At 42.7% G+C, this 288,358-nt stretch overlaps 7 protein-coding genes, 1 long non-coding RNA gene and 7 pseudogenes across 9 annotated transcripts; 5 read left to right on the top strand and 10 right to left on the bottom strand.

Moving 5' to 3' along the window:
• The window catches only part of LOC126066907 (olfactory receptor 2H2-like), a 939-nt pseudogene extending 324 nt beyond the window's left edge, over positions 1-615 (bottom strand).
• Positions 616-20,962: 20,347 nt separating this feature from the next.
• LOC126066834 (olfactory receptor 2H1-like) lies at positions 20,963-21,878 on the bottom strand (annotated as a pseudogene).
• A 17,824-nt stretch (positions 21,879-39,702) lies between these two features.
• Positions 39,703-40,485, bottom strand: LOC126077414 (olfactory receptor 2H2-like). The gene has a single exon (XM_049886861.1). It carries the CDS (start codon positions 40,483-40,485, stop codon positions 39,703-39,705), a length of 783 nt encoding a protein of 260 aa, XP_049742818.1.
• A 3,633-nt stretch (positions 40,486-44,118) lies between these two features.
• On the top strand, positions 44,119-45,927 carry LOC126066772 (upstream-binding protein 1-like; annotated as a pseudogene).
• Positions 45,928-66,235: 20,308 nt separating this feature from the next.
• Positions 66,236-69,734, bottom strand: LOC126074557 (HLA class I histocompatibility antigen, A alpha chain-like). Its single transcript, XM_049881473.1, has 8 exons — positions 69,629-69,734; positions 69,095-69,364; positions 68,565-68,840; positions 67,683-67,958; positions 67,462-67,584; positions 66,991-67,023; positions 66,809-66,856; positions 66,236-66,645 (listed from the first exon to the last, which is right to left on the bottom strand). Exons 1-8 carry the CDS (start codon positions 69,690-69,692, stop codon positions 66,641-66,643), a joined length of 1,095 nt encoding a protein of 364 aa, XP_049737430.1. The 5' UTR covers positions 69,693-69,734; the 3' UTR covers positions 66,236-66,640.
• A 20,689-nt stretch (positions 69,735-90,423) lies between these two features.
• Positions 90,424-91,367, bottom strand: LOC126066718 (olfactory receptor 2H2-like). The gene is given in 2 exon segments (XM_049868045.1): positions 90,424-90,923; positions 90,926-91,367. Coding segments are annotated over 2 exon segments (942 nt in total).
• A 20,107-nt stretch (positions 91,368-111,474) lies between these two features.
• On the bottom strand, positions 111,475-112,419 carry LOC126066647 (olfactory receptor 2H1-like; annotated as a pseudogene).
• A 17,799-nt stretch (positions 112,420-130,218) lies between these two features.
• Positions 130,219-131,082, bottom strand: LOC126077299 (olfactory receptor 2H2-like). Its single transcript, XM_049886542.1, has one exon. It carries the CDS (start codon positions 131,080-131,082, stop codon positions 130,219-130,221), a length of 864 nt encoding a protein of 287 aa, XP_049742499.1.
• A 3,555-nt stretch (positions 131,083-134,637) lies between these two features.
• LOC126066587 (upstream-binding protein 1-like) lies at positions 134,638-136,547 on the top strand (annotated as a pseudogene).
• A 13,887-nt stretch (positions 136,548-150,434) lies between these two features.
• LOC126074400 (HLA class I histocompatibility antigen, A alpha chain-like) lies at positions 150,435-260,490 on the top strand. Its single transcript, XM_049881460.1, has 9 exons — positions 150,435-150,543; positions 150,805-151,074; positions 151,319-151,594; positions 152,204-152,479; positions 152,578-152,700; positions 153,139-153,171; positions 153,306-153,353; positions 153,526-153,744; positions 260,285-260,490. Exons 1-8 carry the CDS (start codon positions 150,480-150,482, stop codon positions 153,528-153,530), a joined length of 1,095 nt encoding a protein of 364 aa, XP_049737417.1. The 5' UTR covers positions 150,435-150,479; the 3' UTR covers positions 153,531-153,744; positions 260,285-260,490.
• LOC126066540 (olfactory receptor 2H2-like) lies at positions 188,454-189,395 on the bottom strand (annotated as a pseudogene).
• LOC126076146 (olfactory receptor 2H1-like) lies at positions 210,004-210,941 on the bottom strand. The gene is given in 2 exon segments (XM_049884673.1): positions 210,004-210,035; positions 210,038-210,941. Coding segments are annotated over 2 exon segments (936 nt in total).
• LOC126077243 (olfactory receptor 2H2-like) lies at positions 228,894-229,760 on the bottom strand. Its single transcript, XM_049886420.1, has one exon. The coding sequence runs from the start codon at positions 229,758-229,760 to the stop codon at positions 228,894-228,896; it is 867 nt and encodes a 288-aa protein (XP_049742377.1).
• LOC126077677 (popy Class I histocompatibility antigen, A-1 alpha chain-like) lies at positions 256,994-260,490 on the top strand (annotated as a pseudogene).
• Positions 260,491-277,885: 17,395 nt separating this feature from the next.
• On the top strand, positions 277,886-281,621 carry LOC126078342 (uncharacterized). Of its 2 annotated transcripts, XR_007518028.1 has the most exons (4): positions 277,886-278,180; positions 278,593-279,243; positions 279,633-279,714; positions 279,916-281,621. It is a non-coding gene; the product is annotated as an uncharacterized LOC126078342 (long non-coding RNA). The 2 variants fall into 2 exon arrangements; XR_007518027.1 differs by having other exon boundaries at positions 279,633-281,621.
• The last annotated feature ends 6,737 nt before the right edge of the window (positions 281,622-288,358 follow it).

Genomic DNA, 288,358 nt, shown 5'->3' with positions numbered 1-288,358 from the left:
CACCACCAAGATGAGGACACTGCCAACAGTCATCTGGATCTCATTGTAGGTGATGTCCCCACAAGAGAGTCAAATTAGAGCTGGGACCTCACGCACAAAATCATCCATCTGTCGGTGGGGGCAGAAGGGCAGGTGTAGGGTGAATGGTTTCTGGACAACTGATTCCACCAGTGACCCAGGCCACAGCTGTCAGTTGCCGGCAGAGGCAGGGGTGGATGGTGGTGGCATAGTGGAGGGGCTGGCAGACAGCCACGTAGCGATCAAAGGCCATCAGTGTAAAGAGGATGCACTCAGTGGTCCCCAGGAACAGGAAGAAGAGGAGCTGCAAGGAACACCCAAGGAAGCTGATGGTCTTCTTTGGGCCCCAGAGGTTGAACAGCATCTGGGGACACAACTTGTGGTGAAGCAGAGATCCAAGAAGGAGAGTTTGGAGAGGAAAAAGTACATTGGAGCATGGAGCCTGGGGTCCTGCATGGAGAGCAGGATGATGAGTGCGTTGCCCACCAGGATCAGGAGATATGAAGTCAAGACAACCACAAAGAGAATCTTTTCAAGTCCTGGGTGTTCAGAAAAGCCCAGAAGGAGAAAGCCCCCCAGGGAGGTTTGGTTGACCATAGCCTGTTCCTTCTGACCCTAGAGAAGGAGGAGAGCTGTCAACTGAGTGTGTTCCATCCTGCTTTATAAAAACTCAAAAGAATGTAACGGGAAACATGGATACCTCTGAATCCTCTCACTAACTGGTTGATGGTAAAGCAGGCCAATGCAACACTTGGATCAATTCACTGTTCCGTTTGTTCATTCAGCACACATGTATTGTCATTATGGAGGGTCCCTATGAATTGGAATTGACTTGACGGCTGTGGGTTTTGGTTTGGTTTTATGTTCTGAGAGTTGTTGTAAGTGTTCTATTATCCCTTATTTATTTGTGGGAGAAATTTTGACCCTAAATTATGCAGCTGATATTTCTCTCTTTGTTGGGATGGATTTTGTCGAACTTATATCCCGTGTGTATTTATATCCCACCTCTTTTATAATTCTTTATTTGAAAAGGAATTTATCAGAGAGACAGCATTTTATCTATGAGAGATTTTTCTCTGGGCCAAGCATTCCCCTTCAGAGAGACTTCAGCTTGGTTGTGTTGGCCTCATTAGCAACCCCTTTGCTGAACCAGATGTCCTGGTTGGGAGAATTGGCCCACATTCTCAGTCCCTGCCATGAGAAGCTTACAGGCAGGAGGGGAGAGTGGCCCCAGGCACATTTTAAGTCACCGAGGAGTTCATGAGAACATTCTCAAAAGACTCCAAAATCTGGAGGCTCAATGATACCAAGATACTGGGTGAATGAGAGAAAAGCCTGTGTAAGGTGAAGGATGAACTGGGGTGCATATACCGGGGAAAGCATTCTAGAGGAGGCAATTAGATTTTTTTTTTTCTCTGAAAGAGAAGTATTGGGGCACAGAAGGCAGCTCAGTGATCAGAAGAGGCTGCAAGGTACTCTGGCAGTTGAGGGTCAAGGACTCAGGGTTCTCTGGTCTCAGAAGACCTTAGGAAGGCCGTATGGGGGACAGTGGTGTCCACAAGTGAGAAGGTGGTGCAGCTGGCAGAAAATACCCTGGGAACTTACAGAATGGTATGAGAACCTCCCCATCACTCGGTCTCTCTCCCATCTTGTGTTTAATCTCTATCGCATCTCTCTTTTTGTCAGAAATTTCTGATTTTGTTCCTTTGTTTCTTCCTTCTCTGTCTCTCATTGTTCTTTTCCCCATTACAAGATATTAAAGATTAAAAAAAAATATTGTTACATATTCAAACAAATGTGTGAGTAAAGCAATCTTTGTAGTTTAAAGAATAATGAAATCAATACCTCATACGCCTGTCAAACAGGTTAAGGAAATGAGCAAATGTTACAAGTGGCTTAGAGAGTTCTATGTGTCTCTCCTTGATCTCATCAAATACCTTCGCCAAAAGACATAACCACCATTCTGAATGTTTCGGATGTTAATCATTCCTTTTTTGTGATATAATTTATGTACCATAAAATTAACCTTTTAAAAGTATATAATTTGGTGTTTTTTTTTATGTTCACAAAGTTGTGCAATCAATGGTAATTCCAGACCTTTTTTTTAATCACTTCCAAAAGACACTCCACACCCATTAGCAGTTGTTGTCTCCACTGTTTTCTCTATAATATAAAATTCTTTGAATAGCACCCTACACTAGAGCCAACAGTTTCTTATTTATCCATCAGCTGTCATCCTAAACAATTTTCTGCATTTCTAACTTTCTCATTCTCTTGGCATTTCATGCTCTCTCTTTTTCTGCCTTTTTTCTTAAGCTCTTTATATACACCTTCCTTAGTGACTCTTTCCCCTTTTCTCTCTTTTGATATCTGTTTTTTACCACTTTCTCCTGCTCTTACTCCCTCTAACATATTCATTCATTCATTTATTCATTTTTTGAGGCCTAAAGTGCTGACATTGTGCTAGGTGCTGGGGGAGGAGGGAGGGGGTTTGCTTAAAGGAGTTTCTGACAATCTAGTGAGAGTTACCTGCTATTGCTGTTAGTAGCTACCATCTGTTGAGTGCATCTTTAGGTGCCAAGTATGGTGTTAAGCAGCTCCCTGAACATCTGTCTCTCACAGCAACTCTGCAAAGTATTTATTACTATCCCAAGTTTACCAAGAAATGAACAGTCTCAGAGAGGTTAAATAACTAGTGTAAGGTTACCCAGCCAATAATCGCCAGGGCCAGGATTCTAGACCCTGTTTAACTCTAACTCTGGTGCTCCACTATTGAGGACATGTGGAAACTGATATCTCATAGGCAAAGAACGAACTTTCTACTTACCCCCAATCAAATAAATATCTCCTTGGTGCTCTGCTGCCAGAGATCCCCCATGATAAAATTTGTAACTGAGGCCTAGAGTACACGATGGAGTCTTTGGTGGTTTAGTGGTAGAATTCTTGTCTTTCATGCTTGAGACCTGTGTTTGATTCCTAGTCAGCGCACCTCGTGTGCAGCCACCATCTGTCTGTCAGCGAGGGTCTGTGTGTTCCTGTGATGCTGAATAGATTTCAGTGGATCTTTGAGACTAAGACAGACTCAGAAAGGGCTGGCTACCTACATCTGAAAATCAGGCAAGGAAAACTGTACGGATCTCAACAGTCTGATCCGCAAGTGTTCATGGGAATGATGCAGAGGTGGGCAACAGGTTTTCTCCATTGTGCATGGGGTCACCATGAGTCAGAGGCCAAAACAATGGCAGCTAACTACAACAGCCTACACTTGGGCATTAGAGGAAACCTAAAACTAAAGAGCAATGGACAGCCTTGAGTGGGTGCTAAGACCTCTGTTTATAATAAAGACTGCAAATACTATCAGGCATTTTTCCCAGCACTGCATATACAAGTGATATGCTGAAGCCTGCTGACACCTGCTGTTATGAAATTGACAGGAACTTTGTGAGCCAGTTATTAAACCAATTGGTAGCTGTTTCCCAGTGAAAACAGCCGTATCAGGAATATTTACACTATGGAATTTGAGAAACACTATAAATCAGGGTTCTGCCTCTCTTCCCAAACTTGTTAAACATTCCCAGTATACCTCTGATTGTCCCTTATAACAACTCTATATATTATTATCTCCTTTTTAATCTAAAGAAATTGAAGCAGAGAGAGGTTAAATAACTTGCCCAAGGCAATTTAGCTAGTAAACGCCAGAGCTGATATTTAAACCCAAGTGGGCTGTTTGCAGAGCCCAGCACTCTCAGCGTGCCATAATTCTACCAGGCAGATGAGGCCAAGGGCAATCAAAAGTCCTTCTTTGCTATGAAGCTCTTTGCCAAAATCTTCCCCTCAGTCTGGGGAGAAGTTAGCCTCTGTTTTGGTGCTGGAGGTAAAAATACAGACCTTGTGTGGAGGTAGAGGGAGGGATCCCAGGACTCCCATACCATGGAGAGCAACAGCTCATTAATTCTGCTAAGACCCAGGGGTTCTACAGCCAACAGACAACTAATTATCCACTGTTGATGACAGACAGTGGAGGGGAATATCTGGAGGAAATATGCCAGCAATAGCCACCCCTGTGGTAAGGAAGAAGGTCACCCACTCTTTCTCTCTACCAGTAGGGAAAACAAGGGCAATGTCTCCTGTCTTCACCACCTCCAAGCAGCCAGACAGTTCTCTCAAACTTCTAATTCATCCTTTTAAGACCTTACTTTATAAAATTCTCAACTTCCCACTTTTCTGTTTCATTCTTTTCTCTGAGTTGGACTAATTCTGTGTTATAATGCAGAATTATTAAAATCTAGGGTTAGAAGCGCACTGAGGACATTTAGCCTAATCCTCCTAAAACATAACGGAATCATTTTCATGCTCTCCCCTGTTAGAGTGGGGGCATGTGTGGTCAGCTAATGAACGACATCTTGGCCTGGGTCTGGATCACAGTGGATCAACTAGGCCCACGGACCTACCCAGTAGTCATGTCTGCTGTTCCAAATGTACAGTTGGAATGGGCACACTTGGTAGTTGGCAGAATCCCCATGTAAGTTCTTTGGCCTGTGGAGTAAAGAGTTTCAGTAGTGGGAAGGCCAAGTGGAAGTCTTGGAACTATACCACCCCCTGCAAAAATAATTATTGAAGAACAATATCATAAGCCAAGGGGAATGGCAGAGATTGATACCACTACTGAGGCATGTAGGTGTGGTTGTCCCTATTATATCCCCCATTTAAGTCTCCAGTCTGGTTACTGCAAGAACCAGATGGGTCTTGGAGCATGAGAGTGCACTACCACAAACTCAACCAAGTAGAGCCTAAATTTCAGCAGATATGCCTGATTAACATGGCTTCAAGGTCCATAATATGTGGCTATTGATCTGGCCAATGTGTTCTTTTCAAACACTATGAGGAAATAGGTCGAGAAGCAATTTTCGTTCACATGGTTTGGATACAACCATTACTTATGATCAACCTTTCCTGTCATAATATGGTCAAAAGGGACATAGGCAGTGGCGTGCTGGTACTCCAGGCAAATGCAAAAATGACAAAACAGTTGCTGTTGAGTCAATTTTGACTCATGGCAACCCCATGAGTTTCAAAATAGAACTTTGATCCATAGGGCTTTCAGTGGCTGCGATCTTTTGGAAATATATCACCAGGCCTTTTGGAAATATATCACCAGGTGCCACAGGATTTTCTTCCAAGGTGGCTCTGCATGGATTTGAACTGCCAAACTTTCAGGTAGTAGCTGAGTGCTTAACTCTTTGTGCCATCTACAGACTCCCCTACAGGCAAAAAGCCCTAATTTGTTGAATTTGTTGATTTCTGTAGTATAGGTTTTCCCAGCACAGCCAATTTCAAGCTGCCAGTGTGGCATCACTGAACAAAGAGTTGGGAAACAATGCACTTCAGCACACCATTATATGGTAAAAAGAAAAAAAATGGTACATTGCATTTCTATCATACAGGCATGGTAGTGGTAATAACCACAGGAGCTTAGACCAAAAAACACCAAACCTGTTGCCATCAAGTCAATTTCACCTCATAGTAATAATAAAATATATTACAAATCATTAAGAAATAGAGTTCTGAGTATTTATCACCTTTTAGTATAATTTATTTGCTTATAGGTTTATATAATTTAATTTTTAATAATGGCTGTGTTTAAAAACTGACTTGCAAACTTTCTGAAAATTTAGCAATCAACTCTCATGAGATGGTACAAGTCAGCACCAAAACACCACTGCACAAGGATGTTCTGCACATTCCAGAAAACATTACTTTGTTCCACTATGGCAATGACATCTTATAGATCAAACAGGATTACAAGAAGCTGTAAGTACTTTGGTGGCATTGGTAAGACAAATGCACCCCAGAGGGTGGGAGATAAACCCTGTGAAGATTCAGGAGCCCTCCAAATCATTGAAGTTTTTAGAAGCCCAGTGGTCTAGAGCATGTCAGAACATCCTTTCTAAAGTAAAGGACAAATTGTTGCATCTCACATTTAACACTACTGGGTGGGAAAAATGATTAAGTGTTTGACTACTAGCTGAAAGTTTGCAGGTTTGAACTGGCCCCGAGGTGTCTAGGAAGACAGGTTTGGCGATCTGCTTCTGAAAGGTCACAGTCCTGAAAACCCTATGGAGCAGTTCTACTCTACACACATGGGGTCACAACGAGTCAGAACTGCCTTGACGGCAACTAAGAAGAGCTATGCCTTAGTCTGGGGTCTCTTGAGAAGCAAAGTCACTGAAGTGTGGGTATACATATACAGAAAGAGAGAGAGAGAGGTTTGTATCAAGGAAATGGCTCATGCATTTGCACAAAGTCCCAAGTCCATGGGTCAGGCTGGAGACTTGTCCTGACTCACATAGCTGCAGGGGTGGGCAAACCAAAGATCGGCAGGTCAGAGAGTAGGCCACTGGCTCACAGGCTGTGAAGGCTGATGAATCCCAAGATTGACAGGTAAGCTGCTAGCTCAAACTCAAGAACCAGAGGTCAGATGAGGATCTAGAGTGAGCAAAAGCCAGCAAGCTTTGCTAGAAATTCCACATTTATTGGATGCAGGCCATACCCCTAAGGAAACTCCCTTGCTGCTCATAGTGGATCTCATAATGGAAATGATTACATTATATCAGATCTCCTTATGGAGGTGATTACATCATTACATAGCTGCCAAACTGCATCATAACTGCCAAACCACTGAGATTCATGGCCCAGCCAAGTTGGCACATAACCTTAACCAACACAAACAACAACAACAATAGTAATACTACAAGTGTTTGATTCTAGGGGCAGCATATTTCACAGGCTTGGGAATACTGCATGGAACCATTTACTAGTGATGTTGACTTTGACTAGAACCCAGAGCAAATAAGTGCTCTGCAGCAGCTACAGGCTGTTGTACACACAGTGCAGTTACTAGGGGCATATAATCTTGCAGACCCTTAGACATTAGAGGTATCAGTGATGGAAATTTCTGGTAATCCTCAAATGGAGAATTGCAACATAGACCCTTGGGTTTGGATCAAGGCCATTCTATGTGTTTCAGAGAAGTATACACCATTCAGAAAATCATAGCCTGTTACTGGACCTGGTTAGAGGCATGGAGCTCCTGACCATGGGACATCAAATAACCATGAGAATAGAGTCCATGATAGCTGGGTTCTGTCAAACCTAACACATGATATGGTCTACTGAGCATAGCAATAATCAGAGAGGTAGCACTTCCTGGATTGAGCATGAGCAGAACTAGAGGGCAGAAGCAACAAGCATGAGCAGGTGGCCTAGGTCCCTGTGCCAGCCATACTCTTACCCAAGTGCCTCTCTACCTGCTCACAGTAATGGCTACATGAGGTAGGAGGGGTGTTGCAGGTCTCTATTCCTGCGTAAACTCCCCAAAAGTTGGTGGTTTAAACTAACAACAATTTCGTTATATCTCACAATGTTGAGGATCAGGAATTCTGGAAGAACTTGGCTGGGTGATTCTTCTGTTCCATGTGGCATCAACTGGGATCACTTGGAAGTATTCAGCTGGGAGATGGAGTGCTCCAGAGGCTCAAGACATCTTCATTCATGTGTCTGGCACCACCTTGGTGGGAATGATCTGAGCCTGGATTCAGCTGGGCCCTTCTCCCTCTTCATGCTGTCTCAGGGCCTCTTCACATGATCCCTTCAGCATGGTGCTCAAACTTCTGACATGGTGATTCAGGGCTCAAGAGTGGAACTGCAAGTTCAGTTAAAGGTCAGGCCCAGAAGTGGCATGGTGTCACTCTGCCACCCTGCATTGGTCAAAGCAGTCACAGATGAATCCCCATCTTATTGGGAGAATAGGCAAAGAACTTGTAGCCTTCTTAATCTGCCTTGGGGGCATGGGTACTTTATGACCAGCTGATGGAGGTGAAAAGGCTGAGCTTGTTTCATGAGTGGATCAGGTCAGTACATGGGTGTGAGCTGAAGATGGACCGCTGTTGCACTACACCCACACTCAAGTGTGCCCTGGGAAGACAGTAGTGAGGGTACATCCTCCCAGTAGGCAGAGGCTTGTCCTTCATGTTGAAAGAAAGGTAGCCCAATGAAAGAATATATATGGACTTACAGGAAGTGGCCAATGGCTTGGTAGGCTGATCAAAGGCCTGTAGTTTAGTTACTTAGTGCTATCATAAGAGAAATTTAAAGAAGAGAAATTCATTTTCTCACGGTTCTGGGGGCTAAGAGCCCAAGGCGGAGTCTTGGCCATGTGAATCCCTTCTGTAGGCCTCTCTCCTAGTTTCTGGTGACTATCGGTAATTCCTGGCATTCCTTTACTTGCAGTGAATCCTCCCCTGGCATCTGCCTTCCCTCTGTGTGTGTCCACGTGTCTATTCTGTTCTTTTTTAACTCAGAAGTGATTAAGTTTAGGACCCAGCCTGCTCTGATATGACCTCATTATCATCACAAAAGAAAAGCCCTGTTTCCGTACATGATCACATCCACAGGTACAGAGTCCAGGACTTCAAAAAATATTTTCTGGGGACACAATTCAATCAGTGCAGCCTGGAAAATGGGAGACAATCAAATGTGAGGAAGAGGCATGTGCATGGGTCTATGAAATGGGCAAGATATGTGAAAATCCTTGTATTGCATGTCAGTACCCAGCAGAGAGCATTTACAGAAATGGTACAAAAACAACCAAGTAAACAGAATGACTACAGGGCAGTTGATATCAACTAATTTCTATCATGGGCCACACGAGTGCTGGCAGAATGGGCCTTTGAAAGCAGTACCCAAGATGGAGGCTGTGTGTGGGTGGGACAGCCTGAGCTTCCACTCACCAAGCCCAGTCTAGGTGCTGCCACTGCTGGATGTCTAACCTGCCAGAAATATGCTAATGCTGTGGCCCTGACACAGCATCGCATTCTGGGTGTGAGTTTACAGATCCAGGATTCAAAACCAGGATATTTTTGAATACTGCAAAGTGGAAAATGGCCCTTGGCCACCTCGTTATCCTGCAGTCCAAGACTGCGTTAGCAGTTTTGATGATGCTCAAATACCTTTCACATGTGGTCATAGACCCAAGTACAAAGCTCAGTGATGGTCTCAGAACTACGTTTTGGTTTGCTATGATTCTCTCCTGAGTTCACCTTTTTAAAATTCTTTTTGGTTTCAGACTATATTATGGATAGATTAACATTCTTAGCTAGTTTTGAGGCATATAAAATATGAATGGATGAAGGAGCTTTGACAGTGGGGCAGGAACGGGGTGTTGATAATTACCCTAGGCTAAAAAAAATTTTTTTTTTCATTTTTTTATTTAACTTTTATTCTAGCTTCCACTTTATTATGGCCATTTTGCCTGCCAACTAGTGATGAGCACTGAAAGTGTTTCCTATGGGCATAAGCTTGTATCCATCTCTGTCCTGAGCCTATAAAAAAGAGCCTATAGCAACTTAAAATTCACTCACACACACACACACACACACGCACTATTTATTTGTGTAGGCTAAATGCACAGGGTGTAATGTTTAAAACACAAGCTAAGGTATATAGTAAAAAGCAGTTTTCCCTTCCATGTCTGTTTTTCATCAAGCTACCCAGCTCCTCTTTCCAGAGACAACAATCAAGACTAATTTCTTATGTATCTTTTAGCAATGTTGTATGCATGTCATTGCGAGTCCAATAAGGAGACAGAAACCACACAGTGATTCAGAGAGGGGAAATCTAACACAAAGCATTATTGAAACCATCTGGCAACAGTTCACTCTGACTCATAGTGACCCCCGTGTGTCAGAGTGGAACAGGGTTGCATAGTTTAAATGGCTGATTTTTCAGACGTAGATCACCAGGTCTTTCTTTTGAGGTGCCTCTGCACCATCCAGGGACTGCAGAGCATTATTAAGCTATGATAAAAGTGTAGATAAAAGACTAGCTATAAGATGTAAAGAGAACACTACAGGGTACCCTAGGGCTGAGGGAGAGCACCTAAGACAGAACAAAATTGGGTCCCCTCCCAAGGCTGGGATTCAGATCTCACTGGAAGAGTTGTGATTTCAGCCACTGGATGGCAGAAAAGTTCCTGGGATTTCCCAGGCCAGAGCTGGTCCACAGTTGCTAGACAAGGAGAAAGCAATTCTTTGGGACACAGGCAAGTCACAGCTGGTGGGTGGGTGTGCAGATGTTCTGAGGAAGTCAGGGCACAGTTATAGGCAGGAGGACTGGTGTTCTCAGTGTCTGAGTTGGGAGAGCTGCAGGAGAGAAACTTTCATGGGGACAGATGATCAGAGGCAGTTAGAGTCAGTGTGGGTGGGAGGCATGGAGTGTGAGGTGTTCATGTTAGGAGAGCCAGGGATTGGTGATCACCTGGCTGGTTTAGGGCTGCGAGATTAACGAGGTTCCATGGGCACATGGCTGGGGCACAGCAACACCGGATGTCGTCACGCCTGCATCTGACTGTGTAACTGCTGGACCCAGCAGGAGAAGCTTCTTTCTCTGCAAAGTTCTTCCAGAGCCCTTTACTGGGAAAGCTTAATGTCTTGCTTACTGTGAAGGAGAAATGCTTAAAGGAATTCCATCCATTATTGCAGAGCAGTTATTCAACTTGAATTCAAGCTGAGAGGCAATATATAGACAATGGGCACACTTATACAAATATAAACATAAACACAAACACATATATGTGCTTAGATATGTGTAATTTCCTTACGTTTAAACACAATGCCAGCATATTGTTTGCTTATTATGCACCTCACTATTTATTTGCTAAGAGACAATTCCATGTTGGTACACACACAGTTGCCTCTTTTTAAAGACAACTTATTATTCCACTATATATACCTTCATGTAGTTAACCAGTCCCTTATTGATGAATTTTAAGTTATTTCTAATCTTTTGCTACTAAGAACAAGAGAATAATGAGTATCATTTTACATATATTATTCTATACCCGTATTTGCACATTAATGAGATACATTTCTACAAGCAGAATTACTAGGTCAAAGGTATGTGTGTGAACATTTTAAAAATTATATTTTAAACATAAAATTTGATACACGAAAAGCATGAATGTTATACATACCCAGATTATAACACTAATCACCCAATGAACACTCATTAAGCCACCACCCTACCAAGGTACCGGAACATTACCACTAACTCACATCTTCTCTACCTCAGGCAGCTGTCTCCCCTGTAGATCTATCCACTACCATGAATCTTCCATTGGTGGTTTTCTTGCTTTTTATTTGAATAGTTTTATAATGTGCTATCTCTTTCAAGTAACTGTCTTAATGTTTAGATTGGGCTTCAGCTCTGATCTATAGGCTTCTTCTCTGTTAAAAAGCAGGCATATCCTGAGTTTGAAAGTACATTGTCTTTTTCTGTCTCTCTATGAAGTTTTGATTGTTTTTGCAATTTTTAAAAAGAGCAACATACTTTAAGTACTCTCCAGGGACTTTTGTTTTGTTTTGTTTTCACTCAATAGTGTGTCTCTGAGATTTATCCATATTGTTGCTTGCAGATGTGATTAATTCATTTTTCACTGCTGTATGATAGTCCACAATTAAAAACTCTATTTTTCTGCTATTGAAAGGCATTTGTGTTGATTCAGTTAGGTGTATTTATTTTAAATCTTGATAGGTGGCATGAAATTGTCCTCTTTTAAATTTTCTTTAAATGTTTTTTCTGCCTTTTCTCTCCTCTCTTGTTGGAATTCCCATTATGTGTATGTTGCTGTGCTTGTTGGTGCCCTCGGATCTCTGAGACTCTGTTCAATTTTTTTTCATTCTTTTTCCTTACTGTCTTCAAATGTAAAACCTTTATTGATCTGCCTTAAATTCGATAATCCTTTCATTTCATTGAGGCCCACTTTGGGTGTCTTGTTACTTTGAGCTCCCTCTACAACTTATCTCTTGTCTTCTAGTCTGTTGCTTCCCCCTCCCAATATTGCAACTTTACAGTAGCTGTGACGTGACCTTTTCTAATTGTTTTCCATGGAGATTGCTGTTGGTTTTGATGTGCCCAAGATAGGGAATTTTCTGCTTTATGCTCCAAACAAAGTCAACCCCGTTTACAGCAGAGCTACTTATCCTTACAGCCTCCCCTGCCCTGGCTCTACTTTCATGCCATGGAGCTAGAGGGTGGGTAGGATTAGCCCATGCTAAAATGCCAGCAATTTTCACTATTCTTACTGAGGCTCAGTACATTTTCTTGAATAAACTCTTCTCAGTGTCTTGTATGCCATTGGTTAAAGTTCTTTTTGACAATTTTATGAAGACATATTGATGGCTTTTGGGAAGAGAACTTTCCAAACTTCAACTCAGCCATTCTGAATTTTTATTCCAACCAGGTAAGTAAGAATTCAAAAGGTTTTGGGTTCAGTTTGGTTTGCAGTTTTATAACATTGTTAATTGTGAAAGCACTTTCACATATTTTATCCTGAGTCTTTAGTCGTAGAAGGGATGGAGACCTCTTCCCCAGGGAGGATTCAATGGGTGGGATGACTTAAATAGGGCCACTCCATCAGCTTGGGGACAAGATGGTATGTTCATGGACCCTTGTGTCACTTGCTCCATCTCCTTTACCGATCAAGATCACCACAGCCTTCTTTTGTGCTTTGTCTCATTTTCTAATTTTGTTACAAGGCAATAAAGGTAAGAATCTTTTGTCTCTGAGGGAATTTATTATGGCACAAGCAAGAAAATCCACTCTGATACTGCATTAAGAGAGAACGATGCCAGACTCCAAGAAGAAATCTTTTCCGAGGTCAGGAATGGGGGGCACCCGGGGAGTCTGGAACAGCTCTTTCTCTGACAATTTCACATAGGAAGGGAGGAGGAGAGAGGGAGTGAACAGCAGAATCCAGATTTGTTTTTCACATTCCTTGAAAGGGAACTGATTCACAGAATCCAGGAGCTCTCTGATTAGGGAATTCCCAGCATTAGCTTTTTCTGGGAGGATCCCAGACTTGCCCTCACGGCCACTCCATGCTGGAAACCCCCAGCTCCTGTGGGTAGCTTCTCTGTTGCCAGCCAATGTCTGGTCAATCAGGAAGAGCATGATGCTGGTGTGTTTCAGGTGGAGATATCTATTCCTATTTGTGGAGCTTGTAAGGGGAAGGTAGGCTCACTTTAACTGACCAGAATGGATACCTGACCAACCCCTAAGACTCTGCCTGGGAGTGGAGACTTCAGGGATTTAGTCTTTGCTTGGCCCCAACTGTTAAGCCCTGGACGTCCAGGGGAGCCTGTAGAACCTGATGGGGGTTGGATGATGGGTGTCAGTGTCATCTGTAGGTGGACCAAGATGGCAACCTTGAATGTTCACAGTCCTGGAAGAATAGTTCTTAGCAACTTTTCTATCAGATTCAATCCTCCATCAGGCTTTGACTCCTGCACTTATGGATTCTCTGTTCACCTCTGCTGAGTGGGGAAGAATAGATGGGATAGTCCAGACAGGGTCTGCCATTCAGGAATGCCCCTGATGGCATTTAGACCCTGAACCTCTTCTTGCTGTCACTTATCCCAAGGCTACTTGCTGTTTCCTCTCCTCTGCTTTTCTTTGTCTCTTTGCCTCCCTTCTCTATATACACCTCTCCTAACACACACACACACAAACACACACATAGAAACACACATATTGATCCCTACCTCATAAAACCCCCACGTGTCTGTCAGTTTGTCATACTGTGGGGGCTTGCATGTTGCTGTGATGCTGGAAGCTATGCCACTGGTATTCAGACACCACTAGGGTCACCCATGGTGGACAGGTTTCAGCTGAGCTTCCAGACTAAGAGAGACTAGGATGAAGGACACGGCAGTCTACTTCAGAAAAGAACTAACCAGTGATACCTTATGAATAGCAGCAGAACTTTGCCTGATAGAGTGCCAGAAGATGAGCCTCCCAGGTTGGAAGGCAGTCAAAAGACGATTGGGGAAGAGCTGCCTCCTCAAAGTATAGTTGACCTTAATGATGTGGATGGAGTCAAGCTTTTGGGATCTTCATTTGCTGATGTGGCACAACTCAAAATGAGAAGAAACAGTGCGAAAATCCATTAATAATTGGAACATAGAATGTATGAAGTATGAATCTAGGAAAATTGGAAATCATCAAAAATGAAATGGGATACATAAACATCCATATCCTAGGCATTAGTGAACTGAAATAGGCTGGTATTGGCTATTTTCAATCGCACAATCATGTGGTCTACTATGCTGGGAATGGCAACGTGCAGAGGAATGGCATTGCACTCATCGTCAAAAAGAACGTTTCAAGATCTATTCTGAAGTACAAGGCTGTCAGTGAAAGGATAATATCTATACACTACAAGGAAGACCAATTAATACAACTATTATTCAAATTTATGCACCATCCACTAAGGCTACCGATGAAGAAATTAAAGATTTTTACCAGCTTCTGCAGTCTGAAATTGCTCAAACACGCAATCAGGATGCATTGATACTTACTGGTGATTGGAATGTGAAAACTGGACACAAAGAAAAAGGATTGGTAGTTGGGAAATATGGCCTTGGTGATATAAACGATACCAGAGATCCCATGAGATAATTTTGCAAGACCAATGACTTCTTCATTGCAAATGCCTTTTTCAGCCACATAGATGGCGATTATACATGGCAACCTTGCCAGACACAGCACACAAGAGTCAAATAGAATACATCTGTGGAAAGAGACTACAAAATGCTCAATATCATGAGTCAGAACAAGGGCAGCAGTCGACTGCGGAACACATCATCAATTGCTGATCTGCAAGTTCAAGCTGGAACTGAAGAAAATTAGAACAAGTTGACAAGACCCAAAGTATGACCTTGAGTATATTCCACCTGAATTTAGAGACCATCTCAAGAATAGATTTGACACGTTGAATACTAATGAAGGAAGACCAGACGAGTTGTGAAGTGACATCAAGGACATCATACATGAAGAAAGCAAGAGGTCACTAAAAAGACAGGAGAGAAAGAAAAGACCTAAATGCATGTCAGAAGAGACTTTGAAGCTTGCTCTTGAACGCCAAGTAGCTAAACCAAAAGAAATGTTTAAGTAAAAGAACTGAACAGAAAATTTCAAAGGGCAGCTCGAGAAGACAAAGTATAACAATGAGATGTGCAAAGAGCTGGAGATAGAAAACCAAAAGGGAAGAAGAGGCTTGGCATTTCTCAAGCTGATAGAAGTGAAGAAGAAATTAAAGCCTCGTGTTGCAAGAGTGAAGGATTCTATGGGGGAAAATATTAAATGATGCAGTAAGCATCAAAAGAAGATGGAAGGAATACACAGAGTCATTACAACAAAAAGAATTGGTTGATGTTCAACCATTTCAAGAGGCAGCATATGATCAGGAACCGATGGTACTGAAGGAAGAAGTCCAAGCTGCACTGAAGGCATTGGTGAAAAACAAGGCTCCAGGAATTGACGGAATATCAATTGAGATGTTTCAACAAATGGAAACAGATGTGGTGCTGGAGGTGCTCACTTGTCTATGCCGAGACATATGGAAGACAGCTACCTGGCTAACTGACTGGAGGAGATCCATATTTATGCCTATTCCCAAGAAAGGTGATCCAACCGAATGTGGAAATAATTGAACAATATCATTAATACCATGCCCAAGTGAAACGTTGCTGAAGCTCATTCAAAAGTGGCTGGAGGAGTATATTGACAGGGAACTGCCAGAAATTCAGGCCAGATTCAGAAGAGGTCATGGAATGGGGGATATCATTGCTAATGTCAGATGGATCCTGGCTGAAAGCAAAGAATACAAAAAGGATGTTCACCTGTGTTTTATTGACTATGCAAAGATATTTGACTGTGTGGATCATAAGAAATTATGGATAATATTGTGAAGAATGGGAATTCCAGAACACCTAATTGTGCTCATGAGGAACCTGTACATAGACCAGGAGACAGTTGTTTGAGCAGAACAATGGGAAAGGTGTGCATCAGGGTTGTATCCTTTCACCATACCTATTCAATCTGTATGCTGAGCAAATAATCCAAGAAGCTGGACTGTATGAAGAAGAACAGGGCATCACGATTGGAGGAAGACTCATTATCAACCTGTGTTATGGCAGGTGAGACAGCCTTGCTTGCTGAAAGTGAAGAGCACTTGAAACACTTAATGATGAGGATGGAAGACCACAGCCTTCAGTGTGGATTGCACCTCAATATAAAGAAAACAAAAATCCTCACAACTGGACCCACAAGCAACATCATGGTAAACTGAGAAAAGACTGAAGCTGTTGAGAATTTCATTTTCCTTGGATCCACAATCAACACTATGGAAGCAGCAGTTAAGAAATCAAAGATGCATTGCATTGGGCAAATCTGCTGTGAAAGACCTCTTTAACGTGTTGAAAAGCAAAGATGCCACCTTGAAGACTAAGGTGTACCTGACAAAATTCATGATATTTTCAATTGCATCCTATGCTTGTGAAAGCTGGACAATGAATAAGGAAGACCGAAAAGAATTGACATCTTTGAATTGTGGTGTTGGTGAAGAATATTGAATATACCATGGACGGCCAAAGAATGAAGAAATCTGTCTTGGAAGAAGTACAGCCAGAGTGCTCCTTAGAAGCAAGGATTGCAAGACTACGTCTTATATACTTTGGACATGTTATCAGGAGCGATCAGTCCCTGGAGAAGGACATCATGCTTGATAAAGCACAGGGTGAGTGAAAAAGAGGAAGACCCTCAACAAGATGGATTGACACAGTGGTTTCAACAATGGGCTGAAGTATAACAACGATTGCCAGCAGTGTGCAGGACCAGGCACTTTTTTGTTCTGTGGTACATAGGGTCACTATGAGTCAGAACCGACTCAACGGTGCCTAACAAAAACAACCACATAAAAGTACTGGAAGTATTAAATAAGGCAACATATTGGAAATTGTCTTACACAATCCCTAGGATATACCATATACTCAGTAATCATTACTTTCCTCCCCTTGTCTCCATTTAATTGTTCATGCATTCAAAAATTTATTTATTCATATAATCAATATTCATTAAGAACCAACTATGCAGACCCTTTGCTAGGCACTGAGGATATAAAGATAAGTGAGACAATATCCTGACCCTCAAGATTCTTACTCTCTACTGGGGAAAAGGACAATTCAGAGAAGATTCTATTGTTCATAAGAAGTGCTCAGTTAGAGGCTTGCACAGAGAGCTCTTAGGAATACAGACTGGGGACACTTAACCTAGAGATGGGGCTGCTAAATTCAGGAAGTAGGAGCCTGGTCTTCAAAGGCCTTGATTGTCCGCATAGGAGCTTGGGCTTTATGTTTAAGAACGAGGAGAACATTTATTATTTTTGGCTAAGGAAATGATATGGTCAAGTTTGCATTTTAGAGCAATTACTCAGGTGGCAGCATAGAGAATCGATTAGGTCGGGCAAGACAAGGGGCAGGGAGGCAGTTGGTGGTCATTAATGCCATCCCTCACACATTTTGGTTCTTCTTCCTGACACATGGTAGATTTCTTTTCCTTGTACCTTGAAGTTAGATGTGGCCTTGAGACTTGCTTTGGCAAATGAATAAGTGAAAGTGACATGCCACTTCTCAGTGAAAGCTTTAAGAGTCAGTTTCCCATTTGTTACATTTATTATTCCCTTCTGCCCCAGCAACTAGCAACATTGAGGAAGGTGGCTGTTCTGTTAGTCTTCGTAGTGGGGTGAGAATGGCATGACAGAATCCCTAAGACTGGCAAATGGCATGTAGCATCAGCAGGAAATAAACCTGTTTCAAATCACTGAGATTTTGTTATTGCTATTACATCACAAACTGATACACCCATAATGAGGCTATTAAAATAAAAATGATCAATATTCAGAGCCCATATGTCCTAGTTATCTACCCAAAAAACCCTATCTAGAGATGCTATAACAGAAACACCACAAGTGGATGGCTTTAACAAATAGAAATCGATTTTCTCATATTTTAAAAGGCTACAAGTCCAAATTCAGGTTGCCAGCTTGAGGAGAAGGCTTTCTTTCTGTCAGTTTTGGGGAAGGTCCTTGTTATCAATCTTCCCCCAGTCTAGGGGTTTCTCAATGCAAGGGCCTGGGGTCCTTCACATCACTCCGGGCGCTTCTTTCTTGGTAATATGAGGTCCCTCTCTTCTCTGCTCCATTCTTTCTTTTATATCTCAAAAGAGATTGACTCAAGATACAACGTAATCCTGTAGATTGAGTCCTGCCTCATTAACATAATGGCATCTAATCCTGCCTCTTTAACATCAAAGAGGTTAGGATTTACAACACATAGCATTGTCACATCAGATCACAAAATGGTGAACAACCACACAATTCTGGGAATCATGGCCTAGCAAGATGACTTATATTTTGGGGAGACACAATTCAATCCATAACACCAAGAAAAGCAGAATCAGTAGGGATGGAGAGAAGTGGATAGATATGAGAACTGTTAAGTTCAAGTTGAACAGACCTGGTGACTGAAATGCAGAAGAAGAACCAGGTTCAGGTGGATAGAAAGAAGATGACCCTGATATGAAACTTCCTGGATTTGAAGTCCAGATAGAGCTGTTCAGTGACAGTTGGACATCAGGTGTGCAACTGAAGAGAGATACCTGGGCTGTACGTAAAGATTAGAGTAGCATCAGCAGAAAAACCTTGTTCCTGAGTTCCTTTTTGGGGGCCTCAAAGCCAAGATTCTCTGCTCTTCCCCTACTAGCATCAAGATGGTAGAGGCTGCTGAGGTGAGAGGAACAGTGGGAAGAAGAAAGAGGAGAGAATTGTTCAATTCTAAGAAGATTTTTTGTTTTTCACTATTCCATCTGCCTAGAATTCAGGTGAGGATCTATGAAGGTAATGATGAGGATAAACCTTGAGAAGTGAATAAGGGTTCCTAGAAGTTAGAGCTTGTACTGTTGTTTCTTTTCCTTGTTTTCAGGCACTTCTACCATTCAGAGTCCACTGCAGCATTTTATCTCCTACAATTTGATTTGAAGTTTTGTGCCTAGCCATTGAAGGGTGGTCAGAATCCCAGAATCCCACTGGAAGAAAGATTCAGGACAACTGTTATCTACTGCCTAGCAGTCAAAGAGCAGAGGTGTGGCTCCAATGGCCATTGTCTATAATGAAGGTGGGAATGGGGAAAGGAAATCCATCTGGAAATGGGAAAAGATCTTCATAAATTGAGAGAGGGTTAGTTCTAGGATCTCTGGATTGCTGGATGGCCAGGGAACTACTAGGACTGAAGCAGTAAATCGTTCTGCCTGAAGACCTATTTGAATATAAATCCTAATGATGCTGGTATACTTGATTACAGTGTGAAAACACCAGTGTGTGCTTAGAAAGTTGCCAGTTTAAGTTTTTTAGAGGCTGGCTTTTAGTCTAATGAATTGCACTGTGTTCTTGGGTAAAGATCCTTAAATTCTCCCAACTTCAGCTCCATCTCAATCCTCCTTAAAGAAGTGGAGAGAAAGCACCTGTCATGGATTGAATTTTGTTCCCCCAAAATATGAGTATCAGTTTCGCTAGGCCATGTTTCCCAATACTGTGTGATTGTCCACCATTTTGTCATCTGATGTGATTTTCCTATGTGTTGTAAATCCTACCCCTTAGATATTAACGAGGTGGGATAGGAGGCAGTTACGTTAATGAGGCAAGGCTCAAGCTACAAGGTTGGATTGTATCTTGAGCCACTGTCTTTTGAGATTTAAAAGGCAGAAGTGAATAGAGAGACAGAAGGGTCTTGTACCATCATGAAAGCAGTGCTGTGAGTAGGGTGCACCCTTTGGACCTGGAGTTCCTGTGCAGAGACACTTTTAGTCTAGGGGAAGATTGATGACAAGGAGCTTCTTCCAGAGTTGACAAAGAAAGCCTTCCCTGAGATCCGACGCCCTGAATTTGGACTTCTAGCCTACTAGACTGAGTGAAAATAAACTTCTGTTTGTTAAAGCCAGCCACTTGTAGCATTCCTGTTATAGCAGCACTAGATGACTGAGAAAGCACCCTAATGATGAAGGAAAAAAAAAAAAGAACATGGTAGGAACTAGAAATGGTGATGAAATGATGGTGGTGACATGACAGTTGGAGACAGATTATGTAACTAGACATGGGCATGATGGACTTAAAGAATTTATAATGGAGGTGAAGAAGGTTAAACATAAACTACAAAGGAAAACCAACAGAGAAGAGATTAAATATTAAAAATCGACATAAGATATGTTAATGTATAAAAAATATGATAGTGTTTTTGAGTTTGAGCTGTGAATTAAAGATACTTTTTTTTTTTACTGTCTTAGTTATTTAGTGCTGCAACAACAGAAATACCACAAGTGGATAGCTTTAATATACAGACATTTATTCTGTCACTGTCTAGTAGGCTAGAAGTCTGAATTCAGGGCACCAGCTCCAGGGGAAGGCTTCATCTCTTTGCCAGCTCTGGAGGAAGGTCGTTGTCATCAATCTTGCTCTGGTATAGGAGCTTTTTAGCGCACGGACCCAGGGATCAAAGGACAGACTACCTCCTGGTTCTTCATTCTTGGTGTCATAAGGCCCCGCATCTCTCTGTTCGTTTCTCTTTTTTATATCTCAAAAGAGATTGACTCAAGATACAATCTAATCTTGTAGATTGACTTCTGCCTCATTAACATTACTGCCTCTACTCCTGCCTCATTAACATCATACAGGTAAGATTCACAACACATGGGAAAATCACATCAATGACAAAATTGTGGATAATCACACAATACTGGGAATCATGGCCTAGCCAGGTTGACACACATTTTCGGGGACACAATTCAATCCATAACACTTACCTTCTCTCACTCGAGTGTCAGTCTATTTCTCTCTCCCTTTCTATCATACACACAGACACACTGTAATCCACTGAAGAAGCTTGAATGGGTGTAGAGAAGGCAATGGAGTAGAAAAGTCAACGTTCTTGAAAAACTGTGAAGAAGCCCTTAGTTTAGAGAGCACATTAAGCTGCTATCCCTCAGCTTTCCCTAGAGTCTACTTCGTTCCCAGAAACCTCATGAATGCCCTCTTGACCTCCTTGTTCCTTAAGGTGTATATGAGAGGGTTAAGTACAGGAGTGCCTACTGCATAGAAGAGACCAAAGAACTTGCCCCTCTTTTGGGCATAGGGATTTTTGGGCTACAGGTAGACAGAAATGACTAAGCTGTAAAAGATAGTGACTACAGTGAGGTGGAAAGAGCAGGTTCCAAAAGCCTTTCTCCATGCTATTGCAGAGTTAATTCTCAGCACTGCCCAGGCAATGGCACCATATGAGATAAGAATGAGAATGAGTGGCATAACCAGGAAAATGACACCGGACACAGCCAATCGAATCTCATTATAGGTGGTGTCCCCACAGGAGAGTTGAATTAGAGATGGAACCTCACATACAAAGTCATCTATGTGCCGGTGGGGGCAGAAAGGTAGGCGGAGGGTGGGTGGTGTCTGTACTATTGATTGGGCCAAACCCATAACCCAGGCCACAGCTGCCAGCTGTCCACACAGGTGGGGGTGGATGATGGTGGCATAGTGGAGGGGCTGACAGCCACATAGCGGTCAAAGTCCATCACTGTCAGGAGGATGCACTCAGTGGTCCCAAGGAACAGAAAGATGAAGAGCTGGACAGAGCAGCCAAAGAAGCTCATGGTCTTCTTTGGGCCCCAGAGGTTGAATAGCATCTGGGGAACAAAACTTGTGGGATGCAGAGATCCAAGAAGGAGAGGTTGGAGAGGAAAAAGTACATTGGTGAGTGAAGCCTAGGATCCATCACGGACAGAAGGATGATAAGTGTGTTGCCCACAAGGGTCAGGAGGTAAGAAATCAAGACAATCACAGAGAGGATTCTTTCCAGCCCTGGGTGTTCCAAGAAGCCCAGGAAGAGGAAGCCCAGTGGGGAGCTCTGGTTGACCATGGCCTGTTCCTTCAGACTCTAGAGAGGGAGGAGACCTGTCAGTTGAGTGAGGGTGTTCCATCGTGTTTTATAAGAACTCACCATGCAGACTTGTCAGATCATACAGATAGAGGGTTCTTTTCTCCTTCCTCTCACCCAGCCTCCCTTTCACAGCCACAACACCATCCTATAGTTCTTCTCTCTTCCTACTCCTCCTGCTGAAATGTTTTTTCATGGTAGGAAACCAGAGGTGTACTGAGAAATAGATGGAGCACCACACTGGTACCTCTGACTTCTCAGTTGAAGGTAGAAGAGGCTGTTGTGAAGCATGGAGAACTAATTAAAGAATTTATGCTGCTGTTGTTTCCTGCCCTTGAGGCGATCCCCAAAACATGATAACGCCATGCAGGATAATCTGGGAAGGATGCGATCCATAGGGTTTTCACTGGCTGATTTTGAAAGTGGGTCACCAGGCCTTTCTTCCTAGCTGTCTTAGTCTGGAAGCTCCACTGAAACCTCCTCAACATCATAGCAACATGCAAGCCTCCTTTGACAAAAGGGTGGTGGCTGCTCTTTAGGTGCATTGGTCAGGAAACAAACACTGGTCTCCTGCATGGAAGGTGAGATGTCTACCACTGAACCACCAATATCTCTAATCAATTAAACTAAAGAAAATCCATTGCTGTGGAGTTAATTTCGATTTATGGTCACTCATAAGACAAAGCACAACTGCCGCATAAGATTTAAGCTGCAAATCTTTATGGAAGCAGACTGCCACATCTTTCTCCTTTGGAGGGGCTGATGGATTTGAACAGCTGTCTTTTTGGTTATCAGCTGAGTAATTAACCACTATGCCATCAGGACTCCTCAAATTAATTAGTGTTCATTAATCAGCAAACAGTTATTGAGCACACATTATGTTCTGAGCACTGTGGCACTACTGAATTGTCCTTTTATTATGGGTGAGGGGGATTAGAAAGAAATGTGTGCTGAACAAATTTTCTGATTATAAATATTGGTGTACAATCGATCTTATGTTCTACCAGGAGCATGAATTAGCTAGAACCATTCATATTCTTTTTTACATCTCTGCAGGGGATAAAAAATGTCAATTGTAGAGTAGATTTCTGCTCTGGGTGAAGTGATTCCAATTCCTGAGAGATCAATTGGGTGACCTCAGTCTTTCAAAAATGTCATTATGATTTACTAAACAAAAGATAAGAATTCTCTCTGCACAGGGAAAGCCCTAACCTCAACTTTCCACTATGTGTAATAAGGGAAAATAACAACAGCAACAAGAAAAAAATAGTGTTGATCATAAAATTTTTATTGTCTGCATCCATAATAGCAAAAATTCCACAAGAATTTGGGCTTGGAAATGGTAAGCTTAAATAAATCTTCTTCCTTTCAGATAAGATGAAATCTGTAGTAAAAGTACACCATGCTGAGTTCCAGGCATTCAAATAAAATTTGATTTTTCATAATATTTGGTTAATTTATTAAGGTGTAATTAAAAAAAAAAAAACACTTTTATTTTGAAATCAGCTCAAAACTGAGGCAGGGCCAAGATGGCTGAATAGCCAGATGCTTCCAGCGATCCCTCTTACAACAAGGATGTGAAAAATCAGGTGAAATGATTATATTTACAACAAGGTAGGAGCTCTGAACATCAAAGGCAAAGTTAGAAAATGGACCGAGTGGCAGGGGAAGAAAGAGATGGTTCAGGAGCAAAGAAGAGTTGCCAGACCTGAATCACTGAGATCCCTCAGGCACCACTCCCAGGAGTGGCTGTGGTGGGCTGGTGGTAGCATTTGGCCACAGTTTCCCCAGGGAGAAGCAGCCAGCTACACAGCCTACTCACATTTCCGGAACCAGAGAAGGAGGGCACTCTCAGCAAAAGCTACGTCTGTAGGTATATTTTACTGTGCCCCCCCTTCCAAGCCAACTGCAGTGGCTGTTGATTCCCCTGGGCCTCAGATAGGCCCATTTGAGTGCCCAGAGCCATGCTCCTGGACTTGGAGAAGGAATAAATTCACAACAGGGGGAAAAGATAATTTGCTAGCTTCACTAACCTGGGGAGCTCAGGACAAAAGAGGCTCCTGTATAGGCATAAACTGTCCCTAGAATTTGAAAACCTTTTCCCCCCTGCATGGATCTGTGTGAGCCTATTTCAGGAGAATAGGCCCTTGCTGGCAGACTACAACTGTTTAAGCTGTGTGGTGGAGAGGTAGGTGTTTGATATTTGACACTGCTTTGCCTATTAAACAGGGTCCTCACACACCCACATCAGGGGCCTAAGAACTGGTGGCTCCACTCAGGTGGGGCCACGACAGGGGTCCAAGGATAACTCATACCTCCCAGTCCTTACAAACAAAAGCACTGGGTATCCATGGTCCATCTGCAGAACCTGCCCACCTGTACATTCTAGGAAACAAAGATGCACTTTAATCAGAGACACTCAGGGGACAGTTCTCAGCCCCCTGCCTTGTTTAGAGTGTGACCCCCTGCTGCAACCAGATACCAGTACCTACACCAACACCCCTGCACCTCTAATACTGTAGGAGAGAGCCTCTACCACACACTTGATGACCAACTACCTAGACACCTGAGGTGAACCCACATAAGAAATGTGAATGGAATCATAAACTCATATACCTGATAAGAGTTCTAGCCATTTGGTGACAGGACGTCAGAGCTCCAAAGGTGAAAATAATCAAGCTAGGTCACTCAAGCAACCCATTTGGGCAGATGAAAACAAAACAAAGCAAGAAACTAGGATGCAGTAAGCAAACACAAAATAAAGTAATACAATAAGTTATAGATGGCATGGAGACAAGAGTCAATATCAAACCACATAAAGAAACAGACCATGATTGCTTCAACAAGCTCTCAAAACAGAGCATCAAAGGATCTTCTGGATGAAGGTGCCTTCCTGGAATTACCGGATGCAGAATTCAAAAGATTAATATACAGAGCTCTTCAAGACACCAGGATGGAGATCAGGCAATATGGAGAACAAGCCAAGAAACACATAAAACCGTTGAAGAGATAAAAAGATTATTCAAGAACATAATGAAAAATCTAATAAGCTGCGAGAATCCATAGAGAGACAGCAATCAGAAATTCAGAAGATTAACAATAAAATTACAGAATTAGACAACTCAATAGAAAGTCAGAGGAGCAGAATTGAGCAAGTAGAAGGCAGAATTAGAGATTGAAGATAAAACACTTGGCACCAATATATTAGAAGAAAAATCAGATGAAAGAATTTTAAAAAATGAAGAAACCCTAAGAATATTGTGTGACTCTATCAAAAGAAATAACCTACAAGAGATTGGAGTACCAGAACAGGGAGGGATAACAGAAAATATAGAGAGAATTGTTGAAGATTTGTTGGCAGAAAACTTCCCTAATATTGTGAAAGGTGAGAAGGTATCAATCCAAGATGCTCATCGAACTTCACATAAGATAGATTTTAAAAGAAAGTCACCAAGACACATTATAATCAAACTTGCCAAAACCAAAGATAAAGAGAGAATTTTAAGAGCAGCTAGGGATAAATGAAAAGTCACCTACAAAGGAGAACCAGTAAGAATAAGCTCGGACTACTTGGGAGAAAGCATGCAGGCAAGTAGACAATGGGATGACTTATAGAAAGCACTGAAGGAAAAAAGTTGCCAGCCAGTTTTTTCAGCAAAAGTGTCTCTCAGATATGAAGGTGAAATTAGGACATTTCCAGATAAACAAAAGTTTAGGGAATTTGTAAAAACCAAACCAAAACTACAAGAAAGACTAAAGGGAGTTCCTTGGTTAGCAAATCAATAATTTCAGGTATCAATCCCAGGCTACAACACTGGACAGAGCAATCAGATGTTAACCCAGACAGGGAAATCACAAAAATAAATCAAGATAAAAAACGATCAAAACAGGGAAACCGCAATGTGATTATGTAAAAGAAACCAACACTAAAATAATAAAGAGGGACTAAGAAATGTAGTCATAGATCTTTCATATGGAGAGGAAGACAAGTTGATATAAAGAAATAAAAGGTAGGTTAAACTTAGAAAAATAGGGGTGAATCTTAAGGTAACCAGAAAGGAGACTAACTATCCTACTCATTAAAATATAATACAAGCAAAAAAAAGAGACTCAGCAGAAACAAAATCAGTGACAATGAAGAAGAGGAAAAGACGGTGTATGAAGACAAACTACTCACCACAAACAATTAAGTGCAACATAGAATCTGTCAGCAACACACACACAAAAATCAAAATGGCTGCACTAAACTCATACCTATCCATAATTACGCTGGATGTTAATGGACTAAATGCACTGATAAAGGGACAGAGAATGGCAAAACGGATAAAAAACCATGATCCCTCTATATGCTGCCTACAAGAGATACATCTTAGACTTAGAGACAAAAACAAACTAAAACTCAAAGTATAGAAAAAAATATATCAAGCAAACAACAATTAAAAAAGAGCAAGAGTGACAATATTAATTTCTGACAAAACAGACTTTAAAGTTAAGCCCACCACATAGGATAAGGAAGAACACTATATAACGAGAAAAAGGGACAATATACCAAGAGAATATAACCAGATTAAATGTTTATGCACCCAATGACAGGGCTGCAAGATACATAAAACAAACTCTAACAGCATTGAAAAGTGAGATAGAGAGCTCCACAATTATAGTAGGAGACTTCAACACACCACTTTCGGTGAAGGACAGGACATCCAGAAAGAAGCTCAATAAAGACACAGAAGATCTACATGCCGCAATCAACCAACTCGACCTTATAGACAAATACAGAACACTCCACCCAACAGCAGCCAAGTATACTTTCTTTTCTAGTGCACATGGAACATTCTCTAGACTAGACCACATATTAGGTCATAAAGCAAGCCTTAGCAGAATCCAAAACATCAACATATTACAAACCAGCTTCTCTGACCATAAGGCCATAAAAGTAGAAATCAATGTCAGAAAAAGCTGAGAAAAGAGATCAAAGACTTGGAAGCTGAACAATAGTCTGCTCAAAAAAGACTGGGTTATAGAAGACATTAAGGATAGAGTAAAGAACTTCATAGAATCCAATGAGAATGAAAATACTTCCTATCAGAGCCTTTGGGACACAGCAAAAGCAGTGCTCAGAGATCAATTTGTATCAATAAATGCACACATGCAAAAAGAAGAAAGGGCCCAAATCAAAGAATTATCTCTACAACTTGAACAAATAGAAAGAGAGCAACAAAAGAAACCTTCAGGCACTGGAAGAAAGGAGATAATAAGAATTAGAGCAGAACTCAATGAAATAGAAAACAGAAAAACAATTGAAAGAGTTAACAAGACCAAAGGTGGTTCTTTGAAAAAATTAACAAAATCAATACACCATTGGCCAGACTGACAAAAGAAAAACAGGAGATGAAGCAAATAACCCAATAGGAAATAAGATGGGTGATTTTACAACAGCCCCAACTGAAATTAAAAGAATCATATCAGATCACTCTGAAAAATTGTACTCTAACAAATTAAAAAACCTAGAAGAAATGGATGAATTTCTAGAAACACACTATCTACCTAAACTAACACAAACAGAGGTAGAACAACTAAATAGACCCATAACAAAAGAAGAGATTGAGAAGGTAATCAAAAAACTCCCCACGAAAAAAGCCCTGGCCTGGACAGCTTCACAGCAGACTTCTATCAAACTTTCAGAGAAGAATTAATACCACTACTACTAAAGGTATTTCAGAACATAGAAAAGTATGGAATACTCCCAAACTCATTCTATGAAGCTACCCTATCCCTGATACCAAAACCAGGTAAAAACACCACAAAAAAAAGAAAATCCAGACCTATATCCCTCATGAACTTAGATGCAAAAATCCTCAACAAAATTCTAGCCAATAGAATTCAACAACATATCAAAAAGATAATTCACTATGACCAAGTGGAATTCATACAAGGTATGCAGGGATGGTTCAACATGAGAAAAATAATTAATGTAATTCATCATATAAATAAAACAAAAGACGAGAACCACATGATTTTATCAATCGATGCATAAAAAGCATTTGACAAAGTTCGACACGCATTCACGATAAAAACTCTCAGCAAAAAAGGAATAGAAAGAAAATTCCTCCACATAATAAAGGGCATTTATACAAAGCCAACAGAGAGCATCACCCTAAATGGAGAGAGCCTGAAAACATTCTCGTCGAGATTGAGAACCAGGCAAGGATGCCGTTTATCACCACTCTTATTCAACATTGTGCTGGAGGTCCTAGCCAGAGCAGTTAGGCTAGATAAAGAAATAAAGGGCATCCAGAGTGGTAAGGAAGAAGTAAAAGTATCTCTATTTGCAGATGACAACATCTTATACACAGAAAACCCTAAGGAATTCTCCAGAAAACTACTGAAACTATTAGAAGAGTTCAGCAGAGAATCAGGATACAAGATAAACATACAAAAACCAGTTGGATTCCTCTACACCAACAAAAAGAACATCGAGGAGGAAATCACAAAATCAATACCATTTACAGCAGTCCCCCAAAAGATAAAATACATAGGAATAAATCTCACCTGAGATATAAAAGACCTATGCAAAGATAACTACAAGACACTACTGCAAGAAACCAAAAGACACTTAAATAAGTGGAAAAACATATCTTGCTCATGGATAGGAAGACTTAACATTGTAAAAATATCTGTTCCACCCAAAGGGATCTATAGATAGAATGTAGTTCCGATCTAAATTCCAACGGTATTTTTTAAGGAAATGGAGAAACAAATCACCAACTTCATGTGGAAGGCAAAGAGGCCCCGAATAAGTAAAACATTGCTGAGAAAGAAGAAAGTGGGAGGCCTCACTCTACCTAATTGTAGAACCTATTATACCTCCGCAGTAGTCAATAGAGCATGGCACTTGCAGAACGACAGATACATAGACCAATGGAATAGGATTAAGAATCCAGACATAAATCTATCCACATATGAGCAGCTGATATTTGACAAAGTCCCAAAGTCAGCTAAATGGGGAAAAGACAGTCTGTTTAACAAATGGTGCTGGCATAACTGGATATCCATCTGCAAACAAAATGAAACAAGACCCATACCTCACACCATGCACAAAAATGAACTCAAAATGGATCATAGGCCTAAATATAAAATCGAAAACAATAAAGACCATGGAAGAAAAAATAGGGGCAATGCTCGGAGCTCTAATACATGGCATAAACAGAATACAAAACATTATTAACAGTACAGAAGAGAAACTATATACCTTGGAGGTCCTAAAAATCAAACACCTATGCTTCACCAAAAGAGTATAAAGATTACCTAAAACCCAGTGCCCTCGAAAGATTACCTACGGACTGGGAAAAAGTTTTTAGCTATGGCATTTCCAGTCAGTGCCTGATTTCTAAAATCTACATGATACTGCAAAAACTGAACTACAAAAAGACATATAACCCAATTAAAAAATGGGCAAAGGATACAAACAAGCAGTTCACTAAAGAAGACATTGAAGCAGAGAACAGATACATGAGAAAATGCTCATTATCATTAGCCATTAGAGAAATGCAAATCCAAACTACAATGAGATTCCATCTCACTCCAACAAGGCTGGCATTAATCCAAAAAACACAAAATAATAAATGTTGGAGAGGTTGTGGAGAGACTGGAACATTTCTATGCTGCTGGTGGGAAAGTAAAATGGTACCACCATTTTGGAAATCGATTAGGCTCTTCCTTAAAAGGCTAGAAATAGAACTACCATACGGTCCAGCAATCCCACTTGTTGGACCATATCCTAGAGAAATAAGAGCCTTTACACAAACAGATATATGCACACCCATGTTCATTGCAGCACTGTTTACAGTAGCAAAAAATGGAAGCAACAAAGGTGCCTATCAATGGATGAATGGATAAATAAATTATGGTATATTCACACAATGGAATACTATGCATTGATGAAGAACAATGATGAATTCATGAAACATTTCATAACATGGAGGAATCTGGAAGGCATTATGCTCAGTGAAATTAGTTGCAAAAGAACAAATATTGTATAAGACCACTATTATAAGAACTCCAGAAATAGTTTAAACAGAGAAGAAAATATTTTTTTGTGGTTATGAGAGGGGGCAGGGAGGGAGAGAAAGGCATTTTCACTAATAGATAGTAGATAAGAACTATTTCAGACGAAGGGACAGACAACACACAATACAGGAGAGGTCAGGACAACTGGACTAAACCAAAAGCAAAGAAGTCTCCTGAATAAACTGAACACTTTGAAGGCTAGTGTAGCAGAGGCAGACTTTTGGAGACCATGGTTTCAGGGGACATCTAAGCCAATTGGTGTAATAAAATGTATTAAGATAACATTCTGCATTCCACTTTGGAGAGTGGCATCTGGGGTCTTAAACGCTAGCGAGCGGCCACTTAGTTGCATCAATTGGTCTCAACCCATCTGGAACTAAGGAGAATGAAGAACACCAAAGACAGAAGGTAATTATGAGCCCAAGAGACAGAAAGCCCAGAGACTACATCATCCTGAGACCAGCAGAACTCCATGGTGCCCGGCTACAACTGATGACTGCCCTGACAGGGAACACAAGAGAGAATCCCTGAGGGAGCAGGAGAGCAGTGGGATGCAGACTCCAAATTCTCATCAAAAGACCAGGTTTAATCATCTGACTGAGACTAGAAGGACCCCAGTGGTCATGGCCACCAGGCCTTCTGTTGGTCCAGGACAGGAACCATTCCCAAAGCCAACTCTTCAGACAGGGATTGGACTGGACAATGGGATAGAACATGATACTGGTGAAGACTGAGCTTCTTTGATCAAGTAGACACAAGAGATTATGTTGGCATCTCCTGTCTGGAGGGGAGATGGGAGGGCGGGGTGGGGGGGTCAGAAACTATCTAAAGGGCTAGGAAAGAGAGAGTGGGGAAGGATTACGTCAGCAAATAGCATGTGCAACATTGTATGGAGTACATATTAGTATTGATAAGATGTGCCAAAAAAAATTAAAAAATGGATGGTCGTAAGTGCAATTCATGGTAAATATGTCAAAAGCCGAGGATTACCTGTGCAACCTTTACCAAGGTTTACCAATTTTTAATATTTTGACTCATTTGTGTTCCCATTCTACCTCAATATATTTACATATTATATTTGTTCTGAGCCATTTTTATTTCTGAGCCATATTCTACTTAATATTTCAGTATGTATTTCCAAAGACATTTGGTCTCTTAAACACTGTACAGTGATCAATTCAGGAAACTTAACATTGACATAGCACTATTTTCTAATGTACAGTCCATATTCTGATTTTGTCAATTGGCCCAATAATGTCCTCTATACGAACAATTCTTTCTCATCCTGGATCACCTATTGTACTTAGGTGTCATTTCTGACCCTGGCCTCTTTAGCAGCCTATTATAAACCACTGCATCAATGGGTTTGCTTCAAAATATTGGGCAACATGGTCTGTCCCTGCCAGGATGAGCTGATACACTGGAATCAAGAGTGATCTCATGCTCCTGAGTGTTAAGGAAGTGTCACAATTAGCCATTCAGTAGGCTGTACCTGCTGGGAAGCAGCCAGGTCATGAACCTGTTTCTCCGTGAAGGCTTCAGTACTCACGTAGCCAGAGAAGTCTGTCACCTGGGGCAAACAGTGCATCAAAGGCAACAGCTGTACCACAGAACGCATCTGTCCGACCTACGTGTTCATTAACAGCTATGCTAGCAGCACAATTCAAGGAAAATCTCGTAACACGTGTTGAAGGGTGGCCTGCAGATCACGCAGAGAAGCGGGCATCCAGATTGCATGAGGAAGCCTGTAACATGGGAAGTGTTCACATGTCAGAAATAGGTCCTGAATTAAAAAAATTGAGATCTTTAGTTTGAATACGCGAGATTCAAGCAACTTGTCCAGAGCAAAGGATGCTATTTTTGAGACAACAAATTAAGGAACTTGGAAAGGTAAAAAATGAGAATTCTTTCACAGTGTGAAGATGTGAATAATTGCACATGGTTTTGAGTACAAGAACTGTAAATCTGTTGCCCAATCTTAACATTTTTGAGCTGCATTTAGGTAGGCTTTGGATCATTAAGCTGGGCAAAGGAACAACCAGGGCGTGGGTCTATGAGAGTCATTTCAGGGGAAAGACACAGACTGATTTGTCAAGCCCTTGAAATATAGATTTCTTGAGATGTATTCCTCACATTGTAAACATGTTGTGTAGAGTGAAGCCATGGGAAGCCATGTGTAAGAGAGCTTAACAGCCAAACCCAGTGCCGTCGAGTCGATTCCGACTCATAGCGACCCTATAGGAAAGAGTAGAGCTGCCCCACAGAATTTCAAAGGAGCGCCTGGCGGGTTTGAACTGCCAACCCTTTGGTTAGCAGCCGTAGCACTTAACCACTACACCACCAGGGTTTCCGGTGTAATAGAGCTTAAAACAAAACAAAAAAAGACATCCAAAATTAATCACTACTGAGGTAACTAAAAAACTAGCCTTTTACATGTAAACCTGTCTGGAAGATTAGTTTTCAAGAAAAAAAAAAATCGGAGGGGGTTAATTTAGCATTCAGAAATTTGCATTTTCAAAAATTCAGTGCAGGTGCCAGGGAATCTGTGTCTAAGGATACGATTTTGAACCATATGGGCAGTGAAACAACTGCTTCCATGCTCGCACCTGATCAAGAGCAGGGTTTCTGCATTTGTTTTACAGAGAAAAGTTTTTCATTGCCCTTGTGTTCCATTTTCCTTTGAAATTCTTGACGTGATTTTATCCGTTTTTTTCTAAGACTCCTCTTTTTCTCCTTTCTTAAGGCACTGCTGCTATGGCACTTTTCTGTAACTTTTTCATTCCTGTGTACGGTAGCTTCAAATTGCAGTGATAGAGCATAACCCACTTGTTTGTGTCAACTATTTAAATCCATTTGCACCCTGGAAGAATGGAGTTAAAAGTACCAATGGGCATGTGTGCTGAAAAGTACACTGATTGCTCAAATATAAGGAAATAATCCAATGAACTTGGTTGTGGAAGGGGGAAGAGGAAACAAAGCTAATCAGATGTGAATTGTATCTGTTGTAATAAACACGTTAAAACAAAACAAAACTAAAGCACGCTGGGAGTCAACAACAAACAAACCAACCCAGTGCTGTGAAGTTGATTTGGACTCGTAGTGACCCTATAGGACAGAGTAGAACTGCCCCATAGAGTTTCCAAGGAGCACCTGGGGGATTCGAAGTGCTGACCCTTTTGTTAGCAGCCATAGCACTTGACCAGTACCCAGCAGGGCTTCCACACTGGGAGTACACTGAACATCATCAGAATAGAATAATAGAAGGCAAATAATGCAAAGATATTGGGTGGTTGAGAGACAGAGATCTATATAGAAAAGGAGCAGTGTGTGTGAATCAGGGAATGCTTCCTGGAGGAGATGACTAAAGTTTTACTCTGAAAGAGAACAGTAGGGACCCAGAGACCACCTCAAAGGTAGCTGGGAGGTGGCAGCCACTCCGACAGTTGAGAGGCAGGAACTAGGCAAGTTGGTGGGGGGGGGTGGTTGTTGGAGGGGCTGTAGGATGGCAGCAAGTATCTCCCATCACAGGGTCTCTTTTCTGTGCTTAAAAGCCTCATCTCATCTCAATATTTGTCCAGATGACCTCTCTTTGTCTCTTTTTTTATTTCTTACTTTCCTTTCTCCCATTGTTCCTTTCACCCTATTTTTCTTCTAACTTTTTTTTTTATCATGCTGTTAAATATTTGAACAAAACTTTTGTTAAATCTTAGAAACCTCCTATGTTCCTCTCCCTGATCACACCCTCTTCCTTCTCTTGAATACCAAAAAACCGAAACCAAACCCGTTGCCATTGAGTGCCATAGAGTTTCCAAGGAGCAGCTGGTAGATTCAAATTGCCGGCCTTTTGGTTAGCTGCCATAGCTCTTAACCACGACCCCACCAGGGTTTCCTTCTCCTGAATAGGCAACTGCTATTCAGATTCTTCTTCTTCTTTTTTTTAATAAATTAATCTTACGTTGTCTTATAGCATCACATTTTTTGTATTGCTAAAAAAAAAAAGCCAACTGCTTCTTATTCATCTGTCAACTATTACTCTAATACTGTTTTGAATTTCTTGTGTTCTTACTCATTTGGCAACTTCCTCTCTTGCTCTGTATGTTATTTCTGAATCTTCTCCATTTACATCATCCTTTGAATCTCTTCTATTCTCTCGTCTTTCAGACCATGTCTTTTCTGAACCCCCACTCTCTTCTAGTCCTTCTTTTCTGACACCACTTTCCCCATTTCCACTTAATTTTATCATTCCATGCATGCGTCTATTCCGTTATTGATCACCAAGGAGTCACTGTTGTACTAGATGCCACAAGGGATTGAACAATGAATCAGAGAGAATTTCTGCCCTACTGCTCAGTAAAGATAATCAGGTTATTTCTTTAGCAGTTACCATATGTACCCGGGACTGTGCTAAACAATTTCCCAAATACCTGATTCTCAAAAGAACCCTGCAAGGTAGTTGATATCATTCCCATTTTACAGAAGAAGAAATTGTCTTGGAGAAGTGAAGTCATTTTCCCAAAGTTACTCATTCATCAAGTTCCAGAACCAGGATTTTAGATCCTGTTTGATTTCAAATCTGGTGCTCCTGCTGGCTCCACTATAGAGGACATGTGGAAATTTGATGGGCCATAGGAGAAGAATAAACTTGTAACTTACCTGCAATCAAGTCAGAATCTCCTCATCACCTTGCTGCCAGACCTCTCCGAAGACAAGGAGCTCCTGGACTGGTTGGAGCCCCCACTTGATCCTCACAATGAGAACTGAGAGCAAACTAAGGAGAAATGGGCACCCTTGAAGGGATTGGACATCAAGTCTCAGGTAATACTGTCAATTGTACATGCTACCGCCACACACTTTTCCAAGTAATCACTACTACTTTATGACCGGGAAGTTATTACTATCTTCTGTCATTGTTTTCAGATGAAAAACTGAAACACAGAGAGGAAATATAACTTGCTCAGAATCCTACAGACAGAGCTGAGACTTGAACTCATGTGGACTGACTCCTTGCCTAACTGCAGCCCAGCACCACCTCTCTTCTCCCCATGTGAGGCCTTGGCCAGAGATAGCTCTTAGCGTGGAACTCTTTGTCAGCGACCTCCCCTCCTTAGTCCAGGAAGTTAACCCCTATTTTAGTGGCACTGGAGGTAGAAAGGGAGGCACGGTGAGGTGATGGAGTGAGGGATGCCAGGACTCCCATCCCAGAGAGAGAAACAACTCATTAATTCTGGCAAGACTCTGGGGCCTCACAGCCCTCAGACAATTAATTAGCTATTGGCACTAATGATGGTTAAGAAAAGGGGGAAGGAACCACAGGAAATTCACCAGCCAATGGTGCTCCCTGTGGTAAATGACAAGGTCATCTGCTGTTCCCCTCTGTCATTGGGAAATAGAAGGCCATTGTTCTTCCTAGTGTCCGATGCTATCTTCTCAAGTCTATTTTGAACCCATTCGATATCCCATTATTTTGGTGAAATTGTTGCAATTTGCATTTTATATAATGCACACATTTTAAGTGTATAGTTTGAATTTTGACAACCTCAATAATGATACAGAATATTTTCATCAGTCTACAACCTTCTCCTGTGCCTCTTTCCTCCAAACTGCCCCCCCATAATGCCCATCCCCCCTTGTCCAGAGGCAACCACTATTCTGATTTCTATCACCATAGTTTAGTTTTGCCTCTTGTAAGACTTCATACAAATGGAATCATGCAATATATACACCCTTGAGTCAGGCTTCTTTCACTCAGCATAATTGTTTTGAAATTTGTCCATGTTGTTTCATGTGTCAGCAGCTGATTTCTTTTTAAATCAACTTAACTGAAGTACAATTTACATACAATAAAATGCACACATTTCAATTCTGTCATTCAATTAGCTTTGACAAGCATATACACCTGGATAACTATCACCTTATTCAAAATTTGGAGCATTTCCCTCACCTTAGAAAGTTCTTGAATGCCCTGCCTCAGGCAAACAATTATCTAATCTATAGTTTTTTTCCTGGTGTAGGACCTTTGTGTAAATAAAATTAGATAGTATTTACGGCTTGTTTCTGGTTTGTTTTGCTGATCATGGTATTGAGATTCAGCGATAGTGTTTCATATATTAGTAGCTTGTTCCTTTCTATTGCTAATAGTATTAAACTGTATGAACACACTACAAGTCATTTATCCATTCACCTGTTGAGGGCCATTTGGGTTGTTTCAAGCTTTTGACTGCTATGAAAAACGACTATAAACATTTACATACGGTTCTTTGTGCGGACACATTTTCATTTATCTTGGGTAAATAACCTAGTAGTGGAATTTCTGGACCATATGATAAGTGTCTGTTTACAAGAAACTGACAAATTGTTTCCAAAGTGGTTGTGCCGTTTTACACTCCCAACACCTGCACATTGTCGGTAACACTTGCTACTGTCTGTCTGTTGGTTTTAGGCATTCTACCAGGTATGAAGTGCTCTTTCATAGTAGTTTTAATTTGCGATTTCCTGATAGTTAATCTTGTTGAACTTTTTGTCATGTGCTTATTCATTCTCACATATCTTTTATTCAAGCCTTTTGTCCATTTTTTATTGGCTTGGTTGTCTTGTTATAAGTTATAGGCATTAATTATATAATACATGTATATAAAATATATAGTAAAAATTTCTCTCATAGTATCTCTTACCTTTTCATTTTCTTTCTTTCTTTTTTGCTTCTATTTTCCAAAATTTTATTTATTTTGTTGTTGTTGTTGAGAATATACACAGAAAACATACGCCGATTCAACAGTTTTTAGGTGTACGACTTAGTGGCATTGATTACATTCTTCGAGGTGAGCAACCATTCTCATCCTCTTTTCTGAGTTGTTCCTCCCTCACTAACATAAATTCACTGCCCGCTAAGGTTCCTAGCTAACCCTTCGAGTTGTTGTTCTCAATTTGTACCCATATAGATAGTTCTTAAAAGAGCGTAATGCTCAAGGCTGACTTTTTAATTTTTTTTAATAGTTTCTTTTTTAAAAAAATGTGTTAAGTACAAATAGTCCCTGACTTATGAGGTATATGAGTTATGACGAACTGCATTTCCAATCATTTTTTTTGTTACATCTTATTGTTAGTAATACGTACTCCATACAATGTTGCAGTGTGTAATTTGATGAAGGTATGATTCTCAGATGTTCACTAGCAGATGTTCAATGTGAGGATTTATAAAGATAATGATAGTAAGAGGCAATAATAATGAAAACTAAAAAATAAAAGAGGTCTTCGATGTATGTCAGAACCGAATTATGACAGAGTCATCGGAAAGCAGCCCCACCTTATGTTGGAGACTACCTGTAGTTGTCTTGTTATTTTTATGGAGTCACTGGGTGCTACAAATAGTTTTAAAGTTCTCAGCTGCTAACCAAAAATTTAGAGGTTGAAGCCTACCCAGTAGTGGCTTGGAAGAATGGTCCAGTGATCTGCTTCTGAAAATTAAGCCATTAAAAACCCTGTGGAGCACAGTTCTGCTCGGACACATATGGAATTGTCATTATTTGGAATCAACTTGATAGCACCTGGTTTTGGTTATTTTGTTCCATTCTTGCAATTTCTTTTAACTGATGTGTTTAGATCTTCATGGAGAAGAATCCACATAAATCCAATCCCAAAAGGGTGAAGATTAACCAATTTAATCCCCACTTTCCCACTTCTCAATCATCTCTGACACTAGCAGTCCATGGGACACACTCTCTCTCTCTACCTTAGCCACCTGGATCTAGGTCAGAGCTCACATGTGAAAGGACACTGTCCTTGAGTACAAAACAGGCAGACACCAGCAGGGAACTCATGAGTCCATATGACACCCTTATTTCTCACCTGTGGGTCACAAATTTGGGGTTTTCCCACTACCACTTCAGGAGATCAGCCACAAACTCTGGGGCCTCTCTTGGGTCCTTCAGTTTCACCTGCAGGCTCTCATTATTCCTTTGGGTTTGTTAATTCACTGGAATGACTCACAGAACTCACAGAATATACTATACTTTCAATTATAGATTTATTATTGCAAAGGATAAAAATCAGTATCATCATAAAGAAAAGATGCATAGTTGAGGTCTGGGAAGCTTTCGAAAGTGGAGTTCCATAGACTAAAGCGGGCGAGTCACCCTCCCTCTGCCAACCAGGAAGCTCTCAGAGCCTCTGTATTCAGAGCCTTCAGTAGTTTCATTATGTAGTCATGATTGAGGCCTCATTGAATATGCATGAAATGTTAAATCATGCTTCGGGCATTCTTATTGCTTTTATGGAAGAGATAATTTTTAGAGGTCCTTGTGCTGCCATTCTGCAGATGTCACTATAGTTTTTTTCTTTTTTTTCTGGTGGATGCTTTAGGTATCACAATATAAATTAACTTTTTACAGTCTATTTAAAATTAATAGTTTATCATACCATGTGGAATATAGGAGGCTCACTACCAATGTGTGTGTTCAGATGAGATTATATACATACCGAGTTTCAGTTCCTTCTTCCTTCTGGTTGTTCCTTGAAGAAGAAAAGGAGAAAGACATGTAAAATAGAATCAATGTAAGAGGAGAAAGTGGAGAGAAAGGACCTTGAGAAAGAAGAAAAGAACACATGGGAGGACCTGGAAATGAGGCTAGAGAGATGGTGATGATGGTCAAGCACATACATGACAGGGAAGGCAAGGCCATCTCCTGGCTGATTTGCTGGTAAAGGTACAATAAGTGACTTTTAGTTCAGACAACTTAAAACTTTCATGCAAGAAAGGCCTGGGTATCTACTTCCAAAAAACCAGCCAGTGAAATCCCTACAGTTTACAATGGTCAGATCCTGTTGTGCATGGGGTCATCACAATTTGGGGGCTCGGCAACAGTTAACAACATCAATATTACATAAAAAGCAAAAGGAAGAGGAGCCAAAGGTGCTAGCTTCTTGAATCCTTGCTCCCCACACTAAAAAGGATGGCATTAATACAAAAGGGTCCCTATGACTGCCACTCGTGTTGTGGGATATCTCACTGCTCACGAGTCAATCTAGACTGTAGCTAAGTCTCATTATGTTCTGCAGCTATTTCACGAGGGGCATGGGGCAGAAAGCCTCATTCCTCATCAGAACCTGGGAGGAAATGAGAAAGTGTCTCATGATAGCTTCTCTGGGGGTGTAAAGAGAAGATAGAGCTGTCCATGTGGAAACTCCTCATTCCTGGAGGTTCACGGGCATCCTGCCAAGTCTCAGATTGGCTGGGGTTCAAGCTTTGCTTGTGTGGGCTATGTGGATTCATGCAAGGTCTCCAGGGTGCCGTGGTGGAGCTTTTTCATTACACTGATACAACTGAAGAGAAACTGTATAGCCAGAAATTGGCAGGCTAGGGTTAGGGAAACTATAATAAAGACAGTAAAAACAGGATGGAGAAGAGAAGAAATATTAAAAATCAACAGGCATGATAATGTTTGAGATAAAGGCATCTTATTGAGGTCCTTCCTCCTCTTAAAGCTCTTTCTCTCTCTGTCTCTGTCTCTACCCCTTTGACTCCCTTATATACCATATTGTCATACTGTGATCCACCAAGATAGCTTAGGTGTATGTGGAGAAGGCAGAGTGCTGATGAGTTCAAAGTTGTTCACAAAAGCATGAAGAAACTTTTTAATTTAGATAGTACATTAAGCTGCTATCTCTGACTTTTCCCTGGATTCTCATCCTTCCCCAGCAACCTCATGAATGCCCTCTTGAACTGCTTGTTCCACAGAGTTTATATGAAAGGGTTAAGTATAGGGGTTCCCACTGCATAAAAGAGACCAAAGAACTTGCCCCACTTTTGGGCATAGGAATTTTGGGGCTGGAAGTAGACAGCAATGACTGAGCTGTAGAAGATAATGATAACCATGAGATGGGAGCAGCATGGCCCAAAAGCCTTCCTCCTCCCCTTTGCCAAGGTAACTCTCACCACTGCCTGGGTGATTGCACTGTAAAAGACAAGGATGAAAGTGAGAGGCACAATAAAGATGAAGACACTGGCAACGACCATCTGGATCTCATTGTAGGTGATGTCCCCACAGGAGTGCTGAAGTAGAGATGGGACCTCACATAAAAAGTCATCTATCTGCCCCTGGGGGCAGAAGGTTAAGTGGAGGGTGGCTGGTGCCTGAACTATTGATTGGACCATACCTGTGACCCAGATGACAGCCACCAGCTGCCCACAGAGGTGGGGGTGGATGATGGTGGTATAGTGGAAGGGCTGGCGGACAGCTGCATAGCAGTCAAAGGCCGTCGCTGTCTGCAGGATGCTTTCAGTGGTCCCCAGGGGCATGAAGATGAAGAGCTGGACAGAGCAGCCAAGGAAACTAATGGTCTTCTTTGGGCCCCAGAGGTTGAGCAGCATCTGGAGGACAAAACTTGTGGTGAAGCAGATATCCAAGAAGGGGAATTTGGAGAAGAAAAAGTACATTGGAGAGTGGAGCCTGGGGTTCAGCATGGATGGCAGGAAGATGAGTGTGTTGCACACCATGGTCAGGAGGTATGAAATCAAGGCCATCGTGAAGAGACCCTTTTCTAGTCCTGGGTGTTCAGAAAAGCCCAGAAGGAGGAAGCCCCCCGGGAGCTTGGTTGACCATGGCCTATTCCTTCAGAGCCTAGAGAGAGGAGAGAGCTGTCATCGAGTGTGTTCCAAAGTATTTAATAAGAATCTACCCTGAGTATTTTCAGGTCATACAGATTTCCCTTCTCCCTCTTCTAACCCAGCCTACATTTTTCAGGCTCATCACTGTCCAGCAGCGCCTTCTCTTCCCGTGTTCCTCCTGATGAAATGCTGTCTAGTGAGCTCAAAGAAACCACAAGTGTGCTGGGAAACAGATGGAATTTCCTACTGGTACCTCTTACTTACTCTTCAAGGACAAAGAAGGCTGATGCAAAATATGAGATTAATTAATTGGTTTTCATTAATTCAACAGATAGTCAACGATCAGCTATTTTGTTTTGAGTGCTACGGAGTTATGAATATTCTCCTAGGTATATCCAGAAAGAATGAGTAAAGAAATGCTTTTAATCAAATTTCCTGATCATAAATAAGAAATATTTCTGTAGCCTACTTTTCTATTGGGAGGGAGCATAAATTTTCTAGAATCTTTCATGCGTTATTTACTTTTGCCTTATTTTCAGGGTGGTGGACATAGACCAAATGTGTGGATTAAGTAGGAGCTTCTCCCTCTGTGTAAAGTAACCTTATCCATAGGGAGTTCATTAAGGTGATTTTGTCTTTTTTAAACAAGGTCATTATGATTTACTGAGCCAAATACAAGAGCTTTCTCTACAAATGCAAAACGCTAATCTCAACATTATGTGCAATGCCGCAAAGTAAGACCCCAGAACACAGCAATTTATGGAATCTTTATTGTCCTCTGTAAGTGCAAAATTTTTTAGGTGATGGGCCATAAAAATGCAAAAGATGATTTTTAAAAAAATCTTTTCTGGTTCAGGTAAGATTACATCAATAGCAAAGTAATGAATTGAAATTTAGGCATTCAGATAGAATTTGTACGCCTCCTTAATTCAACTCACTGTTTATGAGATTTTGAAAAGATTTTATATAAAAATTTCAAGCTTACAGGAAATTTCCAAGAACAATCTACAGGCTCCTTTGTACAGATTAATCAGCTATTGTCATTCTGGCAGATTTTTTTTTAATCACTCCATCTTTTTGTTTACATCGACAATTATATATTCTGGTCTATTTGAGAGTAGATTGCAGATATTATGCCTCTTTACTCTTTCATATTTCAGCATGAGTTTCTAAGAAAACAGAAATTCTGTTATATACACATAAAAACCCATTACTGTTCAGTCAATTCTGATTCATAGTGACCCTATAAGACAGAGGAGAACTTCCTCACAGAGTTTCCGAGAAGCGGCTGGTGGATTCGAGCTGCCAACCTTTTTGGTTAGTAGCCAAAGCTCTTAGCCACTGCACCTCCAGGGCGCCTATATAAACATAAAAACATAGTAGGTATTGAATAAAGAAAATTTAACACTGATAAAATATTCCTGTCTACTCTGTAGGGTCGCTATGAGTCAGAATTAAGTAGACAGCAATGGGTTTGTTTGGTTCTATAGTCCATACTCTGATGTGGCCATTTGTCCCAATAATGCCCTTTTTGGCAGTTTTTCCCATACAAAATCCCATCCAGATCATGTGCATCTGACCCTGGCCTCATTAGCAGCCTTTCTTTAGTCACTAAAACCAGCCTTAAGCAAAGCATAGGGTGAGAGGTTCAGGCCTCGCCAGGGGCAACTGAAAGGCCGGAGTGAGTGTGAGCTTATGTAGATGAAAAACACAGGGGAATACATGGAAAAATTGTCAAGACCCCAGAAATTAAAAGCAAATAATGCAAAGATAATGGGTAGGTGAGAGGAGTTGTCACAACAGAGAAGCAATCTGGGTGGGTGAATCAAGGACAGCCTTCTGGAGGAGGTGATCTGGATTTTTGTTGTGAAAGACAGCATTAAGGTAGAGATCAAACCGGAGATGGGGTGGGAAATGGCAAGCACCCTGGTACTTTAGAGGCAGGACCTCAATTTCTTCTGGGCACCGACAACCTTAGGAAGGACATTTAAGGAATGAGTGGCAGGCAAGTTGGCAGTCGTGTTGGCAGAAATTGTCCTGGAAGTTTATATGATGGCATGACCACCTCTCCATCACAGGATCTCCATTCTGTGTTAAAAGCTATATCTCATCTCCCTTTTTGCCAGGACTCCCTCTTGTGTGTGTGTACATTCTACATTCCTTCCTCCATCTTACTTTTCCCCTTGAGGATATGGCTTTTTTCTTGAGAAAAAAAATGTTAATTATTCAGACAAAAGAGTGGTATAAAACATATCTAAGAATTTTATAGAAGAAACACAGGACTCGAATCCCATATAAACATGCCCCTGTCCCTTCAGCTTGCCAAAAATCGGAGCCCTAAAGCCCAGAGACAATTAATTCACCACTGGCCCTAAGGATGGTTAAGAAGGGAGGGGAGGATCCAAATGTTCCCAGGATCTTAGAAGCCTTCTGTGTGCTCCTCCCTGGTCACATCTCCTTCTTTCCGCCTGAAGAGGTAAGTGGTATTCTGATTATTTTTAATTCATCACTCCTTTTTAAACTTATGGATCTCAACAATTGCCCGCCATGTCTCATTCATCACCAGCTGATGCATTTCTCACATCCTTACTCTCTTGACAACTTAGTGTCTCACACTGCATGTCGTTGCTGGACCTCTTCAGTTTACGCTTTCCTTTTGACTCTCTGTTTTCTCCTGCTGTCTGTCTTTCAGAACATGCCTTTTCCTTATGCTCTTTCTCCTGGTGGTTCTTTTCTATGATACTAACAAAAGGCAAGCACTATTCCCGTTAATTCCATATTTATGCATGCAGTCATTTCTTTGTTGCTTAGTCACTGAAGAGCCTGTCATGAAATCAGTGCTATAAGGGAATGAGATCCAAATCCTGCTCTACAGCCCAGTGAGGACAACCAGGTTTTTGCTTTAGCAGTTACCAGCTGTTGAGTGCTCTCTGTGTACCAGGCACTGTGCTCAACAATTCCCTGAATACCTGGTTCTGACAACAACCCTGAAAGGCAGCTGATATTATCCCCACTTTATAGGAGAAGGAACAGTCTCAAGAGGTGCAGTAACTCGTCCTAGGTTACTCAGTCAATAAGGTCCAGAGCCAGGGTTTTAGATCCTGTTTGAGTCTAAGTCTGGCTCTCCTGGTGGCTCCACTACTGAGGACTTTAAATTGATGGGCTGTAGGAGAATAAAGGTGTAACTTACAACAATTAAGTCAGAATCTTCTCATGGCCTTGCTGCCAGAGCTCCCCCAAGACAGGGAGCTTCTGGAGTGGTTGGAGCCCCCAGGTGACCCTCACAGTGGCAACTGCAAGCAAAGGATGGAGGAGCAGTACCCCTTGAAGATGATTAGAGCTTAGATGTCAGGCAATGGCAGTGATTGGTAGTATTTACTACTCAGACACTTTTCAAAGTACTTTATGTGTATTGCCCCTCACAACTTCAAGAGGTGGAAAATTATTTTATTTTATATTTTACTGTGTCAGCTAAAAATGAAAGCACATGAGCCGGAGCCAGAGCCATAGTGCGGGCTGGCCGAGCAGCGCCTGCGGGGTTGGCCGGGGATGGAGGGCCGCAGAGTCCGGGCGGGCGGGTCGCGGTCCGTGGGTGCAGGCAGGGGCGCGGGGTGCAGGGTGCGGGCACGGGACGGGCGCCCGCGGGAGTGAGGCGCTGCCGGCTACCCTACCGCTTCCGCTGCAGCAGGTCGCCAGGCTCTCCGGGCTTGGCCTGCCGGGCTCCTGCCGTTCCCTCCTAGGCCGCCTCCCGGGCCGCCGCTGGTGACCGCTCGCCGCGCCTCCGGAGGCTTCACCTGCACCCTCCCCCAGGACGCGCCCGTGGAACTTCGGCCCGCGGTCCTGGACACGGAGGCCGTGTCGCTGGCCTGGCGGCTGTGAGGCGAGAAGGTGGCCTGGGTGCTCAAGATGGACAAGGGGATCGAGTCTGGGTTGGTGCACGACCTCGACGCCAGAGTCTCGGGCATCGGGCAGGAGCTGGCGCCGGGCCTACTGCAGGAGCCAGATTGTGGCATTACCCATTTTCAGGAAAGAAGATTCCAGCCTTCCACTGGATGGTGAGCCTGAACACCCACCCTCTCAGTATGTGATGCTCATTGTGATGTCCGGGCAGTAAGACGGCATGCTGAACCGCTCGCTTACTTGAATCAAGGTCAGCCTTATGCAATTTGGATGCTGGATAATCGGAAAATGGGCGATATGCCTGAGATGAGTGGAAAATTGGCAAAGAGCATCATACCAGCCGTATTCCACGACACACGGCTACAATGTACAGGGCATCAGCAACTCGGAGGTTGGAAGTGGAACTGCCCAGAAGACAGACTTCACGAGGTGGATATCCCAGGGTCTGTGGGAATAACTGACACAAAGACAAACCCAAGCCCGTAAAATGTGGGTGAATTTCTTTGGGACCCTACAAAACGCACATCCGCTTTCACTCAGACGCCCTGCATCTGCACAGGACTTACTCCACGGAAGCACGGGGTGAAAACGGAGCTCCTTTTAGGCTCCAGGTTGACACCTTTAAGCAGAATCAAAATGGGGAACTCTCGGATCACCTACACTCAGCTAGCTGCCGAATCAAAGTGTTGAAGCCTGAGGGAGCAGACAGAAAGCAAAAAACAGACCGAGGGAAAACGGAGAGAACTGCCCCTGAAAACGAAAAGTATCAGCCGTCCTAGGACACCACAGCCCTCACGGAGTGTTCTCTGTGGCCTGATACCCTCACAGCCTAGGCGAGTAACAGTCCTTCCGCAGAGCCCACTTTCATCTCCCCTGCACCAGGGCACCTGCAGTGTCCCAGTCAGCAATCCTTCTTCCCCAGATCATCAAGGAGATGGCGTTTCACAGGCCTCAGGTGAGCAACCTCAGCCTTCAGCCACAATCCAGGAAAAAGCCACAGCTGCTCGAAAACCAGTAGTCTTCCTACACAAGACTGTTTTCCAATTTTTCAGATGCCGACTTACTCAAACTGACGGCACAGGACTTAGAACAGACTTGTGGTGCCGCCGAGGGAATTCGGCTCTACACTTCACTGAAGTCAAGGTCGGTTCAGCCCGGCTTAACCCTCTGTCCGGGCAGCAGCAGGCGGCAGGCGGTGGAGGCCAGAATGGCAGCGGTGCAGCCCACGTTTATCACACAATCGACTTGGAAGAAAAGCTTGCCTCAGAAGTTGCTCGAAAACTTGCATTGGCTTCTCATATTCCTTGGCACCAAATTAACCACTTTTACAGGCAGGGTCCCGCTGGTATTCACATTGCTGTTAGCGATCAGAAGGTTCAGAACTTCCAAGATGAAAGTTTTTTATTCTCCACAGTAAAGGATGAAAATGGTGGTGGTATCCACCCAATTTTGAAGTGATGCCCTATGTAGATTGAACTATATTCAGTCCCTTAAAAGTGTGTGAAGACTGAATCTAAGAAGTCATGGGATTGAATTTGACCTACAAAATTTCATATTGAAAACACAAGATGACCTTCAGGTGAGCTGTATGAGAGGCGACTGTCCTGTCACCGCCACAGCCAAGTGTGCTTGTGAGCGCAAGCCTGTGGGGACAGAGCGCAGACTGCTCGGAGGCCGCGGTCCGGACAGATCTGCCTACTTCTCTGGCAGAGGCCAGTAGATACAGTTCCTAGAAGCTGCCTTTGCTGCTTTTTACACTGAAGACGGTTTGGAAATGAATGAAAAACTCAGTGTGGGCATTCACCTTTCTACGCCAGTTTAGCTTTTATTGCTTGGACCTTATGCTGACCTGGAGGGGCGGGGTGGGCAGGGGACACTGCAGTGTGGAGCCAGGATGGGACCTGTCTGTGGAGATGTGTCCTGCTGATAACAAACCTCTGATAAGAGACCAGTGGAGAGGTGAGAGAGGCTCTGCAGCTTCTAGGAGGAAACCGGGTCTAAGGCATGTGTCGATGGGATCATGTCAGACCAGGGAAGGTCAAGCCGGAAGGATGGGCTTGAGGGAAATGCTTTATCAGGAGTAGCTTGGTGAGAAAAAAAAAAAAATTTTTTTTTTTTTTTGAGAGGATCGGGGTAAATCCTAATAGATACATAGACTTTTGTGTTTTTGCTTCGTCACAATTTTACTGAAAACCTTTTTGTTTCTGCTTCCTTTTTAGCATTTTAGTTCCTGATTTTCCACTTTTGAACCCCCACCTGCCTTTTAAACTCATGTGGCTTCCCCCTCTCCCCCCACTGCTGTTCCCTACTTTTCATTTTAAACATTTTTAAAGCCCTGCCCCAGATGTTGAAAACAAGTGACCTCAGCAGAGGAAGAAGTATTACTCCTGATGGCTTCTGACTTGGTGTTAAGGAGGCTCATTGTCAACAAGACAAAATTGTTCCTGGAACACTGTAAACACTAGATGAAGTAAATCAAACACTAAAATGCACCATAAAGATTCCTTGCTCCTCCAATATTGAGCTTTAGTACAATCATGGCTAAAGATTCTGATTATTCATTAGAGGCTTTTTCTACAAAAAAGAATGCCTCTTTCACGGAATCAAACACTTGTCTCCCAGTATACATTCCAAAGGGGATCCACTGTTTTCGCATCATCTCCTTCCTTAAGCCAAAGCCTTCCCGAAATTCATCGGCAAGCATTTTTCAGCCCTGTGGTGTAGCAGACCCAAGTTTTAAGAAAACCTTATATTCCATTTTAATTATGGTGTGTCGCTGTCCATTTGCCCAGGTGTTTTGGCCTTGAATATGCTATTTGATCTCCTTCTTTGTCGAGAGGGAAATAGGAATGAGTAACTTTGTGTCCGATCTCTCCTAGGAGACTAAATACAGCAGGTAGAAGTGTTGACATTTTATGATTAATTCATAAAGAGAGTTATTATTTAATACAAAGAAGCACTGTCTCATCATATTTCCATCTTCAGTTCCAAAATGTTTGTAACTCCTGGAGACCCTACTGGAGGACAGTTTTCCTTTCCATCATTTCCCCTTTGCTTTGTATGGCCCCATGTTTTCTGTACCAATCACTTGGGAAAGAAGGGAACTTCTCTCTTACTTGTGTTAGAGTTTTGCTTGTCTATTTAGCATTCCTTATGGAACAGTAAAAGTCACTTAAAGCTGTGAGCTATTTTGAATTCCTCATCAGATCTTAGAAGTAAACATAAATAAAAGCTCATCAATCTCAAAACTACACTGACTTGTACTGAACATTAGTCTGTCCAGTAAAACAGGTCAAATTACGGCACCAGCAAATTTGCTACTTTTAAAAATTAGCAGTAGGATGTACACATTTCAGTATAATAAATGGTTTCTGATTGTTCTGAAAAAAATAAAATGAAAGCACACAGGGGATGAATAACTGGTTTTGGAAAGGTAACTAATAAGCGGCAGAGCTGAGATTTGAACCAGGTGGGCTGACTGCAGAGGCCATGCACTGACCACATCCCACCACCATCACTCTGCTGGGTGTATGTGAGGCCAAGAGGGGTCAGAGGGAGCTCTGCTATGGAGCTCTTTGCTAACAACCTCTCTTCTAGAGGCATTAGAGGTAGAAAGGGAAGTATGGTGAGGTGACGGAGGGAGAGATCTCAGGGTTCCAATCACATGGAGAGAAACAGCTTGTTAATTGTAGCAAGATTTGGGGCCCCACAGCCCACAATTAGCCACTGGCACTAATGATGGTTGAGAAGGGAGGGGAGGATCCAGAGGAAATGTGGCAGCAGCAGTGCTCCCTGTGGTGAAAAATGAAGTTCACCCACTGGTCCTGTCTGTCACTGGGGGGTATCAGGTCATGGTTCTCTTCTTACCACCAATTCCGGAGTGTGTTCTGTATTTCTCGTATTTTCTCTCAAGCCTGTAATGTGCTCACCCAACACCACTTCACTTTGATTTTTTCTCTCCTCTCTTTTAAGTTGAAGTATAATTTGCACAATGAAACACACAGATTTTAATGCACAGTTCGCTGAGGCTTGACAAGTGTACACACCTAGGTGACCACCATCCTAGTGGAGACACAGAACATTTCCTTTATACCACGCCCATTTACAATAACCACCACTTCTCACTCTTGGTCCTGGCAACCGCTGATGTGACTTCTATCATTTTGCACTGCTTTGCCTGTTCTAGAACTTCATATAAATGGATTCATCAAGCACATACTCTGTTGTGTTTGGCTTATTATACTCTTTACAGCAGTTTTGAAATCCAGGCATGTTGCCTCGAGTATCAGTAGTTTATTTTTTTCTTTCTTAATTGCTGAGTAGTAGTCCATTGTATGAAGATATCACAATTTGTTCCTCCATTCACCTTTTGGTGGATATTTGTGTTTGTGGTGGTTTTAAAGTAGGTCCCCAAATTCTCTGATGCTCCACTCTTCACAAGATAGAATGGATTAGAGTGATTTCAGGGACGTAGTATTGCTCTGAGCTAGAGCTAGGCAGGGTGGAAGGCTTCATGCCTGGGGATGAGTTGTGAATAGGTCCTGATTTGGGCTAGAGGTCCTATCAGATCTGGATGCAGTACAGCCAAAAAGCTGCCCGAGGAGGGCATCTATCCTCACATAGCCAGACAGGGCTGCTAAAAATTAAAATCATAAATTTGCACTATCTTAATTCACTAATTTCTATGCAATATGATTTTTTTTATTGTCCAGCTTTCCTTAAGCTGCATAGTAAAATTTTCTTTTGAAAACGGGTAATTCTGTCTTTGCTGAACCCTGAGGGAGTTTTCTTTAATACAAATTCAGTCATGGATGCGAAGGAGAGTGGTGCCCCCTAGTGGTCCAGTGTGTGAATGGCCGTGACCTGGAGGAAGCAAGCAGCATCATGCTGAGTAGGCTACCCTCTTCCCCTCTGGGTGGTTTTCTTTCTTTAATTTTTATTGTGCCTTAAGCAAAAGTTTACAAATCAAGTCAGTCTCTCATACAAAAATTTATATACACTTTGGCATATACTCCTAGTTGCTCTCCCCCTAATGTGACCACACACTTCTTCCCTCCACTCTCTCTTTTCCTGTCCATTCAACCAGCTTCTGACCCCCCCCGCCTTCTCATCTGCCCTCCAGACAGGAGATGCCGACATAGTCTCAAGTGTCTACTTGATCCAAGAAGCACCAGCATCTTTTCTATCCCACTGTCCAGTCCAATCCCTGGCTGAGGAGTTGGCTTTGGGAATGGTTCTTGTCTTGGGCTAACAGAAGGTCTGGGGACCGTGACCACTGGGGCCATTCTAGTCTCAGTCAGACCATTAAGCATGGTCTTTTTACAAGAATGTAGGGTATTCTTATGGGCTGTTTACTTTGAACTGAAGATTGGACTGACCTGGTGGCCAAAGGATCATTTGGAACATGTCAGCCAAGCTTCTGCCTGCAAAGCAGGTACTCTCTGAGAGAGGCGATTCAGCATACAGAGGCAGTGTGGAGTAGCTGGGCAAGGGCATAGACTTTGGTGCCAGGCTGCCTAGGTTTGAATTTCAGCTCTGCCACTCACTAGCAGTATAACTTTAATTAAGTTATTGAACTTTTCTGTTCCTCAGTTCCCTAATCTCTAAAATGGGGATATTAATAGCAACTAACTCATTGGGTTGTCTGAGGATTAAATACGTTGTTGTTGTTGTTAGGTGCCGTTGAGTCGGTTCCGATTCACAGCGACTCTATGCACAACAAAACGAAACACTGCCCAGTCCTGTGCCACCCTTACAGTCGTTGTTATGCCTCAGTTCGTTGTTGCAGCCACTGTGTCAATCCACCTCGTCGAGGGTCTTCCTCTTTTCCGCTGACCCTGTACTCTGCCAAGCATGATGTCCTTCTCCAGGGACTGATCCCTCCTGACAACACGTCCAAAGTATGTAAGACGCAGTCTCGCCTTCCTTGCCTCTAAGGAGCATTCTGACCACGCTTCGTCCAAGACAGATTTGTTCGTTCTTTTGGCAGTCTGTGGTATGTTGAATATTATTTGCCAACACCACAACTCAAAGGCGTCAACTTTTCTTCGGTCTTCCTTATTCACTGTCTAGCTTTCACATGCATATGACGTGATTGAAAATACCATGGCTTGGGTCAGGTGCACCTTAGTCTTCAGGGTGACATCTTTACTCTTCAACACTTTGAAGAGGTCCTTTGCAGCAGATTTGCTCGATGCAATGCGTCTTTTGATTTCTTGACTGCTGCTTCCATGGCTATTGATTGTGGATCCAAGTAAAATGAAATCCTTGACTACTTCAATCTTTTCTCCATTATCATGATGTTGCTCATTGGTCCAGTTGTAAGAATTTTTGTTTTCTTTATGTTGATGTGTAATCCATACTGAAGGCTGTGGTCTTTGATCTTCGTTAGTGAGTGCTTCAAGTCCTCTTCACTTTCAGCAAGCAAGGTTGTGTCATCTGCATAACGAAGGTTGTTAATGAGTCTTCCTTCAATCCTGATGCCCCGTTCTTCTTCATATAGTCCAGCTTCTTGTATTATTTGTTCAGCATACAGACGAATAGGTACGGTAAAAGGATTAAACCGTGAGGCACACCTTCCCTGATTTTAAACCACTCAATATCCCCTTGTTTTGCCAGAACAACTGCCGTTGATCTATGTTAAGATTCCTCAAGAGCACAATTAAGTGTTCTGGAATTCCCATTCATTGCAGTGTTATCCATAGTTTGTTATGATCCAGACAGTCGAATGCCTTTGCATAGTCAATAAAACACAGGTAAACATCCTTCTGGTGTTCTCTGCTTTCAGCCGGGATCCATCTGACATCAGCAATGATATCCCTGGTTTCATGTCCTCTTCTGAAACCGGCCTGAATTTCTGGCAGTTCTCTGTCGATATACTGCTGCAGCCATTTTTGAATGATCTTCAGTAAAATTTTGCTTGCGTGTGGTATTAGTGGTACTGTTATATAATTTTCACATTGGGTTGAATCGCCTTTCTTGGGAATAGGCATAGGTATGGATCTCTTCCAGTCATTTGGCCAGGAAGCTGTCTTCCATATTTCTTGGCATAGACAAGTGAGCACCTCCAGCTCTGCATCTGTTTGTTGAAACACCTCAACTGATATTCCATCAATTCCTGGAGCCTTGTTTTTTTGCCAATGCCTTCAGAGCAGCTTGGACTTCTTCCTTCAATACCATCCGTTCCTGATCATATGCTACCTCTTGAAATGGTTGAACATCGACTAATTCTTTTTGGTAAATATGATGATATATATAACTTAGAAAAGTGCCTGGCACATAGTAAGGACAATATAAATGTTGACTGTTATTATTAATATTATTCTGTGTAGGGAGAGATGATATTAGTAAAGCATTTCAATGAAAGAATTAAGAGAACTTGCTGATTCCAAGGTTTCGGCCTCAATTACTGGTGAGTGTTGGAGTTGAGGACAAAGCATGTTTTGTTTTGGATATTTTAAATTTGAGGTGGTTGATCATATGGTATAAAGGCCTTCGAATCAGTTAGAGACACAGGACTTGAGATATTGGACTGGGAGTATAGATCTGATTATCACTAACAAAGGTGAGGGTGAAGCATAGGGCAGTTCACTAAAAGAAAATGTAAATTTATATCCAGCATTTTAAATGTGTTATTTCATTCTTATAATAACTCATTAAGGTAGTATTATCCACATTATAATACCAATAAGAACCAGTGAGGTTTAGTAACTTCTTTGACATTACACAGCAGATAGTGAGTTAGTTAGAATTTGAATCCATCTATTCATTTATCCATCCAATGGACATTTATTCTTTGTCCGCATAGGCTGAGCATAGTGCTGGATGGTAAGGATTAAGAGAAGAATGGAACCTGGTCCCGTCCTCAAGGGTATTAGGTAGAGCCCAGGTCTGTTTGTCTTCAAAGCCTAGGTTGATCCACTAGGCCACACTGCAGATGTCTTTTGCATACCCCACTCCCCCATGTCTCCAGAAAGTCGAACAGAAACAAAATGAGCAGAACATGAGAATCAAAGGTTTTTATTTATTTTTCATTCATCTATTCATTCCTTCATTAGAGTATGTGTGTTAAAACATTCCAAACCCAATAGTAGTATTTGTGTAATGCCCCTGTGTCTTACTTGTGCCTTGCTAAGAGGTATCCACTGAGCCTTTTCTTATGGAGTTCTGGGAGGCTAGGCGGGGCAGATGTGATTTTCCCCATTACATGGAAGTTGTTTCTAAGAGGTTAAGCAATGTACCTATGGTTATTTGGCCAAATGGTAATTTATTTTGCCAAGTGTAGAAATTCAGGTCTCTTTGCCCATTTCTTGACAAAATTAAAAGGAGCTACCATTCTTTTTAGTTTCCTGGAGAAAATAAGGTAGAGGTCAAGGGATATGGAGGTAGGGATTGAATGACAGACTTACAGTATGTGAAGGGTATTTTTGCAGTCCCCAGTCTCCACTGAAAATCCTCTAAGATGCAGTGGACTGAAAACACACCAGGATGACACACTAAAAAGAAAACTTCTTTGTCGACAGGGAGGTGTGAGAGTAGGGGGAGAGTGTGAGAAGCCTGGGGCTTTATTTTTTCTGGGATCTTTCAGAATTAGAAGAACTGTTAGGTCCTGAGTTACCTCTGTGGAGAAAATCTGAAGACTGAGAGAACATCAATGCAGAAGGGTTCTCACATCAGGAGAAACAATATCCCCTTTGTCTGCCAGACTAGGAAGAGGTGGTAAATACCTTGCAAAATGTGGCTGTTCATTGCCCCTCAGGGACACATTCCCTGATTTATGGTTCCCTGCCATTTCTTGGGAAACCCTGGTGGCATACTGGTTAAGTGCTACGGCAAAGGTCAGCGGTTCAAATCCACCAGGCGCTCCTTGGAAACCCAATGGGGAAGTTCTACTCAGTCCTATAGGGTAGCTATGAGTCAGAATTGACTCGATGGCAAGGGGTTCAGTTTTTGGGCTTTTTGCCCTTTCTTCTCCACTTTTCCCAACTCTTGTCCCCATTCCTTCCTTCCAGCATCACCTCTCTGGGCTCTGTCTGGCTTTGCACCTTCTTTCTGTGCCTCCAATCCCTGTTCTGTAGCTCAAGTGTCAGTTCCAAGGTTGCCATGGCATCCTTTCCAGAGAAGAGGAGGGCGGTATTGAAGACGAAGGAAGGAGTGTGCTCAAAGGATCCCTGAACGATGGTGGCCTGTCAGTGGTGTGGGGGCACAGAACCAGGACTGCCAGTAGAGTAAGGTGATGGAGGACCCAAGAAGCCCCATGTGGTGGGCCTGGTTTTCTGAAGCAGAACCCGAAGTATGGATTTAGGTGCTCATGACTTACTGAGGAGGGAGGGGGAACGGTTCAGGGTCTCTGAAACAAACCTGCAAGGAGGTTAGTGGAACAGGATAGGGAAGGGGAAGTGTTCAGTGAGGATTGGGTCTCAGGTGAAATCTAGCGTTCGGCTTATCTGGTGCTGGGGTGGGGGCTCTGGAGCATGACTGCACTGCTGACTCAACCCCTTGAGGAAGGAGGTGGCCTTCAAGCAGGGTTGTGAGTCTTTAGCATAGCAGCGAACACTCAGAGCAGCGGATGATGAGTGCACCACCCTGCCAAGTGAATCTGGGTGGACGCCCACATGTCCAATGTACCCAGACTCTAGTTAAGATTCAGTTGGCTTTGCAAAGACATGCATGATTTATTGGAAGCTTTGTGCACCTACCTTTCTCCCTTCCCTCATTTTCTTTTTTCCCCCTTTCCCTCTTATTTTTCCATTCACATTTCTTCTACTGGTTCCCGCAATCTGTTCTTTTGGCTTTCCTTCTTCTTTGCCTAATTCCCCTTTTAATTTCTACTGTCCTACCCCTGCATCTCACCCACTCCTTTCCTCACGCCGTTCCTCCCTCTCCTTCAAAATGGCTTTCGTCCCATTCTCTAAATTGTTTTTCTTCCTTCAGAAAGAGAAGTCTCTGAACTGCGCCATCAGTTCCAGTCTCCCCAGCAGCTCCGCTGCAGGCGCCACCTCCTGACACCCCCAGACCCCTCTGGGGGCTTTTCCAGGGGTCCCTCTGAGCACTCTAACCGGCTTAGCTGTGATGGGAGTCGGGTTCATTTGCTGTAAAAGTGAGGGGGGTGTAAGGGGGAACAGTCTAACTGAGTCTGGAAGCTCAACTGACACCTGTCCTCCATGTGTGACCCTGCTGGTATCTTTATACCGGTGGCATAGATTCCAGCATCACAGCAACACGCAAGCCCCCACAGTACGACAAACTGACAGACACATGGGGGAAATTACTTACTTTTTTTTTTTATCTTGCTAAATTACTTCCTAGCAAGATAAATATATATATATATAAGTCAAATATTCTAAGCAGATTTTTGTGTCAACAGCATGTTATTGAAATGTTAAAATGTCCTAGGTTTGTACTCTTCTCACTTTATTTTGTATATATCTACTGTGCCAACTTTTCCTTATGTTCAGAAATATGAAAAAGTATTGAAGGATTCTCTTTAGTATTTTTTTTTTTACATGAATATTTACCTTTGTGTGTGTGTGAGGCTCCATTAGAAAACATGGTGCAGGAGAAACCACCAAAGCTGTACATGTCTTTCCCTAGTCACTGACTGTGGACTACTTCCCTCTTTAATAAAATGGAGGCATTATTTTTCTCTCCAAGGGTTGTGCCTAGAGACCATGATCTTGGATGTTTATTGGTCCCAATCCCCCAGTACCTGTTGAGAAAAGCCTGACTTTGAATGAGGCAGTGGGGAAATAATCCTGTGTGCTTTCCACATTTGACAACCCTCTGATGAAAGTTCTGAGGCAGAGCTTTCCCTGAGTTTTATGACTTTTATGAGGAGACTCCCCTGATGGTCTCCTCCGGCCATCAGGACACTTAACTCTTAGCTCTTAAAGGCTCTTCGCTCCCCTGAGATGATATTTCAGAGTCTCTGAAATGGGGAGAACATCCTCCTCTCTCAGGACCCTCTGAAGCTGCTCCAAGGACAATATCTGCCTGAGGGGGAAAGGCCCAGGATCAGTTAAAACTACAGGGTGTTTTCTTTTGATGACCCTCATTCCAGAATCCCAGCCAGTGGCTCCAGCACTAGGCAGCAGGTCCAGAGCTCTCCTGTGCAACCTGGTCTCCCTGACGGAAGGCTGGGGAGACTTAAGGTTTGACTGGAGTTCCCATGAGTCAGGAATCTGGTGTTATTCACTTTGCTGGCTCTTACCAGTGTATTTGCTGCTTACTAGCTGTCTGATCACAGACAAGGCAATGAACCATTCTAAGCTTCAGTTTCTTCCTCTGGAAATAGGATTAATACCTTTACTTGCCTCATGATTTAGGTAAAATAATGCATATGAACTCATCCGCAAAGTTCCTGACAAGTGGTAAGTGCTCAACACATGTTGGCTTCTATTTTATCCCCAAAATAAAATCACAATACCCTTTCGTATTCTCCAATTATGTCCTACAAAAATCAGGTATTATTACAGAATAAACAATTTTTTCACTTTGGATAAATGCAATGTATGCTTACAAATCAATTAGAAAAGATAAACAGCTCAACTGAAATTGGTCGAAAGACAGGGATGTAAACTTTTTTTTTTAAGGTCTGAACATGGTCTCAAATAAATAAAACTAACAGCCACAACAAAGCAGGAGAAACTCCAGAGTCTAAAGAATGACACGACATTGGCAAAGCTACCTTTATTCCTGCCTTCTTACTGGCTTTCTTGCTTGTAAGATAAGGAGGCTTTCCAGGTTTCTATGTTGAGTGAGGTAGGTACCATTGTAAATACAAATCCAAAAAGTTACCTAGAAACCCGGTTGGCAAGTATATCAGTAAACCAGAAGGTAAACAAAAGCTTACACCCTTTTACTCGGTAATTTCACTGCTGCATACATGGTCAACACATTTGCAAAAAGGAATTTAAGCATAATTGGTTATCTCAGGATTATTAATACAAAAAAATGAATTAAATATATACATATATACATATTTAACACTTAAAAGTCAATAAATATTCTACACCAAATTCCATTCAATGAAATAGAATGAGGTCACTAAAATCAAGTTTAGAAGGATAAAACCTGTTATGGGAAATGCTTGTGAAATAACATAAGGGGAAAAGTGGTATAGAAAGCTGCAATTGTGGTTTAATTCTGATAGTTTTATGGTGTAATGTAGGTTTTTTAATGTTAAAAAAAACCTTTATATATACATTGAGTCATAGTAGGTGATTGTAGATGGTTTTTTTTGTATATTTTTTGGTATTTTCTACAAAGTGGTTTCTTTTTAACAAAAACAAAATAAAAGGAAACAACAACAGAACAAAGAGATCGACAAATGAAAACCAAAACCTGGACCCAAACAAAAGACTCCATAGTTCTCTCGTACTCTCTAAGTTATAGTATATGTCTAATGAGGCCAACTGTAGAAGTGACCCACTCTATTAAAAATCATAGAACAGATGGCTTTATAAATTTAATAAATTAAAATATCTCCACCTCAATTTTATAAAGAGGCCATGGTTTCAGGAAATCAGTGTCATGTCTACATTCTCCACCTATAACAGAGGAGGCTGGATCCTTGTCTTTTGGCGCTTGCCCCATCCCTGGTCCCCCTGCCCCTGCTGTTCAGAATCCTAAGGAGCATGAGGAGAAATATGGGCCCAGACCCAGCACCTGCCACTCAGAAATGGCCATAGGACTGGTCTGCCTGCTGCAATGGGGCCTGACCCTCACCTGGCCTCTAGCCTCTGCCTCCACCTTGAAGCGTCTCCTCAGCCTCCACTTCCCAGCATCCTCCTTGCCCCACACCCCTGTCTCACCTAACCCATCTGACAGGCTCCATGCGGACAGCCCTTATCCAGGCTGAGGTCCTGCCCACCTGCCAACAAGGCCTCCTCCCAGATTTTGCTGCACATCTGGGGGTCTTTATCTCTGACACAGCAGAAACAGGCCCAGGAGATGGGCAATTCAGCCACTTGGGGTGGGGACTCACACATGAAGCAATAGTGACACAAGCTCCCACCCCTCGACAACCTGATCCCTTCTTCCTCCAGATCACAGCTCTAGGCACCAGAGCTTCAGCTACCACAGCTCCAAGGAGAACCAGGCTACAAAGATTCCCGTGATATGGACAGTGAGCTGAGGAGGCGTCTTTGGGAAGAGAAGGGGAGGTGAGGAGTCCTGACGCCAAGGCTTCAGCCATGACCATACTGGAGGTGCCTAGAAAGCCCTCTACTTTCCCTGAGAAGAGGCTCTGCCCTCATTTCCCTCTTTACACCATCTCAGTGTGAGGGGCTCAGGCAGCCCCTCATGCTGCACATGGCCTGTGTATCTCTGTTCCTCTCCAGAGGGTACAACCACAGCCGCACAGTTCTGGAAGGTTCTGTCCCCCGAAGGCCTGGTGACCACAAGCTGCATGTCCTGGGTCTGATCCTCCTGGTCCTGCTCCAGGTCAGCGTGATCTCTGCCAGGTAGAAGCTCCGGACCCAGCACCTCAGCGTGGCCTCATGGTCAGAGACCGGATGGTAGGTCATGTGTGTAAATGATGAATCTGTGAAAAAGGGTCAAAAAGAATTCAGTCTTTGATTTTCTTCCCATTATCCCTTAAAGGGAGACACATTAAACACCATGGGAATGGACAGGACAGTTGGGGAGGGAAAATGAGAAATTTAGGCACTAGCTTTACCCACAGGAGTCTATAAGGAAATGCTGTTTTAAAGCACATTGTAGTCCACACACTTTGGAGGCTTCAGCTGTCAGTGACAGGAAGAGGGGCTTTTGGTCCTTCACAGGTAAAGGAAGGGTCAGGAGGGCAGCAGGCCTGGGACAGAGGTTTCGGGCAAAGTCTGAGAGAAACCCCAACAGACCTTGATCTCCATGCCGGGTCCCTAAGAAACTGCTGTTCAGTTATTTCCCTTGACCTTTTTTTTTTTTTCCTATTTTCCCACTCAAAGCTTCATGGTCCCTAAATGTCCCAGAAAGCCCTGGGCAGGGTAAAGGATCCAGAGACCTAGACTCTTAGCCTCCCCATCAGAACACCATAAACTGGGGGAAGGGGTTGTCAGATGGGTGCTATCCTCTCTCTTGTCCTTAGGGACACCACTGGGGGACACAAACTGCACCTGAGGGAGGTCCAGGGAGGCTGCCCCATGCTCTTGCTCCCTGAGTGAAGCAGCATTTCCAGGCCCTTGCTTCCCTGGGGCCTGGAAGCTCCACTGACCCAGCTCGCTGCCCCTTCTGTATCCTGTCACCCTTCTGGAACTTGGGTCCCCAACAAGAAGCTGAAATCTGCCACTGGCCCGCAAAGTAATGATATTGCATAGGAGGCTGGGGGTTCCTATGCCTGAAGTTGAGGGGGCACTGGGGGAGAAGAGGGTGAGATCCCGGCCCCACCCACTCTCTGCCCATCCCCTTCATCTTTAAGATGGTCATTGGTCCCAACAGGTGTCAGCACCGCTCAAATCTAAACTGAAACAAAGTACAAACAACACTGGGGGCTCTCCCCTAGGTATGGGGGTCCGACAGGTACCGGGGACCACAGGAGAAGAAAGGTAAGGAAGAGAGAGGAAGGGAGAAATCCAAAGGGGTTCAGGTCTCATGCCCCTAACAAGGACGACCCTCTCCTCCCTCCCCAAAGATAGGTACCCTCCCAACCCCGTGTCACCTCAACAACAGCAGGACCAGGACCTCCAACAGGAGCAGGAGGAGGGTTCCGGGACCCACAGAGTCGGTGGAGAGCGCTGGTTCCCTTTAGGCTCCTTTGTGGAAGTAAACTAACTCTGGTCAGCTTCTCTAGAACTGGATACCCAATGAACCAACCTTGGAGAGTGTCATCTGTCTGCAGGCAGAACAACCTGAAAGAGATTGCAAAGGAAAAGTGAAACTTATGTAACAGTCCCAAGTTGATGGACTACCGGGTGCACATTCCCACTATGTGGCCTCCACACCTTCTTTGTCCTCTTCAGAATCCCAGGCACCGTCCTCAAGGCTGATATCCTGAGATCCAAACCTGGAGACACTGAGAACTTTCCCTGAGACCCCTCCTCTGCCACAGGACACTCTTGCCCGCTGTGTCCCAAAGTGGTGGTGCTCTCTCTCTCTCTCTCACATACACACCCACACACACTGCTTTAGGAATGGACACTCCTCTTTCTTTCTGTAGCCCCCATTCTCTCTCCCCCAGCACAAGAACTTTCTTCCTGCCTTAGGAGAATTGCACTTAAAAAGTCTTAGCAGGAAAGAAACAAACTCCCTCCATAAAAGAGGAAAACTCACTTTCCCAAACGTCCTTGCACTTGAACATGGGCACGGGGCTGAGGCTCCACCAGCCAGGCACCCACATGCTGGACTCTGACTCAGGACATAGTGACACAGAGAAGCTGGGACTGTGCAGAATACACTTTGGCAAGGGTGGTGTGAGTGGCAGTAGTGACATCCAGTTGCAAGGAGTACCAGGGAGAATTGTCTTGGCTACAAGCCCAGTGTCCACTATCGGGGGTGTCGGTGGTGTGGGCAGTGGCATCTGAGGAAGCAGCAGAAGCTGTGGTTTCTATAAGGGACATGACCAAAGGTCGGACTGTGGAATCTCTTCCTGGCTGTGTGGCTTCTAGCCTGGTTCTGTGGCTTTCCTCAAAACGAAATCAGCCCCAAGATCACACACATAAATTGCTTTGTGCTTCAATTATAAAAATTTGGATTCTGTTTGCACCAAGAAGTGAATGAAAAATCAGTGTGAGGAGTTTTCAGAGAGCAAGCATTCAGAGAGTTACTTTCTGCTGAGCTGTGAGCCACTTGCTAAGTCTTCTACCTGGCTACACCTCCCAATACACAAATGACATGTATCTCCCAACATCATCTCATAACTGATGATATTTGTTCTCCTTTTTCTCTCCCAGGAACAAACCCACTTAACCGTGGTTTTAAGATCCCTCATCATCCTGGGTACTAACCTGATCACTGACCTCGGTGGTTCCAAATCTGGCTGAGCACCAGGAGTGCTTGTGGGACTTCTTACAACATACACAGACCTCTCATCAGATCAATCATCTCAGAATATTGGGTCCAGAGCCCAAGAATTACTTAACAACAAGTGCTCCGGGGAGGATGATGCACAGCCATGTGGAAATCCACGGTCTACATTCTTGCTACTAAAAGTATGATCTGAAGACCAGCAGCATCAATCAGCACCAACCTTGTTATAAACACAGAAACTCATGCTCTACTCCCACCTACTGAATCTTAATGAGATTTTCAGGTGATTCTTTGCATAGAAAGTTTGGGGCTCCCTGATCTTGCTCTGCCTTCTGTCAGAGCTCTGTAGTCTGCTTGTGTGTAGTCTGATCAGATGGCTTAGCACTGTTGGGCCCAGGGTTCAGTCTTTCTTCCTGTTTCTTCCATAGCTAATCACTCTCTTTGAGGTCTTACCCATTCTAAAGGCTTTAAGTATCATTTATACGATGTCACTTCCCAAATCTATTTCTCTAATCAACATCTCTACTGATATCCAGACTGGTATGTCCAACTGCCAACCCAACAACCTCACTTGCATTTCTTGTTTTGTTTTGCTGTTTGCTTTTTTTGTACTTTAGATGAAGGTTTGCAGAGCAAATTACTTAACAAATTAATACATAGATTGTTTTGTGGTATTGCATACCAACTCCATGACATGTTAACACTCTGCCCCTCTTGATTTTGGGTTCCACATTACCAGCTTTCCTGTCCCCTCCTGCCTTCATGTCCTTTCCCCTGGGATGCCGTGCCCATTTAGTCTTGTTTTGCTTTATGGGCCTGTCTAATCTTTGGCTGAAGGGTGAACCTCAGGGGCGATTTCAGTACTGAGTTGAAAGGCTTCCAGGCGCCATGCATTTCTAAGAGGCATCTCAGACTCAACATTTCTTAAAGTGCATGCCTGTGATGCTGCTCCTCAACATGCTCATTCTAGAGTCTCCCCCATCTCCACTGATTGTATTTGCACAGTCCATAGTATTTGGTGTCCTCACTGACTCTTTATTTCTTGTTCTTCAAATTCAGTCCATTAGGAAATCTTGTAAACCCCATCTTCAAAATATATTCATAATCCAATCGCTTCCCACTATTTTCATTGCTCACACCCAGGCAAGGCAAACACCATCTCAAATAATGGCCTAAATTTCTACTGTTTTCCCACTCTTTTCCTCACTCCTCACCTCTCAATTCTATTCTCAGGAAAGCCTCCCACAGTGATCCTTTTTAAAAGAAGTCCTACACTGTCTCTCTTCTACTACTATTTTATAACTCCCCATCTCACCCAGAATAAAAGTCAAAATGCTTCCAATATCCTTAGTCCCTACATGGTCTGGCCACACCTCTGACCTTACCTCAATGTCTCTGCTGCAGCCACACTTGCCTCCTCGCTGACCCCAGAAAACAGTCACATGCCCCTTCCCTAGTGCATCTGCAATGGATGATCCCCTGCCAGGAAAGAACTTCCCCAGACATTCTGATGATTAATTCCTTCATGTCCTTCAACTCTTCCCTCAAAGGTCACCTACTTAATGAAGCCCACACTGCCCATCCAAGTTCAAACGGCTGTCTTTCCTGGCCCCACACACCCACACTCTGTGTCACCTTCCTCATAGCACTTACCATCTTCTCACATAAACACCTTCCTTATTTACTTCTGTGGTAGGCTGAAAAATAATCACCAAAGATGTCCACATTCTAATCCGTAGAACCTGTGAACATGTTTCATTATATATACAAAAGGGACATTTGAACTGTAGAATATGAGATCAGATAATTATCTGGGATTATCCTGGTGGACCCAGTGATGTAATTACAAGATATATATAAGAGGGAGGCAGGAAGGCCAAAGTTAGAGAAGAACATGTAAGGGCAGAATGAGATGTCAGAAAGGAGATTCTAAGCTGCTGCTTTTGAAGATGGAAAAGGGGCCGAGGGCCAAGGAAAGTAGGCAGGCTCTGGAAGATGGAAAGGGCAAGAATGGGATTCTCCCCTACAGCTTCCAGATGGAATGCAGCCCTGCAGGCCCAGTTTAAACTACCGAACTCCAGAACTATGACTGAATAAATTTGTGTTATTTCTAAGTAACTAAGTTTATGGTAAGTGTATGCCAAAGCATGACCTAGAGTGAATGCCACCTGAATTTAGAGAGAATGTCAAGAATAGATCTGATGCATTGAACACTAATGACCAAAGACAAGATGAGCTGTGGAATGACATCAAGAACATCATACATGAAGAAAGCAAAAGGTCATTAGAAAAAAAAAAAGAAAACAGCAAAATCGGTATGAAAGGAGACTCTGAAACCTGCTCTTGAATGTCGAGTAACTGAAGCATAGGAAGACATGACAACCGAAAGAGCTGAACAGAAGATTTCAAAAGGCAGCCCTAGAAGACTAAGTAAAACATGAGAGTTGAATGTGCAAATACCTGAAGTTAGAGAATCAAAAGGGAAGAATACACCCAGCATTTCTCAAGCTCAGAGAACTGAATAAAAATTTCAAGTCTCAAGTTGCAGTACTGAGGGATTCTAAGGACAAAATATTGAAAGACACAGGAAGCATCAAAAGAAGATGGAAGGAATACACAATCACTATACCAAAAACAATTGGTTGAAGTTGAACCATTTCAGGAGGTAGTACACCATCAAGAACCAACAGTACTGAAGAAGTCCGAGCTGCACGGAAGGCTCCAGGAACTGACAGAATACCAAGTTAGATGTTTCCGCAAATGAATGCAACGCTAGAAGCACGCACTTGTTTATGTCACTTGCAAGAAATCTGGAAGACGACTACCTGGCCAATCGACTAGAAAAAATCCATATTTGTGCTCATTGCAAAGAAAGGAGATCCAAAAGAATGTGGAAATTAGCGAATGATATCAGGAATAACACACGCAACTAAAATTTTGCTGAAGATAATTCAAAAGCAGTTGAAGCAGTACATCCACATGAAAGTGACAGAATTCAAGGCAGATTCAGAAGAGGACTTGAAACCAGGGATGTCATTGCTTATGTCAAATGGATTTTGGCTGAAAGCAGAGAATACCAGAAAGATGTTTACCTATATAGTACTCAGTATGCAAAGGCATTCAACTGTGTGGATCATAACAAATGATAAATAACACTGACAGGACAGGAATTCCAGAACACTTAATTATGCTCATGAGAAACCTGTACAAAGACCAAGAGGGAGTCATTCAAACAGAACATGGGGATACTGAGTGGTTTAAAATCAGAAAAGATGTGCATCACTGTGGTATCCTTTCACCACACTTACTCAATCTTTACGCTGAGCAAATGATCTGAGAAGTTGGAGTATATGAAGTAGGATGTGGCATCAGGATTACACCTCCACAAAAATCCTCTTTTTTTTTCTAGACAGAAAACAGCTGTCTAATAAGCAACATCATGATAAATGGAGAAAATAATGAAGTTGGCAAGAATTTCATTTTACTTGGACCCACAATCAACATCCATGGAGCAGTAGCCAAGAAACCAAGCAACATATTGCATTGGACAAACGTGCTGCAGAAGACCTCTTACAAGTGATAAAAAGCAAAGGTGTCACTTTGAGGTCTAAGGTGTGCCTGACCCTAGCCATAATATTTTCAATCCCCGCATATGCATGCAAAAGCTGGACAATAATAAGGAAGACTGAAGAATTGATGCCTTTCACTTATGCTATTGGCAAGAAATATTGAATATGTCATGGACTGTCAGAAGAACAAACAAATCTGTCTTGGAAGAAGTACAGCCAGAATGCTCCTTGGAAGCAAGGATGGTGAGATTTCGTCCTGTGTACTTTGGACACGTTATCAAGAGGGACCAGTTCCTCGAGAAGGACATCATACTTTCTAAGTAGAGGATCAGCAAAAAAGAGGAAGACCCTCAATGAGATGGATTAACACAGTGGTTGCAACAATGGGCTCAAGCATTAAAAGGATTGTGAGGATGGTGCAGGACCAACTGGGCAGAGTTTTTGGTCTATTGTAAAAAGGGTCGCTAGGAGTTGGAACCAACTGCATGGCAACTAACAACAAGCTTGTGGTAATTTGTTACAGCAAAAAGGAAAATAATACACTATGCTTACAGACTATACTTTATCTCTCTGTGCTCAAACATATGCTCCACAATCCACACTTTCTGTTCTTAATTCACTGATGTTGCCCAGATGCAAAAATAATGTGTTGTATAGTAATCACTCACCAAATGCCAGTAGAATGAATGTTCAATAGAGTGTAGACCACCTCCTTATTCTAGAGGCAGTGTCTTTCTTAATGTAGCCTTAGACCAAAAACTGTTTCGTGGTAGCTGCAACACAACATCCACTCACATTGACATTAACGCCACCTAGACTTTTCTCACAAGGGCTGTTATCTCCTCCCTCCCTCTACCCCTTCCCATCCCCTAAATCCACTGTCATGGATTCAACTTTGTCCCCTAAAAATATCGAACAACTCGGCTAGGTCCCGATTCCCAGTATTGTATGATCGTCCACTCTTTTATGTGATTTTCCTAGATGTGGTAAATCCTAGCCCTCTGATGCAATGAGATGGATTAGTGGCAGTTATATCGATGAGATACACAAGGTCAGGTTCTGTCTTAAGCCAATCTCTTCTGAGATATAAAACACAGAAGCAAACAGAGAGACATGGCGACCTCATATCTCCAAGAAGGCAGCACCAGGAGCAGAGCAAGTCCTTTGGACCTCAGGTTTCTGCACTGAGATGCTCCCAGACCAAGGGAAGACTGCTGCATCACAAGGACCTTCCTCCAGAGCCAAAAGAGAGAGAAAGCCTTCCCCTGGAGCCAGCGTACTGAATTTAGACTTCTAACTTATTGGACTGTGACAGAATAAACTTCTCTTTGTTAAAGCCAGTCACTTGTGGTATTTCTGTTAGAGCAGCAGTAGATGACCAACACACCTACCCTTCGGCACACTACAGCACACAATTTTATTTTCATCTTCATGGAAGAATGATCCTTAGCTGTTGGGTAAATATATTACAACCAACAGTGAATTTAAATTAGCCTCTGCTTGATGAATTCCTAAGTTTGGAATGGAGTGGAGCCAGCACTACGGTTATAAAGCTAAGGGCAGTGAGAGTGGGGTGGGGAGCTGAAAAGGATGGAAAGAAAACAAAAATTTATCTAAGATGAGTAACTGTTTGACTCCTCTCTAAGAAATGTTAGGGAAAAAATGACAAGACTCACCCTCGGAACAGCCCTAGAAAGAGGGCAGGATCTGGACGAGTCTGAGAATTCATCTCTCATTACCACAGAGACTCCTGTGTGCAACGGCTGCCCTCGGTCTTGTAGGACATTGACAGATTCTTGCAGCTGTCAGAGACGGGGAACACCCAGAGCAAATGAGACCAGAACTTACACACAAGAACAAGAACAGGCATAATCTTCTAAAAAACCAAACACACAAAAGATAATCACACAAATGATGGGGGTGAAGGACCAGGCTTGGACCTGAGCCCAGGCTAGCCCAGCCACACAGAGCCCTCACTGCCCACAGCTTTGGAGACAAGACAAGGCCCAGGTGATACCTGAGTCCTTGTGACCACCGGTCCTAGTGGGACAAGGTTCTACTGAAGGGAAAAGGAAAATGAAGATGCAAAGATGACCCAGCCATGGAGTGACCACATCAAAGCCCACACTCTCCCGAGCACTGACTGTGTACAGGCCCCGACCGTGCTCAGCTCCTCCACCACCCTCTCCCGACCCTGCCTATGACAGACTTAGGACACTGAACACATGGATTCTGGAACATTCTCAGGTTTGCATTTATTTTCTCTCTTCAATTTTCATTTCCTTTAAGTAACCCATCAACCCTAACTCATAGCAAAAATATGATAATCAAATTCATTCTCAGATTCTCATTTTCAGTAGAAAAGTGAAACATTGCAGATCACAGTGACAGGATGTTATTTGAGGGATAGAGACTTTCCAGCCCACCTCTGCAGGAACAGGGAATATCAATCATAATCAGCGTGGAGAAGGGGATCTGGTGGGCAGGAGTGGACAGTCTCCCCACATCTTCACATTATGCTCATGGGAATGCAGACACATTCAGAGGCCAGTTGCAAAAAGAGAAGTCAGGGGTTCTTGAATCACAAAGCTTGTTATGAACAAATCTTGTATCACTCAGTCGCGCACACATTGCTGCTGTCACGCTATAGAAGAAAGTAATCGTGAACAAATTCGGATCAGTCATTGTAACTGTTGAAACCCTGAGTAGCCCAACACATGTCCAAATTCAAAGGATTCCCATGACCCAGTCATGCTCTCTCTGTCCCAACCCCTGCTCCATTCATGTCAGGCCTCCTAGGGTCTCACCTTTAGAAGCTATGAGAGAGACATCAGAGCCCTGGGCACTGTCGCTGCCTGGAAAAGAACAGGATCTGGTCAGAGCCCATAGGAGATGAGACTAGGGGAATGTGAATCATGGGCTCCCCCATAGGCTCCCAACTACATTAGCTCAAAGGTCTCAGCATCAGCCTCCCTCTCTCCATACTTACTTGAACCTTGAGTGTAGCTCCCTCCTTTCCCACCTGTGGGAAGAAAGCATTCACTGAGATTGGGGGAGACAACACCACGAGGTCCTAGAAGAACCGGGTAATCCTGGACCCCAGGGACATGTCCAAAACTGTGACTGCAGACCCAGGGCAGGATAAGGAAATACAAGCAAAGATGCGCAGGGGCTGAACTAACCACCCTCATGGAAGTCTCTGCTCAGCAGGAAATTTCCCCTGTGACCTGTGACTATTGGGAATCAGGTCTCCATAACCAGAACCATTAAGGTGAAAGGTTTGCCATTCATTCTCAAATGTGCTTTAAAAAAGGGTCATTGTTAGGACACAGGGTCCCAGACTGTGTCACCATGTGTGGATGGTACCACCTGTAAAGAGGCAGGATAGGGCAAATCTCCTACCTGGGACTTGAAATCCCCCAGTGGGACAAGAAAACTCAGACCTCATCCCCATCTCTACCTGAGTTCTTCTTCCTCCACATCCAAACAGCTCCAGCCACCACAACTCCAAGGACCACAGCTCCAAGGAGAAGGAGGCCAGCAACGACCCCTATGATGGGGGTGCTGGCCTGGGAAGACACTTCTGGAAAGAGAAGGGAGATGAGGAGCACTGACTCCTTGGAGGTCTTCAGGATTCCTGCTTTCCCTAAGAAGAGGCTCCACCCTTGCCTGCCTCCTTACCCCATCGCAGGGTGACAGGCTCAGACAGCCCCTCATGCTGCACACGGCATGTGTATTTCTGTTCCTCTCCAGAGGGCACCACCAGGGCTGCCCACTTCTGGAACGTCCCGTCTCCTGCAGGCCGGGTCTCCACAAGCTCCATGTCCTGGGTCTGGTCCTCCCCATCCCACTGCCAGGTCAGGGTGATCTCCGCCGGGTAGAAGCCCAGGGCCCAACACCTCAGTGTGGTCTCATGGTCAGAGATGCGGTGGTAGGTCATGAGTGTCTTTGGGGGATCTAAGTTGAAGAGTCAGAAAATTTAGGAACTTTCTGATACCTCTCACAGGGTACATGTGAACATCAGAGAATACACAGGGCATTGAGAGGGGGATCAAGGGCAAAATCCAGACAGCAGCCTGGACTACGTGTTCGGGATAATTTCCTATTCCTTGGAAAGTTCTAGGATCAGAGTGAGACAGCCCAAGACAGGAGGTTCCAGGTCTCTGATGGGGAAAACAGGGGCTTCTGGCCCTGATCCGGGTGGAGGCAGAGAGGCAGGACACCTGGACATTGGATGTGGGGCAGAGTGTAACAGCTGAGAGAGTCCCCCCTAGTTCCCAAGGACGCCCTAGGGTCAAAGGGGACAGCTGATCTGTTATTTCAGGGATCACCTCCCCGTTTATCCTCAGCGAAACTGAATCCGCTAATTGTCCCTGAGAGAATGGAGAACACTTTGGACAAATCACTCTCTGGTACAGGATCTGGGGCGTCTCCCTTTCCTGATCCATGGTAGGAGGGTATTCTGGTGTAGATTGCATTTTCCTACCCTCTTTGTGGGACACCAGTTGAGGGAAGAGTCCCAGCACTAGAGGAGACCAGGAGGCGCCCCGTGGCCCTTCTTACCTACCCGCTGCAGCGTCTCCTTCCCCTTCTCCAGGTATTTGCTCAGCCACTGCACGCATGAGCCCTCCAGGTAGGCCCTCCGATACTCCGCCTCCCCGCCCTTCTCGAATTTGCCCTTTGAGATCTGAGCTGCCCTGTCCGCCGCAGTCCAGGAGCTCAAGTCCTCGTTCAGGGCCAGATAATCGGCGCCGTCGTAGGCAAACTGAAGGTACCCGCGGAGGAGGCGCCCGTCGGGACCCGCTTCACAGCCATACATCCTCTGGAGGGTGTGAGACCCTGACCCCGCCGACAAAGTCAGTCCCGGCCCAGCGATCACCACCCCCCCCCCTCCCAGGGAGTCAGCCCTGCCCACGGGGTCAGTTTAGGGATTAGTCGGAGCCCATTCGGTTCTAAACTGAAAATGAAACTGCAGCAAATCCCCGCGGCTGTTCACAAATGAAAGGGTGAGGTTCGGGCCCGGGGACTCGGGGTGACGCGGCCGTGGGGACGAGGGGACCCGTGACCTGCGACCTGGGCCCGGCGTCACTCACCGGCGTCGCTCTGGTTGTAGTAGCCGCGCAGGGTCCGCAGGTTCACTCGGTAGTTCTGTGCGGTGACCTTGGCGTTCTGTGTCTCCTGGTCCCAATACTCCGGCCCCTCCTGCTCGATCCACGGCGCCCGCGGCTCCATCCTCGGGTTCGCTGCGTCGCTGTCGAACCACACGAACTCCGTGTCGTCCACGTAGCCGACGGAGATGAAGCGGGGCTCTCCGCGGCCGGGCCGGGACACGGCGGTGTGAAAATACCTCAGGGAGTGGGAGCCTGGGGACGGGGAGCGGCTGAGACCACTGACACCCTCCCCGCAAGGGCCCGTGTCCGGGGTCGATGGGGGCGGGAACGAGAGAGGGGTGAGGGGTAAAGGGCTCGTGGGCAGAGAAGGGGTGGCGGGAGGAGCAGGGCCGGGGTGTAGGGGCGGGGTGGGGGCTTTGGGCGGTGGCGGCTTCCCCGAGGGTCCTGCGACCCCGCCGAGCGGTCCCCTCGCTCCTCCCTCCACAGAGGCCGTTTCCCCCCCGACCCCGCACTCACCCGCCCGGGTCTGGGTCAGGGCCAGGGCCCCCAAGAGCAGCAGGAGGAGGGTCCGGGGCGCCATGACTCCGGTACTGGGGTTCTAGAGAGAGTCTGCGTCCGGGCCGCCCCGAACCGACCTTATAACCTGGAACCGCGGTGACCGTGATTGGCTGCTCCAGCAATCTGCAACCCAATTGTAGCGACAAGTGGGTGACACCAGGTGTGTCCAGGTTGAAGGAGCTGACAACAGGCAGTGAGAAGGAAAAGTGAAACTCCAGGGAGACGGGGAGTCTCCAACACTAGGCCACCCCACGCCTGACACCGCCATCGGACCTGAGTGCCTGCCCGGGGACTGGGACTTTGCCCTGACCCCTCTCCTCCTGCACCGACCCTTCTTTGCTGCACTGTCTCCTTGAGTCCTGGACCCAGGACCTGCTTTAAGTCAAAACTGTTGTTAGTTTCAGGATCTCTATGTTGTTGTTGTTGTGTACCCTCGAGTGGATTCATAGCTGCCCTATATGACAGAGTAGAACTGCGTCATAGGGATTCCTAGGCTGTAATCTTTCAAGGAGCAGATCACCAGGTCTTTTCTCCTGCAGAGCAACTGGTGGGTTCCAGCTCTGGGTTAGCAGCCAAGAGCTTAATCGTTGCACCACCAGGGCTCCTAGAATTTCTATTCACTCTTACAGATTATTGAGGAATTAATGAGATTTTATTTATGTGGTTTATATCTACCGATATTCACCATCTGAGAAATTGATAATGAATTAAAATTTTAAAGTAATTTTAAGTATTATGAATAACCGATTAAACTTAACAGATAATATATTCTCATGAAAAATAAATATTATCCAAACTAAATCAGTGACGTGAGAAGAGTGGATCATTTTACATTTTTTGCATGTCTTCCTTACCTGTGTCAGTAGAAGCCTTCTGGATTTTCATATCTGCTTCTACATCCAATCTGTTATTTTGGTGGAGTTGTATTAAAAAAAAAAATTCAGTGTCACGCAAATAGGAATCGGAAAAGGATGGAGTATTTTTAACAGCCTTTCCAACTCAATGTGAGTGTCCATCTTTGATAGTTCGCTAAAGCTACAGAAGTGGTAGTTTCTTAAAGGTTAGTTGCAACTAGAATCCGTGTTACTGAATATTTCTTATTCTGTTCTTTAAAACCCATAGGACCATCTTGACACACTGAATCTTGCACTAAAGCATGAGTTGTTGTTGTTTTTATAAGTGGTGCATTGGTTCACTTAGTATGTGGAGCTCCCAGTGTTGATACATTTCATTACAAAACACCAAAAAGTCACTCTTGTTAGTGTTACCTCTGATCCCAGCAGAAAAGTTTGTATGTTTTGAAAAGCTGTCACACTTGTGGTGGATTCAAGTTTTCCAATATTCTAATCTCTTGAGAGGTTACTTTTTATTATTCGCAGCAATACTGTCAGTTGGGTTCCTTGAAGTTTGTGTCATTAGCTAAGTGTGTTTCATTTTAGAGAAAGTGCCAAATATTCAAAGTACTTTCTCTTGTCATTCCCTCGTTCAAGTAAAAATGATATTTCATAAAAAACAGGCTAGTTCAGCTCACGCAGATTATTCTCCTTGAGACAAACATCATACTCTGGGATACAGAAGTGCTTTATATGTGCTTCCCACTTCATCACATAGAGTATTAAAAGATGTGGACTCGAGGATGGTGATTTAATAAAGTTACTGACTTGTGTTGCTTCAATCAGTACATCTTTAAGTGAATCTGTTACCTGGTAGGAAATCCCAGGTTTTTTCTCCGCATGACTCATACTGGCCAATAAGCGAGAAACCGAGGTGGGAGAACAGGCAAGGCACCTTTATTTCCTTGTAGAAGGAAAAGGGCTCAGTAGGAGCTGCTGCTGCCAAGACTGCTGGCAGGGTTGGGCAGGCAAGTTACTTTTAAACGGGTTTACAAGTAGGGGTTCTTACAAGTTACATTAGCAACATTCTTAATCATACTATGCAGGCACAATGGGGTTTACATATAACCTCCAAGCAAAACCAGGATTCAGATGCAAAGCTGGGGGTGGGGGAGGATGAGGGGGGAGGAAGCCAGGTAAAGAAAACTTGATTTTTTGTACAGCACATGGTGCGGGGGGGGGGGGGGGACGACTCTGTCTCAAAGCTGTTGTGTTTTTCCTTGTGGTTTGCTAACACAGCCTTGATCTTTGCTAACTTCCCTGCTGATTTCCCTCAGTGCAAATATCAACACAATGAGAAATACTAATAATTTCTGAGTAATGTTATGAAAATAATTTTGACTTCATGGATCTTGTGAAAGGATCTCAGTGACTCCAAGAGTTCCACAGATGACACTTTGAAAACTGCGGTTCTGAGTAAACCAGGGAGCTGCCTAAATATCCACAGCCTCTTTGCCTCCTCTTCACCTCCCAGAGTTCCTCTCCCTGAGCGGGACTGTCTGCCTCCCAAAGCTTAGCTTAGGCCTCTTCCCATGGGCTCTTCTAGAAGAGAACTTACCCCCCCCCAAAATTTAATGCCAGAGAGTGTGCTCAGTGAGAAAACTGAGGAGGAAGGAATGATGTTTCCCTTTGGAACTGGGAACATTTTTGCCTGAAGCCACCAGATAGAGATTTACTCATGACCTGTTTGGTTTTGTTACACACCAACCTAATGTATATCCATATCCCAGACAGCTGGAAAATCTGATGCAATCTGTATGAGAAATAATAAGGCCCCCTCATTATAAGTGAGTTTAAGGCACCTGACTTGAGGTCCATAAACCACCAAGAGCAGTGCGGGCAATAGAACTTTCTGTGATGAAGGAACTCTATATCCATGTTACAGTATGATTTACAGATGGAAGTCTATTAAAATTAAACCAAAACCCACTGCCCTCGAGTCAATTCCAATTCATAGCGACCCTATAGGACAGAGTAGAACTGCCCCATAGAGTTTCCAAGGAGTGCCTGGTGGATTTGAACCACCGAACTTTTGGTTAGCAGCCGTAGCACTTAACTACTATCCCATCAGGGTTTCCCTATTAAAATTATCTTTATTAAAAGCCATGGATTTGTCTATGTGGGTCTTAGACATATCCTTAAAATGCAGAGTGCCCCAAAGAAGGTTGATTAAAAGACATTTAACAACTGGTCTGTATAGACATGAACCAAAACCTGATTTATCACCTCAAGATCACAAATGTTCAAAAAGGCCCAGCACCAGTGCCAATCCTTCTTTGCATTTCACTGAGACTCTTTATTGTTCTTGTCTCCTTTAGCAGGAAATAACTTCATTTATTCATGGGAAATACTTATAGGTACCACACATACTAAATGCCCTGTAGGTCTTGCAGTTATGTTTTTAAAATTATGAAACAAGAGAATCAAAGTTTAAAATTATACCACCTTAGAATTCTTTACCTATTTACCAATTATTGATCCGTTTTCTTCAAAATAAAAATAATTTTATTTTCCTCGACTCTCAGATCCCTCTCTCCTCATCGCCTGTACCTAGATGAAAATATACATGAAATTTTTACAATTATGAAGAGAAAGATTCTCAAAGGAGGACCCAAGATGAAAAATCACAAAGAAAATTGATGACAGTTTTGACTATATATAAAAACTTAAAACTTCTTATGGCAACTACAAACTCACAGATACATAACTGATTTCCAATAATTGTATCAATGATGCATTAAAATGATGAAATAAGAACAAAATGGTATACAGCTATATTCAATCAGAGAACAAGAAATAGCTGTTGCAAATTAAAAACATGATCATAGAAATGAAAAATCAATAGATGAACTGGGTGATAAAAGTCATACTTCCAGAAGATAGTATAAAATGTAAAAGGGATTGTGAACAGGAAAGGACTATTCAAATATTAGACTATCCTTAAACACAATGTTCTATATTCTGCTGTGGTGAGCAGCATGTAGAGTCTTAAAAGTTTCTTAGTGGCCATCTAAGACACAGCTATTGATCTCCTCCCATCTGGTGCAAAGGACAGTGAAGAAAACCAAAGACTCAAGGAAGCAATTAATCCAAACCCATAACCGTTGTCCAGTGGATTCCAACTCATAGAGACCGTATAGGACAGGAGTAGTGAAACAGGCTGCTCAGCCATATTGAAAACCGCAATCAGCACCTCTTCCCCCTCTCTGTCTTGCTAACCACAAGCTTGTTTTGAGCAGGAAGTCGCGGTAGGTAGTGGCTCCATCCACTGACTGGCCCTAGTTACACCTTGAAGCATGCACAGATTGAAATCACATCCTTCGACTGACCCCCCTCCCCCCAAATATAGGCATAGGAGGGCTAAAGGCAGAAAATTCCGGGTACCAAACACAACCCCCTGAAACCATTGGAAACAAAAAGCTCCCCAGCCCCCTTAGTCAGCAAGCACGTGGCTTTAAGGTCACTAGACCCCACTTGCTCCTTGTATGTGCGGACAATAAACTTGCCACTTTCTGTTTCCGTTGCAATCAGTGTCGGTCTTACTTCAACGGGCTAATAAGACAGGGTAAGAATCCGACTGGAGTTTGGTTACAAATTCTGGCCACTTCCGCTTGGACGGCTGACTGTGAAACCCGGGCGGTGAGAATCTGGACCTCTGATACCTCTTAAGGCGCGTCCCGATCTCGTTTGATCCGTCAGGAGTCTTGGGCGGTTACCGTGATTCCCGCTCGGGACAAAGTCCACTGCGTCCCCACCTCGGCTCAGGAGCAGAAACTGTACGGGACAGGCCTCTCACTTCAGGTAAGCGCGCTCGACCAGGTTGTTCCACTGGTCTCGGGAATTAGGCAAGAAGAGGGTGGCCAAGCGCAGTCCTATGACCAGACCGCATAAAAACGAGGGAAATATGGCTTGTGGCCCACTGGGACCCACTCTCGCCTAATTAAGGGACCCTCACCCCATTGGCGGTTTGGAGGGTTCAGGTCCCTCTGCGGTTTTTCGGAACATTCTTCTCTTTCTCATCTTAGTATCCACTCTGTTCTTTTTGCTCTCCGTATTTCATTTCCTCTTTCTTTTTTTTCCATGTAGAAAAGGGTAGGGTTTTTTTTTTTTTTTTCCGCCCCTGAGAAGACTGTAATCCCAAGAATTACCAACCCTAGCTGTGGGATGTAGATTTAAGTCTCGGTTTGAGAATAGCCCAAGAAAATAAGCTTGAGAGTCCCTTCGTGGCCTTAAAGTTTTGTTTTGTTTTTATTTTTTCTCTTTCTTAAAAAAAAGGAGAGAGATATGTGGCGAAAACAGATTTTCAGTCTAGACTGGGATCTGAATCACAATACAGAGAACACCCTGGGCACAGTGTTAAGATTTTAAAAGGAAGTTATCTTCCAGAGCTGAGAAAAATCTTGGCTGCAGTGCATGAGAGAAATAAATTCCTTTTACGCTAGAAGAAAAGCTTCAAAAACTGAAAGAAATATATGGTTAAAAATCTCTTGGCTGGTAGAACTGACCGGCCAAGTTTACTCTGAGATAAAGAGAAAGAAATTGTTTTGCTTTTCAAAATGCCTAGGTGCACTTAAACATATGTAAATGAATCAGGATGACCTAATCTTGTCTTCTACCTGGATTTAAAAGGTAGGTAGGGCGGAACAAAATCAGGCCTTCTCAGCCCCCAGCCCTCAGCCGCCAAGGTCAAATAAAAATCATAATGACACACCCAAAATGGCCTAGAAAAATGTTTCCAACCCTAGCCAGAGACTTAAAGGTTACATCAGTGAATTGGTCAATTAAACAGAGACTTTGTGATTTCCAAAGCCAGTTGAAGAAATCTTTAAGGGCTAAAATCAGATTGGAAATATATATATATATATGGGAAATAGTAAAATTTAAATGAAAACTTGGAATATTTAAAGCAACTGTATTTCAATTTGTTATGTTTTATGGTATACAGGCTTAAAATAATTGCTAAGACCTTTTGGGTAACTTATTGATGTTGAATTGATTTAATAGATATTTGTCATAATTTAAGCTTATATACTTTTGCTTTTTATACCACAAGAGAAAGGATATGTGTGTGTGTGTGTATTTGGGTCAGCTCATACGTGAGTTCATTTTTGCCATTTAAAGGGGTGTACTAGGAGATGTTCAACAAAGACAACTTTTAAGAAGTTTATTAAAAAGAAATTTTTTTGATATGGTCAAAAGTTTTATCTGACTTAAGTTTAATGGTTTAATTTATGAGATTTTTAAGAGCTTTTATAGCACATAAAGCAAAGAATTGGGTTTCTCGCTGTTAAAATAACAAAATTTTCTTTCATTTCTGAGTTAAAGAGTTCATTTGTTAATGTAACCTGCCACTAAAACAAAGGTTTGGTCTCATTGGAATAAGATTCCTGAGTCAGAAACCAAGCCGCATGGCTTTAAGAAGAAAAAAAGCTAAGGTTTTTATTTTGAGATCTTTGGTGAAATAACTTAAGTATTGTTTCACAGTAACTTATGATAAACTCTTGACAAGTTTGAAACTTCATGGAAAGCCACAAAATTTTTATAAAAGTGCTGAAAAGCTTTATTAACATGTTATAAAATATATGGAACCTGTTGTTAAATATCAAGAGAAGTGCTGATTCTTTCTCTTTGGGTTAAAATTTATATGTTAGTATTTCCTCTTATGTTTTTGCCTAATATTAGACAACAAATGCATAATATTATGTCATAATTTTATTATTTCTTTATTCCTAACTTGGTTCCAACTTTGTTTTTTGAATCTAACATCATCAAAGCCAATAGTTTTACTGGAGAATTCAAATCATTTATCTATGAAGTTATTTTTTTATTCCTATTCAGGTATTTAGAGACTTGATAATCTTGGTGTATTCTTAGTATATACTAACAATATGGTTTTATGTCTCAAGATTGTTACGTGTTATGTCTGAAGTTCTTTAAAAATATATTTTAAAATATTTTTATCTAAAATTTTTTTTTTTAACTAATTTTACTTGGCCTTTACATTATGCTTGTAATTCATTTCTATTAGGTCTTTGACTATTAAGAGTTATGTTTATAAATTAATCATGGCCATAATAAGTTTTGTCATCTACAGATAAATTTTTACTTTGCCAATTTTCTGAAAATATTTCACCAGAATAGCTCAACAAAAAACATGGACTGTATTGAACTTGCGAAAAAAAGACTGTGACTAGACTCAATCAAGATTTCCAGAACTCTACACAGAAGCCAATGGTTTTCCAAACTGCAGTCGATCCAGAATCACCTGCAACAGAACTTAAAGTAACTTAAAGAAATCAGGATCTCAGAGATCAACCTCATGACTCAGACTCCATTTTGTCTTAAATTCCACTTCTCTTTTGAGAAAGTGACCCATGACTTAATAAGTAAACCGATGAGACACAGCTTGCCCTCAGGGAAAACACTTAATATGTTTTAGACAGATGAACTAGAGAGCTCCAACAGAAGTCCATCCTGTATTTTCTTGCTAATCACGTATTCTCTAATAGAAGATTGTTTGTCATATGTAAAATTTTCTATGCCTTCTGTTTTCTCTAGACAAACTTTGTGTGCTTTATAAATGATATATTTTTGTGTGGTCGATCCAACTAAACCAATTTAGATGATCCCTTTCCAACTAATAGTGAATTTACATAGACAATCTCTTGTTTAAATGCCTAGTTAATCTGGGCAATGAAGACACTTTGAGAACTTTAAAATTATCTTTAAATATTCGTAGTAAATACTAGAAAGGTAATGTTAATTTGTTATCCTTTGTAAAATGCGAGTCAGAAGAAAGCCCATTGATCCAAACCTCAAGGTATGGTTGGAAAATCTAATTCCTACTTACGGTATATTTGAATTGGAGAAACCTTTTTAAGAACTTTATCAATCACTATGTGACAAATAACAGACATAGTGATGTTAGTGACATAAAAACACAACAGTGATCTCTACCTCATTAAGCCAAGGTGACATGAGATAACATATATGCAGGCTACTCCCCAGAGAAGGGCATGACTTGAGTTTGGGTGGGACTTGACTCAGGCCTTCTTGCAAGACTGACTAAGGATACAACCCACACTAATCTCACCTCATTAAGGGCTTAGGATATACAACACACAAAATGGAGGATAATTAGGATAATTACATCAGATCACAGAAAGGGAGACAGCCACACAATACTGGGAATCATGGCCTAGCCAAGCTGACACATAACCCCAACCATCACAGGTGTCTTACACCTTATTCACACACTCCCACTCAATCATTGTGTGTAAGTCACAAAGTCTATGACTAGAAGGGCCATATTAAGGAATTCCTTGTACTGCACTAGGAATTGCTGTAGCCAGGCTATTATAGACTGCATACCATGAGCCTCTGGCATCTAGAAAACAATACAGCTTTTTCCAATCCAAAGGTTTGTCTCTGTCCCGGTTCAAACAATGATCTTCCAAAGTCCTTTTTGAGTCTTGCTGTGGAAAGTTGTGAAAACCATGAGCCTCCACTTTTTACAGTCCCTAACACATCATATATAAAAAATAGATTTCATCCTAGCTATGAAAAAATACTTGCTGAATTTAAAAGAATCTCATACACTCATCACTAGTTTACACCAGCCGGTGGCCCCTTCTCAGCCAACCCACCTGCACTTGCTAGTATTAACTCATGTACCGGATTGTGTGTTGTCAGCCCAGCATCCTTCTTCCAACATCTTTTCTGCAGAGGAAGAGCTAGGAAATACATCTCCCGAATCCCCTTCCCTGTACATGGAGGGACCGAGTGAGATCTGGGACATAGAAGAGAGGGAGAGGTCATCATCCTTGAGAGGTGGTTGCAGGCAGATGCTGGGCAATGGGATTCTCAGCAGCTTCTCTCCAAGGTCTGAGAGCCTACTGTTCGCCTATGCAGACTGAGACAAATGGTTGGAGATTTCTTAGAATTTTTATGAGAGTTATAGTAATTTCTAAGCAATATTTTGAGAAGCACCCACTTCAGTGCTTAAGGCTGAGTTCTTGGTGTATGCTTCTCCAACCTTCCAACTGCAGCGTCTCAGGCCTTCACTGACCTTTGACTTTCCAGGTTTTCTAATATTAGTGTAAAAGCCCCTATTCCTCGCTTAAGCCTTTGGTTCTGGAATACCAGAGTTGCTCTTTTTTCCTGACAAAATCTAGACTAAGACTCCCCACCCAAGAAGAGAGCCCCCTGCTATGATGAATCAGGCACTTCATTCTGGCATTTTCCCACCTCTTCCTCTACTTTCTAAGCCCAGGGCACTTATAGGCCTTTTATCATTTTATCTAGTGATAAAGGAGCTTTCGCATTTCTTTCTTAAGCCTCCTTCCCTCACTTCCAAACTTTAACCTTTTTAAATACATTTATTCAACAAGCTTTGATGGCGTACTAGTTGGAGGACCTACATTAGGTGCCATGGATTTAATCTCTCAATACATTACCTCACATGCCCTAATTAAAAAAAAAAAAAAAGTTTGGAGTGACAGAATATACTAAAGTATTTAAACTCTGACATCGAGGTCATCTGCAACATTGTCCCGGTCTAGCTTTCAGTGCATCCAGTTCCTTACTAGGATATGAAGATATAACCAGTCTGATATCTTTTCCACTTTTGAAAAGTAGAAGGAAAGAGAATTATTGGAAGGTCAAAGGATCTGTATTCCAGGAGCTCCCTACTCTTAACTTGGAAGTTTTATTTAACATTTTTGAGCCTTGTTTGAGTTATTGGCAAAATGAGAATAATAAGTTCTCTGACAATGTCACAGGTTTATTGGAAGGCTTAAGTGAGTTAATGTATGTGAAAGCACCATGAAAATTATACACATGGATTTTAACCTATTATAGTAGAGCGTAAGGAGAACTAAAAACAATATTTTGAGATAAGAGAGACAGTGACATGTATTGGATAATATTAGTGCTGGATGTCAGGAGGTTTGAGTTAGTTGTCCCTTCACTTTATCTGGAAATCGGCCTATCTGACTATGCTGTGTTCCAACATCTTTCCAGCTCTATGATTAAGCCTATCCAGATGCAATTGCCCGATTTTTCCACTAAGTGGCAATAGTCAGTAAGCCTCTCCCCTCCACCTGCAAACTGTATGCCCTTTGCTTCTAAATTCTGAACTAGCCTTCGAGGAATGACTCTATAACTAGTCTTACAGGCAATTTCAGAGTACTAACTATAAGACATCTATGAGACACTTTTGTGAAAGCATTTAGCAGATCGAATTTGTGCTCACCACACCTCTTCAAATCACAGTATATAACATTCCCTGGAACGTATTAAGTATCGAGCTAAAGTATCAGACTCTACATGTCAAAAGCAAACACACATGCCTGTAACTGCCTTGTTCTTAGTCCACTCTAGTATTTGGCCAAGATTCGCCTGAAGCTGCCTCTTCTTCCTGAACAGGTCCTTCTGTTATAATGATGTAAATATGGCTGTTAGCCTAAGGGGGAATGCATTGCTTGAGATTGTGATTAATAACTGTTTAAAATGGTTTCATATCCACTGGGGTTTATTTTAAACTTACTCCCCCAGTGTCCGTTTGAATCCAACTGAGAGCTTTAAACGTTATAGTCTAGGATACGTGGATCTCACCATGGTTCTGAAAAAACATGAACTGTCAGGTCCCTCAGGCTTCATGAGCCCTGGTTGTTCAGTGGTTAAGTGTTATGGCTGCCAACCAAAAGGCTGGCAGTTCGAATCCACCAACCGCTCCTTGGAAACCCTATGGGGCGCTTCTACTCTGTCCTATAGGGTTGCTATGAGTTGAAATTGACTTGACAGCAATTTTTTTTCTTTAATTCCATGAATACATACTAAAAATATACGTGTTTTGTTTATTTTTGTTATTGTTGAACATATACACTGCAGAACATACACCAATTCAACCATTTCCACATGTACAATTGAATGCTATCGATTACAGCCTTCAAGTCGTGCAACCGTTTTCACCTTCCTTAACTGTTCCTTTTCTGTTAACATCAACTCACTGCTCTCTGAACTTCCTGTTTAACCTTTCAAGCTGCTGTTACAAGTTTGATCATATGTAGATAGTTCTTTAAAAGAGCACAATGCTCAAGGAAGACATTCTTTACTAATTAATCTAAAGTTTTTTTTTTTTTTTATTGTTTGGTTTAAAGACGACTTCAGGAAATATTTTAAGTTTTAAGGGTTAAAGATTATCTCAGGGCAATAACTTTGGGGGTTCATCTAGTCTCAATGGTTCCAGAAAGTCTGGATTCCATAAGAATTTGCAAGTCTGTTCTGCTTTCTCTTTTTTGATCAGGGTTCTTTTCTAGAATGTTTGATTAAAATATTCAGTAACAGAGCCCAAGTAGCCTTGAACCCACCAACTTCTCTATGGGAAAAGATGTGGCAGTCTGTTTATGTAAGATTGCAGCCCTGGAAACCCTATGGGTAAGTTCTACTTCATCCTATAGGGTTGCTATGTGTCAGAATTTATTCGATGACAACAGGTTCATGGTAGCCTGGCACCATCTAGTTCTTCTGGTCTCATGGTGAAGAGGTTAGTTGTTCATGGAGGCAATTAGCCACGCATTGTTAATACCATGTTATTGTGGACTACTCCCCGGTAGTGAGAACTCTGGAGTTCCTGGGTGGTGCTGCAGCTACTATTCGAAAAGTTGGCGGTTCAAACCCTCTCACAGAAGCCTTGAAAGTAAGGGCCGGTGATCTGTTTCTGAAATGTCACAGCCTTGAAAACCCTATGGAACAGTTCTACTCTGCACACATGGGGTCACCATGAATCGGAATTGACAAGACAGTAACAGCAAGAAGTGAAAACTCCACAGTTGGGTTTGTATCTTCATTATTTATGACATTAGAGCACCTGAATTAGTGAGGAGTCCCGCAATAAGTTGGAAATTTAGCATATGGAGAACCACAAAATATTCTCTTTATATGCCCTATCCTGAAATGTACAGAACAAACAACAGATCACATATTGAGCAAGAAATTCAGTTTGAAAACTTTTGTCAGATTATAAATATTTCTGTATCTCCAGCATTATTTTTTGGGGGGAAATGGAAAGTTTAGACTTAAATTAACTGTATTTACCCCTTCCCAACATATATACTAGCTTTTTTAACCTCGTCAGATATTTTAATTTTTTCATAGTTAATGTTCATTTAAATTTACTGATGTACTTACCCCTTTTTTGTATTCTTTCTTTCATTACTTTCATGTGGGATTTTTCTACCTAAAATAGATTCTTTAGAACTTCCATTAGTGACAGTCTACTTGTGTCACATTGTCTGTTTTTGTCTGGAAAAATCCATTGAGGTTTTCACTTTTATCATTATATTTTCATTTCTAAATTTTATTTAAATGTTATATACAGTATTGTTCTATCCCAATTTTCTTGTACATTTTTATACATTCTAATTTCCTTATTTTAAAGCTTGTTTTGTTAATCTTAGTAAGCACAGCTATTTTATATCGTTTTCTTATTATTCTATTATCTGAGTTACTTGATTCTGCTGTCATGCCTGCTTGTTTTTTCAGGGGGCCTTTCTTCTTGTGGACGTAGTTTGCTTTTGTTTTCTTACTCTTAAGTGCTCATTTTGCTTATGAAATGCTTAGTATTTTTTGTTGTACTTTAGATGAAGATTTACAGAACAAATTCATTTCTTGATGAACAATTAATGCACATATTGCTTTATGACATTGGTTGCCACTCTCCCTTTCTCAACCTTTGTTGCCCATTATCAGCTTTCCTGTCCCCTCTTGCCTTCTTGTCCTTGCCCCTGGGCTGCTGGGCCCATTTAGTCTTGTTGTATTTTGTAGGCCTGTCTATTCTTTGGTTAAAGGGTGAATTGAACTTCAGGAGTGACTTCAGTACTGAGTTAAAAGGGTGTCTGGGGGCCATACTTTTGGGGTTTCTCCATTCTCTGTCCGACCAGTAAGCCTGGTCCTTTTTTTGTGAGTTAGAAGCATATAAAACTATGAGTTGGAATTTTCCAAGCCTAGATGAGAATAAGGATTCCCCTGGGTGGCACGAATGGTTAAATGCTTGACTAGTAGCTAACAGGTTGGCAGTTCCAACTCATTTCAAGGGGTCTCAGAAGATAGTATTGGTGATCTTCTTCAGAAAGTTAACTTTCTTATGAAACTCTTATGGAGCAGTTCTGCTGTGCACACATGGGGTCGCTATGAACCAGAATTGACTCTATGGTAAGTACCTTACAGTCTGGCCTGCTTTAAACTGAATTCATGGCTTGAGGATTTTCAGACCACACAGATAGTGTGAACTTGGGCTACAAATCTATCTGCGAGGCCACCTGTGGTTAAAACTCAGAAACAAGGTTTTTCTCCCATTTCACTCAGCACAAGGGTGCCTGCCCCTGTAGTCCTCAGAGTAGGACATTTCCCTTACGCTGAGGAAGCTGGCCCTTTGAGGTCCCAGCTTAATGGGGCCGATCATCCTATTAGGTTTCTCACTTAATTGTTCCCTGGGCATTTCTTTCTTTTCCAAATGCGCGGTGGGGGCACAAAGCTAAGCTTATGTTTTCCACATTCAGTAAATGACTTCAAGACAAAAGCAAATTGAGAGCTTTCTGGATTATGGCTAGACAATTCCCGCTAAAGTGCAGCTCTTCAATTTTTTGTGGAAGATTTTTTTAATATTTTGTTCATCCATTTTTTTTTTAGCATGAAGTAGGTATAGATACACAATGTGTTGTATTAGTGGTTCACAATTATTTCCCAAAACCCCTTTCCACAGTCTTTCTAACCCACTGGACACTTGAACAAACTATTAGACATTGCCCATGCATTGATGAAGATCCAACCCGAACACATTTCTCCTTTTGGCAAAGTGGACTTCTAGACGGTCAGCTTGAAATCTGCCCACTGTGAGGAATTCCCTTTCTGTGTTCTCTATGAACGTTCCAGAATGGAACTGTAATGCTGTAGCAGTCCACTTTTGACTATTCAAAGCATGTTTAAAACCATATGTAAATGAGGTTCAAATTTCTTCCTCTATAGTCAACTGACCATGGAGAACTCCTCATGAACTGCAAGCATGAGACAATGGAGAGTGGACTCTGCATAATGATAAGAGCTTTAGGAGTGTTGTCTACCTTGTTATGAAACTTACCTGTGCTTGCAGGACCTGCTCAAGTCTGATACTGCACACACCACTTCTCCATGAGGCCTGAGTGCTGGGGAGCATGGTGGATCATATAAAATCCTGGTTATGTTGGGCATATCAGTTTACTGTGTCATTTGCTGCACTGTGATGCTGCCTTTCGGAATCTACCAGGGCCCACTAGAAAGCCAGAAGCTATTTCTGAAAGAGTGAATACAGGGTAGAGATTTGTCTCAAAACCCTCAAGCCTGGGCACTGAGACACACACACATGTTATTATATCCCAATAAGGATTAGGGCCTCATTGCAGAAATGGTTAACTACTGACTAGATCAGCTGGAGATGATTCTAGTCATCTGGCCTCATTTAAAGCTGTTACCTGTTCAGGTCAGTTGGATAAACCCACCCAAATATAGTATAAGTTGCTGTCAAGGAAAGGACTATCACATTCAATTTAGACAATGGGCCTGTCTCATTTATCTAAGGCCTCTGTTTTTTTTTTTTTTTCTGTAATAGAAATACTGCAAGTGGGTAGCTTTAATGAACAGAAATTAATTTTCTCCCAGTTTAGGTTAGCACATAAAAACCCAGTGCCGTTGAGTCGATAGTTTAGGTTAGAAGTCTGAAATCAGGGCATAGGCCCTAGGGGAAGGCTTTCTCTCTCTGTCAACTCTGAGTGAAGGTCCTTACTCTTCTCAGCTCATGGTTCTTGGTTCCTTGGTGATTTTCACGTGGCACCTCTGCTCTTTTTATATCTCAAATGTGATTGGCTTAAAACACACCCTACACTGATATGGCCTCTTCACATAATAAAGAAAATGGAATTAAAAGCACAGGTATAGGAGTTAGGATTTACAACACGAATTTTGGGGGGGGACAAAATTCAATCTGCAACAAGGCCATTTCAGGGACTGAAGTGATAGAATCCACATAGTATTGCTGGGCTTGGCTGCACCTCCTCACTGTAACCTCAGGGAGGGGGTCTGAGGTAAAGGATATATCAAGGGGGAAAATGACAAAACAGAACCACCAAAAGCTGGAAAAGAAAGCATTAAAAAAAAAAAAACCCAAGCCATTTGCTGTCGAGTCGATTCTGACGCACATCCTTTGGTTAGCAGCCGAGCACTTAACCACTACACCACCATGTAGATGGAAGTTAGGACCCCTTGACCTCAACAGGCCCAGAAAGACAGATAAGACAGGTAATAAATGGAAATTGGCTTCTGGAAACTCTACAGTGTCAGATGTCTGAGTCCCACGTGCCACTTTCACAGTCTCATCAAAAATGAGAATGGTCATAAAAATACTATTTTTTTTTCAATGTGGTAGGTAAAATTGTGTGAAAGTGTTTAGTAAGGTCTTCCCCCAATTACAAGCTTTAATAACACCCCCTACTTTTCCTTATCACGGTCGTAATTTTATATTTATTTGTGGTCATTTATAAATGTGTGTCACTCACATGAAGCCCCAAGCTCTATAAAAGCACTCTTTACATAATTTCACAATATCTCCAGTGCCTTAGCGGACTTGGCACACAGTTCAATAAACTGTCTATGATCAGTAAAGGCACAGGTAGTGGAGGTGGTTTAGGCTTTGCAGGCATTAGTGTGTTTATTTGTTGGATGAATTCCTCACTGAGGACCCTGTTCCTTCATGGTAGTTTCAGTTGGGCCATGGATCCAGTAGGCTACTGTAGGAATTATGACTTCCCACACTTATTAAGCTTTTATTCTAGATGTTTTCCTGTAGATATAACCCTGAAGATGGTGAAAAGCAGTGGCAGAGAAGCAGCGGCAGAAGAGTGGAGGCAGGAGAGGCTGGCAGGAGAGACTGTGCAGTGGACTTCCCAGCCCTTGGAGTAAGAAAGATGAGTGTCTTTATGCAGAGACAGAGGGCTAGGGAGAGGCATGTCTGTGAGCGTGCCTGGGAGAAGGCTGTCCTGATGGAAGTACTGTATACTGAGCATTCCTGAACCTGAATGTAACCTGTTACTTCCCTAAGAAACCTCATAATCGTTATTATTGTCTGTGAGTTCTGTGTGGTCATTGCAATAAACTATTGAACACAGCAGAGAAGTAGACAGTGCAGTGGGAGGGATGGCTGATGTGAGAATTAGTAAAGGTGGCGGAGAGAGGAGGCATGTCTGACCTCTGCTTCTAAGGAATCAGCCTTGGTCTGTTGATCTTGATTCTCCTCCCTCATGAAGTGAGAGGAGGTCAGAAACCGCCCTTCTGCAGTTTTTACATCTCTCTGCTTACCATCTCTTCATGCTGTTTGTTAAGACCTCTTAATTACCTAGTGCTGATATAAGAGAAATACCACAAGTGGGTGGCTTTAACAAACAGAAATTTATTTTCTCACATTTCAGAAGGCTGCAAGTCCTAATTTAGAGCGCCAGCTCTAGGGGAAGGCTTTCTCTTTGTCAGCTCTGGAGGAAGGTCCTTGCTTCTTCAGCTTCCTGGTTCCTTGGAGACAACCATGTGACTCTTGGCAACTCTCTTCCCCATCTCTCCTTTGCTGGGTTGTTTAATCTGTTTTATATCTGAAGAGACATTGACTCAAGATATACCCTGCACTAACCCTGTCTCATTAACATAACAAAGACAAGCCATTCCCAAATGAGATTATAACCACAGGCATAAAGGTCAGGATTTACAACATGTGTTTTTGGGAGATGTGGTTCAATCCATAATATTCCACTCTTTGGCCCCCAAAATTCATGTCCTTTCGACATGTAATACACATTCACCGCAGCACATCATCCCAAAAGTCTTAAGTCAATTCCAAGTCCAAAGTCTCATCTGAATCATGTAAATTAAATATGGGCGAGATTTTAGGTGTATTCTGTCCTAGGGCAAAGTTTCTCTTCATCTGTGTTCCTGTGAAATCTAGAATACAAGTTATCTGTTTCCAAAGTATGATAGTGAAATAAACACAAGGTAGATGTTTCCAATACAAATAATAGAAATTGGAGGGAAAGGAGGGATAATGGGCACCAAGCAAGTCCAAAATCCAGCAGAACAAATTGCATTGACTCTCAAGTCTTGAAGATGAACCTCTTTTCTCTGAGATCAGCTGGGCAATGGCCTTGCCCTCCAGACTCTCAGTGTTGGTCACACCCTCTGGATTCTGTGTGGAGGCCCCTCAGTCCTGGGTTTCCAGGTCCTCTGGGATGGCAACTTAGCTCCCTTGGCTTTGGGTGGCCCCATCCTAATCCATCCAAGTGGCGACCCCACTTCTTTGGCCCCAGCAGGCCTGGTTCTTCGGCCCCTTGGGCATCGCAGCCCACCCCCTCAGCTTTAGGCAGCGTCCTCATCCCGCTGGCACATCTTAATTGCAGCCCCCCACGCTCTGGAACTGAGTTAGTGCAGACCTGACCGAAATGTAGAAGGCTGTGGCTCCACACCTTGGAGGAAGGGAGACAGACACATGTATAGGTAACACTCATGCAACATGCTGAGTGGACTCTCAGGGTGTGTGTATGGGGGTGGAATTAATCTGATCGGGGTATCCTGGAAGGCTGGTTTCGCTGGGAGCTGGAGGGATGCAAGAAGAACTGGGCACTGTGCATTAGTGTCTATTCGTGATTCAGTGACCCTTTCAGACATGAACTGGGAACCATCCTTGAGTAGGCAACTAAAACCCTGAGATTCCTGAATACTACTACTACTACAACTACACATTGCCATTGAGTCAATTCCGACTCATAGCAACTCTACAGGTCAGAGGAGAACTGCCCGTTAGAGTTTCCAAGGAGCAACTGGTGGACTCGAACTGCCGACTTTTCGGTTAGCAGCCATAGCTTTTAACCACTATGCCATGAGGATTTCCTGAATCATGCCATTTAAATGCTTCCAACTAAGTTATGCTAGAATGTGTAAGTGCCCACCATCAAGGGGCCTACATCCAGTAGGCTCGAAGCACTCAGTTGTATGTAGTTCAGTAGCTTCTACGTATTTAAAAAATAATTTATGCCTTCATATTAATGATTTGGCTCCCACCTTAGCTCCTTCCCTCACATCTCCCCATGCTAATCCACAACATGCTTGTTCCTGCCTTTAGCAAATATTTCATATTTGCATGTTCCATCTGCCATGGTTCATACCTCTAGGAAGACTTCTCTGACCCCCCCTTGCCCTCAGCACTAATACACTTTATTTCTTTGTTCTGTATTCACTTGGCCCCTTATTTGTCCCCAACTCCCTTGTATAATTATTATTTATGCTGGGAATATGTCTCTGACCATCCAGATCTTTGTTGGACACTTTGAGGGTTATGATCAAATACATTTATGTTCGATTTTCCCCTCCATTACCCAATAGGTAACTGTCCACATGGACCTACTGAATAAATTTAGAGTAAGAGATGTTAGTCCTAAGGTAAAGCATTTATTCAACAAAGTAGGTACTATTAAAACATCCTTTCTGGCTGCTTCATTAACTTCTCCTCTGTTGTATTCTCCTGTAGTCTGTCTAGAAGAGATTTTGTTTTACCCAAACTCTAGAGCTATGGGGCAAAGGGAACTAGAGAAAGCGGTAGAGATTTCTAGATTTTAATGAGAGAAAGAAGACAGAAAGTGGTCATTTATTCCATAAATGACTTGAAAATGGAATTAAGGCTAACACTTCTTGTAAGACTGAGATTAGGATTATTAAGTATAAAGGGGGGTCTACATTAAGATTAGGATACAGTTAGTAATGAGGCTGAGGAGACAATAAGATTAGCACAGGGATGGCGAGGATGAAGATTAGGACTTAGAGTTAATGCTGCAGCTCTGTGCTGGGGCTGGGGTCAACGATGAGTCAAAGCCATTTTGTGTTGGGACTTGAGTAAAAACTAGGATTTTCTTTTTCTTTCTCACTTTATTAACGTGTACCCAAACAGAATTTGGTATAACTGTAATTGTCATGGAAAAGCTGAGAAATACCACCTGGGATTAGGACCCCCTGTAAACCTTTACCCATGCCTTGGAGAGTGAGATTCATTCATTCATTCAATCATTCACTTATTCATCTATACAACTGCTCACCACTTTCCTGTGAACTTCTGGTCTTTGCCTTCTGGGAGCCTGATATGTACCGGGGGAACTAAACCAGGAACACACACAATGAGCTCGACAAAACTTCTTCCAACAGGCTAGTGTTTCTCAACGGAACTTCAAAGGATCTGAAAAACACTTACTCCAGGGAAGTAAAGACTCCTTTGGCTGGGGGAATTAAGTTAGATGTCTTTGCAAGTTGGAAGGATTTCCTCAAAATTTCTTTAGAAATTGAGACTCCTCACTTGAGCTGGGGAGGCACTATTTGTACCAAAAGGCAGGGCTCAAAAATGGACTCTGCAGTCCTCCTGAGTCCAAATTCTGGCTCTGACATTTTCAAGCTGCTACTCAAACTCTCTCTTTTTTTTTTTTACTCAAACTCTATGTCTTAGTTTCTGCATCTGGGAAAAAAAAAAAAGAAAACAACTATCCTCTTCATAGTGTTGTAATGAGGATTAAATGAATGAATACATGTAAATCACTTTCCATGGTACCTGACATATCACTGGTGCTATATAATAACAATAATAATAATCTCTATGGGCAGAATACAGTGTTAAGACAGTGGAGAGTGGTTGGGTCAGGTGACTAGGATGTCAGATGTGATATCATATATGACCAGTGGATGGCACTAATGTCCCCATTGTCGAAGTTGTCCTGCCAGCCTAAGTATTAAGCTGTTTCCCTCTCTTTCTGGGCTTCTCCTTTGCTTGCAATTCACAGGCATCCTAAAGAGAAAAACACCAGGACTGAAGAAGTTAAGCATTCTCCTTATGGCCCTGTTTTGGGGTCAAACCTAAGGATACCGGGATAAATGATTAAGGTACGAAAACAACAAGGTGTATTTGAGAGGTTGTCTGACTGGAAGCCACGGTGCTTGGGTTTTAGTTCTAACACTTGTGTGTTCTTGGGTGGATTTCTGAACTTACCTGGACTTCAGCTTTCTCTCTCTATAGCTGCTACTTAATGGGGTAAAATACAACTAGAGCACAAAACAGGAGACATATAAGGTGGTGGAAACGGACCTGAGGGAGAAACAAAGAAGATATGGTAGGGGTTAGAAATGGAGGTGAAGAAATAGTGATGATAGGATAAGGGAGTTAGAAATGGGAATGATAAAATTAGGGACACAATCATGGATGTGAGAAATGTTAAAAACAGAAGAGAGAACAGAGAAAATATTGAATTGGATTCAGATGCTGTTCCCAGAGGCGGTTCAGAGGTAGAATTCTTGCTTTTCATGGGGGAGACCTGGTTTGACTGCTGGTTGTTGGTCCTCAAGAGCAGCCGCCACTGGTCTGTCAGCAGAGGCTTCTGTGTTGCTATGATGCTGAACAGGTTTCTGTAGAACTTCCAGACTAAGACTAGGAAGAAAGTCCTGGAGATCTAGTACTGACAAGACAGCCAATGAAAACCCTGTGGATCACAAGAGTCTTATCCTGTTGTGTGTGGGGCTGCCGTGAATTGAGTGCTGACTTGATGGCATCTAACAACTCCAATAACTTCCCTTTACCCCCATGCTCAATCTCTGTCTCTTATACATGCACACACATATACATGTACTCACGCATACACACATGCACTATTACTCTTTACTGAGGCAAGATGGGTGTGCAGAAGGCAGTGTGGTGGAGAATGCAAGCTTACTGACAAAAGCATGAGGAATCTCTGAACTTTAAAGCACATTAAGTAGCTAACTGTCAGCTTCGTCTGGGGTCCGCATCCTTCCCAGCAACCTCATAAATGCCCTATTTATCTCCTTGTTCTTCAGGGTGTATAGGAGAGGGTTAAGTGAATGAGTGCCTACTGCGTAGAAGAGACCAAAGAACTTGCCCCTCTCTTGGGCATAGGGATTTTGGGGCTGGAGGTGGACAGCAATGGCTGAGCTATAGAAGAGGATGAGCACAATGAAATGGGAGGAGCAGGTCCCAAAAGGCTTCCTCCTACCCTTTGCAGGGTTAATCCTCAGCACTGCCTGGGCAATGGCACCGTAAGAGATAAGGATGAGAGTGAGGGGCATCACCAAGATGAGGACACTGCCAACAGTCATCTGGATCTCATTGTTGGTGGTGTCCCCACAAGAGAGTCGAATTAGAGCTGGGACCTCACACACAAAATGATCTACATGTCGGTGGGGGCAGAAGGGCAGGTGTAGGGTGAACGGTATCTGGACCATTGACTCCACCAGCTGGTGACCCAGGCCACAGCTGTCACTTGCCAGCAGAGGCGGGGGTGGATGGTGGTGGCATAGTGGAGGGGCTGCCAGACAGCCACGTAGCGATCAAAGGCCATCAGTGTAAGGAGGATGCACTCAGTGGTCCCCAGGAACAGGAAGACAAAGAGCTGCAAGGAACACCCAAGGAAGCTAATGGTCTTCTTTGGGCCCCAGAGGTTGAACAGCATCTGGGGGACACAACTTGTGGTGAAGCAGAGATCCAAGAAGGACAAGCTGGAGAGGAAAAAGTACATTGGAGAGTGGAGCCTGGGGTCCTGCATGCAGAGCAGGATGATGGATGTGTTGCCTACCAGGATCAGGAGGTATGAAGTCAAGACAACCACAAAGAGAATCTTTTCAAGTCCTGGGTGTTCAGAAAAGCCCAGAAGGATAAAGCCCACTGGGGAGCTCTGGTTGACCATGGCCTGTTCCTTCTGACCCTGGAGAAGGAGGAGAGCTGTCAACTGAGTGTGTTCCATCCTGCTTTATAAAAACTCAAAAGAATGTGCTGGGAAACAGATGGATACCTCTGAATCCTCTAACTTACTGGTTGATGGTAAAGCAGGCCAATGCAACACTTGGATCAATTCACTGATTCATTCATTCATTCAGCACACATTTTTTGTCATTATGGAGGGTCCCTAGGAATTGGAATTGACTCGATGGCTGTGGGTTCTGGTTTGGCTTTATGTCCTATTGTCCCTTATTTATTTGTGGGAGAAATTTTGATCCTAAATTATAGAGCTGATGACTCTTTGTTGGGATGGATTTTGTCAAACTTATATCTCATGTGTATTTATATCCCACGTCTTTTATAATTCTTTATTTGAAAAAGAATTTATCAGAGAGACAGCATTTTATCTATGAGAGATTTTTCTCTGGGCCAAGCATTCCCCTTCAGAGAGACTTCAGCTTGGTTGTGTTGGCCTCATTAGCAACCCCTTTGCTGAACCAGATGTCCTGGTTGGGAGAATTGGCCCACATTCTCAGTCCCTGCCATGAGAAGCTTACAGGCAGGAGGGGAGAGTGGCCCCAGGCACATTTTAAGTCACTGAGGAGTTCATGAGAACATTATCAAAAGACTCCAAAATCTGGAGGCTCAATGATACCAAGATACTGGGTGAATGAGAAAAGTCTGTGTAAGGTGAAGGATGAACTGGGGTGCATATACCGGGGAAAGCATTCTAGAGAAGGCAATTAGATTTTTTCTTCTATGAAAGAGCAGTATTGGGCACACAAGGCAGCTCAGTGATCAGACTGGAGGCTGCAAGGCACTCTGGCAGATGAGAGGCAAGGGCTCAGGGTTCTCTGGTCCCAGAAGACCTTAGGAAGGCTGTATGGGGGACAGGGGTGTCCACAAGTGAGAATGTGGTACAGCTGGCAGAAAATACCCTGGGAACTTACAGAATGGCATGAGAACCTCCCCATCACTCAGTCTCTCTCCATCTTGTGTTTAATTTCTATCGCATCTTTCTTTGTCAGGAATTTCTGATTTTGTTCCTTTGTTGCTTCCTTCTCTGTCTCTCATTGTTCTTTTCCCCATTACAAGATATTAAAGATTAAAAAAATATATTGTTACATATTCAAACAAATGTGTGAGTAAAGCAATCTTTGTAGTTTAAAGAAGAATAAAATCAATACCTGATACGCCTGTCAACCAGGTTAAGGAAATGAGCAAATATTACAAGTGGCTTAGAGAGTTCTATGCGTCTCTCCTTGATCTCATCAATTACCTCCCCGCCAAGACATAACCACCATTCTGTTTCCAAGGTTAAATTAATCATTCCTTTTTTGTGATATAATTTACGTACCATAAAATTAACCCTTTAAAAGTATGTAATTTGGTGCTTTTTTTGTATGTTCACAAAGTTGTGCAATGAACGGTATTTCCAGAACTTTTTTTTTATCACTTCCAAAAGACAGTCCACACCCATTAGCAGTTGTTGTCTCCACTGTTTTCTCTATAATATAAAATTCTTTGAATAGCACCCTACACTAGAGCCAACAGTTTCTTATTTATCCATCAGCTGTCATCCTAAACAATTTTCTGCATTTCTCTATCTTTCTCATTCTCTTGGCATTTCATGCTCTCTCTTTTTCTACCTTATTTCTGAAGCTCTTTATATACACCTTCCTTAGTGACTCTCTCCCCTCTTCTCTCTTTTGATATCTGTTTTTTACCCCTTTCTCCTGCTCTTACTCCCTCTAACGTATTCATTCACTCGTTTATCCATTTTTTGAGGCCTAATGTGCTGACATTGTGCTAAGTGCTGGGGGAGGTGGGATGGGGTTTGCTTAAAGGAGGTTCTGACAATCTAGTGATAGTTATCTGCTATTGCTCTTAGTAGCTACCATCTGTTGAGTGCATCTTTAGGTGCCAAGTATGGTGTTAAGCAGCTCCCTGAACACCTGTCTCTCACAGCAACTCTGCAAAGTATTTATTACTATCCCAAGTTTACCAAGAAATGAACAGTCTCAGAGAGGTTAAATAACTAGTGTAAGGTTACCCAGCCAATAATCGCCAGGGCCAGGATTCTAGACCCTGTTTAACTCTAACTCTGGTGCTCCACTATTGAGGACATGTGGAAACTGATATCTCATAGGCAAAGAACGAACTTTCTACTTACCTTCGATCAAATAAATATCTCCTTGGTGCTCTGCTGCCAGAGATCCCCCATGATAAAATTCTTACCTGAGGCCTAGAGTACACGATGGAGTCTTTGGTGGTTCAGTGGTAGAATTCTTGTCTTCCATGCTTGAGACCTGTGTTTGATTCCTAGTCAGCGCACCTCGTGTGCAGCCACCATCTGTCTGTCAGCTAGGGTCTGTGTGTTCCTGTGATGCTGAATAGGTTTCAGTGGATCTTTGAGACGAAGACAGACTCAGAAAGGGCTGGCTACCAACATCCGAAAATCAGGCAAGAAAAACTATATGGATGACAACAGTCTGATCCGCAAGTGTTCATGGGAATGATGCAGAGGTGGGCAACAGGTTTTCTCCATTGTGCATGGGGTCACCATGAGTCAGAGACCAAAACAATGGCAGCTAACTACAACAGCCTACACTTAGGCTTTAGAGGAAAACTAAAGCTAAACTAAAGAGCAATGGACAGCCTTGAGTGGGTGCTAAGACCTCTGTTTATAATAAAGACTGCAAATACTGTCAGGCATTTTTCCCAGCACTGCATATACAAGTGATATGCTGAAGCCTGCTCATACCTGCTGTTGATTATGAAATTGACAGGAACTTTGTGAGCCAGTTACTAAACCAGTTGGTAGCTGTTTCCCAATGAAAATAGCCCTATCAGGGATATTTACACTATGGACATTGAGAAACACTATAAATCAGGGTTCTGCCTCTCTCCTCCCAAACTTGTTAAACATTACCAGTATACCTCTGATTGTCCCTTATAACAACTCTATATATTATTACCTCCTTTTTAATATAAAGAAATTGAAGCAGAGAGAGGTTAAATAACTTGCCCAAGGCAATTTAGCTAGTAAACGCCAGAGCTGATATTCGAACCCAAGTGGGGTGTTTACAGAGCCCAGCACTCGCAGCATGGTATAATTCTACCGGGAAGATGAGGCCAAGGGGAATCAGAAGTCCTTCTTTGCTATGAAGCTCTTTGCCAAAATCTTCCCCTCAGTCTGGGTGGAAGTTAGCCTCTGTTTTGGTGCTGGAGGTAAACAGACAGACCTTGTGTGGAGGTAGAGGGAGGGATCCCAGGACTCCCATACCATGGAGAGCAACAGCTCATTAATTCTGCTAAGACCCAGGGGTTCTACAGCCAACAGGCAGCTAATTATCCACTGTTGATGGTAGAGAGTGGAGGGGAATATCTGGAGGAAACGTGCCAGCAATAGCCACCCCTATGGTAAGGAAGGAGGTTACCCACTCCTTCTCTCTACCAGTAGGGAAAACAAGGGCAATGTCTCTTGTCTTCACCACCTCCAAGCATCCAGATAGTCCTCTCAAAACTCTAATTCATCCTTTTAAGACCCTACTTTTTAAAGTTCCAACTTCTTGCTCTTCTATTTCATTCTTTTCTCTGAGTTGGACTAATTCAGTGTTGTAGTAATGCAGAATTATAAAAATCTAGGGTTAGAAGTGCACTGAGGACTTTTAGTCTAATCCTCCTAAAACATAACAGAATCATTTTCATGCTCTCCCCCGTTAGAGTGGGGACATGTGGGGTCAGCTAATAAATGACATCTTGGCCTAGGTCTGGATCACAGTGGATCAACTAGGCCCATGGACCTACCCAGTAGTCATGTCTGCTGTCCCAAATGTACAGTTGGAATGGGCACACTTGGTAGCTGGAAGAATCCCCATGTTAGTTCTTTGACCTGTGGAGTAAAGAGTTATAGTAGTGGGGAAGGCCAAGTGAAAGCCTTGGAACTATACCACCCCCTACAAAAAGAATTATTGAAGAACACTATCACAAGCCAAGGGGAATGGCAGAGATTGATACCACTGTTGAGGGATGTAGGATGGTTGTCCCTATTATATCCCCCATTTAAGTTTCCAGTCTGGTTACTGCAAAAACCAGATGGGTCTTGGAGCATGAGAGTGGACTACCACAAACTCAACCAAGTAGCAGCCTAAATTTCAGCAGATATGCCTGATTAACATGGCTTCAAGGTCCACAATATGTGGCTATTGATCTGGCGAATGTGTTCTTTTCAAACACTGTGAGGAAATAGGACCAGAAGCAATTTGCGTTCACATGCTTTGGATACAAGTATTCACTTATGATCAACCTTTCCTGTCATAGTAAGGTCAAAAGGGACACAGGCAATGGTGTGCTGGTACTCTAGGCAAAAAGCAAAAATGACAAAACAGTTGCTGTTGAGTCAATTTTGACTCATGGCAACCCCGTGAGTTTCAAAATAGAACTTCGATCCATAGGGCTTTCAGTGGCTGTGATCTTTTGGAAATATATCACGAGGACTTTTGGAAATATATCACCAGGTGCCACAGGATTTTCTTCCAAGGTGGCTTTGCATGGATTTGAACTGCCAAGCTTTCAGGTAGTGGCTGAGTGCTTAACTCTTTGTGTCATCTACAGACTCCCCTAGAGGCAAAAAGCCCTGATTTGTTGAATTTGTTGATTTCTGTAGTATAAGTTTTCCCAGCACAGCCAATTTCAAGCTGCCAATGTGGCACCACTGAACACAGAGTTGGGAAACAATGCACTTCAGCACAGCATTATATGGTACATTGTATAGTATTTCTATCATACAGGCATAATAGTTGTAATAACCACAGGAGCTTAGACCAAAAAACACCAAACCTGTTGCCATCGAGTGAATTTCACCTCATAGTAATAATAAAAATAATTAAGAAATAGAGTTCTGACTATTTATTATCTTTCAGTATAGTTTATTTGCTTATAGGTTGATATAACTTAATTTTTAATAATGGCTGTGTTTAAAAACTGACTTGCAAACTTTCTGAAAATTTAGCAATCAACTCTCATGAGATGGTACAAGTCAGCGCCAACACACCACTCCACAAGGATGTTCTGGACCTTTCAGAGAGCATTACATTGTTCCACTATGGCAATGACATCTTATTGATCAAACAGGATTATAAGAAGCTGTAAGTACTTTGGTGGCATTGGTAAGACAAATGCACCCCAGAGGGTGGGAGATAAACCCTGTGAAGACTCAGGAGCCCTCCAAATCATTGAAGTTTTTAGAGGCTCAGTGGTCTACAGCATGTCAGAACATCCTTTCTAAAGTAAAGGACAAATTATTGTGTCGCACATTTAACACTACTGGGTGGGAAAAATGATTGACTACTAGCTGAAAGTTTGCAGGTTTGAACTGGCCCTGAGGTGTCTAGGAAGACAGGTTTGGCAATCTGCTTCTGAAAAGTCACAGTCCTGAAAACCCTATGGAGCAGTTCTACTCTACACACACGGGGTCACCATGAGTCAGGATTGCCTCAATGGCAACTAAGAAGAGCTATGCCTTAGTCTGGGATCTCTAGAGAAGCAAAGTCACTGAAGCATGGGTATACATATACAGAAAGAGAAAGAGAGAGGGAGAGATTTGTATCAAGGAAATGGCTCATGCATTTGTACAAAGTCCCAGGTCCATTGGTTAGGCTAGAGACTTGTCTTGACTCACATAGTTGCAGGGGTGGGCAAATCAAAGATCGGCAGGTCAGAGAGTAGGCCACTGGCTCACAGGCTGTGAAGGCTGATGAATCCCAAGACTGACAGGTAAGCTGCCAGCTCAAACCCAAGAACCAGAGATCAGATGAGGATCTAGAGTGAGCAAAAGGCAGCGAGCTTTGCCAGAAATTCCACATTTATTGGATGCAGGCCATCCCCCCAAGGAAAATCCCTTGCTGCTCATAGTGGATCTCATAATGGAGATGATTACATTATATCAGATCTCATTATGGAGGTGATTACATCATTACATAGCTGCCAAACTGCATCATAACTGCCAAGCCACTGAGAATCAAGGCCCAGCCAAGTGGATACATGACCTTAACCATCACGAGCAACAACAACAATGGTAATACTACAAGTGTTTGATTCTGGGGCAGCATATTTCACAGGCTTAGGAATACTGGATGGAACCATTTACTAGTGACATTGGCTTTGGAACCCAGAGCAAATAAGTGCTCTGCAGCAGCTACAGGCTATTGTACACGCAGTGCAGTTGCTAGGGGCACATAATCTTGCAGAACCTCAGACATTAGAGGTATCAGTGATGGAGATTTCTGGTAATCCTCAAATGGAGAATTGCATCATAGACCCTTGGGTTTGGATCAAGGTCATTCTATCTGTTTCAGAGAAGCATACACCATTCAAAAAATCATAACCTGTTACTGGACCTTCTTAGGGGCATGGAGCTCCTGACCATGGGACATCAAATAACCATAAGAATAGAGTCCATTATAGCTGGGTTCTGTCAAACCTAACACATGATATGGTCTGCTGAGCATAGCAATAATCAGAGAGGTAGCACTTCCTGGATTGAGCATGAGCAGAACTAGAGGGCAGAAGCAATGAGCATGAGTAGGTGGCCTAAGCCCCTATGCCAGCCATACTGTTACCCAGGTGCTTCTCTATCTGCGCACAGTAATGGCTACATGAAGGAGGAGGGGTGTTGGAGGTCTCTATTCCTGCATAAACTCCCCAAAAGTTGGTGGTTTAAACCAATAACAAGTTTATTATATCTCACAATGTTGAGGATCAGGAATTCTGGAAGAACTTGGCTGGGTGATTCTTCTGTTCCATGTGGCATCAACTGGGATCACTTGGAAGTATTCAGATGGCAGATGGAGTGCTCCAGAGGCTCAAGACAGCTTCATTTATGTGTCTGGTGCCACCTTGGTGGGAATGATCTGAGCCTGGATTCAGCTGGGCCCTTCTCCCTCTTCATGCTGTCTGAGGGCCTCTTCACATGCTCTCTTCAGCATGGTACTCAAACTTCTGACATTGTGTCAGGGCTCAAGAGTGGAACTGCAAGTTCAGTTAAAGGTCAGGCCCAGAAGTGGCATGGTGTCACTCTGCCACACTGCATTGGTCAAAGCAGTCACAGATGAACCCCCGTCTTGTTGGGAGAATAGGCAAAGAACTTGTAGCCTTATTAATCTGCCCTGGGGGCATGGGTACTTTATGACCAGCTGATGGAGGTGAAAAGGCTGAGCTTGTTTCATGAGTGGATCAGGTCAGTACATGGGTGTGAGCTGAAGATGGACTGCTGTTGCACTACACCCACACTCAAGTGTGTCCTGGGAAGCCAGTAGTGAGGGTACATCCTCCCAGTAGGCAGAGGCTTGCACTTCATGTTGAAAGAAAGGTAGCCCAATAAAAGAATATATATGAACTCACAGGAAGTGGCCAATGGCTTGGTAGGCTGATCAAGGGCCTGTATTTTAGTTACCTAGTGCAATCACAACAGAAATTTAAAGAAGAGAAATTCATTTTCTCACGGTTCTGGGGCCTAAGAGCCCAAGGCGGAGTCTTGACCATGTGAATCCCTTCTGTAGGCCTCTCTCCTAGCTTCTGGTGACTGTCGGCAATTCCTGGCATTCCTTTACTTGCAGTGAATCCTCCCCTGGCATCTGCCTTCCCTCTGCGTGTGTCTCTGTGTCTCTTCTGCTCTTTTTTAACTCAGAAGTGATTAAGTTTAGGACCCACGCTGCTCTGATATGACCTCATTATCATCACAAAAGAAAAGCCCTGTTTCCATACAGGATCACATCCACAGGTACAGAGTCCAGGACTTCAATAAATATTTTCTGGGGACACAATTCAATGAAAAACAGCCTGGAAAATGGGGGACAATCAAATGTGAGGAAGAGGCATGTGCATGGGTCTATGAAATGGACAAGATATGTGAAAATCCTTGTATTGCATGTCAGTACCCACCAGAGAGCATTTACAGAAATGGTACAAAAACAACCAAGTAAACAGAATGACTACAGGGAAGTTGATATCAACTAATTTCTATCATGGGCCACACGAGTGCTGGCAGAATGGGCCTTTGAAAGCAGTGCCCAAGATGGAGGCTGTGTGTGGGTGGGACAGCCTGAGCTTCGACTCACCAAGCCCAGTCTAGGTGCTGCCACTACTGGATGTCTAACCTGCCAGAAATATGCTAATGCTATGGCCCTGAGACACCATCACATTCTGGGTGTGAGTTTACAGATCCAGGATTCAAAACCAGGACATTTTGAATACTGCAAAGTGGAAAATGGCCCTTGGCCACCTCATTATCCTGCAGTCCAAGACTGCATTAGCAGTTTTGATGATGCTCAAATACCTTTCACATGTGGTCATAGATCCAAGTACAAAGCTCAGTGATGGTCTCAGAATTACGTTTTGGTTTGCTATGATTCTCTCCTGAGTTCACCTTTTTAAAATTCTTTTTGGTTTCAGACTATATTCTGGATAGATTAACATTCTTTGCTAGTTTTGTGGCATATAAAATATGAATGGATGAAGGAGCTTTGACAGTGGGGAAGGAGCGGGGTGTTGATAATTAACCTGTTATTTAATGTTTATTCTAGCTTCCACTTTGTTATGGCCATTTTGCCTGGCAACTAGTGATGAGCCCTAAAAATGGTTCCTATGGGCATAAGCTTGTATCCCTCTCTGTCCTGAGCCTACAGTAACTTAAAATTCACACACCCACACGCACGCACTATTTACTTATTTGTGTAGGTTAAATGCACAAGGTGTAATGTTTAAAACACAAGCTAAGGTATATAGTAAAAAGCAGTTTTCCCTTCCATGTCTGTTTTTCATCAAGTTACCCAGCTCCTCTTTCCAGAGACAACAATCAAGACTAATTCCTTATGTATCTTTTAGCAATGTTGTATGCATATAATGTCATTGTGGGTCCAATAAGGAGACAGAAACCACACAGTGATTCAGAGAGGGGAAATTTAACACAAAGCGTTATTGAAACCAGCTGGCAACAGTTCACTCTGACTCAGAGTGACCCCACGTGTGTCAGAGAAGAACAGGGCTGCATAGTTTAGATGGCTGATCTTTCAGAAGTAGATCACCGGGCCTTTCTTTTGAGGTGCCTCTGCACCATCCAGGGACTTCAAAGCATTATTAAGCTACGATAAAAGTGTAGATAAAAGACTAGCTATAAGATGTAAAGAGAACACTACAGGGTACCCTAGGGCTGAGGGAGAGCACCTAAGAAAGAACAAAATTGGGCCCCATCCCAAGGCTGAGATTCAGACCTCACTGGAAGAGTAGTGATTGCAGCCACTGGATGGCAGAAAAGTTCCTGGGATTTCCCAGGCCAGAGCTGGTCCACAGTTGCTAGACAAGGAGAAATCAATTCTTTGGGACACAGGCAAGTCACAGCTGGTGGGTGGGTGTGCAGATGTTCTGAGGAAGTCAGGGCACAGTTATAGGCAGGAGGACTGGTGTTCTCAGTGTCTGAGTTGGGAGAGCTGCAGGAGAGAAACTTTCATGGGGACAGATGATCAGAGGCAGTTAGAGTCAGTGTGGGTGGGAGGCATGGAGTGTGAGGTGTTCATGTTAGGAGAGCCAGGGATCGGTGATCACCTGGCTGGTTTAGGGCTGTGAGATTAGCGAGGTTCCATGGGCACATGGCTGGGGCACAGCAACACCAGATGTCGTCACGCCTGCATCTGACTGTGTAACTGCTGGACCCAGCAAGAGAAGCTTCTTTCTCTGCAAAGTTCTTCCAGAGCCCTTTCCTGGGAAAGCTTAATGTCTTGCTTACTGTGAAGGAGTAATGCTTAAAGGAATTCCATCCATTATTCTAGAGCAGTTATTCAACTTGAATTCAAGCTGAGAGGCAATATACAGACAATGGGCACACATACACAAATATAAACATAAACACAAACACATTAATTTCCTTACTTTTAAACACAATGCCAGCATGTTGTTTGTTTATTACGTACCTCACTATTTATTTCCTAAGAGAGAATTCCATGTTGGTACACACACAGTTGCCTCTTCTTAAGGACAACATATTATTCCACTATATATACCTTCATATAGTTAACCAGTCCCTTATTGATGAATTTTAAGTTATTTTTAATCTTTTGCTACTAAGAACAAGAGAATAATGAGTATCATTTTACATATATTATTCTATACCCGTATTTGCACATTAAGGAGATACATTTCCACAGGTGGAATTACTCGGTCAAAGGTATGTGCGTGAACATTTAAAAAATTATATTTTAAACACAAAATTTGATACACGAAAAGAATGAATGTTACACATGCACAGATTATAACACTAATCCTTAAGCCACCACCCAACCAAGGTACCGGAACATTACCACTAACTCACATCTTCTCTACCTCAGGCAGCTGTCTCTCCTGTAGATGTATCCACTGCCATGAATCTTCCATTGATCGTTTTCTTGCTTTTTATTTGAACAGTTTTATAATGAGCTATCTCTTTCAAGTAACTGTCTTAATGTTTAGATTGGGCTTCAGCTCTGACCTTTCGGCTTCTTCTCTGTTAAAAAGCAGGCATACCCTGAGTGTGAAAGTACATTGTCTTTTTCTCTGTCTCTATGAAGTTTTGATTGTTTTTGCAATTTTTAACAAGAACAACGTACTTTAGGTACTCTCCAGGGACTTTTGTTTTGTTTTGTTTTCGCTCAATAGTATGTCTCTGAGATTTATCCATATTGTTGCTTGCAGATGTGATTCATTCATGTTTCACTGCTGTATGATAGTCCACAATAAAAAACTCTATTTTTCTGCTATTGAAAGGTATTTGTGTTGATTCAGTTAGGTGTATTTATTTTAAATCTTGATAGGTGGCAGGAAATTGTCCTCTTTTAACGTTTCTTTAAATGTTTTTTCTGCCTCTCCTCTCTTGCTGGAAGTCCCATTATGCGTATGTTGCTATGCTTGTTGGTGCCCACAGATCTATGAGACTCTGTTCAATGTTTTTTCATTCTTTTTCCTAACTGTCTTCAAATGTAAAACCCTTATTGATCTGCCTTAAATTCGATAATCCTTTCATTTCATTGAGGCCCACTTTGGGTGTCTTGTTACTCCTAGGTCCCTCTACAACTTATCTCTTGTCTTCCAGTCTGTTGCTTCCCCCTCCCAATATTGCAACCTTACAGTAGCTGTGACGTGACCTTTTCTAATTGTTTTCCATGGAGATTGCTGTTGGTTTTGATGTGCCCAAGATAGGGAATTTTCTGCTTTATGCTCCAAACAAAGTCAACCCCGTTTACAGCAGAGCTACTTATCCTTACAGCCTCCCCTGCCCTGGTTTTACTGTCATGCCATGGAGCTAGAAGGTGGGTAGGATTAGCCCATGCTAAAATGCCAGCAACTTTCACTATTCTTTCTGAGGTTCAGTACATTTTCTTGAATAAACTCTTCTCAATGTCTTGTATGCCATTGGTTAAAGGTCTTTTGGACAATTTTATGAAGGTATATTGACGGCTTTTGGGAAGAGAACTTTCCAAACTTCAACTCAGCCATTCTGAATTTTTATTCCAACCAGGTAAGTAAGAATTCAGAAGCTTTTGGATTCATTTTGGTTTGCAGTTTTATAACATTGTTAATTGTGAAAGCACTTTCACATATTTTATCCTGAGCCTTTACTCGTAGAAGCGATGGAGGCATCTTCTCCAGGGAGGATTCAATGGGTGGGATGACATAATTACTGCCACTCCATCAGCTTGGGGGCAAGATGGGATGTTCACGGGCCCTTGTGTCACTTGCTCCATCTCCTTAACCGATCAAGATCACCACAGCCTTCTTTTGTACTTTTCCTAATTTTGTTAGAAGGCAATAAAGATAAGAATCTTTTGTCTCTGAGGGAATTTATTATGGCACAGCACGAAAATCCACTCTGATACTGCATTAAGAGACAGAGATGCCAGACTCCAAGGAGAAATCTTTTCTGAGGTCAGGAATGGGGGGCACTCAGAGAGTCTGGGACAGCTCTTTCCCTGACCTTGAGCAGGGAGGAATTTCACATAGGAAGGGAGGAGGAAAGAGGGAGTGAACAGCAGAATCCAGATTTGTTTTTCACATTCCTTGAAAGGGAACTGATTCTCAGAATCCAGGTGCTCTCTGATTAGGGAATTCCCAGCATTAGCTTTTCCTGGGAGGATCTCAGACTTGCCCTCACGGCCACTCCATTCTGGAAACCCCCAGCTCCTGTGGGTAGCTTCTCTGTTGCCAGCCCAATGTCTGGTCAATCAGGAAGAGCATGATGCTGGTGTGTTTCGGGTGGAGATATCTATTCGTATTTGTGGAGCTTGTAAGGGGAAGGTAGACTCACTTTAACTGACCAGAAGGGATGCCTGACCAACCCCTAAGACTCTGCCTGGGAGTGGAGACCTCAGGGATTTAGTCTTTGCTTGGCCCCAACTGTTAAGCCCTGGAGGTCCAGGGGAGCCTGTAGGACCTGACGGGGGTTGGATGATGGGTGTCAGTGTCATCTGTAGGTAGACCAAGATGGCAACCTTGAATGTTCACAGTCCTGGAAGAATAGTTCTTAGCAACTTTTCTACCAGATTGAATTCTCCTTCAGGCTCTGACTCCTGCGCTTATGGATTCTCTGTTCACCTCTGCTGAGTGGGGAAGAATAGATGGGATAGTCCAGACAGGGTCTGCCATCCAGGAATGCCCCTGACGGCATTTAGACCCTGAACCTCTTTTTGCTGTCACTTATCCCAAGGCTACTTGCTGTTTCCTCTCCTCTGCTTTTCTTTGTCTCTTTGACTCCCTTTTCTATATACACCTCTCCTAACACACACACACGTGCATACACACACAAACACACACATGCACACACACACACGTACACACATATTAATCCCTACCTCATAAAACCCCCATGTCTCTGTCAGTTTGTCATGCTGTGGGGGCTTGCATGTTGCTGTGGTGGTGGAAGCTATGCTACTGGTATTCAGATACCATCAGCGTCACCCATGGTGGACAGGTTTCAGCTGAGCTTCCAGACTAAGACAGACTAGGATGAAGCATACGGCAGTCTAATTCTGAAAAGAATTAACCAGTGGTACCTTATGAATAGCAGCAGAACATTGTCTGATAGAGTGCCAGAAGACGAGCCTCCCAGGTTGGAAGGCAGTCAAAAGACGATTGGGGAAGAGCTGCCTCCTCAAAGTATAGTTGACCTTAATGATGTGGATGGAGTCAAGCATTTGGGATCTTCATTTGCTGATGTGGCACAATTCAAAATGAGAAGAAACAGTGCAAAAATCCATTAATAATTGGAACGTAGAATATACAAAGTCTGAATCTAGAAAAATTAGAAATCATAAAAAATGAAATGGGATTCATAAACATCCATATCCTGGGCATTAGTGAACTGAAATAGGCTAGTATTGGCTATTTTGAATCACACAATCATGTGGTCTACTATGCTGGGAATGACAACGTGCAGAGGAATGGCATTGCACTCTTCATCAAAAAGAACATTTGAAGATCTCCCCTGAAGTACAAGGCTGTCAGTGAAAGGATAATATCTATACAAGTACAAGGAAGACCAGTTAATACAACTATTATTCAAATTTATGCACCATGTACTAAGTCTACAGATGAAGAAATTAAAGATTTTTACCAGCTTCTGCAGTCTGCAACTGCTCAAACATGTGATCAGGATGCATTGATAATTACTGGTGATTGGAATGTGAAAACTGGACACAAAGAAAAAGGATTGGTAGTTGGGAAATATGGCCTTGGTGACATAAACGATACCAGAGATCCCATGACAGAATTTTGCAAGTCCAATGACTTCTTCATTGCAAATGCCTTTTTCAGCCACATAGATGGCGATTATACACGGGGACCTTGCCAGACAGAACACACAAGAATCAAATCGACTACATCTGTGGAGAGAGACTATAAAAAGGTCAATATCATCAGTGAGAACAATCGTAGGGGCCGACTGCGGAACAGATCATCAATTGCTCATCTGCAAGTTCAGGTTGGAACTGAAGAAAATTAGAAGAAGTTGACAAGACCCAAAGTAAGATCTTGAGTATATTCCACCTGAATTTAGAGACCATCTCAAGAATAGATTTGACACGTTGAATACTAATGAAGGAAGACCAGACGAGTTGTGAGGTGACATCAAGGACATCATACATGAAGAAAGCAAGAGGTCACTAAAAAGACAGGAGAGAAAGAAAAGACCTAAATGCATGTTAGAAGAGACTTTGAAACTTGCTCTTGAACGTCAAGTAGCTAAACCAAAGGAAATGATTAAGCAAAAGAACTGAACAGAAAATTTCAAAGGGCGGCTCGAGAAGACAAAGTATTACAATGACATGTGCAAAAAACTGGAGATAGAAAACAAACAGGGAAGAAGAGGCTTGGCATTTCTCAAGCTGAAAGAAGTGAAGAAAAAATTCAAGCCTTGTGTTGCAATAGTGAAGGATTCTATGGGGGAAAATATTAAATATGCAGGAAGCATCAAAAGGAGATGGAAGGAATACACCGAGCCATTATACCAAAAAGAATTGGTCGATGTTCAACCATTTCAAGAGGCAGCATGTGATCAGGAACCGATGGTACTGAAGGAAGAAGTCCAAGCTGCACTGAAGGCATTGGTGAAAAACAAGGCTCCAGGAACTGACGGAATATCAACTGAGATGTTTCAACAGACAGACGCAGTGCTGGAGGTGCCCACTAGTCCATGCCAAGACATATGGAAGACAGCTTCCTGGCCAACAGACTGGAAGAGATCCATATTTATGCCTATTCCCAAGAAAGGTGATCCAACCGAATGTGGAAATAATTGAACAATTTCATTAATATCATGCCCAAGTAAAATGTTGCTGAAGCTCATTCAAAAGTGGCTGGAGGAGTATATTGACAGGGAACTGCCAGAAATTCAGGCCAGATTCAGAAGAGGTCATGGAATGAGGGATATCATTGCTGATGTCAGATGGATCCTGGCTGAAAGCAAAGAATACAAAAAGGATGTTTGCCTGTGTTTTATTGACTATGCAAAGGTATTTGACTGTGTGGATCATAAGAAATTATGGATAACATTGTGAAGAATGGGAATTCAAGAACACCTAATTGTGCTCATGAGGAACCTGTACATAGACCAGGAGGCAGTTGTTTGAGTAGAACAACGGGAAAGGTGTGCATCAGGGTTGTATCGTTTCCCCATACCTATTCAATCTGTATGCTGAGCAAATAATCCAAGAAGCTGGACTGTATGAAGAAGAATGGGGCATCAGGATTGGAGGAAGACTCATTAACAACCTGTGTTATGCAGGTGAGACAACCTTGCTTGCTGAAAGTGAAGAGCACATGAAACACCTAATGAGGAGGATGGAAGACCACAGCCTTCAGTATGAATTGCACCTCAATATAAAGAAAACAAAAATCCTCACAACTGGACCCACAAGCAACATCATGATAAACTGAGAAAAGATTGAAGCTGTCAAGGATTTCATTTTACTTGGATCCACAATCAACACTATGGAAGCAGCAGTTAAAAAATCAAAAGACGCATTGCGTTGGGCAAATCTGCTGTGAAAGACCTCTTTAATGTATTGAAAAGCAAAGATGTCACCTTGAAGACTAAGGTGTGCCTGATCCAAGTCATGATATTTTCGATTGCATCATATGCATGTGAAAGCTGGACAATGAATAAGGGAGACCGAAAAGAATTGACACCTTTGAATTGTGTTGGCGAAGAATATTGAATATGCCACGGACTGCCAAAAGAATGAAGAAATCTGTCTTGGAAGAAGTACAACCAGAATGCTCCTTAGAAGCAAGGATTGCAAGACTACGTCTTATATACTTTGGACATGTTATCAGGAAGGATCAGTCCCTGGAGAAGGACATCATGCTTGATAAAGCACAGGGTGAGTGAAAAAGAGGAAGACCCTCAACAAGATGGATTGGCACTGTAGCTGCAACAATGGGCTGAAGTATAACAACGATTGCCAGGAGAGGGCAGGACCAGGCAATTTTTTGTTCTGCGGTACATAGGGTCACTATGAGTCAGAACTGACTCGACGGTCCCTAACAGGAACAACCCCATAAAAATATTGGAAGTATTAAATAAGGCAACATATTGGAAATTGTCTTACACAATCCCTAGGATATACCATATACTCAGTAATCATTACTGTCCTTCTCTTGTCTCCATTTAATTGTTCATGCATTCGAAAATGTATTCATATAACCAATATTCATTAAGAATCAACTATGAAGACCCTGTGCTAGGCACTGAGGATATAAAGATAAGTGAGACAATATCCTGACCCTCAAGATTCTTACTCTCTACTGGAGAAAAGGACAATTCAGAGAAGATTCTATTGTTCATAAGAAGTGCTCAGTTAGAGGCTTGCACACAGAGCTCTTAGGAATACAGACTGGGGACACTTAACCTAGAGATGGGGCTGATAAATTCAGGAAGCAGGAGCCTGGTCTTCAAAGGCCTTGATTGTCTGCATAGGAGCTTGGGCTTTATGTTTAATAACGAGGAGAACGTTTATTATTTTTGGCTCAGGAAATGATATGGTCAAGTTTGCATTTTAGAGCAATTACTCTGGTGGCAGCATAGAGAATCGATTAGATCGGGCAAGACAAGGGGCAGGGAGGCAGTTGGTGGTCATTAATGCCATCCCTCACACATTTTGGTTCTTCTTCCTGACACATGGTAGATTTCTTGTCCTTGTACCTTGAAGTTAGATGTGGCCTTGACACTTGCTTTGGCAAATGAATAAGTGAAAGTGACATGCCACTTCTCAGTGAAAGCTTTAAGAGTCAGTTTCCCATTTGTTACATTTATTATTCCCTTCTGCCCCAGCAACTAGCAACACTGAGGAAGGTGGCTGTTCTGTTAGTCTGCGTAGTGGAGTGAGAATGGCATGACAGTATCCCTGAGACTGGCAAATGGCATGTAGCATCAGCAGGGAATAAACCTGTTTCAAATCACTGAGATTTTGTTATTACATCACAAACTGATACACCCATAATGAGGCTATTACAATAAAAATGATCAATATTCAGAGCCCAGATGTCCTAGTTATCTAGTGCTGCTATAACAGAAACACCACAAGTGGATGGCTTTAACAAATAGAAATCGATTTTCTCATATTTTAAAAGGCTACAAGTCCAAATTCAGGCTAATTCAGGTTTCCAGCTTGAGGAGAAGGCTTTCTTTCTGTCAGTTTTGGGGAAGGTCCTTGTCATCAATCTTCCCCCAGTCTAGGGGTTTCTCAATGCAAGGGCCTGGGGTCATTCACATCATTCCGGGTGCTCCTTTCTTGGTGATATGAGGTCCCTCTCTTCTCTGCTCCATTCTTTCTTTTATATCTCAAAAGAAATTGACTCAAGATACAACCTAATCCTGTAGATTGAGTCCTGCCTCATTAACATAACTGCATCTAATCCTCCCTCTTTAACATCAAAGAGGTTAGGATTTACAACACATAGGATTATCACATCAGATCACAAAATGGTGGACAACCACACAATTCTGGGAATCATAGCCTAGCAAGATGATACATATTTTGGGGAGACACAATTCAATCCATAACACCAAGAAAAGCAGAATCAATAGGGATGGAGAGAAGTGGATAGATATGAGAACTGTTAAGTTGAAGTTGAACAGACCTGGTGACTGAAATGCAGAGGAAGAACCAGGTTCAGGTGGATAGAAAGAAGATGACCCTGATATGAAACTTCCTGGATTTGAAGTCCAGATAGAGCTGTTCAGTGACAGTTGGACATCAGGTGCGCAACTGAAGAGAGATACCTGGGCTGTATGTAAAGATTAGAGTAGCATCAGCAGATAAACCTTGTTCCTGAGTTCCTTTTTTTGGGCCTCAAAGCCAAGATTCTCTGCTCTTCCCCTACTAGCATCAAGATGGCATAGGCTGCAGAGGTGAGAGGAACAGTGGGAAGAAGAGGAGAGATTCGTTCAATTCTAAGCAGATTTTTTGTCCTTCACTATTCCATCTCCCTAGAATTCAGGTGAGGATCTATGAAGGTAATGGTGAGGATAAACGTTGAGAAGTGAATAAGGGTTCATAGAAGTTAGAGCTTGTACTGTTGTTTCTTTTCCTCGTTTTCAGGCACTTCTACCATTCAGAGTCCACTGCAGCATTTTATCGCCTACAATTTGATTTGACGTTTTGTGCCTAGCCATTGAAGGATGGTCAGAATCCCAGAATCCCACTGGAAGAAAGATTCAGGACAACTGTTATCTACTGCCTAGCAGTCAAAGAGCAGAGGTGTGGCTCCAATGGCCATTGTCTATAATGAAGGTGGGAGTGTGGAAAGGAAAATCCATCCGGAAATGGGAAGAGATCTTTATAAATTGAGAGAGGGTTAGTTCTAGGATCTCTGGATTGCTGGATGGCCAGGGAACTACTAGGACTGAAGCAGTAAAGCTTTCTGCCTGAAGACCTATTTGAATATAAATCCTAATGATGCTGGTATACCTGATTACAGTGTGAAAACAACAGTGTGTGCTTAGAAAGTTGCCAGTTTAAGTTTTTTAGAGGCTGGCTTTTAGTTCTAATGAATTGCACTGTGTTCTTGGGTAAAGATCATTAAATTCTCCCAACTTCAGCTCCATCTCAATCCTCCTTAAAGAAGTGGAGAGAAAGCACCTGTCATGGATTGAATTTTGTTCCCCAAAAATATGCGTATCAATTTCGCTAGGCCATGTTTCCCAATACTGTGTGATTGTGCACCATTTTGTCATCTGGTGTGATTTTCCTATGTGTTGTAAATCCTACCCCTTAGATGTTAATGAGGTGGGATAGGCGGCAGTTATGTGAACGAGGCAAGGCTCAAGATACAAGATTGGACTGTGTCTTGAGCCACTGTCTCTTGAGATCTAAAAGGCAGAAGCGAGCAGAGAGACAGAAGGACCTTGTACCATCACGAAAGCAGTGCTGGGAGCAGGGTGTGTCCTTTGGACCTGGAATTCCTGTGCAGAGAAACTTTTAGTCTAGGGGAAGATTGATGACAAGGAGCTTCTTCCAGAGCTGACAAAGAAACCCTTTCCTTAGATCTGACGCCCTGAATTTGGACATCTAGCCTACTAGACTGAGGGAAAATAAACTTCTGTTTGTTAAAGCCAGCCACTTGTAGCATTTCTGTTACAGCAGCACTAGAAATGGTGATGAAATGATGGTGGTGTCATGACAGTTGGAGACAGATTATGTAACTAGACATGGGCATGATGGACTTAGAGAAAGAATAATGGAGATGAAGACAGTTAAACATAGACTACAAAGAAAAGAAATAGAGAAGAGGTTAAATATTAAAAATTGACATAAGATATGTTAATGTATAAAAAATATGATAGTGTTTTTGAGTTTGAGCTGTGAACTTAGAGATACTTACTCTTTTTTTTTTTTTTTTTACTGTCTTAGTTATTTAGTGCTGCAGCAACAGAAATACCACAAGTGGATAGCTTTAACACACAGACATTTATTCTGTCACTGTCTAGTAAGCTAGAAGTCTAAATTCAGGGCACCAGCTGCAGGGAAAGGCTTCATCTCTTTATCGGCTCTGGAGGAAGGTCGTTGTCATCAATGTTGCTCTGATATAGGAGCTTCTTAGCTCAGGGGCCCAGGGATCGAAGGATAGACTCCCTCCTGGTTCTTCATTCTTGGTGGCATAAGGCCCCGCATCTCTCTGTTCGCTTCCCTTTTTTATATCTTAAAAGAGGTTGACTCAAGATACAATCTAATCTTGTGGATTGACTTCTGCCTTATTAACATTACTGCCTCTACTCCTGCCTCATTAACATCATACAGGTAAGATTCTCAACACATGGGAAAATTACATCAATGACAAAATTCACATTTTGTGGGACACAATTCAATCCATAACACTTACCTTCTCTCACTCGAGTGTCAGTCTATTTCTCTCTCCCTTTCTATCATACACACAGACACACTAACCCACTGAAGAAGCTTCAACGGGTGTAGGGAAGGCAATGGAGTAGAAAATTCAACGTTCTTGAAAAACTGTGAAGAAACTCTTAGTTTAGAGAGCATATTAAGCTGCTATCCCTCAGCTTTCCCTAGAGTCTGCTTCCTTCCCAGAAACCTCATGAATGCCCTCTTGACCTCCTTGTTCCTTAAGGTGTATATGAGAGGGTTAAGTGCAGGAGTGCCTACTGCATAGAAGAGACCAAAGAACTTGCCCCTCTTTTGGGCATAGGGATTTTTGGGCTAGAGGTAGACAGAAATGACTAAGCTCTAAAAGATAGTGACCACAGTGAGGTGGAAAGAGTAGGTTCCAAGAGCCTTTCTCCATGCTATTGCAGAGTTAATTCCTAGCACTGCCCAGGCAATGGCACCATATGAGATAAGAATGAGTATGAGTGTCATAAGCAGGAAAATGACACTGGACACTGCCAACTGAACCTCCTTGTAGGTGGTGTCCCCACAGGAGAGTCAAATTACAGATGGAACCTCACATACAAAGTCATCTATCTGCCGGTGGGGGCAGAAAGGTAGGTGGAGGGTGGGTGGTGTCTGTACTAGTGATTGGGCCAAACCCATAGCCCAGGCCACAGCTGCCAGCTGTCCACACAGGTGGGGGTGGATGATGGTGGCATAGTGGAGAGGCTGGCAGACAGCCACATAGCGATCAAAGGTCATCACTGTCAGGAAGATGCACTCAGTGGTCCCAAGGAACAGAAAGATGAAGAGCTGGACAGAGCAGCCAAAGAAGCTGATGGTCTTCTTTGGGCCCCAGAGGTTGAACAGCATCTGGGGAACAAGACTTGTGGTGATGCAGAGATCCAAGAAGGAGAGGTTGGAGAGGAAAAAGTACATTGGTGAGTGAAGCCTAGGATCCATCACGGACAGATGGATGATGAGTGTGTTGCCCACAAGGGTCAGGAGGTAAGAAATCAAGACAATCACAGAGAGGATTCTTTCCAGCCCTGTGTGTTCCAAGAAGCCCAGGAAGAGGAAGCCCAGTGGGGAGCTCTGGTTGACCATGGCCTGTTCCTTCAGACTCTAGAGAGGGAGGAGACCAGTCAGCTGAGTGAGGGTGTTCCATTTTGTTTTATAAGAACTCACCATGCAGACTTGTCAGGTGATACAGATAGAGGGTTCTTTTCTCCTTCCTCTCACCCAGCCTCCCTTTCACAGCCACAACACCATCCTATAGTTCCTCTCTCTTCCTTCTCCTCTTGCTGAAATGTTTTTTCATGGTAGGAAACCAGAGGTGTACTGAGAAATAGATGGAGCACCACACTGGTACCTCTGACTTCTCAGTTGAAGGTAGAAGAGGCTGCTGTGAAGCATGGAGAACTAATTAAAGAATTTATGCTGCTGTTGTTTCCTGCCATTGAGGCGATCCCCAAAACATGATAACGCCATGCAGGATAATCTGGGAAGGATGTGATCCATAGGGTTTTCACTGGCTGATTTTGAAAGTGGGTCACCAGGCCTTTCTTCCTAGCTGTCTTAGTCTGGAAGCTCCACTGAAACCTCCCCAACATCATAGCAACACGCAAGCCTCCTTTGACAAAAGGGTGCTGGCTGCTCTTTAGGTGCATTGGTCAGGAATCAAACACTGGTCTCCTGCATGAAAGGTGAGAAGTCTACCACCACAGCACCAATATCTCTAATTCATTAAACTAAAGAAAATCCAGTGCTGTGGAGTCAATTTCGATTCATGGTAACCCTATAATACAAAGTACAACTGCCCCTTAGGATTTAAGCTGCAAATCCTTATGGAAGCAGACTGCCACATCTTTCTCCTTTGGAGAGGCTGATGGATTTGAACGGCTGTCTTTTTGGTTACCTGCTGAGTAATTAACCACTGTGCCATCAGGACTCGTCAAATTAACTAGTGTTCATTAATCAGCAGACATTTATTGAGCACCCATTATGTTCTGAGCAGTGTGGTACTACTGAATTATCCTTTTATTATGGGTGTGGCGAATTACAAAGAAATGTGTGCTGAGCAAATTTCCTGATTATAAATATTGGTGTACTATCGATCTTATGTTCTACCAGGAGCATGAATTAGCTAGAACCATTCATATTCTACTTTACATCTCTGCAGGGGATAAAAAATGTCAATTGTAGAGTAGATTTCTGCTCTGGGTGAAGTGATTCCAATGCCTGAGAGATCAACTGGGTGACCTCAGTCTTTCAAAAATATCATTATGATTTACTAAACAAAAGAAGTGAATTCTCTCTGCAAAGGGAAAGCCCTAACCTCAACTTTTCACGATGTGTAATATGGAAAAATAACAACAGCAACGACAAAGAAATAGTACTGATCATAAAATTTTTACAGTCTGCATCCATAATAGCAAAAATTCCACAAGAATTGGGGCTTGGAAATGGTAAGCTCAAATAAATCTTTTTCTTTCCAGATAAGATGAAATCTGTAGTAAAAGTACACCATGCTGAGTTCCAGACATTCAAATAAAATTTGATTTTTCATAAAACTTGGTTAATTTATTAATGTGCAATTGAAAAAAAAAAATTTTGTTTTGAAATCAGTTCAAAACTGAGGCAGGGCCAAGGTGGCAGAATAGCCAAATGTTCCAGCGATCCCTCGTACAACAAAGATGTGAAACATCAGGTGAAATGATTATATTTATGACAAGCTAGGAGCCCTGAACATCAAAGGCAAAGTTAGAAAACGGTCTGAGTGGCAGGGGGAGAAAGAGATGGTTCAGGAGCAAAGAAGAGTTGCCAGACCTGAATTACTGGGATCCCTCAGGCACCACTTCCAGGAGTGGCTGTGGTGGGCTTGTGGTAGCATTCAGCCACAGTTTACCAGGGAGAAGCAGCCAGCTACACAGCCTACTCACATTTCCGGAACCAGAGAAGAAGGGCACTCTCGGCAAAAGCTAAGTACGTGGGTATATTTTACTGTGGCCCTCACTCCCCAAGCCAACTGCAGTGGCTGTTGATTCCCCTGGGCCTCAGATAGGCCCATTTGTGTGCCCAGAACCATGATCCTGGACTTGGAGAAGGAATAAATTCACAACAGGGGGAAAAGATAATTTGCTAGCTTCACTATCCTGGGGAGCTCAGGACAAAGAGGCTCCTGTCTAGGCATAAACTGTCCCTGGAACTTGAATACCCTTTCCCCCCTCCATGGATGTGTGTGGGCCTATTTCAGGAGAATAGGCCCCTGCTGGCAGACTACAACTGTTTAAGCTGTGTGGTGGAGAGGTGGGTGTTTGATATTTGACACTGCTTTGCCTATTAAACAGGTTCCTCACCTACCAACATCAGGGGCCGAAGGACTGGTGGCTCCACTCAGGTGGAGCCACGACACGGGTCCAAGGATAACTCATACCTCCCAGTCCTTTCAAACAAAAGTACTGGGTATCCATTGTCCATCTGTAGAACCTGCCCATCCGTACATTCTAGGGAACAGAGATGCACTTTCCTCAGAGACACTCTGGGGATGTTTCTCAGCCCCCTGCCTTGTTCAGAGTGTCACCCCCTGCTGCAACCAGATACCAGTACCTACACCAAACACACTTGCCCCTCTAATACTGTAGGAGAGAGCCTCTACCACACACTTGATGACCAACTACCTGGACACCTGAGGTGAACCCACACAAGAAATGTGAATGGACTCATAAAATAATATACCTGATAAGAGCTCTAGCCATCTGGTGACAGGACGTCAGAGCTCCAAAGGTGAAAATAATCAAGCTAGCTCACTCAAGTAGCCCATTTTGGCATATCAAAACAAAACAAAGCAATAAACTAGGATACGGTAAGCAAACGTAAAATAAAGTAATGCAATAAGTTATAGATGGCATGGAGAAAACAGTCAATATTAAACCACATAAAGAAACAGACCACAATTGCTTCAATGAGCTCTCAAAACAGAGCATCAAAGGATCTTCTGGATGAAGGTGCCTTCCTGGAATTACCAGATGCAGAATTCAAAAGATTAATATACAGAGACATCAGGATGGAGATCAGGCAATATGGAGAACAAGCCAAGGAACACGTAAAACAGTTGAAGAAATAAAAAGATTATTCAAGAACATAATGAAAAATCTAATAAGCTGCGAGAATCCATAGAGAGATAGCAATCAGAAATTCAGAAGATTAACAATAAAATTACAGAATTAGACAACTCAATAGAAAGTCAGAGGAGCAGAATTGAGCAAGTGGAAGGCAGAATTAGAGATTGAAGATAAAACACTTGGCACCAATATATTAGAAGAAAAATCAGATGAAAGAATTAAAAAAAATGAAGAAACCCTAAGAATCATGTGTGACTCTATCAAAAGAAATAACATACGAGTGATTGGAGTACCAGAACAGGGAGGGGTAACAGGAAATACAGAGAGAATTGTTGAAGATTTGTTGGCAGAAAACTTCCCTAATATTGTGAAAGATGAGAAGGTATCGATCCAAGATGCTCATCGAACTTCACATAAGATAGATTTTAAAAGAAAGTCACCAAGACATATTATAATCAAACTTGCCAAAACCAAAGATACAGAGAGAATTTTAAGAGCAGCTAGGGATAAATGAAAAGTCACCTACAAAGGAGAATCAGTAAGAATAAGCTCGGACTACTTGGGAGAAAGCATGCAGGCAAGTAGACAATGAGATGACTTATAGAAAGCACTGTCAGCAAAACTGTCTCTCAGATATGAAGGTGAAATTAGGACATTTCCAGATAAACAAAAGTTTAGGGAATTTGTAAAAACCAAACCAAAACTACAGGAAGGACTAAAGGGAGTTCTTAGGTTAGAAAATCAATAATATCAGGTATCAAGCCCAGACTAGAACACTGGACAGAGCAATCAGATGTTAATGCAGACAGAGAAATCACAAAAATAAATCAAGATAAAAAAACGATCAAAACAGGGAAACAGCAATGTGATTATGTCAAAGAAGGCAACACTAAAATAATAAAGAGGGACTGTAGTCATAGACATTTCATATGGAGAGGAAGATAAGTTGATATAAAGAACTAAAAGTTAGGTTTAAACTTAGAAAAATAAGGGTAAATCTTAAGGTAGCCACAAGGGAGACTAACTTTCGTACTCATTAAAATAAAATACAACAAAAAAACAGAGACTCAGCAGAAACAAAATCAATGACAATGAAGAAAATGAAAAGACAGGGTATAAAGACAAACTACTCACCACAAAGACATCAAAATGACAGCAGTAAACTCATACCTATCCATAATTACGCTGAATGTTAATGGACTAAATGCACTGATAAAGAGACAGAGAGTGGCAGAATGGATAAAAAACCATGATCCCTCTATATGCCGCCTACAAGAGATACATCTTAGACTTAGAGACAAAAACAAACCAAAACTCAAAGTATAGAAAAAAATATATCAGGCAAACAACAATCAAAAAAGAGCAAGAGTGACAATATTAATTTCTGACAAAAGACTTTAAAGTTAAACCCACCACAAAGGATAAGGAAGAACGCTATATAACGATAAAAAGGGACAATATACCAAGAGGAAATAACCATACTAAATGTTTATGCACCCAATGACAGGGCTGCAAGATACATAAAACAAACTCTAACAGCATTGAAAAGTGAGATAGAGAGTTCCACAATGCCTTCAACACACCACTTTCGGTGAAGGACAGGACATCCAGAAAGAAGCTCAGTAAAGACACAGAGGATCTGAATGCCACAATCGACCAACTCAGCCTTATAGACAAATACAGAACACTCCACCCAACAGCAGCCAAGTATACTTTCTTTTCTAGTGCACATGGAATATTCTGTAGAATAGACCGCATATTAGGTCATAAAGCAAGCCTTAGCAGAATCCAAAACATCAACATATTACAAACCAGCTTCTCTGACCATAAGGCCATAAAAGTAGAAATCAATGTCAGAAAAAGCTGGGAAAAGAGATCAAAGATTTGGAAGGTGAACAATAGACTGCTCAAAAAAGACTGGGTTATAGAAGACATTAAGGATAGAGTAAAGAACTTCATAGAATCCAATGAGAATGAAAATACTTCCTATCAGAGCCTTTGGGACACAGCAAAAGCAGTACTCAGAGGTCAACTTGTATCAATAAATGCACACATCTAAAAAGAAGAAAGAGCCAAAATGAAAGAATCATCTCTACAACTTCAACAAATAGAAAGAGAGCAACAAAAGAAACCTTCAGGCACTGGAAGAAAGGAGATAATAAAAATTAAAGCAGAACTCAATGAAATAGAAAACAGAAAAACAATTGAACGAGTTAACAAGACCAAAGGTGGTTCTTTGAAAAAAATTAACAAAATTAATAAACCATTGGCCAGACTGACAAGAGAAAAACAGGAGATGAGCAAGTAACCCAAATAAGAAATGAGATGGGTGATATTACAAGAGACCCAACTGAAATGAAAAGAAGCATATCAGATCACTCTGAAAAATTGTACTCTAACAAAGTAAAAAACCTAGAAGAAATGGATGAATTCCTAGAAACACACCACCTACCTAAACCAACACAAACAGAGTTAGAACAACTAAAATAGACCCATAACAAAAGAAGAGATTGAGAAGGTAATCCAAAAACTCCCACCAAAAAAACCCTGGCCTGGACAGCTTCACCGCAGACTTCTACCAAACTTTCAGGGAAGAATTAATGCCACTACTACTAAAGGTATTTCAGAACATAGAAAAGTACGGAATACTCCCAAACTCATTCTATGAAGCTACCCTATCCCTGATACCAAAACCAGGTAAAAACACCACACACACACACACACACAAAAGAAAATTACAGACATATATTCCTCATGAACTTAGATGCAAAAATCCTCATCAAAATTCCAGCCAACAAAATTCAACAACATATCAAAAAATAATTCACTATGACCAAGTAGAATTCATACCAGGTATGCAGGGATGGTACAATATTAGAAAATTAATTAATATAACTCATCATATAAATAAAACAAAAGACAAGAACCACATGATTTTATCAATTGATGCATAAAAGGCATTTGACAAAGTTCAACACCCATTCACGATAAAAGCTCTCAGCAAAAAAGGAACAGAAGGAAATTTCCTCAACACAATAAAGGGCATTTCTACAAAGCCAACAGCCAACATCACCCTAAATGGAGAGATCCTTAAAACATTCCACTGAGATCGGGAACCAGACAAGGATGCCCTCTGTCACCACTCTTATTCAACATTGCGCTGGAGGTCCTAGCCAGAGCGATTAGGCTAGATAAAGAAATAAAGGGCATCCAGAGTGGTAAGGAAGAAGTAAAAGCATCTCTATTTGCAGATGACATGATCTTATACACAGAAAACCCTAAGGAATCCTCCAGAAAACTGCTGAAACTATTAGAAGAGTTCAGCAGAGAATCAGGATACAAGGTAAACATACAAAAATCAGTTGGAATCCTCTACACCAACAAAAAGAACATCGAGGAGGAAATCACAAAATCAATACCATTTACAGCAGTCCCCCCAAAGATAAAATACCTAGGAATAAATCTTACTTGAGATATAAAAGACCTATACAAAGATAACTACAAGACACTACTGCAAGAAACCGAAAGACACTTACATATGTGGAAAAACATACCTTGCTTATGGATAGGAAGACTTAACATTGTAAAAATATCTGTTCTTCCCAAAGGGATCTATAGATAGAATGCAGTTCCGATCTAAACACCAACGACATTTTTTAATGAGATGGAGAAACAAATCACCAACTTCATATGGAAGGCAAAGAGGCCCCGAATAAGTAAAACATTGCTGAGAAAGAAGAAAGTGGGAGGCCTCACTCTGCCTGATTGTAGAACCTATTATACCGTCGCAGTAGTCAATAGAGCATGGCACTGGCACAACAACAGATACATAGACCCATGGAACAGAATTAAGAATCCAGACATAAATCCATCCACATATGAGCAACTGATATTTGACAAAGTCCCAAAGTCAGCTAAATGGGGAAAAGACAGTCTGTTTAACAAATGGTGCTGGCATAACTGGATATCCATCTGCAAAAAAATGAAACAAGACCCATACCTCACACCATGCACAAAAATGAACTCAAAATGGATCTTAGACCTAAATATAAAATCAAAAACAATAAAGATCATGGAAAAAAAAATAAGGACAATGCTAGGAGCCCTAATACATGGCATAAACAGCATACAAAACATTACTAACAGTACAGAAGAGAAACTAGCTAACTGGGAGCTCCAAAAAATCAAACACCTATGCTTCAACAAAAGAATATAAAGATTACCTACGGACTGGGAAAAAGTTTGTAGCTATGACATTTCTGATCAGTGCCTGATCTCTAAAATCTACATGATACTGCAAAAACTGAACTACAAAAAGACAAATAACCGAATTAAAAAATGGGCAAAGGATATGAACAAACAGTTCACTAAAGAAGACATTCAGGCAGAGAACAGATACATGAGAAAATGCTCGTAATCATTAGCCATTAGAGAAATGCAAATCAAAACCACAATGAGATTCCATCTCACTGCAACAAGGCTGGCATTAATTCAAAAAACACAAAATAATAAATGTTGGAGAGGTTGTGGACAGACTGGAACACTTCTACACTGCTGGTGGGAATGTAAAATGGTATAACCATTTTGGAAATCGATTTGGCTCTTCCTTAAAAGGCTAGAAATAAAATTACCATATGGTCCAGTAATCCCACTCCTTGGAATATATCCTAGAGAAATAAGAACCTTTACACAAATAGATATATGCACACCCATGTTCATTGCAGCACTGTTTACAGTAGCAAAAAATGGAAGCAACAAAGGTGCCTATCAATGGACGAATGGACAAATGAATTATGGTATATTGACACAATGGAATACTATGCATTGATGAAGAACAATCATGAATTCGTGAAACATTTCATAACATGGAAGAATCTGGAAGGCATTATGCTCAGCGAAATTAGTTGCAAAAGGACAAATATTGTATAAGACCACTATTATAAGAACTCCAGAAATAGTTTCAACAGAGAAGAGAATAGTCTTTTGTGGTTATGAGAGGGGGCAGGGAGGGAGGGAAAGAGAGGCATTTTCACTAATTAGATAGTAGATAAGAACTATTTTAGATGAAGGGAAAGACAACACACAATAGAGGAGAGTTCAGGACAACTGGACTAAACCAAAAGCAAAGAAGTCTCCTGAATAAACTGAACACTTTGAAGGCTAGTATAGCAGGGGCAGGCTTTTGGGGAGCATGGTTTCAGGGGACATCTAAGTTAATTGGCGTAATAAAATCTCTTAAGATAACATTCTGCATCCCACTTTGGAGAGTGGCGTCTGGGGTCTTCAACGCTAGCAATTGGCCACCTAAGTTGCATCAATTGGTCTCAATCCATCTGGAACAAAGGAGAATGAAGAACACCAAAGACAGAAGGTAATTATGAGCCCAAAAGACAGAAAGCCCAGAGACTACATCATTCTGAGACTAGAAGAACTAGATGGTGCCCAGCTACAACCGATGACTGCCCTGACAGGGCACACAGGAGAGAATCCCTGAGGGAGCAGGAGAGCAGTGGGATGCAGACTCCAAATTCGCTTAAAAAGTCCAGGCTTAATCATCTGACTGAGACTAGAAGGACCCCCGTGGTCATGGCCCCCAGGCCTTCTGTTGGCCCAGGACAGGAACCATTCCCAAAGCCAACTCTTCAGACAGGAATTGGACTGGACAATGGGACAGAACATGATACTGGTGAAGAGTAAGCTTCTTGGATCAAGTGGACACAAGAGACTATGTTGGCATCTCCTGTCTGGACGGGAGATGGGAGGGCGGGGGTGGTGGTGGTCAGAAGCTATCTAAAGGGCTAGAAAAGAGAGAGTGGAGAAGGATTACGTCAGCAAGTTGCAAGCACAGCATTGTATGGAGTACATATTAGTATTGATAAGATGTGCCAAAAAAATTAAAAAATGGATGGTCGTAAGAGCGATTCGTGGTAAATATGTCAAAAGCCAAGGATTACCTGTACAACCTTTACCAAGGTTTACCAATTTTTAATATTTTGACTCATTTATGTTCCCATTCTACCTCAATATATTTACATATTATATTTGTTCTGAGCCATTTTTATTTCTGAGCCATATTCTACTTAATATTTCAGTATGTATTTCCTAGGATAGTCGGTCTCTTAAACACTACAGTGATCAATTCAGGAAACTTAACACTGATATAGCACTATTTTCTAATGTACAGTCCATATTCTGATTTTGTCAATTGGCCCAATAATGTCCTCTATACGAACAATTTTTTCTCATCCTGGATCACCTATTGTACTTAGCTGTCATTTCTGACCCTGGCCTCTTTAGCGGCCTACTATAAACCACTGAATCAATGGGTTTGCTTCAAAATATTGGGCAACGTGGTCTGACCCTGCCAGGATGAGCTGATACACTGGAATCAAGAGTGATCTCATGCTCCTGAGTGTTAAGCAAGTGTCACAATTAGCCATTCAGTAGCCTGTACCTGCTGGGAAGCAGCCAGGTCATGAAACTGTTTCTCCTCGAAGTCTTCAGTACTCATGTAGCCACAGAAGTCTGTCACCTGGTGCAAACAGTGCATCAAAGGCAACAGCGGTACCACAGAATGCATCTGTCCGACCTACGTGTTCATTAACAGCTACACTAGCAGCACAATTCAAGGAAAATCTCATAACACGTGTTGAAGAATGGCCTGCAGATCACGCAGAGAAGCGGCATCCAGATCGCATGAGGAAGCCCGTAACATGGGAAGCGTTCACATGTCAGATATAGGCCCTGAATTAAAAAATATGAGATCTTTAGTCCGAGTATGTGAGATTCAAGCAACTTGTCCAGAGCAAAGGATGCTATTTTTGAGACAACAAATTAAGGAACTTGGAAAGTTAAAAAATGAGAATTCTTTCACAGTGTGAAGACCTGAATAATTGCCCATGGTTTTGAGTACAAGAACTGTAAATCTGTTGCCCAATCTTAACATTTTTGAGCTGCATTTAAGCAGACTTTAGACCATTAAGCTGGGCAAGGAAATGACCAGGGCATGGGTCTGTGAGAGTCATTTTAGGGGAAAGACACAGACTGATTTGTAAAGCCCTTGAAATATAGATTTCTCGTAGATGTATTCCTCACATTGTAAATATGTTGTGTAGAGTGACGCCATAAGAAGCCATGTGTAATAGAGCTTAAAAACCAAGCCCAGTACCGTCGAGTTGATTCCGACTCATAGCGACCCTATAGGACAGAGTAGAGCTGCCCCACAGAGTTTCCAAGGAGCGCCCGGCGAATTTGAACTGCCAACCCTTTGGTTAGCAGCCGTAGCACTTAACCAGTACGCCACCAGGGTTTCCGGTGTAAAAGAGCTTAGACATCCAAAATTAATCAATACTGAGGTAACTAAAAAACTAGACTTTTACATGTAAACCTGTCTGTAAGATTAGTTTTCAAGAAAAAAAAAATCGGAGGGGGTTAATTTAGCATTCAGAAATTTGCATTTTCAAAAATTCAGTGCAGGTGCCAGGGAATCTGTGTCTAAGGATACGATTTTGAACCATATGGGCAGTGAAACAACTGCTTCCATGCTTGCACCTGATCAAGAGCAGTGTTTCCACATTTGTTTTACACAGAAATGTTTTTCATTTCCCGTGTGTTCCATTTTCCTTTGAAATTCTTGATGTGATTTTATCCGTTTTTTTTTTTTTCAGGCTCCTCTTTTTCTCCTTTCTTAAGGCACTGCTGCTATGGCACTTTTCTGTAACTTTTTCATTCCTGTGTATGGTAGCTTCAAATTGCAGTGATAGAGCATAACCCACTTGTTTGTGTGAACTATTGAAATCCATTTGCACCCTGTAAGAATAGAGTTAAAAGTACCAATGGGCATGTGTGCTGAAAGTACACTGATTGCTCAAATATAAGGAAATAATCCAATGAACTTGGTTGTGGAAGGGGGAAGAGGAAACAAAGCTAATCAGATGTGAATTGTATCTGTTGTAATAAACACGTTAAAACAAAACAAAACTAAAGCACACTGGGAGTCAACAAACAAACAAACAAACAAACCCAGTGCTGTGAAGTTGATTCTGACTCGTAGTGACCCTATTGGACAGAGTAGAACTGCCCCATAGAGTTTCCAAGGAGCACCTGGAGGATTTGAAGTGCTGACCCTTTTGTTAGCACCCATAGCACTTAACCAGTACGCCAGCAGAGTTTCCACACTGGGAGTACACTGAACATCATCAGAATAGAATAATAGAAGGCAAATAATGCAAAGATATTGGGTGGTTGAGGGACAGAGATCTATATAGAAAAGGAGCAGTGTGTGTGAATCAGGGAATGCTTCCTGGAGGAGATGACTAAAGTTTTACTCTGAAAGAGAACAGTAGGGACACAGAGGCCACCTCAAAGGTAGCTGGGAGATGGCAGCCACTCTGACAGTTGAGAGGCAGGAACTAGGCAAGATGATGGGTGGGGGGGCTGTTGGAGGGGCTGTAGGATGGCAGCAAGTATCTCCCATCACAGGGTCTCTTTTCTGTGCTTAAAAGCCTCATCTCATCTCAATATTTGTCCAGATGACCTCTCTTTGTCTCTTTTTTTATTTCTTACTTTCCTTCCTCCCATTGTTCCTTTCACCCTAAGGGATATTTTTCTTCTAACTTTTTTTTTTAATCATGTTGTTAAATATTTGAACAAAATGTTTGTTAAATCTTAGAAACCTCCTATGTTCCTCTCCCTGATCACACCCTCTTCCTTCTCTTGAATACCAAAAAACCGAAACCAAACCCATTGCCATTGAGTGCCATAGAGTTTCCAAGGAGCAGCTGGTAGATTCAAACTGCCGGCCTTTTGGTTAGCTGCCATAGCTCTTAACCACGACCCCACCAGGGTTTCCTTCTCCTGAATAGGCAATTGCTATTCAGATTCTTCTTCTTCTTCATCTTTTTTTTTTTTATATAAATTATTCTTACGTTGTCTTATAGCATCACATTTTTTGTATTGCTAAAAAAAAAAAAGCCAACTGCTCCTTATTCATCTGTCAACTATTATTCTAATACCGTTTTGAATTTCTTGTGTTCTTACTCATTTGGCAACTTCCTGTCTTCCTCTGTATGTTATATCTGAATCTTCTCCATTTACATCATCCTTTGAATCTCTTCTGTTCTCTCGTCTTTCAGACCATGTCTTTTCTGAACCCCTACTCTCTTCTAGTCCTTCTTTTCTGACACCGACAAAGTCAGACACCGCTTTCCCCAATTCCACTTAATTTTATCATTCCATGCCTGCATCTATTCCTTTATTGATCACCAAGGAGTCACTGTTGTACTAGATGCTACAAGGGATTAAACAATGAATCAGAGAGAATTTCTGCCCTACTGCTCAGTAAAGATAATCAGGTTATTTCTTTAGCACTTACCATATGTACCCGGGACTGTGCTAAACAATTTCCTGAATACCTGATTCTCAAAAGAACCCTGCAAGGTAGTTGATATCATTCCCATTTTACAGAAGAAGAAATTGTCTTGGAGAGGTGAAGTCATTTTCCTAAAGTTACTCATCCAACAAGTGCCAGAACCAGGATTTTAGATCCTGTTTGATTTCAAATCTTGTGCTCCTGCTGGCTCCACTATAGAGGACATGTGGAAATTTGATGGGCCATAGGAGAAGAATAAACTTGTAACTTACCTGCAATCAAGTCAGAATCTCCTCATCGCCTTGCTGCCAGACCTCTCCCAAGACAAGGAGCTCCTGGACTGGTTGGAGCCCCCACTTGATCCTCACAATGAGAACTGAGAGCAAACTAAGGAGAAATGGGCACCCTTGAAGGGATTGGACATCAAGTCTCAGGTAATACTGTCAATTGTACATGCTACCGCCACACACTTTTCCAAGTAATCACTACTACTTTATGACCGGGAAGTTATTACTATCTTCTGTCATTGTTTTCAGATGAAAAACTGAAACACAGAGAGAAAATATAACTTGCTCAGAATCCTACAGACAGAGCTGAGACTTGAACTCATGTGGACTGACTCCTTGCCTAACCGCAGCCCAGCACCACCTCTCTTCTCGCCATGTGATGCCTTGGCCAGAGATAGCTCTTAGCGTGGAATTCTTTGTCAGCGACCTCCCCTCCTTAGTCCAGGAAGTTAACCCCTATTTTAGTGGCACTGGAGGTAGAAAGGGAGGCACGGTGAGGTGATGGAGGGAGGGATGCCAGGACTCCCATCCCAGAGAGAGAAACAACTCATTAATTCTGGCAAGACTCTGGGGCCCCACAGCCTGCAGACAACTAATTAGTTATTTGCACTAATGATGGTTAAGAAAAGGGGGAAGGAACCACAGGAAATTCACCAGCCAGTGGTGCTCCCTGTGGTAAATGACAAGGTCATCTGCTGCTCCCCTCTGTCTTTGGGAAATAGAAGGTCATTATTCTTCCTAGTGTCTGATGCTATCTTCTCAAGTCTATTTTGAACCCATTCAATGTCCCATTATTTTGGTTTATTCTCTCCTTGGTGAAATTGTTGTAATTTGCATATTATAAGATGCACAGATTTAAAGTGTACAGTTTGAATTTTGACATCCTCAATAACGATACACAATATTTTCATCATTCTACGGGTTTCTGTGCCTCTTTCCTCCATAACTGTCCCCCCATGGTGCCCATCCCCGGTTGTCCAGAGGCAACCACTATTCTGATTTCTATCACCATAGTTTAGTTTTGCCTCTTGTAAGACTTCATACAAATGGAATCATGCAATGTGTACACCCTTGAGTCAAGCTTCTTTCACTCAGGATAATTGTTTTGAAATTTGTCCATGTTGTTTCATGTGTCAGCAGCTCATTTCTTTCTTTTTTAAATCAACTTAACTGAAGTACAATTTACATACAATAAAATGCACACATTTCAATTATGTCATTCAATTAGTTTTGACAAGCATATACACCTGGATAACTATCACCTTATTCAAAATTTGGAGCATTTCCCTTACCTTAGAAAGTTCTTGAATGCCCTGCCTCAGGCAAACAATTATCTGATTTCTATCATGGTAGGTTAGTTTTTTTCCTCTTGTAGGAACTTAATGTAAATAAAATTAGATAGTACGTACGATTTGTTTCTGGCTCCTTTTGCTCATCATGTTATTGAGATTCATTGATAGTGTTTCATATATTAGTAGCTTGTTCCTTTCTATTGCTAATAGTGTTAAACTGTATGAACACACTACAATTCGTTTATCCATTCACCCGTTGATAGACATTTGGGTTGTTTCCAGCTTTTGACTGCTGTGAAAAATGACTATAAATATTTACGTACGGTTCTTTGTGTGGACACATTTTAATTCATCTTGGGTAAATACCTAATAGTGGAGTTTCTGGACCATATGATAAGTGTCTGTTTATAAGAAACTGCCAAATTGTTTCCAAAGTGGTTGTGCCATTTTACACTCCCAACACCTGCACATTGTTGGTTAAGACTTGCTACTGACTGTCTGTTGGTTTTAGGCATTCTACCAGGTATGAAGTGCTCTTCCATAGTAGTTTTGATTTGCAATTTCCTGATAGTTAATCATGTTGAACTTTTTGTCATGTGCTTATTCATTCTCACATATCTTTTATTCAAGCCTTTTGTCCATTTTTTATTGGCTAGTTTGTCTTGTTAGAAGTTGTAGGCATTAATTATATAATACATGCATATAAAATATATAGTAAAAATTTCTCTCATACTATATCTTACCTTTTCATTTTCTTTCTTTTTTTTTTTGCTTCTTTTTTCCTAAATTTTATTTATTTTGTTGTTGTTGTTAAGAATATACACAGAAAACATACGCCAATTCAACAGTTTTTAGGTGTACGACTTAGTAACGATGATCACATTCTTCAAGGTGAGCAACCATTCTCCTCCTCCTTTCTGAGTTGTTCCTCCCTCACTAACATAAACTCACTGCCCCCTAAGGTTCCTAGCTAACCCTTCGAGTTGTTGTTTTCAATTTGTACCCATACAGATAGTTCTTAAAAGAGCATAATGCTCAAGGGTGACTTTTTAATTTTCTTAATAGTTTCTTTTTTAAAAAAATGTGTTAAGCACAGATAGTCCCTGACTTATGAGGTATTTGAGTTATGACGAACTGCATTTCCAATCCCTTTTTTTTTCTTTTTTTGGGTACATCCTATCGTTAGTAATATGTACTACATACAATGTTGCAGTGCATAACTGAACAAAGGTATGATTCTCAGATGTTCACTCGCAGATCTTCAATGTGAGGATTTATAAAGATAATGATAGTAAGAGGCAATAATAATGAAAACTAAAAAAAAAAGAGGTCTTCGATATATGTCAGAACCGAATTATGACAGTCATCGGAAAGCAACCCCACCTTAAGTTGGAGACTACCTGTAGTTGTCTTGTTATTTTTATGGAGTCCCTGGGTGCTACAAATAGTTTTAAAGTTCTCAGCTGCTAGCCAAAAATTTAGAAGTTGAAGTCTACTCAGTAGTGGCTTTGAAGAATGGTCCAGTGATCTCCTTCTGAAAATTAAGCCATTAAAAACCCTGTGGAGCACAGTTCTGCTCGGACACGTATGGAATTGTCATAGTTTGGAATCAACGTGACAGCAACTGGTTTTGGTTATTTTGTTCCATTCTGACAATTTCTTTTAACTGATGTGTTTAGGTATTCATGGATAAGAATCCACATAAATCCAATCCCAAAAGGGTGGAGATTAACCAATTTAATCCCCACTTTCCCACTTCTCAATCATGTCTGACACTAGCAGTCCATGGGACACACACTCTCTCTCTCTACCTCAGCCACCTGGATCTAGGTCAGAGCTCACATTTGAAAGGACACTGTCCTTGAGTACAAAACAGGCAGACACCAGCAGGAAACTCATGAGTCCATATGACACCCTTATTTCTGACCTGTGGGTCACAAATTTGGGGCTTTCCCACTACCACTTCAGGAGGTCAGCCACAAACTCTGGGGCCTCTCTTGGGTCCTTCACTTTCCCTGCAGGCTCTCATTATTCCTTTGGGTTTGTTAATTCACTGGAATGACTCACAGAACTCACAGAATATACTATACTTACAATTACAGATTTATTATAGCAAAGGATAAAAATCAGTATCATCATAAAGAAAAGATGCATAGTTGAGGTCTGGGAAGCTTTCGAAAGTGGAGTTCCATAGACTAAAGCGGGCGAGTCACCTTCCCTCTGCCAACCAGGAAGTTCTCAGAGCCTCTGCATTCAGAGCCTTCAGTAGTTTCATTATGTAGTCATGACTGAGGCCTCACTGAATATGCATGAAATGTTAAATCATGCTTCGGGCATTCTTATTGTTTTTATGGAGGAGATAATTTTTAGAGGTCCTTGTGCTGCCATTCTGCAGATGTCACTATAGTTTTTTTTTGTGTGTGTGGATGCTTTAGGTATTACAATATAAATAAATTAACTTTTTAAAGTCTATTTAAGATTAATAGTTTATCATCCCATGCGGAATATAGAAGGCTCAGTACCAATGTGTGTATTCAGATGAGATTATATACATACCCAGTTTCAGTTCATTCTTCCTTCTGGTTGTTACTTAAAGAAGAAAAGGAGAAAGACATGTAAAATAGAATCAATGTAAGAGGAGAAAGTGGAGAGAAAGGGCCTTGAGAAAGAAGGAAAGAAGACATGGTAGGACCTGGAAATGAGGCTAGAGAGATGGTGATGATGGTCAAGCACATTCATGACAGGCAAGGCAAGGCCATCTCCTGGCTGATTTGCTGGTAAAGGTACAATAAGTGACTTTTAGTTCAGACAACTTAAAACTTGCATGCAAGAAAGGCCTGGGTATCTACTTCCAAAAAACCAGCCAGTGAAATCCCTACGGTTTACAATGGTCAGATCCTGTTGTGCATGGGGTCACCACAGTTTGGGGGCTCAGCAACAGTTAACAACATCAATATTACTTACATAAAAAGCAAAAGGAAGAGGAGCCAAAGGTGCTAGCTTCTTGAGTCCTTGCTTCCCACACTAAAAAGGATGATGGCATTAATACAAAAGGGTCCCTATGACTGCCACTCGTGTTGTGGGATATCTCGCTGCTCACAAGTCAATCTAGACTGTAGCTGAGTCTCATTATGTTCTGCAGCTATTTCATGAGGGGCATGGGGCAGAAAGCCTCATTCCTCATCAGAACCTGGGAGGAAATGAGAAAGTGTCTCCTGATAGCTTCTCAGGGGATAAAAAGAGAACATAGAGCTGTCCATGTGGAAACTCCTCATTCCTGGAGGTTCACGGGCATCCTGCCAAGTCTCAGATTGGCTGGGGTTCAAGCTTTGCTTGTGTGGGCTATGTGGATTCATGCAAGGTCTCCAGGGTGCCGTGGTGGAGCTTTTTCATTACACTGATACAACTGAAGAGAAACTGTATAGCCAGAAATTGGCAGGCTAGGGTTAGGGAATCTATTATAAAGACAGAAAAAACAGGATGGAGAAGAAAAGAAATATTAAAAATCAACAGACATGATAAAGTTTGAGATAAAGGCATCTTATTGAGGTCCTTCCTCCTCTTAAAGCTGTCTCTTTCTCTCTCTGTCTCTGTCTCTCTCTCTACCCCTTTGACTCCCTTACATACCACGTTGTCATACTGTGATCCACAGTAATGGCTTAGGTGTATGTGGAGAAGGCAGAGTGCTGATGAGTTCAAACTCGTTCACAAAAGCATGAAGAAACTTTTTAATTTAGATAGCACATTAAGCTGCTATCTCTACTTTTCCCTGGATTCTCTTCCTTCCCCAGCAACCTCATGAATGCCCTCTTGAACTGCTTGTTCCACAGGGTTTATAAGAGAGGGTGAAGTATAGGGGTTCCCACTGCATAAAAGAGACCAAAGAACTTGCCCCTCTTTTGGGCATAGGAATTTTGGGGCTGGAAGTAGACAGCAATGACTGAGCTGTAGAAGATAATGACAACCATGAGATGGGAGCAGCATGTCCCAAAAGCCTTCCTCCTCCCCTTTGCCAAGGTAACTCTCACCACTGCCTGGGTGATGGCACTGTAAGAGACAAGGGTGAAAGTGAGGGGCACAATAAAGATGAAAACACTGTCAACAACCATCTGGATCTCATAGTAGGTGATGTCCACACAGGAGAGCTGAATTAGAGATGGGACCTCACATGAAAAGTGATCTATCTGCCCCTGGGGGCAGAAGGGTAAGTGGAGGATGGCTGGTGCCTGAACTACTGTTTGGACCATACCTATGACCCAGGTGACAGCCACCAGCTGCCCACAGAGGTGGGGGTGGATGATGGTGGCATAGTGGAAGGGCTGGCAGACAGCCACATAGCAACCAAAGGCCATCGCTGTCTGCAGGATGCACTCAGTGGTCCCCAGGGGCATGAAGATGAAAAACTGGACAGAGCAGCCAAGGAAACTAATGGTCTTCTTTGGGCCCCAGAGGTTGAGCAGTATCTGGGGGACAAAACTTGTGGTGAAGCAGATATCCAAGAAGGGGAGTTTGGAGAAGAAAAAGTACATTGGAGAGTGGAGCCTGGGGTTCAGCATGGACGGCAGGAAGATGAGTGTGTTGCACACCATGGTCAGGAGGTATGAAGTCAAGGCCATCGTGAAGAGATTCTTTTCCAGTCCTGGGTGTTCAGAAAAGCCCAGAAGGAGGAAGCCCCCCGGGGAGCTTTGGTTGATCATGGCCTATTCCTTCAGAGCCTAGAGAGAGGAGAGAGCTGTCATCGAGTGTGTTCCAAAGTATTTAATAAGAATCTACCCTGAGTATTTTCAGGTCATACAGATTTCCCTTCTCCCTCTTCTAACCCAGCCTACATTTTTCAGGCTCATCACTGTCCAGCAGCTCCTTCTCTTCCCTTGTTCCTCCTGATGAAATGTTGTCTAGTGAGCTCAAAGAAACCACAGGTGTGCTGGGAAACAGATGGAATTTCCTACTGGTACCTCTTACTTACTCTTCAAGGACAAAGAAGGCTGATGCAAAATATGAGATTAATTAATTGGTTTTCATTCATTCAACAGATAGTTAACAATCAGCTATTTTGTTTTGAGTGCTATGGGAGTTATGAATATTCTCCTAGGTATATCCAGAAAGAATGAATAAAGAAATGCTTTTAATGAAATTTCCTGATCATAAATAAGAAATATTTCTGTAGCCTACTTTTCTATTGGGAGGGAGCATAAATTTTCTAGAATCTTTCATGCGTTATTTACTTTTGCTTTATTTTCAGGGTGGTGGGCATAGACCAAATGTGTGGATTAAGTAGGAGCTTCTCCCTCTGTGTAATGTAACCCTATCCATTGGGAGTTCATTAAGGTGATTTTGTCTTTTTTAAACAATGTCATTATGATTTACTGAGCCAAATACAAGAGCTTTCTCTACAAATGTAAAACCCTAATCTCAACATTATGTGCAATGCAGCAAAGTAAGACCCCAGAACACAGCAATTTATGGAATCTTTATTGTCCTCTGTAAGTGCAAAATTTTTTAGGTGATGGGCCATAAAAATGCAAAAGATGATTTTTAAAAAAATCTTTTCTGGTTCAGGTAAGATTACGTCAACAGCAAAGCAATGAATTGAAATTGAGACATTCAAGTAGAATTTGTATGCTTCCTTAATTCAACTCACTATTTATGAAATTTTGAAAAGATTTTATATAAAACTTCCAAGCTTACAGGAAATTTCCAAGAATAATCTAAAGGCTCCTGTATACAGATTAACCAGGTATTGTCACTTTCGCAGTTTTTTGTTTTTTTTTTTTTATCATTCCATCTTTTTGTTTACATCTACAATTATGCTTATTCTGGGCTATTTGAGAGTAGATTGCACGTATTATGCCTCTTCACTCTTTCATATTTCAGCATGAGTTTCTAAGAAAACAGAAATTCTGTTATATACACATAAAAAACCATTACTATTTAGTCAATTCTGATTCATAGTGACCCTGTAGGACAGAGCAGAACTTCCTCATAGAGTTTCCAAGAAGCGGCTGGTGGATTCGAGCTACCAACCTTTTTGGTTAGTACCCAAAGCTCTTAGCCACTGCACCACCAGGGCTCCTATATAAACATAGTAGTTATTAAATAAAGAAAATTTAACACTGATAAAATATTCCTGTCTACTCTGTAGGGTCGCTATGAGTCAGAATTGAGTAGACAGCAATGGGTTTGTTTGCTTCTGTAGTCCATACTGTGATGTGGCCATTTGTCCCAATAATGCCCTTTTTGGCAGATTTGCCCATAGAAAATCCTATCCAGATCATGTGCATCTGACTCTGGACTCATCAGCAGCCTTTCTTTAGTCACTAAAACCTGCCTTAAGCAAAGCATAGGGTGAGAGGTTCAGGCCTCGCCAGGGGCAACTGAAAGGCCAGAGTGAGTGTGAGCTTATGTACATGAAAAACACAGGGGAATACATGGAAAATTGTCAAGACCCCAGAAATTAAAAGCAAATAATGCAAAGATAATGGGTAGGTGAGAGGAGTTGTCACAACAGAGAAGCAATCTGGGTGGGTGAGTCAAGGACAGCCTTCTGGAGGAGGTGATCTGGATTTTTGTTGTGAAAGACAGCATTAAGGTAGAGATCAACCCGGAGATGGGGTGGGAAATGGCAAGCACCCTGGTACTTTAGAGGCAGGACCTCAATTTCTTCTGGGCACCGACAACCTTAGGAAGGACATTTAGGGAATGAGTGGCAGGCAAGTTGGCAGTCGTGTTGGCAGAAATTGTCCTGGAAGTTTATATGATGGCATGACCACCTCTCCATCACAGGATCTCCATTCTGTGTTAAAAGCTATATCTCATCTCCCTTTTTGCCAGGACTCCCTCTTGTGTGTGTGTACATTCTACTTTCCTTCCTCCATCTTACTTTTCCCCTTGAGGATATGGCTTTTTTCTTGAGAAAAAAAAATGTTAATTATTCAGACAAAAGAGTGGTATAAAACATATCTATGAATTTTATAGAAGAAACACAGGACTCAAATCCCATATAAACATGCCCCCGTCCCTTCAGCTTGCCAAAAATTGGAGCCCTAAAGCCCAGAGACAATTAATTCGCCACTGGCCCTAAGGATGGTTAAGAAGGCAGGGGAGGATCCAAATGTTCCCAGGATCTTAGAAGCCTTCTGTCTGCTCCTCCCTGGTCACATCTCCTTCTTTCCCCCTGAAGAGGTAAGTGCTATTCTGATTATTTTTAATTCATCATTCCTTTTTAAACTTACGGATCTCAACAATTGCCCGCCATGTCTCATTGATCACCACCTGATGCATTTCTCACATCCTTACTCTCTTGACAACTTAGTGTCTCACACTGCATGTCATTGCTGGACCTCTTCAGTTTACGCTTTCCTTTTGACCCTCTGTTTTCTCCTGCTGTCTGTCTTTCAGAACATGCGTTTTCCTTTGCTCTTTCTCCTGGTGGTTCCTTTCTATGATACTAACAAAAGGCAAGCACTACTTTTTCTACTTCCTGTTAATTCCATATTTATGCATGCAGTCATTTCTTTGTTGCTTAGTCACTGAAGAGCCTGTCATGAAATAAGTGCTATAAGGGAATGAGATCCAAATCCTGCTCTACAGTCCAGTGAAGACAATCAGGTTTTTGCTTTAGCAGTTACCAGCTGCTGAGTGCTCTCTGTGTACCAGGCACTGCGCTCAACAATTCCCTGAATACCTGGTTCTGACAACAACCTGAAAGGCAGCTGATACTGTCCCCGCTTTATAGGAGAAGGAACAGTCTCAAGAGGTGCAGTAACTCGTCCTAGGTTACTCAGTCAATAAGGTCCAGAGCCAGGGTTTTAGATCCTGTTTGAGTCTAAGTCTGGCTCTCCTGGTGGCTCCACTACTGAGGACTTAAAATTGATGGGCTGTAGGAGAATAAAGGTGTAACTTACAACAGTTAAGTCAGAATCTTCTCATGCCTTGCTGCCAGAGCTCCCCCAAGACAAGGAGCTTCTGGAGTGGTTGGAGCCCCCAGGTGACCCTCACAGTGGCAACTGCAAGCAAAGGATGGAGGAGCAGTACACCTTGAAGATGATTAGAGCTTAGATGTCAGGTAACGGCAGTGATTGGTAGTATTTACTACTCAGACATATGTATATTGCCCCTCACAACAACTTCAAGAGGTGGAAAATCATTTAATTTTATTTTTTACTGTGTATCAGCTAAAAATGAAAGCACATGAGCCGGAGCCAGAGCCATAGTGCGGGCTGGCCGAGCAGCGTCGGCGGGGTTGGCCCGGGATGGAGGGCCGCAGAGCCCGGGGCGGGCGGGTCGCGGTCCGTGGGTGCAGGCAGGGGCGCGGGGTGCAGGGTGCGAGCGGCTGCGGCAGGAGGCGCGGGACCGGCCCCCGCGGGAGTGAGGCGCTGCCGGCTACCCTACCGCTTCCGCTGCAGCAGGTCGCCAGGCTCTCCGGGCTTGGCCTGCCGGGCTCCGGCCGCTTCCTCCTAGGCCGCCTCCCTGGCCGCCGCTGGTGACCGCTCGCCGCGCCTCCGGAGGCTTCACCTGCGCCCTCCCCCAGGACGCGCCCGCGGAACTTCGGCCCCTCGTCCTGGACACGGAGGCCGTGTCGCTGGCCTGGCGGCTGTGAGGCGAGAAGGTGGCCTGGGTGCTCAAGATGGACAAAGGGATTGAGTCTGGTTTGGTGCACGACCTCGACGCCAGCGTCTCGGGCATCGGGCAGGAGCTGGCGCCGGGCCTACTGCAGGAGCCAGACGTTGGCATTACACATTTTCAAGCAGAAAGATTCCAGCCTTCCACTGGATGGTGAGCCTGAACACCCACCCTCTCAGTATGTGATGTGCGTTGTGATGTCCGGGCAGTAAGACGGCATGCTGAACCGCTCGCTTACTTGAATCAAGGTCAGCCTTATGCAATTCGGATGCTGGAAAACCGGAAAATGGGAGATATGCCTGAGACGAGTGGAAAATTGGTAAAGAGCATCATACCAGCCGTATTCCACGACACACGGCTACAATGTACAGGGCATCAGCAACTCGGAGGTTGGAAGTGGAACCGCCCAGGAGACAGACTTCACGAGGTGGATATCCCAGGGTCTGTGGGAATAACTGACACAAAGACAAACCCAAGCCCGTAAAATGCGGATGAATTTCTGTGAGACCCTGCAAAACGCTCCTCCGCTTTCATTCAGGCGCCCTGCATCAGCACAGGACTTACTCCACGGAAGCAAGGGGTGAAAAGGGAGTGCCTTTTAGGTTCCAGGTTGACGCCTTTAAGCAGAATCAAAATGGGGAACACGAGGATCACCTACAGGCAGCTAGCTGCCGCATCAAAGTGTGGAAGCCTAAGGGAGCAGACAGAAAGCAAAAAACAGACCGAGGGAAAATGGAGAGGAGAACTGCCCCTGAAAACGAAAAGTATCAGCGGTCCGAGGATACCACAGCCCTCACGGAGTGTTCTCTGTGGCCTGACACCCTCACAGCCTGGGCGAGTAACAGTCCTTCCGCAGAGCCCACTTTCATCTCCCCTCCACCAGGGCACCTGCAGTGTCCCAGGCAGCAATCCTTCTCCCCCAGATCATCAAGGAGATGGCGTTTCACAGGCCTCAGGTGAGCAACCTCAGCCTTCAGCCACAATCCAGGAAAAAGCCACGGCTGCTCGAAAACCGGTTCCCTTCCTACACAAGACTGTTTTCCAATTTTTCAGATGCCGACTTACTCAAACTGACCGCACAGGACTTAGAACAGACTTGTGGTGCCGCCGAGGGAATTCGGCTCTATACTTCACTGAAGTCAAGGTGGGTTCAGCCCGGCTTAACCCTCTGTCCGGGCAGCAGCAGGCGGCAGGCGGTGGAGGCCAGAATGGCAGCGGTGCAGCCCACGTTTATCACACAATCGACTTGGAAGAAAAGCTTGCCTTGGAAGTTGCTCGAAAACTTGCATTGGTGTCTAATGTTCCTTGGCACAAAATTATCCACATTTACAGGCAGGGTCCCGCTGGTATTCACATTTCTGTTAGCGATCAGAAGGTTCAGAGCTTTCAAGATGAGAGTTTTTTATTCTCCACAGTAAGGGATGAAAATGGTGGTGGTATCCACCCAATTTTGAAGTGATGTATTCAGTCCCTTAAAAGTGTGTGAAGACTGAATCCAAGAAGTCGTGGGATTGAATTTGACCGTACAAAGTTTCATATTCAAAACACAAGAAGATCTTCAGGTGAGCCGTATGAAAGGTGACTGTCCTGTCACCGCCACAGCCAAGTGTCCTTGTGAGCGCAAGCCTATGGGGACAGAGCGCAGACAGCTCGGAGGCCGCGGTCTGGACAGATCTGCCTACTTCTCCGGCAGAGGCCAGTAGATACAGTTCCTAGAAGCTGCCTTTGCTTCTTTTTACACTGTAGGCGGTTTGGAAATGAGTGAAAAACCTTTCTACGCCAGTTTAGCTTTTATTGCTTGGAATTTTGCTGACCTGGAGGGGCGGGGTGGGCAGGGGACAGTGCAGTGCGGAGCCAGGATGGGACCTGTCTGTGGAGATGCGTCCTGCTCATAACAAACCCCTGGTAAGAGACTGGTGGCCAGGTGAGAGAGGCTCTGCAGCTTCTTGGAGGAAATCGTGTCTAAGGTGTGTGTCGATGGGATCATGCCAGATCAGGGAAGATCAAGCCGGAAGGATGGGCTTGAGGGAAAATGCTTTATGAGGAATCGCTTGGTGAGAGGATCGGGGTAAATCCTAATAGATACACAGACTTGTGAGTTTTTGATTCATCACAATTTTACTGAAAACCTTTATGCTTCTGCTTCCATTTTAGCATTTTAGTTTCTGATTTTCCACTTTTGAACCCCCAGCTGCCTTGAAAACTCTTGTGGCTCCCCCCCTCCCTCCACTGCTCTGTTTCCTACTTTTCATTTTAAACATTTTTAAAGCCCTGCCCCAGATGTTGAAAACAAGTGACCTCAGCAGGGGAAGAAGTATTACTCCTGATGGCTTCTGACTTGCTGTTAAGGAGGCTCATTGTCAATAAGACAAAATTGTTCCTGGAACACTGTAAACACTAGATGACGTAAATCAAACACTAAAATGCACCACAAAGATTCCTTACTCCTCCAATATTGAGCAATCATGGCTAAAGGTTCTGATTATTCATTAGAGGCTTTTTCTATAAAAAAGAATGCCTCTTTCACAAAATCAAACACTTGTCTGCCAGTATACATTCCAAAGGGGATCCACTGTTTTCGCATCATCTCCTCCCTTCAGCCAAAGCCTTCCCGAAATTCATCGGCAAGCGTTTTTCAGCCCTGTCGTGTAGCAGATCCAAGTTTTAAGAAAAGCTTATATTCCATTTTAATTATAGTGTATCTCTGTCCATTTGCCCAGGTGTTTTGGCCTTGAATTTGCTATTTGATCTCCATCTTTGTTGCGAGGGAAATAGGAATGAGTAACTTTGTGTCCGAAATCTCTCCTAGAAGACTAAATACAGCGGCTAGAAGTGTTGACATTTTATGATTAATTCATAAAGTGAGTTATTATTTAATACAAAGAAGCACTGTCTCATCATATTTCCATCTTCAGTTCCAAAATGTTTGTAACTCCTGGAGACCCTACTGGAGGACAGTTTTCCTTTCCATCATTTCCCCTTTGCTTTGTATGGCCCCATGTTTTCTGTACCAATCACTTGGGAAAGAAGGGAACTTCTCTCTTACTTGTGTTAGAGTTTTGCTTGTCTATTTAGCATTCCTTTCTGGGTCTCAAGATTTATGGAACAGTAAATGCCACTTAAAGCTGTGAGCTATTTTGAATTCCTCATCAGATCTTTGAAGTAAACATAAATAAAAGCTCATCAATCTCAAAACTACACTGACTTGTACTGAACATTAGTCTGTCCAGTAAAACAGGTCAAACTACGGCGCCAGCAAATTTGCTACTTTTAAAAATTAGCAGTAGGATGTACACATTTCAGTAAAATAAATGGTTTCTGATTGTTCTGAAAAAAAAAAAATACAATGAAAGCACACAGGGGATGAATAACTGGTTTGGAAAGGTAGCTAGTAAGCGGCAGAGCTTAGATTTGAACCAGGTGGGCTGACTGCAGAGGCCATGCACTGACCGCATCCCACCACCATCACTCTGCTGGGTGTATGTGAGGCCAAGGGGGGTCAGAGGGAGCTCTGCTATGGAGCTCTTTGCTAACAACCTCTCTTCTAGAGGCATTAGAGGTAGAAAGGGAAGTATGGTGAGGTGATGGAGGGAGGGATCCCTGGGTTCCAATCACATGGAGAGAAACAGTTTGTTGCTTGTACCAAGATTTGGGGCCCCACAGCCCACAATTAGCCACTGGCACTGATGATGGTTAAGAAGGGAGGGGAGGATCCAGAGGAAATGTGGCAGCAGCAGTGCTCCCTGTGGTGAAAAATAAAGTTCACCCACTGGTCCCGTCTGTCACTGGGGGATATCAGACCATGGTTCTCTTCGTACCACCACCTCCGGAGTGTGTTCTGTATTTCCCGTATTTTCTCTCAAGCCTGTAATGTGCTCACCCATCACCACTTTTCTTTGATTTTTTCTCTCCTCCCTTTTAAGTTGAAGTATAATTTGTACAATGAAACACACAGATTTTAATGCACAGTTCGCTGAGGCTTGACCAGTGTACACACCTAGGTGACCACCATCCTAGTGGAGACACAGAACATTTCCTTTACACCACGCCCATTTACAATAACCACCACTTCTCACTCTTGGTCCTGGCAACCGCTGATGTGACTTCTATCATTTTGCACTGCTTTGCCTGTTCTAGAACTTCCTATAAATGGATTCATCAAGCACATACTCTGTTGTGCTTGGTTTATTACACTCTGCACAGCATTTTTGAGATCCAGGCATGTTGTCTTGAGTATCAGTAGTCTATTTGTTTCTTTTTTAATTGCTGAGTAGTAGTCCATTGTATGAAGATATCACAATTTGTTCCTCCATTCACCTTTTGGTGGATATTTGTGTTTGTGGTGGTTTTCAAGTAGGTCCCCAAATTCTCTGATGCTCCACTCTTCACAAGATAGAACGGATTAGGGTGATTTCAGGGACGTAGTATTGCTCTGGGCTAGAGCTAGGGAAGGTGGAGGGCTTCATGCCTGGGGATGAGTTGTGAATAGGTCCTGATTTGGGCTATAGGTCACATCAGAACTGGATGCAGTACGGCCAAAAGCTGCTCGAGGAGTGATACATATTTTAGATCATTGTTGGGCATCCAAACTCTCATAGCCAGACTGGGCTGCTAAAAATTAAAATCATAAATTTGCTCTCTCTTAATTCACTAATTTCTATGCAATATGATTTTTTTTTATTGTCCAGCTTTCCTTAAGCTGCATGGTAAAATTTTCTTTTGAAAACTGGTAATTCTGTCTTTGCTGAACCAAGAGGGAAAGTTTTCTTTTCTAGAATTTCTGTCACGGATGCAGAGGAGACCGGTGCCCCCTAGTGGTTGAGTATGTGAATGGCAGTGACCTGGAGGAAGCAGACTGCATCATGCTGAGTAGGCTACCCTCTGCCCCTCTGGGTGATTTTCTTTCTTTCTTTCTTTTTTTAAAATTTTTATTGTGCTTTACGTGAAAGTTTACAAATCAAGTCAGTCTCTCATACAAAAATTTATATACACCTTGGCATATACTCCTAGTTGCTCTCCCCCTAATGCGACCACACACTTCTTCCCTTCACTCTCTCTTTTCCTGTCCATTCAGCCAGCTTCTGACCCCCTCTGCCCTCTCATCTGCCCTGCAGACAGGAGATGCCGACATAGTCTCAAGTGTCTGCTTGATCCAAGAAGCTCATTCTTCACCAGCATCTTCTCTATCCCATTGTCCAGTCCAATCCCTGTCTGAGGAGTTGGCTTTGGGAATGGTTCCTGTCTTGGGCTAACAGAAGGTCTGGGGACCGTGACCACTGGGGCCATTCTAGTCTCAGTCAGACCATTAAGTCTGGTCTTTTTACAAGAATTTAGGGTCTTCTTATGGGCTGTTTACTTTGAACTAAAGATTGGACTGACCTGGTGGCCAAAGGATCATTTGGAACATGTCAGCCAAGCTCCTGGCTGCCAAGCAGGTGCTCTCTGAGAGAGGCGATTCGGCATACAGAGGCAGTGTGGAGTAGCTGGGCAAGGGCATAGACTTTGGTGCCAGGCTGCCTAGGTTTGAATCTCAGCTCTGCCACTCACTGGCAGTATAACTTTAAGTAAGTTACTGAACTTTTCTGTTCCTCAGTTCCCTAATCTCTAAAATGGGGATATGAATAGCAACTAACTCATTGGGTTGTCTGAGGATTAAATATGTTGTCGTTGTTGTTAGGTGCCGTTGAGTCGGTTCTGACTCATAGCGACCCTATGCACAACAGAACGAAACACTGCCCGGTCCTATGCCATCCTTACAATCGTTGTTATGCCTGAGCTCATAGTTGCAGCCACTGTGTCAATCCACCTCTTTGAGGGTCTTCCTCTTTTCCGCTGACCAATACTCTGCCAAGCATGATGTCCTTCTCCAGGGACTGATCCCTCTTGACAACATGTCCAAAGTATGTAAGACTCAGTCTCGCCATCCTTCCCTCTAAGGAGCATTCTGGCCACACTTCGTCCAAGACAGATTTGTTCATTCTTTTGGCAGCCCGTGGTATATTCAATATTCTTCACCAACACCACAATTCAAAGGTGTCAACTCTTCTTCGGTCTTCCTTATTCATTGTCCAGCTTTCACATACATATGACGTGATTGAAAATACCATGGCTTGGGTCAGGCGCACCTTAGTCTTCAGGGTGACATCTTTGCTCTTCAACACTTTGAAGAGGTCTTTTGCAGCAGATTTACCCAATGCAACGCGTCTTTTGATTTCTTGAGTGCTGCTTCCATGGCTGTTGATTGTGGATCCGAGTAAAATGAAATCCTTGACTACTTCAATTTTTTCTCCGTTTATCATGATGTTGCTCATTGGCCAGTTGTGAGGATTTTTGTTTTCTTTATGTTGAGGTGTAATCCATACTGAAGGCTGTGGTCTCTTATCTTCATTAGTAAGTGCTTCAAGTCCTCTTCACTTTCAGAAAGCAAGGTTGTGTCATCTGCATAACACAGGTTGTTAATGAGTCTTCCTTCAATCCTGATGCGTCGTTCTTCTTCATATAGTCCAGCTTCTTGTATTATTTGTTCAGCATATAGACGAATAGGTATGGTGAAAGGATAAAATCGTGACACACACCTTCCCTGACTTTAAACCACTCAATATCCCCTTGTTCTGCCTGAACAACTGCCTCTTGGTCTATGTTAAGGCTCCTCAAGAGCACAATTAAGTGTCCTGGAATTCCCATTCTTTGCAGTGTTATCCATAGTTTGTTATGATCCACACAGTCCAATGCCTTTGCATAGTCAATAAAACACAGATAAACATCTTTCTGGTATTCTCTGCTTTTAGCCAGGATCCATCTGACATCAGCAATGATATCCGTGGTTTCATGTCCTCTTCTGAAACCGGCCTGAATTTCTGGCAGTTCCCTGTCAATATACTGCTGCAGCCATTTTTGAATGATCTTCAGCAAAATTTTGCTTGCGTCTGATATGAGTGATATTGTTCTATAATTTCCACATTTGGCTGGATCATCTTTCTTGGGAATAGGCATAGGTATGGATCTCTTCCAGTCAGTTGGCCAGGAAGCTGTCTTCCGTATTTCTTGGCATAGACAAGTGAGCACTACCAGCGCTGCATCTGTTTGTTGAAACATCTCAACTGATATTCCATCAGTTCCATGGAGACTTGTTTTTCACCAATGCCTTTGGAGCAGATTGGACTTCTTCCTTCAGTACTATCGGTTTCTGATCATATGCCACCTCTTGAAATGGTTGAATATCGACTAATTCTTTTTGGTAAATATGATGATATATATAACTTAGAAAAGTGCCTGGCACATAGTAAGGACAATATAAATGTTGACTGTTATTAATATTATTCTGTGTAGGGAGAGATAATATTAGTAAAGCATTTCAATGAAAGAATTAAGAGAACTTGCTGATTCCAAGGTTTCGGCCTTAATTACTGGTGAGTGTTGGAGTTGAGGACAAAGCAAGCTTTGTTTTGGATATTTTAAACTTGAGGTGGTTGATCATATAGTGTAAAGGCCTTCGAATCAGTTAGAGACACAGGACTTGAGATATTGGACTGGGATTATAGATCTGATTATCACTAACAAAGGTGAGGGTGAAGCATAGGGCAGTTCACTAAAAGAAAATGTAAATTTATATCCAGCATTTTATATGTGTTCTTATTTCATTCTTATAAAAACTCCTTAAGGTAGTATTATCCACATTATAATACCAATAAGAACCAGTGAGGTTTAGTAACTTTTTTGAGATTACACAGCAGATAGTGAATTAGTTAGAATTTGAATCCATCTACATTTTGCATTCATTTATCCATCCAACAGACATTTATTCTTTGTCCGCATAGACTGATGATAGTGCTGGATGGTAAGGATTAAGAGAAGAATGGAACCCGGTCCCGTCCTCAAGGGTATTAGGTAGAGCCCAGGTCTGTCTGTCTTCAAAGTCTAGGTTGATCCACCATACCACACTGCCAATGTCTTTTGCATACCCCACTCCCCCATGTCTCCAGAAAGTCGAAAAGAAAAAAAATAAGAACATGGGAAACAAAAGTTTTTATTTATTTTTCATTCATCTATTCATTCCTTCATTAGAGTGTGTGTGTTAAAACATTCCAAACCCAATAGTGGTATTTGTGTAATGCCTTGCTAAGAGGTATCCACTGAGCCTTTTCTTACGGAGTTCTGGGAGGCTAGGAGGGGCAGATGTGATTTTCCCCATTACGTGGAAGTTGTTTCTAAGAGGTTAAGCAATGTACCTATGGTTATTTGGGCAAATCGTAATTTATTTTGCCAAGTGTAGAAATTCAGGTCTCTTTGCCCATTTCTTGACAAAATTAAAAGGAGCTACCATTCTTTTTAGCTTCCTGGAGAAAATAAGGTAGAGGTCAGGGGATATGAAGGTAGGGATTGAATGATGGACTTCCAATACGTGCAGGGTATTTCTGCAGTCCCCAGTCTCCACTGAAAATCCGCTAAGATGCAGTGAACTGAAAGCACACCTGGATGACACACTAAAAAGAAAACTTTCTTGTTGACAGGGAGGTGTGAGACTAGGGGGAGAGCTTGAGAAGGCTGGGGCTTTATTTTTTCTGGGATCGTTCAGAATTACAAGAACTGTTAGGTCCTGAGTTACCTCCGTGGAGAAAATCTGAAGGCTGAGAGAACATCAATGCAGAAGGGTTCCCACATCTGGAGAAACAATTTCCCCTTTGTCTGCCAGGCAAGGAGGCAAGGAGGAGGAGGTGGCAAATACCTTGCAAAATACCTGGCTGTTCATTCCCCATCAGGGACACATTCCCTGATTCATGGTTCCCTGCCATTCCTTCGGAAACCCTGGTGGCATACTGGTTAAGTGCTACAGCAAAGGTCAGCAGTTCAAATCCACCAGGCGCTCCTTGGAAACCCAATGGGGAAGTTCTACTCAGTCCTACAGGGTCGCTAGGAGTCAGAATTGACTCGATGGCAAGGGGTTCGGTTTTGGGGCTTTTTGCCCTTTTTTCTCCACTTTTCCCAAGTCTTGTCCCCATTCCTTCCTTCTAGCATCACCTCTCTGGCCTCTGTCTGGCTTTGCACCTTCTTTCTGTGCCTCCAATCCCTGTTCATTCTGTAGCTCATGTGTCAGTTCTAAAGTTGCCATGGCATGCCTTCCAGAGAAGAGGAGGGTGGTATTGAAGACGAAGGAAGGAGTGTGCTCAGAGAACCCCTGAACAATGGTGGCCTGTCAGTGGTGTGGGGGCACAGAACCAGAATTGCCAGTAGAGCGAGGTGGTGGAGGACCCAGGAAGCCTGGTTTTCTGAAGCGGAGCCTGAAGCATGGGTTCAGGTGCTCATGATTTACTGAGGGGGGAGGGGGAACGGTTCAGGGTCTCTGAAACAAACCTGCAAGGAGGTTAGTGGAACAGGATAGGGAAGGGGAAGTGTTCAGTGAGGAGTAGGTCTCAGGTGAAATCTAGCGTTCTGCTGATCTGGTGCTGGGGTGGGGGTTCTGGAGCATGTCTGTGGTGCTGACTCAACCACTTGAGGAAGGAGGTGAGCTTCAAGCAGTGTTGTGAGTCTTTAGCATAGCAGCCAACACTCAGACAGATGGTGAGTGCTCCACCCTGCCAAGTGAATCTGGGTAGACGCCCACATGTCCAATGCACCCAGACTCTAGTTAAGGGTCAGTTGGCTTTGCACAGAAGTGCATGATTTATTGGAAGCTTTGTGCACCTACCTTTCTCCCTTCCCCCATTTTCTGTCCCCCCCCCCCTTATTTTTCCATTCACATTTCTTCTACTGACTCCCCCATTCTGTTCTTTTGGCTTTCCTTCTTCTTTTCCTAATTCCCCTTTTAATTTCTCCTGTCCCACCCCTGCATCTCACCCACTCCTTTTCTCATGCCGTTCCTCCCTTTCCTTCCTCCTGCCCCTTCAAAATTCCTGTCCTCCCATTCTCTAAGTTGTTTTCCTTCCTCCAGGAAGAGGAGCGAGTCTCTGGAGTGTGCCATCAGCTCCAGTCTCAGCAGCAGCTCCGCTCCAGGCGCCACCTCCCGACACCCCTGGAGCCCTCTGGGGACCTTTCCAGGGGCCCCTCTGAGCCCCCTGACCTGCTTAGCTGTGATGGGAGTCGGGTTCATTTGCTGTACAAGTGAGGGAGGTGTAAGGGGAACAGGCCAGTGGAGGAGGGCAAGGGAGGAGGACAGGGGTGGGGACTCAGGAGGAGCAGGGGATCCTTACTTAGTTTCTCTCATAAGCTTCATTAAATCATTCCCAACTTCTACCTCACTTCCTATCCCCACCCCCCTTCTGAATCTCTTGTGAATATATTCCACCACATCAAGTTTTCTTCCAACTTCATCTTTTTTAAGACACCTACCTGTCTCACAGCCTTTAGTCCTGCCACATGTGGACTGGCTGCTGTCATCAGCGTCAGGCTGACACCGTGGATCACCTTCGCCTCATCCTGAGCATCCTTTGTCTGTGTTGTGCCAGCTCACCTGTTCCCTGGATTCTAAGTGTCCCCCCCTTTTTTGGTTTTCTTTATCATTTTGGTTCCCATTTCCTCTAGTATTATCGTGAAGAGGGGAACACATAAAGTAAAATGTTAAAATCCTAACCACCTGAAAATGTCTTTAGGCCACCCTAGCACTTATTCACATTTTGGCTTGGTATAGAATACTGTATTAAACATCTTTTTCCTTGATTTGGAAGCCATTGTTTACATGTCTTTTAGCTTTAAAAAGATGTTCTTTTTTGTTGTGTCTGGATGTTTTCAGGATCTTTTATTCTCTACCCTTTTTCTAAAATTTCACTGTGATGTATTCTTAGTGTGGGTTAACTATCATAAGAATTTGTACGTGTCTGTTTGTAAACTCTAAAACATTTTCTTGAATTATTTTTAATTATTTTCCATCTCCATTCCTGTTGAAAAATGTATTACAATGTTGTTGGAATTCCTTGAGAGTCCAATATTTTTTGAACATTTTACTGTGCTTTATGTCAGAGTTTACACAGCAAATTAGATTCCCATTCAATAATTCACACACAGATTGTTCTGTGACATTGGTTGCAATCCCCACAATGTGTCTGCACTCTCCCCATTTCCACACTGGGTTTCCTGTTTCTGTTTGTCTGGTTTCCCTCTCCTTCCTGCCTTCTCATCTTTGCTTTTGTGCAAATGTTGCCCTCTTAGTCTCATATAGCTGATTGTTCTAAGAAGCAAATTCCTCATGGGTATTACTGTTTATTTTATAAGCCTGTCTATCATTTGGCTGAAAGGTGATCTCTGGGAGTGGCTTCAGCTGCACATTAGAAGGGTGTCTAAGGTTCTTAGCTTCCGTGATTCCTCTGGTCTCTATCAGACCATTAAGTCTGGTCTTTTTGATGAATTTGAATTTTGTTCTACATTTTTCTCTCACTCTAACTGGAACCTTCTATTGTGCTCCTGGTCAGAGTGGTGGGTAGTGGTAGCCAGGCACCATCTAATTCTTCTGGTCTCAGGCTGGTGGAGGCTCTGGTTCATGTGGGCCCCTAGTCCTTTGGATTAATTGCTTCCTTGAGTCTTTAGTTTTCTTCACTGTCCCTTGCTCCAGACGGGAGGAGGTCAAGAGTTGTATCTTACATTGGCCACTAATAAGCTTTTAAGACTCTAGATGCTACTCAGCACAGTAGAATACAGAACATTGTGTTTATGAATAGTCTAATATTTTTATAGTCCTCTCCTGTTCACAATCCCTTTACCATTTTGTACTATCTTGTGGCAGTATGATTTTATCACCTAGTTCATCGATTGATTTTTCATTTCTATGATCGTATTTTTAATTTCCAAACGGCTATTTCTTGTTCTCTGATTGAATATAACTGTATACAATTTTGTTCTTATTTCATCATTTTAATGTGTCATTGATACAATTATTGGAAATCATATATCTGTGAGTTTGTAGTTGCCAGAAGAAGTTTTACATTTTTATGTAGTCAAAACTGCCATCAATTCATCAATTTTCTTTGTGATTTTTCATCTTGGTTCCTGCTTTGAGAATTTTTCTCTTCATAATTGTAAAAATTTCATGTATATTTTCATCTAGGTACAGACGATGAGGAGAGAGGGATCTGAGAGTCAAGGAAAATAAAATTATTTGAATTTTGAAGAAAAGGGATCAATAATTGGTAAATAGGTAAAGAATTCTAAGGTGGTATAATTTTAAGCTTTGATTTTCTTGTTTCATAATTTTAAAAACATAACTGCAAGACCTACAGGGCATTTAGTATGTGTGGTACCTATAAGTATTTGCCATGAATAAATGAAGTTATTTCCTGCTAAAGAAGACAAGAACAATAAAGAGTCTCAGTGAAATGCAAAGAAGGATTGGCACTGGTGCTGGGCCTTTTTGAACATTTGTAATCTTGAGATGATAAATCATGTTTTGGTTCATGTCTATACAGACCAGTTGTTAAATGTCTTTTAATGAAACTTCTTTGGGGCACTCTGCATTTTAAGGATATTTCTAAGACCCACATAGACAAATCCATGGCTTTTAATAAAGATCATTTTAATAGGGAAACCCTGATGGGGTACTAGTTAAGTGCTACGGTTGCTCACCAAAAGTTCGGTGGTTCAAATCCACCAGGCACTCCTTGGAAACTCTATGGGGCAGTTCTACTCTGTCCTATAGGGTCGCTATGAATTGGAATTGACTCGAGGGCAGTGGGTTTTGGTTTAATTTTAATAGACTTCCATCTGTAAATCATACTGTAACATGGATATAGAGTTCCTTCATCACAGAAAGTTCTATTGACAGCACTGTTCTTGGTGGTTTATGGACCTCAAGTCAGGTGCCTTAAACTCATTTATACTGAGGGGCTCTTATTATTTCTCATACAGATTGCATCAGAGTTTCCAGCTGTCTGGGATATGAATATACATTAGGTTGGTGTGTAACAAAACCAAACAGGTCATGAGTAAATCTCTATCTGGTGGCTTCAGGCAAAAATGTTCCCAGTTCCAAAGGGAAACATCATTCCTTCCTCCTCAGTTTTCTCACTGAGCACACTCTCTGGCTTTAAATTTTTGGGGGGTAAGTTCTCTTCTAGAAGAGCCCATGGGAAGAGGCCTAAGCTAAGCTTTGGGAGGCAGACAGTCCCGCTCAGGGAGAGGAACTCTGGGAGGTGAAGAGGAGGCAAAGAGGCTGTGGATATTTAGGCAGCTCCCTGGTTTACTCAGAACCGCAGTTTTCAAAGTGTCATCTGTGGAACTCTTGGAGTCACTGAGATCCTTTCACAAGATCCATGAAGTCAAAATTATTTTCATAACATTACTCAGAAATTATTAGTATTTCTCATTGTCTTGATATTTGCACTGAGGGAAATCAGCTGGGAAGTTAGCAAAGATCAAGGCTGTGTCAGCAAACCACAAGGAAAAAACACAACAGCTTTGAGACAGAGCCCCCATGTGCTGTACTAAAAATCAAGTTTTCTTTACCTGGCTTCCTCTCCAACCGTGTTGTATTGAAAAATCATTTCCTTTGTTGGGCTCTGTTCCCCGCCCCCATCCTCCCCTCACCCCCAGCTTTGCATCTGAATCCTGGTTTTGCTTGGAGGTTATATGTAAACCCCACTGTGCCTGCACAGTATGATTAAGAATGTTGCTGATGGAACCTGTAAGAGCTCCCTACTTGTAAACCCCTTTAAAAGCAACTTGCCTGCCCGACCCTGGGAGCAGTCCTGGCAGCAGCAGCTCCTCCTGACTCCTTTTCCTTCTACAAGGAAATAAAGGTGCCTTGCCTGTTTTCCCACCTTGGTTTCTCGCTTATTGGCCAGTATGAGTCATGCGGAGAAAGAACCTGGGCTTTCCTACCAGGTAACAGATTCACTTAAAGATGTACTGATTGAAGCAACAGAAGTCAGTAACTTTATTAAATCACCATCCTTGAGTCCACATCTTTTAATACTCTGTGTGGTGAAGTGGGAAGCACATATAAAGCACTTCTATATCCCAGAGTATGATGTTTGTCTCAAGGAGAATAATCTGCGTGAGCTGAATTAGCCTGTTTTTTATGAAATATCATTTTTACTTGAAAGAAGGAATGACAGAGAAACTACTTTGCATATTTGGCACTTTCTCTAAAATGAAACACACTTAGCTAATGACACAAACTTCAAGGAACCCAACTGACAGTATTGCTGCCAATGATAAAAAGCAACCTCTCAAGAGATTAGAATATTGGAAAACTTGAATCCACCACAAGAGTGACAGCTTTCCAAAACATACAAACTTTTCTGCTGGGATCAGAGGTAACACTAACAAATGTGACTTTTTGATATTTTGTAATGAAATGTATCAACACTGGGAGCTCCACATACTAAGTGAACCAATGCACCACTTATAAAAACAACAACAACAACTCATGCTTTAGTACAAGATTCAGTGTGTCAAGATGGTCCTATGGGTTTTAATGAACAGAATAAGAAATATTCAATAACACGGTTTCTAGCTGCAACTAACCTTTAAGAAACTACCACTTCTGTAGCTTCAGCGAAGTATCAAAGATGAACACTCACATTGAGTTGGAAAGGCTATTAAAAATACTCCATCCTTTTCCAATTCATATTTGTGTGACACTCAATTTTTTTTTTTTAATACATCTCAACCAAAATAACAGACTGGATGTAGAAGCAGATATGAAAATCCAGAAGGCTTCTACTGACACAGGTAAGGAAGACACGCAAAAAATGTAAAATGATGCACTCTTCTCACTCCACTGTTTTAGTTTGCATAATATTTACTTTTCATGAGAATATATTATCTGTTAAGTTTAATGGGTTCTTCATAACATTTAAAATTACTTTAAAATTTTAATTCGGTATCAATTTCTCATATGGTGAATATTGGTAGATATAACCCACATAAACAAAATCTCATTAATTCCTCAGTAATCTGTAAGAGTGAATAGAAATTCTAAGGAGCCCTGATGGTGCAACGATTAAGCTCTTGGCTGCTAACCCAAAGGCTGGAACCCACCAGTTGCTCTGCAGGAGAAAAGACCTGGTGATCTGCTGCTTGAAAGATTACAGCCTAGGAATCCCTATGACGCAGTTCTACTCTGTCATATAGGGCAGCTATGAATCCACTCCAGGGTACACAACAACAACAACATAGAGATTCTGAAACTAACAACAGTTTTGACTTAAGCAGGTCCTGGGTCCAGGACTCAAGGAGACAGTGCAGCAAAGAAGGGTCGGTGCAGGAGGAGAGGGGTCAGGGCAAAGTCCCAGTCCCCAGACAGGCACTCAGGTCCGACGGAGGTGTCAGGGGTGGGGTGGCCTAGTGTTGGGGATTCCCTGTTTCCTCAGCATTTCACTTTTCCTTCTCACACCCTGTGTCTGCTCATTCTGCATGGACACACATGGCATCACCCCAGTTGTCACTACAATTGGGTCTCCGATTTCTGGAGCAGCCAATTACCGTCAGCGCGGTTCCAGGTTGTAAGGCCGCAGATTCTCCCTAGAACCCCAGTACCCGGGTCATGGCGCCCCGGACCCTCCTCCTGCTGCTCTCGGGGGCCCTGGCACTGACCCAGACTCTGGCGGGTGAGTGCGGGGTCGGGGTGGAAACGGCCTCTGCGGAGGGAGGAGCGAGGGGACCGCTCGGCGGGGACGCAGGACCCTCGCGGAAGCCGACACCGCCCAGAGCCCCCACCCCTGCCCTGCTCCTCGCACCGCCCCTTCTCGGTCTACAAGCCCCTCACCCCTCACCCCTCACCCCTCTCCCCTCCCCGCCCCCATCGACCCCGGACCCCAGCCCGCGCGGGGAGGGAGGGGTCGGTGGTCTCAGCCGCTCCCCGCCGCCAGGCTCCCACTCCCTGCGGTATTTCAGCACCGCCGTGTCCCGGCCCGGCGGCGGGGAGCCCCGGTACATCGAAGTCGGCTACGTGGATGACACGCAGTTCGTGCGGTTCGACAGCGACGCAGCGAACCCGAGGATGGAGCAGCGGGCGCCGTGGATGGAGCAGGAGGGGCCGGAGTATTGGGATCGGAACACACAGAACGCCAAGGGCCACGCACAGACTTTCCGAGCGAGCCTGCGGACCCTGCGCGGCTACTACAACCAGAGCGACGCCGGTGAGTGAGTGACGCCGGGCCCGGGTCGCAGGTCACGGGTCCCCTCGTCCCCACGGCCGCGTCGCCCCGAGTCCCCGGGTCCGAACCTCACCCTTTCAGTTGCGAAGAGCCGCGGGCATTTTGCTGCAGTTTCATTTTCAGTTTAGAACCAAATGGGCTCGGACTAATCGCCATACTGACCCCGTGGGCGGGGCTGACGGGGGGGTGATCGCGGGGCCGGGACTGACTTTTTGGGCGGGGTCAGGGTCTCACACTATCCAGTTGTTGTACGGCTGTGAAGTGGGTGCCGACGGGCGCCTCCTCCGCGGGTACCATCAGTATGCCTACGACGGCGCCGATTATCTGGCCCTGAACGAGGACCTGCGCTCCTGGACGGCGGCGGACACGGCAGCTCAGATCTCAAAGCGCAAATTCGAGGTGGTCAGGGTGGCAGAGTATCGGAGGGCCTACCTGGAGGGCGCATGCCTGCAGTGGCTGGGCAAATACCTGGAGAACGGGAAGGAGACGCTGCAGCGGGTAGGTAAGAAGGGCCGCGGGGCGCCTCCTGGTCTCCTCTAGGGCTGGGACTCTTCCCTCAACTGGTGTCCCACAAAGGGGGTAGGAAATGCAATCTACGCCAGAGTACCCTCCTACCATGGATCAGGAAAGGGAGAAGTCCCAGATACTGTACCAGAGAGTGATTTGTCCAAAGTGTTCTCCATTTTCTCAGGGACAGTTAGCGGATTCAGTCTCGCTGAGGATAAACGGGGAGGTGATCCCTGAAACAACAGATCAGCTGTCCCCTTTGACCCTGGGGTGGCCTTGGGAACCAGGGGGAGCTCTTTCTCTCAGCTGTTACACTCTGCCCCACATCCAATGTCCAGGTGTCCTGCGTCTCTGCCTTCACCCAGATCAGGGCCAGAAGTCCCTGTTTTCCCCATCAGAGACCTGGAACCTTCTGTCCTGGGCTGTCTCACCCTGATCTTAGAACTTTCCAAGGAATAGGAAATTATCCCAAACCCCTGGTCCAGGCTGCTGTCTGGATTTTGCCCTTGATCCCCCTCTCAATGCCCTGCGTATTCTCTGATGTTCACATGTACCCTGTGAGAGGTATCAGAAAGTTCCTAAATTTTTTGATTCTTTAACCCAGACCCCCCAAAGACACACATGACCCACCACTTCATCTCTGACCATGAGGCCACACTGAGGTGTTGGGCCCTGGGCTTCCACCCAGCGGAGATCACCCTGACCTGGCAGCGGGATGGGGAGGACCAGACCCAGGACATGGAGCTTGTGGAGACCCGGCCTGCAGGAGACGGGACATTCCAGAAGTGGGCAGCCCTGGTGGTGCCCTCTGGAGAGGAACAGAAATACACATGCCGTGTGCAGCATGAGGGGCTGTCTGAGCCTGTCACCCTGCGATGGGGTAAGGAGGCAGCCAAGGGTGGAGCCTCTTCTTAGGGAAAGCAGGAGTCCTGGAGACCTCCAAGGAGTCAGTGCTCCTCATCTCCCTTCTTTTTCCAGAACTGTCTTCCCAGGCCAGTACCCCGAAAATAGAGGTCGTTGCTGGCCTCCTTCTCCTTGGAACTGTAGTCCTTGGAGTTGTGGTGGCTGGAGCTGTTGTGATGTGGAGGAAGAAGAACTCAGGTAGAGATGGGGATGAGGTCTGAGTTTTCTTGTCCCACTGGGGGGTTTCAGGTCCCAGGTAGGAGATTTGCCCTATCCTGCCTCTTTACAGGTGGTACCATCCACACATGCTGACACAGTCTGGGACCCTGTGTGCTAACAATTACCCTTTTATAAAGCAGATTTGAGAATGAATGGCAAATCTCTCACCTTAACGGTTCTGGTGATGGAGACCTGATTCCCAATAGTCACAGGTCACAGGGGAAAGTTCCTGCTGAGTACAGGCTTCCAGGAGGGTGGTTAGTTCAGTCCCTGCACATCTTTGCTTATATTTCCTTATCCTACCCTGGGTCTGCAGTCACAGTTTTGGACAAGTCCCTGGGGTCCAGGACTAGCTGGCTCTTCTACGACCTCGTGATGTTGTCTCCCCCAATCTCACTGAATGCCTTCTTCCCACAGGTGGGAAAGGAGGGAGCTACACTCAAGGTTCAAGTAAGTATGGAGAGACGGAGGCTGGTGCTGAGACCTTTGGGCTAATGTAGATGGGAGCGTATGGGGGAGCCCATGATTCACATTCCCCTAGTCTCATCTCCTATGGGCTCTGACCAGATCCTGTTCTTTTCCAGGCAGCGACAGTGACCAGGGCTCTGATGTGTCTCTCACAGCTTCTAAAGGTGAGACCCTGGGAGGCCTGACATGGATGGAGCAGGGGTTAGGACAGAGAGGGCATGACTGGGTCATGGGAATCCTTTGAATTTGGGCATTTTGATCATGTGTTGGGCTATTCAGAGTGTCAGTAGTTACAGTGACTCACCTGAATTTGTTCATGATTATTTTCTTCCGTAGCGTGAGACAGCAGCCATGTGTGGGACTGAGTGATACAAGATTTGTTCATGCCAAGCTTTGTGATTCAAGAACCCCTGACTTCTCTTTTTGCAACTGGCCTCTGAATGTGTCTGCGTTCCTATGAGCATAATGTGAGGATGTGAGGAGACTGCCCACTCCTGCCCACCAGATCCCCTTTCTCCACACTGATCATGATTGATATTCCCTGTTCCTGCAGAGGTGGGCTGGAAAATCTCTATCCCTCACATAACATCCTGTCACTGTGATCTGCAGTGCTTCACTTTTCTATTGAAAATGCAAATATGAGAATGAATTTGATTATTCATATTTTTGCTATGAGTTGGAGTTGATGGGTTACTTAAAGGAAATGAAAATTCTGAAAATTGAAGAGAGAAAATAAATGCAACCCTGAGAATGTTCCAGAATCCATGTGTTCACTGTCCTGAGTCTGTCATAGGCAGGGTCGGGAGAGGGTGGTGGAGGAGCTGAGCACAGTCGGGGCATGTACACAGTCAGTGCTTGGGAGAGTGTGGGCTTTGATGTGGTCACTCCATGGCTGGGTCATCTTTGCATCTCCTTTGTCCTTTTCCCTTCAGTAGAACCTTGTCCCACTAGGACCTGTTGTCACAAGGACTCAGGTATCACCTGGGCCTTGTCTCCGAAGCTGTGGGCAGTGAGGGCTGTGTGTGGCTGGGCTAGCCTGGGCTCATGTCCAAGCCTGGCCCTTCGCCCTCATCATTTGTATGATTATTTTTTGTGTGTTTGGTTTTTTAGAAGATTATGCCTGTTCTTGTTCTTGTGTGTAAGTTCTGGTCTCATTTGCTCTCGGTGTTCCCCGTCTCTGACAGCTGCAAGAGTCACTTTGTCAATGTCCCACAAGACTGAGGGCAGCTCCTGCACACAGGAGTCTCTGTGGTAATGAGAGATGAATTTTCAGACTTGTCCAGATCCTGCCCTCTTTCTAGGGCTGTTCCGAGGGTGAGTCTTGTCATTTTTTCCCTAACCTTTTTTAGATAGGAGTCAAATAGTTACTCATCTTAGATAAATTTTTGTTTTGTTTCCATCCTTTTCAGCTCCCCCGCCCCACTCTCACTGCCCTTAGCTTTATAACCCTAGTGCTGGCTCCACTCCATTCCAAACTTAGGAATTCATCAAGCAGAGGCTAATTTAAATTCACTGTTGGTTGTAATATATTTACCCATCAGCCAAAGGACCATTCTTCCATGAAGATGAAAATAAAATTGTGTGCTGTAGTGTGCCGAAGGATGGGTGTCTTGGTCATCTGCTGCTGCTCTAAGAGAAATACCACAAGTGACTGGCTTTAACAAAGAGAAGTTTATTCTGTCACAGTCCAATAAGCTAGAAGTCTAAATTCAGTACGCCAGCTCCACTGGAAGGCTTTCTCTCTCTTTTGGCTCTGGAGGAAGGTCCTTGTGATGCAGCAGTCTTCCCTTGGTCTGGGAGCATCTCAGTGCAGAAACCTCAGGTCCAAAGGACATGCTCTGCTCCTGGTGCTGCTTTCTTGGAGGTATGAGGTCCCCATGTCTCTCTGTTTGCTTCTGTGTTTTATATCTCAGAAGAGATTGGCTTAAGACAGAACCTGACCTTGTGTATCTCATCGATATAACTGCCACTAATCCATCTCATTGCATCGGGGCCTAGGATTTGCCACATGTAGAAAAATCACATAAAATAGTGGACAGTCATACAATACTGGGAATCGGGACCTAGCTGAGTTGTTCGATATTTTGGGGGGACAAAGTTGAATCTATGACAGTGGATGTAGGGGATGGGAAGGGGTAGAGGGAGGGAGGAGATAGCAGCCCTTGTTAGAAAAGTCCAGGTGGCGTTAATGTCCATGTGAGTGGATGTTGTGTTGCAGCTACCACGAAACAGTTTTTGGTCTAAGGCTATATTAATAAAGACAGTGCCTCTAGAATAGGGAGGTGGTCTACACTACATTGATCATTCATTCTACTGACATTTGTTGAGCGATTACTATACAACACATTATTTTTGCATCTGGGCAACACCAGTTAATTAAGAACAGAAAGTGCGGACTTGTGGAGCATATGTTTGAGCACAGAGATATAAAGTATAGTGTGTAAGCATAGTGTATTATTTTCCTTGTTCCTGTAACAAATTATCACAAGCTTGTTGTTAGCTGCTGTCCAGTTGATTCCAACTCCTAGCGACCCTTTGTACAATAGACCGAAACACTGCCTGGTTGGTCGTGCACCATCCTCACAATCTTTTTAATGCTTGAGCCCATTGTTGCAACCACTGTGTTAATCCATCTCATTGAGGGCCTTCCTCTTTTTTGCTGACCCTCTACTTAGAAAGTATGATGTCCTTCTCGAGGGACTGGTCCCTCTTGATAACATGTCCAAAGTACACAAGATGAAATCTCACCATCCTCGCTTCCAAGGAGCATTCTGGCTGTACTTCTTCCAAGACAGATTTGTTTGTTCTTCTGACAGTCCATGACATATTCAATATTTCTTGCCAATACCATAAGTGAAAGGCATCAATTCTTCAGTCTTCCTTATTATTGTCCAGCTTTTGCATGCATATGCAGGGATTGAAAATATTATGGCTAGGGTCAGGCACACCTTAGACCTCAAAGTGACATCTTTGCTTTTTATCACTTTCAAGAGGTCTTCTGCAGCAGGTTTGTCCAATGCAATATGTTGTTTGGTTTCTTGGCTACTGCTCCATGGATGTTGATTGTGGGTCCAAGTAAAATGAAATTCTTGCCAACTTCATTATTTTCTCCATTTATCATGATGTTGCTTATTAGACAGCTGTTTTCTGTCCAAAAAAAAGAGGATTTTTGTGGAGGTGTAATCCTGATGCCACATCCTACTTCCTGTACTCCAACTTCTCAGATCATTTGCTCAGCATAAAGATTGAGTAAGTATGGTGAAAGGATACAACAGTGATACACATCTTTTCTGATTTTAAACCACTCAATATCCCCATGTTCTGTTTGAATGACTCCCTCTTGGTCTTTGTACAGGTTTCTCATGAGCATAATTAAGTGTTCTGGAATTCCTGTCCTGTCAGTGTTATTTATCATTTGTTATGATCCACACAGTTGAATGCCTTTGCATACTGAGTACTATATAGGTAAACATCTTTCTGGTATTCTCTGTTTTCAGCCACAATCCATTTGACATAAGCAATGATATCCCTGGATTTAAGTCCTCTTCTGAATCTGCCTTGAATTCTGTCACTTTCTGGTGGATGTACTGCTTCAACTGCTTTTGAATTATCTTCAGCAAAATTTTAGTTGCGTGTGTTATTACTGATATCGTTCGCTAATTTCCACATTCTGTTGGATCTCCTTTCTTTGCAATGAGCACAAATATGGATTTCTTCTAGTCGATTGGCCAGGTAGCCGTCTTCCAGATTTCTTGAAAGTGACACAAACAAGTGCGTGCTTCTAGCGTTGCATTCATTTGCTGAAACATCTAACTTGGTATTCTGTCAGTTCCTGGAGCCTTCAATGCAGCTTCGACTTCCTCAGTACTGTGGTTCTTGATCGTGTACTACCTCCTGAAATGGTTCGACATCAATCAATTGTTTTTGGTATAGTGACTCTGTGTATTCCTTCCATCTTCTTTTGATGCTTCCTGTGTCTTTCAATATTTTGTCCTTAGAATCCTTCAGTATTGCAACTTGAGACTTGAAATTTTTATTCAGTTCTTTGAGCTTGAGAAATGCTGAGTGTATTCTTCCCTTTTGGTTTTCTAACTTCAGGTCTTTGCACATTCAACTCTCATGTTTTCCTTTGTCTTCTAGAGCTGCCTTTTGAAATCCTCTGTTCAGCTCTTTCAGTGATCATGTCTTCCTATGCTTTAGTTACTCGATATTCAAGAGCAGGTTTCAGAGTCTAATACCCATTTTGGTGTTTTCTTTGTTTACTGGTTTTTTTTTCTAATGACCTTTTGCTTTCTTCATGTATGATGTTCTTGATGTCATTCCACAGCTCATCTTGTCTTTGGTCACTAGCGTTCAATGCATCAGATCTATTCTTGAGATGGTCTCTGAATTCAGGCGGTATTCACTCTAGGTCATACTTTGGCACACCCTTACCACAAACTTATTTACTTAGAAATAACACAAATTTATTCAGACATAGTTCTGGAGGTCAGAAGTTTAAACTGGGCATGAAGGGCTGCATTCCATCTGGAAGCTGTAGGGGAGAATCCCATTCTTGCCCTTTCCATCTTCCAGAGCCTGCCTACTCTCCTTGGCCCTCAGCTCCTTCTTCCATCTTCAAAAGCAGCAGCTTAGAATCTGCTTTCTGACATCTGATTCTGCCCTTACATGTTCTTCTCTAACTTTGTCCTTCCTGCCTCCCTCTTATATATATCTTGTGATTACATCACTGGGTCCACCAAGATAATCCCAGATAATTATCTAATCTCAAATTCTACAGTTCAAACGTCCGTTTTGTATATAATGTAACATGTTCACAGGTTCTACAGATTAGAATGTGGACATCTTTGGCGATTATTTTTCAGCCTACCACAGAAGTAAATAACGAATGTGTTTATGTGAGCAGATGGTAAGTGCTATGAGGAAGGTGACACAGAGTGTGGGTGTGTGGGGCCAGGAAAGACAGCTGTTTGAACTTGGATGGGCAGTGTGGGCTTCATTAAGTAGGTGACCTTTGAGGGAAGAGTTGAAGGACATGAAGGAATTAATCATCAGAATGTCTGGTGAAGTTCTTTCCAGGCAGGGGATCATCTATTACAGATGCACTAGGGAAGGGCTCGTGACTGTTTTCTGGGGTCAGCGAGGAGGCCAGTGTGGCTGCAGCAGAGACATTGAGATAAGGTCAGAGGTGTGGCCAGACCATGTAGGGACTAAGGATATTGGAAGGGTTTTGACTTTTAATCTGGGTAAGATGGGGAGTTACAAAATAGTAGTAGAAGAGAGACAGTGTAAGACTTAATAGAATTGAGAGGTGAGGAGTGAGCAAAAGAGTGGGAAAACAGTAGAAATTTAGGCTATTATTTGAGATGGTGTTTGCTTTGCCTGGGTGTGAGCAATGAAAATAGTGGGAAGCGATTGGATTATGAATATATTTTGAAGATGGGGTTTACAAGATTTCCTAATGGACTGAATTTGAAGAACAAGAAATAAAGAGTCGAGACCGAGGTCCCAAGATGGCTGACTAGGTAGACGCTACCTCGGATCCCTATTGCAACAAAGACTCGGAAAAACAAGTAAATCGATCACATACATAACAATCTACGAACGCTGAACAAGAAACACAGATTTAAAGAGTTGACCTGAGCGACAGAGACGGAGAACGAACAACTACGGGGAAGCAGCGGCTGTTTTCGGAGCCTGGAGCCAGCGTCCCAGTCAGGCAACCTTGGCGCCGGGCTTAGGACTGGGCCCAGGGGAGCTGAACACAACATGTTGTGACGGCGCAAACAAGGGGCGCAGCCCTACCCCCCTGAACTGACCCCGGGAGGGGGTCCAGCTGGTCTGCATGGGTGGCGTGGCGACACGGCTGGTGGGAGAAGTCCCCGGGAGGCAGTGACTGGTTTTGGAGCCGGGAGTGCAGCATCCCAGCTGGGGAACCTTGGTGCCGGGCTTTGGACTGGGCACAGGGGAGCTGAACACGGCATCTGGTCAGGGCGCAAACACAGGGCACAGCCCTACTCCCCTGAACTAACCCTGGGAGGGGGCCCAGCCAGTCTGCGGGGGCGGCACAGTGATGCGGCTGGCGGGACAAGAAGTCCCCGAGAGTCAGCGACTGATTTTGGAGCCGGGAGTGCAGTGTCCCAGCAGGGGAAATTTGACACTGGGCTTCGGACTGGCAGTGGAGGATCTGACTGCAGCTTCAGTGGGCCAGACCTTCGGGGGCAATCTCCACACAGCCAGCACACAAAGGCAACACGCCCCTCGGGAATCTCAGATAAAATAGTCATCCCAAGCAAGATAAGCAACTTTGGCTATATTCCGGGGTGCTACTCTCCTGTTTTTCTGAACCCTCCCCTCCCCTTTCCAGGCGTCTTCATTAACATTGGAATTTCCTGAGCCAGAGGGAGAATGGCTCTGTCTCCGCGGCTTTGCTTTTCCCTTTTTTTTTTTTTTTTTTTTGTCTTAACCCATTCTTCTGGCCTGAGAGAAGCAACCACAAAAAACCCAGGGACCAAAAATCCTTCCCTAATTGGACTAAAAACACAGAGTCAGCTCCGGCCAACCATATATGATCCAAATCTTGGGCTTTCATCCTTACAGGGAACAAGGTGGCTGTTATAATGCAAAGGCAGTTCTGATAGGGATCTGACTGCATTTTTTTTTTAGCGGATTTACTGGAAAAACAAGTTTCCCAGGTCTGATATCTCTGCTTATTCAACAGAGCCTTAACTGACCCACAACAGGGAACTGAGGGCTGAAGCTTTCCCCAGACCACCTAGCCTCTTGCCTTAGGGGTCTAAGGAGGGTAACACCTACCAATCAGTAGAGGTACTTGCATTAGGGGCCTAAGGTACAGCTGCAGTGCCCTCCCACCAAGGTGCTATAGTAATAGAGACATATCTACCTCACTGGCACTTGGGAGAAGCCTCTCAGCATCCTGCCCCCCCCCCCGGAGTGTGAACCCCAGCTGCTAATAGAATCTGGTGCACACAACTATCACCACTACTTCTCGAGGTGGATAGGTGTTAGGGTGCAGCGCAAACTTGATGACCCAAAATCAGATTCTACTCAAGAATAGTGAATAGACTCAGGCATATATATCTGGCAACAGCCCAAACCAGCTGGTAATAGGTCATAAGTAAGTCAAGGGCTACAATAAACAAGACAGCACAATCTAGTAGCCCATCCACGTATATTGAAAGAAAACAAAACAAGATAAGACTCAGTGAGCAATTATAGAATAAACCACTACTATTTTATATCTTAGTGATGGCTCAGAGACAGCAGTCGATATCAAACCACATAAAGAAGCAGACCATGACAGCTTCTACAGCCCCCCAAACAAAAGAATCAAAATCTTTCCCAAATGAAGATACAATCCTGGAATTATCAGATACTGAATATAAAAAACTAATTTACAGAATGCTCCAAGACATCAGGGATGACCTCAGAAATGAAATAAGGCAAACTGCAGAAAAAGCCAAGGAACACACTGATAAAACAGTTGAAGAACTCAAAAAGATTATTCAAGAGCATAGTGGAAAAATTAAAAGTTGCAAGAATCCATAGAGAGACAGCATGCAGAAATCCAAAAGATTAACAATAAAATTACAGAATTAGACAACGCAATAGGAAGTCAGAGGAGGAGACTCGAGCAATTAGAATGCAGAGTGGAAAATCTGGAGGACCAGAGAATTAACACCAACATAGCCGAAAAAAAATCAGATAAAAGAATTAAAAAAAATGAAGAAACCCTAAGAATCATGTGGGACTCTATCAAGAAGGATAACTTGCATGTGATTGGAGTCCCAGAACAGGGAGAGAGGACAGAAAACACAGAGAAAATAGTTGAAGATCTGCTGACAGAAAACTTCCCTGACATCATGAAAGAAGAAAGGATATCCATCCAAGATGCTCATCGAACCCCATTTGAGATTGATCCAAAAAGAAAAACACCAAGACATATTATCATCAAACTTGCCAAAACCAAAGATAAAGAGAAAATTTTAAAAGCAGCCAGGGAGAAAAGAAAGGTCTCCTTCAAGGGAGAATCAACAAGAATAAGTTCAGACTACTCAGCAGAAACCATGCAGGCAAGAAGGCAATGGGATGACATATACAGAGCACTGAAGGAGAAAAACTGCCAGCCAAGGATCATATATCCAGCAAAACTCTCTCTGAAATATGAAGGAGAAATTAAGATATTTACAGATACATAGAAGCTTAGAGAATTTACAAAAACCAAACCAAAGCTACAAGAAATACTAAAGAAAATTATTTGGTCAGAAAACCAATAATATCAGATACCAGCACAACACAAGGTCACAAAACAGAACATCCTGATATCAACTCAAATAGGGAAATCACAAAAACAAATTAAGATTAATTAAAAAAATGTGCTCATAACAGGGAATCATTGAAGTCAATATGTAAAAGATCACAATAATCAAAAAGAGGGACTAAATACAGGTGGTATAGAACTGCCATATGGAGAGGGATGCAAGGCAATATAGGACAATACAAGTTAGGTTTTTACTTAGAAAAATAGGGGTAAATATTAAGGTAACCACAAAGAGGTATAACAACTCCATAACTCAAAATAAAAGCCAAGAAAAACGTAACGACTCAACAAACATAAAGTCAAATACTATGAAATTGAGAATCTCAATTTACAAAGAAAAACGTCTCAGCACAAAAAAGTAAGTGGAAAAATGAAATTGTCAACAACACACATAAAAAGGCATCAAAATGACAACACTAAACACTTATTTATAATTACACTGATTGTAAATGGACTAAATGCACCAATAAAGAGACAGAGAGTCTCGGACTGGATAAAGAAACACGATCCGTCTATATGCTCCCTACAAGAGCCACACCTTAGACTTAGAGACACAAACAAACTAAAACTCAAAGGATGGAAAAAATATATCAAGCAAACAATAAGCAAAAAAGAAGAGGAGTAGCAATATTAATTTCTGACAAAATAGACTTTAAACTTAAATCCACCACAAAGGATAAAGAAGGACACTACATAATGATAAAAGGGACAATTGATCAGGAAGATATAACCATATTAAATATTTATGCACCCAATGACAGGGCTGCAAGATACATAAATCAAACTTTAACAGAACTGAAAAGTGAGATAGACACCTCCACATATATAGTAGGAGACTTCAACACACCACTTTCGGAGAAGGACAGGACATCCAGTAAGAAGCTCAATAGAGACACGGAAGACCTACTTACAACAATCAACCAACTTGACCTCATTGACTTATACAGAACTCTCCACCCAACTGCTGCAAAGTATACTTTTTTTTCTAGCTCACATGGAACATTCTCTAGAATAGACCAGATATTAGGTCATAAAACAAACCTTTGCAGAATCCAAAACATCGAAATATTACAAAGCATCTTCTCAGACCACAAGGCAATAAAAGTAGAAATCAATAACAGAAAAACTAGGGAAAAGAAATCAAATACTTGGAAACTGAACAACAAAAAAATACCCTCCTGAAAAAAGACTGGGTTATAGAAGACATCAAGGAGGGAATAAGGAAATTCATAGAATGCAACGAGAATGAAAATACTTCCTATCAAAACCTCTGCGACACAGCAAAAGCAGTGCTCAGAGGCCAATTTAGATCGATAAATGCACACATACAAAAAGAAGAAAGAGCCAAAATCAGAGAACTGTCCCTACAACTTGAACAAATAGAAAGTGAGCAACAAAAGAATCCATCAGGCACCAGAAGAAAACAAATAATAAAAATTAGAGCTGAAGTAAATGAATTAGAGAACAGAAAAACAATTGAAAGAATTAACAAAACCAAAAGTTGGTTCTTTGAAAAAATTCACAAAATTGATAAACCATTGGCTAGACTGACTAAAGAAATACAGGAAAGGAAACAAATAACCCGAATAAGAAACGAGAAGGACCACATCACAACAGAGCCAAATGAAATTAAAAGAATCATATCAGATTATTACGAAAAATTGTACTCTAACAAATTTTCAAACCTAGAAGAAATGGATGAATTCCTGGAAAAACACTACCTACCTAAACTAACACATTCAGAAGTAGAACAACTAAATAGACCCATAACAAAAAAAGAGATTGAAATGGTAATCAAAAAATGCCCAACAAAAAAAAGCCCCGGCCCATATGTCTATACTGCAGAGTTCTACCAAACTTTCAGAGAAGAGATAACACCACTACTACTAAAGGTATTTCAAAGCATAGAAAATGACGGAATACTACCCAACTCATTCTGTGAAGCCACCATCTCCCTGATACCAAAACCAGGTAAAGACATTACAAAAAAAGAAAATTATAGACCTATATCCCTCATGAACATAGATGCAAAAATCCTCAACAAAATTCTAGCCAATAGAATTCAACAACATATCAAAAAAATAATTCACCACAACCAAGTGGGATTTATACCAGGTATGCAAGGCTGGTTTAATATCAGAAAAACCATTAATGTAATCCACCATATAAACAAAACAAAAGACAAAAACCACATGATCTTATCAATTGATGCAGAAAAGGCATTTGACAAAGTCCAACACCCATTTATGATAAAAACTCTCACCAAAATAGGAATTGAAGGAAAATTCCTCGACATAAAAAAAGGGCATCTATGCAAAACCAACAGCCAACATCACTCTAAATGGAGAGAACCTGAAAGCATTTCCCTTGAGAACGGGAACCAGACAAGGATGCCCTTTATCACCACTCTTATTCAACATTGTGCTAGAAGTCCTAGCCAGAGCAAATAGGCTAGACAAAGAAATAAAGGGCATCCGGATTGGCAAAGAGGAAGTAAAATTATCTCTATTTGCAGATGACATGATCTTATACACAGAAAACCCCAAGGAATCCTCCAGAAAACTACTGAAACTAATAGAAGAGTTTGGCAGAGTCTCAGGTTATAAGATAAACATACAAAAATCACTTGGATTCCTCTACATCAACAAAAAGAACATTGAAGAGGAAATCACCAAATCAATACCATTCACAGTAGCCCCCAAGAAGATAAAATACTTAGGAATAAATCCTACCAAGGATGTAAAAGACCTGTACAAAGAAAACTACAAAGCTCTACTACAAGAAATTCAAAAGGACATACTTAAGTGGAAAAACATACCTTGCTCTTGGATAGGAAGACTTAACATAGTAAAAATGTCTATTCTACCAAAAGCCATCTATACATACAATGCACTTCCGATCCAAATTCCAATGACATTTTTTAATGTCATAGAGAAACAAATCACCAACTTCATATGGAAGGGAAAGAAGCCTCGGATGAGTAAAGCATTACTGAAAAAGAAGAAGAAAGTGGGAGGTCTCACTCTACCTGATTTCAGAACCTAATATACAGCCACAGTAGTCAAAACAGCCTGGTAGTGGTACAACAACAGACACATAGACCAGTGTAACAGAATTGAGAACCCAGATATAAATCCATCCGCATATGAGCAGCTGATATTTGACAAAGGCCCAGTGTCAGTTAATTGGGGAAAAGATAGTCTTTTTAACAAATGGTGCTCGCAAAACTGGATATCCATTTGCAAAAAAATGGAACAGGACCCATACCTCACGCCATGCACAAAAACTGACTCCAAGTGGATCAAAGACCTAAACATAAAGACTAAAATGATAAAGATCATGGAAGAAAAAATAGGGACAACCTGAGGAGCCCTAATACAAGGTATAAACAGAATACAAAACATTACCAAAAATGCGGAAGAGAAACCAGATAACTGGGAGCTCCTATAAATCAAACACCTATGCTCATCTAAAGACTTCACCAAAAGAGTAAAAAGACCACCTACAGACTGGGAAAGAATTTTCAGCTATGACGTCTCCGACCAGCACCTGATCTCTAAAATCTATATGATTTTGTCAAAACTCAACCACAGAAAGACAAACAACCCAATCAAGAAGTGTGCAAAGGATATGAACACACACTTCACTAAAGAAGATATTCAGGCAGCTAACAGATACATGAGAAAATGCTCTCGATCATTAGCCATTAGAGAAATGGAAATTAAAACTACGATGAGATTCCATCTCACTCCAACAAGGCTGGCATTAAATCCAAAACACACAAAATAATAAATGTTGGAGAGGCTGCGGAGAGATCGGAACTCTTATACACTGCTGGTGGGAATGTAAAATGGTACAACCACTTTGGAAATCTATCTGGCGTTATCTTAAACAGTTAAAACTACCATCCAACCCAGAAATCCCACTCCTCGAAATATACCCTAGAGATACAAGAGCCTTCACACAAACAGATGTATGCACACCCATGTTTATTGTGGCTCTGTTTACAATAGCAAAAAGCTGGAAGCAACCAAGGTGTCCATCAACGGATGAATGTGTAAATAAATTGTGGTATATTCACACAATGGAATACTACACATCGATAAAGAACAGTGACGAATCTGTGAAACATTTCATAACATGGAGGAACCTGGAAGGCATTATGCTGAACGAAATTAGTCAGAGGCAAAAGGACAAATATTGTATAAGACCACTATTATAAGATCTTGAGAAATAATATAAACTGAGAAGAACACATACTTTTGTGGTTACGAGGGGGGGAGGGAGGGAGGGTGGGAGAGGGTTTTTTATTGATTAATTAGTACATAAGAACTGCTTTAGGTGAAGGGAAGGACAACACTCAATACATGGAAGGTCAGCTCAACTGGACTGGACCAAAAGCAAAGAAGTTTCCGGGATAAACTGAATGCTTCAAAGGTCAGCGGAGCAAGGGTGGGGGTTTGGGGACCATGGTTTAAGGGGACTTCTAAGTCAATTGGAAAAATAATTCTATTATGAAAACATTCTGCATCCCACTTTGAAATGTGGCATCTGGGGTCTTAAATGCTAACAAGCGACCATCTAAGATGCATCAATTGGTCTCAACCCACCTGGATCAAAGGAGAATGAAGAACACCAAGGTCACACGATAACTAAGAGCCCAAGAGACAGAAAGGGCCACATGAACCAGAGACCTACATCATCCTGAGACCAGAAGAACTAGTTGGTGCCCGGCCACAATCGATGACTGCCCTGACAGGGAGCACAAGAGAGAACCCCCGAGGGAGCAGGAGATCAGTGGGATGCAGACCCCAAATTCTCATAAAAAGACCATACTTAATGGTCTGACTGAGACTAGAGGAATCCCGGCGGTCATGGTCCCCAAACCTTCTGTTGGCTCAGGACAGGAACCATTCCTGAAGACAACTCATCAGACATGAAAGGGACTGGACAGTGGGTAGGAGAGAGATGCTGATGAAGAGTGAGCTAATTATATCAGGTGGACACTTGAGACTGTGTTGGCATCTCCTGTCTGGAGGGGGGATGGGAGGATAGAGAGAGTTGGAAGGTGGCAAAATTGTCACGAAAGAAGAGACTGGAAGGGCTGACTCATTAGGCGGAGAGCAAGTGGGAGTACGGAGTAAGGTGTATATAAACTTATATGTGTCAGTCTGACTTGATTTGTAAACGTTCACTTGAAGCGCAATAAAAGTTAATAAAATAAAAAAAAGAAAAAAAGAAATAAAGAGTCAATGAGGACACCAAATACTATGGACTGTGCAAACAGAATCAGTGGAGATGGGGGAGACTCTAGAATGAGCATGTTGAGGAGGGGGCATCACAGGCATGCACTTTAAGAAATGTTGAGTCTGAGATGTCTCTTAGTAATGCATGGCCCCTGGACAGCCTTTCAACTCAGTACTGAAATCGCTCCTGAGGTTCACCCTTCAGCCAAAGATTAGACAGGCCCATAAAGCAAAACAAGACTAAATGGGCACAGCATCCCAGGGGAAAGGATGTGAAGGCAGGAAGGGACAGGAAAGCTGGTAATGTGGAACCCAAAATCAAGAAGGGCAGAATGTTGACATGTCATGGAGTTGGTAAGCAATACCACAAACCAATATATGTATTAATTGGTTAAGTAATTTTCTCTGCAAACCTTCATCTAAAATGCAAAAAAAGCAAACAGCAAAACAAAACAAGAAATGCAAGTGAGGTTGTTGGGTTGGCAGTTGGACATACCAGTCTGGGTATCAGTAGAGATGTTGATTAGAGAAAGAGATTTGGGAAGTGACATTGTATAAATGATACTTAAAGCCTTGAGAATGGGTAAGATCTCAAAGAGAGTGATTAGCTATGGAAGAAACAGGAAGAAAGACTGAACCCTGGGCCCAACAGTGCTAAGCCATCTGATCAGACTACACACAAGCAGACTACAGAGCTCTGACAGAAGGCAGAGCAAGATCAGGGAGCCCCAAACTTTCTATGCAAAGAATCACCTGAAAATCTCATTAAGATTCAGAAGGTGGGAGTAGAGCAAGAGTTTCTGTGTTTATAACAAGGTTGGTGCTGATTGATGCTGCTGGTCTTCAGATCATACTTTTAGTAGCAAGAATGTAGACCAGGGATTCCCACATGGCTGTGCATCATCCTCCCCTGGAGCACTTGTTGTTAAGTAATTCTTGGGCTCTGGACCCAATATTCTGAGATGATTGATCTGATGAGAGGTCTGTGTGTGTTGTAAGAAGTCCCACAAGCACTGCTGGTGCTCAGCCAGATTTGGAACCACCGAGGTCAGTGATCAGGTTAGTACCCAGGATGATGAGGGATCTTAAAACCACATTTAAGTGGGTTTGTTTCTAGGAGAGAAAAAGGAGAACAAATATCATCAGTTATGAGATGATGTTGGCAGATACATGTCATTTCTGTGACTGGGAGGTGTAGCCAGGTGGAAGATTTAGCAAGTGGCTCACAGCTCAGGAGAAAGTAACTCTCTGAATGCTTGCTCTCTGAAAACTCCTCACACTGATTTTTCATTCACTTCTTGGTGCAAACAGAATCCCAATTTTTATAATTGAAACACAAAGCAATTTATGTGTGTGATCTTGGGGCTGATTTCATTTTGAGGAAAGCCACAGAACCAGGCTAGAAGCCACACAGCCAGGAAGAGGTTCCACAATCCGACCTTTGGTCATGTCCCATATAGAAACCATAGCTTCTGCTGCTGCCTCAGATGCCACTGCCCACACCACCGACACCCCCGATAGTGGACACTGGGCTTGTAGCCAAGACAATTCTCCCTGGTACTCCTTGCAACTGCATGTCACTACTGCCACTCACACCACCCTTGCCAAGTGTATTCTGCACAGTCCCAGCTTTTCTGTGTCACTATGTCCTGAGTCAGAGTCCATCATGTGGGTGCCTGACTGGTGGAGCCTCAGCCCCGTGCCCATGTTCAAGTGCAAGGATGTTTGGGAAAGTGAGTTTTCCTCTTTTATGGAGGGAGTTTGTTTCTTTCCTGCTAAGACTTTTTAAGTGGAATTCTCCTAAGGTAGGAATAAAGTTCTTGTGCTGGGGGAGAGAGAATGGGGGCTACAGAAGGAAAGAGGAGTGTCAATTCCCAAAGCAGTGTGTGTGGGTGTGTGTGTGAGAGAGAGAGAGAGCGAGCGCGACCACTTTGGGACACAGCGGGCAAGAGTGTTCTGTGGCAGAGGAGGGGTCTCAGGGAAAGTTCTCAGTGTCTCCAGGTTTGGATCTCAGGATATCAGACTTGAGGGCAGTGCCTGGGATTCCGAAGAGGACAAAGAAGGTGTGGGGGCCACATAGTGGGAACGTGCACCTGGTAGTCCACCAACTTGGGACTGTTACATAAGTTTCACTTTTCCTTTGCAATCTCTTTCAGGTTGTTCTGCCTGCAGACAGATGACACTCTCCAAGGTTGGTTCATTGGGTATCCGGTTCTAGAGAAGCTGACCAGAGTTAGTTTACTTCCACGAAGGAGCCTAAAGGGAACCAGCGCTCTCCACCGACTCTGTGGGTCCCGGAACCCTCCTCCTGCTCCAGTTGGAGGTCCTGGTCCTGCTGTTGTTGAAGTGAAGTGGAGTTGGGAGGGAAACTATCTTTGGGGAGATAGAAGAGGGTCGTCCTTGTTAGGGGTGTGAGACCTCATCCCCTTTGGATTTCTCCCTTCCTCCCTCTTCCTTACCTTTCTTCTCCTGTGGTCCCTGATACCTGTCAGACCCCCATACCTAGGGGAGAGCCCCCAGTGTTGTTTGTACTTTGTTCCAGTTTAGATTTGAGCCATGCTGACACCTGTTGGGGCCAATGACCATCTTATAGATGAAGAGGGCAGGCAGACAGTGGGTGGGGCCGGGGTCTCTCCCTCTCCTCGCCCAGTGCCCCCTCAACTTCAGGCGTAGGAACCCCCAGCCTCCTGTGCAATATCATTACTTTGCTGGCCAGGGGCAGATTCCAGCTTCTTGATGGGGACCCAAGTTCCAGAAAGGTGACAGGACATGGAGGGGCAGCCAGCTGCGTTAGTGGAGCTTCCAGGCCCCAGGGAAGCAAGGGCCTAGAAATGCTGCTTCACTCAGGGAGCAAGAGCATGGGGCAGCCTCCCTGGACCTCCCTCAGGCGCAGTTTGCGTCCCCCAGTGGTGTCCCTAAGGACAAGAGGGAGGATAGCACCCATCTGACAACCCTTCCCCCAGTTTATGGTGTTCTGATGGGGAGGCTAAGAGTCTAGGTCTCTGGATCCTTTACCCTGCCCAGGGCTTTCTGGGACATTTAGGGACCATGAAGTTTTGGGTGGGGGGGAAAAAAAAAAGGTCAAAGGAAATAAATGAACAGCAGTTTCTTAGGGACCCGGCATGGAGATCAAGTCTGTTGGGGTTTCTCTCAGACTTTGCCCTAAGCCTCTGTCCCAGGCCTGCTGCTCTCCTGACCCTACCTTTACCTGTGAAGGACCAAAAGCCCCTCTTCCTGTCACTGACACCTAAAGCCTCCAAAGTGTGTGGGCTACAATGTGCTTTAAAACAGCATTTCCTTATAGACTCCTGTGGTGGGTAAAGCTAGTGCCTAAATTTCTCATTTTCCCTCCCCAACTGTCCTGTCCATTCCCATGGTGGTTAAATGTGCCTCCCTTTAAGGGATAATGGGAAGAAAATCAAAGACTGAATTCTCTTTGACCTTTTTTCACAGATTCACCATTAACACTCATGACCTACCACCCGGTCTCTGACCATGAGGCCACGCTGAGGTGCTGGGTCCGGAGCTTCTACCTGGCAGAGATCACGCTGACCTGGAGCAGGACCAGGAGGATCAGACCCAGGACAAGCAGCTTGTGGTCACCAGGCCTTCGGGGGACAGGACCTTCCAGAATTGTGTGGCTGTGGTTGTGCCCTCTGGAGAGGAGCAGAGATACACAGGCCATGTGCAGCATGAGGGGCTGCCTGAGCCCCTCACACTGAGATGGGGTAAGGAGGGAAATGAGGGCGGAGCCTCTTCTCAGGGAAAGTAGCTGGCTTTCTAGGCACCTCCAGTATGCTCATGGCTGAAGCCTTGGCATCAGGACTCCTTACCTCCCCTTCTCTTCCCAAAGACACCTCCTCAGCTCACTGTCCATATCATGGGAATCTTTGTAGCCTGGTTCTCCTTGGAGCTGTGGTAGTTGAAGCTCTGGTGCCTAGAGCTGTGATCTGGAGGAAGAAGGGCTCAGGTAGGGGAGGGGTGGGAGCTTGTGTCACTATTGCTTCATGTGTGAGTCCCCACCCCAGGTGGCTGAATTGCCCATCTCCTGGGCCTGTTTCTGCTGTGTCAGAGATAATGACCCCCCCGATATGCAGGAAAATCTGGGAGGAGGCCTGGTTCACAGGTGGGCAGGACCTCAGCCTGGATAAGGGCTGTCTGCATGGAGGCGGTCAGGTGGGTTAGGTGGGACAGGGGTGTGGGGCAAGGAGGATGCTGGGAAGTGGAGGCTGAGGAGCAGGCTGAGAAGCTTCAAGATGGAGGCAGACACTAGAGGCCAGGTGAGGGTCAGGCCCCATTGCACCAGGCAGACCAGTCCTATGGCCATTTCTGAGTGGCAGGTGCTGGGTCTGGGCCCATATTTCTCCTCATGCTCCTTAGGATTCTGAACAGCAGGGTCAGGGGGACCAGGGACGGGGCAAGCAACAAAAGACGAGGATCCAGCCTCCTCTGTTATAGGTGGAGAATGTAGACATGACACTGATTTCCTGAAACCATGGCCTCTTTATAAAATTGAGGTGGAGATATTTTAATTTATTAAATTTATAAAGCCACCTGTTCTATGATATTTAATAGAGTGGGTCACTTCTACAGTTGGTCTAATTAGACATATACTATAACTTAGAGAGTACGAGAGGGCTATGGAGTCTTTTGTTTGGGTCCAGGTTTTGATTTTCATTTGTCGAGCTTTTTGTTTTGTTGTTGTTTCATTTTATTTTGTTTTTGTTAAAAAGAAACCACTTTGTAGAAAATACCAAAAAATATACAAAAAAAAACCATCTACAATCACCTACTATGACTCAATATATATATAAAGGTTTTTTTTTAACATTATAAAACCTACATTATACAATAAAACTATCAGAATTAAACTGCAAATGCAGCTTTTTACACCACCTTTCCCCTTATGTTATTTCACAAGCATTTCCCATATCATGTTTTATCCTTCTGAACTTGATTTTAGTGACCTCATTCTATTTCATTGAATGGAATTTGGTGTAGAATATTTATTGACTTTTAAATGTTAAATATGTATATATTTAATTCATTTTTTTTTGTATTAATAACCCTGAGATAACCAATTGTGCTTAAATTCCTTTTTGCAAATGTGTTGACCATGTATGCAGCAGTGAAATTACCGAGTAAAAGGGTGTAAGCATTTGTTTACCTTCTGGTTTACTGATATACTTGCCAAGCTGGTTTCTAGGGTAAGTTTTTGGATTTGTATTTACAATGGTACCTACCTCACTCAAGATAGAAACCTGGAAAGCCTCCTTATCCTACAAGCAAGAAAGCCAGTAAGAAGGCAGGAATAAAGATAGCTTTGCCAATGTCGTGCCATTCTTTAGACTCTGGAGTTTCTCCTGCTTTGTTGTTGCTGTTAGTTTTATTTGTTTGAGACCGTGTTCAGACCTTAAAAAAAAAAGTTTATATCCCTGTCTTTCGACCAATTTCAGTTGAGCTGTTTATCTTTTCTAATTGATTTGTAAGCATACATTGCATTTATCCAAAGTGAAAAAATGTTTATTCTGTAATAATACCTGACTTTTGTAGGACATAATTGGAGAATGCCAAAGGGTATTGTGATTTTATTTTGGGGATAAAATAGAAGCCAAAGTGTGTTGAGCACTTACCCCGTGTCAGGAAGTTTGTGGATGACTTCACATGCATTATTTTACCTAAATCATGAGGCAAGTAAAGGTATTAATCCTATTTCCAGAGGAAGAAACTGAAGCTTAGAATGGTTCATTGCCTTGTCTGTGATCAGACAGCTAGTAAGCAGCAAATACACTGGTAAGAGCCAGCGAAGTGAATAACACCAGATTCCTGACTCATGGGAACTCCAGCCAAAACTTAAATCTCCCCAGCCTTCCGTCAGGGAGACCAGGTTGCACAGGAGAGCCCTGGACCTGCCGCCTAGTGCTGGAGCCACTGGCTGGGATTCTGGAATGAGGGTCATCAAAAGAAAACATCCTGTAGTTTTAACTGATCTTGGGCCTTTCCCCCACAGGCAGATATTGTCCTTGGAGTAGCTCCAGAGGGTCCTGAGAGAGGAGGATGTTCTCCCCATTTCAGAGACTCTGAAATATCATCTCAAGGGAGCAAAGAGCCTCTAAGAGCTAAGAGTTAAGTGTCCCGATGGCCAGAGGAGACCATCAGGGGAGTCTCCTCATAAAAGTCATAAAGCTCAGGGAAAGCTCTGCCTCAGAACTTTCATCAGAGGGTTGTCAAATGTGGAAAGCACACAGGATTATTTCCGCACTGCCTCATTCAAAGTCAGGCTTTTCTCAACAGGTACTGGGGGATTGGGACCAATAAATATCCAAGATCATGGTCTCTAGCCACAACCCTTGGAGAGAAAAATAATGCCTCCATTTTATTAAAGAGGGAAGTAGTCCACAGTCAGCGACTAGGGAAACACATTTGCAGCTTTGGTGGTTTCTCCAGCATCATGTTTTCTAATGGAGCCTCACACACACACAAAGGTAAATATTCATGTAAAAAAAAAATACTAAAGAGGATCCTTCAATACTTTTTCATATTTCTGAATATAAGGAAAAGTTGGCACAGTAGATATATACAAAATAAAGTGAGAAGAGTACAAACCTAGGGCATTTTAACATTTCAATAACATGCTGTTGACACAAAAATCTGGTTAGAATATTTGACATATATATATATATTTATCTTGCTAGCAAGTGATTTAGCAAGATAAAAAAAAAAAGTAATTTCCCCCATGTGTCTGTCAGTTTGTCATACTGTGGGGGCTTGTGTTTTGCTGTGATGCTGGAATCTATGCCACCGGTATAAATATACCAGCAGGGTTATCCATGGAGGACAGGTGTCAGCTGAGCTTCCAGACTAAGACAGACTAGGAAGAAGGACCCAGCAGTCCACTTCTGAAAAGCACTAGCCAGTGAAAACCTTATAAATAGCAGTGGAACATTGTCTGATATAGTGCTGGAAGATGAGCACCCCAGGTTGGAAGGCACTCAAAAGACGACTGGGGGAGAGCTGCCTCCTAGAATTAGAGTTGACCTTAATGATGTGGATGGAGTAAAGCCTTCGGGAGTTTCATGTGCTGGTGTGGCATGACTGAAAAGACAAAGACACAGCTGCAAACATCCATTAATAATCGGAACCTAGAATGTTCGAACTATGAATATAGGAAAATTCAAATTGTCAAAAATGAAGTGGAATGCATAAACTTTGATATCCTAGGAATTAGTAAGCTGACATGGTCTGGTATTGGCCATTTTGAATTGGGCAATTGTATAGTCTACTATGCTGGGAATGACAACTTGAAGACAAGTAGTGTTGCATACATCGTCACAAAGAACATTTCAAGATCCATGCTGCAGTACCACACTGTCAGTGATAGGATAATATCCATATGCCTACGAGGAAGACCAGTTAATATGACTGTTATTCAAATTTATGCACAAACCACTAAGGCCGAAGATGAAGAAATAGAAGTTTTTTTTTTTTTTTTTTATCAGCTGCTACAGTCTGAAATTGATCGAACACGCTATAAGGATGCATTGATAATCAATGGTGATTGGAATGTGAAAGCTGGAAACGAAGAAGGATCAGTAGTTGGAAAATATGGCCTTGGTGATAGAAATAATTCCGGAGATCGAATGATAGAATTTTGCAAGACCAATAACTTCTTCATTGCAAATAACCTTCTTTCACCAACATAAATGGTGACTATACACATGGCCCTTGCCAGATGGAACACAAAAAGGATCCAATTGACTACATCTGTGGAAAGAGACGATGGAAAAGCTCAATATCATCAGTCGGGAAAAGCCAGGGGCAGACTGTGGAAAAGACCATCAATTTCTCATATGCAAGTTCGAGCTGAAACTGAAGAAAATCAGAGCAAGTCCACGAGAGCCAAAATATGACCTTGAGTATACCCCACCTGAATTTAGAGAGCATCTCAAGAATAGATTTAACTCATTGAACACTAGTGACCAAAGACCAGACGAGTTGTGGAATGACATCAAGGACATCATTCATGAAGAAAGCAAGAGGTCATCGAAAAGACAGGAAAGAAAGAAAAGACCTAGATGGATGTGAGAGGAGACTCTGAAACTTGCTTTCAAACGTTGAGCAGCTAAAGCAAAAGGAAGACATGATGAAGTAAAAGAACTGAACAGAAGATTTCAAAGGGCGGCTGGAGAAAAGAAAGTAAAGTATTATAATGACATGTGCAAAGAGCTGGAGATAGAAAACCAAAAGGGAGGAACACACTCGGCGTTTCTCAAGCCGAAAGAACTGGGAAAAAAAAAAAAACATTCAAGCCTCGAGTTGCAATAGTGAAGGATTCTATGGGGAAAACATTAAACAACACAGGAAACATCAAAAGAAGACGGAGGAATACACAGAGTCATTATACCAAAAAGAATGAGTCGCTGTTTAAACATTTCAAGAGGTAGCATATGATCAGGAACTGATGGTACTGAGGGAAGAAGTCCAAGGTGCTCCAAAGGCATTGGAGAAAAACAAGGCTCCAGGAATTGACGGAATATCAATTGAGATGTTTCAACAAACAGACGCAGAGCTGGAGGTGCTCACTCATCTATGCTAAGAAATATAGAAGACAGCTTCCTGGCCAACTGACTGGAAGAGATCCATATTTACACCTGTTCCCAAGAAACGTGATCCAACCGAATGCAGAAATTATTCAACAGTATCATTAATGTGACAGGCAAACAAAATTTTGCTGAAGATCAATGAAAAATTAGTGCAGCAGTGTATTGACCGGGAACTGCCAGAAATTCAGTCCAGTTTCAGAAGAGGATGTGGAACCAGGGATATCATTGCTGATGTCAGATAGATCCCGGCTGAAAGCAGAGAATACCAGAAGGATGTTTACCTGTGTTTTATTGACTCTGCAAAGGACTTGAACTGTGCGGATCATAAAAATTATGGATAACATTGGGAAGAATAGGAATTCCAGAACACTTCATTGTGCTCATGAGGAACCTTTACATAAATCAAGAGGCAATTGTTTGGGCAGAAGAAGGGGATGTTGAGTGGTTTAAAGTCAGGAAAGGTGTGCGTCAGGGTTTGATCCTTTCACCATACTTATTCGTCTGTATGCTGAGGAAATAACCCGAGACGCTGGACTATATGAAGAAGAATGGGGCATCAGGATTAGAGCAAGGCTCATTAACAACTTGCATTATGCAGATGACACAACCTTGCTTGCTGAACGTGAAAAGGACTTGAAGTACTTACTAATGAAGATCAAAGACCACAGCCTTCAGTATGGATTACACCTCAACATAAAGAAAACAAAAATTCTCACAACTGGACCAATGAGCAACATCATGATAAACAGAGAAAAGATTGATGCTGTCAAGGATTTCGTTTTACTTGGATCCACAATCAACAGCCATGAAAACAGCAGTCAAGAAATCAAAGGATGAATTGCATTGGGCAAATCTACTGCAAAGGATCTCTTTAAAATGTTGAAAAGCAAAAATGTCACCTTGACTAAGGGGCACCTGACCCAATCCATGGTATTTTTAATTGCATCATATGCATGTGAAAGCTGGACAATGAGTAAGGAAGATAGAAGAAGAATTGACACCTTTGAATTGTGGTGTTGCTGAAGAATATTGAATATACCATGGACGGCCAAAAAAAGAACAAACTTGTCTTAGAGAATTACAACCAGAATGCTCCTGAGAAGCAAGGATGGTGAGACTGTGCCTTACATACTTTGGACATGTTATCAGGAGGGGTGAATCCCTGGAGAAGAACATCATGCTTTGCCAAGTACAGGGTCAGCGGAAAAAAGGAAGACCCTCAACGAGGTGGATTGACACAGTGGCTACAAAAATGAGCTCAAGTGTAACAACGATTGTAAGGATGGCACGGGACCGGGCAGTGTTTCGTTCTGTTGTGTATAGGGTCGCTATGAGTCAGAACTGACTCGATGGCCCCTAACAGCAACAACAACAACAAGCAAGTAATTTATAAAGCAAATTGATATCAAGAAATATGTCCAGCAAAATAAAAGAAAGATAAAGGTGTAGTTGTCCTTTCACACAACTGGAAAACTTATCCACACAGAACTATATATTTTCATCCAATACGTTTATTACATATTTGTTTTAAAATTTATAACATGTACCACTTCATTTCTTTTGGAATTTGAGTAGTCATCTAGTAGATGCGATGTATTTGGAATCCAATATAAACGGCTTGTAAACTCTCTGAAGGGAAAGAGAGGTAGGAAATAGTGAAATCCAGCTTTTCCACTGTTTTTCTGTTTTATTACATCAAAATCACTATTAGAAATAATTCTGGGCAACAAAAGACAACGTTCCGCCTCTGGAGAGCTGTCGATCTGGTCAACCAGAGTTTTAAATAAGAAGATGATTTTATGCTCCTTCCATACATCCTTTTTCAACCTCAAAAATGAAATTGCAATTAATTTGCATATTCCTGAAAAAAGTTCTGCCACTATTTCTTGATTTTTCATAGCTCAGGATATTTATTTTTTAATTTCATTGTCACAAATAGAAATTCTTATATCATGATTGTAGTGGGTTGAATGGTGGCCCCCTGAAAAACTACGTCCACCTAGAACCTCAGAATGTGTCTTTATTTTGGAAGAAGGGCCTTTGCCGATGTAATTAAGGTAAGGATCTCAAGATAAGGTCATCCTGGACTCGGGTGGGCTCTAAATGCACTGACTAGTGTCCTTATGAGAGACAGAAGGGGAGAATAGTGAGACACAGGGAGAAGGCCATGTGAAGACGGAGGCAGAGATGGCAGTGATGCTGCCACAAGCCAAGCAACGCCTGGAGCCAGCAGAACCTGAAAGAGGCAAGGGAGGACTCTCCCCTAGAGCCTTGGGATAGAGTGTGGCCCAGCTCATGCCTTGATTCCAGACTTTTGGCCTCCAGATCTGTAAGAATCAATTTATTTTTTTTAAGCAACCAAGTTTGTGATAATTTGTTGCAACTCTGGGAAACTAATAAAATGACCTTCTAAATTTTGTTTTAAATATATATATGGATTCTACTATTTGTTGCTTTTTGGTTTACAGAATTTTTGTGTTCAATTTCTGTGTTTTGATGCAGAGGATCCAGGCATAGCCCTGGGACGCCAGTCCGACCTGCCTCTTGCCCTTCTGACAATAATCCCGTGTCGCTCTCGATGGCCATCCCCCAGCCCTGAGTGAATTCTAGGTCCTGCTTGCCCTTGCCTGCCACCTTTCCCATATCTAATTGGTTATGGGCCCAAAAGAGAAAAGCTGAAATGTAGGTGATGGGTACTTACCTAAGGGATAGGGTGATGGTGGGCCAAAGTTGCGTGTGTGCTCATCTCTCTCTCAAATTATACCCAACCTTAGAGGGGCTGCTGGAGCCCCATCGAGCGAGCACAGCCAAGCACTTCCACATAAGCCTTGACTTGCACTGACGGAGGTGAGAGAGGGCATCTAAAGGCTCCAAGTCCCTATACTCACAGGCCTCTGGACACCTGGACACTTTTTATGCTGCTTCTCCATCTACCTCAGGGACTGTGTTTGGGGATTGGACTCACTCCCTTGATAGAGCTCTGTTTACCCTCAGGTGGCCGGTTTTGCCTTTGAATGCAACCTTTGGAGCAGCATCTCAGGCTGAGGGTCACTGGTGACAATGTGGAATGTCAGACCTTTCTCCTCTCTTTTCTTAGCCACCCCTGTGCATCACAGAACTCAGACTCACAATCATACTCATCTCTCCCTGAGTACTTCTAAGAATGTACTTAGGTTAAAAAAAAAAAAAAAAGGCAGAAAGGCATATGAAAAAATGTCTTTGGGGTTGATTGATTAACACGGAAAAAGCACTACCTTACCAGTTCTGCCTCTCACTCAACTTTATTCCTAAACGCTGAACTCGTTTTAAACTTCTAGTTGACTTAGGTGAATAAATAGTTTCTTTTATAACGATTAGCACAAAACTGGTTCCTATGAGGCAGAAGTTACAGATGTCCCAAATGCCCAATTTTTTCCAAATGAACCTACCCAGATGCAATTACCCGATTTTTCCACTAGGTGGCAATAGGCAGTAAGCCTCCCCCCCGCCCCCCACTCAAACGCTATGTCGTTTGCTTCTAAATTCTGAACTAGCCTTCTAGGAATGACTCTATACCTAGTCTTACAGGCAATTTCAGGGTACTAACTATAAGACATCTATGAGACACTTTTGTGAAAGAATTTAGCAGATCGAATTTGTGCTCACCACATCTCTTCAAAACACAGTATATAACATTCCCTGGAACGTATTAAGTATCGAGCTAAAGTATCAGACTCTGCATGTCAAAAGCAAACACACATGCCTGTAACTGCCTTGTTCTTAGTCCACTCTAGTATTTGGCCAAGATTGGCCTGAAGCTGCCTCTTCTTCCTGAACAGGTCCTTCTGTTATAATGATGTAAATATGGCTATTAGCCTAAGGGGGAATGCATTGCTTGAGATTGTGATTAATAACTGTTTAAAATAGTTTCATATCCACTGGGGTTTATTTTAAACTTACTTCCCCAGTGTCCGTTTGAATCCAACTGAGAGCTTTAAACCTTATACTCCAGGATACGTGAATCTCACCATGGTTCTGAAAAAACATAAACTGTCAGGTCCCTCAGGCTCCAAGAGCCCTGGTTGTTCAGTGGTTAAGTGTTATGGCTGCCAACCAAAAGGCTGGTAGTTCGAATCCACCAGCCGCTCCTTGGAAACTCTATGGGGCACTTCTACTCTGTCGTATAGGGTCGCTATGAGTTGAAATTGACTTGAGAGCAATTTTTTTTCTATAACTCCATAAATACATATTAAAATATACATATTTTATTTATTTTTGTTATTGTTGAACATATACACTGCAGAACATACACCATTCCAACCATTTCCACATGTACAATTGAATGCTATCGATTACAGCCTTCAAGTCGTGCAACCGTTTTCACCTTCCTTAACTGTTCCTTTTCTGTTCACATCAACTCACTGCTCTCTGAACTTTCTGTTTAACCTTTCAAGCTGCTGTTACAAGTTTGATCATATGTAGATAGTTCTTTAAAAGAGCACAGTGCTCAAGGAAGACGTTCTTTACTAATGAATCTAAAGTATTGTTTGGTTTAAAGACGACTTCAGGAAATATTTTAAGTTTTAAGGGTTAAAGATTATCTCAGGGCAATAACTTTGGGGGTTCATCTAGTCTCAATAGTTCCAGAAAGTCTGGATTCCATAAGAATTTGCAAGTCTGTTCTGCTTTCTCTTTTTTGATCAGGGTTCTTTTTTGGAATCTTTGATTAAAATATTCAGTAACAGAGCCCAAGTAGCCTTGAACCCACCAACTTCTCTATGGGAAAAGATGTGGCAGTCTGTTTATGTAAGATTGCAGCCCTGGAAACCCTATGGGTAAGTTCTACTTCATCCTATAGGGTTGCTATGTGTCAGAATTTATTCGATGACAACAGGTTCATGGTAGCCTGGCACCATCTAGTTCTTCTGGTCTCATGGTGAAGAGGTTAGTTGTTCATGGAGGCAATTAGCCACGCATTGTTAATACCATGTTATTGTGGACTACTCCCCGGTAGTGAGAACTCTGGAGTTCCTGGGTGGTGCTGCAGCTAGTATTCGAAAAGTTGGCGGTTCAAACCCTCTCACAGAAGCCTTGAAAGTAAGGACCGGTGATGTGTTTCTGAAATGTCACAGCCTTGAAAACCCTATGGAACAGTTCTACTCTGCACACATGGGGTCACCATGAATCGGAATTGACAAGACAGTAACAGCAAGAAGTGAAAACTCCACAGTTGGGTTTGTATCTTCATTATTTATGACATTAGAGCACCTGAATTACAGAGGAGTCCAGCAATAAGTTGGAAATTTAGCATATGGAGAACCACAAAATATTCTCTTTCTATGCCCTATTCTGAAATGTACAGAACAAAAGATCACATATTGAGCAAGAAATTCAGTTTGAAAACTTTTGTCAGACTATAAATATATCTGTATCTCCAGCATTATTCTGGGCGGGGGGTGGGGAATGGAAAGTTTAGACTTAAATTAACTGTATTTACCCCTTCCCAACATATATACTAGCTTTTTTAACCTCGTCAGATATTTTAATTTTTTCATAGTTAATGTTCATTTAAATTTACTGATGTACTTACCCCTTTTTTGTATTCTTTCTTTCATTACTTCCATGTGGGATTTTTCGACCTAAAGTAGATTCTTTAGAACTTCCATTAATAACAGTCTACTTGTGTCACATTGTCTGTTTTTGTCTGGAAAAGTCCATTGAGGTTTTCACTTTTATCATTATATTTTCGTTTCTAAATTTTATTTAAATGTTATATACAGTATTGTTCTATCCCAATTTTCTTGCACATTTTTATAAATTCTAATTTCCTTATTTTAAAGCTTGTTTTGTTAATCTTAGTAAGCACAGCTATTTTATATCATTTTCTAATTATTCTATTATCTGAGTTACTTGATTCTGCTGTCATGCCTGCTTGTTTTTTCAGGGGGCCTTTCTTCTTGTGGACGTAGTTTGCTTTTGTTTTCTTACTCTTAAGTGCTCATTTTGCTTATGAAATGCTTAGTATTTTTTGTTGTACTTTAGATGAAGATTTACAGAACAAATTCATTTCTTGATGAACAATTAAGGCACATATTGCTTTATGACATTGGTTGCCACTCTCCCTTTCTCAACCTTTGTTGCCCATTATCAGCTTTCCTGTCCCCTCTTGCCTTCTTGTCCTTGCCCCTGGGCTGCTGGGCCCATTTAATCTTGTTGTATTTTGTAGGCCTGTCTATTCTTTGGTTAAAGAGTGAATTGAACTTCAGGAGTGACTTCAGTACTGAGTTAAAAGGGTGTCTGGGGGCCATAGTCTCAGGGTTTCTCCATTCTCTGTCCGACCAGTAAGCCTGGTCCTTTTTACTCATGTAAAACTATGAGTTGGAATTTTCCAAGCCTAGATGAGAGTAAGGATTCCCCTGGGTGGCACGAATGGTTAAATGCTTGACTAGTAGCTAACAGGTTGGCAGTTCCAACTCATTTCAAGGGGTCTCAGAAAATAATACTGGTGATCTTCTTCAGAAAGTTAACTTCCTTAAAACACACCCTACACTGATATTGCCTCTTCACATAATAAAGAAAATCCATTCCCAAATGGAATTAGTACCACAGGTATAGGAGTTAGGATTTACAACACAAATTTTGAGGGGGACACAATTCAACATGCAGCAGGGCCATTTCAGAGACAGAAGTGATAGAATCCACACAGTATTGCTGGGCTTGGCTGCACCTCCTCACTCTAACCGCAGGGAGGGGATCTGAGGTAAAGGATATATCGAGGGGGAAAATGACAAAATAGAATCACCAAAAGCTGGAAAAAAAAGCATAAACAAAACAAAACAAAACACCCAAACCAGTTGCTGTCGAGTCGATTCTGATGCACATCCTTTGGTTAGCAGCCGAGCACTTAGCTATTACACCACCATGTAGATGGAAGTTAGGACCCCTTGACCTCAACAGGCCCAGAAAGACAGATAAGACAGGTAATAAATGGAAACTGCCTTCTGGAAACTCTACAGTTTCAGATGTCTCAGTCCCACGTGCCACTTTCACAGTGTCATCAAAAATGAGAATGGTCATAAAAATGCTATTTTTTTTTAATGTGGTAGGTAAAATTGTGCGAAAGTATTTAGTAAGGTCTTCCCCCAATTACAAGCTTTAATAACACCCCCTACTTTTCCTTATCACAGTCATAATAACTTGTGGTTGTTTATAAATGTGTGTCACTCACATGAAGCTCCAAGCTCTATAGAAGCACTCTTTACATAATTTCACAATATCTCCAATGCCTTAGCGGACTTGGCACACTGTTCAATAAACTGTCTCTGATCAGTAAAGGCACAGGTAGTGGAGGTGGTTTAGGCTTTGCAGGCATTAGTGTGTTTATTTGTTGGATGAATTCCTCACTGAGTATCCTGTTCCTTCATGGTGGTTTCAGTTGGACCATGGATCCAGTAGGCTAGTGTAGAAATTATGACTTCCCACACTTATTAAGCTTTTTGTTTTTTTATTAACTTTTATTAAGCTTCAAGTGAACGTTTACAAATCCAATCAGTCTGTCACATATAAGTTTACATACATCTTACTCCGTACTCCCACTTGCTCTCCCCCTATTGAGTCAGCCCTTTCAGTCTCTCCTTTCGTGACAATTTTGCCAGCTTCCCTCTCTCTATCCTCCCATCCCCCCTCCAGACAAGAGCTGCCAACACAATCTCAAGTGTCCACCTGATATAATTAGCTCACTCTTCATCAGCATCTCTCTCCCACCCACTGACCAGTCCCTTTCATGTCTGATGAGTTGTCTTCGGGGATGGTTCCTGTCCTGTGCCAACAGAAGGTCTGGGGACCATGGCCGCCGGGATTCCTCTAGTCTCAGTCAGACCAGAGTGAGTTCGGGGGCTAGGGCTGGGCCCCTTGTTTGTGTCGTCTGCTCCCCTGGGCTCTGCCCCAAATCGGGCGCTGAAGGTTACCTGACTGGTATGCTGGCTCCAGGCTCTGAAAACAATCGCTGCTTCCCCGTATTTGTTCGCTCTCCGTCTCTAAATCTGTGTTTGTTGTTCAGGGTTCGTAGATTGTTATGTATGTGATCAATTCATTTGTTTTTCCGAGTCTTTGTTGCAAGAGGGATCCGAGGTAGCGTCTACCTAGTCCGCCATCCTGGCCCCCTACCTCTTATTAAGCTTTTATTCTAGATGTTTTCTTGTAGATTTAACCCTGAAGATGGTGAAAACCAGCGGCAGAGAAGCAGCGGCAGAAGAGTGGAGGCAGGAGAGGCCTGGCAGGAGAGACTGTGCAGTGGGCTTCCCAGCCCTTGGAGTAAGAAAGATGAGTGTCTTTAGGCAGAGATAGAGGGCCAGGGAGAGGCATGCCTGTGAACGCAGCTGGGAAAAGGCTGTCCTGATGGAAGTACTGTATACTGAGCATTCCTGAACCTGAATGTAACCTATTACTCCCCTAAGAAACCTCATAATCGTTAGTATTGTCTGTGAGTTCTGTGTGGTCATTGCAATAAACTATTGAACACAGCAGAGAAGTAGACACAGTGCAGTGGGAGGGATGGTTGGTGTGAGAATTAGTAAAGATGGCAGAGAGAGGAGGCATGTCTGACCTCTGCTTCAAAGGAATCAGCCTTGGTCTGTTGATCTTGAGTCTCCTGCCTCATGAAGTAAGAGGAGGTTCAAAAACTGCTCTTATGCAGTTTTTACATCTCTCTGCTTACCATCTCTTCATGCTGTTTGTTAAAACCTCTTAGTTACCTAGTGCTGATATAAGAGAAATACCACAAGTGGGTAATAAACAGAAATTTATTTTCTCACATTTCAGGAGGCTGCAAGTCCTAATTTAGAGCGCCAGCTCTAGGGGAAGGCTTTCTCTTTGTCAGCTCGGGAGGAAGGTCCTTGCATCTTCAGCTTCCTCGTTTCTTGGAGACAACCATGTGACTCTTGGCATCTCTCTTCCCCATCTCTCCTTTGCTGGCTTGTTTAATCTGTTTTATGTCTAAAGAGACATTGACTCAAGAAGTACCCTGCACTAACCCTGTCTCATTAACGTAACAAAGACAACCCATTCCCAAATGAGATTATAACCACAGGCATAAAGGTCAGGATTTACAACATGTGTTTTTGGGAGATGTGGTTCAATCCTTAATATTCCACCCTTTGGCCCCCCAAATTCATGTCCTTTCGACATGTAGTACACATTCACTGCATCACATCATCCCAAAAGTCTTAAGTCAACTCTAAGTCCAAAATCTCATCTTCTCAATCGTCTAAATCAAATATGGGTGAGATTTTAGGTGTATTCTATCCTAGGGCAAAATTTCTCTTCATCTGTGTTCCTGTGAAATCTAGAATACAAGTTATCTGTTTCCAAAGTACGATAGTGGAATAAACACAAGGTAGATATTTCCATTTCCATTACAAATAATAGAAATTGGAGGGAAAGGAGGGATAATGGGCACCAAGCAAGTCCAAAATCCAGCAGAACAAATTTCATTAACTCTCATGTCTTGAAGATAAACCTCTCTTCTCTGAGTTCAGCTGGGTAATGGCCTTGCCCTCCAGGCTCTCAGTGTTGGTCACACCCTCTGGATTCTGTGTGGAGGCCCCTTGGTCCTGGGTTTCCAGATCCTCTGGGATGGCAACTTAGCTCCCTTGGCTTTGCGTGGCCCCATCCTAATCCATCTGAATGGTGACCCCACTTCTTTGGCCCCAGCAGGCCTGGTTCTTTGGCCCCTTAGGCATCGCAGCCCACTCCCTCAGCTTTAGGCAGCATCCTCATCCCCCTGGCACATCTTAATTGCAGCCCCCCACGCTCTGAAACTGAGTTAGTGCAGACCTGACTGAAACCTAGAAGGCTGTGGCCCCACACCTTGGAGGAAGGGAGACAAACAGACACATGTATAAGTAACACTCATGCAACATGCTGAGTGGACTCTCAGGGTGTGTGTGGGGGGAGTTTATCTGATTGGGGTATCCAGGAAGGCTGGCTTCACTGGGAGCTGGAACTGGGCACTGTGCATTGGTGTCTATTCATGATTCAGTGACCCTTTCAGACATGAACTGGGAACCATCCTTGAGTAGGCAACTAAAACCCTGAGATTCCTGAATACTACTACTACTACAACTACACATTGCCATTGAGTCAATTCTGACACATAGCAACTCTACAGGTCAGAGGAGAACTGCCCGTTAGAGTTTCCAAGGAGCAACTGGTGGACTCGAACTGCCTACTTTTTGGTTAGCAGCCATAGCTTTTAACCACTATGCCACGAGGATTTCCTGAGTAATGCCATTTAAATGCTTCCAACTAAGTTATGCTAGAATGTGTAAGTGCCCACCATCAAAGGGCCTACATCCAGTAGGCTTGAAGCACTCAGTTGTATGTAGTTCAGTAGCTTCTATGTATTTAAAAAATAATCTATGCCTTCCTACTTAATGATTTGGCTCCCAGCTTAGCTCCTTCCCTCACATCTCCCCATGCTAATCCACAACATGCTTGTTCCTGCCTTTAGCAAATATTTCATATTAACTTTGTTCCATCTGCCATGGTTCATACCTCTAGGAAGACTTTTCTGATCCCCATTGTCCCCAGCGCTAATACACTTTATTCCTTTATTCTGTATTCACTTGGCCCCTTATTTGTCCCCAACTCCCTTGTATAACTATTATTTGTGCTGGGAATATGTCTCTGACCATCCAGATCTTTGTTGGACACTTTGAGGATTATGATCAAATACATTTATGTTCGATTTTCCGCTCCATAAAAAAAAAAAAAAATTTTATTCAAAAAAGTAGGTTGTATTAAAACATTCTTTTTGACTGCTTCATTAACTTCTCCTCTGTTGCATTTTCCTAGAGTCTGTCTAGAAGGGGTTTTGTTTTACACAAACTCTAGAGCTATGGGGCAAAGGGAACTAGAGAAAGCGGTAGAGATTTCTAGCTTTTAGTGAGAGAAAGAGGACAGAAAATGGTCATTTATTCCATAAATGACTTGAAAAATAGAATTAAGGCTAACATTTCTTGTAAGACTGAGATTAAGATTATTAAGTATAAAGGGGGGTCTACATTAAGATTAGGATACAGTTAGTAATGAGACTGAGGAGACAATAAGATTAGCACAGGGATGGCGAGGATGAAGATTAGGACTTAGAGTTAATGCTGCAGCTCTGTGCTGGGGCCGGGGTAAATGTTGAATCAAAGCCATTTTGTGTCGGGACTTGAGTCAAAACTAGGATTTTCCTTTTTCTTTCTCACTTTATTAATGTGTACCCAAACAGAATTTGGTATAGCTGTAATTGTCATGGGAAAGCTGAGACATACCATCTGGGATTACGATCCCCTGTAAACCTTTACCCATGTCTTGGAGAGTGAGATTCATTCATTCATTCAGTCATTCACTTATTCATCTATACAACTGCTCACCACTTTCCTGTGAAATTCTGGTCCTTGACTTCTGGGAGCCTGATATGTACTGGGGGAACTAAACCAGGAACACACAAAATGAGCTGAAGCAAAACTTCTTCCAACAGGCTAGTGTTTCTCAACGGAACTTCAAAGGATCTGAAAAACACTTATTCCGGGGAAGTAAAAACTCCTTTGGCTGGGGGAATTAAGTTAGATGTCTTTGCAAGTTGGAAGGATTTCCTCAAAATTTCTTGAGAAATTGAGACTCCTCACTTGAGCTGGAGAGGCACTATTTCTACCAAAAGGCAGGGCTAAAGAATAGACTCTGCAGTCCTCCCGAGTCCAAATTCTGGCTCTGACATTTTCAAGCTGCTACTCAAACTCTATGTTTTAGTTTCTGCATCTGGAGAAAAAAAAAAAAAAATACTACCTGCTTCATAGTGTTGTTATGAGGATTAAATAAATTAATACATGTAAATCACTTTCAATGGTACCTGACATATCACTGGTGCTATATAATAACAACAGTAATAATCTCTATGGGCAGAGTACAGTGTTAAGACAGTGGAGAGTGGTTGGGTCAGGTGACTAGAATGTCAGATGCAATATCATATATGACCAGTGGATGGCGCCAACGTCCCCATTGTTGAAGTTGTCCTGCCAGCCTAAGTATTAAACTGTTTCCCTCTCTTTCTGGGCTTCTCCTTTGCTTGCAATTCGCAGGCACCCTAAAGGGAAAAACAGTAGGACTGAAGAAGTTAAGCGTTGTCCTTATGGCCCTGTTTTGGGGTCAAACCTAAGGATACCAGGATAAATGATGAAGGTATGAAAACAACAAGGTGTATTTGAGAGGTTGTCTGACTGGAAGCCACGGTACTTGGGTTTTAGTTCTAACACTTGTGTGTTCTTGGGTGGATTTCTGAACTTACCTGGACTTCAGCTTTCTCTCTGTATAGCTGCTACTAAATGGGGTAAAATACAACTAGAGTACAAAACAGGAGACATATAAGGTGGTGGAAACGGACCTGAGGGAGAAACAAAGAAGATATGGTAGGGGTTAGAAATGGAGGTGAAGAAATAGTGATGATAGGACAAGGGAGTTAGAAATGGGAATGATAAAATTAGGGACACAATCATGGATGTGAGAAATGTTAAAAACAGAAGAGAGAACAGAGAAAATATTGAATTGGATTCAGATGCTGTTCCCAGTGGTGGCTCAGAGGTAGAATTCTTGCTTTTCGTGGGGGAGACCTGGTTTGACTGCTGGTCATTGGTCCTCAAGGGCAGCCGCCACTGGTCTGTCAGCAGAGTCTTCTGTGTTGCTATGATGCTGAACAGGTTTCTGCAGAACTTCCAGACTAAGACTAGGAAGAAAGTCCTGGAGATCTAGTACTGACAAGACAGCCAGTGAAAACCCTGTGGATCACAAGAGTCTTATCCTGTTGTGTGTGGGGCTGCCATGAATTGGGTGCTGACTTGATGGCAGCTAACAACTCCAATAACTTCCCTTTACCCCCATGCTCAATCTCTGTCTCTTATACATGCACACACATATACATGTACTCACGCACACACACATGCACTATTACTCTTTACTGAGGCATGATGGGTGTGCAGAAGGCAGCGTGGTGGAGAATGCAAGCTTACTGACAAAAGCGTGAGGAATCTCTCAACTTTAAAGCACATTAAGTAGCTAACCGTCAGCTTCGTCTGGGGTCCGCATCCTTCCCAGCAACCTCATGAATGCCCTCTTTATCTCCTTGTTCCTCAGGGTGTATATGAGAGGGTTAAGCGAAGGAGTGCCTACTGCGTAGAAGAAAGCAAAGAACTTGCCCCTCTCTTGGGCATAGGGATTTTGGGGCTGGAGGTAGACAGCAATGGCTGAGCTATAGAAGAGGGTGACCACAATGAGATGGGAGAAGCATGTCCCAAAAGCCTTCCTCCTACCCTTTGCAGGGCTAATTCTCAGCACTGCCCGGGCAATGGCACCGTAAGAGATAGGGATGAGGGTGAGGGGCACCACCAAGATGAGGACACTGCCAGCAGTCATCTGGATCTCATTGTAGGTGGTGTCCCCACAAGAGAGTCAAATTAGAGCTGGGACCTCACACACAAAATCAACCATCTGTCGGTGGGGGCAGAAGGGCAGGTGTAGGGTGAACGGTTTCTGGACAACTGACTCCACCAGTGACCCAGGCCATAGCTGTCAGTTGCCGGCAGAGGCGGGGGTGGATGGTGGTGGCATAGTGGAGGGGCTGGTAGACAGCCACGTAGCGATCAAAGGCCATCAGTGTAAGGAGGATGCACTCAGTGGTCGCCAGGAACAGGAAGATGAAGAGCTGCAAGGAACACCCAAGGAAGCTGATGGTCTTCTTTGGGCCCCAGAGGTTGAACAGCATCTGGGGACACAACTTGTGGTGAAGCAGAGATCCAAGAAGGAGAGCTTGGAGAGGAAAAAGTACATTGGAGCATGGAGCCTGGGGTCCTGCATGGAGAACAGGATGATGATGAGTGTGTTGCCCACCAGGATCAGGAGGTATGAAGTCAAGACAACCACAAAGAGAATCTTTTCAAGTCCTGGGTGTTCAGAAAAGCCCAGAAGGAGAAAGCCCCCCAGGGAGGTTTGGTTGACCATAGCCTGTTCCTTCTGACCCTAGAGAAGGAGGAGAGCTGTCAACTGAGTGTGTTCCATCCTGCTTTATAAAAACTCAAAAGAATGTACCGGGAAACATGGATACCTCTGAATCCTCTCACTAACTGGTTGATGGTAAAGCAGGCCAATGCAACACTTGGATCAATTCACTGATTCGTTCATTCATTCAGCACACATTTTTTGTCATTATGGAGGGTCCCTAGGAATTGGAGTTGACTCGACAGCTGTGGGTTTTGGTTTGGTTTTATGTTCTGAGAGTTGTTGTAAGTGTTCTATTATCCCTTATTTATTTGTGGGAGAAATTTTGACCCTAAATTATGCAGCTGATGATTCTCTCTTGGTTGGGATGGATTTTGTCTAACTTATATCCCATATGTATTTATATCCCACCGCTTTTATAATTCTTTATTCGAAAAGGAATTTATCAGAGAGACAGCATTTTATCTATGAGAGATTTTTCTCTGGGCCAAGCATTCCCCTTCAGAGAGACTTCAGCTTGGTTGTGTTGGCCTCATTAGCAACCCGTTTGCTGAACCAGATGTCCTGGTTGGGAGAATTGGCCCACATTCTCAGTCCCTGCCATGAGAAGCTTACAGGCAGGAGGGGAGAGTGGCCCCAGGCACATTTTAAGTCACTGAGGAGTTCATGAGAACATTATCAAAAGACTCCAAAATCTGGAGGCTCAATGATACCAAGATACTGGGTGAATGAGAAAAGCCTGCATAAGGTGAAGGATGAACTGGGGTGCATATACCAGGGAAAGCATTCTAGAGGAGGCAATTAGATTTTTTTTTCTCTGAAAGAGAAGTATTGGGGCACAGAAGGCAGCTCAGTGATCAGACGAGGCTGCAAGGTACTCTGGCAGTTGAGGGGCAAGGACTCAGGGTTCTCTGGTCTCAGAAGACCTTAGGAAGGCCGGATAGGGGACAGTGGTGTCCACAAGTGAGAAGGTGGTGCAGCTGGCAGAAAATACCCTGGGAACTTACAGAATGGCATGAGAACCTCCCCATCACTCGGTCTCTCTCCCATCTTGTGTTTAATCTCTATCGCATCTCTCTTTTTGTCAGGAATTTCTGATTTTGTTCCTTTGTTTCTTCCTTCTCTGTCTCTCATTGTTCTTTTCCCCATTACAAGATATTAAAGAGTAAAAAAAAATATTGTTACATATTCAAACAAATGTGTGAGTAAAGCAATCTTTGTAGTTTAAAGAATAATGAAATCAATACCTGATACGCCTGTCAACCAGGTTAAGGAAATGAGCAAATGTTACAAGTGGCTTAGAGAGTTCTATGTGTCTCTCCTTGATCTCATCAAATACCTCCCCCAAAAGACATAACCACCATTCTGAATGTTTCGGATGTCAATCATTCCTTTTTTGTGATATAATTTATGTACCATAAAATTAACCTTTTAAAAGTATATAATTTGGTGGTTTTTTTGTATGTTCACAAAGTTGTGCAATCAATGGTAATTCCAGAACTTTTTTTTTTATCACTTCCAAAAGACACTCCACACCCATTAGCAGTTGTTCTCTCCACTGTTTTCTCTGTAATATAAAATTCTTTGAATAGCACCCTACACTAGAGCCAACAGTTTCTTATTTATCCATCAGCTGTCATTCTAATCAATTTTCTGCATTTTTAACTTTCTCATTCTCTTGGCATTTCATGCTCTCTCTTTTTCTGCCTTTTTTCTTAAGCTCTTTATATACACCTTCCTTAGTGACTCTCTCCCCTTTTCTCTCTTTTGATATCTGTTTTTTACCCCTTTCTCCTACTCTTACTCCCTCTAACATATTCATTCGTTCATTTATTCATTTTTTGAGGCCTAGTGTGCTGGCATTGTGCTAGGTGCTGGGCGAGGAGGAGGGGGGTTTGCTTAAAGGAGTTTCTGACAATCTAGTGATAGTTACCTGCTATTGCTCTTAGTAGCTACCATCTGTTGAGTGCATCTGTAGGTGCCAAGTATGGTGTTAAGCAGCTCCCTGAACATCTGTCTCTCACAGCAACTCTGCAAAGTATTTATTACTATCCCAAGTTTACCAAGAAATGAACGGTCTCAGAGAGGTTAAATAGCTAGTGTAAGGTTACCCAGCCAATAATTGCCAGGGCCAGGATTCTAGACCCTGTTTAACTCTAAATCTGGTGCTCCACTACTGAGGACATGTGGAAACTGTTATCTCATAGGCAAAGAACGAACTTTCTACTTACCCCCAATCAAATAAATATCTCCTTGGTGCTCTGCTGCCAGAGATCCCCCATGATAAAATTCTTACCTGAGGCCTAGAGTACACGATGGAGTCTTTGGTGGTTTAGTGGTAGAATTCTTGTCTTTCATGCTTGAGACCTGTGTTTGATTCCTAGTCAGCGCACCTCGTGTGCAGCCCCCATCTGTCTGTCAGCTAGGGTCTGTGTGTTCCTGTGATGCTGAATAGGTTTCAGTGGATCTTTGAGACTAAGACAGGCTCAGAAAGGGCTGGCTACCTACATCTGAAAATCAGGCAAGAAAAACTGTACGGATCTCAAGAGTCTGATCCGCAAGTGTTCATGGGAATGATGCAGAGGTGGGCAACAGGTTTTCTCCATTGTGCATGGGGTCACCATGAGTCAGAGGCCAAAACAATGGCAGCTAACTACAACAGCCTACACTTGGGCATTAGAGGAAAACTAAAACTAAAGAGCAATGGACACCCTTGAGTGGGTGCTAAGACCTCTGTTTATAATAAAGACTGCAAATACTATCAGGCATTTTTCCCAGCACTGCATATACAAGTGATATACTGAAGCCCGCTCACACCTGCTGTTATGAAATTGACAGGAACTTTGTGAGCCAGTTATTAAACCAATTGGTAGCTGTTTCCCAGTGAAAACAGCCCTATCAGGAATATTTACACTATGGAAATTGAGAAACACTATAAATCAGGGTTCTGCCTCTCTTCCCAAACTTGTTAAACATTACCAGTATACCTCTGATTGTCCCTTATAACAACTCTATATATTATTATCTCCTTTTTAATCTAAAGAAATTGAAGCAGAGAGAGGTTAAATAACTTGCCCAAGGCAATTTAGCTAGTAAACGCCAGAGCTGATATTTAAACCCAAGTGGGCTGTTTGCAGAGCCCAGCACTCTCAGCGTGCCATAATTCTACCCGGCAGATGAGGCCAAGGGCAATCAGAAGTCCTTGTTTGCTATGAAGCTCTTTGCCAAAAGCTTCCCCTCAGTCTGGGGAGAAGTGCTGGAGGTAAAAAGACAGACCTTGAGTGGAGGTAGAGGGAGGGATCCCAGGACTCCCACACTATGGACAGCAACAGGTCATTAATTCCGCTAAGACCCAGGGGTTCTACAGCCAACAGACAACTAATTATCCACTGTTGATGATAGACAGTGGAGGGGAATATCTGGAGGAAATATGCCAGCAATAGCCACCCCTGTGATAAGGAAGAAGGTCACCCACTCCTTCTCTCTACCAGTAGGGAAAACAAGGGCAATGTCTCTTGTCTGCACCATCTCCAAGCATCCGGACAGTTCTCTCAAACTTCTAATTCATCCTTTTAAGACCCTACTTTATAAAGTTCTCAACTTCCCACTTTTCTGTTTCATTCTTTTCTCTGAGTTGGACTAATTCTGTGTTATAATGCAGAATTATTAAAATCTAGGGTTAGAAGCGCACTGAGGACATTTAGCCTAATCCTCCTAAAACATAACGGAATCATTTTCATGCTCTCCCCTGTTAGAGTGGGGGCATGTGTGGTCAGCTAATGAACGACATCTTGGCCTGGGTCTGGATCACAGTGGATCACCTAGGCCCACGGATCTACCCAGTAGTCATGTCTGCTGTCCCAAATGTACAGTTGGAATGGGCACACTTGGTAGTTGGCAGAATCCCCAAGTAAGTTCTTTGGCCTGTGGAGTAAAGAGTTACAGTAGTGGGGAAGGCCAAGTGGAAGTCTTGGAACTATACCACCCCCTACAAAAATAATTATTGAAGAACAATATCATAAGCCAAGGGGAATGGCAGAGATTGATACCACTATTGAGGCCTGTAGGTGTGGTTGTCCGTATTATATCCCCCATTTAAGTCTCCAGTCTGGTTACTGCTAGAACCAGATGGGTCTTGGAGCATGAGAGTGCACTACCACAAACTCAACCAAGTAGAGCCTAAATTTCAGCAGATATGCCTGATTAACATGGCTTCAAGGTCCATAATATGTGGCTATTGATCTGGCGAATGTGTTCTTTTCAAACACTATGAGGAAATAGGTCCAGAAGCAATTTTCGTTCACATGGTTTGGATACAACCATTACTTATGATCAACCTTTCCTGTGATAATATGGTCAAAAGGGACATAGGCAGTGGCATGCTGGTACTCCAGGCAAATGCAAAAATGACAAAATAGTTGCTGTTGAGTCAATTTTGACTCATGGCAACCCCATGAGTTTCAAAATAGAACTTTGATCCATGGGGCTTTCAGTGGCTGCGATCTTTTGGAAATATATCACCAGGCCTTTTGGAAATACATCACCAGGTGCCACAGGATTTTCTTCCAAGGTGGCTCTGTATGGATTTGAACTGCCAAACTTTAGGGTAGTAGCTGAGTGCTTAACTCTTTGTGCCATCTACAGACTCCCCTACAGGCAAAAAGCCCTGATTTGTTGAATTTGTTGATTTCTGTAGTATAGGTTTTCCCAGCACAGCCAATTTCAAGCTGCCAGTGTGGCATCACTGAACAAAGAGTTGGGAAACAATGCACTTCAGCACACCATTATATGGTAAAAAGAAAAAAAGTGGTACATTGTATTTATATCATACAGGCATGGTAGTGGTAATAACCACAGGAGCATAGACCAAAAAACACCAAAGCTGTTGCCATCAAGTCAATTTCACCTCATAGTAATAATAAAATATATTACAAATCATTAAGAAATAGAGTTCTGAGTATTTATCATCTTTTAGTATAATTTATTTGCTTATAGGTTTATATAATTTAATTTTTAATAATGGCTGTGTTTAAAAACTGACTTGCAAACTTTCTGAAAATTTAGCATTCAACTCTCATGAGATGGTACAAGTCAGCACCAAAACACCACTGCACAAGGATGTTCTGCACATTCCAGAAAACATTACTTTGTTCCACTATGGCAATGACATCTTATAGATCAAACAGGATTACAAGAAGCTGTAAGTACTTTGGTGGCATTGGTAAGACAAATGCACCCCAGAGGGTGGGAGATAAACCCTGTGAAGATTCAGGAGCCCTCCAAATCATTGAAGTTTTTAGAAGCCCAGTGGTCTAGAGCATGTCAGAACATCCTTTCTAAAGTAAAGGGCAAATTGTTGCATCTCACATTTAACACTACTGGGTGGGAAAAATGATTAAGTGTTTGACTACTAGCTGAAAGTTTGCAGGTTTGAACTGGCCCCGAGGTGTCTAGGAAGACAGGTTTGGCGATCTGCTTCTGAAAGGTCACAGTCCTGAAAACCCTATGGAGCAGTTCTACTCTACACACATGGGGTCACAACGAGTCAGAATTGCCTTGACGGCAACTAAGAAGAGCTATGCCTTAGTCTGGGATCTCTAGAGAAGCAAAGTCACTGAAGCGTGGGTATACATATACAGAAAGAGAGAGAGAGAGATTTGTATCAAGGAAATGTCTCATGCGTTTGCACAAAGTCCCAGGTCCATGGGTCAGGCTGGAGACTTGTCCTGACTCACATAGCTGCAGGGGTGGGCAAACCAAAGATCGGCAGGTCAGAGAGTAGGCCACTGGCTCACAGGCTGTGAAGGCTGATGAATCCCAAGACTGACAGGTAAGCTGCTAGCTCAAACCCAAGAACCAGAGGTCAGATGAGGATCTAGAGTGAGCAAAAGCCAGCAAGCTTTGCTAGAAATTCCACATTTATTGGATGTAGGCCATACCCCTAAGGAAACTCCCTTGCTGCTCATAGTGGATCTCATAATGGAGATGATTACATTATATCAGATCTCATTATGGAGGTGATTACATCATTACATAGCTGCCAAACTGCATCATAACTGCCAAACCACTGAGATTCATGGCCCAGCCAAGTTGGTAGATAACCTTAACCAACACAAGCAACAACAATGGTAATACTACAAGTGTTTGATCCTAGGGGCAGCATATTTCACAGGCTTGGGAATACTGCATGGAACCATTTACTAGTGATGTTGACTTTGACTAGAACCCAGAGCAAATAAGTGCTCTGCAGCAGCTACAGGCTGTTGTACACACAGTGCAGTTACTAGGGGCGTAGAATCTTGCAGACCCTCAGACATTAGAGGTATCAGTGATGGAGATTTCTGGTAATCCTCAAATGGAGAATTGCAACTTAGACCCTTGGGTTTGGATCAAGGCCATTCTATCTGTTTCAGAGAAGCATACACCATTCAGAAAATCATAGCCTGGTACTGGACCTTGTTAGAGGCATGGAGCTCCTGACCATGGGACATCAAATAACCATGAGAATAGAGTCCATTATAGCTGGGTTCTGTCAAACCTAACACATGATATGGTCTACTGAGCATAGCAATAATCAGAGGGGTAGCACTTCCTGGATTGAGCATGAGCAGAACTAGAGGGCAGAAGCAATGAGCATGAGCAGGTGGCCTAGGTCCCTGTGCCAGCCATACTGTTACCCAGGTGCCTCTCTATCTGCTCACAGTAATGGCTACATGAGGTAGGAGGAGCGTTGCAGGTCTCTATTCCTGCGTAAACTCCCCAAAAGTTGGTGGTTTAAACTAACAACAATTTCGTTATATCTCACAGTGTTGAGGATCAGGAATTCTGGAAGAACTTGGCTGGGTGATTCTTCTGTTCCATGTGGCATCAACTGCGATCACTTGGAAGTATTCAGCTGGCAGATGGAGTGCTCCAGAGGCTCAAGACAGCTTCATTCATGTATCTGGCACCACCTTGGTGGGAATGATCTGAGCCTGGATTCAGCTGGGCCCTTCTCCTTCTTCATGCTGTCTCAGGGCCTCTTCACATGATCCCTTCAGCATGGTGCTCAAACTTCTGACATGGTGATTCAGGGCTCAAGAGTGGAACTGCAAGTTCAGTTAAAGGTCAGGCCCAGAAGTGGCATGGTGTCACTCTGCCACACTGCATTGGTCAAAGCAGTCACAGATGAATCCCCATCTTATTGGGAGAATAGGCAAAGAACTTGTAGCCTTCTTAATCTGCCTTGGGGACATGGGTACTTTATGAACAATTGATGGAGGTGAAAAGCCTGAGCTTGTTTCATGAGTGGATCAGGTCAGTACATGGGTGTGAGCTGAAGATGGACTTCTGTTGCACTACACCCACACTCAAGTGTGCCCTGGGAAGACAGTAGTGAGGGTACATCCTCCCAGTAGGCAGAGGCTTGCACTTCATGTTGAAAGAAAGGTAGCCCAATAAAAGAATATATATGAACTCACAGGAAGTGGCCAATGGCTTGGTAGGCTGATCAAGGGCCTGTGTTTTAGTTACCTAGTGCTTTCACAACAGAAATTTAAAGAAGAGAAATTCATTTTCTCACGGTTCTGGGGGCTAAGAGCCCAAGGCGGAGTCTTGGCCATGTGAATCCCTTCTGTAGGCTTCTCTCCTAGTTTCTGGTGACTATGGGCAATTCCTGGCATTCCTTTACTTGCAGTGAATCCTCCCCTGGCATCTGCCTTCCCTCTGTGTGTGTCCATGTGTCTATTCTGTTCTTTTTTAACTCAGAAGTGATTAAGTTTAGGACCCACCCTGCTCTGATATGACCTCATTATCATCACAAAAGAAAAGCCCTGTTTCCATACAGGATCACATCCACAGGTACAGAGTCCAGGACTTCAATAAATATTTTCTGGGGACACAATTCAATCAGCAACAGCCTGGAAAATGGGAGACAATCAAATGTGAGGAAGAGGCATGTGCATGGGTCTATGAAATGGGCAAGATATGTGAAAATCCTTGTATTGCATGTCAGTACCCAGCAGAGAGCATTTACAGAAATGGTACAAAAACAACCAAGTAAACAGAATGACTACAGGGCAGTTGATATCAACTAATTTCTATCATGGGCCCCACGAGTGCTGGCAGAATGGGCCTTTGAAAGCAGTGCCCAAGATGGAGGCTGTGTGTGGGTGGGACAGCCTGAGCTTCCACTCACTAAGCCCAGTCTAGGTGCTGCCACTGCTGGATGTCTAACCTGCCAGAAATATGCTAATGCTGTGGCCCTGACACAGCATCGCATTCTGGGTGTGAGTTTACAGATCCAGGATTCAAAACCAGGACATTTTTGAATACTGTTGCTGATTGAATTGTGTCCCCAGAAAATATTTATTGAAGTCCTGGACTCTGTACCTGTGGATGTGATCCTGTATGGAAACAGGGCTTTTCTTTTGTGATGATAATGAGGTCATATCAGAGCAGGGTGGGTCCTAAACTTAATCACTTCTGAGTTAAAAAAGAACAGAATAGACACATGGACACACACAGAGGGAAGGCAGATGCCAGGGGAGGATTCACTGCAAGTAAAGGAATGCCAGGAATTGCCCATAGTCACCAGAAACTAGGAGAGAAGCCTACAGAAGGGATTCACATGGCCAAGACTCCGCCTTGGGCTCATTATCCTGCAGTCCAAGACTGCATTAGCAGTTTTGATGATGCTCAAATACCTTTCACATGTGGTCATAGACCCAAGTACAAAGCTCAGTGATGGTCTCAGAATTACGTTTTGGTTTGCTATGATTCTCTCCTGAGTTCACCTTTTTAAAATTCTTTTTGGTTTCAGACTGTATTATGGATAGATTAACATTCTTTGCTAGTTTTGTGGCATATAAAATATGAATGGATGAAGGAGCTTTGACAGTGGGGCAGGAGCGGGGTGTTGATAATTACCCTAGGCTAAAAAAAAAAATTTTTTTTTTACATTTTTTTATTTAACTTTTATTCTAGCTTCCACGTTATTATGGCCATTTTGCCTGCCAACTAGTGATAAGCACTGAAAGTGGTTCCTGTGGGCATAAGCTTGTATCCATCTCTGTCCTGAGCCTAGCCTATAGCAACTTAAAATTCACTCACACACACACACAGATGCACTATTTATTTGTGTAGGCTAAATGCACAAGGTGTAATGTTTAAAACACAAGCTAAGGTATACAGTAAAAAGCAGTTTTCCCTTCCATGTCTGTTTTTCATCAAGCTACCCAGCTCCTCTTTCCAGACACAACAATCAAGACTAATTTCTTATGTATCTTTTAGCAATGTTGTGTGCATATTATGTCATTGCGAGTCCAATAAGGAGACAGAAACCACACAGTGATTCAGAGAGGGGAAATTTAACACAAATCATTATTGAAACCAGCTGGCAACAGTTCACTCTGACTCATAGTGACCCCGCGTGTGTCAGAGGAGAACAGGGCTGAGTAGTTTAAATGGCTGATTTTTCAGAAGTAGGTCACCAGGCCTTTCTTTTGAGGTGCCTCTGCACCATCCAGGGACTGCAAAGCATTATTAAGCTATGATAAAAGTGTAGATAAAAGACTAGCTGTAAGATGTAAAGAGAACACTACAGGGTACCCTAGGGCTGAGGGAGAGCACCTAAGACAGAACAAAATTTGGTCCCCTCCCAAGGCTGGGATTCAGACCTCACTGGAAGAGTTGTGATTTCAGCCACTGCATGGCAGAAAAGTTCCTGGGACTTCCCAGGCCAGAGCTGGTCCACAGTTGCTAGACAAGGAGAAAGCAATTCTTTGGGACACAGGCAAGTCACAGCTGGTGGGTGGGTGTGCAGATGTTCTGAGGAAGTCAGGACACAGTTATAGGCAGGAGGACTGGTGTTCTCAGTGTCTGAGTTGGGAGAGCTGCAGGAGAGAAACTTTCATGGGGACAGATGATCAGAGGCAGTTAGAGTCAGTGTGGGTGGGAGGCATGGAGTGTGAGGTGTTCATGTTAGGAGAGCCAGGGATTGGTGATCACCTGGCTGGTTTAGGGCTGCGAGATTAACGAGGTTCCATGGGCACATGGCTGGGGCACAGCAACACCGGATGTCCTCACGCCCGCATCTGACTGTGTAACTGCTGGACCCAGCAAGAGAAGCTTCTTTCTCTGCAAAGTTCTTCCAGAGCCCTTTACTGGGAAAGCTTAATGTCTTGCTTACTGTGAAGGAGAAATGCTTAAAGGAATTCCATCCATTATTCTAGAGCAGTTATTCAACTTGAATTCAAGCTGAGAGGCAATATATAGACAATGGGCACACATATACAAATATAAACAAAAACACAAACACATGTATGTGCTTATATATGTGTAATTTCCTTACATTTAAACACAATGCCAGCATATTGTTTGTTTATTATGCACCTCACTATTTATTTGCTAAGAGACAATTCCATGTTGGTACACACACAGTTGCCTCTTTTTAAAGACAACTTATTATTCCACTATATATACCTTCATGTAGTTCACCAGTCCCTTATTGATGAATTTTAAGTTATTTCTAATCTTTTGCTACTAAGAGCAAGAGAATAATGAGTATCATTTTACATATATTATTCTATACCCTTATTTGCACATTAATGAGATACATTTCCACAAGCAGAATTACTAGGTCAAAGGTATGTGTGTGAACATTTTAAAAATTATATTTTAAACATAAAATTTGATACACGAAAAGCATGAGTGTTACACATACCCAGATTATAACACTAATCACCCAATGAACACTCATTAAGCCACCACCCAACCAAGGTACCGGAACATTACCACTAACTCACATCTTCTCTACCTCAGGCAGCTGTCTCCCCTGTAGATGTATCCACTACCATGAATCTTCCATTGGTCGTTTTCTTGCTTTTTATTTGAATAGTTTTATAATGAGCTATCTCTTTCAAGTAACTGTCTTAATGTTTAGATTGGGCTTCAGCTCTGATCTATAGGCTTCTTCTCTGTTAAAAAGCAGGCATATCCTGAGCTTGAAAGTACATTGTCTTTTTCTGTCTCTCTATGAAGTTTTTTTTTTTTTTTATGAAGTTTTGATTGTTTTTGCAGTTTTTAAAAAGAGCAACATACTTTAAGTACTCTCCAGGGACTTTTGTTTTGTTTTGTTTTCACTCAATAGTGTGTCTCTGAGATTTATCCATATTGTTGCTTGCAGATGTGATTCATTCATTTTTCACTGCTGTATGATAGTCCACAATTAAAAACTCTATTTTTCTGCTATTGAAAGGCATTTGTGTTGATTCAGTTAGGTGTATTTATTTTAAATCTTGATAGGTGGCATGAAATTGTCCTCTTTTAAATTTTCTTTAAATGTTTTTTCTGCCTTTTCTTGCCTGTCTTGTTGGAATTCCCATTATGTGTATGTTGCTATGCTTGTTGGTGCCCACGGATCTCTGAGACTCTTCAATTTTTTTTCATTCTTTTTCCTTACTGTCTTCAAATGTAAAACCTTTATTGATCTGCCTTAAATTTGATAATCCTTTCATTTCATTGAGGCCCACTTTGGGTGTCTTGTTACTTTGAGCTCCCTCTACAACTTATCTCTTGTCTTCTAGTCTGTTGCTTCCCCCTCCTGATATTGAAACCTTACAGTGCGGTGACGTGACCTTTTCTAATTGTTTTCCATGGAGATTGCTGCTGGTTTTAATGTGTCCAAGATAGGGAATTTTCTGCTTTATGCTCCAAACAAAGTCAACTCCTTTTGCAGCAGAGCTACTTATCCTTACAGCCTCCCCTGCCCTGGCTCTACTTTCATGCCATGGAGCTAGAGGGTGGGTAGGATTAGCCCATGCTAAAATGCCAGCAATTTTCACTATTCTTACTGAGGCTCAGTACATTTTCTTGAATAAACTCTTCTCAGTGTCTTGTATGCCATTGGTTAAAGTTCTTTTTGACAATTTTATGAAGACATATTGATGGCTTTTGGGAAGAGAACTTTCCAAACTTCAACTCAGCCATTCTGAATTTTTATTCCAACCAGGTAAGTAAGAATTCAAAAGGTTTTGGATTCAGTTTGGTTTGCAGTTTTATAACATTGTTAATTGTGAAAGCACTTTCACATATTTTATCCTGAGTTTTTACTCGTAGAAGGGATGGAGACCTCTTCCCCAGGGAGGATTCAATGGGTGGGATGACTTAAATAGGGCCACTCCATCAGCTTGGGGACAAGATGGGATGTTCATGGACCCTTGTGTCACTTGCTCCATCTCCTTTACCGATCAAGATCACCACAGCCTTCTTTTGTGCTTTGTCTCATTTTCTAATTTTGTTACAAGGCAATAAAGGTAAGAATCTTTTGTCTCTGAGGGAATTTATTATGGCACAAGCAAGAAAATCCACTCTGATACTGCATTAAGAGAGAGCGATGCCAGACTCCAAGAAGAAATCTTTTCCGAGGTCAGGAATGGGGGGCACCCGGGGAGTCTGGAACAGCTCTTTCTCTGACAATTTCACATAGGAAGGGAGGAGGAGAGAGGGAGTGAACAGCAGAATCCAGATTTGTTTTTCACATTCCTTGAAAGGGAACTGATTCACAGAATCCAGGTGCTCTCTGATTAGGGAATTCCCAGCACTAGCTTTTCCTGGGAGGATCCCAGACTTGCTCTCACGGCCACTCCATGCTGGAAACCCCCAGCTCCTGTGCGTAGCTTCTCTGTTGCCAGCCCAAAGTCTGGTCAATCAGGAAGAGCATGATGCTGGTGTGTTTCGGGTGGAGATATCTATTCCTATTTGTGGAGCTTGTAAGGGGAAGGTAGGCTCACTTTAACTGACCAGAATGGATACCTGACCAACCCCTAAGACTCTGCCTGGGCGTGGAGACCTCAGGGATTTAGTCTTTGCTTGGCCCCAACTGTTAAGCCCTGGAGGTCCAGGGGAGCCTGTAGAACCTGATGGGGGTTGGATGATGGGTGTCAGTGTCATCTGTAGGTGGACCAAGATGGCAACCTTGAATATTCACAGTCCTGGAAGAATAGTTCTTAGCAACTTTTCTACCAGATTCAGTCCTCCATCAGGCTTTGACTCCTGCGCTTATGGACTCTCTGTTCACCTCTGCTGAGTGGGGAAGAATAAACGGGATAGTCTAGGCAGGGTCTGCCATTCAGGAATGCCCCTGATGGCATTTAGACCCTGAACCTCTTCTTGCTGTCACTTAGCCCAAGGCTACTTGCTGTTTCCTCTCCTCTGCTTTTCTTTGTCTCTTTGCCTCCCTTCTCTATATATACCTCTCCTAACACACACACACAAACACACACACAGAAACACACATATTGATCCCTACCCCATAAAACCCCCACGTGTCTGTCAGTTTGTCATACTGTGGGGGCTTGCATGTTGCTGTGATGCTGGAAGCTATGCCACTGGTATTCAGACACCACCAGGGTCACCCATGGTGGACAGGTTTCAGCTGAGCTTCCAGACTAAGAGAGACTAGGATGAAGGACACGGCAGTCTACTTCGGAAAAGAATTAACCAGTGATACCTTATGAATAGCAGCAGAACACTGTCTGATAGAGTGCCAGAAGACGAGCCTCCCAGGTTGGAAGGCAGTCAAACGACGATTGGGGAAGAGCTGCCTCCTCAAAGTATAGTTGACCTTAATGATGTGGATGGAGTCAAGCTTTTGGGATCTTCATTTGCTGATGTGGCACAACTCAAAATGAGAAGAAACAGTGCGAAAATCCATTAATAATTGGAACATAGAATGTATGAAGTATGAATCTAGGAAAATTGGAAATCATCAAAAATGAGATGGAATACATAAACATCCATATCCTAGGCATTAGTGAACTGAAATAGGCTGGTATTGCCTTTTTCAATCGCACAATCATGTGGTCTACTCTGCTGAGAATGGCAACTTGCAGAGGAATGGCATTGCACTCATCGTCAAAAAGAATGTTTCAAGATCTATTCTGAAGTACAAGGCTGTCAGTGAAAGGATAATATCTATACACTACAAGGAAGACCAATTAATACAACTATTATTCAAATTTATGCACCATCCACTAAGGCTACAGATGAAGAAATTAAAGATTTTTACCAGCTTCTGCAGTCTGAAATTGCTCAAACACACAATCAGGATGCATTGATAATTACTGGTGATTGGAATGTGAAAACTGGACACAAAGAAAAAGGATTGGTAGTTGGGAAATATGGCCTTGGTGACATACATAAATGATACCAGAGATCCCATGAGATAATTTTGCAAGACCAATGACTTCTTCATTGCAAATGCCTTTTTCAGCCACATAGATGGCGATTATACACGGGGACCTTGCCAGACACAGCACACAAGAGTCAAATAGAATACATCTGAGGAAAGAGACTACAAAATGCTCAATATCATGAGTCAGAACAAGGGCAGCAGTCGACTGCAGAACACATCATCAATTGCTGATCTGCAAGTTCAAGTTGGAACCAAAGAAAATTAGAACAAGTTGACAAGACCCAAAGTATGACCTTGAGTATATTCCACCTGAATTTAGAGACCATCTCAAGAATAGATTTGACACGTTGAATACTAATGAAGGAAGACCAGACGAGTTGTGAAGTGACATCAAGGACATCATACATGAAGAAAGCAAGAGGTCACTAAAAAGACAGGAGAGAAAGAAAAGACTAAATGCATGTCAGAAGAGACTTTGAAGCTTGCTCTTGAACGTCAAGTAGCTAAACCAAAAGAAATGATGAAGTAAAAGAACTGAACAGAAAATTTCAAAGGGCAGCTCGAGAAGACAAAGTATAACAATGACATGTGCAAAGAGCTGGAGATAGAAAACCAAAAGGGAAGAAGAGGCTTGGCATTTCTCAAGCTGACAGAAGTGAAGAAGAAATTAAAGCCTCGTGTTGCAAGAGTGAAGGATTCTATGGGGGAAAATATTAAATGATGCAGTAAGCATCAAAAGAAGATGGAAGGAATACACAGAGTCATTATACCAAAAAGAATTGGTTGATGTTCAACCATTTCAAGAGGCAGCATATGATCAGGAACCGATGGTACTGAAGGAAGAAGTCCAAGCTGCACTGAAGGCCTTGGTGAAAAACAAGGCTCCAGGAATTGACGGAATATCAATTGAGATGTTTCAACAAATGGAAACAGATGTGGTGCTGGAGGTGCTCACTTGTCTATGCCAAGACATATGGAAGACAGCTACCTGGCTAACTGACTGGAGGAGATCCATATTTATGCCTATTCCCAAGAAAGGTGATCCAACCGAATGTGGAAATAATTGAACAATATCATTAATATCATGCCCAAGTAAAATGTTGCTGAAGCTCATTCAAAAGTGGCTGGAGGAGTATATTGACAGGGAACTGCCAGAAATTCAGGCCAGATTCAGAAGAGGTCATGGAATGGGGGATATCATTGCTGATGTCAGATGGATCCTGGCTGAAAGCAAAGAATACAAAAAGGATGTTCACCTGTGTTTTATTGACTATGCAAAGATATTTGACTGTGTGGATCATAAGAAATTATGGATAATGTTGTGAAGAATGGGAATTCCAGAACACCTAATTGTGCTCATGAGGAACCTGTACATAAACCAGGAGACAGTTGTTTGAGCAGAACAATGGGAAAGGTGTGCATCAGGGTTGTATCCTTTCACCATACCTACTCAATCTGTATGCTGAGCAAATAATCCAAAAAGTTGGACTGTATGAAGAAGAACAGGGCATCAGGATTGGAGGAAGACTCATTATCAACCTGTGTTATGGCAGGTGAGACAGCCTTGCTTGCTGAAGGTGAAGAGCGCTTGAAACACTTAATGATGACGATGGAAGACCACAGCCTTCAGTATGAATTGCACCTCAATATAAAGAAAACAAAAATCCTCACAACTGGACCCACAAGCAACATCATGGTAAACTGAGAAAAGACTGAAGCTGTCGAGAATTTCATTTTACTTGGATCCACAATCAACACTATGGAAGCAGCAGTTAAGAAATCAAAAGACGCATTGCATTGGGCAAATCTGCTGTGAAAGACCTCTTTAATGTGTTGAAAAGTAAAGATGTCACCTTGAAGATTAAGGTGTACCTGACAAAATTCATGATATTTTCAATTGCATCCTATGCTTGTGAAAGCTGGACAATGAATAAGGAAGACCGAAAAGAATTGACACCTTTGAATTGTGGTGTTGGTGAAGAATATTGAATATACCATGGACTGCCAAAGAATGAAGAAATCTGTCTTGGAAGAAGTACAGCCAGAGTGCTCCTTAGAAGCAAGGATTGCAAGACTACGTCTTATATACTTTGGACATGTTATCAGGAGAGATCAGTCCCTGGAGAAGGACATCATGCTTGATAAAGCACAGGGTCAGTGAAAAAGAGGAAGACCCTCAACAAGATGGATTGACACAGTGGTTTCAACAATAGGCTGAAGGATAACAACGATTGCCAGCAGTGTGCAGGACCAGGCACTTTTTTGTTCTGTGGTACATAGGGTCACTATGAGTCAGAACCGACTCAACGGTGCCTAACAACAACAACCCCATAAAAGTACTGGAAGTATTAAATAAGGCAACATATCGGAAATTGTCTTACACAATCCCTAGGATATACCATATACTCAGTAATCATTACTTTCCTCCTCTTGTCTCCATTTAATTGTTCATGCATTCAAAAATTTATTTATTCATATAATCAATATTCATTAAGAACCAACTATGCAGACCCTGTGCTAGGCACTGAGGATATAAAGATAAGTGAGACAATAACCTGACCCTCAAGATTCTTACTCTCTACTGGGGAAAAGGACAATTCAGAGAAGATTCTATTGTTCATAAGAAGTGCTCAGTTAGAGGCTTGCACAGAGAGCTCTTAGGAATACAGACTGGGGACACTTATCCTAGAGATGGGGCTGATAAATTAAGGAAGCAGGAACCTGGTCTTCAAAGGCCTTGATTGTCCGCATAGGAGCTTGGGCTTTATGTTTAATAATGAGGAGAACATTTATTATTTTTGGCTAAGGAAATGATATGGTCAAGTTTGCATTTTAGAGCAATTACTCTGGTGGCAGCATAGAGAATCAATTAGATCGGGCAAGACAAGGGGCAGGGAGGCAGTTGGTGGTCATTAATGCCATCCTTCACACATTTTGGTTCTTCTTCCTGACACATGGTAGATTTCTTGTCCTTGTACCTTGAAGTTAGAAGTGGCCTTGAGACTTGCTTTGGCAAATGAATAAGTGAAAGTGACATGCCACTTCTCAGTGAAAGCTTTAAGAGTCAGTTTCCCATTTGTTACATTTATTATTCCCTTCTGCCCCAGCAACTAGTAACATTGAGGAAGGTGGCTGTTCTGTTAGTCTGCGTAGTGGGGTGAGAATGGCATCACAGAATCCCTAAGACTGGCAAAAGGCATGTAGCATCAGTAGGAAATAAACCTGTTTCAAATCACTGAGATTTTGTTATTGCTATTACATCACAAACTGATACACCCATAATGAGGCTATTAAAATAAAAATGATCAATATTCAGAGCCCATATGTCCTAGTTATCTACCCAAAAAACCCTATCTAGAGATGCTATAACAGAAACACCACAAGTGGATGGCTTTAACAAATAGAAATCGATTTTCTCATATTTTAAAAGGCTACAAGTCCAAATTCAGGTTGCCAGCTTGAGGAGAAGGCTTTCTTTCTGTCAGTTTTGGGGAAGGTCCTTGTTATCAATCTTCCCACAGTCTAGGGGTTTCTCAGTGAAAGGGCCTGGGGTCCTTCACATCACTCCGGGCGCTTCTTTCTTGGTAATATGAGGTCTCTCTCTTCTCTGCTCCATTCTTTCTTTTATATCTCAAAAGAAATTGACTCAAGATACTACCTAATCCTGTAGATTGAGTCCTGCCTCATTAACATAACTGCATCTAATCCTGCCTCTTTAACATCAAAGAGGTTAGGATTTACAACACATAGCATTGTCACATCAGATCACAAAATAGTGGACAACCACACAATTCTGGGAATCATGGCCTAGCAAGATGACTTATATTTTGGGGAGACACAATTCAATCCATAACACCAAGAAAAGCAGAATCAGTAGGGATGGAGAGAAGTGGATAGATATGAGAACTGTTAAGTTGAAGTTGAACAGACCTGGTGACTGAAATGCAGAAGAAGAACCAGGTTCAGGTGGATAGAAAGAAGATGACCCTGATATGAAACTTCCTGGATTTGAAGTCCAGATAGAGCTGTTCAGTGACACTTGGACATCAGGTGAGCAACTGAAGAGAGATACCTGGGCTGTATGTAAAGATTAGAGTAGCATCAGCAGATAAACCTTGTTCCTGAGTTCCTTTTTTGGGGGCCTCAAAGTCAAGATTCTCTGCTCTTCCCCTACTAGCATCAAGATGGTATAGGCTGCTGAGGTGAGAGGAACAGTGGGAAGAAGAAAGAGGAGAGAATTGTTCAATTCTAAGAAGATTTTTTGTTTTTCACTATTCCATCTCCCTAGAATTCAGGTGAGGATCTATGAAGGTAATGATGAGGATAAACCTTGAGAAGTGAATAAGGGTTCATAGAAGTTAGAGCTTGTACTGTTGTTTCTTTTCCTTGTTTTCAGGCACTTCTACCATTCAGAGTCCACTGCAGCATTTTATCTCCTACAATTTGATTTGAAGTTTTGTGCCTAGCCATTGAAGGATGGTCAGAATCCCAGAATCCCACTGGAAGAAAGATTCAGGACAACTGTTCAAAGAGCAGAGGTGTGGCTCTAATGGCCATTGTCTATAATGAAGGTGGGAATGGGGAAAGGAAATCCATCCGGAAATGGGAAAAGATCTTCATAAATTGAGAGAAGGTTAGTTCTAGGATCTCTGGATTGCTGGATGGCCAGGGAAGTACTAGGACTGAAGCAGTAAATCATTCTGCCTGAAGACCTGTTTGAATATAAATCCTAATGATGCTGGTATACTTGATTACAGTGTGAAACAACAGTGTGTGCTTAGAAATTTGCCAGTTTAAGTTTTTCAGAGGCTGGCTTTTAGTCTAATGAATTGCACTGTGTTCTTGGGTAAAGATCCTTAAATTCTCCCAACTTCAGCTCCATCTCAATCCTCCTTAAAGAAGTGGAGAGAAAGCACCTGTCATGGATTGAATTTTGTTCCCCCAAAATACGAGTATCAGTTTTGCTAGGCCATGTTTCCCAATACTGTGTGATTGTCCACCATTTTGTCATCTGATGTGATTTTCCTATGTGTTGTAAATCCTACCCCTTAGATGTTAATGAGGTGGGATAGGAGGCAGTTATGTTAATGAGGCAAGGCTCAAGCTACAAGGTTGGATTGTATCTTGAGCCACTGTCTTTTGAGATCTAAAAGGCAGAGGCGAATAGAGAGACAGAAGGGTCTTGTACCATCATGAAAGCAGTGCTGTGAGTAGGGTGCACCCTTTGGACCTGGAGTTCCTGTGCAGAGAAGCTTTTAGTCTAGGGGAAGATTGATGACAAGGAGCTTCTTCCAGAGTTGACAAAGAAAGCCTTCCCTGAGATCCGACGCCCTGAATTTGGACTTCTAGCCTACTAGACTGAGTGAAAATAAACTTCTGTTTGTTAAAGCCAGCCACTTGTAGCATTCCTGTTATAGCAGCACTAGATGACTGAGAAAGCACCCTAATGATGAAGAAAAAAAAAAAAGAAAAAAACATGGTAGGAACTAGAAATGGTGAAGAAATGATGGTGGTGACATGACAGTTGGAGACAGATTATGTAACCAGACATGGGCATGATGGACTTAGAGAATTTATAATGGAGGTGAAGAAGGTTAAACATAAACTACAAAGGAAAACCAACAGAGAAGGGATTAAATATTAAAAATCGACATAAGATATGTTAACGTATAAAAAACATGATAGTGTTTTTGAGTTTGAGCTGTGAATTAAAGATACTTTTTTTTTTTTTTTACTGTCTTAGTTATTTAGTGCTGCAACAACAGAAATACCACAAGTGGATAGCTTTAATATACAGACATTTATTCTGTCACTGTCTAGTAGGCTAGAAGTCTGAATTCAGGGCACCAGTTCCAGGGGAAGGCTTCATCTCTTTGTCAGCTCTGGAGGAAGGTCGTTGTCATCAATCTTGCTCTGGTATAGGAGCTTTTTAGCGCACGGACCCAGGGATCAAAGGACAGACTACCTCCTGGTTCTTCATTCTTGGTGTCATAAGGCCCCGCATCTCTCTGTTCGTTTCTCTTTTTTATATCTCAAAAGAGATTGACTCAAGATACAATCTAATCTTGTAGATTGACTTCTGCCTCATTAACATTACTGCCTCTACTCCTGCCTCATTAACATCATACAGGTAAGATTCACAACACATGGGAAAATCACATCAATGACAAAATTGTGGATAATCACACAATACTGGGAATCATGGCCTAGCCAAGTTGACACACATTTTGGGAGACACAATTCAATCCATAACACTTACCTTCTCTCACTTGAGTGTCAGTCTATTTCTCTCTCCCTTTCTATCATACACACAGACACACTGTAATCCACTGAAGAAGCTTGAATGGGTGTAGAGAAGGCAGTGGAGTAGAAAAGTCAACGTTCTTGAAAAACTGTGAAGAAGCCCTTAGTTTAGAGAGCACATTAAGCTGCTATCCCTCAGCTTTCCCTAGAGTCTGCTTCCTTCCCAGAAACCTCATGAATGCCCTCTTAACCTCCTTGTTCCTTAAGGTGTATATGAGAGGGTTAAGTGCAGGAGTGCCTACTGCATAGAAGAGACCAAAGAACTTGCCCCTCTTTTGGGCATAGGGATTTTTGGGCTAGAGGTAGACAGAAATGACTAAGCTGTAAAAGATAGTGACTACAGTGAGGTGGGAAGAGCAGGTTCCAAAAGCCTTTCTCCATGCTATTGCAGAGTTAATTCTCAGCACTGCCCAGGCAATGGCACCATATGAGATAAGAATGAGAATGAGTGGCATAACCAGGAAAATGACACTGGACACAGCCAATCGAATCTCATTATAGGTGGTGTCCCCACAGGAGAGATGAATTAGAGATGGAACCTCACATACAAAGTCATCTATCTGCCGGTGGGGGCAGAAAGGTAGGCGGAGGGTGGGTGGTGTCTGTACTAGTGATTGGGCCAAACCCATAGCCCAGGCCACAGCTGCCAGCTGTCCACACAGGTGGGGGTGGATGATGGTGGCATAGTGGAGGGGCTGACAGACAGCCACATAGCGACCAAAGTCCATCACTGTCAGGAGGATGCACTCAGTGGTCCCAAGGAACAGAAAGACGAAGAGCTGGACAGAGCAGCCAAAGAAGCTCATGGTCTTCTTTGGGCCCCAGAGGTTGAATAGCATCTGGGGAACAAAACTTGTGGTGATGCAGAGATCCAAGAAGGAGAGGTTGGAGAGGAAAAAGTACATTGGTGAGTGAAGCCTAGGATCCATCACGGACAGAAGGATGATGAGTGTGTTGCCCACAAGGGTCAGGAGGTAAGAAATCAAGACAATCACAGAGAGGATTCTTTCCAGCCCTGGGTGTGCCAAGAAGCCCAGGAAGAGGAAGCCCAGTGGGGAGCTCTCGTTGACCATGGCCTGTTCCTTCAGACTCTAGAGAGGGAGGAGACCTGTCAGTTGAGTGAGGGTGTTCCATCGTGTTTTATAAGAACTCACCATGCAGACTTGTCAGATCATACAGATAGAGGGTTCTTTTCTCCTTCCTCTCACCCAGCCTCCCTTTCACAGCCACAACACCATCCTATAGTTCTTCTCTCTTCCTACTCCTCTTGCTGAAATGTTTTTTCATGGTAGGAAACCAGAGGTGTACTGAGAAATAGATGGAGCACCACACTGGTACCTCTGACTTCTCAGTTGAAGGTAGAAGAGGCTGTTGTGAAGCATGGAGAACTAATTAAAGAATTTATGCTGCTGTTGTTTCCTGCCATTGAGGCGATCCCCAAAACGTGATAACGCCATGCAGGATAATCTGGGAAGGATGCGATCCATAGGGTTTTCATTGGCTGATTTTGAAAGTGGGTCACCAGGCCTTTCTTCCTAGCTGTCTTAATCTGGAAGCTCCACTAAAACCTCCTCAACATCATAGCAACACGGAAGCCTCCTTTGACAAAAGGGTGCTGGCTGCTCTTTAGGTGCATTGGTGAGGAATCAAACACTGGTCTCCTGCATGGAAGGTGAGATGTCTACCACTGAACCACCAATATCTCTAATCAATTAAACTAAAGAAAATCCATTGCTGTGGAGTTAATTTCGATTTGTGGTGACTCATAAGACAAAGCACAACTGCCGCATAAGATTTAAGCTGTAAATCTTTATGGAAGCAGACTGCCACATCTTTCTCCTTTGGAGAGGCTGATGGATTTGAACAGCTGTCTTTTTGGTTATCAGCTGAGTAATTAACCACTATGCCATCAGGACTCCTCAAATTAATTAGTGTTCATTAATCAGCAAACATTTATTGAGCACACATTATGTTCTGAGCACTGTGGCACTACTGAATTGTCCTTTTATTATGGGTGGGGGGAATTAGAAAGAAATGTGCACTGAACAAATTTCCTGATTATAAATATTGGTGTACAATTGATCTTATGTTCTACCAGGAGCATGAATTAGCTAGAACCATTCATATTCTACTTTACATTTCTGCAGGGGATAAAAAAATGTCAATTGTAGAGTAGATTTCTGCTCTGGGTGAAGTGATTCCAATCCCTGAGAGATCAATTGGGTGACCTCAGTCTTTCAAAAATATCATTATGATTTACTAAACTAAAGATAAGAATTCTCTCTGCAAAGGGAAAGCCCTAACCTCAACTTTCCACTATGTGTAATAAGGGAAAATAACAACAGCAACAACAAAAAAATAGTGTTGATCATGAAATTTTTATTGTCTGCATCCATAATGGCAAAAATTCCACAAGAATTGGGGCTTGGAAATGGTAAGCTTAAATAAATCTTCTTCCTTTCAGATAAGATGAAATCTGTAGTAAAAGTACACCATGCTGAGTTCCAGGCATTCAAATAAAATTTGATTTTTCATAATACTTGGTTAATTTATTAATGTGTAATTAAAAAAAAAAACACTTTTATTTTGAAATCAGCTCAAAACTGAGGCAGGGCCAAGATGGCAGAATAGCCAGATCCTTCCGGTGATCCCTCTTACAACAAAGATGTGAAAAATCGGGTGAAATGATTATATTTACAACAAAGCAGGAGCTCTGAACATCAAAGGCAAAGTTAGAAAATGGACTGAGTGGCAGGGGAAGAAAGAGATGGTTCAGGAGCAAAGAAGAGTTGCCAGACCTGAATCACTGAGATCCCTCAGGCACCACTCCCAGAAGTGGCTGTGGTGGGCTGGTGGTAGCATTCAGCCACAGTTTACCCAGGGAAAAGCAGCCAGCTACACAGCCTACTCACATTTCCGGAACCAGAGAAGGAGGGCACTCTCAGCAAAAGCTACGTCCGTGGGTATATTTTACTGTGGCCCTCGCCCCCCAAGCCAACTTCAGTGGCTGTTGATTCCCCTGGGTCTCAGATAGGCCCATTTGAGTGCCCAGAGCCATGATCCTCGACTTGGAGAAGGAATAAATTCACAACAGGGGGAAAAGATAATTTGCTAGCTTCACTAACCTGGGGAGCTCAGGACAAAAGAGGCTCCTGTCTAGGCATAAACTCTCCCTAGAATTTGAAAACCTTTTCCTCCCTGCATGGATCTGTGTGAGCCGATTTCAGGAGAATAGGCCCTTGCTGGCAGACTACAACTGTTAAGCTGTGTGGTGGAGAGGTAGGTGTTTGATATTTGACACTGCTTTGCCTATTAAACAGGGTCCTCACCTACCCACATCAGGGGCCTAAGAACTGGTGGCTCCACTCAGGTGGAGCCACGACAGGGGTCCAAGGATAACTCATACCCCCAGTCCTTGCAAACAAAAGCACTGGGTATCCACGGTCCATCTGCAGAACCTGCCCATCTGTACATTCTAGGGAACAGGGATGCACTTTCCTCAGAGACACTCAGGAGACAGTTCTCAGCCCCCTGCCTTGTTCAGAGTTGACCCCCTGCTGCAACCAGATACCACTACCTACACCAAACACCCCCACACCTCTAATACTGTAGGAGAGAGCCTCTACCACACACTTGACGACCAACTACCTGGACACCTGAGGTGAACCCACACAAGAAATGTGAATGGAATCATAAACTCATATACCTGATAAGAGTTCTAGCCATTTGGTGACAGGACGTCAGAGCTCCAAAGGTGAAAATAATCAAGCTAGCTCACTCAAGCAACCCATTTGGGGAGATGAAAACAAAACAAAGCAAAAACTAGGATACAGTAAGCAAACACAAAATAAAGTAATACAATAAGTTATAGATGGCATGGAGACAACAGTCAATATCAAACCACATAAAGAAACAGACCATGATTGCTTCAACAAGCTCTCAAAACAGAGCATCGAAGGATCTTCTGGATGAAGGTGCCTTCCTGGAATTACCGGATGCAGAATTCAAAAGATTAATATACAGAGCTCTTCAAGACATCAGGATGGAGATCAGGCAATATGGAGAACAAGCCAAGGAACACATAAAACCATTGAAGAGATAAAAAGATTATTCAAGAACATAATGAAAAATCTAATAAGCTGCAAGAATCCATAGAGAGATAGCAATCAGAAATTCAGAAGTTTAACAATAAAATTACAGAATTAGACAACTCAATAGAAAGTCAGAGGAGCAGAATTGAGCAAGTAGAAGGCAGAATTAGAGATTGAAGATAAAACACTTGGCACCAATATATTAGAAGGAAAATCAGATGAAAGAATTTTAAAAAATGAAGAAACCCTAAGAATCATGTGTGACTCTATCAAAAGAAATAACATACGAGTGATTGGAGTACCAGAACAGGGAGGGATAACAGAAAATATAGAGAGAATTGTTGAAGATTTGTTGGCAGAAAACTTCCCTAATATTGTGAAAGGTGAGAAGGTATCAATCCAAGATGCTCATCGAACTTCACATAAGATAGATTTTAAAAGAAAGTCACCAAGACACATTATAATCAAACTTGCCAAAACCAAAGATAAAGAGAGAATTTTAAGAGCAGCTAGGGATAAATGAAAAGTCACCTACAAAGGAGAACCAGTAAGAATAAGCTCGGACTACTTGGGAGAAACCATGCAGGCAAGTAGACAATGGGATGACTTATAGAAAGCACTGAAGGAAAAAAATTGCCAGCCAGTTTTTTCAGCAAAACTGTCTCTCAAATATGAAGGTGAAATTAGGACATTTCCAGATAAACAAAGGTTTAGGGAATTTGTAAAAACCAAACCAAAACTACAAGAAAGACTAAAGGGAGTTCCTTGGTTAGCAAATCAATAATTTCAGGTATCAATCTTAGACTGGACAGAGCAATCAGATGTTAACCCAGACAGGGAAATCACAAAAATAAATCAAGATAAAAAACGACCAAACAGGGAAACAGCAATGTGATTATGTAAAAGAAACCAACACTAAAATAATAAAGAGGGACTAAGAGACGTAGTCATAGATCTTTCATATGGAGAGGAAGACAAGTTGATATAAAGAAATAAAAGGTAGGTTAAACTTAGAAAAATAGGGGTAAATCTTAAGGTAACCAGAAAGGAGACTAACTATCCTACTCATTAAAATAAAATACAAGAAAAAAATAGAGACTCAGCAGAAACAAAATCAATGACAATGAAGAAGAGGAAAAGACGGTGTATAAAGACAAACTACTCACCACAAACAATTAAGTGGGACATAGAATTTGTCAGCAACACACACAAAAAAATCAAAATGACTGCGTTGAACTCATACCTATCCGTAATTACGTTGGATGTTAATGGACTAAATGCCCTGATAAAGAGACAGAGAGTGGCAGAATGGATAAAAAACCATGATCCCTCTATATGCTGCCTACAAGAGATACATCTTAGACTTAGAGACAAAAACAAACTAAAACTCAAAGTATAGAAAAAAATATATCAAGCAAACAACAATTAAAAAAGAGCAAGAGTGACAATATTAATTTGTGACAAAACAGACTTTAAAGTTAAGCCCACCACATAGGATAAGGAAGAACACTATATAACGACAAAAAGGGACAATATACCAAGAGAATATAACCAGGTTAAATGTTTATGCACCCAATGACAGGGCTGCAAGATACATAAAACAAACTCTAACAGCATTGAAAAGTGAGATAGAGAGCTCCACAATTATAGTAGGAGACTTCAACACACCACTTTCGGTGAAGGACAGGACATCCAGAATGAAGCTCAATAAAGACACAGAGGATCTACATGCCACAATCAACCAGTTCGACCTTATAGACAAATACAGAACACTCCACCCAACAGCAGCCAAGTATACTTTCTTTTCTAGTGCACACGGAACATTCTCTAGAATCGACCACATATTAGGTCATAAAGCAAACCTTAGCAGAATCCAAAACATCAACATATTATAAACCAGCTTCTCTGACCATAAGGCCATGAAAGTACAAATTAATGTCAGAAAAAGCTGGGAAAAGAGATCAAAGACTTGGAAGCTGAACAATAGCCTGCTCAAAAAAGACTGGGTTATAGAAGACATTAAGGATAGAGTAAAGAACTTCAGGAATCCAATGAGAATGAAAATACTTCCTATCAGAGCCTTTGGGACACAGCAAAAGCAGTACTCAGAGCTCAATTTGTATCAATAAATGCACACATACAAAAAGAAGAAAGGGCCGAAATCAAAGAATTATCTCTACAACTTGAACAAATAGAAAGAGAGCAACAAAAGAAACCTTCAGGCACTGGAAGAAAGGAGATAATAAGAATTAGAGCAGAACTCAATGAAATAGAAAACAGAAAAACAATTGAAAGAGTTAAGAAGACCAAAGGTGGTTCTTTGAAAAAATTAACAAAATCAATACACCATTGGCCAGACTGACAAAAGAAAAACAGGAGATGAAGCAAATAACCCAATAGGAAATGAGATGGGTGATTTTACAACAGACCCAACTGAAATTAAAAGAATCGTATCAGATCACTCTGAAAAATTGTACTCTAACAAATTAAAAAACCTAGAAGAAATGGATGAATTCCTAGAAACACACTACCTACCTAAACTAACACAAACAGAGGTAGAACAACTAAATAGACCCATAACAAAAGAAGAGATTGAGAAGGTAATCAAAAAACTCCCCACAAAAAAAGCCCTGGCCTGGACAGCTTCACAGCAGACTTCTACCAAACTTTCAGAGAAGAATTAATACCACTACTACTAAAGGTATTTCAGAACATAGAAAAGTATGGAATACTCCCAAACTCATTCTATGAAGCCACCCTATCCCTGATACCAAAACCAGGTAAAAATACCACAAAAAAAAAGAAAATCCAGACCTATATCCCTCATGAACTTAGATGCAAAAATCCTCAACAAAATTCTAGCCCATAGAATTCAACAACATATCAAAAAGATAATTCACTATGACCAAGTGGAATTCATACAAGGTATGCAGGGATGGTTCAACATTAGAAAAATAATTAATGTAATTCATCATATAAATAAAACAAAAGATGAGAACCACATGATTTTATCAATCGATGCATAAAAAGCATTTGACAAAGTTCGACACGCATTCACGATAAAAACTCTCAGCAAAAAAGGAATAGAAAGAAAATTCCTCCACATAATAAAGGGCATTTATACAAAGCCAACAGTCAACATCACCCTAAATGGAGAGAGCCTGAAAACATTCCCATCGAGATTGGGAACCAGACAAGGATGCCGTTTATCACCACTCTTATTCAACATTGTGCTGGAGGTCCTAGCCAGAGCAGTTAGGCTAGATAAAGAAATAAAGGGCATCCAGAGCAGTAAGGAAGAAGTAAAAGCATCTCTATTTGCAGAGGACAACATCTTATACACAGAAAACCCTAAGGAATCCTCCAGAAAACTACTGAAACTATTAGAAGAGTTCAGCAGAGAATCAGGATACAAGATAAACATACAAAAACCAGTTGGATTCCTCTACACCAACAAAAAGAACATCGAGGAGGAAATCACAAAATCAATACCATTTACAGCAGTCCCCCAAAAGATAAAATACATAGGAATAAATCTCACCTGAGATATAAAAGACCTATGCAAAGATAACTACAAGACACTACTGCAAGAAACCAAAAGACACTTAAATAAGTGGAAAAACATATCTTGCTCATGGATAGGAAGACTTAACATTGTAAAAATATCTGTTCCACCCAAAGGGATCTATAGATAGAATGCAGTTCCGATCTAAATTCCAACGATATTTTCTAAGGAAATGGAGAAACAAATCACCAACTTCATATGGAAGGCAAAGAGGCCCCGAATAAGTAAAACATTGCTGAGAAAGAAGAAAGTGGGAGGCCTCACTCTACCTGATTGTAGAACCTATTATACCTCCGCAGTAGTCAATAGAGCATGGCACTTGCAGAACGACAGATACATAGACCAATGGAATAGGATTAAGAATCCAGACATAAATCTATTCACACACGAGCAGCTGATATTTGACAAAGTCCCAAAGTCAGCTAAATGGGGAAAAGACAATCTGTTTAACAAATGGTGCTGGCATAACTGGATATCCATCTGCAAACAAAATGAAACAAGACCCATACCTCACACCATGCATGAAAATGAACTCAAAATGAATCATAGGCCTAAATATAAAATCGAAAACAATAAAGACCATGGAAGAAAAAATAGTGACAATGCTCGGAGCTCTAATACATGGCATAAACAGCATACAAAACATTATTAACAGTACAGAAGAGAAACTAGATAACTTGGAGGTCCTAAAAATCAAACACCTATGCTTCACCAAAAGAGTATAAAGATTACCTAAAACCCAGTGCCCTCGAAAGATTACCTACGGACTGGGAAAAAGTTTTTAGCTATGGCATTTCCAATCAGTGCCTGATTTCTAAAATCTACATGATACTGCAAAAAATGAACTACAAAAAGACATATAACCCAATTAAAAAATGGGCAAAGAATACAAACAAGCAGTTCACTAAAGAAGACATTGAAGCAGAGAACAGATACATGAGAAAATGCTCATTATCATTAGCCGTTAGAGAAATGCAAATCCAAACTACAATGAGATTCCATCTCACTCCAACAAGGCTGGCATTAATCCGAAAAACACAAAATAATAAATGTTGGAGAGGTTGTGGAGAGACTGGAACATTTCTATGCTGCTGATGGGAAAGTAAAATGGTACCACGACTTTGGAAATCGATTAGGCTCTTCCTTAAAAGGCTAGAAATAGAACTACCATATGGTCCAGCAATCCCACTTGTTGGACCATATCCTAGAGAAATAAGAGCCTTTACACAAACAGACATATGCACACCCATGTTCATTGCAGCACTGTTTACAGTAGCAAAAAATGGAAGCAACAAAGGTGCCTATCAATGGATGAATGGATAAATAAATTATGGTATATTGACACAATGGAATACTATGCATTGATGAAGAACAATCATGAATTCATGAAACATTTCATAACATGGAGGAATCTGGAAGGCATTATGCTCAGTGAAATTAGTTGCAAAAGAACAAATATTATATAAGACCACTATTATAAGAACTCCAGAAATAGTTTAAACTGAGAAGAAAATATTTTTTTGTGGTTATGAGAGGGGGCAGGGAGGGAGAGAAAGGCATTTTCACTAATAGATAGTAGATAAGAACTATTTTAGATGAAGGGACAGACAACACACAATACAGGAGAGGTCAGGACAACTGGACTAAACCAAAAGCAAAGAAGTCTCCTGAATAAACTGAACACTTTGAAGGCTAGTGTAGCAGAGGCAGACTTTTGGAGACCATGGTTTCAGGGGACATCTAAGGCAATTGGTGTAATAAAATGTATTAAGATAACATTCTGCATCCTACTTTGGAGAGTGGCGTCTGGGGTCTTAAATGCTAGCGAGCGGCCACTTAGTTGCATCAGTTGGTCTCAACCCACCTGGAACTAAGGGGAATGAAGAACACCGAAGACGGAAGGTAATTATGAGCCCAAGAGACAGAAAGCCCAGAGACTACATCATCCTGAGACCAGAAGAACTCGATGGTGCCCAGCTACAACTGATGACTGCCCTGACAGGGAACACAAGAGAGAATCCCTGAGGGAGCAGGAGAGCAGTGGGATGCAGACTCCAAATTCTCATCAAAAGACCAGGTTTAATCATCTGACTGAGACTAGAAGGACCCCAGTGGTCATGGCCCCCAGGCCTTCTGTTGGTCCAGGACAGGAACCATTCCCAAAGCCAACTCTTCAGACAGGGATTGGACTGGACAATGGGATAGAACATGATACTGGTGAAGACTGAGCTTCTTGGATCAAGTAGACACAAGAAACTATGTTGGCATCTCCTGTCTGGAGGGGAGATGGGAGGGTGTCGGGCGGGGGAGGGGGTCAGAAGCTATCTAAAGGGCTAGGAAAGAGAGAGTGGGGAAGGATTAAGTCAGCAAATTGCATGTGCAACATTGTATGGAGCACATATTAGTATCGATAAGATGTGCCAAAAAAAATTAAAAAATGGATGGTCGTAAGTGCAATTCATGGTAAATATGTCAAAAGCCGAGGATTACCTGTGCAACCTTTACCAAGGTTTACCAATTTTTAATATTTTGACTCATTTGTGTTCCCATTCTACCTCAATATATTTACATATTATATTTGTTCTGGGCCATTTTTATTTCTGAGCCATATTCTACTTAATATTTCAGTATGTATTTCCGAAGACAGTTGGTCTCTTAAACACTGTACAGTGATCAATTCAGGAAACTTAACATTGATATAGCTCTATTTTCTAATGTACAGTCCATATTCTGATTTTGTCAATTGGCCCAATAATGTCCTCTATACGAACAATTCTTTCTCCTCCTGGATCACCTATTGTACTTAGGTGTCATTTCTGACCCTGGCCTCTTTAGCAGCCTATTATAAACCACTGCATCAATGGGTTTGCTTCAAAATATTGGGCAACGTGGTCTGTCCCTGCCAGGATGAGCTGATACACTGGAATCAAGAGTGATCTCATGCTCCTGAGTGTTAAGCAAGTGTCACAATTAGCCATTCAGTAGCCTGTACCTGCTGAGAAGCAGCCGGGTCATGAACCTGTTTCTCCGTGAAGGCTTCCGTACTCACGTAGCCAGAGAAGTCTGTCACCTGGTGCAAACAGTGCATCAAAGGCAACAGCGGTACCACAGAACGCATCTGTCCGACCTACGTGTTCATTAACAGCTACACTAGCAGCACAATTCAAGGAAAATCTCATAACACGTGTTGAAGAATGGCCTGCAGATCACGCAGAGAAGCGGCATCCAGATCGCATGAGGAAGCCCGTAACATGGGAAGCGTTCACATGTCAGAAACAGGTCCTGAATTAAAAAAATTGAGATCTTTAGTTTGAATTCGTGAGATTCAAGCAACTTGTCCAGAGCAAAGGATGCTATTTTTGAGACAACAAATTAAGGAACTTGGAAAGGTAAAAAATGAGAATTCTTTCACAGTGTGAAGACCTGAATAATTGCCCATGGTTTTGAGTACAAGAACTGTAAATCTGTTGCCCAATCTTAACATTTTTGAGCTGCATTTAAGCAGACTTTAGACCATTAAGCTGGGCAAGGAAATGACCAGGGCATGGGTCTGTGAGAGTCATTTTAGGGGAAAGACACAGACTGATTTGTAAAGCCCTTGAAATATAGATTTCTCGTAGATGTATTCCTCACATTGTAAATATGTTGTGTAGAGTGACGCCATGAGAAGCCATGTGTAATAGAGCTTAAAAACCAAACCCAGTACCGTCGAGTTGATTCCGACTCATAGCGACCCTATAGGAAAGAGTAGAGCTGCCCCATAGAGTTTTCAAGGAGCGCCTGACGGATTTGAACTGCCAACCCTTTGGTTAGCAGCCGTAGCACTTAACCACTATGCCACCAGGGTTTCCAGTGTAATAGAGCTTAGACATCCAAAATTAATCAATACTGAGGTAACTAAAAAACTAGGCTTTTACATGTAAACCTGTCTGTAAGATAAGTTTTTAAGAAAAAAAATATTAGAGGGGCTTAATTTAGCATTCAGAAATTTGCGTTTTCAAAAATTCAGTGCAAGCGCCAGGGAATCTGTGTCTAAGATACGATGTTGAACCATATGGGCAGTGAAACAACTGCTTCCATGCTCGCACCTGATCAAGAGCAGTGTTTCCACATTTGTTTTACAGAGAAATGTTTTTCATTTCCCGTGTGTTCCATTTTCCTTTGAAATTCTTGATGTGATTTTATCCGTTTTTTTTTTTTTTTTAAGGCTCCTCTTTTTCTCCTTTCTTAAGGCACTGCTGCTATGGCACTTTTCTGTAACTTTTTCATTCCTGTGTATGGTAGCTTCAAATTGCGGTGATAGAGCATAACCCACTTGTTTGTGTGAACTATTGAAATCCATTTGCACCCTCCTGTAAGAATAGAGTTAAAAGTACCAATGGGCATGTGTGCTGAAAGTACACTGATTGCTCAAATATAAGGAAATAATCCAATGAACTTGGTTGTGGAAGGGGGAAGAGGAAACAAAGCTAATCAGATGTGAATTGTATCTGTTGTAATAAACACGTTAAAACAAAACAAAACTAAAGCACACTGGGAGTCAACAAACAAACAAACAAACAAACAAACAAACAAACAAACAAACAAACCCAGTGCTGTGAAGTTGATTCTGACTCATAGTGACCCTATTGGACAGAGTAGAACTGCCCCGTAGAGTTTCCAAGGAGCACCTGGAGGATTTGAACTGCTGACCCTTTTGTTAGCACCCATAGCACTTGACCAGTATGCCAGCAGGGTTTCCACACTGGGAGTACACTGAACATCATCAGAATAGAATAATAGAAGGCAAATAATGCAAAGATATTGGGTGGTTGAGAGACAGAGATCTATATAGAAAAGGAGCACTGTGTGTGAATCAGGGAATGTTTCCTGGAGGAGATGACTAAAGTTTTACTCTGAAAGAGAACAGTAGGGACACAGAGGCCACCTCAAAGGTAGCTGGGAGGTGGCAGCCACTCTGATAGTTGAGAGGCAGGAACTAGGCAAGTTGGTGGGTGGGGTGGTTGTTGGAGGGGCTGTAGGATGGCAGCAAGTATCTCCAATCACAGGGTCTCTTTTCTGTGCTTAAAAGCCTCATCTCATCTCAATATTTGTCCAGATGACCTCTCTTTGTCTCTTTTTTTATTTCTTACTTTCCTTCCTCCCATTGTTCCTTTCACCCTAAGGGATATTTTTCTTCTAACTTTTTTTTTTTTTTATCATGTTGTTAAATATTTGAACAAAAGGTTTGTTAAATCTTAGAAACCTCCTATGTTCTTCTCCCTGATCACACCCTCTTCCTTCTCTTGAGTACCAAAAAACCGAAACCAAACCCGTTGCCATCGAGTGCCATAGAGTTTCCAAGGAGCAGCTGGTAGATTCAAGCTGCCGGCCTTTTGTTTAGCAGCCATAGCTCTTAACCACGACCCCACCAGGGTTTCCTTCTCCTGAATAGGCAATTGCTATTCAGATTCTTCTTCTTCTTCTTTTTTTTTTTTTTTTAATAAATTATTCTTATGTTGTCTTATAGCATCACATTTTTGTATTGCTAAAAAAAAAGCCAACTGCTCCTTATTCATCTGTCAACTATTATTTCTAATATCGTTTTGAATTTCTTGTGTTCTTACTCATTTGGCAACTTCCTGTCTTCCTCTGTATGTTATATCTGAATCTTCTCCATTTTCATCATCCTTTGAATCTCTTCTATTCTCTCGTCTTTCAGACCATGTCTTTTCTGAACCCCTACTCTCTTCTAGTCCTTCTCTTCTGACACTGACAAAGTCAGACACCACTTTCCCCACTTTCACTTAATTTTATCATTCCATGCCTGCATCTATTCCTTTACTGATCACCAAGGAGTCACTGTTGTACTAGATGCTACAAGGGATTAAACAATGAATCAGAGAGAATTTCTGCCCTACTGCTCAGTAAAGATAATCAGGTTATTTCTTTAGCAGTTACCATATGTACCCGGGACTGTGCTAAACAATTTCCTGAATACCTGATTCTCAAAAGAACCCTGCAAGGTAGTTGATATCATTCCCATTTTACAGAAGAAGAAATTGTCTTGGGGAGGTGAAGTCATTTACCCAAAGTTACTCATCCAACAAGTGCCAGAACCAGGATTTTAGATCCTGTCTGATTTCAAATCTGGTGCTCCTGCTGGCTCCACTATAGAGGACATGTGGAAATTTGATGGGCCATAGGAGAAGAATAAACTTGTAACTTACCTGCAATCAAGTCAGAATCTCCTCATTGTCTTGCTGCCAGACCTCTCCCAAGACAAGGAGCTCCTGGACTGGTTGGAACCCCCACTTGATCCTCACAATGAGAACTGAGAGCAAACTAAGGAGAAATGGGTACCCTTGAAGGGATTGGACATCAAGTCTCAGGCAATACTGTCAATTGTACATGCTACCGCCACACACTTTTCCAAGTAATCACTACTACTTTATGACCGGGAAGTTATTACTATCTTCTGTCGTTGTTTTCAGATGAAAAACTGAAACACAGAGAGGAAATATAACTTGCTCAGAATCCTACAAACAGAGCTGAGACTTGAACTCATGTGGACTGACTGCTTGCCTAACCGCAGCCCAGCACCACTTCTCTTCTTGCCACGTGATGCCTTGGCCAGAGATAGCTCTTAGCGTGGAACTCTTTGTCAGCGAGCTCCCCTCCTTAGTCCAGGAAGTTAACCCCTATTTTAGTGGCACTGGAGGTAGAAAGGGAGGCATGGTGAGGGAATGGAGGGAGGGATGCCAGGACTCCCATCCCAGGGACAGAAACAACTCATTAATTCTGGCAAGACTCTGGGGCCCCACAGCCCTCAGACAATTAATTAGCTATTGGCACTAATGATGGTTAAGAAAAGGGGGAAGGAACCACAGGAAATTCACCAGCCAATGGTGCTCCCTGTGGTAAATGACAAGGTCATCTGCTGCTCTCCTCTGTCATTGGGAAATAGAAGGCCATTGTTCTTCCTAGTGTCTGATGCTATCTTCTCAAGTCTATTTCAAACCCATTCAATATCCCATTATTTTGGTTTATTCTCTCCTTGGTGAAATTGTTGTAATTTGCATATTATAAGATGCACAGATTTAAAGTGTACAGTTTGAATTTTGACATCCTCAATAACGATACAGAATATTTTCATCATTCTACGGCTTTCTGTGCCTCTTTCCTCCATAACTGTCCCCCCATAGTGCCCATCCCTCCTTGTCCAGAGGCAACCACTATTCTGATTTCTATCACCATAGTTTAGTTTTGCCTCTTGTAAGACTTCATACAAATGGAATCATGCAATGTGTACACCCTTGAGTCAGGCTTCTTTCACTCAGCATAATTGTTTTGAAATTTGCCCATGCTGTTTCATGTGTCAGCAGCTCATTTCTTTCTTTTTTAAATCAACTTAACTGAAGTACAATCTACATACAATAAAATGCACACATTTCAATTATGTCATTCAATTAGTTTTGACAAGCATATACACCTGGATAACTATCACCTTATTCAAAATTTGGAGCATTTCCCTTACCTTAGAAAGTTCTTGAATGCCCTGCCTCAGGCAAACGATTATCTGATTTCTATCATGCTAGGTTAGTTTTTTTCCTGTTGTAGGAACTTAATGTAAATAAAATTAGATAGTACGTATGATTTGTTTCTGGCTCCTTTTGCTCATCATGTCATTGAGATTCATTGATAGTGTTTCATATATTAGTAGCTTGTTCCTTTCTATTGCTAATAGTGTTAAACTGTATGAACACACTACAATTTGTTTATCCATTCACCCGTTGATAGACATTTGGGTTGTTTCCAGCTTTTGACTGCTGTGAAAAACTACTATAAACATTTACATACGGTTCTTTGTGTGGACACATTTTAATTCATCTTGGGTAAAACTAGAAAAAAAAGGGTAAATACCTAATAGTGGAGTTTCTGGACCATATGATAAGTGTCTGTTTATAAGAAACTGCCAAATTGTTTCCAAAGTGGTTGTGCCATTTTACACTCCCAACACCTGCACATTGTTGGTTAACACTTGCTTCTGTCTGTCTGTTGGTTTTAGGCATTCTACCAGGTATGAAGTGCTCTTTCATAATAGTTTTGATTTGCAATTTCCTGATAGTTAATGATGTTGAACTTTTTGTCATGTGCTTATTCATTCTCACATATCTTTTATTCAAGCCTTTTGTCCATTTTTTATTGGCTAGTTTGTCTTGTTAGAAGTTGTAGGCATTAATTATATAATACATGCATATAAAATATATAGTAAAAATTTCTCTCATACTATATCTTACCTTTTCATTTTCTTTCTTTTTTTTTGCTTCTTTTTTCCTAAATTTTATTTATTTTGTTGTTGTAGTTGTTGAGACTATACACAGGAAACATATGCCAATTCAACAATTTTTAGGTGTACGATTTAGTGACGTTGATTACATTCTTCGAGGTGAGCAACCATTCTCATCCTCCTTTCTGAGTTGTTCCTCCCTCACTAACATAAACTCACTTCCCCCTAAGGTTCCTAGCTAACCCTTCGAGTTGTTGTTTTCAATTTGTACCCATATAGATAGTTCTTAAAAGAGCATAATGCTCAAGGATGACTTTTTAATTTTATTGATAGTTTCTTTTTTAAAAAAATGTGTTAAGTACAGATAGTCCCTGACTTATGAGGTATTTGAGTTATGACGAACTGCATTTCCAATCCCTTTTTTTTTTCTTTTTTTGGGTACATCCTATCGTTAGTAATATGTACTACATACAATGTTGCAGTGCGTAATTGAATGAAGGTATGATTCTCAGATGTTCACTCGCAGATGTTCAATGTGAGGATTTATAAAGATAGTGATAGTAAGAGGCAATAATAATGAAACCTAAAAAAAAAAAGAGGTCTTCGATGTATGTCAGAACCGAATTATGAGAGAGTCATCAGAAAGCAACCCCACCTTAAGTTGGAGACTACCTGTAGTTGTCTTGTTATTTTTATGGAGTCCCTGGGTGCTACAAATAGTTTTAAAGTTCTCAGCTGCTAGCCAAAAATTTAGAAGTTGAAGTCTACCCAGTAGTGGCTTGGAAGAATGGTCCAGTGATCTGCTTCTGAAAATTAAGCCATTAAAAACCCTGTGGAGCACAGTTCTGCTCGGACACATATGGAGTTGTCATTATTTAGAATCAACGTGACAGCAACTGGTTTTGGTTATTTTGTTCCATTCTGACAATTTCTTTTAACTGATGTGTTTAGATCTTCATGGATAAGAATCCACATAAATCCAATCCCAAAAGGGTGGAGATTAACCAATTTAATCCCCACTTTCCCACTTCTCAATCATCTCTGACACTAGCAGTCCATGGGACACACTCTCTCTCTCTCTACCTCAGCCACCTGGATCTAGGTCAGAGCTCACATTTGAAAGGACACTGTCCTTGAGTACAAAACAGGCAGACACCAGCAGGAAACTCATGAGTCCATATGACACCCTTATTTCTGACCTGTGGGTCACAAATTTGGGGCTTTCCCACTACCACTTCAGGAGGTCAGCCACAAACTCTGGGGCCTCTCTTGGGTCCTTCACTTTCACCTGCAGGCTCTCATTATTCCTTTGGGTTTGTTAATTCACTGGAGTGACTCACAGAACTCACAGAATATACTATACTTACAACTACGGATTTATTATAGCAAAGGATACAAATCAGTATCATCATAAAGAAAAGATGCATAGTTGAGGCCTGGGAAGCTTTCGAAAGTGGAGTTCCATAGACTAAAGCAGGCGAGTCACCTTCCCTCTGCCAACCAGGAAGCTCTCAGAGCCTCTGTATTCAGAGCCTTCAGTAGTTTTATTATGTAGTCATGATTGAGGCCTTATTGAATATGCACGAAATGTTAAATCATGCTTTGGGCTTTCTTATTGTTTTTATGGAGGAGATAATTTTTAGAGGTCCTTATGCTGCCATTCTGCATATGTCACTATAGTTTTTTTTTGTGTGTGTGTGGATGCTTTAGGTATTACAATATAAATAAACTAACTTTTTACAGGCTATTTAAAATTAATAGTTTATCATACCATGTGGAGTATAGAAGGCTCGCTACCAATGTGTGTATTCAGATGAGATTATATACATACCCAGTTTCAGTTCATTCTCCCTTCCGGTTGTTACTTAAAGAAGAAAAGGAGAAAGACATGTAAAATAGAATCAATGTAAGAGGAGAAAGTGGAGAGAAAGGGCCTTGAGAAAGAAGGAAAGAAGACATGGTAGGACCTGGAAATGAGGCTAGAGAGATGGTGATGATGGTCAAGCACATACATGACAGGCAAGGCAAGGCCACCTCCTGGCTGATTTGCTGGTAAAGGTACAATAAGTGACTTTTAGTTCAAACAACTTAAAACTTGCATGCAAGAAAGGCCTGGGTATCTACTTCCAAAAAACCAGCCAGTGAAATCCCTACAGTTTACAATGGTCAGATCCTGTTGTGCATGGTGTCACCACAGTTTGGGGGCTCAGCAACAGTTAACAACATCAATATTGCTTACATAAAAAGCAAAAGTAAGAGGAGTCAAAGGTGCTAGCTTCTTGAGTCCTTGCTCCCCACACTAAAAAGGATGGCATTAATACAAAAGGCTCCATATGACTGCCACTCGTGTTGTGGGATATCTCACTGCTCACGAGTCAATCTAGACTGTAGCTAAGTCTCATTATGTTCTGCAGCTATTTCACAAGGGGCATGGGGCAGAAAGCCTCATTCCTCATCAGAACCTGGGAGGAAATGAGAAAGTGTCTCATGATAGCTTCTCAGGGGATATAAAGAGAAGATAGAGCTGTCCATGTGGAAACTCCTCATTCCTGGAGAATCACGGGCATCCTGCCAAGTCTCAGATTGGCTGGAGTTCAAGCTTTGCTTGTGTGGGCTATGTGGATTCATGCAAAGTCTCCAGGGTGCCGTGGTGGAGCTGTTTCATTACACTGATACAACTGAAGAGAAACTGTATAGCCAGAAATTGGCATGCTTGGGTTAGGGAATCTATTATAAAGACAGTAAAAACAGGACGGAGAAGAAAAGAAATATTAAAAATCAACGGGCATGATAATGTTTGAGATGAAGGCATCTTATTGAGGTCCTTCCTCCTCTTAAAGCTGTCTCTTTCTCTCTCTGTCTCTCTCTCTACCCCTTTGACTCTCTTATATACCACGTTGTCATACTGTGATCCACCGTAATGGCTTAGGTGTATGTGGAGAAGGCAGAGTGCTGATGAATTTAAACTTGTTCACAAAAGCATGAAGAAACTTTTTAATTTAGATAGCACATTAAGCTGCTATCTCTGACTTTTCCCTGGATCCTCATCCTTCCCCAGCAACCTCATGAATGCCCTCTTGAACTGCTTGTTCCACAGGGTTTATATGAGAGGGTTAAGTATAGAGGTTCCCACTGCATAAAAGAGATCAAAGAACTTGCCCCTCTTTTGGGCACAGGAATTTTGGGGCTGGAGGTAGACAGCAATGACTGAGCTGTAGAAGATAATGATAACCATGAGATGGGAGCAGCAGGTCCCAAAAGCCTTCCTCCTCCCCGTTGCCAAGGTAACTCTCACCACTGTCTGGGTGATGGCACTGTAAAAGACAAGGATGAAAGTGAGGGGCACAATAAAGATGAAGACTCTGGCAACGAACATCTGGATCTCATTGTAGGTGATGTTCCCACAAAAACAGGAGAGCTGAATTAGAGATGGGACCTCACATGAAAAGTCATCTATCTGCCCCTGGGGGCAGAAGGGTAAGTGGAGGGTGGCTGGTGCCTGAACTACTGATTGGACCATACCTATGACCCAGGTGACAGCCACCAGCTGCCCGCAGAGGTGGGGGTGGATGATGGCATAGTGGAAGGGCTGGCAGACAGCCACATAGCAGTCAAAGGCCATCGTTGTCTGCAGGATGCACTCAGTGGTCCCCAGGGGCATGAAGATGAAAGACTGGACAGAGCAGCCAAGGAAACTAATGGTCTTCTTTGGGCCCCAGAGGTTGAGCAGCATCTGGGGGACAAAACTTGTGGTGAAGCAGATATCCAAGAAGGGGAGTTTGGAGAGGAAAAAGTACATTGGAGAGTGGAGCCTGGGGTTCAGCATGGACGGCAGGAAGATGAGTGTGTTGCACACCATGGTCAGGAGGTATGAAGTCAAGGCCATCGTGAAGAGACTCTTTTCCAGTCCTGGGTGTTCAGAAAAGCCCAGGAGGAGGAAGCCCCCCTGGGAGCTTTGGTTGATCATGGCCTATTCCTTCAGAGCCTAGAGAGAGGAGAGAGCTGTCATCGAGTGTGTTCCAATGTATTTAATAAGAATCTACCCTGAGTATTTTCAGGTCATAGAGATTTCCCTTCTCCCTCTTCTAACCCAGCCTACATTTTTCAGGCTCATCACTGTCCAGCAGCGCCTTCTCTTCCCATGTTCCTCCTGATGAAATGTTGTCTAGTGAGCTCAAAGAAACCACAGGTGTGCTGGGAAACAGATGGAATTTCCTACTGGTACCTCTTACTTACTCTTCAAGGACAAAGAAGGCTGATGCAAAATATGAGATTAATTAATTGGTTTTCATTCATTCAACAGATAGTTAACGATCAGCTATTTTGTTTTGAGTGCTACGGAGTTATGAATATTCTCCTAGGTATATCCAGAAAGAATGAATAAAGAAATGCTTTTAATGAAATTTCCTGATCATAAATAAGAAATATTTCTGTAGCCTAGTTTTCTATTGGGAGGGAGCATAAATTTTCTAGAATCTTTCATGCGTTATTTACTTTTGCCTGATTTTCAAGGTGGTGGACATAGACCAAATGTGTGGATTAAGTAGGAGCTTCTCCCTCTGTGTAAAGTAACCCTATCCATAGGGAGTTCATCAAGGTGATTTTGTCTTTTTAAAACAAGGTCATTATGATTTACTGAGCCAGATACAAGAGCTTTCTCTACAAATGCAAAACCCTAATCTCAACATTATGTGCAATGTAGCAAAGTAAGACCCCAGAACACAGCAATTTATGGAATCTTTATTGTCCTCTGTAAGTGCAAAATTTTTTATGTGATGGGCCGTAAAAATGCAAAAGATGATTTTTAAAAAAATCTTTTCTGGCTCAGGTAAGATTACATCAACAGCAAAGCAATGAATTGAAATTGAGACATTCAAGTAGAATTTGTATGCCTCCTTAATTCAACTCACTATTTATGAGATTTTGAAAAGATTTTATATAAAAATTTCAAGCTTACAGGAAATTTCCAAGAATAATCTAAAGGCTCCTGTATACAGATTAATCAGGAATTGTCATTTTGGCAGTTTTTTTTTTTTTAATCATTCCATCTTTTTGATTACATCTACAATTATGCTTATTCTGGGCTATTTGAGAGTGGATTGCACATATTATGCCTCTTCACTCTTTCATATTTCAGCATGAGTTTCTAAGAAAACAGAAATTCTCTTATATACACATAAAAACCCATTACTATTTAGTCAATCTTGATTCCTAGTGACCCTGTAGGACAGAGCACAACTTCCTCATAGAGTTTCCAAGAAGCGGCTGGTGGATTCGAGCTACCAACCTTTTTGGTTAGTACCCAAAGCTCTTAGCCACTGCACCACCAGGGCTCCTATATAAACATAGTAGTTATTAAATAAAGAAAATTTAACACTGATAAAATATTCCTGTCTACTCTGTAGGGTTGCTATGAGTCAGAATTGAGTAGACAGCAATGGGTTTGTTTGGTTCTATAGTCCATACTCTGATGTGGCCATTTGTCCCAATAATGCCCTTTCTGGCAGTTTTTCCCATAGAAAATCCTATCCAGATCGTGTGCATATGACCCTGGCCTCATTAGCAGCCTGTCTTTAGTCACTGAAACCAGCCTTAATCAAAGCATAGGGTGAGAGGTTCAGGCCTCGGCAGGGGCAACTGAAAGGCCGGAGTGAATATGAGCTTAAAAAAATTTTTTTTTTCTTTTTTTATGTACATGAAAAACACAGGGGAATACATGGAAAATTGTCAAGACCCCAGAAATTAAAAGCAAATAATGCAAAGATAATGGGTAGGTGAGAGGAGTTGTCACAACAGAGAAGCAATCTGGGTGGGTGAATCAAGGACAGCCTTCTGGAGGAGGTGATCTGGATTTTTGTTGTGAAAGACAGCATTAAGGTAGAGATCAACCCGGAGATGGGGTGGGAAATGGCAAGCACCCTGGTACTTTAGAGGCAGGACCTCAATTTCTTCTGGGTACTGACAACCTTAGGAAGGACATTTAGGGAATGAGTGGCAGGCAAGTTGGCAGTCGTGTTGGCAGAAATTGTCCTGGAAGTTTTATGATGGCATGACCACCTCTCCATCACAGGATCTCCATTCTGTGTTAAAAGCTATACCGCATCTCCCTTTTTGCCAGGACTCCCTCTTGTGTGTGTGTACATTCTACATTCCTTCCTCCATCTTACTTTTCCCCTTGAGGATATGGCTTTTTTCTTGAGGAAAAAAATGTTAATTATTCAAACAAAAGAGTGGTATAAAACATGTCTATGAATTTTATAGAAGAAACACAGGACTCAAATCCCATATAAACATGCCCCCGTCCCTTCAGCTTGCCAAAAATTGGAGCCCTACAGCCCAGAGACAATTAATTCGCCACTGGCCCTAAGGATGGTTAAGAAGGGAGGGGAGGATCCAAATGTTCCCAGGATCTTAGAAGCCTTCTGTGTGCTCCTCCCTGGTCACATCTCCTTCTTTCCCCCTGAAGAGGTAAGTGGTATTCTGATTATTATTATTTTTTATTAAGCTTCAAGTGAACATTTACCATTCCAATCAGTCTGTCACGTGTAGGTTTACATACATCTTACTCCCTTCTCCCACTTGCTCTCCCCCTATTGAGTCAGCCCTTACAGTCTCTCGTTTCGTGCCAATTTTGCCATCTTTCCTCTCTCTCTATCTTCCCATCCCCCCTCCAGTCAAGAGTTGCCAACACACTCTCCAGTGACCACCTGATTAAATTAGCTCACTCTTCATCAGCATCTCTCTCCCCTCCACTGACCAGTCCTTTTCATGCCTGATGATTTGTCTTCGGGGATGGTTCCTGTCCTGCGCCATCAGAAGTTCTGGGGAGCATTGTCTCTGGGATTCCTCTAGTCGCAATCATACCATTAGGTGTGGTCTTTTAATGAGAATTTGGGGTCTGTATCCCATTGGTCTCCTGCTCCCTCAGGAGTTGTCTGTTGTGCTCCCTGACAGGATAGACATCGATTGTGGCCGGGCACCAACTAGTTCTTCTGGTCTCAGGATAATGTAGGTCTCTGGTTCATGTGGCCCCTTCTGTCTCTTGGGTTCTTAGTTGTCGTGTGACCTTGGTGTTCTTCCTTTGCCTTTGCTCCAGGTGGGTTGAGACCAATTACTGTATTTTAGATGGCCGCTTGTTGGCATTTAGGACCCCAGGCGCCACAATTCAAAGTGAGATGCAGAGTGTTTTCATAATAGAATTGTTTTGCCCATTGACTTAGAAGTCCCCTCAAACCAAGTTCCCCAGACCCCAGGCCCTGCTTCGCTGACCTTTGAAGCTTTCATTTTATCCCGGAAACCTCTTTACTTTTAATCCAGTCCAATTAGGCTGACCTTCCTTGTATTGAGTGTTGTCTTTCCCTTCACCCAAAGCAGTTCTTATCTACAGATTGATCAATAAAAAGCCCTCTCCCTCCCTCCCTCCCTCCCCCCTTTGTAACCACATAAGTCTGTGTTCTTCTCCGTTTTTTCTGTTTCTCAAGATCTTATAATAGTGGTCTTATACAATATTTGTCCTTTTGCAACTGACTCATTTCGCTCAGCATAATGCCTTCCAGATTCCTCCATGTTATGAAATGTTTCAGAGATTCGTCACTGTTCTTTATCGATGCGTAGTATTCCATTGTGTGAATATACCACAATTTATTTACCCATTCATCCGCTGATGGACATCTTGGTTGCTTCCAGCTTTTTGCTATTGTAAACAGAGCTGCAATAAACATGGGTGTGCATATATCTGTTTGTGTGAAGGCTCTTGTATCTTTAGGGTATATTCCGAGGAGTGGGATTTCTGGGTTGTATGGTAGGTCTATTTCTAACTGTTTAAGATAACGCCAGTTGGATTTCCAAAGTGGTTGTACCATTTTACAATTCCACCAGCAGTGTATGAGAGTTCCAATTGCTCCGCAGCCTCTCCAACATTTATTATTTTGTGTTTTTTGGATTAATGCCAGTCTAGTTGGTGTGAGATGGAATCTCATCGTAGTTTTAATTTGCATTTCCGATCGAGAGCATTTTCTCATGTATCTGTTGGCTGCCTGAATATCTTCCTTAGTGAAATGTGTGTTCATATCCTTTGCCCACTTCTTGATTGGGTTGTTTGTCTTTTTGTGGTTGAGTTTTGACAGAATCATGTAGATTTTAGAGATCAGGCGCTGGTCTGAGATGTCAGAGCTGAATATTCTTTCCCAGTCTGTAGGTGGTCTTTTTACTCTTTTGGTGAAGTCTTTAGATGAGCATAGGTGTTTGATTTTTAGGAGCTCCCAGTTATCGGGTTTCTCTTTGTCATTTTTGGTAATGTTTTGTATTCTGTTTATGCCCTGTATTAGGGCTCCTAGGGTAGATCCTATTTTTTCTTCCATGATTTTTATCGTTTTAGTCTTTATGTTTAGGTCTTTGATCCATTTGGAGTTAGTTTTTGTGCATGGTGTGAGGTATGGGTCCTGTTTCATTCTTTTGCAAATGGATATCCAGGTATGCCAGCACCATTTGTTAAAAAGACTATTATTTCCCCAATTGACTGACACTGGTCCTTTGTCAAATATCAGCTGCTCATACGTGGATGGATTTATATCTGGATTCTCAATTCTGTTCCATTGGTCTATGTGTCTGTTGTTGTACCAGTACCAGGCTGTTTTGACTACTGTAGCTATATAATAGGTTCTGAAATCAGGTAGGGTGAGGCCTCCCACTTTCTTCTTCTTTTTCAGTATTGTTTTGCTTATCCGGGGGTTCTTTCCTTTCCATATGAGATTAGTGATTTGTTTCTCTATCCCCTTAAAGTATGACGTTGGTTTTTGGATTGGAATTGCGTTATATGTATAAATGGCTTTTGGTAGAATAGACATTTTTACTATGTTAAGTCTTCCTATCCACGAGCAGGGTATGTTTTTCCACTTAAGTATGTCCTTTTGAATTTCTTGTAGCAGAGTTTTATAGTTTTCTTTGTATAGGTCTTTTACATCCTTGGTAAGATTTATTCCTAAGTATTTTATCTTCTTGGGAGCTACTGTGAATGGTATTGATTTGGTTATTTCCTCTTCGGTGTTCTTTTTGTTGATGTAGAGGAATCCAAGTGATTTTTGTATGTTTATTTTATATCCTGAGACTCTTCCAAACTCTTCTATTAGTTTCAGTAGTTTTCTGGAGGATTCCTTAGGGTTTTCCATGTATACGATCATGTCATCTGCAAATAGTGATAGCTTTACTTCCTCCTTACCAATCTGGATACCCTTTATTTCTTTGTCTAGCCTAATTGCCCTGGCTAGGACTTCAAGCACGATGTTGAATAAGAGCGGTGATAAAGGGCATCCTTGTCTGGTTCCCGTTCTCAAGGGAAATGCTCTCAGGTTCTCTCCATTTAGAGTGATATTGGCTGTTGGCTTTGCATAGATGCCCTTTATTATGTTGAGGAATTTTCCTTCAATTCCTATTTTGGTAAGCGTTTTTATCATAAATGGGTGTTGAAATTTGTCAAATGCCTTTTCTGCATCTATTGATAAGATCATGTGGTTTTTATCTTTTGTTTTATTTATGTGTTGGATTACATTAATGGTTTTTCTGATATTAAACCAGCCTTGCATACCTGGTATAAATCCCACTTGATCAGGGTGTATTATTTTTTTGATGTGTTGTTGGATTCTATTGGCTAGAATTTTGTTGAGGATTTTTGCATCTATGTTCATGAGGGATATAGGTCTAAAATTTTCTTTTTTTGTAATGTCTTTACCTGGTTTTGGTATCAGGGAGATGGTAGCTTCATAGAATGAGTTGGGTAGTATTCCGTCTTTTTCTATACTTTGAAATACCTTCAATAGTAATGGTGTTAAGTCTTCTCTGAAGGTTTGGTAGAACTCTGCAGTGAAGCCGTCCGGGCCAGGGCTTTTTTTTGTTGGAAGTTTTCTGATTACCGTTTCAATCTCTTTTTTTGTTATGGGTCTATTTAGTTGTTCTACTTCTGAATGTGTTAGTTTAGGTAGGTAGTATTCCAAGAATTTATCCATTTCTTCTAGGTTTTCAAATTTGTTAGAGTACAATTTTATGTAGTAATCTGATATGATTCTTTTGATTTCATTTGGTTCTGTTGTGGTGTGGTCCTTCTCGTTTCTTATTCGGGTTATTTGTTTCCTTTCCTGTATTTCTTTAGTCAGTCTAGCCAATGGTTTACCAATTTTGTGAATTTTTTCAAAGAACCAGCTTTTGGCTTTGTTAATTCTTTCAATTGTTTTTCTGTTCTCTCATTCATTTAGTTCAGCTCTAATTTTTATTATTTGTTTTCTTCTGGTGCCTGATGGGTTCTTTTGTTGCTCAGTTTCTATTTGTTCAAGTTGTCAGGACAGTTCTCTGATTTTGGCTCTTTCTTCTTTTTGTATGTGTGCATTTATCGATATAAACTGTCCTCTGAGCACTGCTTTTGCTGTGTCCCAGAGGTTTTGATGGGAAGTATTTTCATTCTTGTTGCTTTCTAAGAATTTCCTTATTCCCTCCTTGATGTCTTCTATAACCCAGTCTCTTTTCAGGAGGGTATTGTTCATTTTCCAAGTATTTGATTTCTTTTCCCTAGTTTTTCTGTTATTGATTTCTAGCTTCATTGCCTTGTGGTCTGAGAAGATGCTTTGTAATATTTCGATGTTTTGGATTCTGGAAAGATTTGTTTTATGACCTAATATGTGGTCTATTCTAGAGAATGTTCCATGTGCACTAGAAAAAAAAGTATATTTTGCAGCAGTTGGGTGGTGAGTTCTGTATAAGTCAATGAGGTCAAGTTGGTTGATTGTTGTAAGTAGGTCTTCCGTGTCTCTATTGAGCTTCGTACTGGATGTCCTGTCCTTCTCCGAAAGTGGTGTGTTGAAGTCTCCTACTATATATGTGGAGGTGTCTGTCTCACTTTTCAATTCTGTTAAAATTTGATTTACGTATCTTGCAGCCCTGTCATTAGGTGCATAAATATTTAATATGGTTATGTCTTCCTGATCAATTGTCCCTTTTATCATTATATAGTGTCCTTCTTTATCCTTTGTGGTGGATTTAAGTCTAAAGTCTATTTTGTCAGAAATTAATATTGCTACTCCTCTTCTTTTTTGCTTATTGTTTGCTTGATATATTTTTTTCCATCCTTTGAGTTTTAGTTTGTTTGTGTCTCTAAGTCTATGGTGTGTCTCTTGTAGGCAGCATATAGATGGATTGTGTTTTTTTATCCAGTCTGTGACTCTCTGTCTCTCTATTGGTGCATTTAGTCCATTTACATTCAGAATAATTATAGATAAGTAAGTTTTTAGTGCTGTCATTTTGATGCCTTTTCATGTGTGTTGTTGGCCATTTCATTTTTCCACAGGCTTTTTCGTGCTGAGATGTTTTTCTTAGTAGCTTGTGAGATCCTCATTTTCATAATGTTTAACTTTGTGTTTATTGAGTCGTTACATTTTTCTTGGCTTTTTTCTTGAGTTATGGAATTGATATTCCTTTTTGTGGTTACCTTTTTATTTACCCCTACTTTTCTAAGTAAAAACCTAACTTGTATCCTTCTATACCGCCTTGTATCACTCTCCATATGGCAGTTCAATGCCTCCTATATTTAGTCCCTCTTTTTGATTATTGTGATCGTTTATCTATTGATTTCCATGATTTCCTGTTGTGTGTATTATTTTGTTTATTTATTTATTTTTTAGAATTAGTCTTAATTTGTTTGTTTTTGTGCTTTCCCTATTTGAGTTGCCTTGATATCAGGACGTTCTGTTTTGTGACCTTGTATTGTGCTGGTACCTGATATTATTGGTCATCCGGCCAAACAATCTCCTTTAGCATTTCTTGCAGTCTTGGTTTAGTTTTTGCAAATTCTCTAAACTTGTGTTTGTCTGTAAATATCTTAATTTCGCCTTCATATTTCAGAGAGAGTTTTGCTGGATATATGATCCTTGGCTGGCAGTTTTTCTCCTTCAGTGTTCTGTATATGTCATCCCATTCCCTTCTTGCCTGCATGGTTTCTGCTGAGTAGTCTGAACTTATTCTTACTGATTCTCCCTTGAAGGAAAACTTTCTTTTCTCCCTGGCTGCTTTTAAAATTTTCTGTTTGTCTTTGGCTTTGGCAAGTTTGATGATAATATGTCTTGGTGTTTTTCTTTTTGGATCAATCTTAAATGGGGTTCGATGAGCATCTTGGATAGATATCCTTTCGTCTTTCATGATGTCAGGGAAGTTTTGTGTCAGGAGTTCTTCAACTATTTTCTCTGTGTTTTCTGTCCCCCCTCCCTGTTCTGGGACTCCAATCACTCGCAAGTTATCCTTCTTGATAGAGTCCCACATGATTCTTAGGGTTTCTTCATTTTTATTAATTCTTTTATCTGATTTTTTTTCAGCTATGTTGGTGTTGTTTCCCTGGTCCTCCAGAAGTCCCAGTCTACTTTCTAATTGCTCGAGTCTGCTCCTCTGACTTTCTATTGCGTTGTCAAATTCTGTAATTTTATTGTTAATCTTTTGGATTCCTACATGCTGTCTCTCTATGGATTCTTGCAACTTGTTAATTTTTCCACTATGTTCTTGAATAATCTTTTTGAGTTCTTCAACAGTTTTATCAGTGTGTTCCTTGGCTTTTTCTGCATTTATCCTAATTTCATTTGTGATATCTTTAAGCATTCTGTAAATTAGTTTTTTATATTCTGTATCTGATAATTCCAGGATTGTATCTTCATTTGGGAAAGATTTTGATTCCTTTGTTTGGGGGGTTGGAGAAGCTGTCATGGTCTGTCTCTTTATGTGGTTTGATATGGACTGCTGTCTCCGAGCCATCACTGGGAAACTAGATTTTCCAGGTAGTCGGCTAAAAGAAAATGCAGTCAGATCCCTATCTGAATTCTCCCTCTGGCTCCGGGTATTCGGATGTTAATGGGGCCGCCTGGGGAGGGTGGGGGAGGGATCAGAGAGCTAGGACTGTAGCACCACAGAATATAGAGCTGAACACCACGTTCACGCTCCGCCCCCGTTCACCAAAATCCGGGCGGGACGGGTCCCAGCTAGGACGCTGCTTTCCTTGCTTGGAGATCAGTCACTTCCTCCCAGGGACTTCTCCCTCCGGTGCACGGCACCTCTTGCGCACACTGGGTGGGCGTTTCCCGCACGAACGGGTGGGCCCGCCCCCAGGGTCTATTCAGGCGATTATAATTGGGCCCCGCGGTCACGCCCCGCCCGTGCGTGTACCCAAATCCCAGCGGGACGACTTCCGGGTTGGGACACTGCTTTCCCTGTTCTGGAACCAGTCACTTCCTCCCAGGGACTTCTCCTTCCGGTGGGCCACACCTCTCAGGCGGACTGGGTGGGCATCACCCGCACGGCCAGGTGGGCCCGCCCCCTGGGTCAATTCCGGGGAATAAAAATGGACCCTGCTCACGCCCCGCCCGTGCGCGCGCGGGCGCGCGCCCAAATCCCAGCAGGACGGCACCCGGTCTGGGATGCTGCTTTCCCTGCTCCGGGAGCAATCACTTCCTCCTGGGGACTTCTCCTTCCGGTGCACCACACCTCTCGGTCAAACTGGGAGGGCGTCACTGGCACGACCAGGTGGGCCCGCCCCCTGGGTCAATTCAGGGTAATAAAAATGGACCCGGCAGTCAGGCCCCGCCCGCGCTCACGCCCGGATCCCAGTGGAATGGCTACCCGTCTGGGATGCTGCCTTCCCCGCCTCGAGACCAGTCACCTCCAGGGATTTCTCCCTCCGGTGTGCCGCGTCACACGCGCGGACTGGGTGTGCGTCCTCCCACATGAACGTGTGGGCCCCGCCCCAGGGTCACTTCAGGGAAATATAGTTGACCCCCCCCCCCCGCGCCCCGTCCGCCTCTCGCCTAACTCCCGGCGGGATGGCACCCCAGCTGGGACGCTGTTCTCCCCACTCCCAGATCAGTCACTGCCTCCCGGGTGCTTCTCCCTCTGGCTGCGCCTCTAGGCCGCCTGTGCCAACCAGCTAGACTTCCTCCCGGGATGGGTTCGGGGCGGAAGGGGTGGGCCCCCTTTCTGTGCAGTCTGCCCCCCTGGGCTCTGCCCCAGATCGGGCTCCGAAGGTCACCTGCCTGGTACGCTGGCTCCTGGTTCTGAAAACGGTCGCTGTCCGCCCGTATTTTTTCGTTTTCCGTGTCTAAGTCTGTGCTTGTTGTTCAGAGTTCGTAGATTGTTATGTATGTGATCTATTCCCTTGTTTTTCCGAGTCTTTGTTGCAAGAGGGATCCGCGGTAGCATCCACCTAGTCCGCTATCTTGGCCCCGCCTCCTGATTATTTTTAATTCATCATTCCTTTGTAAACTTATGGATCTCAACAATTGCCCGCCATGTCTCATTCATCACCACCTGATGCATTTCTCACATCCTTACTCTCTTGGCAACTTAGTGTCTCACACTGCATGTCATTGCTGGACCTCTTCAGTTTACACTTTCCTTTTGACTCTCTGTTTTCTCCTGCTGTCTGTCTTTCAGAACATGCCTTTTCCTTATGCTCTTTCTCCTCGTGGTTCCTTTCTATGATACTAACAAAAAGCAAGCACAACTTTTTCTACTTCCCGTTAATTCCATATTTATGCATGCAGTCATTTCTTTGTTGGTCAGTCACTGAAGAGCCCGTCATGAAATCAGTGCTATAAGGGACTGAGATCCCAATCCTGCTCTACAGCCCAGTGAGGACAACCAGGTTATTGCTTTAGCAGTTACCAGCTGCTGAGTGCTCTCTGTGTACCCGGCACTGCGCTCAACAATTCCCTGAATACCTGCTTCTGACAACAGCCCTGAAAGGCAGCTGATATTATCCCCACTTTATGGGAGAAGGAACAGTCTCAAGAGATGCAGTAACTCGTCCCAGGTTACTCAGTCAATAAGGTCCAGAGCCAGGGTTTTAGATCCTGTTTGATTCTAAGTCTTGTTCTCCTGGTGGCTCCACTACTGAGGACTTTAAATTGATGGGCTGTAGAGAATAAAGGTGTAACTTACAACAGTTAAGTCAGAATCTTCTCATGGCCTTGCTGCCAGAGCTCCCCCAAGACAGGGAGCTTCTGGAGTGGTTGGAGCCCCCAGGTGACCCTCACAGTGCGAACTGCAAGCAAAGGATGGAGGAGCAGTACACCTTGAAGATGATTAGAGCTTAGATGTCAGGTAATGGCAGTGATTGTTAGTATTTACTGCTCAGACACTTTTCAAAGTACTTTATGTATATTGCCTCTAACAACAGCTTCAAGAGGTGGAAAATTATTTTATTTTATTTTTTACTGTGTGTCAGCTAAAAATAAAAGCACAGGAGCCGGAGCCAGAGCCATAGTGTGGGCTGGCAGAGCAGCGTCGGCGGGGTTGGCCCGGGATGGAGGGCCGCAGAGCCCGGGGCGGGCGGGTCGCAGTCCGTGGGTGCAGGCAGGGGCGCGGGGTGCAGGGTGCGGGCGGCGGCGGCAGGAGGCGCCGGATAGGCGCCCGCGGGAGTGAGGCGCTGCCGCCTACCCTACCGCTTTCGCTGAAGCAGGTCCCCGGGCTCTCTGGGCCTGGCCTGCCGAGCTCCGGCCGCTCCCTCCTAGGCCGCCTCCCGGGCCGCCGCTGGTGACCCTCCGGAGGCTTCACCTGCGCCCTCCCCCAGGACGCGCCCGCGGAATTTCGGCCCCTTGGTCCCGGACACGGAGGCCGTGTCGCTGGCCTGGCGGCTGTGAGGCGAGAAGGTGGCCTAGGTGCTCAAGATGGACAAGGGGATCGAGTCCGGGTTGGTGCAGGACCTCGAAGCCAGCGTCTCGGGCATCGGGCAGGAGCTGGCGCCGGGCCTAGTGTAGGAGCCAGATGTCGGCATTACCCATTTTCAAGCAGGAAGATTCCAGCCTTCCACTGGATGGTGAGCCTGAACACCCACCCTTTCAGTATGTGATGTGCGTTGTGATGTCCGGGCAGTAAGACGGCATGCTGAACCGCTCGCTTACTTGGATCAAGGTCAGCCTTATGCAATTCGGATGCTGGAAAATCGGAAAATGGGAGATATGCCTGAGATGAGTGGAAAATTGGTAAAGAGCATCATACCAGCCGTATTCCAGGATAGAGGGCTACAATGTACAGGGCATCAGCAACTCGGAGGTTGGAAGTGGAACCGCCCAGGAGACAGACTTCACGAGGTGGAAATCTCAGGGTCTGTGGGAATAACTGACACAAGGACAAACCCAAGCCCATAAAATGCGGGTGAATTTCTGTGGGACCCTGCAAAACGCACATCCGCTTTCACTCAGGCGCCCTCCATCAGCACAGGACTTACTCCACGGAAGCACGGGGTGAAAAGGGAGTGCCTTTTCGGTTCCAGGTTGACACCTTTAAGCAGAATCAAAACGGGGAACACGCGGATCACCTACACGCAGCTAGCTGCCGAATCAAAGTGTTGAAGCTTAAGGGAGCAGACAGAAAGCAAAAAACAGACCGAGGGAAAATGGAGAGGAGAACTGCCCCTGAAAACGAAAAGTATCAGCCGTCCTAGGATACCACAGCCCTCACGGAGTGTTCTCTCACAGCCTAGGCGAATGACCGTCCTTCCGCAGAACCCACTTTCATCTCTCCCCCAGAGGGCACCTGCAGTGTCCCAGGCAGCAGTCCTTCTTTCCCAGATCATCAAGGAGATGGCGTTTCACAGGCCTCAGGTGAGCAACCTCAGCCTTCAGCCACAATCCAGGAAAAAGCAACGGCTGCTCGAAAACCGGTTCCCTTCCTACACAAGACAGTTTTCCAATTCTTCAGATGCCGACTTACTAAAACTGACCGCACAGGACTTAGAACAGACTTGTGGTGCCGCCGAGGGAATTCGGCTCTATACTTGACTGAAGTCGAGGTCGGTTCAGCCCGGCTTAACCCTCTGTCCGGGCAGCAGCAGGCGGCAGGTGGTGGAGGCCAGAATGGCAGCGGTGCAGCCCACGTTTATCACACAATCGACTTGGAAGAAAAGCTTGCCTCAGAAGTTGCTCGAAAACTTGCATTGGTGTCTGATATTCCTTGGCACCAAATTAAGCACATTTACAGGCAGGGTCCCGCTGGTATTCACATTTCTGTTAGCGATCAGAAGGTTCAGAGCTTTCAAGATGAGAGTTTTTTATTCTCCTCAGTAAAGGATGAAAATGGTGGTGGTATCCACCGAATTTTGAAGTGATGTCCTATGCAGATTGAACTATATTCAGTCCCTTAATAGTGTGTGAAGACTGAATCCAAGAAGTCGTGGGATTGAATTTGACCATACAAAATTTCCTATTGAAAACACAAGATGACCTTCAGGTGAGCCATATGAGAGGCAACTGTCCTGTCACCGCCACAGCCAAGTGTCCTTGTGAGCCCAAGCCCGTGGGGACAGAGCGCAGACGGCTCGGAGGCCGCGGTCGGGACAGATCTGCCTACTGCTCTGGCAGAGGCCAGTAGATACAGTTCCTAGAAGCTGCCTTTGCTGCTTTTTACACTGTAGGCTGTTTGGAAATGAATGTAAAAACTCACTGTGGGCATTCACCTTTCTACGCCAGTTTAGCTTTTATTGCTTGGACCTTCTGCTGACCTGGAGGGGCCAGGTGGGCAGGGGACAGTACAGTGTGGAGCCAGGATGGGACCTGTCTGTGGAGATGCGTCCTGCTGATAACAAACCCCTGGTAAGAGACTGGTGGCCAGGTGAGAGAGGCTCTGCAGCTTCTCGGGGCAAATCCTGTCTGAGGCATGTGTTGATGGGATCATGTCAGATCAGGGAAGGTCAAGCCGGAAGGATGGGCTTGAGGGAAACTGCTTTATGAGGAATAGCTTGGTGTGGGGACTGGGGTAAATCCTAATAGATACATAGACTTTTGTGTTTTTGCTTCATCACAATTTTACTGAAAACCTTTTTGCTTCTGCTTCCATTTTAGCATTTTAGTTTCTGATTTTCCACTTTTGAACCCCCAGCTGGCTTTAAAACTCATGTGGCTTCCCCTGCCCCCCCCCCACCCCCCACTCTGTTTCCTACTTTTCATTTTAGACATTTTTAAAGCCCTGTCCCAGACGTTGAAAACAAGTGACCTCAGCAGGGGAAGAAGTATTACTCCTGATGGCTTCTGACTTGGTGTTAAGGAGGCTCATTGTCAACAAGACAAAATTGTTCCTGGAACACTGTAAACACTAAAAAAAAAAAAAAAAAACTAGACGTAGTAAATCAAACACTAAAATGCACCATAAAGATTCCTTACTCCTCCAATATTGAGCTTTAGTACAATCATGGCTAAAGATTCTGATTATTCATCAGAGGCTTTTTCTATAAAAAAGAATGCCTCTTTCACAAAATCAAACCCTTGTCTGCCAGTATACATTCCAAAGGGGATCCACTGTTTTCGCATCATCTCCTCACTTAAGCCAAAGCCTTCCCAAAATTCATCGGCAAGCATTTTTGAGGCCTGCGGTGTAGCAGACCCAAGTTTTAAGAAAACCTTATATTCCATTTTAATTATAGGGTGTCTCTGTCCATTTGCCCAGGTGTTTTGGCCTTGAATATGCTATTTGATCTCCATCTTTGTTCAGAGGGAAATAGGAATGAGTAGCTTTGTGTCCGAAATCTCTCCCAGGAGATTAAATACAGTGGGTAGAAGTGTTGACATTTTATGATTAATTCATAAAGCAAGTTATTATTTAATACAAAGAAGCACTGTCTCTTCATATTTCCATCTTCAGTTCCAAAATGCTTGTAACTCCTGGAGACCCTACTGGAGGACAGTTTTCCTTTCCATCATTTCCCCTTTGCTTTGTATGGCCACATGTTTTCTGTACCAATCACTTGGGAAAGAAGGGAACTTCTCTCTTACTTGTGTTAGAGTTTTGCTTGTCTATTTAGCATTCTTTTCTGGGTCTCAAGATTTATGGAACAGTAAATGCCACTTAAAGCTGTGAGCTATTTTGAATTCCTCATCAGATTTTAGAAGTAAACATAAATAACAGCTCGTCAGTCTAAAAACTATACTGAGTTGTACTGAACATTAGTCTGTCCCAGTAAAAGAGGTCAAATTACGGCACCAGCAAATTTGCTACTTTTAAAAATTAACAGTAGGATGTACACATTTCAGTATAATAAATGTTTTCTGATGGTTCTGAAAAAAAAAAATGAAAGCACACAGGGTATGAATAACTGGTTTTGGAAAGGTAACTAGTAAGCGGCAGAGCTGAGATTTGAACCAGGTGGGCTGACTGCAGAGGCCATGCACTGACCACATCCCACCACTATCACTCTGCTGGGTATGTGAGGTCAAGGGGGTCAGAGGGAGCTCTTTGCTAACAACCTCTGTTCTAGAGGCACCAGAGGTAGAAAGGGAAGTATGGTGAGGTGATGGAGGGAGGGATCCCAGGGTTCCAATCACATGGAGAGAAACAGTTTGTTAATTGTATCAAGATTTGGGACTTCACAGCCCACAATTAGCCACTGGCACTAATGGTGGTTAAGAAGGGAGGGGAGGATCCAGAGGAAATGTGGTAGCAGCAGTGCTCCCTGTGGTGAAAAATAAAGTTCCCCCACTGCTCCTCTCTGTCACTGGGGAGTATCAGGTCATGGTTGTCTTCTTACCACGACCTCCGGAGTGTGTTCTGTATTTCCTGTATTTTCTCTCAAGCCTGTAATGTGCTCACCCAACACCACTTTACTGTGATTTTTTCTCTCCTCCCTTTTAAGTTGAAGTATAATTTGCACAATGAAACACACAGATTTTAATGCACAGTTCGCTGAGGCTTGACAAGTGTACACACCTAGGTGACCACCATCCTAGTGGAGACACAGAACATTTCCATTACACCACGCCCATTTACAATAACCACCACTTCTCACTCTTGGTCCTGGCAACCGCTGATGTGACTTCTATCATTTTGCACTGCTTTGCCTGTTCTAGAACTTCATATAAATGGATTCATCAAGCACATACTCTGTTGTGTTTGGATTCTTATACTCTGCACAGCAGTTTTGAGATCTAGGCATGTTGTCTTGAGTATTAGTAGCCTATTTTTTTCTTTTTTAATTGCTGAGTAGTAGTCCATTGTATGAAGATATCACAATTTGTTCCTCCATTCACCTTTTGGTGGATATTTGTGTTTGTGGTGGCTTTAAAGTAGATCTCCAAATTCTCTGATGCTCCACTCTTCACAAGATAGGATGGATTAGGGTGATTTCAGGGACGTAGTATTGCTCTGGGCTAGAGCTAGGGAAGGTGGAGGGCTTCATGCCTGGGGATGAGTTGTGAATAAGTCCTGATTTGGGCTAGAGGTCCCATCTGAACTGGATGCAGTACAGCCAAAAAGCTGCTCGAGGAGGGCATCATTGCTGGGCATCAATCCTCACATAGCCAGACAGGGCTGCTAAAAATTAAAATCATAAATTTGCTATCTCTTAATTCACTAATTTCTATGCAATATGATTTTTTTTATTGTCCAGCTTTCCTTAAGCTGCATGGTAAAATTTTCTTTTGAAAACTGGTAATTCTGTCCTTGCTGAACCAAGTGGGAAAGTTTTCTTTAAAACAAATTCAGTCATGGATGCGAAGGAGAGTGGTTCCCCCTAGTGGCCCAGTGTGTGAATGGCAGTGACCTGGAGGAAGCAGACTGCATCATGCTGAGTAGGCTACCCTCTTCCCCTCTGGGTGATTTTCTTTCTTTTTAAAATTTTTATTGTGCTTTAAGTGAAAGTTTACAAATCAAGTCAGTCTCTCATACAAAAATTTATATACACCTTGGCATATACTCCTAGTTGCTCTCCCCCTAATGCGACCACACGCTTCTTCCCTCTCCTCTCTCTTTTCCTGTCCATTCAGCCAGCTTCTGACCCCCTCTGCCCTCTCATCTGCCCTCCAGACAGGAGATGCAGACATAGTCTCAAGTGTCTGCTTGATCCAAGAAGCTCATTCTTCACCAGCATCTTTTCTATCCCTTTGTCCAGTCCAATCCCTGGCTGAAGAGTTGGCTTTGGGAATGATTCCTGTCTTGGGCTAACAGAAGGTCTGGGGACCGTGACCACTGGGGTCCTTCTAGTCTCAGTCAGACCATTAAGCCTGGTCTTTTTACAAGAATTTAGGGCATTTGTATGGGCTGTTTACTTTGAACTGAAGATTGGACTGACCTGGTGGCCAAAGAATCATTTGGAACATGTCAGCTAAGCTTCTGGCTGCCAAGCAGGTGTTCTCTGAGAGAGGCGATTTGGCATAGAGAGGCAGTGTGGAGTAGCTGGGCAAGGGCATAGACTTTGGTGCCAGGCTGCCTAGGTTTGAATCTCAGCTCTGCCACTCACTAGCAGTATAACTTTAAGTAAGTTACTGAACTTTTCTGTTCCTCAGTTCCCTAATCTCTAAAATGGGGATATGAATAGCAACTAACTCATTGGGTTGTCTGAGGATTAAATATGTTGTCGTTGTTGTTAGGTGCCGTTGAGTCAGTTCTGACTCATAGCGACCCTATGCACAACAGAACGAAACACTGCCCCCAGTCCTGCGCCATCCTTACAATCGTTGTTATGCCTGAGCTCATTGTTGCAGCCACTGCGTCAATCCACCTCGTTGAGGGTCTTCCTCTTTTCCACTGACCCTGTACTCTGCCAAGCATGATGTCCTTCTCCAGGGACTCATCCCTCCTGACAACATATCCAAAGTATGTAAGACGCAGTCTCGCCATCCTTGCCTCTAAGGAACATTCTGGCCGCACTTCTTCCAAGACAGATTTGTTCGTTCTTTTGGCAGTCCATGGTATATTCAATATTCTTCGCCAAGACCACAATTCAAAGGCGTCATCTCTTCTTCGGTCTTCCTTATTCATTGTCCAGCTTTCACATGCATATGACATGATGGAAAATACCACAGCTTGGGTCAGGTGCACCTTAGTCTTCAGGGTGACATCTTTGATCTTCAACACTTTGAAGAGGTCCTTTGCAGCAGATTTGCCCAATGCAATGCGTCTTTTGATTTCTTGACTGCTACTTCTATGGCTGTTGATTGTGGATCCAAGTAAAAAGAAATCCTTGACAACTTCAATCTTTTCTCCATTTATCATGATGTTGCTCATTGGTCCAGTTGTGAGGATTTTTGTTTTCTTTATGTTGAGGTGTAATCCATACTGAAGGCTGTGGTCTCTGATCTTCATTAGTAAGTGCTTCCTCTTTACTTTCAGAAAGCAAGGTTGTGTCATCTGCATAACGAAGGTTGTTAATGAGTCTTCCTCCAATCCTGATGCCCTGTTCCTTATGTAGTCCAGCTTCTTGTATTGTTTGTTCAGCATACAGACGAATAGGTGTGCTGAAAGGATAAAACCGTGACGCACAGCTTCCCTGACTTTAAATCACTCAATATCCCCTTGTTCTGCCTGAACAACTGCCTCATGATCTATGTTAAGGCTCCTCATTAGCACAATTAAGTGTTCTGGAATTCCCATTCTTTGCAGTGTTATCCATAGTTTGTTATTATCTACACAGTCCAATGCCTTTGCATAGTCAACAAAACACAGGTAAACATCCTTCTGGTGTTCTCTGCTTTCAGCTGGGATCCATCTGACATCCGCAATGATATCCCTGGTTTCATGTCCTCTTCTGAAACTGGCCTGAATTTCTAGAAGTTCCCTGTAGATATACTTCTGCAGCCATTTTTGAATGATCTTCAGCAAAATTTTGCTTCCTTCTGATATTAGTGATATTGTTCTATAATTTCCACATTCGGTTGGATCATCTTTCTTGGGAATAGGCATGGGTATGGATCTCTTCCAGTCAGTTGACCAGGAAGCTGTCTTCCATATTTCTTGGCATAGACAAGTGAGCACCTCCAGTGCTGCGTCTATTTGTTGAAACATCTCAACTGATATTCCATCAATTCCTGGAGTCTTGTTTTATGCCAATGCCTTTAGAGCAGCTTGGACTTCTTCCTTCAGTACCTTCGGTTCCTGATCATATGCCCCCTTTGAAATGGTTGAATATCGGCTAATTCTTTTTGGTAAATATGATGATATATATAACTTAGAAAAGTACCTGTCACATAGTAAGGACAATATAAATGTTGACTGCTATTATTAATATTATTCTGTGTAGGGAGAGATGATATTAGTAAAGCATTTCAATGAAAGAATTAAGAGAACTTGCTGATTCCAAGGTTTCGGCCTCAATTACTGGTGAATGTTGGAGTTCAGGACAAAACAAGCTTCGTTTTGGATATTTCAAGTTTGAGGTGATTGATCATATAGTATAAAGGCCTTTGAATCAGTTAGAGACACAGGACTTGAGATATTGGACTGGGATTATAGATCTGATTATCACTAACAAAGGTGAGGGGAAGCACAGGGCAGTTCACTAAAAGAAAATGTAAATTTATATCCAGCATTTTATATGTGTTCTTATTTCATTCTTATAATAACTCCTTAAGGTAGGATTATCCACATTATAATACCAATAAGAACCAGTGAGGTTTAGTTACTTCTTTGAGATTACACAGCAGGTAGTGAATTAGTTAGAATTTGAACCCATCTACATTTTGTATTGATTTATCCATCCAACGGACATTTATTCCTTGTCCGCATAGGCTGAGCACAGTGCTGGATGGTAAGGATTAAGAGAAGAATGGAACCTGGTCCCGTCCTCAAGGGTATTAGGTAGACCCCAGCTCTGTTTGTCTTCAAAGCCTAGGTTGATCCACTATAGCACACTGCCGATGTCTTTTGCATACCCCACTCCCCCATGTCTCCAGAAAGTTGAACAGAAAAAAAAAAATGAGCAGAACATGGGAAACAAGGGTTTTTATTTATTTTTCATTCATCTATTCATTCCTTCATTAGAGTGTGTGTGTTAAAACATTCCAAATCCAATAGTGGTATTTGTGTAATGCCCCTGTGTCTTACTTGTGCCTTGCCAAGAGGTATCCACTGAGCCTTTTCTTATGGGGTTCTGGGAGGCTAGGAGGGGCAGATTTGACTTTCCCCATTACATGGAAGTTATTTCTAAGAGGTTAAGCAAGGTACCTATGGTTATTTGGGCAAATGGTAATTTATTTTGCCAAGTCTAGAAATTCAAGTCTCTTTGCCCATTTCTTGACAAAATTAAAAGGAGCTTTACCATTATTTTTAGTTTCCTGGAGAAAATAAGGTAGAGGTCAGGGGATATATGAAGGTAGGGATTGAATGATGGACTTCCAATATGTGAAGGGTATTTCTGCAGTCCCCAGTCTCCACTGAAAATCCTCTAAGATGCAGTGGACTGAAAGCACACCGGGATGACACACTAAAAAGAAAATTTCCTTGTTGACAGGGAGGTTGAGACTAGGGGGAGAGTGTGAGAATGCTGGGGCTTTATTTTTTTCTGGGATCTTTCAGAATTAGAAGAACTGTTTTCTCCACCTCCGTGGAGAAAATCTGAAGGCTGCGAGAACGTCAATGCAGAAGGTTTCCCACATCTGGGGAAACAACTTCCCCTTTGTCTGCCAGGCAAGGAGGCAAGGAGGAGGAGGTGGCAAATACCTTGCAAAATACCTGGCTGTTCATTCCCCGTCAGGGACACATTCCCTGATTCATGGTTCCCTGCCATTCCTTCGGAAACCCTGGTGGCATACTGGTTAAGTGCTACAGCACAGGTCAGCAGTTCAAATCCACCAGGCGCTCCTTGGAAACCCAATGGGGAAGTTCTACTCAGTCCTATAGGGTTGCTATGAGTCAGAATTGACTCGATGGCAAGGGGTTCGGTTTTTGGGCTTTTTGCCCTTTCTTCTCCACTTTTCCCAACTCTTGTCCCCATTCCTTCCTTCTAGCATCACCTCTCTGTCCTCTGTCTGGCTTTGCACCTTCTTTCTGTGCCTCCAATCCCTGTTCATTCTGTAGCTCATGTGTCAGTTCCAAGGTTGCCATGCCATGCCTTCCAGAGAAGAGGAGGGCGGTATTGAAGACGAAGGAAGGAGTGTGCTCAAAGGATCCCTGAACAATGGTGGCCTGTCAGTGGTGTGGGGGCACAGAACCAGAACTGCCAGTAGAGTGAGGTGGTGGAGGACCCAGAAAGCCCCATGTTGTGGGCCTGGTTTTCTGAAGCAGAGCCTGAAGCATGGGTTCAGGTGCTCATGATTTACTGAGGGGGGAGGGGGAATGGTTCAGGGTCTCTGAAACAAAGCTGCAAGGAGGTTAGTGGAACAGGATACGGAAGGGGAAGCGTTCAGTGAGGATTAGGTCTCAGGTGAAATCTAGCGTTCGGCTGATCTGGTGCTGGGGTGGGGGCTCTGGAGCATGGCTGTGGTGCTGACTCAACCCCTTGAGGAAGGAGGTGGGCTTCAAGCAGGGTTGTGAGTCTTTAGCATAGCAGCCAACACTCAGAGCAGATAGATGGTGAGTGCACCACCCTGCCAAGTGAATCTGGGTGGACGCCCACATGTCCAATGCACCCAGACTCTAGTTAAGGGTCAGTTGGCTTTGCAAAGAAGTGCATGATTTATTGGAAGCTTTGTGTACCTACCTTTCTCCCTTCCCCCATTTTGTGTTCCCCCCCCCTCTTATTTTTCCATTCATATTTCTTCTACTGGTTCACAATTCTGTTCTTTTGGCTTTCCTTCTTCTTTTCCTAATTCCCCTTTTAATTTCTCCTGTCCCACCCCTGCATCTCACCCACTCCTTTTCTCATGCCGTTCCTCCCTCTCTTTCCTCCTGCCCCTTCAAAATTCCTGTCCTCCCACTCTCTAAGTTGTTTTTCTTCCTCCAGGAAGAGGAGCAAGTCTCTGAACTGCGCCATCAGATCCAGTCTCAGCAGCAGCTCCGCTCCAGGCACCACCTGCAGACACCCCTGGAGCCCTCTGGGGACCTTTCCAGGGGCCCCTCTGAGCCCCCTGACCTGCTTAGCTGTGACGGGAGTCGGGTTCATTTGCTGTACAAGTGAGGGAGGTGTAAGGGGGAACAGGCCAGTGGTGGAGGGCAAGGGAGGAGGGCAGGGGTGGGGACTCAGGAGGAGCAGGGGATCCTTACTTAGTTTCTCTCATAAGCTTCATTAAATCATTCCCAACTTCTACCTCACTCCCTGTCCCCACCCCCCTTCTGAATCTCCTGTGAATATATTCCATCACATCAAGTTTTCTTCCAACTTCATCTTTTTTAAGACACCTACCTGTCTCATAGCCTTTAGTCCTGCCACATGTGGACTGGCTGCTGTCATCAGCGTCAGGCTGACACCCTGGATCACCTTCGCCTCATCCTAAGCATCGTTTGTCTGTGTTGTGTCAGCTCACCTGTTCCCTGGATTCTACGTGTCCCTCCCTTTTTTGGTTTTCTTTATCATTTTGGTTCCTCTTTCCTCTAGTATTATCGTGAAGAGGGGAACACGGAAAGTAAAATGTTAAAATCCTAACCACCTGAAAATGTCTTTAGGCTACCCTAGCACTTATTCACATTTTGGCTTGGTATAGAATACTGTATTAAACATCTTTTTCCTTGATTTGGAAGCCATTGTTTACATGCCTTTCAGCTTTAAAAGATGCTCTTTTTTGTTGTGTCTGGATGTCTTCCGGATCTTTTATTCTCTACCCTTTTTCTAAAATTTCACTGTGATGTATTCGTAGTGTGGGTTAACTATCATAAGAATTTGTACATGTCTGTCTGTAAACTCTAAGACATTTTCTTGAATTATTTTAAATTATTTTCCATCTCCATTCCTGTTGAAAAATGTATTATAGTGTTGTTGGAATTCCTTGAGAGTCCAATATTTTTTGAACATGTTACTGTGCTTTAGGTCAGAATTTACATAGCAAATTAGATTCCCATTCAATAATTCACGCAGATTGTTCTGTGACATTGGTTGCAATCCCCACAATGTGTCTGCACTCTCCCCATTTCCACACTGGGTTTCCTGTTTCCATTTGTCTGGTTTCTCTGTCCTTCCTGCCTTCTCATCTTTGCTTTTGTGCAAATGTTGCCCTCTTAGTCTCATATAGTTGATTGTTCTAAGAAGCAAATTCCTCGCAGGTATTACTGTTTATTTTATAAGCCTGTCTATCATTTGGCTGAAAGGTGATCTCTGGGAGTGGCTTCAGCTGCACATTAGAAGGGTGTCTAAGGTTCTTAGCTTCCGTGATTCCTCTGGTCTCCATCAGACCATTAAGTCTGGGCCTTTTGATGAATTTGAAATTTGTTCTACATTTTTCTGTCACTCTAACCGGGAACTTCCATTATGTTCCTGGTCAGAGTGGTGGGTAGTGGTAGCCAGGCACCATCTAGTTTTTCTGGTCTCAGGCTGGTGGAGGCTCTGGTTCATGTGGGCCCCTAGTCCTTTGGATTAATTGCTTCCTTGAGTCTTTGGTTTTCTTCACTGTCCTTTGCTCCAGATTGGAGGAGATCAATCGTTGTATCTTAGATGGCCACTAAGAAGCTTTTAAGACTAGATGCTACTCACCACAGCAGAATATAGAACATTGTGTTTATGAATAGTCTAATATTTTAATACTCCTTTCCTGTTCACAATCCCTTTTACATTTTATACTATCTTGTGGAAGTATGACTTTTATCACCCAGTTCATCTATTGATTTTTCATTTCTATGATCATATTTTTAATTTCCAAGCAGCTATTTCTTGTTCTCTGATCGAATATAACTGTATACAATTTTGTTCTTATTTTCATTATTTTAATGCATCATTGATACAATTATTGGAAATCAGTTATATATCTGTGAGGTTGTAGTTGCCATAAGAAGTTTTAAATTTTTATATATAGTCAAAACTGTCATCAATTCATCAATTTTCTTTGTGATTTTTCATCATGGGTCCTGCTTTGAGAATCTTTCTCTTCATAATTGTAAAAATTTCATGTATATTTTCATCTACGTACAGATGATGACGAGAGAGGGATCTGATAGTCAAGGAAAATAAAATTATTTGAATTTTGAAGAAAAGGGATCAATAATTGGTAAATAGGTAAAGAATTCTAAGGTGGTATAATTTTAAGCTTTGAATCTCTTGTTTCATAATTTTAAAAACGTAACTGCAAGACCTACAGGGCATTTAGTATGTGTGGTACGTGTAAGTATGTCCCATGAATAAATGAAGAGTTATTTCCCCCTAAATAAAATAATAACAATAAAGAGTCTTGGTGAAATACAAACAAGGATTGGCACTGGTGATGGGCCTTTTTGAACATTTGTAATCTTGAGGTGATAAATCATGCTTTGGTTCATGTCTGTACAGACCAGTTGTTAAATGTCTTTTCATGAAACTTTTATGGGGCACTCTGTATTTTAAGGATATGTCTAAGACCCACATGGACAAATCCATGGCTTTTAATAAAGATAATTTTAATAGGGAAAGCCTGATGGAGTAGTAGTTAAGTGCTATGGCTGCTAACCAAAAGTTCGGTGGTTCAAATCCACCAGGCACTCCTTGGAAACTCTATGGGACAGTTCTACTCTGTCCTGTAGGGTCGATATGAATTGGAATTGACTCGACGGCAGTGGGTTTTGGTTTAATTTTAATAGACTTCCATCTGTAAATCATACTGTAACATGGATATACAGTTCCTTCATCACAGAAAGTTCTATTGACAGCACTGTTCTTGGTGGTTTATGGACCTCAAGTCAGGTGCCTTAAACTCATTTATACTGAGGGGCCCTTATTATTTCTCATACAGATTGCATCAGAGTTTCCAGCTGTCTGGGATATGGATATACATTAGGTTGGTGTGTAACAAAACCAAATAGGTCATGAGTAAATCTCTATCTGGTGGCTTCAGGCAAAAATGTTCCCAGTTCCAGGGGAAACATCATTCCCTCCTCCTCAGTTTTCTCACTGAGCACACTCTCTGGCTTTAAATTTTCGGGGGGTAAATTCTCTTCTAGAAGAGCCCATGGGAAGAGGCCTAAGCTAAGCTTTGGGAGGCAGACAGTCCCGCTCAGGGAGAGGAACTCTGGGAGGTGAAGGGGAGGCACAGAGGCTGTGAATATTTAGGCAGCTCTCTGGTTTACTGGGAACAGCAGTTTTCAAAGTGTCATCTGTGGAACTCTTGGAGTCACTGAGATCCTTTCACAAGATCCATGAAGTCAAAATTATTTTCATAACATTACTCAGAAATTATTAGTATTTCTCATTGTCTTGATATTTGCACTGAGGGAAATCAGCTGGGAAGTTAGCAAGGATCAAGGCTGTGTCAGCAAACCACAAGGAAAAAACACAACAGCTTTGAGACAGAGCCCCCATGTGCTGTACTAAAAATCAAGTTTCCTTTACCTGGCTTCCTCCCCAACAGTGTTGTATTGAAAAATCATTTCCTTTTTTGGGCTCTGTTTCCCCCACCTCCCCTCACCTCCAGCTTTGCATCTGAATCCTGGTTTTGCTTGGAAGTTATATGTAAACCCCACTGTGCCTGCATAGTATGATTAAGAATGTTGCTGATGGAACCTGTAAGAGCTCCCTACTTGTAAACCCCTTTAAAAGCAACTTGCCTGCCCGACCCTGGGAGCAGTCTTGGCAGCAGCAGATCCTACTGAGTTCTTTTCCTTCTACAAGGAAATAAAGGTGCCTTGCCTGTTCTCCCACCTTGGTTTCTCATTTATTGGCCAATATGAGTCATGCCAAGAAAGAACCTGGGCTTTCCACTAGGTAACAGATTCACTTAAAGGTGTACCCATTGAAGCAACAGAAGTCGGTAACTTTATTAAATTACCATCCTCGAGTCCACATCTTTTAATACTCTGTGTGGTGAAGTGGGAAGCATATATAAAGCACTTCTATACCCCAGAGTATGATGTTTGTCTCAAGGAAAATAATCTGCGTGAGCTGAACTAGCCTGTTTCTTATGAAATATCATTTTTACTTGAAAGAAGAAATGACAGAGAAACTTAATATTTGGCACTTTCTCTAAAATGAAACACACTCAGCAAATGACACAAACTTCAAGGAACCCAACTGACAGTATTGCTGCCAATGATAAAAAGCAACCTCTCAAGAGATTACAATGTTGGAAAACTTGAATCCACCACAAGTGTGACAGCTTTTCAAAACATACAAACTTTTCTGCTGGGATCAGAGGTAACACTAACAAATGTGACTTTTTGATATTTTGTAATGAAATGTATCAACACTGGAAGCTCGGCATACTAAGTGAAACAATGCATCACTTATAAAAACAACAACAACTCATGCTTTAGTACAAGATTCAGTGTGTCAAGATGGTCCTATGGGTTTTAATGAACAGAATAAGAAATATTCAATAACACGGTTTCTAGTTGCAACTAACCTTTAAGAAACTACCACCTCTGTAGCTTTGGTGAAGTATCAAAGATGAACACTCACATTGAGTTGGAAAGGCTACTAAAAATACTCCATCCTTTTCCAATTCATATTTGTGTGCCACTGCATTTTTTTTTTTTAATACATCTCAACCAAAATAACAGATTGGATGTAGAAGCAGATACGAAAATCCAGAAGTCTTCTCCTGACACAGGTAAGGAAGACATGCAAAAAATGTAAAATGATCCACTCTTCTCACTCCACTGTTTTAGTTTGGATAATATTTATTTTTCCTGAGAATATATTATCTGTTAAGTTTAATGGGTTATTCATAACATTTAAAATTACTTTAAAATTTTAATTCGGTATCAATTTCTCATATGGTGAATATTGGTAGGTATAACCGACATAAACAAAATCTCATTAATTCCTCAGTAATCTGTAAGAGTGAATAGAAATTCTAGGAGCCCTGGTGGTGCAATGATTAAGCTCTTGGCTGCTAACCCAAAGGCTGGAACCCACCAGCTTCTCTGCAGGAGAAAAGACCTGGCGATCAGCTCCTTGAAAGATTACAGCCTAGGAATCCCTATGTGGCAGTTCTACTCTGCCATACAGGGCAGCTATGAATCCACTCCAGGGTACACAACAACAACAACATAGAGATTCTGAAACTAACAACAGTTTTGACTTAAGCAGGTCCTGGGTCCAGGACTCAAGGAGACAGTGCAGCAAAGAAGGGTCGTTACAGGAGGAGAGGGGTCAGGGCAAAGTCCCAGTCCCCAGACAGGCACTCAGGTCCGATGGAGGTGTCAGGGGTGGGGGTGGCCTAGTGTTGAGGTCTCCCCTTCTCCCTGGAGTTTCACTTCTTCTCACAACCTGTGTGTCAGCTCCTTCTGCCTGGACACACATGACGTCACCCCAGTTGTCACTACAATTGGGTCTCCGATTTCTGGAGCAGCCAATCACGGTCACCGCAGTTCCCGGTTACAAGGTCGGTTCCGGGCGGCCCGGACGCAGTTCTCCCTAGAACCCCACTATCGGGGTCATGGCGCCCCGAACCCTCCTCCTGCTGCTCTCGGGGGCCCTGGCCCTGACCCAGACCCGGGCGGGTGAGTGCGGGGTCGGGGGGGAAACGGTCTCTGCGGAGGGAGGAGCGAGGGGACCGCTCGGAGGGGACGCAGGACCCTCGGGGAAGCCGCCACCGCCCAGAGCCCCCACCCGCCCCTACACCCCGGCCCCGCTCCTCCCGCCGCCCCTTCTCCGCCCACGAGCCCCTCACCCCTCACCCCTTTCCCCTCCCCGCCCCCATCGACCCCGGACCCGGGCCCGCGCGGGCGGGGGGTGGTCGGTGGTCTCAGCCGCTCCCCGCCCCCAGGCTCCCACTCCCTGAGGTATTTTCACACCGCCGTGTCCCGGCCCGGCCGCGGGGAGCCCCGCTTCATCGCCGTCGGCTACGTGGACGACACGCAGTTCGTGCGGTTCGACAGCGACGTCGCGAACCCGAGGATGGAGCCGCGGGCGCCGTGGATGGAGCGGGAGGGGCCGGAGTATTGGGACCAGGAGACACGGAGCGTCAAGGGCGACGCACAGAACTACCGAGTGAACCTGCGGAACCTGCGCGGCTACTACAACCAGAGCGACGCCGGTGAGTGAGTGACGCCGGGCCCGGGTCGCAGGTCACGGGTCCCCTCGTCCCCACGGCCGCGTCGCCCCGAGTCCCCGGGTCCGAACCTCACCCTTTCACTTGCGAGGAGCCGCGGGCATTTGCTGCAGTTTCGTTTTCAGTTTAGAACCGAGTGGGCTCGGACTAATCGCCATACTGACCCCGTGGGCGGGGCTGACCCCGTGGGGGGAGGGGGGTGGTCGCGGGGCCGGGACTGACTTTTTGGGCGGGGTCAGGGTCTCACACCATCCAGGAGATGTAGGGCTGTGAAGTGGGTCCTGACGGGCGCCTCCTCCGCGGGTACCTTCAGTTTGCCTACGACGGCGCCGATTATCTGGCCCTGAAAGAGGACCTGCGCTCCTGGACTGCGGCGGACACGGCAGCTCAGATCTCAAAGGGCAAATTCGAGAAGGGCGGGGTGGCGGAGCATGACAGGGCCTACCTGGAGGGCACATGCCTGCAGTGGCTGGGCAAACACCTGGAGAACGGGAAGGAGACGCTGCAGCGAGTAGGTACGAAGGGCCGCGGGGCGTCTCCTGGTCTCCTCCAGGGCTGGGACTCTTCCCTCAACTGGTGTCCCACAAAGAGGGTAGGAAAATGCAATCTACGCCAGAATACCCTCCTATCATGGATCAGGAAAGGGAGAAGTCCCAGATACTGTACCAGAGAGTGATTTGTCCAAAGTGTTCTCCATTTTCTCAGGGACAGTTAGCGGATTCAGTCTCGCTGAGGATAAACGGGGAGATGATCCCTGAAAGAACAGATCAGCTGTCCCCTTTGACCTTGGGGTGGCCTTGGGAACCAGGGGAGACTCTTTCTCTCAGCTGTTACACTCTGCCCCACATCCAATGTCCAGGTGTCCTGCGTCTCTGCCTCCACCCAGATCAGGGCCAGAAGTCCCTGTTTTCCCCATCAGAGACATGGAACCTTCTGTCCTGGGCTGTCTCACCCTGATCTTAGAACTTTCCAAGGAATAGGAAATTATCCCAAACCCCTGATGCAGGCTGGTGTCTGGATTTTGCCCTTGATCCCCCTCTGAATGCCCTGTGTATTCTCTGATGTTCACATGTACCCTGTGAGAGGTATCAGAAAGTTCCTAAATGTTTTGATTCTTTAATTCAGACCCCCCAAAGACACGCAGGGTCCACCACCGCATCTCTGACCATGAGACCACGCTGAGGTGTTGGGCCCTGGGCTTCTACCCTGGGGAGATCACCCTGACCTGGCTGCGGGATGGGGAGGAGCAGACCCAGGACATGGAGCTTGTGGAGACCCGGCCTGCAGGAGACAGGACATTCCAGAAGTGGGCAGCCCTGGTGGTGCCCTCTGGAGAGGAACAGAGATACACATGCCGTGTGCAGCATGAGGGGCTGTCTGAGCCTGTCGCCCTGCGATGGGGTAAGGAGGCAGCCAAGGGTGGAGCCTCTTCTTAGGGAAAGCAGGAGTCCTGGAGACCTCCAAGGAGTCAGTGCTCCTCATCTCCCTTCTCTTTCCAGAACTGTCTTCCCAGGCCAGCACCCTGAAAATAGGGGTTGTTGCTGGCCTCCTTCTCCTTGGAGCTGTGGTCCTGGAGTTGTGGTAGCTGGAGCTGTTGTGATGTGGAGGAAGAAGAACTCAGGTAGAGATGGGGATGAGGTCTGAGTTTTCTTGTCCAACTGGGGGGTTTCAAGTCCCAGGTAGGAGGTTTGCCCTATCCTGCCTCTTTACAGGTGGTACCATCCACACATGCTGACACAGTCTGGGACCCTGTGTGCTAACACTGACCCTTTTGTAAAGCACATTTGAGAATGAATGGCAAATCTCTCACCTAATGGTTCTGGTGATGGAGACCTGATTCCCAATAGTCACAGGTCACAGGGGAAACTTCCTGTTGAGTACAGACTTCCAGGAGGGTGGTTAGTTCAGTCCCTGCACATCTTTGCTTGTATTTCCTTATCCTGCCCTGGGTCTGCAGTCACAGTTTTGGACAAGTCCCTGGGGTCCAGGACTAGCTGGCTCTTCTAGGACCTCGTGATGTTGTCTCCCCCAATCTCACTGAATGCTTTCTTCCCACAGGTGGGAAAGGAGGGAGCTACACTCAAGCTGCAAGCAAGTATGGAGAGAGGGAGGCTGATGCTGAGACCTTTGGGCTAATGTAGATGGGAGCGTACGGAAGAGCCCATGATTCACGTTCCCCTAGTCTCATCTCCTATGGGCTCTGAGCAGATCCTGTTCTTTTGCAGGCAGCGACAGTGCCCAGGGCTCTGATGTGTCTCTCACAGCTTCTAAAGGTGAGAGCCTAGGAGGCCTGACATGGAGGAGGGTTTGGGACAGAGAGGGCATGACTGGGTCATGGGGATTCTTTGAATTTGGACGTTTTGATCATGTGTTAGGCTTTCAGGGTGTCAGCAGTTACAGTGACTGACCTGAATTTGTTCATGATTACTTTCTTCTGTAGCGTGAGACAGCAGCCGTGTGTGGGACTGAGTGATACAAGATTTGTTCATGCCAAGCTTTGTGATTCAAGAACCCCTGACTTCTCTTTTTGCAACTGGCCTCTGAATGTGTCTGCGTTCCTATGAGCATAATGTGAGGATGTGGGGAGACTGCCCACTCCTGCCCGCCAGATCCCCTTTCTCCACACTGATCATGATTGATATTCCCTGTTCCTGCAAAGGTGGGCTAGAAAGTCTCTATCCCTCACATAACATCCTGTCACTGTGATCTGCAATGTTTCACTTTTCTATTGAAAATGAAAATGTGAGAATGAATTGGATTATTCATATTTTTGCTATGAGTTGGGGTTGATGGGTTACTTAAAGGAAATGAAAATTCTGAAAATTGAAGAGAGAAAATAAATGCAAACCTGAGAATGTTCCAGAATCCATGTGTTCACTGTCCTGAATCTGTCATAGGCAGGGTCGGGAGAGGGCGGTGGAGGAGCTGAGCACGGATGGGCCTGTACCCAGTCAGTGCTCGGGACAGTATGGGCTTTGATGTGGTCACTCCATGGCTGGGTCATCTTTGCATCTCCATTGTCCTTTTCCCTTCAGTAGAACCTTGTCCTACCAGGACCAGTGGTCATAAGGACTCAGGTATCACCTGGGCCTTATCTTGTCTCCAAAGCTGTGGGCAGTGAGGGCTCTGTGTGGCTGGGCTAGCCTGGGCTCAGGTCCAAGCCTGGTCCTTCGCACCCATCATTTGTGGGATTATTTTTTGTGTGTTTGTTTTTTTAGAGGATTATGCCTGTTATTGTTCTTGTGTGTAAGTTCTGGTCTCATTTGCTCTGGGTGTCCCCCATCTCTGACAGCTGCAAGAGTCACTTTGTCAATGTCCCACAAGACCAAGGGCAGCTCCTGCACACAGGAGTCTCTGTGGTAATGACAGTTGAATTTTCAGACTTGTCCAGATCCTGCCCTCTATCTAGGGCTGTTCCGCGGGTGAGTCTTGTCATTTTCCCCTAACTTTTTTTAGAGAGGAGTCTAATAGTTACTCATCTTAGATAAATTTTTGTTTTGTTTTCATCCTGTTCAGTTCCCCCACCCCACTCTCACTGCCCTTAGCTTTATAACCCTAGTGCTGGCTCCACTCCATTCCAAACTTAGGAATTCATCAAGCAGAGGCTAATTTAAATTCACTGTTGGTTGTAATATATTTACCCATCAGCCAAGGATCATTCTTCCATGAAGATGAAAATAAAATTGTATGCTGTAGTGTGCCGAAGGGTAGGTGTCTTGGTCATCTACTGCTGCTCTAACAGAAATACCACAAGTGACTGCTTTAACAAAGAGAAGTTTATTCTGTCACAGCCCAATAAGTTAGAAGTCTAAATTCAGTACGCTCCTCCAGGGGAAGGCTTTCTCTCTGTGTTGGCTCTGGAGGAAGGTCCTTGTGATGCAGCAGTCTTCCCTTGATCTGGGAGCATCTCAGTGCAGAAACTTCAGGTTCAAAGGACATGCTCTGCTCCTGGTGCTGCTTTCTTGGAGGTATGAGATCCCCATGTCTCTCTGTTCGCTTCTGTGTTTTATATCTCAGAAGAGATTGGCTTAAGACAGAACCTGATCTTGTATATCTCATCGATATAACTGCCACTAATCCATCTCATTGCCTCAGAGGCCTAGGATTTACCACATCTAGGAAAATCACATAAAACAATGGACACTCATACAATACTGGGAATCGGGACCTAGCTGAGTTGATCAATATTTTTAGGGGACAAAGTTGAATCTATGACAGTGGATGTAGGGGATGGGAAGGGGTAGAGGGAGGCGGAGATAACACCCTTTGTGAGAAAAGTCCAGGTGGCGTTAATGTCAATGTGAGTGGATGTTGTGTTGCAGCTACCACAAAACAGTTTTTGGTCTAAGGATACATTAATAAAGACACTGCCTCTAGAATAGGGAGGTGGTCTACACTACATTGATCATTCATTCTACTGACATTTGGTGAGTGATTTCTATACAACACATTATTTTTGCATCTGGGAAACAGCAGTTAATTAAGAACAGAAAGTGCGGACTTGTGGAGCATATGTTTGAGCACAGAGAGATAAAGTATAGTCTGTAAGCACAGTGTATTATTTTTTGTTGCTGTAACAAATTACCACAAGCTTGTTGTGAGCTGCTGTCCAGTTGGTTCCAACTCCTAGCGACCCTTTGTACAATAGACCGAAACACTGCCTGGTTGGTCCTGCACCATCCTCACAATCTTTTTAGTGCTTGAGCCCATTGTTGCAACCACTGTGTTAATCCATCTCATTGAGGGTCTTCCTCTTTTTTGCTGACCCTCTACTTAGAAAGTGTGATGTCCTTCTTGAGGGACTGGTCCCTTTTGCTAACGTGTCCAAAGTACACAAGACGAAATCTCACCATCTTCGCTTCCAAGAAGCATTCTGGCTGTACTTCTTCCAAGACAGATTTGTTTGTTCTTCTGACAGTCCGTGACATATTCAATATTTTTTGCCAATAGCATAAGTGAAAGGCATCAATTCTTCGGTCTTATTATTGTCCAGCTTTTGCATGCATATGCGGGGATTGAAAATATTATGGCTAGGGTCAGGCACACCTTAGACCTCAAAGTGACATCTTTGCTTTTTATCACTTTAAAAAGGTCTTCTGCAGCAGGTTTGTCCAATGCAATATGTTGTTTGGTTTTTTGGCTACTGCTCCATGGATGTTGATTGTGGGTCCAAGTAAAATGAAATTCTTGACAACTTGATTATTGTCTCCATTTATCACGATGTTGCTTATTAGACAGCTGTTTTCTGTCCGAAAAAAAAAAGATGATTTTTGTGGAGGTGGAATCCCGGTGCCACATCCTACTTCATATACTCCAACTTCTCAGATCATTTGCTCAGCATAAAGATTGAGTAAGTATGGTGAAAGGATACAACAGTGATGCACATCTTTTCTGATTTTAAACCACTCAGTGTCACCATGTTCTGTTTGAATGACTGCCTCTTGGTCTTTGTACAGGTTCCTCATGAGCACAATTAAGTGTTCTGGAATTCCTGTTCCTGTCAGTGTTATTTATCATTTGTTATGATCCACACAGTTGAATGCCTTTGCATACTGAGTACTATATAGGTAAACATCTTTCTGGTATTCTCTGCTTTCAGCCAAAATCCATTTGACATAAGCAATGACATCCCTGGTTTCTAGTCCTCTTCTGAATCTGCCGTGAATTCTGTCACTTTCTTGTGGATGTACTGCTTCAACTGTTTTTGAATTATCTTCAGCAAAATTTTAGTTGCGTGTGTTATTACTGATATCGTTCAAGAATTTCCACATTCTTTTGGATCTCCTTTCTTTGCAATGAGCACAAATATGGATTTATTCTAGTCGATTGGCCAGGTAGCCATCTTCCAGATTTCTTGAAAGTGACATAAACGAGTGTGTGCTTCCAGCGTTGCATTCATTTGCTGAACATCTAACTTGGTATTCTGTCAGTTCCTGCATCCTTCAATGCAGCTTGGACTTCTTCAGTACTGCTGGTGATTGATCGTGTACTACCTCCTGAAATGGTTCAACTTCAACCAATTGTTTTTGGAATAGTGACTGTGTGTATTCCTTCCATCTGCTTTTGATGCTTCCCATGTCTTTCAATATTTTGTCCTTAGAATCCTTCAGTATTGCAACTTGAGACTTGAATTTTTTTTTTTAATAACTTTTATTAAGCTTCAAATCCAATCAGTCTGTCACATATAAGTTTACATACATCTCACTCCCTACTCCCACTTGCTCTCCCCCTCTTGAGTCAGCCCTTTCAGTCTCTCCTTTCTTGACAATTTTGCCGGCTTCCCTCTCTCTCTATCCTCCCATCCCCCCTCCAGACAAGAGTTGCCAACACAATCTCAAGTGTCCACCTGATATAATTAGTTCACTCTTCATCAGCATCTCTCTCCCACCCGCTGACCAGTCCCTTTCATGTCTGATGGGTTGTCTTCGGGGATGGTTCCTGTCCTGTGCCAACAGAAGGTCTGGGGTGCATGGCCGCCGGGATTCCTCTAGTCTCAGTCAGACCATTAAGTTTGGTCTTTTTATGAGAATTTGGGGTCTGTATCCCACTGATCTCCTGCTCCCTCAGGGGTCCTCTGCTGTGCTCCCTGTCAGGGCAGTCATCGATTGTGGCCGGGCACCAACTAGTTCTTCTGGTCTCAGGATGATGTAGGTCTCTGGTTCATGTGACCCTTTCTGTCTCTTGGGCTCTTAGTTGTCGTGTGGCCTTGGTGTTCTTCATTTTCCTTTGCTCCAGGTGGGTTGAGACCAATTGATGCATCTTAGATGGCCGCTTGTTAGCATTTAAGACCCCAGACGCCATATTTCAAAGTGGGATGCAGATTGATTTCATAATAGAATTATTTTGCCAATTGACTTAGAAGTCCCCTCAAACCATGTTCCCCAGACCCCCGTGCTTGCTCAGCTGACCTTTGAAGCATTCATTTTATCCTGGAAATTTCTTTGCTTTTGGTCCAGTCCAATTGAGCTGACCTTCCATGAATTGAGTGTTGTCTTTCCCTTCATCTAAAGCAGTTCTTATCTACTGATTAATCAATAAAAAACCCTCTCCCACCCTCCCTCCCTCCCCACCTCGTAACCACAAAAGTATGTGTTCTTCTCAGGTTTACTATTTCTCAAGATCTTATAATAGTGGTCTTATACAATATTTGTCCTTTTGTCTCTGACTAATTTCGCTCAGCATAATGCCTTCCAGGTTCCTCCATGTTATGAAATGTTTCACAGATTCGTCACTGTTCTTTATCGATGCGTAGTATTCCATTGTGTGAATATACCACAATTTATTTAACCATTCATCTGTTGATGGACACCTTTGTTGCTTCCAACTCTTTGCTATTGTAAACAGAGCTGCAATAAACATGGGTGTGCATATATCTGTTTGTATGAAGGCTCTTGTATCTCTAGGGTATATTCCCAGGAGTGGGATTTCTGGGTTGTATGGTAGTTCTATTTCTAACTGTTTAAGATAACGCCAGATGGATTTCCAAAGTGGTTGTACCATTTTACATTCCCACCAGCAGTGTATGAGAGTTCCAATCTCTCCGCAGCCTCTCCAACATTTATTATTTTGTGTTTTTTGGATTAATGCCAGCCTTGCTGGTGTGAGATGGAATCTCATCGTAGTTTTAATTTGCATTTCTCTAATGGCTAATGATCGAGAGCATTTTCTCATGTATCTGTTGGCTGCCTGAATATCTTCTTTAGTGAAATGTGTGTTCATATCCTTTGCCCACTTCTTGATTGGGTTGTTTGTCTTTTTGTGGTTGAGTTTTGACAGAATCATGTAGATTTTAGAGATCAGGCGCTGGTCGGAGATGTCATAGCTGAAAATTCTTTCCCAGTCTGTAGGTGGTCTTTTTACTCTTTTGGAGAAGTCTTTAGATGAGCATAGGTGTTTGATTTTTAGGAGCTCCCAGTTATCGGGTTTCTCTTCATCATTTTTGGTAATGTTTTGTATTCTGTTTATACCTTGTATTAGGGCTCCTAGGGTTGTCCCAATTTTTTCTTCCATGATCTTTATCGTTTTAGTCTTTATGTTTAGGTCTTTGATCCACTTGGAGTTAGTTTTTGTGCATGGTGTGAGGTATGGGTCCTGTTTCATTTTTTTGCAAATGGATATCCAGTTATGCCAGCACCATTTGTTAAAAAGGCTATCTTTTCCACAATTAATTGACACTGGTCCTTTGTCAAATATCAGCTGCTCATATGTGGATGGATCTATGTCTGGGTTCTCAATTCTGTTCCATTGGTCTATGTGCCTGTTGTTGTACCAGTACCAGGCTGTTTTGACTACTGTGGCTGTATAATAGGTTCTGAAGTCAGGTAAAGTGAGGCCTCCCACTTTCTTCTTCTTTTTCAGTAGTGCTTTGCTTATCCGGGGCTTCTTTCCCTTCCATATGAAATTGGTGATTTGTTTCTCTATCCCCTTAAAATATGACATTGGAACTTGGATCGAAGTGCGTTAAATGTATAGATGGCTTTTGGTAGAATAGACATTTTTACTATGTTAAGTCTTCCTATCCATGAGCAAGGTATGTTTTTCCACTTAAGTATGTCCTTTTGAATTTCTTGTAGTAGAGCTTTGTAGTTTTCTTTGTATAGGTCTTTTACATCCTTGGTAAGATTTATTCCTAAGTATCTTATCTTCTCGGGGGCTACTGTGAATGGTATTGATTTGGTGATTTCCTCTTCGGTGTTCTTTTTGTTGATGTAGAGGAATTCAAGTGATTTTTGTATGTTTATTTTATAACCTGAGACTCTTCCAAACTCTTCTATTAGTTTCAGTAGTTTTCCGGAGGATTCCTTAGGGTTTTCTGTGTATATAATCATGTCATCTGCAAATAGTGATAACTTTACTTCTTCCTTGCCGGTCCGGATACCTTTTATTTCTTTGTCTAGCCTAATTGCCCTGGCTAGGACTTCCAGCACGATGTTGAATAAGAGCGGTGATAAAGGGCATCCTTGTCTGGTTCCCGTTCTCAAGGGAAATGCTTTCAGGCTCTCTCCATTTAGAGTGATATTGGCTGTTGGCTTTGCATAGATGCCCTTTATTATCTTGAGGAATTTTCCTTCAATTCCTATTTTGGTAAGAGTTTTTATCATAAATGGGTGTTGGACTTTGTCAAATGCCTTTTCTGCATCAATTGATAAGATCATGTGGTTTTTGTCTTTTGTTTTATTTATGTGTTGGATTACATTAATGGTTTTTCTGATATTAAACCAGCCTTGCATACCTGGTATAAATCCCACTTGATCAGGGTGAATTATTTTTTTGATGTGTTGTTGGATTCTATTGGCTAAAATTTTGTTGAGGATTTTTGCATCAATGTTCATGAGGGATATAGGTCTATAATTTTCTTTTTTTGTAATGTCTTTACCTGGTTTTGGTATCAGGGAGATGGTGGCTTCATAGAATGAGTTGGGTAGTATTCCGTCATTTTCTATGCTTTGGAATACCTTCAGAAGTAGTGGTGTTAACTCTTCTCTGAAAGTTTGGTAGAACTCTGCAGTGAAGCCGTCCGGGCCAGGGCTTTTTTTTTGGGGGAGTTTTTTGATTACCATTTCAATCTCTTTTTTTGTTATGGGTCTATTTAGTTGTTCTACTTCTGAATGTGTTAGTTTAGGTAGGTAGTGTTTTTCCAGGAATTCATCCATTTCTTCTAGATTTTCAAATTTGTTAGAGTACAATTTTTCATAATAATCTGAAATGATTCTTTTAATTTCATTTGATTCTGTTGTGATGTGGTCCTTCTCGTTTCTTATTCGAGTTATTTGTTTCCTTTCCTGTATTTCTTTAGTCAGTCTAGCCAATGGTTTATCAATTTTGTGAATTTTTTCAAAGAACCAGCTTTTGGCTTTGTTAATTCTTTCAATTGTTTTTCTGTTCTCTAATTCATTTAGTTCAGCTCTAATTTTTATTATTTGTTTTCTTCTGGTGGCTGATGGGTTCTTTTGTTGCTCACTTTCTATTTGTTCAAGTTGTAGGGACAGTTCTCTGATTTTGGCTCTTTCTTCTTTTTGTATGTGTGCATTTATCGATATAAATTGGCCTCTGAGCACTGCTTTTGCTGTGTCGCAGAGGTTTTGATAGGAAGTATTTTCATTCTCGTTGCATTCTATGAATTTCCTTATTCCCTCCTTAATGTCTTCTGTAACTCAGTCTTTTTTCAGGAGGGTATTGTTCATTTTCCAAGTATTTGATTTCTTTTCCCTAGTTTTTCTGTTATTGATCTCTAGTTTTATTGCCTTGTGGTCTGAGAAGATGCTTTGTAATATTTCGATGTTTTAGACTCTGCAAAGGTTTGTTTTATGACCTAATATGTGGTCTATTCTAGAGAATGTTCCATGTGCGCTAGAAAAAAAAGTATATTTTGCAGCAGTTGGGTGGAGAGTTCTGTATAAGTCAATGAGGTCAAGTTGGTTGATTGTTGTAATTAGATCTTCCGTGTCTCTATTGAGCTTCTTACTGGATGTCCTGTCCTTCTCCGAAAGTGGTGTGTTGAAGTCTCCTAGTATAATTGTGGAGGTATCTATCTCACTTCTCAATTCTGTTAAAATTTGATTTATGTATCTTGCAGCCCTGTCATTGGGTGCATAAATATTTAATATGGTTATGTCTTCCTGATCAGTTGTCCCTTTTATCATTATCTAGTGTCCTTCTTTATCCTTTGTGGTGGATTTAAGTCTAAAGTCTATTTTGTCAGAAATTAATATTGCTACTCCTCTTCTTTTTTGCTTATTGTTTGCTTCATATACTTTTTTCCATCCTTTGAGTTTTAGTTTGTTTGTGTCTCTAAGTCTAAGGTGTGTCTCTTGCAGGCAGCATATAGATGGATCGTGTTTCTTTATCCAGTCTGTGACTCTCTGTCTCTTTATTGGTGCATTTAGTCCATTTACATTCAGGGTAATTATAGATGAATAAGTTTTTAGTGCTGTCATTTTGATGCCTTTTTATGTGTGTTGTTGACAATTTCATTTTTCCACATACTTTTTTGTGCTGAGGCGTTTTTCTTAGTAAATTGTGAGATCCTCATTTTCATAGTGTTTGACTTTATGTTAGTGGAGTCGTTACGTTTTTCTTGGCTTTTATCTTGAGTTATAGAGTTGTTATACCTTTTTGTGGTTACCTTATTATTTACCCCTATTTTTCTAAGTAAAAACCTAACTTGTATTGTTCTATATCGCCTTGTATCACTCTCCATATGGCAGTTCAATGCCTCCTGTATTTAGTCCCTGTTTTTGAGTATTGTGATCGTTTATCTATTGACTTCCATGATTCCCTGTTATGGGTATTTTTTTTTAATTAATCTTAATTTGTTTATTTTTGTGATTTCCCTATTTGAGTTGATATCAGGACGTTCTGTTTTGTGACCTTGTGTTGTGCTGATATCTGATTTTATTGGTTCTCTGACCAAACAATATCCTTTAGTATTTCTTGTAGCTTTGGTTTGGTTTTTGCAAATTCTCTAAACTTGTGTTTGTCTGTAAATATCTTAATTTCGCCTTCATATTTCAGAGAGAGTTTTGCTGGATATATGATCCTTGGCTGGCAGTTTTTCTCCTTCAGTGTTCTGTATATGTCATCCCATTCCCTTCTTGCCTGCATGGTTTCTGCTGAGTAGTCTGAACTTATTCTTATTGATTCTCCCTTGAAGGAAACCTTTCTTTTCTCCCTGGCTGCTTTTAAAATTTTCTGTTTATCTTTGGTTTTGGTGAGTTTGATGATAATATGTCTTGGTGTTTTTCTTTTTGGATCAATCTTAAATGGGGTTCGATGAGCATCTTGGATAGATATCCTTTCGTTTTTCATGATGTCAGGGAAGTTTTCTGTCAGGAGTTCTTCAACTATTTTCTCTGTGTTTTCTGTCCCCCCTCCCTGTTCTGGGACTCCAATCACCCGCAGGTTATCCTTCTTGATAGAGTCGCACATAATTCTTAGGGTTTCTTCATTTTTTTAAATTCTTTTATCTGATTTTTTTTCAGCTATGTTGGTGTTGATTCCCTGGTCCTCCAGATGTCCCAGTCTGCCTTCTAATTGCTCGAGTCTGCTCCTCTGACTTCCTATTGCGTTGTCTAATTCTGTAATTCTATTGTTAATCTTTTGGATTTCTACATGTTGTCTCTCTATGGATTCTTGCAACTTATTAATTTTTCCACTATGTTCTTGAATAATCTTTTTGAGTTCTTCAACAGTTTTATCAGTGTGTTCCTTGGCTTTTTCTGCAGTTATCCTAATTTCATTTGTGATATCTTTAAGCATTCTGTAAATTAGTTTTTTATATTCTGTATCTGATAATTCCAGGATTGTATCTTCATTTGGGAAAGATTTTGATTCTTTTGTTTGGGGGGTTGGAGAAGCTGTCATGGTCTGCTTCTTTAAGTGGTTTGATATGGATTGTTGCCTCCGAGCCATCACTGGGAAACTAGTTTTTCCAGAAAATCCGCTAAAAAAAAAATGCAGTCAGATCCCTATCAGAGTTCTCCCTCTGGCTCAGGCAGGCTATTTGGATGTTAATGAAGCCGCCTGGGGAGGGTGGGGGAGGGAACAGAGAGATAGGAGAGTAGCACCTCAGAATATAGCCAGAGTTGCTTGTCTTGCTTGGAATGACTATTATATTTGAGATTCCCGTGGGGCGCGTCGCCTATGTGTGCTGGCTGTGTGGAGATTGCCCCCGGGGGGTCTGGCCCGCTGGAGTCACGGTCAGATCCTCCGCTTCCAGCCCCACGCCCAGCGTCAAGGCTCCCCTACTGGGACGGTGCACTCTCGACTCCAAAATCAGTCGCTGCCTCCCGGGGACTTCTCGTCCCTCCAGCCGCGTGGCCGTGCCTCCCCCGCGAACCAGGTGGGCCCCCTCCCGGGGTTAGTTCAGGTGGGTGGAGCAGCTCCCCGTACTTGTGCCGTGACCGAGTGTCCCAGCTGGGACGCTGTTCTCCCCGCTCCAATACCAGTCGCTGCCTCCCGGGGACTTCTCCTATCGGCTGCGTCCCACGCCGCCCGCGACCCGGCTGGGCTCTTTTCCGGGGTTAGTTCAGGGGGGTGGAGCAGCTCTCCGTGTTTATGCCGTACCTGCGTCCAGTCCAAATCCCTGCGGGACGGTTCCCCAGCTTGGACGCTGCTCTTCCTGCTCCAAGACCAGTCACTGCCTCCCGGGGACTTCTCCTACCGGCTGTGTCCCATGCCGCCTGCGTAACCGGCTGGTCCCCCTCCCGGGGTTAGTTCAGGGGGGTGGAGCAGCTCTGTGCTTGTGCCGTACCTGACTGGTACGCTGGCTCCAGGCTCTGGAAACAATCGCTGCTTCCCCTTATTAGTTCGTTCTCCGTCTCTAAGTCTGTGTTTGTTGTTCAGGGTTCGTAGATTGTTATGGATGTGATCGATTCACTTGTTTTTCCGTGTCTTTGTTGTAAGAGGGATCCGAGGTAGCGTCTGCCTAGTCCGCCATCTTGGCTCCGCCGGAGACTTGAATTTTTTATTCAGTTCTTTGAACTTGAGAAATGCTGAGTGTATTCTTCCCTTTTGGTTTTCTCACTTCAGGTCTTTGCACATTCGACTCCTATGTTTTACTTTGTCTTTTAGAGCTGCCTTTTGAAATCCTCTGTCCAGCTCTTTCAGTGATCATGTCTTCCTATGCTTTAGTTACTCGACATTCAAGAGCAGGTTTCAGAGTCTCTTTTAATACCCATTTTGGTGTTTTTTTTTCTAATGACCTTTTGCTTTCTTCATGTATGATGTTCTTGATGTCATTCCACATTCAATGCATCAGATCTATTCTTGAGATGGTCTCTAAATTCAGGTGGCATTCACTCTAGGTCATACTTGCCACACACTTACCACAAACTTAGTTACTTAGAAATAACACAAATTTATTCACTCATAGTTCTGGAGGTCAGAAGTTTAATCTGGGCCTGCAGGGCTGCATTCCATCTGGAAGCTGTAGGGGAGAATCCCATTCTTGCCCTTTCCATCTTCCAGAGCCTGCCTACCTTCCTTGGCCGAAGCCCCTTCTTCCATCTTCAAAAGCAGCAGCCTAGAATCTCCTTTCTGGCATCTGACTCTGCCCTTACATGTTCTTATCTGACTTTGTCCTTCCTGCCTCCCTCTTATATATATCTTTGTGATTACATCACTCGGTCCACCAGGATAATCCCAGATAATTATCTAATCTCAAATTCTACAGTTCAAATGTCCCTTCTGTATATAATGTAACATGTTCACAGGTTCTACGAATTAGAATGTGGACATCTTTGGTGATTATTTTTCAGCCTACCACAGAAGTAAATAAGGAAGATGTTTATGTGAGAAGATGCTAAGTGCTATGGGGAAGGTGACACAGAGTGTGGATGTGTGGGGCTAGGAAAGACAGCTGTTTGAACTTGGATGGGCAGTGTGGGCTTCATTAAGAAGGTGACCTTTGTGGGAAGAGTTGAAGGACATGAAAGAATTAATCATCAGAATGTCTGGGGAGGTTCTTCCCAGGCAGGGGATCATCCATTGCAGATGCATTAGGGAGGGGGCATGTGACAGTTTTCTGGGGTCAGCGAGGAGACCAGTGTGGCTGCAGCAGAGACATTGAGGTAAGGTCAGAGGTGTGGCCAGACCATGTAGGGACTAAGGATATTGGAAGCGTTTTGACATTTACTCTGGGTGAGATGGGGAGTTACAAAATAGTAGTAGAAGAGAGACAGTGTAGGACTTCTTTTAAAAAGGATCACTATGGGAGGCTTTCCTGAGAATAGAATTGAGAGGTAAGGAGTGAGCAAAAGAGTGGGAAAACAATAGAAATTTAGGACATTATTTGAGTGTTGTTTGGTTTGGCTGGGTGTGAGCAATGAAAATAGTGGGAAGTGATTGGATTATGAATATATTTTGAAGATGGGGTTTACAAGATTTCCTAATGCACTGAATTTGAAGAGCAAGAAATAAAGAGTCAATGAGGACACCAAAAATACTATGGAATGTGCAAATAGAATCAGTGGAGATGGGGGAGACTCTAGAATGAGCATGTTGAGGAGGGGGCATCACAGGCATGTGCTTTAAGAAATGTTGAGTCTGAGATGTCTCTTAGAAATGCATGGCCCCTGGACGGCCTTTCAAGTCAGTACTGAAATCACTCCTGAGGTTCACCCTTCAGCGAAAGATTAGACAGGCCCATAAAGCAAAACAAGACTAAATGGGGACAGCATCCCAGGGGAAAGGACGTGAGGGCAGGAGGGGACAGGAAAGCTGGTGATGTGGAACCCAAAATCAAGAAGGGGAGAGTGTTGACATGTCATGGAGCTGGTAAGCAATACCACAAAACAATCTATGTATTCATTGGTTAAGTAATTTGCTCTGCAAACCTTCATCTAAAGTACAAAAAAAGCAAACAGCAAAACAAAAGAAGAAATGCAAGCGAGGTTGTTGGGTTGGCAGTTGGACATACCAGTCTGGATATCAGTAGACATGTTGATGAGAGAAATAGATTTGGGAAGTGACATCATATAAATGATATTTAAAGCCTTGAGAATGGATAAGACCTCAAAGAGAGTGATTAGCTATGGAAGAAACAGGAAGAAAGACTGAACCCTGGGCCCTCCAGTGCTAAGCCATCTGATGAGACTACACACAAGCAGACTACAGAGCTCTGACAGAAGGCAGAGCAAGATCAAGGAGTTCTAAGCTTCCTATGCAAAGAATCACCTGGAAATCTCATTAAGATTCAGAAGGTTGGAGTAGAGCATGAGTTTTTTTTGTTATAACAAGGTAGATGCTGATGCTGCTGGTCTTCAGATCATATCTTAGTAGCAAGAATGTAGACCAGGGATTCCCTCATGGCTGTGTATCATCCTCTCCTGGAATATTTGTTGTTAAGTAATTCTTGGGCTTCAGACCCAATATTCTGAGATGATTGATCTGATGAGAGGTCTGAGTATGTTGTAAGAAGTCCCACAAGCACTCCTGGTGCTCAGCCAGATTTGGAACCACCGAGGTCAGTGGTCAGGTTAGTATCCAGGATGATGAGGGATCTTCAAACCACATTTAAGTGGGTTTGTTCCTGGGAGAGAAAAAGGAGGACAACTGGTAGCTCCTAAAAATCAAACACCTATGCACATCCAAAGACTTCACCAAAAGAGTAATAAGACTACCTACAGACTGGGAAAAAGTTTTCAGCTATGACATTTCTGATCAGCACCTGATCTCTAAAATCTACATGATACTGCAAAAACTCAACTGAAAAAAGACAAATAACCCATTTAAAAAATGGGCAAAAGATATGAATAGACACTTCGCTAAAGAAGACGTTTGGGTAGTTAACAGATATTTGAGAAAATGTTCACAATCATTAGCCATTAGAGAAATACAGATCAAAACTACAATGAGGTTTCATCTCACTCCAACAAGGCTGGCATTAACCCAAAAAACACAAAAGAATAAATGTTGGAGAGGTTGGAACACTTCAACACTGCCAGTGGGAATGTCAAATGGTACAACCACTTTGGAAATCGATTTGGCGCTTCCTTAAAAAGCTAGAAGTAGAACTACCATACCATCCAGCAATCCCACTTCTCGGAATATATCCTAGAGAAATAAGAGCCTTTACAGGAACAGATATATGCACACCCATGTTTATTACAGCACTGTTTACAATAGCAAGAAGATGGAAGCAATCAAGGTGCCCATCAATGGATGAATGGATAAATTATGGTATATTCACACAATGGAATACTACGCATCGATAAAGAACAGTGAGGAATCTGTGAAACATTTCATAACATGGACAAACCTGGAAGGCATTATGCTGAATGAAATTAGCTACAAAAGGACAAATATTATATAAGACCACTATTACAAGAACTTGAGAAATAGTTAAAACTGAGAAGAAAACAGTCTTTCGTGGTTACGAGAGGGGGGAGGAAGGGAGGGTGGAAGATGGGCATTCACTAATTAGATGGTAGAAAAGAACTACTTTAGGTGAAGGGAAAGACAGCACACAATACAGGGGAGGCCAGCACAATTGGACTAAGCCAAAAGCAAAGAAGTTTCCTGAGTAAACTGAATGCTTCGAAGGCCAGCGTACCAGGGGCGGGGGCCTGGGGACCATGGTTTCAGGGGACATCTAAGTCAATTGGCAAAATAAAATCTATTAAGAAAACATGCTGCATCCCACTTCAAAGAGTGGCATCTGGGGTCTTAAACGCTAGCAAGCAGCCATCCAAGATGCATCAATTGGTCTCAACCCACCTGGGTCGAAAGAGAATGAAGAACACCAAGGACATAAGGCGATTACGAGCCCAAGAGACAGAAAGGGCCACATGAACCAGAGACTTACATCATCCTGAGACCAGAAGAACTAGATGGTGCCCAGCTACAACCGATGACTGCCCTGACAGGGAACACAACAGAGAACCCCTGAGGGAGCAGGAGAACAGACCCCAAATTCTCATAAGACCAGACTTAATGGTCTGACTGAGACTGGAAGGGCCCCAGTGGTCATGGTCCCCAGACCTTCTGTTGGCCCAGGACAGGAACCATTCCCGAAGCCAACTCTTCAGACATGGATTGGACTGGATAATGGGTTGGAGAGGGATGCTGGTGAGGAGTGAGCTTCTTGGATCATGTGGACACTTGAGACTATGTTGGCATCTCCTCCCTGGAAGGGAGATGAGAGGGTGGAGGGGGTTAGAAGCTGGCAAAATGCACACGAAAAGAGAGGGTGGAGGGAGAGAGCGGGCTGTCTCATTAGGGAGAGTAATTGGGAGCGTGTAGCAAGGTAGATATCGGTTTTTGTGTGAGAGACTGACTTGATTTGTAAACTTTCACTTAAAGTAAAATAAAAATTATTAAAAAAAAAGAGGACAAATATCATCAGTTATGAGATGATGTTGGGAGATACATGTCATTTCTGTACTGGGAGGTGTAGCTTGGTGGAAGATTCAGGAAGTGGCCCACAGCTCAGCAGAAAGAAACTCTCTGAATATTTGTTCTCTGAAAATTCCTCACACTGATTTCTCATTCACTTCTTGGTGCAAACAACAGAAACCAAACTTTTAAAATTTAAACACAAAGCAATTTATATGTGTGATATTGGGGCTCATTTTATTTTGAGGAAGGCCACAGAATCAGGCTTGAAGCTACACATCCAGGAAGAGAATCCACAATCCAACCTTTCGTCACGTCCCATATAGAAACCACAGCTTCTGCTGCTGCCTCAGATGCCACTGCCGACATCGCTGACACCCCTGATAATGGGCACTAGGCCGTGTGGCCAATACAATTCTCCCTGCTGCTCTTTGCAACTAGATGTCACTACTGCCACTCACATCACCCTTGCCAAAGTGCATTCTGCATAGTCCCAGGTTCTCTGTGTCACTATGTCCTGACAGAGTCTAGCATGTGGGCATCTGACTGGCAGAGCCTCAGCGCCATGCCCATGTTCAAGTGCAAGGATGTTTGGGAAAGTGAGTTTTCCTCTTTTATGAAGGGAGTTTGTTTCTTTCCTAAGAAGACTTTTTAAGTGGAATTCTCCTAAGGTAGGAAGAAAGTTCCCCTGCCAGGGGAGAGGGAATGGAGGCTGGAGAAAGAATGATGAGTGTCAATTCCTAGAGCAGTGATCTGAGAGTAGATCTTCATGTGGGATGTTCTAGGCACTCAGGTTTGGTTGAGCAAGTCATTAATAAATAACATCTGTCCACTTATTCCCTTGTGAGTCTGTTATTGTGTCCAGCTTTGTCCGTTTCAGTTAATACTCAAAAATATGTGGAGTGGCATTGTGGGCTGGTGAAATGATTACTCAAAATGTGTTCTTGTCATTGTCTCTTAGAGGATTAAAAACCCAGGTGTATAAGACTTTAAAGGATCTGGTATGCACCAACATTTTATATTAATTTTTATATTTCCTTGTATTTGCACACTTTTCTGAGGTGAGGGTCCATAACATTTGTCAGTTTCCCTGAGGCTCCTGCAAAAGACTAAAGAAAACCAGCCTAGCTTAGAGATCGTGCCATTCAATACCTGTACACAAACATGACAAGTTTGAAAATTCCTGTAGAAAACTGGAAACTAAAAATAACCTATTTGATTTTTTTTTAAAAAGAATATTTTAAATTAAAAACATAATAACTGTCTTAACCCTTTCATGAACAGCAGGACATATAGCACCCATGTATATTTTCTGCCTTTCAGGTTTATTGGGATGCTGCTGTACCACTGACAGTATGTGGTGCCGGCAGGTGGGGACCTGTATAAGTGTTTTAAATGGAAGAAATGAGTGTGCGCTGCTAATTTACTGTTTCTACAGGGTATTAGGTCCTGCTGAATCAGTATTTTTGGTAGGTAAAATATGGGTTTTGATAAATATTACTTGGAACATGTGTTTCTGGAGTCTGGGGGTAGAATTAAGGTGACACATATGTCCTTCCGGACTCTGAGGGTAGGCTTGGTAGGATGAGGCAAGAAAAAAATCCAAATTACCTACCAAAAATTCAGACACACTCAATGATTCAGCATGCATTCCATTAATGAAAAATATTATATAAACTTAAAAAAAATTTAATTCATTCACGAAAGGGTTAAGTATGCTACCAAAAGCACTAGTTACATCACAGAAGCATTATTCACAAGAGGCAAAAGATGAAAACAACTCAAATACCCATCAACAGATGACTGGATAATCAACATGTAGTTTACCTATGCCATAGAGTTTCTTCATCCATAAAAAGAAATGGAGCACTGGTACAGGCTATAGCGTGGATGAAACTTGAAAACATAGGGTAAGTGAAAGAATCCAGTCACAAAAGTCAACATTGATTCCATTCATGAAATGTCAATAATAGGAAAATCCCTAGAGATAGATAGTAGATTTGTGATTGCCTAGGGCTGGAGGTTTTGGAGGCAAACAGGCAGGGACTGTTAATTGTTGTGAATTTCTTTTTTGGGTCATGAAGATGCTCCAAAATTAATTTTGGCGAGGATTGCACAACTCTGTGAATATACTAAAAATAATTGATTAGTACACTTTAAAGGAGTGAATGTATGCTATGTGAATTACATCTCAATAAAGTTGTTATAAAAACACATCTCCAAAGACAAAGCATTGGAACTGGTTGGGACAGTTTTGAATATTTGTAATATAGATAATAAAAAACGTGTTAGTGAATATTTGTACATACTAAAAGCATGTGAATACATTGTGTCTCCTGAGCTGCTCTGTATATTGATCTGTGATCTGCATAGATTAATTCACAGGTATGCTATACGGGTAATTATAATTTGCTACAATCCCAAAGCCACACAAACGTTGTTCTTAGACAAAGTGAACCCAGTACCCTTGCCTGCTTTGTGAAGCCAGCTGAAAGTCAGCTTGATACATGAGAAGCAAAGGGGTAATTATTAAAATGTAAGATAATGAGAAAAAAAAAAAAGATAATGGAACAAAACTGCCTGTAAGCGAACCACTATCTGAAGCCTTCAGTCATCTGCTGTCTGTCCTTGACGGTTTCCATTGTCTGTCCTTGACATCAGTGGGGTAAGTTTCTTTCTAACAGCCCGTGGGGAAGAAGACGCTGGGAGAGAAGCCTAAGGTAAGAAAGTGAGAAAAAAAGAGACCAGGTCCAGGGGCAAGATTCTAGAAATGGAAGAAGAGTGGACCAAGAAGTTGATTCTTTCTGTCACCCTGTGTGTGTGTGTGTGTGTGTGTGTGTGTGTGTGTGAGAGAGAGAGAGACAGAGACAGAGAGATTGAGAGAGAACAGAGAGAGAGAGAGCTCTTTGGGACACAGCGGGCAAGAGTGTCCTGTGGTCAGAGGAGGGGGCTCAGGGAAAGTTTTCAGTGTCTCCAGGTTTGGATCTCAGGGTGTCAGCCTTGAGGGCGGTGTCTGGGATTCCGAGGACAATAAAGAGGGTGTGGAGGCGGCATACTGGGAAGGAGCACCAGGGAGTCCATTGAAGTAGGGCTTTTTCATAAGTTTCACTTTTCCTTTGCAATCTCTTTCAGGTTGTTCTGCCTGCAGACAGATGACACTCTCCAAGGTCGGTTTTCATTGGGTATCCGCTTCTAGAGAAGCTGATCAGAGTTAGTTTACTTCCACGAAGGAGCCACGAATCAGCGCTCTCCACCGACTCTGTGGGTCCCAAAGCATTGGATCTCGGTGACCTGCTCCTCTCGCAGGTCCTGGTCCTGCTGTTGCCGGGGTGACGCGGGGTCGGGAGGGAAACTGCCTTTGGGGAGGGAGGAGAGGGTCGTCCTGGTTCGGGGTGTGAGACCTCACCCCCTTTGGGTTACTCCCTTCCTCCCCCTTCCTTACCTTTCTTCCCCGTTGGACCCCCATACCTAGAGGAGAGCCCCCAGTGTTTGTACTTTGTTTCAGTTTAGATTTGAGCCGTGCTGACACCTGTTGGAGCCAATGACCGTCTTAAAGACCAAGGGGGCGGGCAGACAGTGGCGGGGGCCGGGGTCTCACCCCTCCTTCCCCAGTGCGTGGTCAACTTCAGGGGCAGGAACCCGCAGCCTCCTTCGCAGTATCAGCGCTCTGCGGGCCGGGGACGGATTCCAGCTTCCTGACAGGGACCCGAGCTCCAGGATGGTGAAGGACTGAGGAGGGACAGCCAGCCGGGGCAGTGGAGCTCCAGGCCCCAGGGAGGCCAGGTGCTTGGACTCGCCTCCTGGACAACCAGAGGGAGTGCTGCCTCACTCAGGGAGCGAGAGCTCGGAGCACCCTCCCTGGACCTCCCTCAGGCACGGTCTGTGTCCCCACGTGGTATCCCTAAGGACAAGAGGGAGGATAGTACCTATCTGACAACAGTTCCCCCAGTTTATGACGTTCTGATTGGGAGGTTAAGAGTCTGGGTCTCTGGGTCTGTCACCTTGCCCAGGGCTTTCTGGGACATTTAGGGACCATGAAGCTTTGGGTGGGAAAATAGAAAAAAAAAAAAAGGTCAAGGGAAATAACTGAACAGCAGTTACTTAGGAATCTGGCATGGAGATCAAGCTCTGTTGGGGTTTCTCTCATACTTTGCCTTAAACCTCTGTTCCAGGCCGGCTGCTCCCCTGACTCTGCCTTTACCTGTGAAGAACCAAAAGTGCCTCTTCCTGTCACTGACACCTGAAGGCTCCAAAGTGTGTGGGCTACAACCTGCTTTAAAATAGCATTTCCTTATAGACTCCTATGAGTAAAGCTAATGCTTAATTTTCTCATTTTCCCTCCCCCCCAAAAAATAAAGGTCCTGTCTATTCCTGTGGTGGTTAAATGTGCCTCCCCTTAAGGGATAATGGGAAGAAAATCAAAGACTCCAAATTCTCTTTGACCCTTTTTCGCAGATTCACCACTAACACACATGACCCACCACACCATCTCAGACTGTGAGGTCACGCTGAAGTGCTGGGTCTGGAGCTTCTACCTGGCAGAGATCACACTGACCTGGAGCAGGACAAAGAGGGCCAGACCAGGACATGGAGCTTGTGAAGACCAGGCCTTTGGGGGATGGGACCTTCCAAAACTGGGTAGCTGCGGTGGTGCCCTCTGGAGAGGAGCAGAGATACACAGGCCATGTGCAGCAGGAGGGGGTACATGAGCCCCTTATCCTGAGATGGGGTAAGGAGGGGGACAGGGTAGAGCTTCTTCTCAGAGAAGGCAGGGGGCTTTCTGGGTACCTACAGTATTGTCATGGCTGAGGCTGGGGAGTCAGGGCCCCTCACCTCCCCTTCTCTTCCCAAAGACACCTCCTCAGACCACTGTCGCCATCCTGGGAATCTCTGCAGCCTGGTTCTCCTTGGGGCTGTGGTAGCTGAAGCTCTGGCGGCTGGAGCTGTGATCTGGAGGAAAAAGGGCTGAGGAAGGGAAGGGGTGGGAGCTTGCATCACCATTGCTTCATGTGTGAGTCCCCACCCCAAGTGGTTGAATTGCCCATCTCCTACCTCTGTTTCAGCTGAGTCAGAGATAATGACCCCCAGATGTGCAGGATAATCTGGGAGGGGGTCTGGCTGGTAGGTGTGCAGGGCCTCAGCCCGGATAAGGGCTGCCTGCTTGGAGCCTGTCAGGTGGGTTAGGTGGGACAGGGGTGTGGGGCAAGGAGGATGCTGGAAATTGGAGGCTGAGGAGCAAGCAGGCTGAGAAGCTTCAGGATGGAGGCAGAGGCTGGAGGCCAGGTGAGCGTCAGGCCCCATTGCACCAGGCAGGCTAGTCCTGTGGCCATTTCTGAGTGGCAGGTGCTGGGTCTGGGCGGGTATTTCTCCTCATGCTCCTTAGGATTCTGAGCAGTAGGGTCAGGGAGACCAGGGACAGGGCAAGCACCAAAAGACGAGGATCCAGCCTCCTCTGTTATAGGTGGAGAATGTAGACATGACACTGATTTCCTGAAACCATGTCCTTCTTACAAAATTGATGTGCAGATATTTTTAATTTATTAAATTTACAAAGCCATCTATTCTATGATTCTAGTAGGGTGGGTCAGTTTTACAATTGGCCTAATTAGGCATATCTTATAACTTATATAGAGAGTATGAAAGGGCTACGGAGGCTTTGTTTGGATCCAGGTTTTGATTTTCTTTTGCCAGGCTCTTTTGTTGTTGTTTTATTTTGTTTTTTGTTAAAAAGAAACTTCTTTGTAGAAAATACCATGAAATGTACAAATAAAAACTACAGTCACCTACTATGACTCGATGTATATATATGAAGGTTTTTTTACATTAAGAAATCTACTTTACACAATAAAAATAATCCTGAAATATTAGAATTAAACAGCAAATGCAGCTTTTTACACAACTTTTTCCCTACTATTATTTCACAAGCATTTCCCCTATCGTGTTTTATCCTTCTAAACTTGATTTCAGTGACCTCATTCTATTTCATTGAATGGAATTTGGTATAGATTATTTATTGACTTTTTCATGTTGACTATGTATATATATTTAATTCCTTTTTTATATTAATGACCCTGAGATGACCAGTTGTGCTTAAATTCCTTTTTTGCAAATGTGTTGACCATGTATACAGCAGTGAAATTACCGGGTAAAAGGCTGTAAGAGGCTGTAAAAGGCTGTTTACCTTCTGGTTTACTGATATACTTGCCAACCTGGTTTCTAGGGTAACTTTTTGGATTTGTATTTATAATGGTGCCTACCTCACTCAACATAAAAACTCCCAGAGCCTCCTTATGTTACAAGCAAGAAAGCCAGGTTGTGCCATTTTTTAAACTCTGAAGTTTCTCCTGTTTTGTGGTTGCTGTTAGTTTTTATTTATTTGAGACCATATTCAAACCTTAAAAAAAATTTTATATCCCTGTCTTTTGACCGATTTCAGTTGAGATGTTTATCTTTTCTAATTGATTTGTAAGCCAACATTGTGTTTATCCAAAGTGAAAAGATGTTTATTGTTCTGTAATACTACTTGATTTTTGTGGAAAATAATCAGAGAATAGCAAAGGGTATTGTGATTTTACTTTGGGGATAAAATAAAAGCCAACATGTGTTGAGCATTTACTACGTGTCAGGAACTTTGCTGATGACTTCATATACGCTGTTTTACCTAAATCACGAGGCAAGTAAAGTTATTAATCTTATTTACAGAGGAAGAAACTGAAGCTTAGAATGGTTCATTGACTTGTCTGTGATCACACAGCTAGTAAGCAGCAAATATACTGGTAAGAGCTAGTGAAATGAGTAAGACCAGATTCCTCACTCACAGGAACTCAAACCAAACCTTAACCCTCCCCAGCCTTCCCTCAGAGAGACCAGGTTGTAAAGGAGAGCTCTGCACCTGCCTACCGCCTAGTGCTGGAGCCACTGGGCTGGGATTCTGAAACAAGGGTCCTCAAAAGAAAATATCCTGTAGTTTTCATCGATCCTGGGCCTTTCTCTCAGAAGCAGATCTTGTCCTTGGAGCAGCTCCTGAGGGTCCTGAGAGAGGAGGATGTTCTCCTCATTTCAGAGACTCTGAAATATCATCTTAAGGAGCAAAGAGACTCTAAGAGCTAAGTGTCCTGATGGCTGGAGGAGACCATCAGGGGGTTTCCTCATAAATGTCCTAAAACTCAGGGAAAGCTGTACCTCAGAACTTTCATCAGAGGGTTGTCAAACGTGGAAACCACTCAGGATTACTTCCCCACTGCCTCATTCAAAGTCAGGCTTCTCTCAACAGGTACTGGGGGATTGGGACCCCAAAACACCCAAGATCATTGTCTCTAGCAACAACTCTTAGAGAGAAAAATAATGTCTCCATCTTATTACAGAGGAAAGTATTCCACAGTCAGTGACTGGGAAAAGACATGTGCAGCTTTGGTGGTTTCTCCTGCATCATGTTTTCTAATGGAGCCTCACACACACACACAGGTTAAATGTTCATGTAAAAAAAAAAAAAAAAAAAGAAATACTAAAGAGAATCCTTCAATACCTTTTGGTATTTCTGAACACAAGGAAAAGTTGGCACAGTGAATATATACAAAATAAAGCAAGAAGAGTACAAACCTATAACATTTTAACATTTCAATAACATGCTGTTAACACGAAAATCTGGTTAGAATATTTGACTTATATATATATATTTATAATGCTAGCAAGTAATTTAGCAAGACAAAAAAAGTTATTTCCCCCACGTGTCTGTCAGTTTGTCATACTGTGGGGGCTTTTTTGTTGCTGTGATACTTGAAGCTATGCCACCAGTATTCAGATACCACCAGCAGGGTCACCCATGGAGGACAGGTGTCAGTTGAGATTCTGGACTAAGACAGACTAGGAGGAAGGACCCGGCAGCCTACTTCCAAAAAGCATTAGCAGGTGAAAATCTTGTGAATAGCAGTGGAACATTGTCTGATATAGTGCTGGAAGATGAGCCTCCCAGGTTGGAAGGCACTCAAAAGACGACTGGAGAAGAGCTGCCACCCCAAAGTAGAGTTGACCTTAATGACGTGGATGGAGTAAAGCTTCATTTGCTGATGTGGCAAGACTCAAAATGAGAAGAAAAAGCTGCAAACACCCATTAATAATCGGAACCTGGATGGTACAAAGTATGAATCTAGGAAAATTGGAAATCTTCAAGAATGAAATGGAACACGTAAACATTGATATCCGAGGCATTAGTGAGCTGAAATGGACTGGTATTGGCTATTTTGAATCGGACAATCATACGGTCTACTATGCTGGGAATGACAACCTGAAGAGGAATGGTGTTGCATTCATCGTGAAAAAGAACATTTCAAGGCTTATCATGAAGTACAATGCTGTCAGTGATAGGATAATATCCATACGCCTACAATGAAGACCAGTTGATACGACTATTATTCAAATTTACGCACCAACCACTAAGGCCAAAGATGAAGAAACAGAGGATTTTTTATCAGCTGCTGCAGTCCGAAATTGATCGAACATGCAATCAAGATACATTGATAATTACTGCTGATTGAAATGAAAAAGTTGGAAACAAAGAAGAAGGATCAGTGGTTGGAAAATATGGTCTTGGTGATAGAAACAATGCTGGAGATTGATTGATAGAATTTTGCAAGACCAACGACTTCTTCATTGCAAATGCCTTTTTTCACCAACATAAACGGTGACTATACACATGGACCTCGCCAGATGGAACACACAGAAATCAAATTGACTACATCTGTGGAAAGAGACAATGGAAAAGCTCAATATCATCAGTCAGAACAAGGCCAGGGGTTGACTCTGGAACAGATCATCAATTGCTCATACTCAAGTTCAAGCAGAAACCGAAGAAAATCAGAGCAAGTCCACGAAAACTAAAATACGACCTTAAGTATATCCCACCTATCTCAAGAATAGATTTAACACATTGAACACTAGTGACCCAAGACCAGACAAGTTGTGGAATGACTTCAGGACATCACACATGAAGAAAGCAAGAGGTCATTGAAAAGACAGAAAAGGAAGAAAAGACCAAGATGGATGTCAGAGGAGGCTCTTAAACTTGCTCATGAAAGTTGAGCAGTTAAAGCAAAAGGAAGAAATGCTGAAGCAAAAGAACTGAACAGACTATTTCAAAGGGTGGCTCAAGAAGCATTATAATGACAAGTGGAAAGAGCTGGAGATAGAAAACCAAAAGGGAAGAACACTCTCAGCCTTTCTCGAGCTGAAAGAACTGAAGAAATAATTCAAGCCTTAAGTTGTAATAGTGAAGGGTTCTATGGGGAAAATATTAAAGGACACAAGAAGCATCAAAAGAAGATGGAAGGAATACACAGAGTCATTATACCAAAAAGAATTATTCAATGTTCAACCATTTCAAGAGGTAGCAAATGATTAGGAACCAATGGTACTGAAGGAAGAAGCCCAAGCTGCTCTGAAGGCATTGGCAGAAAACAAGGCTCCAGGAATTTAAGGAATATCAATTGTGATGTTTCCACAAACAGAGAGGCGGTGCTGGAGGTGTTCACTCATCTATGCCAAGAAATATGGAAGACAGCTTCCTGGCCAATCGACTAGAAGATATCCATATTTATGCCTATTCCCAAGGAAGGTGATCCAATTGAATGCAGAAATTATAGAACAATACCATTAATGCTACACACAAGCAAAATTTTGCTGAAGATCATTCAAAAATGGTTGCAGCAGTATATCGACAGGGAACAGCCAGAAAACCAGGCTGGTTCCAGACGAGGACGTGGAACCAGGAATATCTCTGCTGATGTCAGATGGATCCTGGCTGAAAGCAGAGAATACCAGAAGGATGTTTACCTGTGTTTTATTGACTATGCAAAGGCATTTAACTGTGTGGATCATAACAAATTATGGATAACATTGCTAAGAATGGGAATTCTAGAACACTTAATTGTGCTCGTGAGGAACCTTTACATAGATCAAGAGGCAGTTGTTCAGACAGAACAAGGGGATACTGATTGGTTTAAAGGCAGCAAAGGTATGCATCAGGGTTGTATTCTTTCACCATACCTATTCAATCTGTATGCTGAGCAAATAATCTGAGAAGCTGGACTATATGAAGAAGAATGGAGGATCAGGATTGGAAGAAGATTCATTAACAACCTGCATTATGCAGATGACACAAACTTGCTTGCTGAAAGTGAAAAGGACTTGAAGCACTTCCTAATGAAAATCGAAGACCACAGCCTTCAGTATGGATGTTACCTCAATATACAGGAAACAAAAATCCTCACAACTGGCCCAATGAGCAACATCATGATAAATGGAAAAAAGATTGAAGTTGTCAAGGATTTCGTTTTACTTGGATCCACAATCAACAGCCATGAAAGTAGCAGTCAAGAAATCAAAGGATGCATTGCATTGGGTAAGTCTGCTGCAAAGGACCTCTTTAAAGCATTGAAAAGCAAAGATGTTACCTTGAACACTAAGGTGGGACTGACTCAAGCCATGGTATTTTCAATTACATCATATGCATGTGAAAGCTGGACAATGAATAAGGAAGACCGAAGAATTGATGCCTTTGAATTGTGGTGTTGGTGAAGAATATTGAATATAACATGGACTGGGGAAAGAATGAACAAACCTGTCTTAGAAGAAGTACAACCAGAATGCTCCTTAGAAGCAAGGATGGCGAGACTGCATCTTACATACTTTGGACATGTTATCAGAAGGGATCAGTTCCTGGGGAAAGACATCATGCTTGGCAAAGTACAGGGTCAGCGGAAAAGAGGAAGACCCTCAACGAGGTGGATTGACACAGTGTCAGTAACCATGAGCTCAAGCATAACAATAATTGTGATGATGGGGCAGTGTTTCGTTCTGTTGTGCATAGGGTCGCTATGAGTCAGAACCGATTCAACGGCACCTAACAACAACAAGCAAGTAGTTTATAAAGCAAATTGATGGCAAGAAATATGTCCAGCAAAATAAAAGAGAGATAAAAGTATAGTTGTCCTTTCACACATTTGGAAAACTAATCCACACAGAACTATATATTTTAATTCAATATGTTTGCTTGTTACATATTTATTTTAAAATTTATAACATGTACTACTTTATTTCTTTTGGAATTTGAGTAGTCGGTTAATAGATGTAATATATTTGGAAGCCAATATAAACAGCTTGTAAACTCTCTGAAGGGAAAGAGAGGTAAGAAATAGTGAAATCCAGCTTTTCCACTGTTTTTTTGTTTTATTACATCAAAATCACTGTTAGAAATAATTCTGGGCAACAGAAGCTAATGCTTTGCCTGTGGAGCGCTGTTGATCTGTTCAACCAGAGTTTTAAATAAGAAGATGATTTTATGCTCCTTCCATGCATTCTTTTTCAACCTCAAAAATGAAGTCTTGATTAATTTGCGTATTCCTCAAAAGAGTTCTGCCAGTATTTCTTGTCTTTATAGTAGGCCCGGATATTTATTTTTTAATTGCATGGCTTTAAATAGAAATTCTTTTTTCATGATTGTAGCAGGTTGAACCATGTCCCCCCCAAAAGTGTGTCCATCCTGGACTTGGGTGGTCCCTAAATCCACTGACTAGTGTCCTTATGAGAGACAGAAGAGGAGAATAGTGAGACACAGGGAGAAGGCCATGTGAAGACGGAGGCAGAGATGGCAGTGATGCTGCCACAAGCCAAGCAACGCCTGGAGCCACCAGAAACTGGAGGAGGCAAGGGAGGACTCTCCCCTAGAGCCTTGGGAGAGAGTGTGGCCCAGCTTATGCCTTGATTCTGGACTTCTGGCCCCTAGATCTGTAAGAATCAATTTTTTTAAGCGACAGAGTTTGTGGTAATTAGTTACATCTAGGGCAACGGTACGGGAAACTAACAAAATGGCCTTATAAATTGTTTTATATGTATATATACATGGATTCTACTATTTGTTGCTTTTTGGTTTACAGAATTTTTGTGTTCAATTTCTGTGTTTTGATGCGGAGGATCAGGCACAGCCCTGGGACACCTGCCCTCCCGATATTAATCCCATGTCACTCCCAATTGCCAACTCTCCAACTCAGGTACTCAAAGTGAATTCCAGGTTCCACTTGCCCTTGCCTGCCCATCTTTCCCACACCTAATTGGTTATGGGCCCAAAAGAGAGAAGCTGAAATGTAGGTGCTGGGTACTTACCTAAGGGAGAGGATGATGGTGGAGAGGACAAGAAGGCCCAGAGTTGTGTGTGTGCTCATCTTTCTCTCAAACTACACCCAACCTCAGAGGGGCTGCTGGAGTCCTATCAGGCACAGCCAAGTGCCACCACAGAAGCCCTGACCTGTGTTGATGCAGGTGAGAGAGGGCATCTAGGGCTTCACATCCTTACTCTCACAGGCTTCTGGACACCTGGACACTTCTTATGCTGCTTCTCCATCCACCTCAGGGACTGTTTGGGGATTGGGTTCACTGCCTTCGTAGAGCTCTGTTTACCCTCAGGTGACCTGTTTTTCCTTTGAATGCAACTGTCTGAACAGGATTTTGGGCTGAAAGTCACTCATGACTGTGTGGAATGCCGGAGCTGTTTCCTCTCCTTTCTTTGCCACCCTTATGCTTCATAGAACTCAGACCCACTATCATACTCGTCTCTCCCTGAGTACCTCTAAGTATGTACTTAGATTAAAAAAACAAAAAAAGACAAAAACACATATGAAAAAATGCTTATGAGGTTGATTGATTAACATGGAAAAAGAACTATCTTACCAGTTCTGACTCTCACTGAACTTTATTCCTAAACACTGAATACATTTCAAACTTCTAGTTGACTTAGATGAATGAATAGCTTCTTTTATTATGATCAGCACAAAGCTGGTTCCTATGAGGCAGAGGTTAAAGATGTCCCAAACGCCCAATTTTTTCAAATTGCTGTACCACTCCATCA

Source organism: Elephas maximus, chromosome 1, assembly GCF_024166365.1.
Source record: "Elephas maximus indicus isolate mEleMax1 chromosome 1, mEleMax1 primary haplotype, whole genome shotgun sequence".
In the NCBI taxonomy this organism is placed as follows: Eukaryota; Metazoa; Chordata; class Mammalia; order Proboscidea; family Elephantidae; genus Elephas; species Elephas maximus.
This window is presented reverse-complemented; position numbering and strand designations above follow the sequence as displayed.

Coding starts and splice junctions, on each gene's coding strand:
- LOC126077414 (XM_049886861.1), bottom strand. CDS start 40,485: ATGGCCTTGATTTCATACCTCCTGACCATGGTGTGCAACACACTCATC.
- LOC126074557 (XM_049881473.1), bottom strand. CDS start 69,692: ATGGCGCCCCGGACCCTCCTCCTGCTGCTCTTGGGGGCCCTGGCCCTG. Junction 69,365..69,628: donor CCTGACCCAGACCCGGGCGG/GTGAGTGCGGGG, acceptor CCCCGTCCCCAG/GCTCCCACTCCCTGAGGTAT. Junction 68,841..69,094: donor CTACAACCAGAGCGACGCCG/GTGAGTGACGCC, acceptor CGGCGGGGTCAG/GGTCTCACACCCTCCAGAGG.
- LOC126077299 (XM_049886542.1), bottom strand. CDS start 131,082: ATGATCAACCAAAGCTCCCCGGGGGGCTTCCTCCTTCTGGGCTTTTCT.
- LOC126074400 (XM_049881460.1), top strand. CDS start 150,480: ATGGCGCCCCGGACCCTCCTCCTGCTGCTCTCGGGGGCCCTGGCACTG. Junction 151,075..151,318: donor CTACAACCAGAGCGACGCCG/GTGAGTGAGTGA, acceptor GGGCGGGGTCAG/GGTCTCACACTATCCAGTTG. Junction 153,172..153,305: donor GAGCTACACTCAAGGTTCAA/GTAAGTATGGAG, acceptor GTTCTTTTCCAG/GCAGCGACAGTGACCAGGGC.
- LOC126077243 (XM_049886420.1), bottom strand. CDS start 229,760: ATGATCAACCAAAGCTCCCAGGGGGGCTTCCTCCTCCTGGGCTTTTCT.